Source organism: Cnephaeus nilssonii, assembly GCF_951640355.1.
Source record: "Cnephaeus nilssonii genome assembly, chromosome: 21".
Taxonomy (NCBI): Eukaryota; Metazoa; Chordata; class Mammalia; order Chiroptera; family Vespertilionidae; genus Cnephaeus; species Cnephaeus nilssonii.
The window spans coordinates 37,252,344-37,502,300 of NC_137092.1; the positions used below are offsets into that span (position 1 = coordinate 37,252,344).

A 249,957-nucleotide genomic window follows, 5' to 3' on the forward strand; every position below is an offset into this window, starting at 1 on the left:
AGGAGGGGGCCCTGTAACCCCTTCTGCTTTCCAGCCTGGCAAAGGGAAGAGTGAGGGGGGAAGGGAGCTCAGGGGACTATGGTTGCTGTGCAGGGGGAGGCACAAAGCACTCGGGGCCAGGAATGGAAGAACCAGGTTCTAGTCCCAGTCCGCCATGGCGTTTGAATCCCATGAGCCTGTGGATAGCAGTAACCTGCCTTTAAAACAAAGGTGTCGGCTGCCCTAGCTGGTGTGGCTCAGTGGATAGAGCGTCAGCCTGTGGACTGAAGGGTCCCGGGTTCGATTCCGGTCAAGGGCATGTACCTTGGTTGCGGGCACATCCCCAGTAGGGGGTGTGCAGGAGGCAGCTGATCGATGTTTCTCTCTCATCGATCTTTCTAACTCTCTACCCTTCTCCCTTCCTCTCTGTAAAAAATCAATAATATATATATATATAATAAAATATGGGGTCCATAAAGAGCCACCTGTCAGGACGGGTCATTTCAGGGAGGCAGAGGGGCCTGGCAGTATGGAACAGAAAGGACCTGGGTTTGGACTTTGTCTCTGCCCACAAGGAGCTGTGTGACCTTGGGCAAAGCCCTCCTCCCCTCTGGACTTTAGTTTCCTCATCTAGAAGTTGATGTTAGGTGCCTCCCAGGATTCCTCTGGTAGTCCTTCAGCACGTCTCTGTATCCCTACCGTATCACTCTCTTAGTCCTAGGTCCATTGTGTTCTCCCCACATCCTGAGGTGGGGGAATAGAACATGAGCCAAGAACTGAGGTTGCAAGGAGTTTCGACCCAGTTTAGAGACAATACCAGGGAAGACAGTGTTTCATGCCATGGCTTTTCCCAGGAGCGTGGACCCCCAGATACAGGTTGAACTTGGGTTCCATTGGGACACTCAGCTCCTCCTCAGACCCATTGGGAGCAGGGGCAGAAGCACATCAGAGAGATCAGAAAGTGTCACTCAGTGAGTGCCCAACATGGGGGTCCATGAGGCTTTAGGGGGGGAGGTCTGGGACCTGTGTGTGACACCTTCCTCTGCCCCTCTGTACTCTGTGACCCCTTCTTTTTCCCGTCTTCATTTACCCACCAGACTGCGCTCTCAAGGCCCCATCAGAAGAGCCGTCAAGGCCTGGAACCCACTGTGCCCCCCCTACCCTAACCTGCAAGCCAACTTCCAACCTATTCAAATGATCCAAGCCATGCCTGGTGGTAGAACGAGGTCATTTTAATGTTTCTTTTTGTATGAAATCGGAAATGCAACAGGACATAGGACACAGACCCCTAGGGCCCACACTTGGGGGTACTAGGGAACAGTGAGGGATTGGGGGAAGGCTGAGAGAGAGAGAGGTGGGTGGGACAGGTGAGGTTGTCTGGGAATAAAGGGAGCTGAGGAAGGAACTGGGAGCCCTGGAGCTGGGAGAGGGGCACCATCCCAGAGGACCAGGGTGACAGACAGATGGATCTGAGGAGGGATACGGGGTGTCATGAGCAAAGGGGATCCCCACACACACCTGCAGTTGCAGAAGGAGCACGAAAGGGAAAGGAATAATCAGGGAAGAAGCAAGAGAGACCTGGCCAGGGCTTCCAGGAACCTCCTCACCCTACCCCAAAGTGCACAACTTGGCAATAAATAGTAATATTTATAAATAAATAAGTAAATAAATAGATGAATAAATAAATACATAAATAAATATCCTTGTAGAGCTAGCAGTTTGGTGCGAGGGAGGAGCATGCTGAGTGCAGTGAGCTCCTTTCTTTTGCACAGGTCCTAGGGCCCTTGTTCTGCTGCTGACCCCGGGCTCCGGTGAGCATGTGGGGCTCAGTTACATGGGGGTGGGGGCAGGGAGCTGGAGGTGGGGTGGGTGAGGGTCAATTTAAGGAAGGTAGTTTAAGGAAGGGGGGGATAATAAACAGGTCTTAGGACCAGGAGAGCTGAGCACTCCCAGAGGGCGATGAGGAGGCACCCTCTGCATCCAAGGGAGGAGCAGATGTGGGTCTGCACATTTTCGTGGTGGTCTGGGATGCAGGAAGCAGAGGTGAGATCTGGCCCACCCATTCCCTGGGGTGCGTTTGGGAACATCATCCCCTGCCCCAGGATCCAGGTTTGCCTTTCTCTAGCTCTGCACCCAGGGAGGGAGAAAACTGGGAAGGTAGGAGTGGGAGGGGCCAAGGAGGGGGAGCAAATAGCTCAGAGAGCGCAAGGCACTCTCTACCAAGGTCAAGGCCTGCATCCTCAGGAACAAGATAGAAAATAGGAAGACTTTCCCCCCAGTGTCAGCTACTGGGATCCCCCCCCCTCTCCCCGCCACGGAGATGACATCATCTTCGCAGGCCCCTCTGCCAAACTAGACTGAGATCTCGGAGGAGGAAGCCCACCTCACTCTAAGCCCAGCCTACCCCTTCCTGTTCCGACGTTCCCTCCCTACCACGGGCAGGAGAGGCTGCAACAGGGTGGAAAGAGGATGGGAGGGTGGGGTCTGGGTCTCTGAAAAGCTGTACCTGGGATAGAAGAGGGAGCAGCCCTTGAGAGAGCTAGGGGGACCCAATGTGTGGGGAGCTTAGTAAATCCAACAAGGACTGGACCCCGACCTCCCCGCAGACACTGCTAACAGCTGGGGCCCAAACACACACTGAGAAGGTGGCCTGGGATGCCTGGTTCGGTCATAGAAAGCCGCCTTCACGACCCGCGGGGACATCATCCCCTACCCCAGGCCTGGGGGGCTCCATGCCAGGGTACGGGGCTCAGGAGAAAGATGTCTGTTCTAGTCAGTGGGGAGGAGAAGGGAGCTGGGGAGGCCCGTGGAGGGGCGCACCCAGGCCGCCTTCAGACATCCAGCACGTGGTTCAGGTAGGAAATGTAGCAGATGGCCAGACGCAGGATCTCAATCTTGGAGAGCTTCTTGTCCGGGGGCAGCGTGGGCAGCAGCTTGCGCAGCTCAGCGAAGGCCAGGTTGAAGGCCTCCACGCGGATTCTCTCCCGCGTGGCGTGGGCTGTGCGGTACTTGGCTGTGGCCCTGCGCCTGCGCCGCCGTTCCTCCCGGCTCAAGTGCTGCAGGTCTTTCCTGCCAGGCTCCCCCGGCTCCAGGCCCCGGGCCTGGCCCCCTCCTGGCCCCCGGGGCCCAGCCCCGTCAGGGCCCGCCCCGCCGCCCCCGTAGTCACTGAAGCCTGACTCGGGCTCAGAGTGGGTGGGAGGCAGGTCCAGCTCCATGGTGTCTGAGTTGAGCATCATGATGGATGCCCCCAGCCCCCTGAGATCAGGATCCCCTCCCTCCCCACGCTCTGGGAGCCTGAAAGCTGGTTGTGGGAGAGGCAGGAAGGGCCTTGGGTGGTGGGGTCTGCCACTGAGCTAGAGGAGACAGAACCACTTCAGGATTCCATGGTCAGGGTTCCAGGTGGGCGCCTGTAAGAGAGAAGAGGACATTGGTGGGGAGGAAGGAGGGGCCGCTCAGAGATGAAGAGGGCATAAGGGAGGTGTGAGATGGACTGGGAGGGGGGGAAGGGCAGGAACAAAGGGGAGGTGTAGGGTAGGGGGACAGCAGGACAGATAGACAGGTGGGCGCGTTGTTAAAGGAGCAGGAGGAAAGATGGTAAGGAGGAAGAGAATCCAGAAAGTGAGCCATGGGGAAGGAGGAGAAGTGACGAGGAGGACACGGGGCAGGATAAACCTGAGAACGAGATTAAAGATCTCAACGTGAGACCTAAAACTACAAAGCTCCTAGAAGAAAGGGAAAATGTTTCCTGACATCGGACTTGGCAATGATTTCTTAGATATGACACCCCAAGCACAGGCAACAAAAGCAAAAATAGACAAATAGGACTTAAGATTAAAAACTTTTGTGCATCAGAGGACACAGTCAACAGAGTGAAAAGGCAGCCCACAGAACGGGAGACCATTTTTGAAAATCATCTATTTGATAAGGGCTCAAAATCCAGAATATTATAAAGAACTGCCCCTCTAACAACAAAAGACCAAATAACTTGATGAATACAGAGGCAAAGGACTTGAATAAACATTTCTTCGAAGATGATATACAAATGACCAACAAATATATGCAACGAAGTTCAACATGATTAGTCATTAGGGACCTGCAAATCAAAACCACAATGAGATATCACCTCACCCCCATTAGGAGGGATGCTCTCAGAAACACAGAAAAGAACAAGTGTGAGGATGTGGAGAAATTGGGACCCTTGCACCTTGTTAGTGGGACTGTACGATGATGCAACCGCTGTTGAAGACAGTATAGAGATGTGTATCCAAATGAATTGAAATCAGAAAAAAATAACTGAAACCAGGATCGTGAAGAGGTAAGTATCTGCCCTCCAATGTTCCTTGCAGCATTATTCACAGCTGCCAAGATATGGGAGCAACCCAAACATCCATCTACAGACGAATAAGAAAGAGAGGCATACACACACAATGAGAGAGCATTCAGCCTTAAAAAGGAAGAAAATCCTGTCACATGCTACCACCTAGATGAATCTTGAGGACATCATGCTGAGTGAAATAAGCCAGTCACAAAAAGACATATTGTAGCCCGGCCAGAGTGGCTCGGTTGGTTGAAAGTTGTCAACCAGTGCACAGAAAGGTTGCCGGTTCAATTCCCGGTCAGGGCACATACCTGGGTTGCGGGTTTGATCCCCAGCCCCAGTTGGGGTGCATGTGGGGAAACAACAGATTGATGTTTCCCTCTCTCTCTCCCCACCCCACCCCCAGCTCCATTTCCCTTTCCCTCTCTCTCTCTAAGCATGTCTTTGGGTGTGAGGATTAAAAAAGGAAGACACTGTATGATTCCACTTAAATAAGGTATCTAAGTAGTCATTTTCACAAAAACATAAAGTACAATGGTGGTTACCGGGGGCTGGGGGGAGGCAGAAAGGGGAGGTGCTGTTCCATGGGCATATAGCTTCCGATTTGCAAGATGAAAATTTCTGGAGCTCTGTTTCACAGCAATGTGAATATACTTTACACTACTGAACTGCACACTTAACATGGCAAATTGCATGGCGTGTTTTTTACCACAACACTTTTTAAAAATAATAATAAGGAAAAAGAAAAAAAAACACACTGAGCAACACTGAAGCTCTAGGTCCATAGAGCTGTGACTCTAAACTTTTACCAGCGAGGGAAGAACTGCGAGCCTTGGCCCTGCGATCCCCTCCCTCCCCGGGGCCCCTCTCTCCATCCGTGTGTGTGTGTGTGTGTGTGTGTGTGTGTGTGTGTGTGGTGGGGGCGGAGAGGAGGCTGGAATAAACACGCAGATTGCCCATTGTAGAGTGGACTGGGACATATGGAGCTCGGCACAGCTGCCCCAGCTCAGTGGCTCCCAGCCCACACCCCACTCCCAAACACAGCCACCGCGGACAGCAGGTCCTACCCCCCGTCCACTAGAATCAGGGGAAGGCACCTCCTCTGGCCATGCTCCCCCGGCTCAGGACCAGCTCTTTCCTCTAGCTCTGGCCTCAACAGCCTCAGACCTGCCTCTGTAAGGAAGACTGGAGAAAGGGGACATACAGTAATCGGCTCCCGCAGCCCAGGGTCAGTTCAGACATGGCCTGCAGAAGAGGATGTGGACAGCTTCGTGGGGCCACCATGATGAAGCCTGGCTAAGGCTTGCTTGTCCCTGGGGCCAGAGGCGGGCAGGGGGGCAGGAATACGGCCTGGGAAGGCTGGGGAAAGGGCTCTGCTTTAGGGGGTGTTAAGCGGGCACAGTGAACCACTCCCTGTGAGCTCAGCTCCCTCAGGGTCACCATCATCCTTCCTCATCAGCCTCGGTTCTCCTGCCTGACAGGCAGTCTCACAGGGGTTTGCCCACCCCACTGCACAGAAGACAGGCTCAATTGTAGTTGACAAATAGTTACTAAGCTGGGGGGGGGTGCAGGGTCATCATTTGACTGGCACATACACACACAGCAATAACACAAAACAGAAGGTGGTTAGTCCTGAAATGTAGAACACACTCCATGTTCTGGGGTCCAATAGTGTGGGAGGCCCCACAATCACCATCTTCCGGCACATGTTCAGTTGCCCAACTCCCCACCCCCAGGCTTCAGGGGTCCAGCTGTGGGATCTAGGCACATCTATCACAGCCCCATCCTCCCTCTGTCCCCAGGTTCCTGCCCCCTGACCGCCTTGCCATGCCCTCCCTCCCCCTCTGTCTGCTCCCAGCCTGCCCCCTGCCCCATCTCCACCCAGCCCACTGTCCTTCCCAGCTCCAGTCCTGGCAGCAGCTTCTATTTACCCATCAAGTCCTCACCCCCAAATCCACTCTGGTCTCAAATTTCCAGGCTCCGAGGATCAAGGACAGCAGCGTTTCCAAGCATCCAGGACAAGACTTCCTGCCCCGCTTCGGCCATCCCCAACCCGACTGAGAACAGGTGGGCACAGAATCAGAGGGGAGCAGTGGGAAGAGGGAGGTGCAGGGTGGGAAGACACAACACACTAGAGAGAGAACTAGAGGGAGGCTCTGGGAGGGGACTGGAGCCAGAGTGGGAGGGAGGGACACGCCCACCCCTCCCCAGCCCACGGTCCCCCCTTTACCTAGGAGGACCCTGTGAGGGGATCCAAGCTGGCCGGACAGCCCCAGTCTCCTCTGGCTGCTCAGAGCTCATCCGTCTGCAAAGTTAGTGACCAGCTTTCTAGAGCTCTCGGGGGCAGCGTGGCGTGGCTGCACAGGCTCCAGGGCAGATGAGAGGGGTACACATAGTGGGGATACAGGACCAGGCGGAGGGGGTGGGCTCGACCAGGTACTGGGGCCACCGGTACTCACACACACGCGCACACACTCACAGACACATACACACCTGAGCTGGCCCAGCCCTATGTGTGTGTATATATGGAGATACACACACACACCCCCAGCTCTCCATTGGCTGGCCCGGGCTCCCCCCTCATCAATATTAAACAGGCAGGCCAGGCAGCCATTGGCAGAAGGACCTGGGAACCCCCCTAACCCTGGGAGCTGGGGATTGGGGGCTGGCCCTGGGGGGGGGGGGAGGCAGTAGGGGAGCAGGGACATCTGTTCTCCATGCATATTTCATAAGCAAGAAATGGAGAGCTGGGGAAGGGGTGGGGCTGGGGCGAGAGCCAGGGCAGGATCCCAGAGAGCCCCTCAGCCTCTCAGAAGAGGCAGCAGGGACAGAGTCCCTCAGCAAGCGCAATGTGAGTGCCACGGTCCCCGTCTAAGTCCCAGCACGACTTGGACAGCTCCTTCCCTGTGTCTCCTTTGCCCTGGGAAGACGGCTCTCCTGGCACCAGCAGGGAAGTCTGGGAAAGCACAAGTGGACAGCGCTAAGAGGCAGAAGAGAGCCCGAGGGTCCTTGCCCTCACCACGCTCTCAGCCTCCAAAGCCGGTACCACGGCCCCCTTGCCACGCTGCCTGTGGCCACTTCCCAGGTCCTGCCCTCATCCCCGTGGAACTCAATCACCCCACCTTCTTATCCCAGCCCCCATTCTCCCACCTGCCCCATCACCTGGGGCCGCAGGATCAGATTCCTGACACGGATCCCCTTAGGAGTTTTTCTAGGCTGCCCACCCCAGCCTGACCCACTGGGAATAAGGTGATCTTAGAGGAAAGTCAGGGCTACCCAGAGCAACGTGGAGGAGAGAGGAAAACCCAGCGTGTGAAGGGCTCTGGGGTAGGAGGGCGGGGCAGCCCGGGCAGACTCCACGTTTGCTGGGGTATCTAATGAGCAGTGAGAAAACTAGATACAAAATTATATGCAAATGGGCACTGATTAAGTTCATATCAATAGCTGAGCTGCCTCCAGCCTGCGTGTGTGTGTGTGTGCATGTGTGTGTATGCGTGTGCATATGTGTGTGTGTGTGTGTGTGTGTGTGTGTGTGTGTGTGTGTGTGTGGTGGAGTGGCAGGAGCTGGGACCTAGGGAAGCACAGAGAGACAACGGGCTAGGTGTCAGTATCTGAAGTTCTCTGCCCACTCAGCTGCGGCATGTCTTCACTGAGCCTTTGCGAGTGCCCAGAAGGAACCATGGCTGGGGGCTCCGGAAACAGCGTGCCACAGAGAAGAGATCCCTGTCAGCGGTGTGGCTTCCGACAAGTACCATCAACTGTCCTTTCCTGTAAAATGGGGTTAATTCTAGCGGCTTCTTAGGTTGCCATGGAGATTAAGCAAGATAATGCAAGTGACAAGCCTGGACCTTAGTAGGGCCACACCCACAGTGAGGCTATCTGAGGCATTTGCCATTTCCCTCGCTGATCCGCCTTTCCCGGGCTTTCTCCGGGGTGGGCATTCCCTGCGGGAAGTCCTGCAATTCCTCCCCAGGCTCCCCCACCGCTTCCCAACCCCAGGTCTGGGAGGTGCCAACTCCCACCTGGGCAGGCCCAGACAGGTGCCCAGGCACCAGCAGATGGGCTGAGCTGGAGGGGAAAGGAGGCTTGAGGAGGGGGGTTGAGGGGGCAGGGGATCAGGTGGCATCTGAGTTCTTGCATCATCATTGCCATGGTGCTGATTAAAAACCAATCTCCACCTAATGAGCCCCCAGCAACAACAATTCTACCTCCCCCACCCTCCTGCCCTCTCGCCCATCCAAGAAACGGGGAGCCCGAGAGTCTCAGGCGAGTGTGCCATGAGGGAGAGGAGAGATACAGACAAATGGAAGATGAAAGGAAGGAAGCAGATGAAATGAGGGGGAGAGACATAAGAGACGGAGAGAGAGAGAGAGAGAGAGAGAGAGAGAGAGAGAGAGAGAGAGAGAGAGAGGAGAAGAGAGAGCAAATAGTCACTGGGTAGCAGACAAGAAGACTTGTCACGGGGAGATGGAGACATGGGGCAACGGGGATAAAAAGGAGAGGATGGGAGCACGGTTGCCAGGTTGCCAAGGCTTTCTGGGAGACTCAGATGTACAAGATATGAGTGGGGCAGGGCATGGCGAGATGCTGAAAAGAGGAGACCATTACGCAGACCCAGACCTGGGAGAAACACCGATGTTCAGGGATGGACAGATGCTGATCCTGGGAGAGAGGCCTGAGGAAGCCCCAAGACAGGGCAGAGACGTAAGGCATGGGAGAGGACCCCAGACCAGAGACGAAGTGGGGAGACACAACAAACAGAACTATAGAGATGAGGGGCTGTTACTGATCCCAAAGGGCAAGACATTGAGGGAGACAGAAGCAGAACCTAGAGAGCCTAGTAGCCGAAGGGAACTGTGGCAGGGAAGGGTGGTGTGGAGCAGGGAGGAGCCAGATCCCTGTACCCAGACTCCCTCCTTTCGGGCCCTTTAGCGCCAACACGTGCTCCCTTTAGCGCCCAAGCTTGGTTCCAGTGCAAGTGGAAGTTTGCTGGTAAAGAGGGGTCTGAGCATGCTCTGGAGCCACCCCTACTCCTCTGCGTCTGTCATCTCAGGATCCTGGACTCTGGGGCCCCCAATCAGTCCTCATCACTCAGGGATTCGGTGTTTGCTCCTCAGGGAGTAGCTAAAGAGCCTAAGTGTGTGATAAAGCATGGAGTGGTGGAAAGAACCACTAAGTGTACTAAACTCGGGGTCAGTAAACCTGGGTCGAAGTCCTGGTGACCTTGAGCAAGTCATTTAACCTTGACTGAGTCTACTTTTGTCATCTGTGAAGTGGGGACAATGTTGCTTTCCACATAGGGCTCTATTCAGACAACACGTGGGAAAGTTGTAATGCGCAAGACGTGCTCACCCAGCCTTCACAACTGTGCACAGTGATCTGAAGGTGGCAAGAAGTTGCCTACACATGTGTATGGGGCATGATTGCGGGAGGCTGGGAGGCTCTGGGGTCAGCTCAGGTTGCCGGCAGCCCTGGCTGAGCGGGAAGGAGAGCCCTGGCGTTGTGTGGGGGTCATTGCTGTAAGGAGGGCAGGAGCAGGGGCTGCAGATGGGGGGTGCTGATGGCTCTATGGTTATTGGTATTTTGCATTTTATAGGTGTTCTTTTTTAGCTTAGCACAACCTTTTGTTGTTATTGTTGTTAAAACTCACCCAAGGATATTTTTCCTGGATTTTTAGAGAGAGTGGAAGGGGCGGGGGGTGTGAGAGAGGGAGAGAAACATGGATGTGAGAGAGACCTATCGATTCGTTGCCTCCTGCATGCGCCCCAACTGGGGCTGGGGATAGAACATGCAATTCGGGTATGTGCCCTTGATGGGGAATTGAACCCGCGACCCTTTGGTGCACGGCTGATGCTCTAACCACTGGGCAGGACAGTGCAATCTCTTTTTATCTCCACACAGGCTTCAAGGTAGGCTGTTGGGAAGAAAGGTTGGTGTGTAGGGAAGACCCTGGGGCCCAGGCCTGGTCCTTGAGGGTGGGCGGGGGGCCCAAGGAGCTTGGAAGCAGTGGGTTTGGCAGGAGAGACAGTGACATATGTGGGGAGCCCTGGGGACCCAACCAGGCGAGCGCTGGCAAGGAGAGCAGACAGGGTTAACCCTTGCTGCGCCACACTGCCTGGCCCTCGGGGAGGGGCCCGTGGCTGGGTGCTGTGCTCTGGATCACGGGACAGGAGAGCAGGAAGCAGCACTGCGCTCCTGGGAGCGGCTGCAAGTCTTGGATCTTCTTGCGTCTTTGAGGGCCTCTCCTTGCCTGCTTCCACGCGGTCTCGTCTTTCTCTGCCTCCACCTCTCTGGGCCTCTGGAAGGTGACAGCGGGTCTCCGCTCTGGCTAACGGCACAATCTGTCAGTCTCTGCCGCCAGCCTGGCTGGAAGCCCCCCTCAGCCCCGAGCCCGAGCCTGAGCCCTCTCTCGCCCCGGCCCCTGGCCTTGAAGCCTTTGTCTCTTAAGGCAGCCTCCCCTTTCTTCTTTCCTCTCCACTCACCTCTCCTCAGCTCAGAGCCCATCTCCCATCTTATTATGACCTCCGACCACTGCCCCCCCCCCCCCCGCTCTTCCCTCCCCCATCCATCTGTCTTCCCTGAAGCTCTCTTCTTTGTGTCCACCCATCTGTCACCACCAGCTCAGGCCCACTCCCCTCCCAGCCACACCCACCTGGCCTCTCTCCCCTCGGGCTCGGTTCCCTCCAGCTCTCCCAGGCCCCTCTCCTCCTTCAGCCCTACTAGGTGTCCCCACCTCCTTTATCCCATTACTTCTTTGTCTCTCCCCCCACCCCCCTTGCCTCTGTTTTGCCTTCCTTTCCTCTAGTTTCTCTAATTTCCCTCAGTGGATGGGACAGCAGGGAGAGTGAGGACTCTAGGGTCCTAGCCCCCAGCCCCTGAGCAGCCAGCCAGCCTGGGCCGGAGGCTGGCAACACTTACTCACAGTTGCATCACCCCTCAGGCCTCCTGAGATGCCCCCTGCCCTCCTGCTCGTTTCCCTGCCTGGGAATGAGCTATGGCTTCTCTTCTCCACTCCACACAGGCCGCGGGAGCTCCCTCCAATCCGACCCGAGGCCCTTTCAGACCAGGACCTTACAAGGGAGGGTCTCCGCTTCCCAAGCTCAACTGTCAGCTACTCCGGCCAAGCTTCGTCTGCAGACGGGGTGCGAGTGACAGGCCTCTTTCCTATGGCACTGCGCCACAATTGCCCCCATTTCTACCGCGTCTGGGTTGGAGGACAGAAAGTGCCCCGCAGGCCTCCCTCTCTAGATTGACCCCAATACCTTAGAGAGTTCATGAATTATCAGCCTCTCAAATCAGCCCTGCCCTGAGGAGTTTAAGATGAAGGAAAGGGAGGCCACACAGAAGCCGACATCAGCGCCAGCAGAGGGACGGACCTCAGAGCTCGGACTCCCACCGCATAGATGGGCACGCTGGGGCCCGAAGCGGGGGAGGGCCCTTAACAAAGTCACAGGCATCAGGGCAGCTAGAAAATCTGCTCCCGGCCTCTTCACATTGTGGGAACCCCGCCCCTTCCCCCCCCCCCCGACTGGCCCCACCCAAAGCAAAGCCTCCATCCTCCCACTCCATAGACCTTTACAGCACTGGTTTCGCTCTGCAAGGAGCACGTGCGGCTGCCACTGGCCATTTCATTTTGTGTCGTGTCCCTTCCTGCCATCTAGACTTTGGGGCTCCGGTCTCTGAGGGAAGGCGGCCTCTCCCATACCCTCTTATGAGGCGGGGGCAGTGCCCCCCCCTACCCCCCCCCCGCCATGCTCTGTGAGTTTATCACTGCCACAGCTGCCAGAGCAGATGTAAGCCACATCATTCCTCTGGGCTACTGTCCCCCATCTGTCAAACAAGGTAGACCCTGCACATAACTTCTAAGGTCTTATTATACGGTCCCTGGAAGAAACCAAGTCCTACTGAATAAGGCAGCATCTCGGGGCAGAACACCGGACTCTGGATGAAAAATCTCCCCCAGGACGGGCCCTTGGGGGCAGTGGGCAAGGCGTGGGGAACAGAAGGAAAGCCTTCAGGGCTGAGGGACGAGGAGTCACAGAGGGAGAGGCTGGTCCGGGCTTTCAGCAGAGGGTGGGTGCAAGAGAAGGCGCAGTGTGAGCCACCCACGGGCAGGAGCAGGAAGGGAAGGAACCCCTGTGGGAAAGGGAGGAGCTGGGAAATAAATTTCAGAAGGCTCAGGGGTGAGCTAGGCCTAGAGCAAGCAGAGGAGGCTAAAGAGTTTCACTCCGTGGCCCCAAGATGCTGCCAGCCAGTCCCACGGGGTCTCCAGGACACAAGGTACCTGGTGAGGTGCCAGACCAGTCTCAGAAAGGCAGCCCCAGGGGGTCAGAGGGCCTGTGCCCCTTCCAAGGAGCTGGCCTCCCCAAGAGCCATAGAGCGACCAAGCCTTTGGTTGTATTTTTGGGGAGGGAAGGGTGGGGAGGTGGGGCAGGGTGGAAGGCAGAAGCCTTGTTGAGGACCCTTCCGGAGGCGGACTGAATACTGAAGGCCCTGCAGCTTGTGCCTTCGTTCCTGCCCACCGTCCCCTTGAATCTGCCGCCCTCTGCTCAGCCCTCACTGGTGCCGTCACCTCCCGGCTCCTGAAGCCGCCGCAGGGAGAGGCAGCGCGCTGCCCGCTGGGAACCTGTTGGCGGAGGGAGGTGCGGAGCCAGCCCAGAAGCAGGGCAGCTGCGCTCAGCTCGCTCAGCTCCTGCCAGCTCAGCCCGGCTTCTCCAGCTCAGCCTGGGAGGAGTGTGTGTGTGGGGGGGGGGGGGGGGGGCGTGGAGGCAGCGTGCATTTCCACTGCCCAGAACCCCACACACACCCCTGAGGGAACTTGGAGAAAAACCACCTCCTCCCAGCAGGATTCGAAAAGGTAAGCATCCCGATCGGGAAACTAAGAGGAGAGTTTGGGATTCTGAAAACGGCCAGCTCTTTTCCATCCCTGTGCCCTCCCCCCCCGCCTCCCCGCGCCCCCCCCCCCCCCCCCCCCCGCCTCCGTATGTGGGAGACAGCCTCTTGGCCTCGGTGAGGGGAGGAGGCTGGCTCTAGCCCCTCCTGCCAGCTCTTCCACTCAGCTGACTCAGCCCCTGCCCTCACTTAGCTGTGCTGCCACTACAGAATCCTGCCTCCACCAAGACCCAGGGAACTAGGGTGTCTCAAGAGTCCCAAACCACTCGTTTTGATCTACAAAATGCCCACCATCGACAGAAAGCTATGCTCCCTAGCAGGCCACCCAAGGGCCTTCTCTACCCGGCCCAGCCACTCCTGCTGACCCTCGGGGCTTGGGCACTGAGCAGCTCGCCGTTCCTGAATGTGACCGGTGTTTTCTCTTGGCGCTGCTTCCTCAGCGGCGAGTCTAAATCACACCAGTGCTCCTCCGCTGTGTGGCCTCCCTAAATGCCTCCCTGCCCCAAGCCCCACCGAGTGCCACCCCCCACTCTGGGTCACACCTCTTCGGGAGTGTCTCTCTCTCCCCTCACCCAGCTGGGAGCTACTCCAGGGCTGTATTCCCTTCATCTCTGGACCCTCCAGGATCCCAAAGTGAATAGAGAAATGGCTGTCAGCCCAACCAGTGTGGCTCAGCGGCTGAGCATCAACCTATGAACCAGGAGGTTATGGTTTGATTCCCGGTCAGGGCACATGCCCAGTTGCAGGCTTGATCCCCAGTAGGAAGCATGCAGGAGGCAGCTGATCAATGATTCTCATTGATGTGTCTCTCTCCCTCTTCCTTCCTCTCTGAAATCAATAAAAATGTCTTTAAAAAAGAAATGGTTGTCAAATACAAAGGTGGGGAGAAACTGCTAACGCTGTCTGTGAGACAGAACCGGGCTCCAGGACTCCAGCTGGTGGTGGCAGGGCCTCCTCCTCGAGCCCCAGACCCAGGGGAGAGACGTGGGCAACCACTTAGTGACTCCGAGTCCCATTCCCATTCCCAGAACAAGAGCCTGGGACACATAACAGGTCGGGTGGATAATCTATTTTAATGAAATCCATTATTTATATATTTACACACACACACACACACACACACACACACACACACACACACACATACACACACAGAGGAAAAGAAAACAAAAATAGACATTACAGCTTAAAAAAATGACAACTGAGCACTGTGGGCTGGAGGTGGGATGCCCACCCCGCAGCACACCCGCCCCACAGATCCCGTCCTCCTCAGGGCATCCTGGTATTGTTCCTGGCATTCAAACCCTTGCCATCCTTCCTGGCCAGGAAGGTGGAGAGGTACAGGTGGGGTGGGGAGCAGAGGGAGGTCCAGGGCAGGGTGGACAGAGGAGAGGAGGGCTGCTGAAGAAGGGTAAGTTAGGGTGGATGGCGAGGACTTAAACAGGAGCAAGAAGCTGCTGTCTGTCATCCCGCGGAATCTGGCGGGGAGAAAGAAGAAATGGGAAAGGGAAGACTGGAAGGGGAGCTGGGGGGTGGGGGCAGGGAGGACGTGTTTATCTCTCAGTCTCTTTCTCGAACTTCTTTATGTCCATCCCAGCCTGAGCCAGGCCCAGACAGGGTCCAGTGACACACTAGTGGTTTCTGTCCCAGCAGGACAACTGATCTAGGAGATGAACCACAGAGCTGGCAGGAGAAGCTGGGGTTCTCCTCAGAAAGACACAGACCCCGGCTCCCGGGGAGCAATGAAGAGGACATCAGCTTTGGCATTGATGCAGTAGGTGATGACGAGAGAGCAGACAAGGACGCCAAAGCCCACAGCCAGGGTGATGAGCTGCAGGGGAGACAGTGTGCTCAGATGATCTCAGTGCAGTTTGGGGTAATTGCTAGGGGCTGGGAGCCAGGACATCAGATTTCTGGAGCTGGCTCTAAGCACCAAGTACTGAGCAATCAGAGCAACAGCTCCGCAGGCTGGAGACTTGGTCTCCCCTTTTTAAAAGAGAAGTGAAGTACCTCTGTTCTTGCTTCTGTCTTGTACTACTTAGACTTGAAGCATCTGGAAGGCAGGACCCAGGACTTGGATTCTCTCGTGGCAATTACATGCCTGACTGACTTGTTTCAGGCCCTTGTTAATACTGACTGCCTCCCCCTGGGAAGGACTGCCTGGGGACACGGGGCTAGGAGTGTCCCCTGGGTCTCTCTGAGAGCACAGCTCCAGCAAGAACCCAGAGCACACTCTCAGTGAAGACAAGCTTCCTACGGGGACGTCCTAGCTGACAAGGGACAGATCTGTAGCAGGTTTTTGTGGCAAATCTGGGCAGACGGGAGATGAAGGGGTCAAACAGATCTCTGCCAGCACCTCCCCCCATCTCACCTCGAGCTCTTTGCTGGCTATGAGAAATATCCGGGCGCGGATGTCTTTCCAGCGGCTCTCGGTCCATGTAGAGTACTCAGTGGAGCCCCAGTGCCCGAGTTCGAAGGCAGGAGACAAGGCCCTGACCAGTCGGGCCGTGGACCGCACACAATGGGGGAGCCGCTCTGTCCCGTTGGAGCTCAGGGGGCCCTGAACCCACAGGTACTCATACAGCTGCAGGAAGATGGGCCAGAGCAGGGGCTGAGGCGACCCTTCTCACTCCCTCCCTTCACCCTTCCGATGGCCCTTTCCACTTAGGCTACTGCCTGTTCAACACCCGCGTTCAAAGGCTGCCTCCCGCCACCTCTCCATCCCAAGCCCGTGGGTCCAACTGGGCCTAGGAGAGCCTCCAATTTCCCCAGGGAAAGGGACCCTCGGGGCACCTCCGACACCCACCACCACTCACATCCTTGTTTTCACTGGGGACTTTACTTGGATCCTGGCACTGCTCTCGGGTAAGGTCGACGACCTTGCCAGTCAGATTTGCCAAGGCATACTGTACAACGTAAGTGGTGTTGGTGGGGCTGGAGACAGCGATGTAATGCTGCAGAGGCCCGTCACCTGGTTGGACGCCACAGGGAAGGGGGATTTGGTGGATAGAAGGTGCAGGGCAGATGGGCAGAGACAGGAAGAGCCCAAGATTGGCCGGAGCCAGAGAAGAGAAACAGAAAGAAAGGGAGACAAGAGGGGGGGACGGGAGGGAGTGAAGAGAGGAAAAAGAAAAAAAAAAGTCAAGATTAAAGCAAAATGATGACTTTTCTCTCTCCCTGTCCTTGGCTGGGTCCCATTCCCACACCAGGTGCTTACCCAAGTAGGACCGCAGGTCCTGCCTGAGGATAGACTGGAACCACGAGTTGTTGGCTTTAACCAGGAAGCCATAGAGCAGGCGGGTAACCTAGGAGGGGCAGTGAGAAGAGAGCTCTGTGACGTGGAGCCCAGGGACTGAGTGAGTAGTGGAGGTCAAGTCACGAGACAGGAACCAGGCTGGGCAGACAGACTCTGGGTTGGGGGGACAGTGGCTGGCTCATGAGGTCCAACTGAGAGCTCTTACAGGCACGGACAGGCCTGCTGAATTCCCAGGTGTGGGAGACCAGGCAAGGGACATAAAGGCTGGGGCGGCCTGCTGCATAAATGGACAGAAAGGAGCCAGGGCCCATTTGTCCTTACTGTGTGGGGATCGGCTTGAATAGTGTCCCTGAAGCTGGTTCCTCCTGCAAGCTGGTACAGTGCACGTGCCAGCACCGTGGCCACATCTGCAAGGGCCTGTGGGAGGTGAGGAGGGGGGCTGAATGGCCCACCTCTTCTAACCCCAAATAGTACCATTCTAACCACGCACTGTGTCCCTCTGCTCCCACCCAGCCCGGGCCAGTGCTACCTTGGCAGTGTCTGTCACAAAGTTCAGGTCCTCTTCAGGGCTCTGCTGTCCAGGGTAGCTCACATTAATGTTCTCAGCAGTGTCGTAAACGCTCTGGTAGTAGCTGCCGGGAAAGCCGACACGAGCCTTGGCTATACTCAGCCAGGGCCCTGCCCGTCCCTCCCTCAAATGCCCCTAATGCAGCAACGTGGTATTTCATTTTTCATCATCCAGGAAGGGTAGAGAGATTAGGGTCCCATACTGAAGAAGGTGTGGAGAAAGGGCAGGGAGGAGTGGGGGTGGCAGCGGTGTGTTAAATACAAAGCGTTTTCTGACAGACGAGGCAGGAAAAGTGAATGAAATCAGAATGCAGGAATCTCCTCGCCAAGAGACCTTTAAACGTAAGAGACGCTTCTGCGGCATTTGGTGGCGGTAGAGGAGGATGGCTAAAATGACTTCCGGTGAAGCCTGCCACGCATCATCAGAGCAACTGTGAGGTGGTGCCAGTGAACATTTACATCGAGGGTGGCTGAAGCAGGGGGAGCAGCACATGTTCACGGACATAAACACGGCGCTGGGTCAAACCACTCCGACGCTCCTTGGGGAGCCCCCAGGAGACGGACCTTAGAAGCAAGGCTAGGAGAAGAGAGCTCCCAGCCTTTCCCATCCCCAAATGCCTGTCCCACACAGAATCAAGGCAGCCACCTAAGTCCAAAATGTGTTCCAACAATGATCACCCCTCACCCCGAAGTGGTGGGGATGACAAACTGGGAGGAGAATTGACCTAATGCCCCAGAACTGTCGCTGCCCAAAATAAATGAGAAGCTGCTACTTGGCTGTGGTGGGAGAACCTGAGATCAAACATTTTCACTCAGAAACTCCTCTGACCTGTTGGAAAAGGAGGGAGGCTGGGGGCGTGGCAGTCCAGCCTAAGGAAGACGTTCTCCGCCTGCCCAGGACTCAAGTTAGAGGCAGTTTAGAGGTGTCTAGGCCCAGGAGAGAGGTGACTAACAGGCCTCGCCCCTTACTTCTGGAGCTCCCTCACCTGTAGGGGGATACTATACCCTCACACTGAACCACATGGCAAGAACATGCGGCATTTCAGAGTGTGGTCTGCGGCACCCCCGGGTGGGCCCCCGACAGGGACAGCCCTCCGTCCTACACCTCGAGAACCCCATCATCACACCAGCGCTCTTGCTTGAGATGATGCCTTCTGCCGGCAGCCCTGGGGGAATTTAGGCCCCTAGAGAGCTTGGGGGAAGTGGAATCACAAGCAAGGATGACTGTGCAGGAGAGGGCTAAGGGGAGAATTGTTTTCCAAGAGGCACATCAGTCAGATGAGGGGACCAGGTTACATATAAGTCGGCCACTGAACAAAGAACACAAAGGGTGGCTTTGGAGAGGCGGTGTGGGGAGAGCGGAGAGCAGTCATCTTTCTGGACACAGAAGACATCTCTCTCTATGGACCCGACTGCAGCACAGATGCCCTGAGAAGGAAGAGGACGCACACTCGGCCCCTCTTACCGGTTATGGAAGGCAGTAGCATGGTCAGCGAGAACAACACCAGAGATGTTTCGAGCTCGAAGAAATCGCTGCAGAGAAGACGGTGGGAGAGGCTGGGACTGGCTCAGCCTCCGGAGGACGACAGGGACGCCGGCACCACTCTCCTCCAGTGTGGTCAGGAGGTGCTCCACCTGGGGGGTGGGGGTGGGGGGTTAACTCAGGGGAGGCTGGAAAAGGCAAGCAGGAGGCCTTTTAGGCCTGAAATGCATCCTACTTCAAGTGGCCGGCTTGGGGAGTTGCCTTAAGCCCTCCTAGATCTAAACTCCTCAAGCATTTTGGGATCAAGGCCTCCTGACTCTCCTGCAACTCCTACCATCCCTTTTGAATGATGGCCTAATGAGGGAGAGGCCTGTGTTTTCATATTTACAGGTAAACCCCACTGTCTGGGGAACTCTGCCTTAGCCTCAGTAAAAGCTTCGCTTATTTGTTGTGCAGACTTGCAGGGACAAATAATAATACAAAACAGGCAATCCAGGTGGTAAGGGCTGTAGAAGCTCAGAGTAGGGATAATGCTAAAGCTGCAATGGCAGGAAGAGACCTCATGGGAAAAAGAGGACTACGTGGGCATTGAGAGGAAGTAGGAGCTTGAACGAGTAGTGAGGAAAGTGGAGGACATTTGGGGTTGGGAGTCTGACATGACAGGAATGGGGCCGCATGGCCTGGACAACTGGACCTGGCGGGCAGCAATGAGGGAAGGGAGCCAGTCACTACCCTGTCCTCAACCGGCAACAATAGCTGCGAGGCGCCAAATGATCAGAGAACTACCGTCCCATGGAACCAGTGACAGAAGCTGAGCTCATGGTTCTTGCTGGGAGCTATAGCAGCCATGGTGTTCACCCTTTAACCAACACCCAGCTTCAGGTCCTGTCTCTCAGGCCTGGGGGGCTGTTGGGGAGAGGGCCAGGGCAAGGAGGTGCCCATATTCTGAGCTGTGGAAAATAGAAGTGAGGGGAGAGATGCTCAGATTACCTGGTTCTGTACTGACTTATTTCTCTGAGACACGGGATCTGTGTGCATCCAAAGCTCTAGTGACTCTCTTAAGGCCACCTGGGGGAAGGATGAAGAAGCAACACTTATCATCGGTCTGCCGTTGTGGGAGAAAGGAGTGGGATCAAAAGAGAAGGCAAGAGAAGAGGAGGTGATACCTGCAGTGAGGACAACAGAACAAAAGAGGTGGGAACTTTAAGTAGAAAGGAAGGGGCGAGGACACATGCTGCACACCTGTCTCAGCTCCACGAACGAGTCGATGTTTTCTAACTGCACAGGGAACTTGCCCCTCTCCATATCATAGACCATTCTCGAGCTGCCAATGTAGTCAAACGTTTCCTGAGGGGTAGAGATGGGTGGGAAAGGGAACAGAGGGACTCAAAGGGTTAGGGCAGCCTTGGCTCCTTGAGGCTAGATCAGAGCTCTCAGCACAAACGCCACTGTCTCATGCTTCTCAGCTGCAGGCTAGCTTCGCAGTCATGTGGCTTTCCTCCTCCCTACCCCGCGTCCCAGCTCTGACTCTCCCCCACATGTATGCACCACATGACTTTCTGAGCCTCCAAAAGAGGAGAGCAGCCTCAGTAAGGCCTGAGGCAAACATCAGCTGCGATGTGCCGCTTCTTGCCCCTCCCATATCTCCACCAACTCAGCTGCAGCTGCTGTTCCTTAGTCCCGGGCCAGGCTGTGGGGAGTGAGTCAGGAGCCTCAGGGCTCCTGGGTGGAAGTGACAGTAAAGGGGCCCAGGGAATAAAAGCAGAAGAATGCCTCTAGTAGATGGAATCAGTGGGGGAGGGAGGAGGGGCAGTACACCACTTCCAGGTCAGGATGCAGAGCCCTCCTAAAACAGGGGTCTCTGAGGGGGAGATACTTGTAGGCACATCCAGAAGCTCTCTGCTGAATAACAACTTAAGTATGGAGATCTTCCCCAAATGGTGGCCACCCCCACCTTTCTCCCCGACCCCCATCCCCTGGCCATCCCACTCAGGCCAAAGCCCTTACCCCCTGGAAGAAGACGAACATGACGTTGCGGGGCAGGGTGGTCACGTCGGGCGCCTTGGACAAAGCTTCAGCTGCGGCCAGCTGGGTGACGAAGGAGGCGACAGCACTCTCAGCCCCTGGGGCCACATTCCAGAAAAAGGAACGACTGTCCAGCTGGGTCCAGGAGAGAAGGCAGGGAGGTACACTTTGAACATGGAAATGAGGACCAGGCCCGGCCCCCCTCCTGTTTCAGTCAAATGAACATTCATGTGCCGCAGCGAGTCCCACAGCTCAGGTCCCTCTCCATTGGAGGCTCCCACCGTAACAACTGACACGTGTAATGAAGGCCTGCGTGCCCTTCCCGTGCCAGCCCTGCCCACTTTGCTCAGGGGCCAGCGCTCACCTGGGTGGCAGCAACCACAACCTTGTCATCAGGCTCTAACGTCCCAGATGTGTTTATAGGCTTAAGCATGCTCCAGACGTTGTAGTCGGACAGGGGGTCACAAACGATTTCTGAGCAGGAACAAACAGTGAGACATCAGCTGGTGTCAGGGTCTTCCAGGGAAATAAAAGCAGGTATGAAGGCCCCTCAGAGGAGCGCCCCATGGCCTCTGTCAGTCACCTTCTCTATCTCCACTGCTCCACACTGGTTTCTCTGCCACTGTCCACTTTAGGGACAAGGTGTGATTGTGGAGAATGGTTTCCACTTCTCCCACCAGTGCTCCCTGCCTGTGCCCGCTCCTCCCCCACAGGCCTCCCCACATACTGGTCCCTTACCTCTACCCAGTACACCCAGCATGCCTCGGTCCTGGCCTACCTGGGTTGATGCTGAAGGTGCTCTGGATAGAGCTGCGCCGCATGCAGGTGACAGTGCTGATGACAGCGTGCATGTGTGAGAAGAGCTGCATGGCACAGAGCGGGAAGACTGGTGCGGAGCCGTTCTGGCTCAGGTTGTGATCTCGGTAGCACTAGAAGGGGAGATGGACCCCACTGAGGCAGCTAGCTGGGAGTCCCTCCCAAACTTCCCAGAAAGGGGAAGGCCCAGCTCTATCCTGAAGCCACTCCCACACCTGTCCCTGAGTTATAGTTGTCTGGTACAACCACAGGATCTATAAGGTCAAAGAAAAACTCACTGAGAGTTGTGAAGGGGCACAGACTCAATGGCTTAGTTGGGGGCAGATGAAATTGACCTGCATCAAATGACCTGCATCAGCCACTGTTTTAATGTGATTTGATGTAAAGAACACTGAACCGCAAATCAAACGTCAAATTCAAGACAGCTTGGACATCATCTGACCATGTAACTCTGGATGAATCTAACTGCTCTGTGTGTTAAAATGAAGAAGCTAGACTAGAATTAGAGAATATTAGAGCTGAAAAGAACTTCAGAAATTACTGAACTGAATCTCTCAATTCCTAGTCCAATGCTCTTTTGATCATACTAAGGGTTCTTAACCAGGGCTTTATACCTTGTTTCATATTAAATATACTTTACATTTTCTTCCAGTCTAAGCCCCTTAATGCAGTAAAGGCAGGAGAGAAATGGAAGAGGGGGATGTAAGAAAAATAAATGTCCTGGCTCTTCTTGAAGCAAATGTCTTTCAGAGGCTGCACTAGTAGAAGGAGAGTCCCTCCGAACAAGAGGAGAGCCTAAAAAAGCCTTCTTTCCAACTGGAATTGCTAGGAGCTGGCAGAGTCATTACCTGCTTGATGACATTGGTTTCATTTTCATCTTCAAGAAGAAAGATGGGGAAACTAAAGTCTTCATAAGCCAAGCCATCACCCAGGTAGTTCCACTGTATGTCCCTGCAGTGCGCAAACTCTGGCCCGTAGGAGTTGGAGTAAACGCCTGAAGAGGAGGGGGCACGGGATGTTGGGACACAAGCACTTACGGACCAGCTAAGGCGAAGATATTATAGGGTCGGGACTAAGAGTTCCAAAAGAGGGGAACCCAAAGAAGCAAGCATCAACCTGTCACCACCCACAATAAAATAGGCCCCGGTATCGGGGCGCCCTAGGCTGGCCAATTAGGGGTCTGAGCATGTGACAAGAAGCAAGAATGGAAGGTCAGTGGAAGAAGGGGAAGCAGGAGGGGGAAGGGATGAATGGCAATGACCAAGAAACACTATCTTCTGTTTGGATGTCAGTTGCTCACACTACACACAGATTTACACCCCCCCCCCCCAACACACACACACACACACACAAAGACACAAGACTGATGCAACAATAAGCTCTGGTGACAGCAGGCTCCGAAGATCCTTCAGGCTCTTACCAAACCCATCATTGGGACACTGCACACTAGGAGAAAAGCCCACAGCGGGACTGGGCTTGGCCAAGGACACTGCCAGACCAGCAATTCGACTGGTGCTCCCCTTCAGCTTCTCCATCACCTTCCTAGAACAGGAGGGAATGACACGACAGGAAGCTCATCAGGCAGCCTAATATCCTGCCCCCAAGGATGGAAACAAATGGGAATTAGGGGAATCAAACTGGTGATTCACTTCTTGTCTTTTCAGCCGCTAACTTCTGAGCGGACCAAGACCCAATCTGAGCTCAGGGCTTAATCTCATCTACCCTGTGTTTGTGTGACCCTGAGCACCCCTCCTGCCTCCCTGGGGTCCTTACTCACTAGAGTTCTACTTACAAGGTCACCGAGATAATTCCTGTTGACCGTGACCTTTCCTGGTGAGGAGCACCCCACCCCGTCCTGATCAGACCAGGGAAGCCAAGGAAGCTGTCATTCACAGTGTGAGCACTGCCCCTGAACCTCCCCCTCTGCATGCAGTCTCCAGCAGACACATGCCGTTTTTACCTGGTAAAGAGCGTGCCCTCCAGCAGAACCATGTAAGGGGGGTTGGGGCCATCGGTCAGCACCCACTGCAGGTCCTCTTCTTTCTCCACCACGTGGATAACCCCTGTGTCCCCACTAATGGAAGCTGCCAGGACAGAATGGCTCAAATGAAAGCTCCCACAGTTGACGATTCTGACTTTGCCTCACTGACTCTGCAGATCATCTATCCCCAAACATGTTCCATTTGGGTTAATACAACCACGTCTAGACTTGAACTAAAGAGCTGCAAGGCCCCCGTTCCACCTGAGGACTATCGGGAGGGAATGGAGAACAAAAGAGCCCAAGCAGTCTACTCGGGAGGCCTTGTTCATTAATATTCATGTTCTTGCTTTCTTCCCTCAAGCGCATTTAGCCAAATATACAAGATTCTAGAACAGAAGACATAAAGTGTTCAAACCTGCATTTCCTCCCAAAAATGGCAGGCTCTAATTCTCTAGCTCATTATTCTGCACCACATCTTCCTTTGTGAAAACATGTGCAGATTCCATTGGCCTCAGTAGCTTCCCTAGACCTTCATTCCTTTGCCCTGTTTGAGAGTAGCTTTACTTGCTTTTGGCCAATTTTAGGTCAAGTTCACCAAGAACTCTGAGGTCTCCAGAACAGTCTCCTCACTGCTGGGCCTTAAGTGGATTAGAGAGGTGCTGGTATGGATTCCCCTCATTTCTGGGGACCTAGGGTTTCCAAAGGCCCTAGGCTGGTCACCCTCGGCCAGGAGCAGACTCACCCAGTATAGGAAGAAGATAAGCTATGGCACTGAACTTCAAACCCCTGGATTCTAACCTGGGTTCCAATGAGTGACTATGTAGTCTTAAGTAACTTGCTTATTTTCTCTGGGCCTTCAGTGAGAAGTTTTTCTACTCCTATTTACCACATATTGTGGGGACACATGAAAAAGGGAAAGAAAAGAAGGAACTAAAAAAAAATCCTACATAAGCCCTTTGAAATGGTCCAACAGAAGCAGAGCATTATAATCAGAAATCAAATCTGGGTCTATTGCTCCTTAATTTCATCATGCTAGCAATCCTACTTAGAGATATACAGATATGAGGAAGGAAGGCTTATAAATGCGCAGGTTGAAAAGGAAACAAGATCTTAATGAGGAAGTGGCCAGAGTCCAGCTCCTCCCCGCTGGTTTCTCTGCACTGGCACTTGGCTACTGCTCGGCTTCCCACAGGGCTGCTCTAAGCATCTGCAGCAGAATGACTCATTCCCAAAGCTGATAACTTGGAAGCCAGCTCAGGATAGTCTGAGCTCAGCCCACAATGGAGCTGGCTGTCTTCTACCCACAGACCCAGTTTAAGAACTAAGTCCAACAACAACTTTATTTGGAACTGTTTGGAACCAGTTAACCTACTCCCAGCACCTCCTGCAGCCGAGACATGGGACAGTGAACATGGGGTATAGCTCAGGGAAGGATGGGTAGAAAAGCAGTAACTGCCGCCTTGAGCAAGTGTTCACTCATCTCCTACCAACCTGAAAGGTTTCAGGACACCACAGTACTGCTGAGAGCACACTACTTACTCAGCATCATCAATAAACATCTATCCGCTCTGTGCAGGAATATGCTAACTGTTTTTATGGACGTAAAGTGAAATTCAGAGGTGACCAATTTGATGACGAAGGAGCTAAGATCTGATTCTGTTTCCTGCTTACCTGAAAAACAATCTGACAGAGCTACATACTACCCTCAGAACAAAATCTGAAGATAGCAGGTTAAGCAGAAGGGGAACGGGGATTCAACCTGTATTTTTTTTTTATTATTTTTTAATTTCTTTATTGATTAAGGTGGGGATTCAACCTTTAGATCACAATTTTTCCCCCATGTTGTCACAGTACCCTGTTTTGGAACACATTTACAAAGCATGAAGACAAATTCAAATGCTTTACTAATTCGTCTTGCAATTATATGGCTTTCTTAATGCCTTCTCTTCAAATAGTTTATTGCCTGTAAAAGGCCATTTTGGTTCCAAAAAGATCAGAGGGCAGGTGATGACTGGGCTCCATAGAATATGAAATGTCTTTCTCCTTAGAAAACAGCACAGTTGTCTACTTAACCTACTGGGTGGTTAAGAGTCCTGGCTTAAAACCTGGACCACCAGGACTCAAATCCTGGCTTCATCACTTAATAGCAGGATGACCTTGGAAAAGTTATTCAACTTCTTTAAGTCTCAGTTTCATCACCAGTAAAATGAGATAATAATAGTAGCTACATCATGAAGATTAAATGAGATGCATGTTTAAGAAGTTTAGTATGCAGCACTTACTAAATGTTAGCTCTTCCTAATTATCTTGCCTGGTTTGCCTAATTATCTACCACCTCCCACCCACATAGCATAATTTGTATGCTGAGACTTCTAAGCAGGACTTAGATCTTTATATCTAGGCCACAGACTGAAATATCAACAGCCACAAACACAAATCCCAACCTCAACTCACAGTGGCAGCCAATCTGATGAGTGGCATTGAGCAGACGGACGCAGGGAGCTGTTTTATTTAAAGGGATGTAGATCTTCCTCTCCACGGAGTTTCCCCCACACAAACCTGATCAGAAGATAAAAGGTGTTAGGAAAAACTTGAGAGATGATAGCACTAGCCTCCATCTTGTCATTAGCTCACTGTATGGCTTGGCTATATCATACTTTCTGAAACAGGACTAATGCCTACTCTTCTCACTTCTTGGGCACATTATTGGGACACCCAGCTTATGTGCTTATTACACAGAGCAACTGACAGTGAAGCTAAAAGAGAGAAAACTTCATTTGTCAAAGGAAAGGCATTTAACCTCAGATGGACCAGCTTCTGGCTGCATGGGTGACCACACTTCTACTTATCACTTCTACTTTTCTGCTCATCTCCGGAGAAGCCTCCTCCTTGGATACGGATACGAAGAGCAGACATCGAGACTCAATCCCACGGGACACTCCCTACAACACGGTCATCAAAAAGCCCACAAGTTACAGGGCCTTGCCAGCTGAACCCAGTCCAGGGTGAGGAGGGAGAGGGAAAGAACAGGGAACTGGCCTGAGGGGCCTCCTGAGGTGAGACCTACTATAGATGTTATCAAACCCCAAGGACACGCACAAGAAGAACTGGGAGAAAACGGACGCCACACACCCGTCAGTTAATCTGGCACCAGTAGCTGATTTATGTGTGGGGCGGCTATAGTTTCTCCGTTGGGGGATCTTTGAAACCAATCTGGATTTGGGGGAAGGTGTGGTCAGGGTTATACACAGGCACGTTTGCATTTTTAAGGCTTGACAGACTAGAAAGCCAGATACCATTACAAATGCCTCAAGTTCCTTGAATCATTATTCCACGGTCTACAGTTAAGAGTACCCATATCCTACTTTTGTCTCACTTTACTGATGAGGCAAACGGAGGCAAAGCACAGGGACGCGGGTTTATGGCGGAAGCAACACAGAAACAAACGAGGAATCTACTTTCCTCCTAGCGCTGCCCTATCCCCCACAAAACACGGCTGCTTTCACCTTGAAATGTCTAAAGGCGTTAGGGAGGAAGCTAAACGGACACCTGTCCTTCTTGATTGTGGGTGGGGTGGCCGGAGACCTGGGGAAAAGGAGGCCTCCGGATAAAGGGAGAGCCCAGGCGGTGGCCTGCAGGAGGTAATGGGGCGACCCGACGAGGCACGGGGGCGACGAGACCTTCAGGTCTCGGGAAGGGGGAACTTCTGTCGCGGGAACGGAAGAGAAAGAGGATTTGCAGGGCGGGAGGACGGAGGGGCGCCGGGAACCAGGAGGCCGACGGCGGCGGTCGCGGCTGGGCCGACCGGAGGGTTCTCCTCGCAGAGCGGAGCTCACGGGTCGGGGAGGCCTCACCTGCCAGGAGGACGCAGGAAGACAGCAGGCGAAGAAGACCCCGACTTCCCAGGTCAGCCGCGGAGCCGCCCCCGGCCGTGGCCATCTTGCGCCTCGGCGGAGCGGAAGCCTCGGCTCCCTTCCGTCCGGCAGTGGCCTCTCTAGGCCACCCGGGCGCCGTCTCGGTGGCCAGGAGCGGCAGGGACCGGAAGTTCGTGTCCGCGGGAGCTTCCGGGAGCCGCGGCTGCGGGCGGCTGACGTGGAGGCTGCAGCGGGGCGGCGGGGAGTGGCGGGGCGCGCGGGTAGGAGGACCTGGGAGCTGCGGGCCTGAAGGATGCTAACCAAATTCGAGACCAAGAGCGCGCGGGTCAAAGGTAGTGGAGCCGGGGGGCTGGGTGGCGGGGGCGGCGCTGTCACGGGGGAGAGTGGGCCGACGTGTGGGCCGAACTGGCCCTGGTGCGGACCCAGAGGAAGGGAGGCGGGAGGGCGGTTGGACCGGCGGGCGGCCCTCCGGCCCGTTCTTCTCTTGCGTTGTCCTTGCGGTTTGATCACCTATAGTGGGTTCCGCACCTCAGGGGCCCCGGAGGCCCACTCCCTCTTCTTTCCCTCCCCCTCCTCACCCCGGGCTGTGTCCAGCTCCCAAGGCCCAGGAACCTGTCGGCTTTTCGAGGACCGTGTTGTAGGGAGTGTCCCGGGCGATCGAGGCTCGACCTCTGCTCTTCCGTATCCAAGTCTGTTCGCATCCAAGTCGGTAGCCTCCCCGGAGATGAGCAGTGGCTGCCTCCCTTAAGGAGGCCTTGGCCGCACCAGCTCAGCACCGAGGGCCTCCATCGGCTTTCATGTCTTACCTGGAAACAGGACATGCTAGTGTAGGCCTGTAACCCCTGCAAAGTCTGAGCTTGCTGAGGTTGCCAGATGAACAGTGGATACGTTTTTGGAATTGTTCGTGGTTTATCTGAAACGCAAGTTTAACTGGGCATCTTTATTTCCTAAATATGGCAGACCTAGAGTTTTGGAGTATCAGTGGATGGGGTGGAGGGCAGATGGCTGAAACTGTAGCAGTAGTCTCTCAGGATGTTAGGATGGGAAAGGCAGAGAAGTAAGGTCTTCTGGAATTTGGAAGAAATATGTATCTTGACTATTTAGTGAGATGCAACATGGCAAGGTGGTTAGGAACTTAGCCTTTGGAGTCAGAGAGGCTTGCTTTGGAATGCCGAAAGATCCAGTACATGGGGCGCCTTACTTAACATTTCTAAATCTCTCTTTCCTCATCTGTAAAGTGTGAATAATTAACATTCTCTTATAGACAGAATTAAAACGAGAAGGGATATGAAAAGTGCTATTAGAGTGCCTGGCATAGACTCGGGCTCAAAACCTAGGGTGCACTTTTGATGTGAGAATAGATGCTGAGCAGTTCTAAATCTTGTGAGATTGTTATGATGAGTACCATTAAAAATTCCTGGGTGGTTGAAATGGGTCTTTATAATCATTGTATTTTCTGTTCTGCTCCTAATTTTTTATTGGGCAGTAGAGAAGGAAAGTCGGGAAAGGAGGAAGGTGTCATAATATTTGAGAGTTAATATCCATTAATGAGTGTTTCTATGTATCATACAGGAAGAAATTGAACAAACTAATGAAAAAAAAAGTCAATTTAGAGAAGAAATGTTCAATAAATAAATGAAAATATACACCTCGCTGTACACCTAAAACTAATACAAAACAGTATTGAATGTAAACTAATTTTAAAAAGAGAGAAATTAAATTTTGATAAAAATTTCAAAAATATTATAAACCTCACTAGTAATGAAAGAAGTGTAAAAAAGAAAGCGAGAATACCTTTATTTTTTTAGTCTGAGATTAGTAAAATAAAACAAGTAATTGATAACATCCCACGTTGGTTATATGTGTGCAAAATGGGCACCTTTAGAAAATGACCGTATATTTATACAGTCTTTTTGTAGTTAAATAGTATCTACCAACCCCACTTCCCGGTCTTTAGCCTAAAGCAGTAATAATGCAAATAGGCTGTATTTGGACGTATCTCAATTTGGCTCTGTTTTCTGATAGACAAAAGTGAAGGGGAAAAGCTTTAATGCCCATCGTTAGAATCATGTTAAGATGGTGCGTTTGTACCTTGCAGTTGTTAAAAAGAATGAGGTTTTGTTTATATGTACTTAAATATAATGAGACCCATGATAAATAGTTAACAAATAAAAGAAGTTTTGCCCTAACCAGTTTGGCTCAGTGGATAGAGTGTTGACCAGCAGACGGAAGGGTCCCGGGTTCGATTCCGGTCAAGGGCATGTACCTTGGTTGCGGGCTCAATCCCCAGTAGGGGTTGTGCAGGAGGCAGCTGATCGATGTTTCTAACTCTCTATCTCTCTCCCTTCCTCTCTGTAAAAATCAATAAAATATATATATTTTTGAAAGAAGTTTGCAGGGAAACTTTGTTACCTTCATTTTCATTAAGTGATATGGTCTGCATTAAAAATTGGAAAGGATACACTCTAAACTGTTAGCAGTTGTTACTTCCTTAAACTTCCATTTCCAGTCATGATGGAGTAATAGGGACCAGGTTTAGCTTCCCACCTTAAACAACCGCACAACTGAACAAAATGTATAAAACAAAGGATTTCAGACATTGCATGACAGCCACTGCAGGAAAGTGATTCTTGATAGAAGGGAAATAAACAAGATGAGTCCTATGGTTGTTTTTAGCTTACTTCCCGGAGAGTTTCCAGGCTGCAGTGGAGGGAGGGGGAAGAGCCTTGTGGTCTCACTGAGGAGGACAGAGTTTAGAGTTCAGGGAAGTCAAGACAGCTAGAATGTGCTGGGCAAAATTCCAGAAAAGAGGGAGGTGCTCAGAGAACACCTGAGTTCTGCAGGGCATCCCGTTAGGCCTTTGAGTACTAATGAGGAAAGACCCAAGGCCTGGGAAAGAACCGCTGGAGAAAAGAAGGCAGAACTCCCTGGAGCTCACATAGGGCCGGGAATAGTTTGTGTTCCTACTAGCCAGGATGGAAAGACCTCCTAATACTACAAGGCATCACACAAAGACCTCAGAGGGCATTGCCTGAATAGTGGTGTCAAATTAGACCTACACTAAAGGCTACTGTGGACCCACGCTAATAAAACTTAGCCTGGTCGGCGTGGCTCAGTGGTTGAGTATCGACCTATGAACCAGGAGGTCAAGGTTCAATTCCTGGTCAGGGCACATGCCCAGGTTGTGGGTTCGATCCCCAGTGTAGGGTGTGCAGGAGGCAGCTAACAGTGATTCTCTCTCATTGATGTTTCTATCTCTCCCTCTCCCTTCCTCTCTGAAATCAATAAAAAAAATTAAATTTTTTTATAAAACTTAAAAGCAAGCCTCAAAAGGGTTAACTGATTCCAAGTAACTCAACTGCATCATAAAACAAACCCAACAATATTTAAAGGAATGTAACAAAAATCCAGGACCTTATAGCATAAATTCATAATGTCTAGCAGTGAATGAATAAATGAACCTAGAATTAGGTTCATTTATTCATAGCTGTTCCTTTTTCTATCAGAATTGACAGGAAGTGACATTTGGGGCTTAGCTCATTAGACCATTCTCTTTTTCCCCCCCAGGACTCAGTTTTCACCCCAAAAGACCCTGGATCCTGACCAGTTTACACAATGGGGTCATCCAGTTATGGGACTATCGGATGTGCACCCTCATTGACAAGTTTGACGAACATGATGGTAAGATCATTGTTTTTAGGAGGAAGTTAAAGATAGAAGTATTTATTGTCTTCTGGAGTAGTTTAAGCCTTGTTTGACATTAATTCCTTAGGATTAAATAATGTGGAGGGAATAGAACTGAAAAATCCTGAATAAGAACCACCTTGGAGATTAGGAAGCATAGCTCTCTTTAACATATATTGCCTGCCTTCTTCTCCAGGTCCAGTCCGAGGCATTGACTTCCATAAGCAGCAGCCACTGTTTGTCTCTGGAGGAGATGACTATAAAATTAAGGTACAGAGGGTCTGTCATTGCTGGAGTAAAGGACAGAGGATGTGAGGTTTGGGAATTGTGGAAGGGACTAAAAAGCAGTAGTACATCTTACTCATAGAGAGCTCATGATTTTGACTTTATTCAGCAACATTTATTGAATGCTTACTGTGTACCAGACCCTTGTTTTTGGGGAATTCAAAAATAAATAAGAAATGGTCTCTGGTCATAAGGAGATTTTATTCTATTAGAAGAGATAAATATATACCCAAATAATAGCTGTACAGGTTAGTGAGTAATACAATAGAGAGATAACCAAAGTGAAATAGGGGAGGGCAATTCGGTTACAAAGACATAAAGGCATGACATAGCTGGATACATTTGAGAAACTATAATTAGTTTTGTGTGGATAAAATCTGGAGAAAATGAGAGAAAGGAGTGATCTTAGCACTTTAATTGAAGTGATCATGGAGTTTACATGTTCAGGAGTTTGGTTGTCATACAGATAACAAGGAACCATAAAGGGGTTTGTATAGAGGAATGATATCAGATTAACACATTTTTTTAAAAAAAAGATTACTTGGGTGTCAATGTAAAGAAGAGATTGGATGAATTGGGCAAGACGGGAGGCAGAGATACCAGTTAGGAGACTATTGTGTAAGTCCATGTGAGAGATGAACAGAGTCTGAGCTTAGGCAGTAGCATTTGAAATGGAGAGAAAGATTGATGTGAAAGCTCAAGAAAGGTCTTTTGCATGGATGTTGGTAGGATAGTAAGGGAAAATAAATGAGATTATTTATATCAGGTTTCTAGTTTAGGTCACTGGGTAGAAGATGTACTATTAACCAGGAAAAGAAAAATAAGAGGTATACTTTTCTAAAGTGGAAAAGGGTGGTGTCGCAGTCTGTTTGAGTTACTGTCACAAAATACCTCAGACTAGGTGGCTTGTAGACAACAGAAATTTATTTCTCCAAGTTCTGGAGATTTGAGGTCCAAGGTCAGGGTGCCTGCATGGTTGAGATCTGGTGAAGGTCCTCTCCAGGAAGCAGACTGCTGACTTCTCATTGTGTACTCACAGGGATCTCTGTTGTCTCTCTTATAAGGACACTAATCCTATTCGTGAGGGCCCCACGCTTATAACCTAAGTACCTCTCAAAGACCTCACCTCTTTAATACCATTACCTTAGGCATTTGGATTTCAACCTATGAGTTTTGGGGAAGACACAGATGGGTAATGAATACTATCTTGGCTCTGATGTGTTTGAGGTACCTAAAGATATGTCTGCACTGGAGACATATTTGGGAGTTGTCATCATGAAGGAGGGGACCCAAACAGAAGTAGTTAGAACATATCACTCAGGAATCACTGAATGAGAAAACAAACTCATTTAAAAGATGGCGAAATTAGAGTTAGTACAGGAAAGAATGATTTGAGAGGTTAGAGATGAACCAAAAGCAAGAAGCAAAGCCTTCTTGGATACCAAGGAAGGATAGAATTTTGGGAAGGAGAAAGTGGTCAGAATAAGATAGACAAAGTAACCTTTGGAGTGCTTATTTAGCAGGGCATTAGTGATCTTAGCATTTTAATGTGAAGTGAGGAAGCAGAGACAGAATATAGGCAATTTGAAGAAGCTTGACTGTGATAAAGGCAAAAGCTGCAGCCAGAGACTTTGGACCTCTATAAAAAAAAAAAAAAAAAGCCAGGTGTGGCTCAGTGGTTGAGCATCAGCCCATGAACCAAGATGTCACTGGTTCAATTCCTGTCAGGGCACAAGCCTGGGTTTGATCCCAAGTAGGGGGCGTGCAGGAGGCAGCCAATCAATGATTCTCTCATCATTGATAATTCTCTCTTCCTCTTCCTTTCTCTCTGAAATCAATAAAAATATATTTTTTAAAAAAGTTTTCCCAAAACAATATTTTTTTAAATATATTTTTATTTATTTTAGAGAGGAAGGGAGAGAGATAGAAACAACAATGTTGAGAGAGAATCATTGATGCGCTGCCTCCTGCATGCCCCCTACTGGGGATCAAGCCCACAACCAGGGCATGTGCCCCTGACCAGAATCGAACCAGGGCCCTTCAGTCCGCAGGCTGACGCTCTATCCACTGAGCAAAACCGACTAAAACAATATTTTAAAAAAGGAGTTATTGTCCACTTATGTGAAATGTCCAGAACAGGCAAAATTATAAAGCAGAAAGTATATTAGTGGTAACTTGGTGGGGGCAGTAGTTGGGAAAAAATGAGGAGTGACTGCTAATGAGTATAGTTTCTTTTGGGAGTGATAATTTGTTCTAAAATTGATCGTGGTGATGGTTGCCTAACTATAAATGTACTAAAAACCATTGAATTCTATACCTTAAATGGATGGATTGTATGGGATTTGAATTATATCTCAAAGCTGTGACAAAATAAATTGTCTTAGCTAGCTGCATGCTGTGGTTTTAATTTATATTTCTCTGATGGAAGGGGGATTATCTAGAAGTCATGTTTATGGATCATTTTATTGTTTGCTGTATTCACATTTTCAAAGAGTAAGATAGGAAGCCCAGCAAATGATCAGAGTCTACAAATCCTATAGGTACTTAAGGATTCAGAGTTCTGGAGTTTGATAGAGGACTATCAAGGAGCCAAGACGGGCTGAAGCTAGATATATGAAAGTTTAAAACACTAAACTTCATAAGAGAAAAAAAGTCTAATTGCAGAGTAATATTTGTAGTATGACCTAATTTTTGTGTGAAACTCCAACTCTACTGTATACATGTATATTTATATATATTTGATTCAAATGAAGGTGAAGGTATTAGGATACTTTCACTTTTTGTGTTATTTACCTTTTCTCAATTCTGTACACACCTGTTGAGCATCTACTAAGTGCTAGTCACTATATTATGTGCTAGAGGTATAGTATTGAGCATAATGGACAAGGATTCTGCCTTTAGGAAATTTATATTCTTTTTTGTTTAATATGTTTTCATTTATTTTTAGAGAGAGATGAAGGGAGGGGGAGAGAGAGAGAAAAAGAGAAACATCAGTGAGAAAGAAACATTGATCAGTTGCTTCCTGTACATATCCTGACTGAGGACCAAACCTGCAACCTGGGCATGTACCCTGATGTGGAATCAAATCCATGACCTTTCACTGCGAGGGACAACTCTCAACCAATTGAGCCACACTGGCCAGGGCTAGAGCTTATATTCTTGTTTGAACAATCATGTTTTTGGGTTGTTTGAATTTTGTTATTTACCAAAAAAATTTTTTTTTAATTTTAAGTTGAAAGGAAGAATAGTAACAAGGTGGCCCAGAGAGACTATAAATAAGTATTACATCTTAAAAAAGAAAACAAAAAGCATCTGACCTCTCATTTTTGTACTTTTTTGGATGCAAGAATGAGCTGCCTTACATATATGGTCCTGATTTTAGTGTCTTCCTCAGTTGTACTCATTGGTGCCTGGTACTTCGGTAGTTAAATCAACTTTATATGTGAATCTGAGCAGTGTGGTATTTTCCATAGTAATGAGCTAAAGTCTTTTTGCCTGATAGATGAGTGTAGATCGTGAATGTATTGGCATCATTTGCCACCAAGTTAAGAGTAAAAGAAGATGATGCCATATGTTATATTATTGTTCCTTTGGACTCATGCTATTTGTTCTGCCATTTTTTAATTTTTTTACCCTGAGATAAGATAATCAAAGTACTAAGGTATCTGTATGTATAAAAGCTGAGAACAATTATGCAGTAGAAAGAAGAGCTTCCAGTTGAGCTTGGATAAGCATCTTGTCTCATGTTATTAAATAGAGATGGTTTCTCCCTCAAAAAAGGAAGAACCTTTTTCATAGTTTTAGCTTTAGGTTTTCCCTAGCCTTGCTTTTTTTCCTTCCTCACATGTTATTTGATCTTTTCCCTCCAACTTTAAACAAGACCTCCTATCAAGGTTCCCACCTATTTAGAAGTGCCCAAATATAAATCCAAACTGATTGAGAAACCCGAGCCTTTTAGGTACTCAAGAACCTCAGGTCTCATTCCTCTGCTGTATTTCTCTCTTTGCAGGTTTGGAATTACAAGCTTCGGCGCTGTCTCTTCACATTGCTGGGGCACTTAGACTACATACGTACCACATTTTTTCATCATGTAAGTATCCAGGTGCCTCTAGTTTTAGAGCATTCTTCAGTTTCCCTGTAGGAATCATTTTTTTCCCTCAAGAATACTAACATTGATACAACAATTATGTTATTGGAGTGACTCTTCTAGGATCTCTGTGGTGTTGACCTTCTTCCTTTGTTTCATTCTGTAAAAGAAAGCACTCAGGGTTATATTGAGTTAAATCAGAATCAGCACTCCCTTTGCTAAGATAGCTGAGAATTTAGACAATGGAATGTTCCCTCCAAAGAGAGAAGTGTTTACAGGAGCCTGAAAGTACATATTCGTTTAATGTTCAAACCCTTTATCTGGAATATCTTTCAGGAATATCCTTGGATACTGAGTGCCTCAGATGATCAGACCATCCGAGTGTGGAACTGGCAGTCTAGAACCTGTGTCTGGTAAAGCAGGGAACAGAGGGCTCAAAAAGTGTCTTCATTCTTCCTAGTGTTTTATAATCACCTTCTCTTCAGAATAATCATCTCCCTCCACTAATGCACAGTGTCTGCTGATTAATTACTGATTGCATTTGTAAGGTGTTTTTATGTACAAAATGATAAATATAGAGGCAATCTTGTAAGTAATATAGGAATCTGGATTTTCTGATCATTTCTTACCAGAGAAAGGAGGTCCTATAACTAGGTTTTTAGAATAAAACTTTTAGCTGGTTTTCATTTCTGTTCTTGTGAAACCTGAGCCAAAGTCTAGACATCTGTCTTGCTTTGTTTTGCCTTGAGCTTTCCAGGATATAAGGAATATGTAAGGACCATTTTAAATGATGCCTCGTAAGAGGGATATTCCACTAAAATTAACAGATGGTTTCCACTATGAATTACTAAGATTTCATTTATTTTGATATTTTAATACGGCTTTTAGAGGAGAGCTGTGCCATCTCAGTTCTCCTGGAATCATTAATATTAAATGCTAATGCATTAGAGGTAAGAAGAGAGCTATTGTTAAAACAGCTGGCCTTCTTATTGTTATTAGTTTAGAATTGTTATCTTTGCCTCAAAAAAAGTATAATTGGATTTGTATCCGTTGAATTTGGAGAATGGTATTTAGCATGTAGGAGTCTGGTGATTCCTGCTTCTAATTTGGCATTGTCTTTTTTTCTTCTTCTTACAGTGTTTTAACGGGGCACAACCATTATGTAATGTGTGCTCAGTTTCACCCCTCAGAAGACCTGGTTGTATCAGCCAGCCTCGACCAGACTGTGCGTGTTTGGGATATTTCTGGTGAGCCGCTCAAGTTCAGAGGAAAACCTAATCATGTCCTGTGCAAAACTGCAATTTCTTAAAATAGTGAGGGTAGTTGGCTTAGAACAGGAAAATTTAGAATATTCTCTTCTCAAATAATAGCATCTTCGTTTCTGAGTATATTGAATCTGTTTTCATGGCTCTTCATGTTAGAGGTATTTCCTAAGGAAAGTGGTTGCTCTAGAAAATTTATTTAATTTGAAGAAAGTTGCACTTTTTTGTTAGATCAGTTTTAGTTAAAATCTATATATCATTGGCAATATCTGATTAAGAATCAAGCTTTACACAAATAAAAAAATCTTTGGCAAAAACAAAGTTGGGGAATAAATTATTACAGGGAAACAGAACACTCGAATCCTATGGCCTCATTTAGAAATAGGAAAATCTTTTATATTTCTTCTAGTGTAAGGATCATGGGGAAGTGGGGCAGGAGGTGGTACATCCAGAATACCTTTTAATGTTAGAACTGACATCTAAGACCAGAAATTAATTTATAGATTTGGGGTAATTGGGATAGTCTCTCCTTTCACAGTTTATATATCTTAATTTTGTATAGTATTTAAATGTTTAGTACTTTATGGAGGGGATCCAGTAATTTGCTAACCAGAAAATGTTTCTCCCATTTTGATACAACATTTATTATCCTTTTACAACATGTCATTTTTGGTTTAGAAACTGCTTGTGATTATTTTTCCAACATTAACTCAAAAGCATGTAAAGTAAAATCAACCTGCTCTCTATATAAACACCCAGCAACTGGGCCCTTCATCCTCCTGCCCAGGCTGGGTGGGGGAAGAAGGAGGGGCTCCGGAAGCACCGAGTGGAGTGCAGTTGCTTTACTGTGCGGAGTGGCGGTAGTGCCGTGGCTAACCAGAAACTATAAATGCAGAGAAAAGACTAGCTATGAGATCGACATGCTGGGTAAATGAAAGGGCTTTGCTGAGAACACGGGAAGAGGAATTAGCTCTCAGGTCTGTTATGGACTGTAGCTAATATTTCCAGGAGAGGAAACATTAGTTCTGAGTCAGAAAATGAATACCCTCACATCTAGAGAACTGTTCAAAATTCTAATTTTTCTGAGTGTCTGAAAGGGGATACTCTGAGCCAGGTAAGCAATAAGTAAACAGATCTTTAAAGGAAAACCTGTCTTCTTGATACCTCTCCCATGAGAATTGTGCCCCATGGTGCTTAGCTTAACCTGACTGAGTCTTTAGTGTTAGCCTGGCAAAATAAATATTTACAATATAGGGATAGATTTAGAAGAGAGATTGCTTTTTACCTTCAGCGTCCTAGTAAATTTAAATTATCTTAGTTTGCTTACAACTTTGCATGTCAAGCCCTTGCAAATGCAGGCGTAACCTTTGCAATGACTACTAACGTGTTAATTTGCTGCCAGCTTCTGTCCTCATCCGACTCTCTCTTCTTACTACTTCCTCTGGTCCCCACTGGGAGGTATGCATCAAACTGGTCCATTCTGAGAGTATCCTCTCCTCCCTCTGAATTTGAGTAGCTGCTGTAGAAATTTTCCATCTGTCCAGTCCCCGTGCCTTGTCGAAGGCTCAAATATTTCCTTTCTAAGCATCTTTTCACTGCCCATAAATATTCATCTGTCTGTATATACCCTTCCCTTTTCCTGAACCATCACAAGCAAGTGCAACAAAGACTTCCATTCTGTAATACAGCCTTTCCTTTTCATGTGTTTGTTGAAACTTATTGGAGATGAAGATCTTCACAGCTATCTGTTTTTATATTTTTCTTTGAATCTGTTTCATACTCCAGACTCAGAAAAAGTTGACAGATCCCATTAAAGGGACAAGTGAAATAAGTGAAAGGAGGCACCTCTGTGATGAGGTATTTATGAAGCTTTGGGAGAGTGCTTCTTTTTTTTCTTTTTAAGCATTGGCTTTCTTTCTCCTTTCCTATTGGTTGAATGCTCATCTTGGACAGGAGACAAGATAATTAAAACTGCCTTGTCCTTTTAAGCACTTGCTTCTCCAATGCTGATGTTTACATGCCACTATAATAGAAGAGAGATTATGATTCTGATACAATGAAGATACGTATTATCATTGGACTTAAATGTTTATATTTTCCTACAGGTGTCAAAAGTTAGGCTTAAAACTATTTAGATTTTATTTTCAGTGATAGCTTTTATTTTCCCCTCTATGTTAGAGATTTGGTTTTTATTCTACAAATGCCATGTAGTTACATTTTCCTCTTTGCCTCCCAAAATACTTTAAAAGATATGATTTGAGTTCCAATTCTATTATTTTATTTATAAACTGAGTATTAATCACATAACATATGTTAGAGTGCTTTGAAAACCACAAAGTTCTTTTCAACTGTAAGATGGTAATATTGTTATAATTTTTATTTTGACTATAATGCAAATAGTTAGCTTTTAAAGATAAGTGTAGTTTTGCCATAAATGTGGATCTTATACAAATATGACTTTCTTTTTAATACTTTATTTTTCAATTATAGTGATGTACAATATTATATTTGTTTCAGTCATTAGACATTTATAAAGCTAAGTGATTACCCCAAATAAATCTAGTACCCATCTGACACCATACATAGTTATTACAATATTATTAACTATATTCCCTGTGCTGTGCTTTATATACCCATGACTATTCTGTAGCTACCAATTTGTACTTCTTAATCCCTTTACTTTTTTCACGCATCCCCACAACCTCCCTCCCATGTGGCAACCCTGAAAATGTTCTCTGTATCTATGATTATGTTTCTGTTCTGATTATTAGTTTGTCTTTTAGAGTTCACATTTAAGTGAAATCACATGGCACTTCCTCTTTTTCTCTCTGACTTATTTCATTTAGCACAATACCCTCTAGGTCCATCATGTTGCAGATGGCATAATTTCATTCTTTTTTATGGCTGCAAATAAGATTCTTTTTATCCTGGTGTCTTTTTTCCATTGTTTTCAAATTATGGGCTAATTCCTCCCAATGAAACTAGCCTCCAAATGTTTTAATGGCAAAGTACATGTATTCAGATCTATCACCAGTCTTTTAAGCAAGAGCTTAATGGGACATGACAGTTTGAATTATTTTGTCCCTTGCCCAAGAGGCAAGTAGAAGACATGAGTACACTTTTTGCATAGTTTATAGTTTTATAGTCTCTTCTACCAAATAGCTGTTTTATATTTAATGGGTATAGTTTCCTAAACTCCTTTGGAATTTCCTATAAGTTTCCTAAAAGCTCCCAGTTTGGGAAACACTGATCTGTAGCCATCCCAAGTGGCTTTTCTTTGAAAACTCTTTGAGATGATAGAAGAAAAGTTGCTATAGTTTTCATAAAATGGAAAAGCAGAAATTGAATGTTTACCTCTTGAGGTCACATTTCAAATAGACAGTTCTTTTTTAAAAAAATATATTTTTATAATTTTTTCTTTTTTTATTGTTTAAAATATTACAAATAGTAGTACATATGTCTCCTTTTTTTCCCCATTGACCTTCCCCCGGCCTCCCCTACCCGCCGGCACATGCCCTCACCCCACCCCACCAGTGTCTTGCATCCATTGGTTATGCTTATATGCATGCATACAAGTCCTTCGGTTGATCTCTTACCTCCTCCCCTCCCCCAGCCTTCCCGCTGTAATTTGACAATCTGTTCGATGCTTCTCTGCCTCTGTATCTATCTTTTTGTTCATCAGGGTATAATGTTCTTTATTATCCATAATCAAGTAGACAATTCTTGAGGTGAGGTTTGTTGAAGAAGTTAGTTGTGGTAGAAGTTTGGATTGTCCTCTGAGAAGAAATCCCAGTAGTGTGTCTGTTCAGTGTTAAAGGAGCAAAAGAGAAGACAATGAATGTACTTCAACATTTTGAACATTTTTAGAAAGAGATAGGAGCTCTTGAGTATCTCTTCTTCAGTCTCTCTAAATTTCTTCCTCCCTTCCTTTTTGTTAATGTTAGTCTATCACTGCCTTTCTGTGCTTCTGTTACTGTGCTCTTTTTGGTAACATTATAGTATTTACATCTGTCATCCCACTCCTTATCCCTTCATAGGTCTAAGGAAAAAAAACTTGTCCCCTGGCGCAGTGGAGTCGGATGTGAGAGGAATTACTGGCGTTGATCTGTTTGGAACTACGGATGCAGTGGTGAAGCATGTACTGGAGGTATTTCTCTTTACAGCCATCGCTGGGTATGGGCTCTTTTCCACGGAAACTGTGACAGTGTGTCATTCATGTGTTCATTCCTTCAACAAAGGTTTATGCAGTGCTTATTAAGTATTGAGCACTGTTTCGAGGCACTGGAAATAGAATAGTAGGTGAGCCATCAGAAATGAAGCTTACATGCCACGTAAGGGAGAATTATGTTAACAGCGTGAAGAGGGAGAGAGCTGTCTTAGGCTCCTTCATCATCCCAAAGCAGAGCCCATTCTCTTGTAAGGGAGGACAGAGTGGTGGTGGTGTGGTGGTAGATTTAATTAGAGTTATTGAGAGCCAAGAATTTTGCCGAAATAAGATTTAAAAATGGAAATGTAGAAAAACCAAGCAGTTTTCCAAAGTCCATGTGTATTTAGTAAATAGATTTGAACTTGGATCTGTCTGATTCCAAAACACACGAATTTTTCACCACACTGTATCTCTCAAAAATGCTGCTATTTTGAAACTGCCTTATTTACAATTTTGTCACAATTCAGAGTACAACTATATATATATAGGAAATAATATATCTTAAAATCAGCAGCACTTGCCCGGCCAGCGTGGCTCAGTGGTTGAGCATCAGCCTATGAAACAGGAGGTCACGGTTTGATTCCCCGTCAGGACATATGCCGGGGTTGTGAGCTCAATCCCCAGTAGGGGGCATGCAGGAGGTAAGTCACGGTTTGATTCCCCATCAGGGCATATGCCAGGGTTGTGAGCTCAATCCCCAATAGGGGGCATGCAGGAGGTAGCCAATCAATGATTATCTCTCATCATTCATGTTTCTATCTCTCTCTCCCTCTCCCTTCCTCACTGAAATCAATAAAATATATATTTTTTAAAATAAGTAGCACTTAAACTTAGTGATCTGAAGATATTTTTTAAATATGTTTTTATTGATTTTTTTAGAGAGAGAGGAGGGTGAGGGATAGAGAGATAGAAACATCATCAATTGGCTGCCTCCTGCAAGCCGCCTACTGGGGATCAACCCCGTAACCCAGGCATGTACCCTGATCAGGAATCAAACCAGTGACCTCTTGGTTCATGGGTTGACGCTCAACCATGAGCCACACCAGCTGGGCTGAAAACTTTCTTATACTCTGAAAACTTATTGACCCCAAATCGTCTGTTAATGTAAGTTATAGATGTCAATTTTTACCATATTTGAAATTAAAACCAAGAACTTATAAAATATGTAAGTACACATTCCATTAGCCATCAAAGCAATGGCCTCATATGCATGTAGCTCTGGAAAATTACACTTAAGATAGAATAGAAATGAAAAGGCAAATAATATCTTAGTTTTATTATGAAAATAGTTTTGATCTTGCAGATTTCCTAAAAGAATCTTGATTATTATCCAATTTTCCAACTATACTTTGAGAATTTTTTCATCTACATACATATAAAAGCCTAAGTGACTGGCCAACCGGCCAGTAACTATGACGCACACTGACCACCAAGGGGCAGACGCTAAACGCAGGAGCTGCCAATCTGCAGTCACTTGGCAGCTGCGGTTCTTGGGTGACGCACCCGGAACAAGAGAGGAGGGAGCCTGATTCCAAACTGCATCACCCGAGAACCGCCCTCTCACAATCCAGGACCCCTCAGGGGATGTCGGAGAACCGGTTTCAGCCCGATCCCTGCAGGTCAGGCCGAGAGACCCCATCGGTGCATGAATCCATGCACCAGGCCTATAGCTAAGTTATAAAATTGGTCTTTATTCTTGAGATGCTATAGTTAGTTGAAATTTATAAATAGGTAATAAAACAAGGCAGTATATCACAAATGCAAATGAAGCTGAATATGGGAATAGAAGAACTCCCATTAGAATTTGGGGACAATATTGGATAGATTGACATAGTAATAGTCCCTTTAGTCTTTTCATATGAAGAATAAAAATCAGAGAAACTAATCAACATGGTTCATTAGTTTGCTTTGAGTAACGGACATAAAGCTGTTTTAGAAGAACCACTCTTTCCTCATTTTTTCCACAGGGTCATGATCGTGGAGTAAACTGGGCCGCCTTCCACCCCACTATGCCCCTTATTGTATCTGGGGCAGATGACCGTCAGGTGAAGATCTGGCGCATGAATGGTTAGTGAACAGTGATGGTATTACCATGATTAAAAAATTGATTGCTGGCCAGGCCGGTGTGGCTCAGAGTTTGAGTTCAACGCATGAACCGGAAGGTCATGGTTCAATTCCCAGTCAGGGCACATGCCCAGGTTGTGGACTTGATCCCCATTTAGGGGGCGTGCAGGAGGCAGCTGATTGATGTTTCTCTCTCATCGATGTTTCTATCTCTCAATCCCTTTACCTTCCTCTCTCTGAAATCAATAAAAATATATTTTTTAAATTGATTGCTGGCCAGCAAGGTGATGTAGCCAGGTCTTCTGGACTTAGAGACCCATTTTCTTACCTTAAATGGTTATGAAAATCCCAGGAGCATAAAAATTTCCTCATTCCCTGTTTTCTTGTGATGGCATCCTGATTTTGAGGTGTATGAACACAGTGAAGAGTAGGAATTCATTCATTCAACAAATGTTTATTTTTAAATTAAATTTATTGGTCTGACATTGGTTAATAAGATTATATAGGTTTTAAGTGTAGATTTCTGTGATAAATGATTTGTATATTGCATTGTGTGCCTACCACCCAAAGTCACATCATCTTCCATCACCTTATATTTGGCTCCCTTTACCCTTTACCACCCCACACCCCTTTCATCTGGTAACACCATACTGTTGCCTGTGTCTGTGTGTTCCAGTTTTATATCCCACATTTTTCAAGGCTCTGGAGATACAATGGTGACTAAAGCAGATAAAACTCCTGCCATACGGAGCTTATATTTATTTTCTAATGACAGCTAGTGACAAGTAAAACAGGGTAAGGGAATAAATAATAATGGAGAAGATGTGCTATAACTGATAGGAGGGTCAAAATATAAGAACAAATAAATATGTAAAGATTCAGCCCAGCCAGTGTGCTCAGTGGTTGAGCATCAGTCTATGAACCAAGAGGTCATGGGTTCGATTCCCAGTAGGGCACATGCCCAGGTTGCAGGCTTGATCCCCAGTAGGGGGTGTGCAGGAGGCAGCCAATCAGTGACTCATCATTGATGTTTCTATCACTCTCTTCCTCTCACTTCCTCTCTAAAATCAATAAAAATATATTTTAAAAAAAAGATTCAGAGGCTTAAACGAAGAAAATTGCCCTATTAAAAAGAAGTTTCGAATTTTACACTTTGTGGTACCAGTATACCTTAAGCATTTTATTAGAGGATCTCATAATTCCAAATCCCAAATGACCTCTTTATTTTTTTTTTGGTCCTTCAGAATCAAAGGCATGGGAGGTTGATACCTGCCGGGGCCATTACAACAATGTGTCTTGTGCTGTCTTCCATCCTCGCCAAGAACTGATCCTTAGTAATTCTGAGGACAAGAGTATCCGGGTCTGGGACATGTCTAAACGGTAAGGGGATTATGATGTAGTGGTACCTAACCCAGGGGGAGCCCCTTTCTCTTACCCTCTCTCTTTTTAAAAATTAAATTAGAATACTTATGTTTGTTTCTCATTGTCTTCAGCATATAGCACATAAAGAGGTCAGATCATACACAGTCATACCTTGGAGATGTGGGTTCAGTTCCAGACTGCTGCAGTCAAGTAAATATGGCAATACAACAAGAAACACAAATTTTTTTTGATTTCCCAGTGCATATAAAAGTTATATTAACCATTAACTGAGCCTGTTGGTAAAATGGCATCAATAGACTTGCTGGATGCTGGGTTGCTACAAACCTTCAGTTTGTTAAAAACAGTATTTGCAAAGCACAATACAGTGAAGCTTGATAAAACTAGGTATTCCTGTATTATGAAAATTTGAAGGGACCTAAAGATCAACCAACATTTAAAAATTTTCTATCAAATAGAAATCTCCATGTGTATTTTTCTCTTAAATTTAAGCATGTTCTTCTGTAGCTAGAAAAATAAGAAATATGAAGTGAAAGCAGTATAGTAGGAAATTGTGACAAATAGAGAGAAATTGAAATATCAAAATAATAGAGTCAGTTTGAATTTTCCTTCTTTTTTTTTTTTTTTTTTGGTAGAATTTATCATGACTACCTTTATTTAGGATATTTAGTATACTGTTACTGATTTAAATTAGCATTTTGGCTTACCACTCAATACTCTGATATATGACTAGAGGCCCAATGAACAAAATTCGTGCAAGGGGCTCGGCCCTCACAGCAGCCTTGGCTGCCTCGCGGCCCCACCCCCCTGCCCACTGGTCGTTCTGGAAGGTCATTCTGCCCTCCAGTCTAATTAGCATACTAGCTCTTTATTATGTAGGACTAGAGGCCCATTGCACAAAGATTCGTGCAAGAATAGGCCTTCCTTGCCCTAACTGGTTTGGCTCAGTGGATAGAGCGTCGGCCTGCAGACTCAAGGGTCCCGGGTTTGATTCCGGTCAAGGGCATGTGCCTTGGTTGCGGGCACACCCCCAGTAGAGGGTATGCAGGGGGCAGCTGATCGATGTTTCTCTCTCATCGATGTTTCTAACTTTCTATCTCTCTCCCTTCCTCTCTGTGAAAAATCAATAAAATATATTTTAAAAAAGAAAAAAAAGAATAGGACTTCCTTCCCCTGGCTTCGCTCCCGGCCGCCCAGGAGCCTGCAAGTCCTCGCTCCCTGTGGAGCGCCCTCCGCCCCCACCCTCCCCCTCATAGCAGTCGTCCTGCCCCACCGCTCTGTGCCTGCGTATGCAAATTAACACACCATCTTTGTTGGGTTAATTTGCATACTCCTGATTGGCTGATGGGTGTCGCGGAGATATGGGAAATTTGCATATTTCTCTTTTATTAGTGTAGATGGGCTGAAGATTCCTCAGAAATTAATATTTTTCTTTGTGCATCTTTTATTTTCCTAGAACTGGGGTTCAGACCTTCCGTAGGGACCACGATCGTTTCTGGGTCCTAGCTGCCCACCCCAACCTTAACCTCTTTGCAGCAGGTAAGGGCCGCATCTTTTCTTTTATTTCCTTGTTTTAGTTCCAAGTTTATAAGACTTGAGAGTGATTCTCCATTAGCTTTGTCTCCAGTAAACGCATAGTAGGGTGACAAGGAGAAATAGAATTCTCAGAGCCATGATGTTGAGGCTTTCTTCCTTTTTTCCTCCATACCTTATTGGAGTAGTGTTCTTGCAGTGTTCTTTCTTTACCGAGAGCCATTTAACAGTAAAGCCCATTAGTTCCAGGAGGCTTCGGAGTGTAATACTGGACACATGGATTTCTTAGACTGAGGACCTAGAAGCTGAGTTTTATTCATTTATCAAAAATATACTCGTGTCAGGCCCTAGTGTGGGTGCTGGTAGTATAGCATAAACCAATGTCCCTTACTTGACGGAACTTTTATTTGCAGTGAATAGAGATAGACCATAGCAATATATAGTGAAAAAAGCTTTGAGGAAAGTTAAGCAAAAGTAAGGGAGAAAGAGAGGAATGAGTGTGGGGATTACCAAAGACCATGATGTGAGGGATGCTGAGCATATTTGAAGAACATGCCAATAGGGGCACAGTGAGTAAGGGGCTAAGTATAGGAGGTAAGACCAGCCCAGACTGTGCATGTTACTCTGAAGGGAAAGCCATTGGAAGTGACACAATCTGGCTTATTCGTGGAGAGTAGACTGTAGGGCAAAAGTTGAAGGTTTCTCTAAGAGACGGATGATGCCAGTAGGGAAAAAGCAAAACATTTGTCTAGAACAAAACCACAAAGGCTTTCAAAACTAGCATCTGTTTGTTCAGCAAATATGTTTATGTTCTTACTTTAGGCCCAGTGCACGAAATTCATGCATGGGTAGGGTCCCTAGGCCTGGCCAGAGATCAAGGCCAGTCTGTGGGGCAACCAACAGGGTGATGGGGGGTCGGGGGGGCCACTGGCACCCGCCTTGGCTGGCCTGGGACCTGCGAGCTGGGGGCAGCTCCTGCGTTGAGCATCTGCCCCCTGGTAGTCAGTGCGCATCATAACGACCGGTCGGTCCCCCATTCAGTCGATTTGCATATTAGGCTTTAATATATAGGGTAGGATTATAAGCTAAGACTGGGGAGGATGGAAGTTATTGTAATTCCTCCCTTCAGGCAGCTCTATGCATCATGGGGGTGGTAGACATACTCAATTACAGTGTCGGGTGAGTGCTATATGGAGGTTTGCACAGAGTGTTAAGAGAACACAAGAAGGCATGTCTAAATGTAGCAGTGTGAGAAAGTACTGCAGGTCCTCAAATAAAAATAATATCATTTTGTTCAGCATTTTGTTATAATGTTAAGATGCCGTAGGAACTTAACTTTTGTTTGTAGCAATTACCTTATGATAAAGTTGGTTTCATTATACACTGTTTTGCTTGAAGTTGCAAAACCTATCAACCATGTTAGGTAAAGATTTATATATCAGGAAAGGATTCACAGAAATTTGTTTGAATAAAAAGTCCAAGAATCATGATAATTTAGGCAAATAAATGATGCATTTAGATGTCTTAACTATGTTTTTAGCATACATATATAATCCTTATCCTCGTGTTTCTCCTGTTTCCAGCTTTCTTTCTTGCCTTCAGCTAATTATTTCCTCTCTTCTCTCTGTGCCCCAGGTCATGATGGTGGCATGATTGTGTTTAAACTAGAACGGGAAAGGCCAGCCTACGCTGTTCACGGCAATATGCTGCATTATGTCAAGGACCGGTTCTTACGTCAGTTGGATTTCAACAGCTCTAAAGATGTAGCTGTGATGCAGTTGCGGAGGTAAATCAGACTTGTTTCTTCACTTCAAACTGAACTTAGTCCTTGTAACAACATTTTGGATCTCCTCTCCTGTCACACATTGAACCCCCATTGGCTGAGACTGTTCAGTTTAAACCCCAAGACATGGTGGACAAGGAGATAGCCATTTGGGGAATGGGAGTTCCCCTGTTGAGAATGCACGAAATCATACTGCCACACTTTGCCAGCTCTCTTGCATACCAGAGAAAGCTTTCTGGTAGAGAGTAGCCCAATTTGGTGACAGACCTTGTTGCCTTTATTTGGCATATCTATAACTCTTCTTTGCTTTCTAGCAAAATACGTGGAACTCTAAACCAGATATATGTCTCTGGAAACTCTTTAACTCTGAAGATATAACTTCTGGGATGCCTGGCAAAAGGAACAGTCCTCTTTGAAAGCCAGCTGCATCATCACGCTGAAACATTCATGGTGGCAAACTTTGGCATGAGGGCTTGATAACAACCCTCTAGCATGACTACAATAAAAAGATGGGTTTATATGAACAGGAGAAATTAACCAGAGACAAATCGCATGTTACTCTGTGGTGTCCACTGCAATTATGTGTTGGAATTTGTATCCAAGGCAAACCAATCCTATTTATTACAGTAGTGCTAACCCTGCCTTCTGTTGAATAATTTGACTGGTAGTAGGGTTTGCTTTTTAAAAATACTGTTTGCTCAAAGCTGTGATAGGGAAGTCCCCAAACCTTAAGGGACAGAAGAGAATAGATGCACTATTTATTTACTTTTATTCCTGATTATAAAAGTGACAAGTATATGTGTAAAGATTAGATAAGTAAGAGGTGTAGGAATAATTCTTTCTTCCTTCTACTCTTATGCCTCTTTCCTATTTTCTCTATATATTTCTAGTGGTTCCAAGTTTCCAGTGTTCAATATGTCATACAATCCAGCAGAAAATGCCGTCCTACTGTGTACAGTAAGTAACCATCAAGTGCTCCTAGGGCCTCCCCATTTCCCATAGGTCTCTTTCTTGTGCCATAGGAATCTCTAATGTATTCTTAGAAGTTATTTAATGGTCATTTTGAGAGAACTAACACAAAACAGAGGCTCAAACCAAGTAGGCTTCAGTTGTCATAAACGTGATAAAGGTTTGTGAACTTACATCTTTCATAAGGCTAACTAATGCCTTCTAAACTTTATGGAGCATCAAAATGAATGACCCAAACCATTAAAAGTAATTTGAGAGAATGTTTAAGGTTATACCTTAGCAAAGAGAGATGCTTATTTTGATCCCTCCATTTGCGTGAAAATAATAGAGCTGACTTTGAGAGGAGTTCTTCTCAAGGCAGTTGCCTTCAGGGTCATCAAGTAGAATCATCCTCATTTCTTGCCATACAATTCAAAAAAGAAATGACATTCTAATTTTAGAGCCCTGGTTGCCAAGTTAAAAAAAATGAGACCTGTCTTTCCCAATATGACTTCTAGTGTCTAATCCAGTCCTTTTTCTTCTTTTTTAAAAAAATATATTTTTATTGATTCAGAGAGGAAGGAAGAGGGAGAGAGAGATAGAAACATCAATGATGAGAGAGAATCATTGCTTGGTTGCCTCCTGCATGTCCCACACTGGGGATCAAGCCCAATCCCGTAACCCAGGCATGTGCCCTAACCGGGAATCAAACAGTGACCTCTTGGTTCATAGGTCGACACTCCACCACCTGAGCCATGCCTGCCAGGCTCCAGTTCTTTTTCAATATCTAACAGTCCCATATTTTCCTCCTGGCAATTTTCTTCAATGTCTTTTTTCCCCCTTCAAACACACTTTTAAGTTGATGGGTATACTTAGTTGGGGCACTGGAATATTGGGGTCTTAATCTGTTAATTTGTGGAATAGAGAGCAGTCCTTGTTTTCATTAAAGTAATATCTGCATCTTTGGAGGATAAAAGAAAAATGAAGTGCCAGGAATGCTGAGTTATTTGGCAACAAGCCCTGTAAGTTTTAGCTATGGAGACATTCAAATGCCATCGGGGTGAAGGGTGAGAAAAGTATAGTTTCATGTTGTCTGTGTAGTCATACTGTTTTCTCTATCAGAATAAACTAATGTCTTGGGTGCCTCTTACTAATAGTTTAATTTTCCCCTTCTACAGAGAGCCAGCAATTTAGAGAATAGTACCTATGACCTATACACCATCCCCAAGGATGCTGACTCTCAGAACCCTGATGGTATGTGTTCTCTTTATTCCCCAACTCTACTTCCAGCTCTCCCCTCCCACATCATCCCTCCTCTTTGAATTTTTCACATTCCATCCTCGGGCTGTGGCCACATCATTCACGGCTGTGGCAGGTGGCACTGACAATTGCATCACAGGCGACTATGGTGTGAAATATTCATGTTCCGCTTCCATTTTATTACTCCAGCTAGATATATATATTTTATAATTTGGTTATTAGAAACTCTCCATATTCTCTTTCAGCACAGCGTGTTATCCTAGTTTATTGTCAGCTGATATGACTTTCACCCTGGTAATTTCATTTATTTAAAATGTGGTTCCAATCTTGCAATGTCTCATCCTGGGACTGGGGATTTATGCTCCCCATCCACATCCAGATCCGCTTTGCTTCCTTTTGCTTGTCAAAAAGATGAGCCTGCTAACAGCCCCACATTCCACCAGGGATCCCAGGATCCAGCTGAGACCCCTGCCTACCTCTTCCATCACCACCATATCTTGTTGGTGTCCTTACTATTAGAACTTGCTGACAAAACATTGTCAGAATAGGTTTGAGTTTTTCTAATGCTCCTGTCAGTGTACTTCCTCCAGTTGTTTTATAGGTCAGGTTTATTCCTCAGGTCCCCACTCTTACTAGCATACTTTCATGATAGTTTAGTCCCCATCAACAAATTCTGAGAAATATTTTTCGAGCTCTGTTCTTATTGTGGGTGCCACTGTGTCATTATCTCTTAAGTGTGGTTATGGCAAGAAAAGAGAAAGCCTATATGTCTTGGGTATTCATAAAGCAAAGTCTCTTCTATAAATTAATCAGTTAAGCCATTTTTGACAGAATTTTGTGATTTGGTCCCTCTCTACTCACCCCTAGCTTCCCCTCCAGCCCCCCCCCCCAACTGTTTACAATGAATTGAGTTTAAGATACCTTAGTTTTGTCTTCCCACTTTTATTTTCTCTTCTCCATCTTTCGAGGGAGATGATAATTAGTAAAGAAGTAAAGGTGCATTCCAGTGGTAGGCAGCAGAGAGGAAGAAGAGCAAAAGCCTGGATAGTGAGGTTCCCCGGCTCCTGGAAAGTGAGAGCGTTGGCTGTCCTAAGAATTAATTTTGTAAAGAGCCTGTCCCCCCGCCCCCTACCCCCCGACCCAACCCCCAGGTGCCAGAGATGTACAAAGCAAGGCTGGCTAGCTCATTCTGTCCAGTTTTCTGCTGATACTAACAGATCCAAGAATATTGCTGCACACTCTTTGGTGTATCTTTCTTGAAGTTTTCCAGAGAGTGGAGTGCCCTGCAGAATTCTAATCAGCCAGTGAAATGTTTGGGAACTGAGGAACATTTTGTAACTTTCTTCAGAGTAATGAGAATGGTTGATTGACGTCTTTGGAGCAACAACTTGGTGCTAAATACTGCCCAGCATCGATTTTGTTGGAGTGCTCTGCCCCACCCTGCTCTATTAGGAGGTCTACATTTGCATGTTAAAAGCAGCAGAGCAGCTGCATCCTGGGGAGGAGGCTCTGTCTCTCCTGCAGCTTGTTGAGATAGGAGAGCCTATGACACTGGCAGGCTGCTTGCAGTGTGCCAACAGCTTGGCCAGCGAGGCCCTGCTCATTAGCTTGATGGAGTGTGCTGTCTCCCAAGATGGGCAGTCCTTCTGCCAGTACATGGTGTTGGCTGAAATGCAGTCACTTGGCCTGGAGAAAAGAGGCTTGGCAGGGGTAGAGGTTGGAGTTTGGAGGGGACTGGTGGGAGAAAGTCACTGACAACAGCCCCCGGTTATGGCTGAATTAGTTATGAAGCAGCTGAACTGGCAAAGCCAACATGGCAGCCAGACTGGCAGCTCCATGGCACCTGACTCTGTCACCTGCCAGTGGCTCACCACATGCTCCCGCCCTTTGGTTTTGTTTTTCTCAGCTCCTGAAGGGAAACGATCCTCGGGCCTGACAGCTGTTTGGGTTGCTCGAAATCGGTTTGCTGTCCTAGATCGGATGCACTCAGTGAGTCAAGACTAAAAGGGGAACCTAATTTGGGGAGTAGGATAGCAGTGGCTTTTGTATTGCAGAATAAAGAGCATTCCCCCCCCCACCCCTTATTCTCCCCTGAGCAGCTGTAATCCTTGTGTATCAGCTCTACCTCTATCCTTAGCCCTATCCCAATCCCCCTGTGGAAAAATGGCCTTAAAATTTATTTGATTGGGTTACTGTGGCCCTGGGCTTAAGAACCAAGCTAAAGTCACTCTTGACGACATCAAATTTGAAAAAGGTGGTCTGGATGAGGAGTTGACCTTATCCTCCTACCTCCATTGGTACTTAAAATGTAATAGGCCCTAAACAAAATAAACAACGCTCTCTCAAGAAAATATTTAACAAATTTAAGCCCAGAAGTACTGTTCTCTTTCTTCGGTTGATTGAGGAATTAAGACTTTATTGGGGAGCTCCAGTGGCGCAATCGGTTAGCGCACGGTACTTATATAAGACTTTATTGGACTTCTCAGAATATTTCAGTTGAAAAGAAAAACACAAAATAAAAAAAGCTATCAGGGCCCTTGGAGGGAATCTTGGTTGGAAAGTCTACCAAGACTGCTGATTGACCTGGACAGGAAAAAAGCACATAAAGCCTCGTTTATTGAAGCTAAGAAACAATGGCTTAGGGACATGGTCAGCTGTTGTCATTTTATATACACACTCTTCTCTTAACCCCCCTCTAACTGTCATTTCAGCTTCTGATCAAGAATCTAAAGAATGAAATCACCAAAAAGGTTCAGGTGCCCAACTGTGATGAGATCTTTTACGCTGGCACAGGCAACCTCCTGCTTCGAGACGCAGAGTCCATCACACTCTTTGACGTGCAGCAGAAGCGGTAACGTGTCAGGTGCCCTAAGCAGACAGGCGTGTAGTGGGGGAGAGTAGACATTCTTAGTGGGAGCTTTTTTCCCCCAAGTGAGTTTGCCCCTTGGCTTGATCACTTCTTGTGCTATGATTCCAAACTGTGTTTCTACTCTGTGACTCTCCATCCTGTACATATGCATAACCTTGTAACTAGGAGCTTATTTATTTTTAGAACACCAACCTGAACAAAGAATGCTCTTGGGATTTAGAATGCTAGGGACTCAGGGATGAAAAATGCAGTTTCTGTACTTGAAGGAGCTTATAGTCAAGTGGTAAAAACAGACATACACAAATCCCTAATAATGGAAATAAGGCCATGTATTATTACATTAATGAGGGAGTTGAAGAAGGAGGAAGTGTACAAGGTGAGCTAAAATGTTTAAGTCACTAAGCTACAATACAGAGAATGTCTCTTTGGTACTCTTTAAGAAATTGAAGTTTACATTAATTTGGAGATGGAAGAAGGTAGGTCTTAACCTGGGACAAAGGAATCAGGTGTACTCATGTTTGCCCTTCTCTTTCGGTCCCAGAACTCTGGCATCTGTGAAGATTTCCAAGGTGAAATATGTTATCTGGTCAGCAGACATGTCCCATGTAGCTCTACTGGCCAAACATGGTAAGTCTTCTTTATATCCACCCTGATGTGGAAACCAGTCCTTCCCTCCCTATCCCTGCAAGTCCACTCACCCTATCTAGCAGAGCACTCATCCCCTTTGCCTCTTACAGCCATTGTGATCTGTAACCGCAAACTGGAGGCTCTGTGTAACATTCATGAGAACATTCGTGTCAAGAGTGGGGCCTGGGATGAGAGTGGGGTATTTATCTATACCACAAGCAACCACATCAAATATGCTGTCACCACTGGGTAAGTCACTTATCTAAGATACAGATTGGGAGAAGGTGGCTTCTTGAAATCACTGTCCTGTCTCAAGAGATGTAACTGAACTCCTCCCTGAATTTTCTTCCTGGAAAAGCTCTGTCTAAACATATTAGACATACATGTGCTAGGGGCATCTGAACATTCTTTGTTCAGCTCTTTTAGAATTGTGAAATACGACACAAATATAGAAAATGATACAGATGTTATAGAGAGAGCATAGCAAATAGTTAGGTAAACATCTGTACAACTGCTGCCCAAGTCAAGAAATGGAACAGTTCTGACACCCCAGAAGCCCTTTGCCACATGGTCATTATTGATGACAACCCCCTTCATTCTCCACCCAAAGATAACATTATTCTGACTTTTATGTTAATATCTTCTTTTCTTTTCTTTGTGATTTTACCACTCAGTTTGTGTCTTAAAATAATATGACTTATATTTTTCCTGGTTTTGAACATCATGTAAATAAAATCATACTGAATATATTATTTCATATTTTGCTTTGTTCAATATTTTAAGATTCATTCATCCATGATGTAGCTCTAATGTTATTTATTTTCGTTGTTGTATAATATTCTATTATATAAATATACCACATTTTATCAGTTCTACTCTAGAGGAATATTTGAGTGATTTCTAGTTTTGGGCTATTATGGGACAATGTTCTTTTAAATATTCTTTTACATGTTTCTGGTGCATATGCACATATATTTCTCTTAGGTATCTACCCAGAGCAAACACTGCTGGGTCATAGAGTATGCATATCTTTACATTTACTAGGTAATGTGAAATTGCTTTCCAAAGTGGTTGTACTATAAAAGTTTCCTTGCTTGTCATCTTGGCCAGCACCTTCCTTTGTCAGACTTATTTTTGTTTATCTGGTGGGTGTATAACAATATCTCATTGTAATTTTACTTGGCTATTCTCTGATTCCTAATAAGATTAGGCAACTTTTCATTTGGCCATCCATCAGGATTTCCTCTTCTTTGAATTCCATTCACATCCTTTCTTCTTCTTTTTAATGAGTTATCCTTGATCATTTGTAGGCGTTCTTTATATACACTTGACTTTTGAAAGCTGTGGCTAGGGGCACCACTCCCCACGAAGTTGAAATTCCTTGCTTGACTTTCCAAAAACTTAACTACTACCAGTAATAGCCTACTGTTGACAAGAAGCCTTACTGATAATGTAAATAAGTTGATTAACACATATTTTGTATGTTATATGTATTAAATACTATAGCCTTTAATAAAGTAAATTAGAGAAAAAATTTTATTTAAAAAAATCAAGGGGAGAAAATACATTTACAGTATTTATTGAAAATATCTTTGTAACTAGACCTGCATAATTCAAACCCGTGTTGTTCAAAGGTCAACTGTATTTGAGTATCAGTCTTTTGTCAGGGCTCTGTATTACAGATATTAGTATCTCCTCCCATTTTGTGGCATGTCTTTTGACTCTCATTATGATACCTTTTAATGAGCATAAGTTCCTAATGTAGTTGAATCTGCGAGTCTTATCCTTTATGGGTATTGAATTTTTTGTCCTATTTAAAAACTCTTTATTGACTCCAAGATCATAAAGGTATTCTTTATATTCTCTTGTAGAATTTTTATAGTTTTGCCTTTCATAGCTAGGTCCATCTACCTGAAGTTGATTTTTGTGTATGGTTTGAGGTAGAGGGGATTCAGTATATGCATTTAACACTATAAGTTATCCATCAAATATTATGTTATACCTGTAAGTTTTAATTTTGTAAACTTTTTCTTTTCATTCAGTTTAAAATATTTTATGCTTTTTATCATTTCTGTGTGTGTCAGAACTCTTCACATCAATCTCTCTTCTACTTTCTCATATACCTTATAAGGAAGGAATTAATTATCCATAGTGGCCTAGTGATTATATATCAGAACTTCAGTTAGGTCGGATTCCTATTGCCATGTCTGTTAACTCCTAAATTAATAGTTTATGAAGAAAGATCACACTATTTGCTCTATCTTTCCCACTTCATAATAAAGAATAAAATAAATAAGCATGGCATTTAATTCTATTCTATTTGAATCACTTCCCATCTATACCATTGTGCAAATGGCACCGGACAAAAGGATAATGAGAAGATAAAAGGCTGTGTCTAGGCTTGTTCCATTTCTTTATAGGCTGGATTTTTCCCCTCACTCACTGAAAGTTGTGCTCTCTAACTCCTCTTAGGGACTATGGGATCATTCGAACTCTGGATTTACCCATCTATGTCACAAGGGTGAAGGGCAACAACGTATATTGCCTAGATAGGGAGTGTCGTCCTCGTGTGCTCACCATTGATCCTACTGAGTTCAAGTTCAAGCTGGCCCTGATCAACAGAAAATATGATGAGGTATGAAAGAAGAAAACATGCTAGGAGTATTGAGATGGGAAGCATTCCATTTTTCCTATAAGTAATCTCTATTTCCTGCCCTACCCCACCCCAAATGTCTAGGTACTGCACATGGTAAGAAATGCCAAACTAGTAGGCCAGTCTATTATTGCTTATCTCCAGAAGAAGGGCTATCCTGAAGTGGCACTGCATTTTGTCAAGGACGAGAAAACTCGCTTTAGTCTGGCACTGGAGTGTGGAAACATTGAGGTGAGAACAATCCTCCTATCTAATAAATCAGTAATATGCAAATTGACCATCACTCCAAGACACAAGATGGCCGCCCCCAGTGGTCACAGATGGCTGCCCCCATGTGGACACAAAATGGCCGCCACAATATGGCCTGCAGGGGAGGGCAGTTGTGGGCAGTTAGGGGTGACCAGGCCAGGAGAGGAGGGCAGTTGGGGGGATACCAGGCCAGCAAGGGAAGGCAGTTGGGGGGGGACCCAGGCCTGCAGGGGAGAGCAGTTGGGGGGGACCAAGCCTGCAGGGGAGGGCAGTTGGGGGACCAGTACTGCAGGGGAGAGCAGTTGGGGGGACCAGGACTGCAGGGGAGAGCAGTTGGGGGGACCAGGCCTGCAGTGGAGGACAGTTGGGGTGGGACCAGGCCTGCAGTGGAGGACAGTTGGGGTGGGACCAGGCCTGCAGTGGAGGACAGTTGCGGGGGACCCAGGCCTGCAGAGGAAGGCAGTTGGGGGAGACCAGGCCTGCAGGGGAGGGCAGTTGTGGGCGATCAGGCCAGCAGGGAGGGCAGTTGGGGGATACCAGGCCAGCAAGGGAAGGCAGTTGGGGGGGACCCAGGCCTGCAGGGGAGGGCATTTGGGCGGGGGGGGACCAGGCCTGCAGGGGAGGGCAGTTGGGGGACCAGTACTGCAGGGGAGAGCAGTTGGGGGGACCAGGACTGCAGGGGAGAGCAGTTGGGGGGACCAGGCCTGCAGTGGAGGACAGTTGGGGTGGGACCAGGCCTGCAGTGGAGGACAGTTGGGGTGGGACCAGGCCTGCAGTGGAGAACAGTTGCGGGGGACCCAGGCCTGCAGAGGAAGGCAGTTGGGGGAGACCAGGCCTGCAGGGGAGGGCAGTTGTGGGCAATCAGGCCAGCAGGGAGGGCAGTTGGGGGATACCAGGCCAGCAAGGGAAGGCAGTTGGGGGGGACCCAGGCCTGCAGGGGAGGGCATTTGGGGGGGGGGACCAGGCCTGCAGGGGAGGGCAGTTGGGGGGACCAGGACTGCAGGGGAGAGCAGTTGGGGGGACCAGGCCTGCAGTGGAGGACAGTTGGGGTGGGACCAGGCCTGCAGTGGAGGACAGTTGCGGGGGACCCACACCTGCAGAGGAAGGCAGTTGGGGGAGACCAGGCCTGCAGGGGAGGGCAGTTGTGGGCAATCAGGCCAGCAGGGAGGGCAGTTAGGGGTGACCTGGCCAGCAGAGGAGGGCAGTTACAGAAGATCAGGTCTGCAGGGGAGGGCAGTTGTGGGCGATCAGGCCAGCAGGGAGGGAAGTTAGGGGTGACTGGGCCAGCAGAGGAGGGCAGTTAGGGGTGACCAGGCTGGCAGGGGAGGGCAGTTAGGGGCAATCGGGCCAGCTAGGGAGCAGTTAGGTATCGATCAGGCTGGCAGGGGAGTGGTTAGGGGGTGATCAAGCTGGCAAGCAGAAGCAGTTAGGGGCAATCAGGCAGAGGCAGGCGAGCAGTTGGGAGCCAGCAGTCCTGGATTGTGAGAGGGATGTCCGCCCAGCCATTTAGGCCCGATACCACTAGGATCGGGCCTAAACAGGCAATCAGACATCCCTCAAGGGATCCCAGATTGGAGAGGGTGTAGGCTGGGCTGAGGGACACTCCCCCGCCCCACCCCCCCCATCCCAGTGCACGAATTTCGTGCACCGGGCCTCTAGTGTGGTTATAAGCTCCGTATCAATGTGGAGAAGGTAAGGGTTAGGGTGGCATTGGGAAGGCATTATTCTGGGCTTGCTTCTTTAGCAAGTATAATAGAATTTGGGGGTTTTTTTTAGTTGTTAGATATAACCATCTTTCTGTTGCTATTTGCCCATCTCTACTTTTTCCTATCTGCTTCTGCCACAGCACTTCTATTGATTTCATGCTCAGTCTGAATTCAGTAAATTTAGAATAGGGGCAAGATAGCATGGGATTAGAAAAATCTACTTTCTTGACATTTGACTTGCTGATTGGCTGCTTAGATGAAAGAGTACTTATTAAATATTGGGCCCTAGAGTCTGTAGGCATTATTTTTTTAAATATATTTTATTGGTTTTTACAGAGAGGAAGGGAGAGGGATAGAGAGTTAGAAACATCAGTGAGAGAGAAACATTGATCAGCTGCCTCCTGCACACCCCCTACTGGGAATGTGCCCGCAACCAAGGTACATGCCCTTGTCTGGAATCGAACCTGGGACCTTTCAGCCCACAGGCCGACGCTCTAGCCACTGAGCCAAACCAGTTTTGGCATGTAGGCATTATTTTTAAATGAGGAGAGGGCTTAGGAACGTAGACTTTTCAGTTTAGAACTTCCTTATTTTATTATTTCTTCTGTCTTTCCTAAAGCCCCTGTGGATCTTGAGACTTGGCAAGTAGGAAATAACATAGCTAAGAAAGATTTGGCTCTATGGAATCAACAACTGCTAAGAAGTAATTTTGTAAAAACTAAATTTCTGATGACAATGTGACGTAATTCTTCTATCCATGGCTCCATATGGGGTTATATTTGTTGATAGGATTTCCAGTATAATTAGACTGCAAGTTAGGCGTGATTGAAAGTTCCTTGGGAGATTTATTTAGAGGCAAACACTGACTGTAGTCCCTGGCTTGGAGCCACAGTGCCCATCCTGTTAACTCTAACCCTGAGGATTCTTTAGATTGCTCTGGAAGCAGCCAAAGCACTGGATGACAAGAACTGCTGGGAAAAGCTGGGAGAAGTGGCCTTGCTACAGGGGAACCACCAGATTGTGGAAATGTGTTATCAGCGCACCAAGAACTTTGACAAACTTTCCTTCCTATATCTTATCACTGGCAACTTAGAGAAACTTCGCAAGATGATGAAGATTGGTAAGGCCCCAGAAACTAAGGATGGGAAGAGGGGTTCTTGGGGGAAGGAGGAAGCTAGAGAGGAGAGAGAGAATTTAAGAGAGAAGACCTAACATGGTGTCTCTTACTGACTTGGTACAGCTGAGATCCGAAAGGACATGAGTGGCCATTATCAGAATGCCCTGTACCTGGGTGATGTGTCAGAACGGGTGCGGATCCTAAAGAACTGTGGGCAGAGTAAGTATCTATCCAGACTCACCTGTTCCTTTGGGGCCTTAGGAAGTATTTTCTCTTCATGGTGATTATTCAGGTGTAGTAGAGAGGGATTTGCCTTCATTGTACAGTTTTTCAGAAGAGACAATATGCTCCTACCACGCTCAGATTTTCTTCAAAGCCAAATGGAGGCACAGCCAGAATATTCAGTCTGTCCAAGCACTCTTAGGAAAATATTTAATAGTCATGGAGGCGTTAGAATTTGTAAAAGGTCCTGGAGCAGGCACCCTAGTTAATGCAGTTGGTTAGATGCCATTGGAATTTTATTCTTTTAATTCAGTTCCGGAGGTTTTGCTCATTTATTTATTTTTTGTTTATATATTCAAAGGATATTTTTTTAAATGTCACTATATACCAAGTATTATACTAGCATGTGAGATACATCAGGGAACAAGAAATGTACAAGATGTGGTTTGGACCAAGGTGCTAGCAGTGAAGGGGTGAGCAATGGTCAGATTTAGTGTATAAAGGTAGAATCAACATGGTTTATTGAAGGACTGGATGTGGGATGTTTAACAGAGGAGTCAGCAGTGATTCCCAGGTTCTCATCAACAATGATAGATCTTAAAGATAAGCAACTGTATTAGTTATCTGTTGCTATGTAACAAATTGCACCCAAACTTAGTAGTTTAGAACGACGAACATTGACTGTTTTCATATGCAACATGGCTTAGCTGGGTGCCTTTCTCAGAGTCTCATGAGGCTGCAATCAAGGTGTTGGCCAAGCTGCAGACATCTCAAGGCTCACGTGGGGGAGGATCCGCTCCCGCACTCACTACATGGCTGTGGGCAGTCCTCAGGTCCCCACTGGCTGTTGGTTGGGAGATGGCATTTTTCTGCTTCTCCATAGTGCAACTCACTCCCTCAGAGCAAGTGAACAAGAGAGGGCACCCGACATGGAAGTTACAGTATTTGTATCCTACTCTCAGGACTGGTGTCTCATTACTTCTGCCATGATGTTCTAGTCATTAGAAGCAAGTCAATAAGTCCAGCCCACACTTAAGGGGATGGGATTATGCAAGGACTTGAATACCTGGAGGCAGGGATCACTGGGGAGGCACCTTTGAGTCTGCCTACCCACAGCAGCATTCACTTGGAAATGTACCTGAACCACAAAGTCTGATTTCTCTGCAGAGTCACTGGCTTATCTCACAGCGGCTACCCATGGCTTAGATGAAGAAGCTGAGAACCTGAAGGAGACATTTGACCCAGAGAAGGAGACAGTGAGTCTTTACATGAGTGTCTCTGATTAACTCTGAAATCTTGGGACGTTTGTGTTCTTTTTAATCCTCATCCAAGGAATGAGGCTATTTTTCCCATTGATTTTTAGAGAGTAGAAGGGAGGGGAAAGAAAGAGAGAAACATCGATGTGAGAGACACATTGATTAGTTGCCTCCCACATGCACCCCAACCAGGGGCTAGGGTCAAATCTGAAACCCAGATACGTGTTCTTGACCGGAAATCAAATCTGCGACTCTCCAGTGCGTAGGCCAACACTCTAACCACTGAGAAACACAGGCAGGGTTTGGGACATTTAAAATATGTTTTTATTTATTTATTTTGTTTTATTTTGTTTTTTGAGAGAGAGAGAGAGGAAGGGAGAGGGATAAAGAAATAGAAACATTGCCCTGACTGGTTTGGCTCAGTAGATAGAGCGTCGGCCTGCAGACTGGAGGGTCCCAGGTTCTATTCCAGTCAAGGGCATGTACCTTGGTTGCGGGCACATCCCCGGTAAGGGGTGTGCAGGAGGCAGCTGATCAATGTTTCTCTCTCATTGATGTTTCTAACTCTCTATCCCTCTCCCTTCCTCTCTGTAAAAAATCAATTAAATATATTTTTTTTAAAAAAAGAAATAGAAACATTGATTGGCTGCCTCCTGCTCCCCCCTACTAGGGATTGAGCCCATAAACTGGGCATGTGCCCTGACCAAGAATTGAACCCGTGATCTCTGTTCATGGGTCAACTTAGAGCCACACCAGCCAGTCAGTCTTGGGGCATTTTAAACCTACAGATGTCACCGTCCTACCTGAGGGCCTATAACCATCCCCTACATGATTCCTGAGAGTTGTTTGCTTTTAACCTTCTTCTACCTTTCAGATTCCAGATATTGACCCTAATGCCAAGTTGCTCCAGCCTCCTGCACCTATCATGCCATTGGATACCAATTGGCCCTTATTGACAGTGTCCAAAGGGTTCTTTGAAGGCTCCATTGCCAGCAAGGGTAAGTGCTCACTGCTCCCATATCGTTTTTGTGGTTTGTTTTGTGGGGAACTGTCCTGGAGAGTTCCATCAGCTCTCCTCTCCTTTTCATCTGTCCTTTTTTTCTGTATGAAGCCTCATGGAGCACTGAGATGCCAGAGTTATAGTACACTGTTTTAAAATCTAAAAAACATTATGAGATCCTTAACATCTGGAAAATAGGTGGGGAAAAAGAGAGATGTCTTAGTCCATGCTTCTAACAACCACTATTAGCATTTGGTGTATTTCCTTAGGTTTTACCATATATATAGTATTCTCTCCATTCAGTATTTTATCACTCATGACGTACAATGTTAAAAGTACAAATTCAGCTACCTCAAATTCTGTCATGTGGGTATATGCAGATGTGTGCCACCATACCCACCCTTAACTCTCCTCCTGTCTTCTTGGATATGTCTACTAAGTCATTTCTCCTGACTTACAGCTTAAATGGATCTTTAGGCATTTTGCTCCCAGCTCTGCTCTTTGCTCCATCTTCTCTAACCAACCCTATGTCCTCGATTAAGAGGCAGTTTTTGGTAGCTGGAAGGCCAGTTGTTTCCCTCTCTTCTGTTCCCTCTCTCTGTGAAACCTACTACTGAAAGCATAATTTATATATTATAAATAATGAACAAAAACAATAAGGAGACAGAACCTTATCACCTGCTTTTGTAAGGATTCAGCTTGTCTGCACAGGAGGCCACATCTCACACTTGCCTGACTATAACCAGCTTCTTTTTGTCCTTTGCCTTTGCAGGGAAGGGAGGAGCACTGGCTGCTGACATAGACATTGACACTGTTGGTACTGAGGGCTGGGGAGAGGATGCAGAGCTGCAGCTGGATGAAGGTAAGAATATTATTCTAGGACTGGTCTGAGCAGATGCGCCCCCTGGAGTAGGCTGTGGGCAGTTCTGCAGGGTTCCAAACCATGGGACTAATAAGGATCTCAACATTTTGCTTTCCTTTGGCTAAGATTTTGTCACTACAAGGATCTATTCTGAGCTTGGACTTTCCTTACAGATGGGTTTGTGGAGGCTACAGACAGTTTGGGAGATGACGCTCTTGGGAAGGGACAGGAAGAAGGAGGTGGCTGGGAGGTAGAAGAAGATCTGGAGCTCCCTCCTGAGCTGGTATGTGGAATTCTTACCCTTGTAAAGTTCTCCCTCTTGTCCCTGTGAAAGCCAGTGGCCTTATTGCCCTCTCCACCATCACCACCCCTGTCCTGAGGTCCCCAAAAGGAAGGGGGTCTACACCCTCCTAATATGATGCTTTATCTCCCATTCTACATAATAAAGAGCTAATATGTAAATTGACCGTCATGCCCAAGATGGCCGCCCCCATGTGGTCACAAGATGGCCGCCACAAGATGGCCGGCAGGGGAGGGCAGTTGTAGGCAATCAGGCCAGCAGGGGAGGGCAGTTGGGGGTGACCAGGCCTGCAGGGGAGGGCAGTTGGGGGTGACCAGGCCTGCAGGGGAGGGCAGTTGGGGGCGATCGGGCTGGCAGGGGAGGGCAGTTGGGGGTGATCGAGCCGGCAGGGGAGCAGTTAGGCGTTGATCAGACTGGCAGGGTAGTGGTTAGGGGGTAATCAGGCTGGCAGGCAGAAATGGTTAGGGGCAATCAGGTAGGCAGGCAGGCAGGCGAGCTGTTGGGAGCCAGCAGTCCTGGATTGTGAGAGGGATGTCCCAGATTGGAGAGGGTGCAGGCTGGGCTGAGGGACACCCTCCCACCCCGTGCATGAATTTCATGCACCGGGCCTCTAGTTTGAAAGAAAGAAGAAGGAGATAATCAGGGTTATGCCAGTAGCAGCTTATGAAAAGGCAACAGGCTTTTTGTCAGCAAGCTTTTGGTATATAATTTTGTTACTTGTGAAGCTGCTCCTATTTTGAGTGTTTTTTCCCACAACCACAACCCCTCTTCTCCAATAGAGACTGGGAACGAGGTACCAAGCTCTGTTAAGATTTATCAGGACAGAATGCTTGAATGGCTTAAAAAGTGGCTCACTTACTGTTTTTCCCCTAGGATATACCCCCTGCAGCTGGTGGGGCTGAGGATGGGTTCTTTGTGCCCCCCACCAAGGGAACCAGCCCAACTCAGGTAAGCAGGGAAACAGCCTGTGGGGATGAGTGTTTCTAAGCTGGCTACCACTGATTGATGTGTAAGGAGTGTTGATGCAGAGTAGGATAGTTTGGGAAGAGTAAGAACAAGATTTCACTTGGCTTGGGTTTTCTGTTTTTTTGTTAGATCTGGTGCAATAACTCTCAGCTTCCAGTTGATCACATCCTGGCAGGATCTTTTGAAACCGCCATGAGGGTAAGTCTTAAAGTAACTTTGGCTTTTGTTCAGTGTGTCTCAACTAGAGTCCCAGGGAGATGGTTGACTCACCTTAACCAAATGGAAATTATCCCACCCACAAGGGCAGAGGCATGTACTTACCATGGAAACCTTTGGTCTTGACTGAAGAAACTTGTCTCATAAGGCCTTCCTCTTACCTGCTTTCCATTTGGCTTAGTCATCTCCTAGGTCTGTGGTCGGCAAACTGCGGCTCGCGAGCCACATGCGGCTCTTTGGCCCCTTGAGTGTGGCTCTTCCACAAAATACCACGGCCCAGGCTAGTCTATTTTGAAGTGGCATTAGAAGAAGTTTAAGTTTAAAAAACTTGGCTCTCAAAAGAAATTTCAATTGTTGTACTGTTGATATTTGGCTCTGTTGACTAATGAGTTTGCCGCCCACTGGCCTAGGTGAATCCTTCCAGCCATCTTCCACTCATTTATAGCCCGCTTTCTGGCTCACAGCAGTGAAGTAAGCATCCCTTCATGAACAGGTGTATGTTTTGAACACTAAACGTGTGTTCAGTAGCCATGATAACAGCCACCACAACTGCAACAACTAACGTTTATTCACTGTGTGCCAGGCACTATCCTAAATGCTTTAATAGGTATTATTAAATGAGGTAGGTCATTTAATAGGTGTAATTTACTGATGAGGAAACGAGTAGAGAAGTTAAATACCTTGCCCGAGGCACTTGGTTTTTAAGTGGTAGGTAGGACAAAAATCCTTATGTTTCTTGCTTCCTGTATTTCAGCTCCTTCATGACCAGGTAGGGGTAACCCAGTTTGGCCCCTACAAGCAACTGTTCCTGCAGACCTACGCCCGAGGCCGTACCACCTATCAGGCTCTGCCCTGCCTGCCCTCCATGTATGGCTACCCTAATCGCAATTGGTAAGGCCCCTTGTTCCTGACTTTTATCTGTTCCAACATGGTTTAGATATTTCAGGTGGTAGCCTCAGGGACAGTCACAATTTTCCAAAGCTGGGGTTTCCTGATAGGAAAAGATTTGTGGCTTGGCACTCTACGCGGTTTGCTTACTGCTTTCACAGTGATTATGTTGCCAGAAAAAGTAGTTGAGTCCCAGTGGGCTCCTAATTATTGTCTGTCTTCTTCCTACTTTTCCACGTGTAGGAAGGATGCAGGGCTGAAGAATGGTGTACCAGCTGTGGGCCTGAAACTTAATGACCTCATCCAGCGGTTGCAACTGTGCTACCAGCTCACCACAGTTGGCAAGTTTGAGGAGGCTGTGGAAAAATTCCGATCCATTTTACTCAGTGTGCCACTCCTTGTTGTGGACAATAAACAGGAGATTGCAGAGGTTAGGAGGGGTCTACTACTTGTCCTAGTCATGGGCACCCCCACATTCTTGCCTTTGTACCATGATCTTCCTTTGCCCCTTCCTTCAGGCCCAACAGCTCATCACCATTTGCCGTGAGTACATTGTGGGTTTGTCCATGGAGATAGAAAGGAAGAAGCTGCCTAAAGAGAGTCTGGAACAGCAGAAACGCACCTGTGAGGTAAGATCTGTGGCCTTCTGAGCAGTAAAGCAGTTTCCTTCCCTTCTTCCTCCATTACGTCTCAATTTTTAAATTCCAAACCCAGATCTCAATCTGGGGAGTAAGAGAAATTTGGCCCCATTTCTGTGAGAAGAGAATGTATTTCTGCACTCTTCTTCCTCATCTCATCTGTCTTCCATACCTAGGAATCAGAAGACTTCCCTGCTTTATAACCAGTCCTGTTTTTATTTGTGTGGTTTTTTTAAATGCATGTGTACCAGCTATGCATGACCTATCTCAACAGTAGCATCAGCCTCTCATGTGTTCCTCTTTCTGTCCACCAGATGGCAGCCTATTTCACCCACTCAAACCTGCAGCCTGTGCACATGATCCTGGTGCTGCGGACAGCCCTCAACCTCTTCTTCAAGCTCAAGAACTTTAAAACAGCTGCCACCTTTGCTCGGCGCCTGTTGGAACTTGGGCCCAAGCCAGAGGTGGCTCAACAGGTAGATAGGAACTCCGTCAGTGAGCATAAAAGAACCAGGTCTGCTCTTACATGGAGGGAGTAGTAGACCAAGGCAAGGGCTGCTGAAATGAAGCACAGAATGACATTCAACAAAAAGAGCCACAAAATTTGACTCTTTTTACTTACTGGCATGGGTACCTCCTGTTGTCCCTGAAACTGAACTAATAACTTACTCAGACATGGCGCCAGTGTGAGAGTGACTGGCAACCTAGAATAGCTCCACTGCACCTGAAAATAACCCTGTGCCTGACCTTGAGCTCCAGATCTCCCAGTACCACCACCACGAACCTCCACATATATGTCCCATTGTGTTCTTCAAGGCATTCTCGGGCAATGGGAGCCAGTTCTAACACAGGCTTGACCCTGATAGTTCTCAGACTTGGTAGAGGAATATGGGTCTAGATCCAGGGAACTTCTTTGGTGTTGAGAAGGGAAAAGCCTGATACCACAGGAATGGTAATTGTTACCCCTTCATGTATGTCCTGCACAGAGGGTGTATTCCGAATTCAGTGCAATTTCATCCTGCACCAAAGAAACTACTAAACCATAACGATGAAATAACTTGAGTTGTGTGAAGCTTTTCGTACTCTTAAATAAAATATTCCTTCCCTCTCTTAGACCCGGAAAATCCTAGCAGCCTGCGAGAAGAACCCCACAGATGCCTACCAACTTAATTATGACATGCACAACCCTTTCGACATCTGTGCTGCATCTTATCGGCCCATCTACCGTGGGAAACCAGTGGAAAAATGTCCACTCAGTGGGGCCTGCTATTCCCCTGAATTCAAGGGTCAGATCTGCAGGGTCACTACAGTAAGTACTGTCCTCGAGAAATGCATCTAGGATATTGAGGGAAGGGGGGGGAGAAGAAGCACAGTGGTCCTTTTTCTCCTGTATTTGCCCCTACCTCCTTGAGGCAGTGTACTGGGTAAAGCTAGAACTTCTCCCACTGCTCTCTGTCAATCACTAACAAACAATAACGAAGCACTTTACTGTGCTTATGGAGGAGTGGAACAAGTAAGCTTTCTAGGCGTCTCAACCTCTCAAACTCCTAACTTTTTCCTGTTTCCTCTTCCACAGGTGACAGAGATTGGCAAAGATGTGATTGGTTTAAGGATCAGTCCTCTGCAGTTTCGCTAAAGCCCCCTTTGTGTGTATAGGGTCAGTCAACATATTCCCCTCAGCCTCCACCCCAACCCCAAGAATTAGTCTGTATGTCCTAGCCTGTTCCTTAACTACCTTTCAAATTGACATTTACCTTTCCCTGCCCTAAGATCAAGTGTTCTTTTCTCTTGTTCTATGGCTAATAAATGTCTAAGCTTGACTTCTTTTATTTTTTGTCTCTGGGGACCTTTCATTCTCTCAGTCTTACAGTTGTGGTCACAGTTGGACTTGCCTGCCCAGCTTAGCTCTTTCAAGAAACAAATGAAAATGCAGTGGTGAACATTTGTTTAGTAAATTCCTTCAATGTTAATCCTTTTCTTCCCTACTACCTTTATATCCTTTTTGTTAGAAAGGAGTGGGATGTAATAAATAAGATAGCATCTTTTACTCCATCACAGCAAACTAAGCCATCCTGCATTTTAAACTTCCAGACAGGTACCCTCTCTGTGCCCAGAAATTTAAAGTCTGAAAAGAAACTGTCTGGTTTTCCAAAAATGTACGTCACTTTATTGTTTTTTTTATAATCATTGTTCTTATTTGTTGTTTCTCACACTAAATAAAGTAAATTACTGCGAGAGTTTTGTGGCTTATTCCATGTTCCTACTTACTCCATGCAGCTGCCCACCAAAGCATATATTTTCTTATATAACTACTTTATATAAGGAAAGAGAACTAAGGGAGAAATAGGTTAATTACAAAAGTAGTAAATACCCATTATTTAAAACAAAGCACACATTTTTCATAGGATATATTAAACTGCTGTGAGAATGGTGGAAAGCAAATAGCTCCCCTGTTCCATTATTGACTGCAACGTTTTGCCTGTTATTAATTTCAGCCAGTATTTATTGAGCACCTATCATGTCGGTCACTGTTCTAGATGTTTTATATGTAATATACATATGTAAGATTAATTAGAGGTAAATACATTAAATTAGGATGATTACAGTACTGATAAAGTATTTTGCTTGCTATGTGCTAAGACTGAGTAGAATAACATGCTGTGTCTTTGATTAAAATATGTATATTTTTGCCCAGCCGGTGTGGCTCAGTGGATTGAGTGTCATCCCGTGCACCAGGAGGTCACTGGTTCGATTCCTGATCAGGGCACATGCCCAGGTTGGGGGCTCGATCCCCACTGGGAGGCATGCAAGAGGCAACTGATCAATGTTTCTCTCTCATCAATGATTCTATCTCTCCCTCTCCCTACCTCTCTCTCTAAAATCAATAAAAACATATCTTTTAAAATTTTGTCTTTTAAAAAAGAGCATAGTCCTTTATATTTTTTTAGCTTTTAAGAGTTGCTTTCTTTAACAAAGTATCCCCAAACTAAGCCTGCCTTATTTTGGTAACACTTTCTCAAGTTATAAACATGCTTTCTGTAAATATATGCAAGTTGGTAATAAATTTTGGCCAAAAAAACTTCTGTAACTTTAAAAATTAAACTATAAAATTAACTTTGCATATAAACAAACATTATTCTGAACTCAGGGATATGAAAAAAGTGAGTTATCCACATTTCTTAAAGCTTATGGAACTGAGGAAACAAAATGGATATATGTGAAATTATTGTGAATATCAGGCAAGAACTTGAAATTGCTCAGTAAACAGTGGAGAGCCATTATGTCCTTAATCTAGAGTGCTATAAAAAATGCTGTGAATTACTGTTTCACAACATTACTCACTATACATTAGAAAGGCAAGAGATGAGTAAATACTGAGATGAGGTGTTAGGAGTATCAGTAGTAAAACAGAAAAGCAGAAGCAAGTTTAAGAACTAATGCAAAAGAAGATCCATGCTTGTTTTCAACTCCATCATAATTTTCTCATTACCATCTAGTATTTTCCTTATTAACATGCTTATTTACCACATTAATGAAAAGCCAATAGAAATGCCTATTATTTTTTAATCATGTGCTTGATATAACTATAGTCATTAGAGATACACATGTAAGCAGTTTGGAATTGAATGAGAAAGTCTGTAATTGTTTCAGGTGTTGGGGAGAACTAGGTTAATCAGAGGACTCAAATTATAGAAGCTTATAATTGAAAAGGAACCTAACGCCCCAACTTTATTGTTACATATTTGTAATCAGGTCTAGAGTGGCAAGGGTTTAAAACCAAGTAATTTAGTGAGAGCACTAGAATTTAGTTCAGAATGGCTTCCACTTGTGCTCGGGAGTATACAGTAAGTTTTGCACAGGTGTGATTTTATAAGTCTGTGCCCTGTTTGTAAAGGAAAAAGGATGTACCAAACCTGGTGCTTTGAAACAGTATTCAGGTGCGTTTGGGAAGCTATGGATGAAAACCATGAAATGACTTCATTTTAATGTGATTTTTCCTTTTTTAAACTTTATAGCACTTTATCCTGACCTCTTTTAAAGACATTTTTAAGATCTTGTGCCATTCTCTTTTTTTTCTTTCTTAACACGTTAAGCGCCAAACCTGTTTTGTCTTCCTTTCCGTTTAGCCCGCGATATCTGATTTCACCGAGATGCTGGCGGCACCAGTGACTGACGAGGTCCGGACGGAAAGTATAGTGTCAGTCACCGGTGACGTGTTAAATATATTTTTATTGATTTTAGAGAGAAAGGGAGAAGGAGAGAAGATAGAAACATCAATGATGAGAGGGAATCATGGATCTGCTGCCTCCTGCACATCCCCTAACCTGCCCTTGACTGGAATTGAACCTGGGACCCTTCAGTCTGCAGGCCTACCCTCTATCCACTGAGCCAAACCAGCTAGAGCTCTTGTGCCATTCTTACTGTGTGTGTATGTCTGGTATTACCTCCAGCCTAATCCCCAGTCAGCTACTTTACAGCTGGTCCTGATTTATCTATCTTCCACTGTTCGGGGTCTTAAACAGTAGATACCGTCTAAGTACAAAATAGATTTGTATCTCGGGCAGTTTATGTATTCTGATAGATCTGAATAGAACCATCCGGAGGAGGAAGGGTTGTCTAGAGTTGTCTCTATGTGAGCCTCCCTAAATTCACTCCATTGGACGTTGGGTTCTTTACAAAGAAAAGGAGATGGATCAGGGAAGGCAGGTCTTACTACCACATTCAAACTGCTCTCTTGCTCAGTTCAAGGCCCCAGAGTAATGTTTTTCCTGCCTGAATTGATTCAACCAACATTGAGTTCTAAGTCCCAGGCCTTAGTGTAACAGTTCTAATGGAGACTAGGAAAAAAGAGATGCCCATTTGATTCCGCATAAAAATGTTCTTTATTTAAGGGTCGGGGAGAGCCAAGCCAACTAAGTGTTACGCCCTCACCTAGGAGTGAGAATACAGCAGTGAAGACAGGAGTAAAATCCTTGCCAGTCATGGCGCTGAAATGCCAGAGGGAGAGGCACAGGCGAAAGGGAAGGGAGGGCAATATAAATAGGTAGAATATATAGTATGTCCGAAAGTGTGCAGGCCAGTAAAACACCTAGCAAAAGATCCCAGTAAGTCCCCCTCCGTTAGCTAAATGGTTCTGACAAAAAGAAAAACAAACCCCACGCCTTCCTGTCCCTTTAAAAATGACTCTGCCCTGGCCCGCCTTACCATTGGTTGCAGAGGCGGAAGGGGTGGGGCGCGAGGTCCGGGAGCCCGCCCCCTACGGTGCAGCGGAGGCAGCAAGATGGCCGCCGCGGAGGGGGACTGTGGGGTTGGGGCCGACGCGGACCGGGAATTGGAAGAGCTTCTGGAAAGTAAGCCCGTCACGGAAAGCCCCGAGGCGGGCGGGTGTGAGGACCCGTCCAGGGCGTGAAGTGGACCTGAGATGCTTGGGGCGGAGCGGGGGAGGCCGTCCCGAGGTTGGACGGGGGCGGAGGGTCTGACGGCGACTCTGAAGAGCATCTCCCGGTCCCCGTCCCCGGCGGCGGGAGCTGGGGAGCCCACTGAGGGCCCAGGCCGTTGATCTCCCTGCCGGAGCGGAAACGGTAACCCAGCGGACGGCGTTTCTGGGTCCCCCCCAGCCCCCCGTACTTGGCTTTAGGAAGTTCTCCGGGTCCTCGGCGGGCTGCGGGCAGCGCTCCCGGCTGGCTTCGCTCCTCACCACCCCTGGCGCCTTCCGGGCGGTGTCTCCCCTCCTCCCGGTCCTTCCACCTTTCTCCCACCAGGCCCCGTCCAGGTCTTCCCTCCTGTCTGAGCTGGAGCCGACTCCTTTCCTGTTATTTTGAAAAACTGAGGCTGAGGAGGTCTCAGGGAAAGACAGCTCACCCTCCTGAGCGAGGGGGATGTCCTCTTCCTTAGCCATGTCCTCCATTCTCTTGGTGTCTTGCCCGGTGCCCTCCCCCTAGGCCTGGCAAGCGGCCTGGTAGCGAGGACACGGGCTTTTCAGGGCAGAGGTGAATATTTTTGTCTTGCCCAGTCACAGAGATGTGGGCAGGCGGGAGGATGAACAGGAGCGGCGGACAGTGCCAGTGACTCTGTGTGACTTGGCGCACAGCCACCCGCGGAGACGGGGCCAGAGGGAGTGTAGGAGCTTGGCCCAGGGAGGGCCAAATTGGAGGATAAGAGAGTTGCATGCCCTTCCTTGGAGTTCAGTCTGTACTAGTACCAGGACCCATGGGAAGGTGGGTGGGGCCGTGTGGCTGCTGCTTTCTTGCCAAAGATTATTTCCTTTAGGGCTCCAGAGTGAGGGCATGGGGGACTGAGGATATTGTGCTCTCTGCTCCTGTTGGATATACAGGATGTGTAGGGTTTGTAGGGAATCATAGAGGGTGGCAGGGAAGGCACTGTAGGTAGAGGTGTTTCTGCAGAATTTGTTTTTAACACTCCTCCCGGTTCTGAGAGAGTTGCCTGTTCTGCTTTAAGCTGTTTTCCCCTCTTTGATTGCAATAAATTAGGTAATGGGGAGGGAATTGGGAGGCTTGCTTAGGAGTGGGCCAGAATAAGGAGACTGAAAAGAAAGAAAAATTTTAGGGAAGTTGGCAGTTGGAAAGATTGTTCTCTCCGTGCTTTGCCCAGAAACACCCTGGCCTTCTATTCTCATCCATCCCCAACACACTTACCATGTCTCTTGTCTCTGAAGGTGCTCTTGATGATTTCGATAAGGCCAGACCCTCCCCAGCACCCCCTCCTGCCACCACGGCCCCTGATGCTTCAGGGCCCCAGAAGAGATCGCCAGGAGACACTGCCAAAGTATAAATTCCACCTGCTTGGGGGGGTGGGGGGGGTGGGGGGGATAGTATGCAGCTCTGAGCCGCGGTGGGGCTGGTCCCTATGGGCCAGAGGGGAGTGGGAGGAGGGTGCCTTGACCTCACATTGTTGAGTGCCCTTGCAGGCCTCAGTCCTTGTGAAACAGGGACTTGAGGTGGAGTGGATCTCAAGGAAATTCTCTGAGAAAAGAGGACATTTAAATGATTGATTTGGGAATGCCACTCCATACCTTTCCCTCTGAGGCCAGTTATCTTTCTTGCTGCCCTTAAGAGAGGTAGTTAGAATGTCCAATAGAGATGGGTAGGAGGGAGGCACTGTGTTTCCCAGAGCCTCTGCCTGTGACGTGTCAGAGGTCAGGTGCAGTGTCGTGCCTAGAGATTCATTTTGGCCACTCTTCCCATGCAGGATGCCCTCTTCGCCTCCCAAGAGAAGTTTTTCCAGGAACTGTTCGACAGCGAGCTGGCTTCCCAAGCCACTGCAGAGTTCGAGAAGGCAATGAAGGAGTTGGCTGAGGAAGAGCCCCACCTGGTGGAGCAGTTCCAAAAGCTCTCAGAGGCTGCGGGAAGAGTGGGTGAGGCGGGGCCCAGACCACTGGGAATGTCTGAACAAACCTCTTACGTCATCCTTGCTGGAGACCACCAAAATTCTTAATAAAAGTTGGTAGCAATCATGATACCACTGCCATGGGGTGGAGAAGGAGATGGGAGGAGGGATGGGAATCCTGCGGATGAAAGGGGTAAGGTAGGTGGAACATAATAGGAAGTTTTATTGGAAGCTGATCGATTCAAAGCGGTAGTGTTATCCTGAGTGTCATCGTGGAGCACAAACTAACGCACAGTCCATGTAGATTTGTGAAAACGACTATGAAGGTAACCATAGAGCATTCTAACATTTGGAGTGCTAGTGACTCACTACTAACTGCTCCATATCCAAGCTGGTAACCAGGTCAGTCTAGGTAAGCAAACAGTTAAAATCGTAAATGACCTTGGCTCTTTTGATCTCTCCTAGGTAGTGATGTAACTTCCCAACAAGAATTCACTTCTTGCCTAAAGGAGACACTAAGTGGACTGGCCAAAAATGCCACTGATCTGCAGGTGAGGGGGGGGAGGTAGGGAACCACAAGGGGCCCATTTTCAGACACTTCACCAGCAGAGTCTCAAAGACAGACTCTTGAGTATCATCTCACTTCTGTCCCTGCTCACTGTTTTGCTACAGGCAAGTTTAAATAGTTCTTTCCCACCCGAAAGGGTAGTAAGCATCCCAAGAAGGCAGTGTACTTGCTCACCTCTCTCCTGTCCTTTCTAGAACTCGGGCATGTCAGAAGAGGAGCTGACCAAGGCCATGGAAGGACTGGGCATGGATGAAGGGGATGGTGAAGGAAACATCCTCCCCATCATGCAGAGCATCATGCAGAACCTACTGTCCAAGGATGTGCTGTACCCATCACTGAAGGAGATCACAGAAAAGGTTTGTGAACTCTTTCTGTCTGTCGTCCTTGTTCTCCATTGTATCAACTCCTGTGGCTACTTTGTCTGCTTAGAGCCTGCAAAGATAGAGAAACTCTGGTATATAACTCCCATCTGTTTTTTTCTCCTATGTTCATTTATTTGGATTGGGGAGAGCTGGAGAGGAGTTGTGTCTCTAAGAGAATAAAGCTTTACCACACTGAGGATATTTAAGGGAGAAGGGGAAATCCTTCAGCTCTAGTTTGCTATAAAATGGTTTGATATTCTTTAATTGTCTGATCAACCCCTTGTTTCATATCTATGTTCAGTTCTCTACCAGGGTTTCACTGAGGACTTACTGGCTTTTTGCTATGAACAACTTAAGAGCAATGTAAATGGTGGTCCCTGCCATGAAAGAGTTTATAGTTTTATTAAAGAAATAAAATACAGGAATAGAAGCTTTTCAGTTACATAGAGGAGCATATGATCAAGTGTGAAATGAATAGTGCAAACTAAGGTCTGGGTGGACCACATCCAACTCTTACTTTTTTTTTTTAATGTTAACAGCCCTCAAAGGGCCGCCTTCGTCGTCGTCGTCGTCGTCGTCGTCGTCATCATGGTGTTGTTGTTGTTGTTGTTGTTGTTCTCCTCCTCCTCCTCTCTCCCCCCCCCCCCCCAACCCAGGCAAGTGTCCTTGACCGGAATCGAACCGGGGACCCTTCAGTCCCCAGGCCAACGCTCTATCCACTGAGCCAAACAAGCTAGGGCAAGCTTTCTTCTTTTTGTTTTGTCTTTTTTTATTTTGTGTGTGTGTGTGTTAATCCTCACTCAAGAATATTTTTCCATTGATATTTTGATTTTTAGAGAGAGTGGAAGGGAGAGACAGAGAGAAGCATCAGTGTGAGAGAGATACATTGATTGGTTGCCTCCCACACACACCCCAACCAGCACTGGGGATCGAGTCTACAACCGAGGTACGTGCCCTTGACCGGAATTGAACCCGGAACTCTTTAGTCTGAGCCAAACAGGCTAGGGACCAACTCTCACATTTTTAAAGGTTGTAAAATCAAAACAAACAAAAAAAGAAAATATGTGACAGAGACCCTATGTGGCCCTTAAAGCCTAAAATATTTACTGTCTGTCCCTTCTTGGAAAAAGTTTAGCATCCTCCAGTGACAAATGCTAGCATAGCCAGGTGATTGGTTGGAGTCATTGCTACTTCTCATGCTGAACTAGCTTGTTTAACTTTTCCTTCTCTTGTCTTCCCCTCTCCTTGGTACTTTATTGTTCTTCATATTCTATTGCCCTTCCTTATCCATTGTTCACCTAATTCTTCCCCACCCATTTTCTCTTTTCTTAGTATCCAGAATGGTTGCAGAGTCACCGGGAATCTCTACCTCCAGAACAGTTTGGAAAATATCAGGAACAGCACAGTGTCATGGGCAAGATATGTGAGCAGTTTGAAGCAGAGACCCCCACAGACAGTGAGGCCACTCAGAAGGCTCGTTTTGAGACAGTGCTGGACCTTATGCAGCAGGTGAGGCCTCCTCCTGCTGTCTGCCCAATGGGGCTGTCAGGTGGGGTGTTTGGTGGAGGACGTATCTGGGAAGGAGCCCAGGCCACAGTGCCAAACCCAGGTGGAAGAGGGAGCACAAGAGAGGCCATACAGCACGGTCCTCAGGAGAAAGCAGAGACCACAGCTCAGATTCTTGCTTTTAGCTGCTTTTGGGGTTTTCTCTGTCTGATGTTCCTCTTTCCTTATTTTCCAGCTACAGGATTTGGGCCATCCTCCAAAAGAGCTGGCTGGGGAGATGGTGAGTATATCTTCTAGATTTTAATCTGAGACCAGGTTTCCAGAATCCTTTAGCCTTTAGTGATTCCACCTCAGGTGATAATTGTGGCTCCTGGGGATGGGCCTTTAGATGCTCTGACCTGAAATAGGAGCAGTTATCTGAGTCCCTTCATCTCTCTCCAGCCTCCTGGCCTCAACTTTGACGTGGATGCCCTCAATCTATCAGGCCCACCAGGTGCCAATGGCGAACAGTGTCTGATCATGTGAAACACCACATGTTTCCTCCCTGATTGCCAGCCATGGGGAACGTCTGGAGAACCACTGGGAGCTGAGGCAGGAGTGTTGTCGCGGGAGTGGTCTGCCCGCTGCCCTCTGTCATCCCATCCAAGATGGTGCCATACCAACTGAGGCTTCTCCCCTGACTTTCTAGGAATAAGGCCTGTTCTGCAGGCCATTTCTGTGAGCCCTTTTGTGGCTTCTGCTGCTAGCAAAGGCCCAGCTACCTACTGGTGAAGGAAGGCATCCCTTGTTATATTTGGCCACGTTGATGTTCACCTTTGTACCCAGGGTCTTTGTGCCTTGTCTCCACTCCCCTTTCTTGGACCTGGGGAGCAGGGACAGAATCTTGGTACTCTATTTCAGTAGTTCTCTTGGGCAGGGCCTTTGGAAATGAATGGGGAGAAACTTAGCCTGGGCTGGAGCTATAGGTCTGTCACCATGCCCTCTTGCCTTCAGGCAGACCTTTCTGAATTCTCTAAAGGGAAAGGAAGTGGAGGCTTTTGCCTCTATTCACAGTAGGGTTGGAAAAGAAGCCTTGGGATTCTCCTCTCTCCAGGTGCTGAGTCCTCAACTCTCTGTTCCGGCAACTCAAGTGGCTACCCTGTTTCTTTCTATAATTCTATGTGGTCAGGGTGAACCAGCCGTGACCCTCCTTTGCCTCTCCTTTTATCTCCCCTCTTTCAAAAGTACCTGTTTATTTCAACCCTTCTCCGAGCCCAAACTGTGACAAGGAAGGGCCCATCCTGTTTCCCCTCATCTAGACCATCTGCCATTCTCACTGGTCCCCTTCTCTCCCTGGCAAACACATGTAATTGTAATGTCAGGTCTAGGGAGTGAATGACTGTTCTTCCCCAGATACATTTTGGCTTATTTGAAACAACTCCTTTGAGTCCTGTGGCTTGATTCGGGAAGTGGTTCGGGAAAGGGTGGGATGCAGCCTGGGTCCTTTTTCCAGACTAATAAATATTTTAAGTGAGGAGTGTTTTTCATCCAGGTCTTTTTCTGGTCTTCCTCAGCTTCTGCACAGAGTGTGAGTAATATTAGCAGAGGAGTTCCACAGAACATTGAGGGCTGGGTTCTGCCCGCCCTCCCCGCTTCCCCGCTCAATCTGTACCTCATTTGGCAAAGGAGACAAAATGACCTTTCCTCACTTCCTCCGAGTATTTCAATCAGAAGCCCTCTCATTTGTATTGATTTTAACGTTTCACTTTACTTTTGTTAATGTGTCTTCTAAATTATTTTTCTTTGAGCTGACCTTCCCCTCCTATGGGAGCTAGGGATCTATGGACCTTGGCTGCTGTATATTGATGGATAATCTGGTCAGACCAGCTGGCTGTCCTGGTTCAGCACTCAGAAAATAACTACCAAAGCAGATTCATATTCACCATCTGAGTCACTTTGAGCTCCCAACATGTCACTTCCCATGGGGTAAGCCTTTTAGCCCATAAGATCTCACATGTTCTGTGGTATTGCCAAGGAAGGAAATGTTCTTGAGGGCACAGGCTTTTGGGGAAAGTCTAACTACTGTTCCTCATCAGTGTGTGGAAGAGCCCAGGTCTGAATCTGAGACTCCTGTGCTCTGCAAGAGAAGGGAAAAGTGTAGATAGACTTGTGATGATGGACCTAAATGACCAAAATTCTCTTCTCATAGCTCCAGCCAAAAACTGGGTGAGGATAGAAAGGAGAGAGGGAAGACCAAAGAGTCCGGCCCTTGACTCTACTGCCAATTTTCTTTTATAAATTCTCGCTGTTTGCTGGGTCAGCCAGGGCTTAACTCCAGGAATCTAAGCATACGCCCTCATCTGCTTCAGTGTGTTTTCAAGCCGTGTATTTTCATTTTGATTTTGATTGATCATGAACAGATTGACTCTCTGTTCTAGAAACACTGCTTGAGTTATTGTAAGACTTTTGAAAGGATGGAGCAGTCCTCTCAAACTGGTCAAGGACCAGGTTTTTTGTTTTATAAATAGCCAGTTCTTCACACCACCAGTATGTGTTCCTGTTGCCATGACAAGTGTGCAATTCACACTCATTGCTCCCCACCACAAAAATTAGACAACACTCAAAACTGATCAGACCCCATTTGTTAGGATAAGTCCACTGATCATGCACTTGAATATCACAACAATGTCAAAATGCTAAAAGTTTCTAAACACCCAAAATCTAACTCATCCTGTCACAGAATGGTATAAAAAAAGAAAAGAAAAGTTCGCAGACCAGTGTGTCTTCGAACCACCTTTGAGTAGCATTGCTCTGGGCCCGCCCCGTCTCTTAGTAGCTCTAGAGGTCTCTCCTAGGTGAAAGTGTCCCCAGTAAACTTTTTTCTTCAGCGAGAATGTGTCACTGTAAGGACATCTCTAGTATTTTTCTAGCCTGCCTTTTCTGTTACTTAAAAATAGCCATGCCTAGCCGTCGTGGCTCAGTGGTTGACCTCTGAGCCAGGAGGTCACGGTTCAATTCTTGAGCTTGGGTTTAAGCTATATGCTAAGTGTTTATGCTGCTCTCCAACTTTAAAGGAGATGCCCCTTTGTATGCCCCTTTCTGTATGTTAGAAATTGGTGGTGGTTTGGATCGTTTCAGAATTAAGAATCAAATTCTTATAGAATTTGTGATAATAGGGACACTTTCCTGTGACTCTGGAACATCCTGGCAAGTTCCCCATGAGGTACTTATAATACGCTGCTGAGATGGCTTTGGGGAGCTTGGGAGAAACAATGGCCCACAGTAAAGGAAGTCAAGATGACAGACCATATGAGAAATTATCAACAGGCTTAGAGGAAGTGGGCATATAGGAATGAATGTCTATTACACTGGAAAACCTACCAGCTGACTGTAATTTTTATAAAGGAAAGGCACTAACCTAGTGGTAACCAACATCTTTGAGAAGTTTAGAAGTGGTTGTCTCTGCTGGTAGAAGCTGATGGGAAGGGGATGATATTTAAGATTTGGTTTCCCTCGAAGCAGTGGGGATGACTGGACTCTGGCATAGCAGAGGCCAAATGGCAACATTTAATTTTCAGAGGCAGGGTGGGTGAAGTTCCATTGGGCAGCACGGTCCAAGCGGAGTTGGGTAATGGAACATGGGTGGTCCTACAGACCAGATAGATGGGCAGCCAAGAAGGATATTGATTTTTATATAACTAAGACCAAAAGTCGATGAACAGAATGCAGAGGTCAGTAACTTCAATGAAATGTCACAATACCTGGCCTAGGTTCTAGGCTGCATTTAACAATGTTGATCCATATAATGAAACAAATTTTACCATAGGCTAATTAATACAAACATGAGTTAAGTTGCTGCAGCATCTCGTCATAGGAATTCCTTGGTGAGATACTCTACTGGGTGGGAGATAAACCTTACAAAAAATTTAGGGCCCTGCCATATTTGGTTTTTGAATCCAGCATTCTGAAACATCTCCAAAGTAAAAGATAAGTTACTGCATCATGTGTCTTTTTAAAAAAATACGTTTTTATTGATTTCAGAGGGGAAGGGAGAGAGAGAAACATCAATGATGAAAGAGAACCATTGATCAGGTGCCTCCTGCATGCCCCCCACTGGGGATCAAGCCTGCAACCCAGGCATATGCCCTGATCAGGAATCAGACCATGACCTCCTGGTTTATAGGTCAACAGCCATGCCAGCTGGGCTGTGTCTGGTGTCTTTTACCCAAAAAAAGAAGCACAGTGTCTCAGTAGACCTCTTTGAGTTCTGGAGGCAGCATATCCGTACATGGGAATGCAAGAGGCCAGGCTATGATAGCAGGGCCATATGACCTGGAAAATTCCACAGTACTAGAGGTATCTGGAATGAAAAGATGTGTGGATTCTCTGGCAATCCACAATAGGAGAGCCGCAGTACAGACCTCTAGGGTTTGGAGTAAGGGGTGTCATCTGTAGTAAAGTTTCACCATTTAAAAAGTGTCTACGGCCCGGCTGCTATGGCTTGGTGGTTGAGCATCTACCTATGAACCAGGAGGTCACAATTCCCAGTCAGGGCACATGCCCAGGTTGTGGGCTCTGTCCACAGTGTGGGGCATGCAGGAGGCAGCTGATCGATGATTCTCTCTCATCATTGATGTTTCTATCTCTCCCTCTCCCTCTCTGAAATCAATAATATATATATATATATATATATATATATATATATATATATATACACACACACACACACATACTAGGGACCCAGTGCACGAATTCGTGCACCTTGAGGAGAACTGGGCCATAAGGCTGCAGTAGGCCCATGCTCCGTGCCCCCCTGTCTGCCAGCAGCCCCACTCCTGCCGGTGCGCAGAGCCATTGGGGCTGGTGCCAGCAGCGGATGCGAGCAGCGGCTGCTTCTCCAATCACCCCTCAGGAGCAGGGGGAGGTAGATAAGCCCTCAGGGGCAATCGGGGCTGGCAGCCGCTGCTTACACCCCTTGATGGCGCTGAGTGATGGGGACCGGCAGCGGGTTCAAGCGGTGGTGCTGGCTACAGGTGTGAGCAGGGCCGGCACCGGCTATGGGTGCGAGCGGTGGCTCTGGCACTGGCAGCAGGTGTGAGCGGTGGGACCGGCGCTGGTAGTGGGTGCGAATGGTGGCTCCGGCACTGGCAGCGGTTGCAAGCTACGGCTCCGGCACCGGCAGCAGGTGCGAGTGCCAGGTGGGATCATGGCACGGGGGAGCAGAGAATTTTCAGTAACCACCAGAGACTTGCCCCGATGACAGAAACTGGCACTCTGCCTTGGTCTGGCGCCCCCCGCTCCACCATCCCACAGTAGCCAACGCCCACCATGTTCCACACACGCCCCCTGGTGTTCAGCATACCTCATAGTGATTGGTTGTTCTGCCATTAGGTCTATTTGCATATTAGCCTTCAATTAAATAGGATTTTAAAGTATTTCCTGGCACATTTTTAGGTTCTGATAGAGACTCAGTGCCTGACCACAAAATATCAATTGGCTGTGACCAGTTACCCATATAACCAACCAGGTGGTTCTTGCCAGTTCTGCCAAGCCATAAGATTGGGTGGATACAATAGCAATCCATCTTACGATGGAAATTACAGTTGGGAAAGAAGCCCAAGCAAACTTAGTGGGCACAAGTAAGTTAAATTGAACAAGAGTTCCCAGATCTCCATATTACCTACATTTATTGCACTGATACCTTTCTCTTAGTTCCTACTTAGGGCAGAATAAGAATTCTTCAACCATTTGACTGAGGAGGAAACACATCCAGGTCTGGTTCATGCATGGGTTGGCTTGATATATTAGGGCAAACCAAATGTGGTAACTTCTCAGCAGCCCCATCCAGTGTAATCCTGGAAGACAGTGGTGAGGACAAGTTTTTTCAATGAGTAGGGCTTTAGGCAATGTACCTGATCGTCCACATTGTCAGGAGAGAGAAGTGGCCTGAGGCAAGGATATACAGGAATGCATTGTCAGTGAGCTAGTTGATCAGGGACCCAGATGCAACAAGATAGGGAAATGGAAAACAAGATTTGGTGTGGAGCATTTGGAGTGATCTCTGAGAGTAGGACCTGTTAAAGTACTCACCAGAAAAGGCCTGAATAACCAAATGGGTAGTATAATTTCAGGACCACTCCACCTATCCCAGTCCTTAAAAGTGTTCTCAGGAATAGAATAATCACAGTGGCAAAGATGAGGCTATACATTGGCCTATTAGCATGGACTCCTCTCTCATCTAAGGTTCACCTAACTAGTGCTATTTCTAAAAGTCCAACCTGTCAGCAACAAAGAGAAATGCTAGTCCATCCAGGTTGGCTTGAGTGTTGACCTATGAACCAGAAGGTCATGGTTTGATTCCCGGTCAGGGTACATGCCCGAGTTAGGGCTCGATCCCCAGTGTGGGGTGTGCAAGAGGCAACCCATCAATGGTTCTCTCTCATCATTGATGTTTCTATCTCTCTCTCCCTCTCTCTCTCCCTTACTCTCTGAAAAAGAAAATTATATTTACAGATGGCATGATCTTGTCTATAAAAAATCCTAAGGAATCCCCTAAAAAACTAAGAATTAATGAGCTCAGCCCTGGCCAATTTTGCTCAGTGGTTAGAGGGTCAGCTGACATACCGAAGGGTCGTGGGTTTGATTCCCAGTCAAGGGCATGTACCTTGGTTGGAGGTTCTCTAGCCCCAGTAGGAGTGGGTGTAGGAGGCAACCAATGCATGTGTCTCTCACATCGATGTTTCTCTCTCTCCCCCTCCTTCCTCCCTTCCACTCTCGAAAAATCATTGGAAAAAAAATCCTCGGATGAGGATTTAAAAAAGGCACAAAAAACAATGAGCTTAGCTGAGTTGCAGGACATAAGATCAATATACAAAAATCAATCATATTTCTATACATTTGTAGTGAATAATCCAAACATGAAATTAAGAAAACAATTCTAGGCACAATAGCATCAAAAAGAAAACAAGGAAAGAAAGAATACTTAGAAATAAATTTAACAAAAGATGTGCAGATGATAATGTGAAAACTACAAAACTTTGTTGAAAGAGGGAAAAATCTAAAATGGAAAAAATCTCATGTTTATGGAGAAGACAACATTGTTAAAATGGCAGTATTCCCTAAACAATCTCCGGATTTGATGCAATCCCTATCAGAATCCCAGCTGACTTCTTTGTGGAAATTGAGTAGCTAATTCTAAAATTCATATGGAATCACAATAAGAAAACAATCCTGAAAAAGAAGAATAAAGAAGGAAGACTCACACTTTCCAATTTCAAACCTCACTCCCTAGGAGGCTTGGGGGCTGGGTGGAGGGGGCAAAGGGGAGGAAATGAGGGACATCTGTAATAGAATCAACAATAAAATAAAAAACGTTACTACACAGCAATGAAATGAGCTGGTGTTGCTGGTAATCAAAACAGTGTAGTGCTGGCATAAGAATAGACATAGATACCAATGGAATAGAATTAAGAGCCCTATACATCTATGATGAAGTAATTTTTGACAAGGGTGTCAAAACCAATGGGCAAAGAATGTCTTTTCAACAAATAGTTCTGGGACAACTGGATATAGCCACATGCAAAGGAATGAGTTCAGTCCTTCCCTTGCACCATACACAAAAATTAACTCAAAATAGATCAAAGACCTAAAAGTAATAAAACTCTTAGAAGAAAACAGGTAAAACCTTCATAATTTTGGATTTTACTAAGGGTTCTTAAAAATTACACCAAAAACGTGAGCAACAAAAAAAAATTGGACCTCATCAAAATTAAAAAGTTTTGTCCTTCAAAGGACACCATAAAAAAAGTGAAAGGACAACCCACAGAATGGGAGAAAACATTTGCAAATCATATCTGAAAAGGGACTTGTATCCAGAATATATAAAAACTTACAATGCAATAATTAAAAGAGAAGGCAGGGGAGGGTGGGTGGGTGGGAGGCCTGTATGCAACCAAAGACATTGTATGCAAAAAAAAAGACAAATAACCTGACAAAAAAGGCAAAGGATCTGGTAGGCATTTCTCCAAAGAAGATAGAAATGTTCAATAAACACATGAAGAGAAGCTTGACATTGCTAGTCATCAGGGTATTGCAAATCAAAACCACATGACATAACCACTTCAGACCCACTAGGCTGTCTAGAACTATAAAGTCATATCGAGTATTAACAAGGATGGGGAGAACTGGAGCCCTCATACATTGCTGGTGTGAAATATAAGATGATATGACAGCTTTGAAAAACAGAATTTCAATTCCTCAAATGACTAAAAACAGTTAATCATAACCCAGCAATTCCATTCCTGGGTATATACCGAAGAGAAATGAAATGAAACATGTCCACACAGAAACCTGCACATGCATGTTTATACCAGCATTCATAAGAGCCAAAAGGTAAAAACAACCCAAATGTTTATCAACAGACAAATGGACAAACAAATATGGTATATCCATTCAATGGAATATCCTATATAATAAAAGCTTAATATGCAAATCAACCAAACGGCAGAATGACCAGTCACTATGATGCACACTGGCCACCAGGGGGCAGATGCTCAACACAGAAGCTGCCCACATCCTGTAGGCCCCAGGCCAGCCAAGGTGGGTGACAGCATGGGCTCCACCGGTCACCCCACAGAGGGAGGTGACCGGCAGGGGGTGAGGCTGGTGAGCAGGCAGTGTCAGGCCAGCCAAGGTGGGTGCCAGTGGGTCCCCCGATCGCCCTGCAAGTTGCCCCACAGATGGGCCCTGATTGCCGGCTAGGCCTAGGGACCCTACCCATGCACAAATTTTGTGCACCAAGCCTCTAGTTTGGTTATAAAAAGTAATGAGCCCTAGCTGGTTTGACTCAGTGGATAGAGTGTCGGCCTGTGGACTGAAGGGTCCCAGGTTCAATTCCGGTCAAGGGCACATGCCCGGGTTATGTGCTTGAGGCAGCTGATCAATGATTCTCATCACTGATGTTTCTATCTCTCTCCCTCTCCCTCTCTGAAATCAATAAAAATATATTTTAAAAGAAATTAGCTCTGGTCAGTGTGCTCAGGGGTTAGAGCATTGGCCCACACACCAAAGGGTTGCCAGTTCTAGGTTGCAGGTTCTATCTCTGGCCCCGGGTCCAGGCGCAAGTGGGAGGCAACAAATGGATGTCTCTCACATGGATGCGCTCTCTCTCTCTCTCTCTCTCTCTCTCTCTCTCTCTCTCTCTCTTCCTTCCCTCCCTCTCTTCCACTCTCTAAAAAATCAATGAAAAAATATCCTCTGGTGAGAATTAATAAAAAAAAAAAAAAGGAGTGAAGTACTGATACATACTACAACATGAATGAATCTTGAAAACTATGCTAAGCCTGCTGGTGCCATTTTTGGGCTCAGCCTATCTGGTTTCCAGATGTTCTAGTAAATTTATAATTCTTCACAACTTTCAGCTTTGTGCGTACCTCCATTGGTGACCCTAACATTTGGTGCCAAAACCCAGGAAGTTTCCAAGGGGAAGGGGAGCCATTGCTCCAGCTTCAGTCACCCAGAGTCTGTTACTTGGAGAGCGGTAGACAGGGGCAGCTCTACCTGGGCTTACCTCCGAATCCTACTACTCTGGTGACAAGGTTGACCTCAATTAGGCCTCTCTCCCTTACGGGCCCTCACAAACCAGCCGAGGAGGACGCCCAGATCGATTGCTCGATCGGGAACCTCTCCTTCCCGTTGCTGACCCTGCACTGAACACCAGCTCATTTCATCTTCTGCAAGTAACAATTAGATCACCCTTCAGGATTTCTGATTTGCTGTTTTCCGTCTCAAACAAAGGTCAGAAATTCTCCCTAGTCCGGCCTCAGTGCCAGGACCAGGTCCCACAGTCTTCCTTGTCGGGACGCCTGCCACACAGATCCAGCTGTCTTCCTCTTACCTCCTCTTCCTAATTTACACCATGGATAATTCTTTTTCCATCCCCTTCCCTCCCCCACCCCCCAAACACTCCTCTGGGATCTTAACACTCGGCCTTTCCACGGAGGTCCAGCCAAAGCGCCTTCTCTTCTATTGTGATACTGCCTGGCCGCAGTATAAATTAGACAATGATTCACACTGGTCTGAGAATGGAACATTCGATTGTTCGATTTTAATATTCTTCAGGACTTAGACAGTTCCTTTCACCACAATGGGAAATGGTCAGAGATCCCCTACATCCAGGTCTTTTTTATATTCCATAATCGTCCTCTGTGTCACACCTGCTCTACTTATCAAATCCTACTTCTCCACTCAAAGCCCCCTCCTGCCAACCCCGGACCTTTACCCCCTGAGATTCCTGATCCATCAGGTCCCTCAGAGCCTCCCTTTGAGCCTTCCAACCTCTTGATTCTCCGTTCCCCTCCAGGTCCCCGAACCCATCTCCTTATGTCCCTCCTCTGACTGTCCCTCTGTCTTCGGACTCCACCTCTTCACCCACCCCCTCAATCTCCTTACCGAGCCCCCTCTTGTTCCAGAACAGCCCAGCCTCCAGCCCCCGTCCTTTCCCGTACGAGAGGTAGCCAGGGCCAAGATTGTCCGTACACATCCCATTTTCCATGTCCGACTTCACACAGATTGAGAGGCGTCTTGGGTCTTTTCCCACCAACCTGATGACCTTTACTAAGGAATTTGAGTACCTGACCCAGTCCTATGACTGACCTGGCACGACATCTATGTCCTCCTGTCCTCCTCTCTCACCCCAGAGGAGAAGGAGCACGTTTGGCTAGTAGCTCAGGACCATGCCGATGCCCTCCATAGACAGGACGCAGAGGCCAACCCGGTTGTCGCTGATGTAGTCTCCAGAACTGACCCAAGATGGGACTCAGGTTAATTCTCCAGGGCGCCAGCTCCGTAGATCACCTGTCTCATTGCCGGACTCAAAAAGGCTGCCCATAAGGCGGTCAATTGTGACAAACTTAATGAACTCACTCAGGGCACTTGACGAAAACCCAGCTCTCCTCTCCCACCTTACAGAAATTTACCACCTTAGACCCCACCTCCCCAGAGAAAAGCCTTCTAAACACCCATTTTATATCCCAAGCAGCCCCCAACATAGGCCGCAAATTCGAAAAATAGACACAGGTCCACAAACCCCTCATTAACCTGGCCTTTAAGGTCGTTAATAATAGATATGAGGAGACCCAATCCAAAACCAAAAGCGAGACCAGGCCAAGGCTGAGGTCCAGAAGGAGGCCTATCCGCTCCTAGCCACCGCTCTCATGAACCCCAAATGAAGTGCCAGTTCTCTAACCAAGGGTAAGCCTCCTCCGGGCCCATGCTTCAAATGCAACAAGGAAGGACACTGGGCCAAGTCCTGCCCAAATCTGAGACCCCCGCCTGGGCCCTGCCCAAGGTGCGGAAGGGAAGGCCACTGGAAATCAGGCTGCAGTCTGGCCCCTCCGGGTCGGATCTCAGCAAGGCTGCCCTCTGGATCCGGTTTGTTGCTTCCAGACCTCCTGGGACTGGTCACCGAAGACTGAAGCTGCCCAGGCCCTGACAAGGCCCCACAGGCTTACATCACCAGGACAGAGCTTTGGGGAATTATTGTGGTGGCAGGTAAGTTGATCTCCTTTATAATTGACATTGGGGACACTTATTCCTCCCTCCCCGAATTCACTGGGTCCCTTGTCCCCTCCTCAATCTCTATTATGGGAGTTGACGGATTTGTCTCACAGCCATTAGCCACCTCACCTCTACACTGCATCTTACTAGGTACCCCCTTTATCCACTCTTCTCATTCTACCTCAGTGCCTGACCCCCATCCTAGGGAGGGATATTCTCTCTAAAGTTTGCACCTCTATCACCCTAAGTTCCCTTGACCATTCCTTTCAACCTTGGCCTTCCTCCTCCTGACACCCATCCCCAGCTCCAAAGCCTCCCTCTTCCTTTCCACCTCCAGGCCCCTAAAACCACAAGAAACCCCTGATTTTGTCTTCTCTCCCCTACCCTCTTCCCAAAGAACAACTTTCTTTTTTTTTAAATACATTTTTTATTGATTTTTTACAGAGAGGAAGGGAGAGGGATAGAGAGTTGGAAACATCGATGAGAGAGAAACATCGATCAGCTGCCTCCTGCACACTCCCTACTGGGGATGTGCCCGCAACCAAGGTACATGCCCTTGACCGGAATCGAACCTGGGACCTTTCAGTCCGCAGGCTGACGCTCTATCCACTGAGCCAAACTGGTCAGGGCAGAACAACTTTCTTTACAGCAAAACTGCAAATGCTGCCCTAGCCAGTTTGGCTCAGTGGATAAAGCTTAGGCTGCAGACCAAAGAGTCCCGGGTTCAATTCCAGTCCAGGGCACGTACCTCAATTGCAGGCTCCTCCCTGGCCTGGACCTTGGTCAGGGCTTGTGCAGGAGGCAACCAATCGATGTCTTTCTCTCACATTGATGTTTCTCTCTATCTTTTCCTTACTCTTCCACTCTCCCTAAAAACCAATGGAAATATATCCTCAGGTGAGAATTAAAAAAAACAAAACAAAAACAAAACAACTGCAAATGCTTACTTAATAGTCCTGTTACTATCAGAAGCAGAACTCATTATAACCCCTTAGCATGTTATCTCTAAGGGAAAATGTTGCAGTTTTAAATCCAGGCGGCTGGAGGCCTGGAAACTGTAGCCCTAGAACAGGCTGTTCCCCGCCTCTCTTCCACCGTTTTCTCCAACCTCATATGCCTGTACATGATTTCCAGTCTTTGGCAACTTAAAAACTTTGGACCCTTGCGGGGTTAAATGATAAACATATAAATATTTCAAAAAAAATTCTAAGTTCACCTGATTTTAGCTTTTGTCACAGAAAACCTATAAAGTAGATTTGGAATTGTTAATGTAATGTCTTGTGCTTTGTTGAAGGTGTGTTCTTTGAAATTGAGAGTTTTCGTAAATGTCAATCTAAGAAATGCTGATTGTTTACTTTTTCGTTATCATTGGAAAATTAAGGTTTCTAAGAGTTAAGAATTCTAATTAAATTGGAAAAATTGTATGGTTTTAGTAATAGAAGGCATCAGGCATGGAGATGCATTTTGAAGAAAAGCGTGGCTCAGTGGTTGAGTGTCGACCTGTGAACCAGGAGGTCACAGTTCAATTCCAGGTCAGGGCATATACCCGGGTTGTGGGCTTGACCCCCAGTGTGGGGTGTATAAGAGGCAACGGATCAATGATTCTATCTCATCATTTATGTTTTGTTTTTTTTAATATTTTTTAAAATATATTTTATTGATTTTTTACAGAGAGGAAGGGAGAGGGATAGAGAGTTAGAAATATCCATGAGAGAGAAACATGGATCAGCTGCCTCCTGCACACCCCCTACAGGGGATGTGCCCACAACCAAGGTACTTGCCTTTGACCGGAATCGAACCTGGGACCTTTCAGTCCGCAGGCCGACGCTCTATCCACTGAGCCAAAACGGTTTTGGCTCATTTATGTTTTTATCTCTCTCTCCCTCTCTCTTCCTCTCTGAAATCAATAAAAATATATTTTTTAAAAATAAAGAAAAAGGTTTGTGAAAGTTGTAAGCCAGGACAAGCAAAACAGTGAGTTAAACAGCATTTTGCAACTAGAAAATCTAGTTGCTGAGTAGTCTGAAGCCATCTAGTAAATCCTATTTTCCCTAAATCAAGGACACTTAAAAGTAAATGATTTGCACTATTCCTCCCCAGCCAGAGGGTAAATAGCTTAAACCAATTTATTCAGTAAGACAGATAGCAGAAATCCAATTATCCCATTTGCCGACCACATCCAAGGACAAATGAAGTTAAGAGAATTAACCTCATTTTGAAACAATTTGGTAAATTATACCTTCATAAGCAACGTGGAAGCTTTTATATCTTTCTCCCTACCTGATCCCTCCAGAATTTGGCAATTCTTACTGAGTATGTCAGATCTGAAAAAGATGTGCCTGGACTCTGGGTGCCATCAATAGCATTTTCAAATGCAGTTGTGGATGTTAAACTCTAGTTCAGTTCATTATCTTCAAAGTTTTCTTTTTCACCCATGAACAAAACTAAATCCTAAATTTTATTGTTGTTGTTAATCCTCACCCAAAGATATTTTTTCATTGATTTTTAGAGAGTGGGAGAAAGACATCGATGTGAGAGACACACATTGATTGGTTGCCTCCCACACATGTCCTGACCTGGGGCCAGGAATTGAGACTCCAACCCAGGTGAGGAACATGCCCTAGACTGGAATTGAACCTGGGACCCTTCAGTCCATGGGCTGACTAGGACCTGAATTTTTTCCTAGTTTTCTTATGTATTTGGCTACAACCCTCCAAACTGATGTCTCTTTCCTTCCACCAGACCATTTGTCATAATTCTCGTTGTTCTAGCTTTTGCCCCAATAATACTAAAATTTATAAAGTTTCTTTTTTCCTACCAGGTTACAAGCCCTACTTGTATTCAGGAAATACCATCCCTAGACACTATCACAGCCTCCTTTAGTGCTCAGGCCTCATCGACCCTCTGACAGAGAGCAAGGATTTTTGGCTTACAGCAGCAAGCAGCTATAGAAGGGACCTGATGCCCCTTTTTCTCTGAAGGAATTCAGTGCCAAAAATCCTTGAGATGGAAAATGTTAAACATACCCTCAGCTTACAGGAAAATAAAAAAAGAGGCTGGAATGTTAGGCACATTCTCTACCTCTCGGCTGCACTTGCCTGAGGCTCTTGCCCTCCCTGCGGGTGTTCCTATTCTTCTCATTATCTGTTTCACAAGAAGTGATTACCGGCTTTCAGTCTCCAGTAAACTGCCTCACCCACTTTTCAGTGGACTGCCTACACCAGGCCTCCTGCCCACTGGTCATTCTGGCCTGCTGGTGCCATTTTGGTGCTCAGCCCATCTGAATTCTAGATGATCCAATGCATTTATAATTCTTTACCAAAAAGAAAGAAAACTATGCTAAGTGAAAGAAGCCAGCCACAAAAGACTATATCCTATAGGATTCCATTCACAGAAAAGTCTAGAATAGGGAAATCTATAGAGACAAAATAGATTAATGGTTTCTTAGGACTAGAGAGGGTGGGAAGATTAGGGGGTGATAGCTAATGTGTACTGAGTATCTTTTCAAGGAGATAAAAATGGTTGAAAATTAACTGATGGTGGTGGTTGCACATATCTGTGAATGTACTAAAAGCCCTTCGGTTGTACACTTTCAATGAGTGAATTGTATGGTATGTGAATTTCATCTCAATAAAGCTATTTTTTTAAAAAGTGCCATTGGTTATAAAGTATGTGAGTCTATACCTTGAAGGAGAAGCCTGTGTTGGAAATAAATACTTATGTGGGTAGTAGTTTATACTGTGGGAATGGATAAGATCAGTTTAGAAGAGCATGTACAATGAAGCTCATTAAATAAATGGAGAGAAAAATGTTATAGAACTATGGAACACCGTGTCACAGAAATCAGGGGGTTAAGTATTTAGAAGGGTCATCACAACCTCAAATGCAATTGGAAAGCCCAAAATAAGAAAGAGAAGATCCGGTGGTAGTAGCAATTAATTTGGTGGTGGTAGCAATGGTGTCCACCAAAACAGTGAGCACAGAAACCAGATCACAGAAGGGGAGGTGTTTATCTCCATAGCTCCACTAAAACCACTCTTGTCAAGGTCTGAACCTCCATGTTTCCAAATCCAGTGGTCAATTTTCAGTCATTTTCTTAAAAAAAAAAAGGTATATATATATATATATATATATATATATATATATATATATATATATATATACACCTGTGTGTGTGTGTGTATGTGTAATTGATTTCAGAGAGAGAAAGGGAGAGGGGCAAGAGAGATAGAAACATGAATGATGAGAATCATTGATTGGCCACCTCCTGCATGCCCCCACACAGGATCGACTGCAACCTGGGCATGTGCCCTAACCGGGAAGCGAGCCGTGACTTTCTGGGTTATAGGTTGATGCTCAACCACTGAGCTACACTGGCTGGGCAATTTTCAGTCATTTTCAACCTTAAACTCATTAAAACATTTTTTAAAGTTTATTTCATAAGACCTCTTGCTCTCTTCCTATTTCCTGTTGCTCCTTTTAAATACATTTTGATGGATTTCCTTTTTCTCTGACCGCTACTAGTTGGAGTGCCTCAGGATTAGAGAGCTCAATTTATAATTGTTTCTCTTTTTTTCCACACTAACTAACCGAGCACTTCCCATCCCATGGTTATCTATACCGTTTATACCTTAATGACTCCCCAGATAATACCACCAATTGTTCCTTCTCCTGGTAGCTTCAGATTTGTATTTCAATTGTTTACTCAGTAGTTTCATTTGTAATCTAATAGGCATCTCCAGCTTAATAGATCTAAACTAGAACTGGGTATTTCCTCAAAAAACCTGCTCCTGTCCCCTCACCCCTAGGAGTTCTATCTCAGAAAATGGCATTGCTATTTATCCTGTTGCTCTGCTCTGATATATTTTTTTATCTTGCACCCCAAATTCAATCTATTAGCAAATCACCTCTGCCACCTTCAAAGTATATCCAGAATCCAACCACGTCCTACTATTTCAACTGCAACACCAGCCTTGAAGGCCTGCAATATCTTCCTAACTAGTCTTTCAGCTTCTATTTTGCCTTCCAGCAGGCAGTTCTTAAAGAATCAACCAAAGTAAATTTCTTCATTGATAAATCAGATCATGTCACTCTTTTATGCAAAACCCTCCATGATTTCCTAGCACTCTTTTTTTTTTAAATATTTTTTTATTGATTTCAGAGAGGAAGGGAGAGGGAGAGAGAGTTAGAAACATCAATGATGAGAGAGAATCATTGGGGACCGAGCCCGCAACCCAGGCATGTGCCCTTGACCGGAATCGAACCTGGGACCCTTCAGTCTGCAGGCTGATGCTCTATCCAGAGCCAAACCCACTAGGGCTTTCCTAGCACTCTTAGGGTAAAATCCAAAGTCCTCTCCTTAGTTCTATAAGTCCATAATTCATCTGACCTCCATCTTGTTTCTCTAAACTAATTTCCTACATGCTCTTCTGCTTTCCTTACTGTTCTTTGAATACAGAGTACAGTCAGGTTTCAAGGTTTTTTAACCTTGCTGTTCCCTCTGCCTGGCTCTCCCCTCTGATCTCTATTCAAATGCCATCTCAGCAGAGAGGCCTTCCCTGGACCCCCTAATGCAAAAGAGCACACCATTTCCTTTCCTTGACAGTACTCTCCATAACTTAATACCGTCTGCGTGTCCCTTTCCTCTCTATACACTCCCAACTCCTGCACTAATAATAAGTTCTATGAATGCAGACATCTGGGTTTGTTTTTTTCACTGCAGCAGCTGCAGCACCTAGAACAGGACCTTACATGTAGTAGGAATTCAATAGTTGTTGGATAGAATAAATGAATGGAATGGTAGGGCATTTGATAGTTACTTTGTGTTCTAGCACTCTTCTAGGTTGTTTGGGTTACAAAGATGACAAAGACCCTGCCTTCACAGAGTTTTATTCTAATACTAGAAGCCCGGTGCACGAAATTCGTGCACGGCGGGGGGTTGTCCCTCAGCCCAGCCTGTACCCTCTCCAATCTGGGACTCCTGGAGGGATGTCCGACTGCCCGTTTAGGCCTGATCCTGGTGGGATCGGGCCTAAATGGGCAGTCGGACATCCCTCTCACAATCCAGGACTGCTGGCTCCCAACTGCTTGCCTGCCTGCCTTCCTGATTGCCCCTAACCGCTTCTGCCTGCCAACGTGATCACCCAGCTATATTGTGTGTTGCAGTGATGATCAATCTGTATATTACTCTTTTATTAGATAGGATAGAGGCCTGGTGCACGGGTGGGGGCCAGCTGGTTTGCCCTGAAGGGTGTCACAGATAAGGGTGGGGGTTCCCTTGGGGTGTGGGGTGGCCTGAGCGAGGGGCCTGTGGTGGTTTGCAGGCCGGCCACGCCTCCTGGCAACCCAAGGGGAGGCCCTGGTATCTGGAATTTATTTTCCTTCTACAATTGAAACTTTGTAGCCTGGGGCGGCAGCCATTTCTGAGGCGGCAGCCATTTCTGTGGCAGTTAATTCACCTTCTACAATTGAAACTTTGTAGCCTTAAGCGGGTGAGCCCAGCCAGGGTGTGCGGAAAGCTTTGCTTCCCCTGTTGCTGCCGGCAACCCTGGCCTGCTCTCTCAAGCTCCATTCTGCCGCCATTTGTTTGAATTTGTTTACCTTCTATAATTGAAACTTTGTAGCTTAAGTGGAGGCTTAGGCCTGCAACGGCTATTGGAAAGCTTGGCTTGCTCTGTTACCTGGGAAACCTTGCTGTCCGTGGCTGTAGCCATCTTGGATTGGGGTTAATTTGCATACTCGCCCTGATTGGCTGGTGGGCGTGGCTTGGCTGGTGGGCGTGGCTTATGTAGCGGAGTGATGGTTAATTTGCATATTACCATTTTATTAGAGAGGATATATTTAGATTAAAACTATGTAATTATAGGTTACATGTTACAGGTATAAAAAATGTTATAAAAGCCCTGGCCGGTGTGACTCAGTTGGTTGGACATCACCCCATGCATGGAAAGGTTGCCAGTTCGATTCTTGGTCAGGGCGCATGCCTGGGTTGCGGGCTCAATCCCTGGTGGCAGTTGTGCAGGATATTTCTCTTTCCCATTGATGTTTCTCTCTCCCTAAAAATCAGTAAGTAGCCGACACCGGTTTGGCTCAGTGGATAGAGCGTCGGTCTGCGGACTGGAAGGTCCCAGGTTCGATTCCGGTCTAGGGCATGTACATTGGTTGCGGGCACATCCCCTGGTGGGGGGTGTGCAGGAGGCAGCTGGTCGATGTCTCTCTCTCATTGATGTTTCTAGCTCTCTATCCCTCTCCCTTCCTCTCTGTGAAAAATCAATAAAATATATTTAAAAAAAAATCAGTAAGTATATATTTGTAAACATTATGAATAAAAAAATGCAGATTAAGAGGATACAGGAGGGTGATGGTGTAGGGTACCATTTTCTTTGTGTGTGTGTGTAAAAGGTATCATTTTAGTTGGAATGGTCAAGAGCTGCCTCAGGAAGTATTTGAGTAGAGATCTGTGGAGATTAAGTGGAGAACTCAAGTCTAGTAAAGATCTGTTGTAGGATTGTAAATTGGTGTAGTCACTATGGAGAACAGTATGGAGATTCCTCAAAAAATTAAAAATAGAACCACCATATGACCCAGCAATTCCATTTCTGGGTAATTTATCCAACGAAAACAAAAAGACCAATTTGAAAAGATATATGCACCCCTGTGTTCACTGGAGCATTACTCATAATATGGAGGTAACCTAGGTGTTCATCAATAGATGAACGGATGAAGAAGATGTGGTATACAAACAATGGAATATTACTCAGCAATGAAAAAGAATGAAATTTTGCCATTTGCTACAATATGAATGGACCTAAAGGGTATTATGCTAAGTGAAGTAAGTCAGAGAAAGACAAATACCATATTATTTCACTTATATGTGGAACCTAAAAAACAGCAACAAAGAAACACCACAAAACAGAAAAAGACTTATAGAATACAAGTTGATGATTGCCAAAGGGGTGGGAGGTGGGGGTGATGGAGGAAAAGCTTGGTTTTGGCCCCAAAATAAAATAAATGAAGTGAAACCAGTGTTCTTAACTAGTATACTGTAATTGTATATGTGGAAACCCAAAGGAATCTACAAATAAACTATTGGAATTAGAAAGTTTAGCAAGGTTGCTGGATACAAGAACAACATACCAAAGTCATTTGCATTTCTAATATCTGAAAGGGGAAAAAAAATCTTAGATAAACATTAAAAAAAAAAAAGAAGAAGAAAACAAGTGCAAAAGCCCTGGGCTGGAACATGCTTCCGGCTAGAGTAGAGCTAGGCAGTGTGGGAGAAGTCAGGGAAACAGGCACCAGATCTTGTAAGCCTGTGTTGAAGACTACTGTGATCATTTTGATTTTTACTGTGGCATGAGAAGCTTGGAAGTTTTGACCTGACTTACAGCTTCGAAGGACACGCCGGCTGCCTTAATGTTTAACTAGGACAAGAATGGAAGTAGACAAACCTGCTAGGTGTCTATTGCCACAGTCTAAGTGATGACTTATCGTGCAGGGTAGCGGTACAGGAGGTGAGGTCAGGTTCTTGCACCCTGGCCTTTTGATGGAAAATTCCTCCATCCGGGCAGGCGGGAGTAACCCTGTTAGGGATCTTCTACACGCTTTCTTTTAGGAAGCGGAGTGTACATCCCTGGGCCCATTCTTGGGAACCCTCACTATCCCACCCCACTTCAGAGAAATAGCTACCAGTCAAGGCTCTGAATCCCTTCTTTAAAAGTGGATGAATGGAGGCTCTCGGGGTGGAGTGGGCCTCGAAGATACAGAAACCACTTATGGAAATGGTCCTCAAAGGAAATAGGGCTTTTGGAAAAAAATCTGGCGAGAGAACTGCTTGTTCCCAGTATGTCAGAAACAGGGCAGACATGGAGGTCGCCCGGAAGGTTGCCTGCCAGCCCGTTAGAAATAAATTTTATTTCCACCACAAGCCCATTAGAAATAAATTTTACTTCCACCACAACTCAGGAACGCCGCTAACTCAGATGTGCCCTGCGTATCCCAAGGTGCGTGTGACCCTCCACGCACTAGGAAAAAAAAATAAAAAATCAACTTTGCCTTCTGGGCAATGCGCACGCGCCCCCGTCGTGTTTTCCGTTGGCCTTAAGCCCCGCCCCTCACGCGTCCTTCGAGGAGGTTGGGAAGCCGAGAGCTCGCGCGACCACTCTTCCCTCCGGCTTCTCCACGGCAGATCGTCGCAAACGGGGCCGGAAAGCGTGGCGGCGCAGGCGCAGGCGCAGAGAGCGGAGGCGGCGGTGGCGGCGGCCGCTGGCCAGTGTAAGATGGCGGCGGCGTTGGTGGCGGCAGTGGACGGGACGGCCGGGCCTGGGACAGTTGGAGCAGCTGCTAGCAGGATGACCCGAGGCGGGGAGCGGGCTGCTGAGCCCCGCCGGCTCCCGTGCTTGTAACTGCCCCAGCCGGACACCCCCCCCACCCCCGACCTACCCGGTCCGTGCCTCGTTCCGGCTTGGCCTGCCACTCTTCCCCTGTCTGTTTCCCCTCGGGATAGTGGGGCTCGTTTCCAAGCCCAGGGCTCAGGGCTTCTCCCTCCCCCGAGCCAAGTCTCCGCTGGAGGGACTGGCTGCCCTTTCCTCCCGGCAGCCCCGGAATTGCCCTCAAGGGCCTGACCCACAACCCTTCAGGGACGTCTTGCCTCGTTGGGTGACGACCCGTGTGTGGGCTCCCCCTCCCCCAAGAGGTTGGGGGACGCGGCTCGCCCTGGTCTCCCAGTCCCTTCAAGGGCCCCGCGCGATACCCCCCTTAACCTCCCCCCTCCCCCCGCATCCCGAGTTCTCGGGCCCAGCACCTCACACGGGAGGCCGAGGTCCGAGAACCCGAGAGGCAGTTGTTGCCGGCTGGTCCCGTCCCCTTTGTAACAGAATTCTCTTAGTTTGCCTCCCCTCACCCCCAGATCTCCAGGACACCATAGAACGGTCCCCTTTGGTCCCTGTTAGCTGGAAAGCGCCCGGTGGCTTGAATTTCTGACTCATGGTTGTTGCTGGAGTCTGTAAACAAACCGGCGCTGGAGCTATCACATTCTCCCCGGGACCCACCCCTCCCCCTGCGCGGTGGTTTCTCCTCGGGAGGCTGGGGGGGCGGGGGGGGGGTTAGTTAGGGTTGAAAAGATTCAGGTTTTCCTGTTAAGGAGGATGCTTGCCTGGTTCATTTTATTTCTGTAACTATGTTTGTAGGTTATTGACTGAGTAGTCGGAATTAGATCAATGACTCTGGTCTTTAAATAGTTGTGAAGAGATCTAAAACATGTTAACATGTACTTATAAATACTTTTTACTATGTTTAGTAGCAGAGACACCTCTGCCACTTAAACTTTAAATGTTTCTCAGTCCTTCAGTGAAACTCCGAGACCCGTTTTCTCAGGAGCCCAGCCTGACGCTTCCTGCCGCGGGAGAGGAGGAAAGGTGAGTCGGAGTTGAGCGTTTGGATTTCTGCCCTGACGGTCAAGTGCTGACCACTCAAGCCGTAAAATTCCTACCACCGTTTTCCAGAGTTGGGGTATTGTTTTTTTAACTGTGTTCCAGCTCTGGTTAAATTACTTTTATGAGTTGAATGGGCTGTGGGACATCTTGATTATCTGTCATAAACTCTTCCTGTGTATCTTCAAAACTCCGGTAAGCCTAGAAGTGAATGTGTCCACCTCATTTGCATTGTGTTTTGCCTTTGTGTGGATCGTGTTGCTTACATTGTTAAGAGCTGCGAATTAGTTTGGGCCGTCATTTCTTGCTCTTTAGAGGAGAATATTTAGCTGCTTTGTCACGAAACTGAAGGCTGTCTGCAGTTGGTGTCTGGGTTCAGTTCACCTCAGAATTCCAGCTCTTCGGGAGGCAGTAAACTTTGGGTTAAAAAACATAGCGGCTGCTTTTTTATAGCTGTTCAGCAGACAGTCATCCTGTGCAGGCAGCAGCATGAGCCAGTGTGGCAGAGGGGAGACAGAACATACTTGTCAACGTAATTTTTGTAAGATTCTTGGGTTTCTAGAAGCAGAGAATAGTGTTGTGGTTGGAGTTTATGGGATGTGACTGGAGAGGAGTGTCTTTGGGAGGGAGGTCTGGCTGACTCTTAATCTCTCTGATTTGCAGTAGGAAAGGTCGAATGTGACACTGGTGAGAACTTTATTTCACATTGTGTTCTAATTAGAAAATGCTCCTTATGAACTGGAATAAGTTTATTATTGGTGGTACATAGGTGTATCAGTAAGATAGAAAGGGGAAAGTACAGCTTTAGAGCTGGACAGACGTGTGTTTAAATACTGTGCTAAGATTTAGACCTTGGGCACGTGATTTAAGCTTCTCCCTTCGTTTTCACATCTCTAAAAATGGGATAAATACCACTTCCTACTGTTCGTATGGCTAGCACATGATAGACACTTTTCCCCCCTATTTTCTGTACACATCATTGATATGGCTTAGAATAAGTTATACATTAGTTTACATCTCTTTGCATTTTGCTTTTGAACATCGTTTCCTGGTTATTTTTTCAATTCATTCTTAATTGGTCAGCTTAAATGTTACTTTGTATGTGCCCACCAAGGGTTGTCTATTGAACATGATTCAAGTTAGTTCAAGACCAGAGGACAGGGGAGTATTAGATGTAGGTATATGTATATCTCTAAATGCATTCTTAAACTAAATATCTATAAGTTTTCTTTGTTCATTGCTTCCTTCCTCTTGGTGTCTGTATTAGTATACCTGACCAGAGTTGACACAAGTATTGTACAGGCATACCTCAAGATATTGGTGGTTCAGTTCCAGACCACTGCAACAAAGCTGTATTGCAGTAAAGTGAATTGTACTCTTTTGCCAGTGAAGGGTCTTGCATTCAATTTGTAAAAAACACAGCATCTGTGAAGCACCATAAAGGGAAGCACAGTAAAAGGAGGTAGGCCTGTAATTCCTTCCTTTCCTGCCTCAGTGTTGTTCACCACCTCTGCTCTAGCTCCCTCTTAGGTCTTTTCCTTTTGCCATGGAGGGAATATGTTGTTGTTTTTCCTAGTTGTTGGGCTCTGCAGTGATCCTCATCAATACGTTATCAAAGAACTAGACCATGAAAAGGTCTCCTTTCTTTCTGAAGTGAATCTGGACTAGGGAGTTGGGAATACAGAGTTTTTTATTTCACCTCCCCAGTTGGACCATCTTAATAATATGTGATAGCACAGATGATAAGTTTTTAACCTTCTCTTGTTGGCTTTTCTTCCATGCCTTTTTGGAGTAGATAATGCCACATGAAAATTAAGAAAGTGTTGGTTAGCCCTATCTGGTTTGGCTCAGTTGATAGAGCATCAGTCTGTGGACTGAAGGGTCCCTGGTTCCCCTGGTTGTGGGCTCGATCCCCAGTAGGGGACATGCAGGAAGCAGCCGATCAATGATTCTCTCTCATCATTGATGTTTCTATCTCTCTCCCTTTTCCTTTCTGAAGTCAATAAAAATGCATATTTAAAAAGTGTTGATTACATTGTAATGAAAGCAATTATATTCAAGCCAGTGATCAGCTTAGAGTTGATCAACTTGCATTAACATCAAGCAAGATCTAAATTCTCTCCATTGAAAGATAAAAACTTGGGATGGAGAGTGGTGAGATTGCATTTTTATTATTTGTATTTTTAGAAGATTTTTAGATCTATGTTGGGAAAGAGTGGAAAAAGGAAATATGTTTGAAGAGGCATAATTTTGACTATTCCTTATTATTCTATGTGCTAGATAAGAATTCTCCATCCCTGCTCCATCCCCTCCAAGAATTTCACATATTCTGAAGATATTTTATATTTCATGGTGTTGCATAAGAAGTGTCCCATTTTATTAGGAAGAATTTCCTAGCATGGCTGAAGTGAGAGGCTAGGTATGCTTGTGACCTTAGTTCCCAACCCAACAGGGCATTTAATACAGCACTCTATTAAATGTGTAAAATTCTGTCCCAGTGCTGTGATCCTTGGTGTTGACTAGGATCAACCTAGGACAGGAGCCTGTCTTCAGAGAGAGCTGAAAAAAAGCAGCCTTTTTGTTGCCAGTTTAAAACAGTACTGGCATTTCAGAAGCAAATGGGACACCGCTAGTGGGAGACGTTCCATAGAAGTGTGCCCTGTTTCGGGAGCCTGAGATGATCAGTTTCACACTCTCTGGTCCTGTATTCCATCAGTGAGTTACAGGCTTTTAAAATCATGAAGTGACTAGTTAAACTTTGTTTTTAGTAAATATTATTTATTTCTGGATATTATCTACTGTAAGAAAGTTTAAACATGTCTAGGAAATGTCCAGTTAAAGTCAGAGTTAGCCAAACAGAGCTTTTTATTGCATAACATTAGTGTTAAGAGTTAGTTTTTAAGATTGAATTAGCTTTATTTTTAAGCAGATTATCAGTGAGGCAAGATAATCTGTTATTTACTCTTACCCATTTGGAACCCAGGCAATTGAAACCACTGAATCAGCAATAGGCATGGAGGTAGTGACTATGCATATCTTAATTTCTGAGACAGATGTCAATGCTTTTAGATTTAACAGTCATATTGAAAACTTTATCTTTGGTTTTTGTGAATATGCACAAGAATCTTCACCCTGGCCCTACCTTCACCCTGGTGTGCTCAGTGGTTAGAGCATCGATCTGCCCACTGAAGGTTTGTGGGTTCAATTCCAGGTCAAGGGCATGTACTGAGTTGCGGATTGGATCCCAACCCCAGTCAGGGCTTGTGTGGGAGGCAACCAATCCATGTATCTCTACATCAAAAAAAAAAAGTGTTGATTACATCTTTCCCTCCCTCCCTTCTTTACCTTCCTATATTCCCCTCCTTCTCCCTCCTCTCTTCCACTCTCTAAAAATCAATGGGGGAAAATATATCCTCGGGTAAGGATTAACAACAACAAAAAAGAATCTTCATTACTGTTAAAATTGGTCAGAAAAAGGGACTACCTGTTCTTATTTACTTATTCAGCTATTCTCTTGGAGTGAGAAGAAAGTCCTTGAGCAGTTTTTGAAAATTAGTGTGTGATTAATTTTATGAATTGGTCACTTACTTATAGCATTTTTTTATATCTCTACCCCTACAGAACATAGTTTCTGAGCCAGAAACCCAATTTATCGAGTACTACCTTAACCCCAGGAATGTGTTTGCTAGAGATAAATTAGTGAATTTAGTCTGTCTCGAGTTTGCATGTAGGGTGTGGGCCATGATTAATATGGCAGAGATGGCATCTTTTTTTAAAATTTAATATATTTTATTGATTTTTTACAGAGAGGAAGGGAGAGGGATAGAGAGTTATAAACATCGATGAGAGAGAAACATTGATCAGCTGCCTCCTGCACACCTCCCACTGGGGATGTGCCTGCAACCCAGGTACATGCCCTTGACCAGAATCGAACCTGGGACCTTTCAGTCCACAGGCCGATGCTCTAGCCTCTGAGTCAAACCGGTTAGGGCATGGCATCTTTTAATGAAATGTGGTATGTCTAATGGATTGGGTTATTGCAAAAATTTTCATCATTATATTTGAGAGGTTAGGTATTTGCTCTTATCCTGTGAGGATACTGTTTAAGGAAGTCTGGCCAAATTCTAATGTGAAGTTATCTCACAAGTCATTTTTTTGTTCTTGGTTTTCCTTAGCCATCTGGAAAGCTACTATGATTTATCTCTAGTGGTAGCCAAGAGGATATATTTCTCTAGTGTACTTGAAGCAGTGCCACATTATCAAGTATATTTTAACCTTATTTAACTCTGCCCTCTAACTGAGTGCAGGTAGGAGGGCACTTCTTGATGTTTTTAGGCTTTCTTTATTGTTTCATTATAAATTGTTCCTTTGGAGTATCACCACTCTTTTATCTCTCTAATGTCCTTTCCAGCGATTTAAGGGGGAAAAAATTTATTTTTTTGTTTCTCATCACCAGAGGATATTTTTCCATTGATATTTTAGAGAGAGTGGAAGGGAGTTGGAGAGACAGAGAGCAAGAAACAGAGAGACACATCGATTGATTGTTTCTCACACATGCCCGACCAGGGCTGGGAATTGAATTGAGCCTGCAACCTGAGGTATGTGCCCTTGAATAAAACCCGGGACCCTTCCGTCCACAGCTGATACTCTATCCACAGAGCAAAACCGGCTAGGGCTCAAGGAAGATGTGAAATGTGAATGGCAAAAACTGGTAATACTGGATTTTGATGTGAAAGTAAATCATTTTATAGTGGAAACACAATGGAATTTCCTTAGTTAATGGATTTTCCTTAGAATCATTTAAATTGAGATAAATGGGTTTAACCATTATAAAAAGTTCCTTAGCTCTACAGCTGGAGATAGCACTGATGGGTTAGAATGAATTCTTAACATACTGAAATACCGTTATTGGTTTTTTTCAAACATTTTTTATTGATTTCAGAGAGGAAGGGAGAGGGAGAGAGAGATAGAAGCTAGAAGCATCAGTGATGAGAGAGGATCATTGATTGGCTGCCTCCTGCATGTCCCCTACTGGGAATGGAGCCCGCAACCTGGGCACGTGCACCCGACCAGAATTGAACCTGGGACCCTTGGGTCCGCAGGCCAGTGCTCTATCCACTGAGCCAAACCGGCCAGGGCTGAAATATTGTTATTGGAACCAAAGCCAATAAACTAAACATGAGACATTTGGTATTACCAACAGGAAGAGAAGGCATCCATCCGAAGAGGGAACAAATTTCCTGTTCATAGGATAGTTGATGCAGGACTTCCTTATCTTCCTCATCATCTGTGGTGGTTGCTTTGAAGTTCTCATCTTGGCTATCCTCTCAACTTTCAAGAAAAGGAGGCTTATATTGTTGGGTTCTTGAGTATATTGCTTTACCCTAGTTCAGTGGTCGGCAAACTCATTAGTCAACAGAGCCAAATATCAACAGTACAACGATTGAAATTTCTTTTGAGAGCCAAATTTCTTAAACTTAAACTTCTAACTCCACTTCTTCAAAATAGACTTGCCCAGACCGTGGTATTTTGTGGAAGAGCCACATTCAAGGGGCCAATGAGACGCATGTGGCTCGCGAGCCGCAGTTTGCCGACCACGGCCCTAGTTCATAGGACATGAATATACTCAAAAGAAGATGTTAACAGAGGTCTCTGAATTCTTTAAAAGGCCAGTGAGAGCAGTTAAGCAGATATGGACTTGGGACTATATCCAAAGTTCCATACGGTGTTTGTAGGATCATTGCTGAGTGGCAGGCAATCCCAGGTTTCTCTAGGAAATGCAATCTGGAACCAGAATTGAGAGGTTAGGAATAAATAGCATAAATGCTACAAAGTATAGGCTGGAAACATTTGTTTTTAATCCTCTAAACTAACTTCTGCAGGGTAATGACATAGCTTTTTACAAAAAAGAAATAAACTATAATAAAAACATATTAAGGCCCTAGCTGGTTTGGCTCAGTGGATAGAGCATTGGCTTGCAGACCAAAGGGTCCCAGGTTCGATTCCCATTAAGGGCACGTGCCCGGATTGTGGGATCAATCCCCAGTGGGGGCGTGTAGGAGGCAGCCGATCAGTGATTCTTTCTCATCATTGATTTTACTATCTCTCCTTCTCCTCTCTGAAATAAATAAAAATATATTTAAAATACACACACACACACATATACACATATATATATTTTAAACCTCTGAAGTAGATGGTAGAAGTAGAATTCAAAACCAGGTCTGATACTGAAGCCCTTTTATACCATATGCTGTCCTTTCTTTTTCTTTCTTTTTTTTTAATATATATATTTTATTGATTTTTTTACAGAGAGGAAGGGAGAGGGATAGAGAGTTAGAAATATCGATGAGAGAGAAACATCGATCAGCTGCCTCCTGCACACACCCCACTGGGGATGTGCCCACAACCAAGGTACATGCCCTTGACCAGAATCGAACCCGGGACCCTTCAGTCCGCAGGCCAATGCTCTATCCACTGAGCCAAACCGGTTTTGGCTGTCCTTTCTTTTATACCATATGCTGACTATTTAACTTATTTATTTATTTATTCATTCATTTATTTATTTATTTTATTTTATTTTATTTATTTTTTACAGAGAGGAAGGGAGAGGGACAGAGAGCTAGAAACATCGATGAGAGAGAAACATCAATCAGTTGCCTTCTGCACACCCCCAGTGGGGATGTGCCCGCAACCAAGGTACATGCCCTTGACTGGAATCGAACCCGGGACCATTCAGTCCGCAGGCTGACGCTCTATCCACTGAGCCAAACCGGTCAGGGCTAACTTATTTATTTTTTATCATATGCTATCTTTTAAAAATAGGCTCTTCAATGAACTGAAAAATAGAATTTGGTGTTTTTTATAAAAGTATATAAATTATAAAATTATAAAAGTATATAAAAATGTCTATCCAAATGACAATCTGAATAAAAACATTTTAATTATTTAAACACTAGAGGCCCGGTGCATGGATTTGTGCACCAGTGGCGTCCCTCGGCATGGCCTGTGGGGATCGGGCTGAAACCGGGAGTCCAACATCTCACGAGGGATGTAGTAGTGTGCAAGGCGGCAGGGGAGGAGCAGAGCCTGGGCCAGGCACCGCACAGCTCCCGCTCATCCCCCACTTGGTAGGCTCACTGCCACTCCGCTGTGGTCTCTGTGTGCCCATGACCAAGAAGCGGCTGTGGGCTTGCGCCCAGTCAGTCCCAATGCAGGTCCTGATCCCAGTCCAGATGGGGGTGGGGTGCGCAGGGGGATTGTCCGCGGGAGAGGCTCTCGCCCCCACAGCTGCACTCTTCATGCTCACAGCTGGCATCTGGGGCCTGTCGGTCAGCTGAGCGGTGCTCCCACTGTGGGAGCACACTGACCACAGGGGCAGCTCCTGTGTTGAGTGTCTGCCCCCTGGTGGTCAGTGTGCATCATAGTGACTGTTTGAACGGTGGTCGCTTAGGCTTTTATATATATAGATAGATGGGTCTCAGGTTATGATTAATTAGTAGGCCAGTAAGTTTTTTAAGGAAATATTTTCTTTTAAATCTTTATTGTTGAGAGTACTACAGATGTCCCTCTTTTTTCCCACCATAATCCCCATCCACTCAGTTCCTGCCCCGACCCAGGCCTTCACCACCCTATTGCCTGTGTCTATAGGTAATGCATGTATGCATATAAGATCTTCGGTTAATCTCTTCCTACCTCTTCTCACCCCCCTTCCCTCTGAGATTCGTCAGTCTCATGTTTCCATGCCTCTGATTCCTTTTTACTCATCTCTTTATTTTGTTCATTAGATTTCTTGTTCGTTTATTTTGATGTTTATATTCAATTGTTGATAGATATGTATTTGTTGCCTTTTTATTGTTCATATTTCATTGATTATTGGTTTGGTGGTGATGAACTCCTTTAGCTTTTTCATATCTGTGAAGCTCTTTATCTGACCTTCAATTCTAAATGATAGCTTTGCTAGGTAGAGTAATCTTGTTTGTAGGTATTTACTATCCATCACTTTGAAGATTTCTTGCCATTCCCTTCTAGCCTGTAACGTTTCTGTTGAGAAATCAGCTGGCAGGTCTGTGGGTGCTTCCTTGTAGGAAACTGCTTTTCTCTTGCTGCTTTTAAGATCCTCTCTTTGTTTTTAACCCTTGACATTTTAATTATGATGTGTCTTGGTGTGGGCCTCTTTGGGTTCCTCTTGTTTGGGACTCTCTGTGCTTCCTGGACTTGTAAAAGTCTTTTTCTTTCACCGGGTAGGGTGAAGTTTTCTGTCATTATTTCTTCAAATAGGTTTTCAATATCTTGCTTGCTCTCTTCATCTGGCACCTCCAAATGCAAATGTTCATATGCTTGAAGTTGTCCCAGAGGCTCCTTACACTATCTTCAAATTTTTGGATTCTTCTTTTTCTTTGCTCTTCTTCTTTTTTTAAAATTACAATGAGAGAGAATCATTGATTTGCTGCTTCCTGCACACCTCACACTGGGAATCAAGCCTGCAACCTGGACATGTGTCCTGACCAGGAATCCAACCACAACCTCCTGGTTCATAGGTCAATGCTCAACCAGTGAACCACACCAGCTGGGCTCTCTGCTCTTCTGATTGGGTGTTTTTTGATTCCTCATATTCCAAATCATTGATTTGATTTTCAGAATCCTGTACTCTATGTTGAATCCCTGTAAATTATTCCTTATTTCAGTTAGTTTATGCTTAATTTCTGACTGGTCCTTTTTCATGTCTTTGGCATTCTCACTAAGATTCTTGAAAGTTTCACTAAATCCCTTGAAGCTCTCATTAAGATCCTTGAGTAACCTTATAACCATTGTTTTGAACTCTGTATCCAGTAGCTTGCTTGCTTCCATTTCTTTCATTTGTAATATGTTTCTTTGTGTCCTCATTTTGGCTGCTTCCATGTGTTTGTTTCTATGTATTAAGTAGAGATGTTATGTTTCCTGGATTGGTAGAGTGACCTTGTCTAATAGGTGTCCTATAGGGCCCAGTGGCTCAGCCTCCCCAGTCACCTGAGCTGGGAACTCTAGGTGTGCCCCTGTGTGGGCTGTGTGCACAGTCTTGTTGTAGTCGAGCCTTGATTGGCATCACTGGGAGAATTGGCTTCACTGTGAGGAATTGGCCTCCAGGCCAATTGGCTATGAGGACCAGCTGTGTCTACAATGGAAGAGCTGCTGTGCAGGAGACCTATGGAGCAGGATTTGCTTCAGTGGAGCTTTGGTGCTTACTGAGTCTGCCCCTTGAGTGTGTGTCTTGTGGATGTGTAGAGTTGTAATCTGGTATGGTCTGAAGCTGTCCACTGGGTACACTAACTCTGGGGCCTCCGAGGAGTGCAAAGTCAGTCACTGTCTGGGGCCATCTGGCAGGAGCTACAGAGTGGTCTGCAGATGGCTGCTATTTGTATTGGGGTAGGAAGTGCCCAGGTGAGGCCTAGCTGTGAGACAAGGCATGCTGGTGCTAGGTCTTGCCTTTTATTGACTCCAGCTGCTGCTTATTTAAGAGATTTTAGCAAAGTCTAAAGCCTGAGCCAGGACAGGCCATTGATATGGAAAAGCAGCTGCAAACAGCTTGGGTGGGCCTGCAGATTGGATGGGGCAGGGTCTCAGGGAATCACTAGGGCAGAGCCAACAGTGTGAGCCATGCTAATGGAAACTCAGATATGGCTCCCAATCAGCTCTGCAGTGGAGGAGGTCCCAGCACAGGAACAATGACCCCTTAGAGCCGTGGTCGGCAAACTGCGGCTCGCGAGCCACATGTGGCTCTTTGGCCCCTTGAGTGTGGCTCTTCCACAAAATACCACTGCCTGGGCGAGTCTATTTTGAAGAAGTGGCGTTAGAAGAAGTTTAACTTTAAAAAATTTGGCTCTCAAAAGAAATTTCAATCGTTGTACTGTTGATATTTGGCTCTGTTGACTAATGAGTTTGCCGACCACTGCCTTAGAGCATCCCTGTCTGGGAGAAAGCCGCCTCTGAGTTCCTGCCCCAATGCCAGACAGTCCAGTTCCTCCCCACATGTCCCTGGATTCTCCTAAAGCTGCCTCCCGTGCTGAAGCTTAGAGGAATTGAGACCATGTAAGTTTGTGTGTGGGCCCTTTGAGGAACACCTGGGACTCCAGCAGCCTCCGTGTCACTCAGCCATAATCCCCACTGATTTTTACAGCCCGAAGTTATGGGGACTTCTCTTCCCAGCTCTGGAAGCCTGGGCTGGGGGTCTGGTGTGGGGCTGGGCCCCCTTGCATCTCATGGGAGAACTTGGAGATATACCTCCCGACTAAAGAAATGCCATATGTGGGTGTTGGATCAGCCTGTTCCAACCAGTCTCAATGTGCTTTCTTCTTTACTTCTCTAGCTGTAGGACTTCCATTTAGCTAGATTTCAGGTGGTTCTGATTGATGGTTGTCCTATAATTTTGATGTGGTTTGTGGGAGGTGATGAGTACCAGTGTTTAACTATGCTGCCATCTTGGTTCTCTGGCTAAGGAAATCTTAAAAAAAAAAAAATTATATATATATATATATATATATATATATATATATATATATATATATATATAAATAAATATAGATATATATATAGATATATATACACATACACACATATTGGCCCCCACACAATCTATATATATTTATAGATTTCAGAGAGGAAGGGAGAGAGAGACAGAAACATTAATGATGAGAGAGAATCATGGATCGGCTGTGTCCTGCACGCCCCCTACTAGTGATTGAGCCTAAAAACCTGGGCATGTGCCCTTGACCGGAATTGAACCCGGGACCCTTCAGTCCCCAGGCTGATACTCTATCCACTGAGCCAAACCAGCTAGGGCTAAGGAAATAATCTTAATGGACTTAACTGAAGAGATAGATAAATCCTTTTATGACTCAAATAAGGGAAAACCAGGATTCTTACTCAGTAACTGAGGTAATTCCATAGAAAAGTTGTTTGACTCTTAAAGCCTTTTCTCAGTATATATGTTTCTGTACTTCTCTGTAGCATTTGAAACATGGACCATCCCCATCTTCTTGAAACATTTTTATCTCTTGACAGCCACAGCATTTAACACTCTAGTCATTCTTTCTACTTCCCTACGCCTTTCGGTCTCCCTTTCCTTTCTTTCCTAGAGGTAGGTATTCCCCGAGGTTCTTTCTTTGGACTTTATTCTCAGAGCTTTCTTGGGTACTTAATTTGTTATTTTTACTTCCCTTATTTTTTATGTTTGTTAATCCTCACCCGTTTTTTCCGTTGATTTTTAGAGAGTAGAAAGGAAGGAGCGAGTGAGCGAGAGAGGGAGACACACACACACACACACACACACACACACACACACACAGAGATGTGAGGGATGTAAGGGAGGCACATCGATTGTTTGTCTCCTGCAGGTGCCCTGACCAAACAAACGGGCCGGGTATCCAACCTGCAACCCAGGTACTTGCCCTTGACCTGGAATTGAACCCAAGACTCTTCCATGTGTGGGCAGATGTTCTAATCACTGAGCAACACAGGCCAGGGCTATTTGCTTATTTATTTTTTTGTTTATTGATTAAGGTATTACATATGTGTCCTTATCCCCCCATTGTCCCCCTACTCCCCCACTCATGCCCTCACCCCCCCTAGTGTCTGTGTCCATTGGTTAGGCTTATATGCATGCATATAAGTCCTTTGGTTGATCACTCTCCCTTACCCCCACCCTCCCCTACCTTCCTTCTGAGGTTTGACGGTCTGATGGATGCTTCTCTGTCTCTGTATCTGTTTTTGTTCATCAGTTTATGTTGTTCATTATATTCCACAAGTGAGTGAGATCATGTGGTATTTATCTTTCTCTGACTAGCTTATTTCACTTAGCATAATGCTCTCCAGTTCATCCATGCTGTTGCAAATGGTAAGAATTCCTTCTTTTTTTTACCACAGCGTAGTATTCCATTGTGTAGATGTACCACAGTTTTTTAATCCACTCTTTTGCTGATGGGCACTTAGGCTATTTCCAAATCTTAGCTATGGTAAATTGTGCTTATTTTTAAAGTGAGGTGTAATTTACAAGGTATTTGATTTTGAAGCTTCTCTAAACAAATAATTTCCAAATTTGTATCTCTGGCCCCAATTTATTTATCAATGTTCAGACCTATATTGGTTCTCCTCTACATTGCTGACATGTCAGCTTAGATTTTAAATATAATTAAAATTTATATCTTCCCCCACATGCAATCTTCTCATTTATGGCACTTGATTTCCTCTAGGAACCTAGGCTCAAACTTGTCTTTTTGATTTTTTGAGCTTTATAACAGCATATTGAGTCAAATACTATTAATTCTATCTCTATAATGTTTTTCACATTGATCTCCTTTTAATTTCCTCTGCCATCAACATAAGACAGGTTCTCATTGTTTCTTACTTTGGCAACTATAATACTAGCTTTCAAACTTGTTTCTCCTTCCTTTTCTGTCCACTTCAGTCCATCTTACTATCATTGACAAAATAATCTTCCTGATGCCTAATACACATACACCTTCCATACTTTAAAAAATAATTAAGCCCTAACTGGTTTGGCTCAGTGGATAGAGCGTCGGCCTGTGGACTGAAGGGTCCCAGGTTCCATTCCTGTCAAGAGCATGTACCTTGGTTGTGGGCACATCCCCAGTAGGGGGTGTGCAGGAGACAGCTGATTGATGTTTCTCTCTCATCGATGTTTCTGACTATCCCTCTCCCTTCCTCTCTGTAAACAATAAAATATATTTAAAAAGAATAATTTATTTTTTTTATCTTAGAGGGAGGGAAAGAGGGAGAGAGAGAAGCATCATGTGAGAGAGAAATCTTGATTGGTTGACTCCCACATGCATCCGGACCTGGGGTCAAACCTGCAACCTGGGTGGGTATGTGCCCTGACCGGGAATCAAACCCACCACTCCTTGATGTATTGGACGACACTCCAACCAACTGAGCCACTTCGGCTAGAGCACCTTCTATACTTATCAACTCTACCCCACTATCTAGCCAAACCAGACTATACATGTATTTTTTTGAATATACCAGGTTTCTTCATTTTCCATGTCTTATTCTAATGCTGGTGGAATGTATTTCTCAACTCTACCCATTAAAATCTTACCCTTCCTGCCCTGGTTGGGTGTCCACCTGTGCACTGAAAGGTTGTCCATTCTATTCCTGGTAAGGCACATGCCCGGCTGTGGGCCAATCCCTGGTGGGGGAGGAGGGCTGTGAAGGAGGTGACTGATTGATTTCTCTCTCTCTCTCTCCCCCCCACCCCTTCTTTCTCTGAAAATCAATTAAAAAATCTTAGAAAATAAAATAAAATCCTATCCTTCCTTCAAAGCCCAGCTTAAATTTAATTTCTCTATGGAAGCTTTTCCTTTCTTCCAGAAATTAGATATAATCCTTTCCTCTGATCAACTGCAACTGCATTATATGTACAGGATGTCCCCAAAAAATGTATAAGCACTTTAACAGCTGATAGCTCAGTTTTGAAAATGAAATATATTTTAATAAACACTGCCTTTATAATTATTCAAAGTGTGTATATACATTTTTTTGGAACTATATTTTAAATTTATTTTTAATGATACATGTATCTCTAATAGTTGGTTGTATGCTCATTTTTCTAATTGACTATTGGCTACAAAAGGGTGGTGACTGCCTTGTTCATATTTGTAGCTCCTATATTGCCTTGTACATTGTTGTATTACAAGCATGTCTGTGTACGGATGGGCCACTGGGTGGTGCCAGATGCCTATAATTTGGATAAACAAGGGAGGCTGGATGTACAGTTGGGTTGCCGTGTTGTCAAATCTTTTGCACGCTAGAAATAGAGATTTATTTCCCTGATCCAGAAACCTTCATAGTTTCATTCTGCTCCTCTCTCCAGTTTACCAGAGGAGGCAGTGTAGTATATTCAATTCCTCCAAAGACTAAATAGAAAGTGGCCCAGAAATAAAGGCCTGCCTTCCCATAAACATGTATATTGTATGAGTTTCATCTTCTGGGAGTGATCCCTTTGAATTTCAATGCCTGATGTTCTCTGTCTGATTAATAAACACTATATTATTTGAGTGACTGGGTGCCCAGGGTAAATCACGTTCCATAAATGAAAAGCAAGCAAATGGCTGGTGGGAGGAGTCAGGAAAGTTGGCTTGTATAATTGTCTATTGTTAAGTAGAAAAATAGTAAGGTAAGGAGGATGAATTAAAAATGAGCCATTTTACACCCTAGCCGGTTTGGCTCAGTGGATAGAGAGTCGGCCTGTGAACTGAAAGGTCCCAGGTTCGATTCCAGTCAAGGGCACATGCCTGGGTTGTGGGGGAACTTGCAGGAGGCAGCTGATCAATGATTTTCTCTCATGGCTGTTTCTATCTCTCTCTCCCTCTTCCTTCCTCTCTGAAATCAGTTAAAATATATTTAAAAAAATGAGCCATTTCAGCTTGAAAACAAAAATTTGGGATGGGGAAAGTAGGACTGGTTGATTCCAGATGGACTGTGTGACTTAGGACTGAAAAGCAGATTTGTACTTTGGATGGAGATCAGCCCTGAACAGCTGTTCAGTTATGAGTGGTATGGGACATCTGTCCTCTCAAGAGGAACCAAAGACTGTGTGGCTCTCAGATATCTGTTTTTCTAATAATTGAAGCATTTTTGAAGATTACCTTTTAGTTTCAGAGGAAATTCTAAAACTTTGTCTCATGTAAATATGGGTGTCTGTATTGGAGAGTTGGGCCACCTGAGTTGCAAAATGAAGGCATGCACAGCAAGACTGCTTGCTGGACTGGCCTGAGAGAGTGCTGGGAATTATGTAACTCATGGGAACTCACTGAGCTTAGTGAAGAGATCAAGGACTAATATTTAGTTGGTGAAGTTTCCATTGGATATGAGGTAAGGTAGAGTTAATCATTTTTCAGAGATTCTAGACTCCAAAGCAGTTAAGATGAACTTGAGAGAAATTAAAAAAAAATAAAAATGAAAAACATAAATATACATATTAATAGTACAACCACTAGAATTACTTTGAAGTACTGTGATATTCTTAGCTGCCAACAACACAATAAATAGGGGTGGAGACTTTTTATGTGTTTAGGATTCATCTTGCCTCGGATGTGGTTGCAATTTCATTTTCAAACAAGAAGACCTGATGTTTTGCTCTCATTTACTGTAGCATATTGACCACTTGAGCTAACTTCTATTAATAATCACAGCCTTGCCCAGTTGGAGTGGCTCAGTTGGTTGAGCATTGTCCCGTGCACTGAAAGGTTGCCGGTTTGGTTCCTGGTCAAGACACATACTTGGGTTGTGGGTTTGATCCCCAGGGGAGCATATGGAAGGTAACTGATAAATGTTTTTCACATCGATGTTTCTCTTTCCTCCTCTCTCCCTTCCTCTCTCTAAGCATGTCCTCGGGTGAGGATTAAAAATAATAATAATCACAGCCTTGAAAATTTAGTCTTTTTTATTGTTGGGTTTAACACTTGGCATGATTTCTCTCTCTCCACTTCTCATTCTCTTTTTTCCAGTCAGATTTATTGAGGTATGATTTACATGGAGTTTACCCTTTTTTTCAGTGACCTAGTATGGATTCTGGCAAATGCATAGTCTCTCAATATCACCATGATTGAAGCACAGAACATTTTCATCATTCCAAAAAGTTTTCTCACTCCCGCTTGTCGTCATTCTCTTCCCTACCCCTGTCCCCAAACCTGACAACCACTGGTCTGCTTTCTGTCCCAGTAATTTATCTTCCAGATTGTGCTATAAATGGAGTCATATTAGGTAGCTGTTTGAATCTTGCTTTTTTTCACATAGCATAGCATATTTGAGATCCACCCGTGTTCTGTGTGTATCAGTAGTTCATTTCTTTTTATTGCTTAGTAGTATTCCATTGTGTGGATGGACCACAGTTTATTTATCCGTGACCTAGCTGAAGGACATTTGTTTCCAGTGTTTGATGACTCTGAATAAAGCCACCAGAACGTTCACCTACAGGCTTTTGGGTGGACATATATTTTCATTTCTCTTGAATACATACCTGAGTGTGGGATTCCTGGGTTGTGTGGTAAGTGCATGCTTAACTTTAGAAGAAACTGCCAAACTGTTTTCCAAAGTGACTACCATTTTACATCAGTGTATGAGTTCTAGTTGCTCTACTTGTTAGCATTTGATAAAGAAAGTTTGCATTATAATTATTTCTAAAATATTAAACATTCTAATAGGCACATAGAGGATTCTCATAGTGGTTTTAATTTGTATTTCTCTAATAGCTAATAATATTGAGGATATCTTCTAGTGATTCTTATTTAGTTGTGAGAGATTATAAATATATTCTGCTTGCTACCCTTAATATATATTTTGCAGATATTTTCTTTTAGTCTGTAGCTTGTCTTTTCATCTTCTTAACAGTGTCTCTTGAAGAGTAGATTTTTAATTTTGGTATATTCAGTTAATTTTTATTTTATTTTTTAAGAAAAGGAGGCAGCCTCAGTGGTTTTAAACAGGATATACTTGGTACCTCTTCCTCAAAATACTCTTACATACTGTATTAACTCTCACTCTTCCTAGTTTATACTTAATATTGTGTCATCTATTTGGTTAAAAATTTAAGACCTTTTTCTTATTAAGTCAAGAAAAATCTAGGTCACTGGAATTTTTTAGGTAGAAATTAAAATGATACCTGAGCCTGTTTTTCTCCATCCCCCAATAGTTTACTCTTTAACCTTCAGTTTGGCAGGAGTTATGGTTATTTTTGGTATACAGGCAGTAGAGCTAATCTAATTAAGCTTCCCCTAGCTACCTGGGGCAATGAGCTCATCAGCTCTTCCAAGTTCAGATTGGCTTGTTCTGGACTAGATTTTACATGGAAACCAATCAAGGTAAAACTGGATTAATTGGCAATATATAGTGCATTAAAGAATGAAGAAGGGCCCTGGCTGGTGTGGCTCAGTGTAGAGCGTTGGCCTACATACCAAAGAGTCTCAGGTTCAATTCCCAGCCCAGGTCAGGACATGTGTAGGAGGCAACCAGTCGATGTTTCTCTCCCTCTCCACTCTCCCCTCTTTCCTCCCCCGCTCCTTTGCTTCCTCCCTCCCTCCCCTTGCTAAATTCTGTGGCCCCTAAAATGTGATCTTTAGAAGCTATCTGCCTATATCAGTGGTCGGCAAACTCATTAGTCAACAGAGCCAAATATCAGCAGTACAACGATTGAAATTTCTTTTGAGAGCCAAATTTTTTAAACTTGGTAGGTACATTGTTATTAACTTAATTAGGGTACTCCTAAGCTGGCCTTTGCTAAAAACTCAAGGGGCCAAAGAGCCGCAGTTTGCTGACCACTGGCCTATATCAACTTAGTGATGAGAGTTAACATAAGCATTCATAGGGTTTTCTTTGTTTCTGAATTTAGCACTAAATTCTGTCAACTTTTTTCCTCAAAGAGTTTCTTCTTGTAAGAACCTCAAACCAATTTCCCCAAAAGATGAGGTCTGTAACCTCTGGGTATGGGTTGAACCTCAAGGCTCTCCTTTGCCCACTTCTCAGAGCTAGGTCGGCACTAGGCTTTGGTTCCTTCTGGTCATGGAGGCTGGGAAAGCCTCTAAAGCCATTATGAGCCTAAAGTTCAGGCAGGCTGGGCTTCTGTAGAAGTGGATGAGATTCAGTTTTGAGAAAGGTTCTCAGGAGCTGCTTTAGTCTTCTCTGGGAGTGAATAATACTGGGGTGAGAAGTATGGCACGGTTGACAGCTTTGATTCTAGAGGTGAGAAAATATCAGATCTGTTCTCAGTTGGCCATAAGGTATACTTAAGATCTTAGTGTTTTTTTTTTTAAATATATTTTATTGATTTCTTACAGAGAGGAAGGGAGAGGGATAGAGAGCTAGAAACATCGATGAGAGAGGAACATCGATCAGCTGCCTCCTGCACACTCCCCACTGGGGTTGTGCCCGCAACCAAGGTACATGCCCTTGGCCGGAATCGAACCTGGGACCCTTCAGTCCGCAGGCCGACGCTCTATCCACTGAGCCAAACCAGCTAGGGCAAGATCTTAGTTTTTAATCTTAACAGAGTAGTGCAATTATTTTCCTCACTTTGTAGGACTTTTACAATTAATGTAATTAATTAAAACCCTAGGTGGGGAAGAAGATATCGCTGAGATATTAAAGAATATAAACAGGGACTGCTATGAGGGGAAAACAAGTGTCGTGTGAAGAATGCTGTACAAAAATATATCATCGAAGTAGGAGGAGGAAAACAGCCTGCTCTGCAAACAGCCCTTCACTGTTTTTCCTTATGTGGCTTCACAAATCTGTTTTTTATTGGCTTTGTCTTTCATCCTCACTCTTCCAGGTGTTCTTCCCTCAAATTCAGCTTCAGTCCTGCTCTTGCGTTATTTTCACTCCCCCTCTCTGGACTACTATGAGCAAGCTTTGGGCAGCTGTCTCTTGGCAGAGGACACTTTTTGCCGTAACTTGGATTTCTGTAGAGGATAATAGGGGATAAGGTTAAGGATGGGGCTGCCTCTGGGATCATTGTTATGGGAATGAAAAGGCTGTTGAAAGGCCAGTGTGCTTGGGTACAGGACTGGAGTCATAATCATACTTTGTCTTTTACCAATGCCTTTTGTCCAAGGCACTGAAAGGGCTTAACAAAATTCTGGGCTGAATAATACTTTTCTTTGCTCTTTGGAATTTGCTCCAGGTGGGAGTGAGACCCTGAAAAAAAAACAATGTGTTACAGTGGTATAAAAGGAAAAAAGCTAGGCACCCTGATTCCTAGTTATAGTTTTGCTAAAAAGACAAATCTGTTGGAAGTTGGTGGGATTATGAAATTATGAAATGGACTGAGATGGTTTAATACAAGCATTGCCCTTTTCTTCCCCAGCTTTGTATTCGATGACTATCATTAGTTGTAAGAGGAAGAAAAACCCTTTTACGTTCTTTCTTAGAGGTGTGGGGCAGGGGGACTCCGAGTTCTAATTCATCTCTGCTTCTTATAGTTAATACTGTACCTGCACCTATAAGTGTGAAGATAGGCATCCGAGTGAACATAATGCCCAAGCTCTTACCCTACCTCATGAGCTTGATTTGTTTTATCTCTTTAAAAAAACACACACAAAAAAAACACACAAGGTTTTTATTGATTTTAGAGAGAGAGGAAGGGAGAGGGAGAGAGAGAAAGAAACATCATCAATCAGCTGCCTCCTGCTCCCTTTCTCCCCCTTGGGATTTGAGCCTGCAACCTGGGCATGTGCCCTGACTAGGAATCGAATCAGTGACCTCTTGGTATGGGTTGACACTCAACCATTGACCCACACCAGCCAGGTGCTTTTATCTCTTGGTTAGTGTCCAAAATTATATAAAGAGTCTGACCCACCTCTTCATGTTGTGAAGACAGTGTAGTATAGAGTTTGTAGATACATAAGTCTAACATTTATAGCAAGATTTTTGCATAGAGGGCAATGCTGAAGCTAGCTCTTTGTATTGAGTTAAGGTTCTCTGCTTATAATATACTAGAGACCTGATGCATGAAATTTGTGCAAGAGTAGGCCTTCCTTCTCATGGCTGCCGGCACTGGCTTCCCTCCAGGACCAGCTTCCTGCTGGAACTTGGCTTCCCTCGCACAGGGAGGCCCCGCCCACCCGCCACAGCCAGCCAGGCCGCTGGTGACTTGGGCCTCCCTCTGTGGGGTGATCATGTGGGAATGGCCAGCCCTGACCAATTGCATCGCACCCGCCTTGGCTGGCCTAGTGCCAGTGGGTGTCATAGCGTGGTCCCAGATGGTCGACCCGCTATTCGGCTGTTCAGTCAGCTGTTCAGTCGATTTGCATATTACACTTTTATTATATAGGACTAGTGGCCCGGTGCACACAATTCATGCACATTAAAAGGGGATTAATTAGAGAAAATATTTTAATATTGCTCTTTGCCCTTTCTCTATAACAGAAGTGTCAGAGATGAAAGAAAATTAGTAAAATGTATATGAAAATCTTCCTCCTGTCAGAGTCTGGGGAGCACCATGGGACCCAGAGTCAAGTCCCCATCCACCCATGTGCGCCTCAAAATCACGCCAGCCCCAGCCCCAGCCAGGTGCCCCACCCCCCATTGGGCTAGATCCAGATCCGGCCGGTCCCACCCTTGTCAAGCCCCGCCAGGCGGGGTGCACAGTCTCAGGTCCTCTGGCCTGGTGCTGAGGCAGGGAGCGTGGCCTGAGGTCCCCCATCAAGCCCTACTGGGTGGGAGATGCAGCCTGAGATTCCCTGTCAAGCCCTGCTGGGCGGGGGGCATGGCCTGAGGTCCCCTGTCAAGTCCCGCTGGGCGGGGTGTACAGCCTCAGGTACCCTGGGAGGGGGGTGCAGCCTCAGGTTCCCCGGCCTGGTGCCAGGGCAGGGGGCGCGGCCTGAGGTCCCCCGTCAAGCCCAGGGGGCGTGCGGCACAGTCTCAGGTCCCTGCTGATTGCTGGTTAAGGCTTGTTACGTGGGTGCAGTCATCTTATGTTACGGAAACCCCGTCTCCACTGTGGGCGCAGCCATCTTTGTGGCGGAGTGATGGTCTATTTGCATATTCCCTCTTCATTATATAGGATATCACTTTATATATGCCTACAGTTTAAAGTTTATTTCAGTTCCCTCTTTCCCATCTGAAAAAACACACTGCCAGTTACTAAGGTAAAGAGATTGCAGTTGACGTCCCAAAGACATGTCTCTCTAATGGAATTTAGGCATGGGGGGAAAATCTGGTGTGATTTCAGTAGCTGAGAAGCCCTATTGAGCACACACCAAAAATCATTTTTATAAAAATGACAAAGGTGTCCATTGTTAAGTCTCCTTGTTCCTTTTATCATCTTTACAAGATTGTTTTCTAATTGTTATTTTTTCCCCCTTCCAAATCCAGGCTGGCTACAATAAACAACAATCAAGATGTCCAGAAAAGGGAGCAGCACAGATGGCAAAACAGACTTAGCTAATGGTAAGGCGCCAAAATGAAGGTGAAGCTGTTTTTATTATATCACCGTAGGTTCCCCTCCCCCAAAGAGAGTGGACACATGGAGGGAAGGAAATCTTTCCTAAGAGTGAACCCTTCTTAAGTTGTTTTGGGTACTGGAAACTACAGGGTTGAAATGCCGTGGACTCTCTGACACTTTTGCTCCTTCAACTTTTATCTGATTGTTTTCAGAAGATCAATAATAGAGTTGTGCCTCTAAGAGGTCAGATGGTTTGGAATTCTGAAAGGTTGTAAAGGTGGATAAAACCTAGGAAATGCTCTTAATAAAGGAGAAAAAGAACATCTAGGTGGTGGTGGGAACGAGAGAGTTGGGAAGGTGAGGTTGTGCAGTCATAATGAAAAGTCTCTTTCCATGGTAGATCATAGTTTAATAGAGATATTAGATAAGAGATGAAGATATAACCTAAACCGACTGGAATTGGGGTTTTCTTCCTGCCTTCTTTCCATTCATCCATCCATGCTTCCTTTCTTTTGCCAGTGCCGCCAAGTGGCTCTAGTGCAGATTTGAAGGCAGGATGTGAAGATTCTGATAGAGTTAGCTACTACTTGGGTTATTCAATGCTTTAACCTTTGGCCGTCTTCTAAACTAGGGAAACGTCCATCAAATGGATATAGTAGTTGGGCACCACAGTGTCCAGCATTCCTCAGCACCTTGCAGGTCAGGATTATAGGCTAAAATCTATTTGATGTGATTGGCAGAGTAATGAAATCGATGAGGGGAAAGTGAGATTTTTTTCAACATGTTGTTTTTTTTAAAAATATATATTTTATTGATTTTTTAGAGAGAGGAAGGGAGAGGGATAGAGAGCCAGAAACATCAATGAGAGAGAAACATCCATCAGCTGCCTCTTGAACGCCTCCCACTGGGGATGTGCCGGCAACCAAGGCACATGCCCTTGACCGGAATCGAACCCGGGACCCCTCAGTCCGCAGGCTGACGCTCTATCCACTGAGCCAAACCAGTCAGGGCTCAACATGTTGTTTTATTGCCCCTTTTTTCTTTTCTTACTGCTGTGGTTCATATTTATTGGGCTTAGTTGCAAGACACAGCATTCTAGAAGGGTTTGAGGTATATAATTGATTTGGAGTTTTGCCATTAGCTAGATCAGGGATTGACAAACTACAGCCTGTAGTCCAAGTCTAGCCTGCCACTGTTTTTATAAAGTTTATTGGAACACAGCATGCCCCATCCATTTACATAGTATTTATGATTGCTTTTGTGCTACAGCAGTGGAGTAGTTGTGACAGAGATCCATATGGCCTATGAAGCCTCAAATTTTTACTATCTGGCCCTTGGCAGAAAAAAATTTGCTAGCCCATGACCTAGATCTTGGTCATTGACTGTTAGGGTCCTCTTTCTGAGCTTGTGGTATGCTCTGGTCTTTGTGTTAGTGTGATAGAATAGCCCCAAAATTGTCTTAATTTTTTAATAATGATTTTAACAATAAACGCTAGGGGTTTGGCCTTTTATTTTTCTTCTCCACAGAAGTGATAGGTGTGATATTTTATGCCAGAGGTTCTCAACCTTTTTAATGCCGCGACCCTTTAATACAGTTCCTCATGTTATGGTGACCCCCAACCATAAAACTGCTAGCAGCGTCGCCTAAGACCATCGGAAAACACAGATATTTACATTATGATTCATAACAGTAGCAAAATTACGGTTATAAAGTAGCAATGAAAATAATTTTATGGTTGGGGGTCACCACAACATGAGGAACTGTATTAAAGCATCGCGGCATTAAAAAGGTTGAGAACCACTGTTTTATGCCTTTTCACCACTCCAAATCTTAAACCAATTGCATTTGTATATAGCAGTTCTGGCCATTGTAGTTTGTAGGAGCAAATTGCTACACTATTCCCCTTTATCGGCAAGTTCCTAGTAGCTTAGTTGTTTTCACACTGTGTTCTTAGTTGAGGTGCTTTTTGAAAAGAGCTGTTTTTGTCTCCCAACTTTCGGTCACTACTTGAACCAGAGCACTTATATTATCAGTTTTCTGTATTGGGTTTTGTCTAAGAGTTCATTGGAAAGGGGGTTCCATTGCTACAAAGATTTTCAGAAATTACTGCTCTAATCTAGATGAATAAACAGTAAAGTGCTCCAATCCTTTGAATTTTTAAACATTAGAGTGGTATTAGAGTTGAAAAGCTCATACCTAAATCACCCATAGTTGGTCTCCCTTTCCTAACAGCCTTTACTTTTGGCAAGATAAAATTTCTATTTAAAAAAGAAGGCTGTTTTTCGATAGGATACAGTATCTTAATTGTAGGGGATTATATTATTCAATATGACACAGTTGTTTTATAACTACCAACAGGAAGGGTCTAGATTCTAGAAGATGGTGAACTTGCTTCTCAGGTATCAACTGTAGTACCTCCTCCTCTTATCATTTTTATGTATGCTTCCTGATAGAACTTTGTCTCAAACAGTTTATATAACCAAAAATAGTATTAAAATTATTAAATTAATGGCAGTAAGTCAGAATACATATATTAACAAAAAGTGAGCAAGAACTCATTCAAATGATCACAATTCCCACTTTTGTACTTCCTTCAGGATTCTTAGTAGACCTTTCAGTTTAGAATTTGGGAGTTGGGAAGTAGTGGGAAATAGTCCAATTCCTTACCTACTACATAGCGATTTTATTCAGTTATTTCTCCATCTTTTTCTGAGAGATAGCTATGCCAACTCTTGCAGGGACGGCTGTTCTTTTTCTTATATTTAGTTGAATTATTTACTGTAACTAATGGATGCCCATCCAGCAGAACTGAGCCTAAGGTATCAAGCATACTTTCCATACAGTTTGCCAATGCTTTGCCTCTTGAGAATTTATTATGCTCTTAGGTTCTCCATTTCTTCAGATCTGTTGAAATAAGTACTTTTATTTGTGTGTGGCTTTGATCTTAGTCTTTTCAACTTCTTATCCAAGATTCCCTCTCAGAAAAAACTTTGACCAAAGTTGGTTTCTGGGTCTTTTGATGTGACAATTTCTTAGACTAAGGCAGGAAAATGCTTCTAATCACTATCCTATTTTCTTCTTTGTCCCCCCACCCTCCCAACTACCCACTTTTCATTTACATGCAGGAAGCATGTCTAGCAGTCCAGAGGAGATGTCTGGAGCTGAAGAGGGGAGGGAGACGTCCTCAGGCATTGAAGTAGAGGCCTCAGACCTGAGCTTGAGCTTGACCGGGGATGATGGTGGCCCCAATCGCACCAGCACAGAAAGTCGAGACACAGATACAGAGAGCTCAGGTGAAGACAAGGACTCTGACAGCATGGAGGACACTGGCCATTACTCCATCAATGATGAAAACCAAGTCCATGATCGCTCAGAGGAAGAGGACGAGGAAGAAGAGGAGGAGGAAGAGCATCCTCGGCGTCGTGTACAGCGCAAGCGGGCCAACCGTGACCAGGACTCATCAGATGATGAGCGGGCCTTGGAGGACTGGGTGTCCTCGGAGACATCAGCCCTTCCCCGACCTCGCTGGCAAGCCCTTCCTGCCCTTCGGGAGCGGGAACTGGGTTCAAGTTCCCGCTTTGTATATGAGGCTTGTGGGGCAAGAGTCTTTGTGCAGCGTTTCCGCCTGCAGCATGGGCTTGAGGGCCATACTGGTTGTGTCAATACCCTGCACTTTAACCAGCGTGGAACTTGGCTGGCCAGTGGCAGTGATGACCTGAAAGTGGTGGTTTGGGACTGGGTGCGGCGGCAGCCGGTACTGGACTTTGAGAGTGGCCACAAAAGCAATGTCTTCCAGGTGAGGCAAGGGAGCAGAATAGCAATTGAGGAAATCTGGCATGAGTTAGACAAATCTGAGCTGTTCCCTATAGTGAGAGCTGGTAGAAAGTTGCAGGAATTAGACATCAAACTCGATCCTACCTTGGCTCTCATAATGCCTTAGAGGAGTTAAAGACCTATGGCGAGCTTTTCTTTCCTTGATCATAAAGACTGTTGGAAGTCTCATTATAGATCGAGTGCTTAGAAATGATCAGGAAGGAACCAGATGTGCCCTGGTAGGAGGCATACAGTGTAAGAGCAGAGACTATTGAGCCAGACTGCTTGGGTTCAAATCCTAGCCCTGTCCTTCACTAGCTGTGTGATTTTTGGCAAGTTACTTAACCTCTGTCTTAAGTTTATTTATCTATCATATAGGTCTAATAACATAGAGGATTATGAGGATTAAATAATAGAAGCTAAGCAGTTAGAACCGTGTCAGGTACTTAGTAAACGTTTGATGTTAGTTAATATTGTTATTCTCTGAATATTTTACTCATCAGCGAAATACATCATATTGGTACTGACCATTTATCCCTAAGCATGTTCTCTCCTTTCCCAACATCCCTTTAATTTACTTTGTAGCAAATTTTCCTTACTCTTCTCCCCTGGTAGGTAGACTCCTAGTTCACCTGAGTACTTACCCTGTACCAGTTCAACCTTCCAGAGTCAAATGAAATGCTCTTTTATATCAGAGAATTTTTCCCCTCTCTAACTCATGGAAGAAATAAGTCTTGAACCAATTTTGTTAAAGCTGGCAAGCTAAATTTTCATCTGTTGTAAAACAAAAGGGGGTGAGTTGGGGTTCTCATTTTTTTTTTCTTCTCAAATTTACCTCCTGAATTTCTTTTGTGTGTCCCTTTTTTCATTCTTAACACCCCAGGCAAAGTTCCTTCCTAACAGTGGTGATTCTACCCTGGCCATGTGTGCCCGTGATGGGCAGGTGCGGGTAGCAGAGTTGTCTGCCACACAGTGCTGCAAGAATACGAAGCGTGTGGCCCAGCATAAGGGAGCGTCCCACAAGGTGAGTAAATCTTTGCCCCGAAGGATGTGCAATTCAGCTCCTCTGTGGATCTCACCAAGGTCTTCTTGTATCTGTATTTAATGTAGTTACCTTCCTCCCTTCTTTTAGTCCTAAGATTTGTACATAAGAAGGGAGAGAAAGCAGCCACCATCCTAAACTTCTTGGAAGGCAAGTATTTGAGAGACCTGTAAATCTTGCGCCTGCAATATTAATTGATTATACTTAATCCCTAAGCTGAACAATAGTGAGTTGGAAATCCTTGAGGTCTCCTATGTCTTCCAAAACTTTAAACTCTACTCTGATCACTATTGCTGGGAGCTCTATTTAGACCTGGGAATATAGACCAAATAGTCATGGTGGCAGCCAGTGAGGAGCTGCCTAGTCTCAGAGTAGGTACCATGTTCTTCCATGTCATGAAAAGACGATGGTCTGCTCTTAAAAGCCTAAGCAAATATATAGGTGGATCTGGAGTATCCATTTCTAGATGGCTCAGGCAATGTGAAAATTATGTACTTCTTTGAATCTTAAGTGTACCTCCAACACACTAGGTAACTCATTTTTAGAACTAAAAATAGGGAAATGAAACTTGGGCACCCTTTCTCTCCCCACCTAAGGGTGGGAAATTGATTTTATTTGAGAATGAGCCCTAATCTCTGATGTTTGCCTTTGGTGTCACTGTCTGTTTAGATCCCTTGGGGACTTAGTTAAAATAGCAAATCACCTGTCCTTTTGACTTATATAGCATAAACAAGCTGTAAGTAATTTACACAGAACAAGAGAGGATGGGCTTATTAAATTATCTCCTTTCCTGCTGAGACATTTTAAATGCAGCTCTTCTAAAGATAAGGGATGAACTAAATAACCTCTAATTCTCATCTTTAGAAACCTCATCCTTTCCCTTTTTCTCCTACAGTTGGCCCTGGAACCAGACTCTCCTTGTACGTTTCTATCTGCAGGTGAAGATGCAGTTGTCTTCACCATTGACCTCAGACAAGACCGGCCAGCTTCGTAAGTATGCTAGTAGTACTGGCTCTCTTGGCCTTGAAAATATTCCATGTGGCGTAGGCAATGCTCATTTCTCTGGTCCATCAGAATGGTCCCTTTGTTCCTATGAGAAGCAGATTAGGGTTTAGGAATTCCTTACTTTGTTGCTATTTATCTGTTCCTCAGAAGTGAAGTGCCATTCAGTCTTTTTGTTTCTAAAGCAGAATTCAGTTATCTTATTATATGTGGGCTTTAATAACTGTCAATTCTCTTGTGTACCACTCAACTTACCCACAAGAAACGTATTACTCTACAAAGCAGCTTAGAGATATGGTCCTGTGTAGTTCCAATTCAGTTACGTATCAAAACATGTAAACAAATGATAAATTTTGAACAAAAATATTGGTATATATAGAACTCCATCATATCACAGCTCCTTTTTACATCAGTTTGAGACTCATGGGTAAATTATATCCTTTTTCAGCTGTATGATAGCATAGCATCTTGTTTGGATCCAGGTAGTCCGTGTGTGTGTGTGTGTGTGTGTGTGTGTGTGTGTGTGTATGTGTGTTTCTCTCACACGCACGCACACAGGAAATTCAAATAAAGAATATACAGACAAAATGCTCCCTCATGCACACCTCCCTGGCCCCCACTTTTCTGGCTGTTGGCAATCATTGTTAACAATTTTAAATATCTTTCCAATCCTTTTTGTTGTATACTTTTGTGTGTCTTAATATGTATACTTTTATGCAGTCCTTTTTGTATAAATAGGATAGTTAATATAGAAACATGTCTGCAGTTTGCTTTTTTCATAATATGCTGTATTTTGGAAATCTTTCTCTGTCAGACCATAAAGGTCTACCTCATATTTTAACCATGACATATACATTATAACATGGCATACCACAGTTCATTTAACCATGACCTTGTTGATGAGTTATCTAGGTTAGTTATTATCTTGTTAGTCTTAAAAATCATTATAACAGATCTTGAATGTCAATAGCAAAATTAAGGAATGTATGTCACTGATTTATGTAGTATACAAGTAAAATAGTATAAATTAATTTAGGGAATATACACTTAAGGCTGATTATTATTAGACATAAGTATAGAAAAAGTTGTCTAGATTGTGGAAGAGTCTCAAAAACTACTTAAATAATATAAACATTTTAGGCTTGCAGAAAAGATATATTGGTTATTTATATAAACCTTCAAGAGCATGAGGGTTGGGAACTCTTTGGCTTATACTGGAAAAGGAACAAGACTGGGTGACAAGGGATCTGCCTTCCAGTGCTTAGCCTGCAGTTATTCAGCGTTGAGAAAATAATTCAGTCTCTTGAACTGAATGATTTTTGTTATTTTCAGTTCGGAAGTTCTGTGGTTCTCTGATGATAATGGGACATTAGCAAGTTTTTAAGAGGGGAGGGGAAGGGCAAAGATGCAAAAAATAATATAAATTTGTTAGGTCTGCTCTGGTGAAGAGTTGTGAAACAGCATGAGATCTTATCCTGTGGCTCAAGGTCAGAGGAAAGGTATTGTTAGGCCACAGGGAATTGGGAATCTGGTTCTAGTAATGGCAGAGCACTCAGCTTTGGCAAGTCATTGAATTTGGAATGAATTGATAGCAGAAAATCTGGCTGAGAGATGACCAATGGATCTGGATGACAGATGGGATAGAAACTAAGAGGGGGAACATAAGAGAAACTTCACCTAGGAGGATGCCCAAATTCTGGATTTGGGGAATAAGATACAGTGAGCCTTCAAAAAGGTTTTGCTTTAGGGATTGAAGAAGTAGTAGAAGGCTGGAATGAGGTGGGGGGCTGAATGTGAAGGTCATGGCCAGGCATTGTTGTGTGAAGTTGGCATAGGGGAATTTTTCTTTTGTGTATATACAGGGTGGGGCAAAAGTAGATATATAGTTGTTTGTATTGAAAATAATACAGTAATCTATAATAATAAAAGCATAATATGCTAATTAGACCGGACAGCTGGATGACCTTCTGGACGAAGCTGGGGCTGCAAGGGCCAAGGCAAGCCGCTGCGGCTGCGAGGGCCGAGCCCCTTGCATGAATTTCATGCATCGGGCCTCTAGTTAATAAATAATAATACAAGAATATACTTTGTTTTGGGTACTCACAACTGTAAACCTACTTTTGCCCCATCCTATATGATAGTTGAGTCTCTGGAAGCTGGTGAGGTTAGCTAACATCTTAGTAAAAGAGTTGCATTTGGAGCTGTGGGTAAATATTCCTTTAGCCAGTGGAAGCCAGTTTGAGATAGTCCTCAAAGGAATTTTTTGGTCTGATCTGTAATTATTTTTCCATTTTTTGCTGGAACATGCCTGCTCTTTAAAAAGTTGCAAATTTTAAGACAAAACTTGGTGGATTTGTTTCATATGGTTTCTTTTGTATGCTGCTTCCCTCTGCCATAATTAATCTTTTTCCTCACCTGAGGATATATTTTTATTGATTTTTATAGAGGTGGGGGGGGGGAGAGAGAGAGAGAGACAGACAGACAGACAGACAGACATTGATCCATTGCTTCCCATATGTGTCCTGACTGGGAATGGAACCCACAACCTTTTGGTGTACCGGATGATGCTCCAGCCAACTGAGCCACCTGGCCAGGGCTGACTAATCATTTTAATAGCACCATTACATGTTCTCCAGAAAGCTCAAGGTACTCTGTGCATTTTTCCATTGGGAGAGAGAATGTTTAAGTAAATAAATTGCAAGATGGAAAGATTAAATTCTGTCAGGATTACATGACAGTAGAGCCAGTACTTCATAATTAATCCTCACAGTTTCTTCATTTTGCTTCCACATGGCAACCTTTCTATTTGTCTGACCCTTTTGAAAATCCAAATTGCTGAGGAAATAAGATAGTCCTGTGAAAAGGAGCAGCTACTTTTCCCTGTCAGAAATCCAATTAATACCATCTCTTCTCATTGCTAGTGTGTTCCTGAAACTCTTTCTTGATATGTTTTCTGCCTAGTGATTTTGAGGGGGGGTGTGTTTTCCCCAATGACATTCCTTTTTAATGACCTCTGTACACTATTCTTTTAATGGAAGGCTGCAGAGATTTTTCAGAGCAAGTAAAATCTCTCCACTTTGCCTAGAGCAGGTCTTGGCTGAGGGGATGCTAAAAATCATTTCTTTACAAAAAGCTTGTTGTCAGGATTATATTTCAGTTTCCATAGCAACAGAAATGAGCAAAAGCTTAGATTAAAAACAAAAGCTAAAGCCCAGTTCTTTCCTTTCATGTCTTTCCTTTTCTATAAATTTACTAATCTTTATGATGTCATATTTGACTGGTTGGGTACTGAGATCTGGGAAGAGGATTCATAGTGCTACCCTTAAGGTAGGACAGATTATGGCTATAAGGCAGAATCTTCTGGGTAAAACTGAAATTTCATAGCATTTCCTCAGAGCCCGAAGCCCTGGTAAGGTTCTCCTTTTTTGGTGGTACAACCAGACGAATAATTTAGATAATATTTTCCAGATTTAAAAACCGCTATCTTGCCCTAGTTGGTTTGGTTCAGTGGATAGAGCGTCGGCCTGCGGACTGAGGGGGTCCTGGGTTTGATTCTGGTCAAGGGCACATGCCCAGGTTGTGGGCTTGATTCCCAGTAAGGGGTGTGCAGGAGGCAGCTGATCAATGATTTTCTCTCATCATTGATGTTTCTGTCTCTCTCTCCCTCTCCCTTCCTTTCTGAAATCAATAAAAATATGTATTAAAAAAAAACAACACACCACTATCTTCAGCGTGATCATTTTGTAAGTTATATAAATGTCTAATCATGGGGTTGTACATCTGAAACTAACATAATATTGTATGCTAACTCTAAAGAAAAAAAAATATAACAGCTCTATCTTCATAAGAATCTCCTCTCCTAATTTATTTCAGATAAGGGAAGAAGAATGCTGTTTTCTTTTGGATTGCCCCTGTGCTAGAAAACTGTGGCTTGTCATTCTATGTGCATTTTATTTTTTTGGTTAATCCTCACAAGAGGATTTTTTCCTTTGAATTTTAGAGAGAGTGGAAGGGAGGGGGAGAGACAGAGAGAGAAACATTGACATGAGAGAGACATATCAATTGGTTGTCTGGGATCATGCCTGCAACTGAGGTACGTGCCCTTGACCAAATCAAACCCGGGGCCCTTCTGTCTGAGGGCCAGTGCTTGATCCACTGAGCCAAACTGGTCAGGGCTGCATTGTGCATTTTAAACACTGGATTTTAAGTGACACTTTCCTGGAATGTAGGAGATAGACTCTGATCTTAAGGTCTTTTCTGTCCACTGTTTTGTGATTCATCTTCCCCTCATTCCCTGCTCCCAGGTGATATGGAACATGTATTTATGAATGAAGGATGGGAAGATGTGGATAGTATTGTCTGTTTAATGTTAGGTTATCATGTTGGATTCCAGCTAACCTGAGAACTACCTGAGGAACAATACTTTCATATACCTTTAACTTATACTTCTTGAAGAACACCAGAAAAATGACTTCACTACATGTTTTTTTTCGTTGTTGTTGTTGTTGTTTTTACATCCCCAAAGTAGCATTTAGTAAATAAATGGGAAGGGGGTTTTCGCCTTATGTTCAAAACAAACATTACTCTCTCTGCTGTCACTTGCCATGACCATCTGTATCTTTGGGAGAATATAACTTTTATGCTTTTCTACTCTTAAAGGAAGCTGGTGGTGACAAAAGAGAAAGAGAAGAAAGTGGGGCTGTATACAATCTATGTAAATCCTGCCAATACTCACCAGTTTGCAGTGGGTGGACGAGATCAGTTTGTAAGGTGAGTCTGTGGCTTTTCTGTGTCTTTCAAAAGGGTTTGAGACTCATGCGTTTTGTACTGTCAGGTGTCCCTTTGGAAAGATTGAATTGCCTAGGAATCCATTAACCACCATCTTGAGTTTTATACTCTCTTCCAAAGGAGTTTAGCTCCTGGTGGGGTAGTCTCCCTAACGTAACAGTCTCTGAGGGATGGCTTAACATAGGAATAATCAAGTTTTAAAGAACTTTGATGAATTAACCAAGGTCCCCACATAGCAGTTAAGGTATAATCCCAAGTGTTGTATTAGTAAGTAACTCCCACCATTTTCATATATAAGTTAACATGCACTAGAAGTTTTGAATGCTGGCTTATGAAATGGAAATGATTTGACTTCGGAGTACTTGGTGTGAACTCAGCACTTTTGGCTCCCATTGTCTTGAACCACTTTTCTTTGTAGTGATATTTTTGTTACTGTGAATATCTGTTGTAACACTGGCTATTAAGGTATATATCCTAAGGAAAATGGACTGCATGGATTCAATTCCCAGGTACATCAATTAGTTTCCTTCTGGCCCTTAGCCATAAACTATATTCCATCCCTATCCATTTGGCTTATTTTAACTATGTATTTCTTTTGTTGCTGAGGGATTATCAGTTTGAAGAGGAGGAGGAGAGAGGATCACTAGAGAATTGAATGACTTTTTGTTTTCCTTTCCTGATGGTGGGTGAAAAGCATTATCTTCCTTTAAATGAGAGCACATTTTTATAACTGTATTCTGAAATTAATTTTATTTATAAGAAAGGGGAAGAAAGGTAATAAGGCTTTCCCCACAAAGAAGAAGGACAAAGAGTGTTTGATACTAAGGAACACAGAATAGTCCATACACCCAAATATTAAAATTTTTGGGGATGTGCTTGCAACCAAGGTACATGCCCTTGACCGGAATTGAACCTGGGACCCTTCAGTCTGCAGGCTGACGCTCTATCCACTGAGCCAAACCGGTTAGGGCCAAATATTAAATATTTTTTACTGGTGTACTGACTTGCTGAAGCTTATGGTGGCTTAGTGACATTTGAGAGCTGTGATTTAGACTTAATGTAGAAAGAAAACTATTTGATTAGCAGGTAGTATATATTTGCTGAAGAGTAGTAATTGGTAATACAACAGTCTCCTGTTCCTCTTTTTTATTTTTTATTTATTTATTTTTTGTTCCTCTTTTTTATTTTTATTTTTTAAAAATATATTTTTACTGACTTTTTACAGAGAGGAAGGGAAAGGGATAGAGAGTTAGAAACATCTATGAGAAACATCGATCAGCTGCCTCCTGCACGCCCCCTACTGGGGATTGAGCCTGCAACTAAGGTACATGCCCTCGACCAGAATCGAACCCAGGACCTTTCAGTCTACGGCCCGATGCTCTAGCTATCCACTGAGCCAAACCGGTCAGGGCTATTTTAATTTTTGTATTTATTGACTTGAAAGAGAGGAAGAGAGAGGGGGAGAGAGAGAGAAAGAGAAACATAGATTTGTTGTTCCACTTGTTTATGCATTCATTGGTTGAATCTTGTATGTACCCAACAAGGGATCAAACCTGCAACCTTGGCATATTGGGATGACGCCCTAACCAACTGAACTGCCCAACCAGGGCCCTATTCCTCCTTCTTTCTCTGGTTCATTTAGCAAACATTTCCTGGATATTCTCTTTATGCAGGATATTAAGCAAGGGATTGTCGAGAATATAAGCATATATTGATTCATTTATCTAGCATTTACTGAATATCTGCCATGTGCTAGATACATCCTTAGACAGTCTCTGCCTTCAAAGAGGATTCTGGAGAAACCTATGTGAGGATTACAAATACTAATAAACCCAGTATTACTCATCTAGTAAGTGGCAGAGTTAGTATTTGAACTCAGATCAGACTCCTTAAACATAGTAAAAACCATTCCACTGAGGAAGTATTAAAGACAAATGGGAAATTAGTATTTCAGGTAGAGGGGACAGTATGTTTAGAGATAACAAGATGTGACATGGTATGTTCAAGGAAGCATCGTTTTTACTTGTTTTGTATAATGTATGGGATCTTTGAGAAGTAGTAGGCAGCCATACTAAGGAGTTTAGACTTTTTTTTTAGTAGAAAGTACAAAACTACAAAGAGATTTAAGCAGGAAATTTATATAACATTTTGCATTTTAGACATAATTCTAAACTGGAGACAGTATAAGCAAGGAAATTGGTTTAGGAGGATACTACGTATCACATAGGCAAAATTTGATTAAGGGTGGAGAAAACAGATGTAGTCAAGAAATACACCCAGTGAATCTAATTGACAGGAAGGAAATTAGTTCTATAGGAGAGAAAGTACTTTACTTCTAGCTTGGTCACTTAAATTTAGGATAATGCCATTAACAGATTTAGGGGAAAGGGTAAGTTTAGAATGAGCTTAATTTTAGAAGAAGGAAAATGAGTTTATTTTTGGGCATCTCATTATAACTTCAGTTGGCACATAGATATAAATCTGGAGCTCAATAAGTTTGGGCTAGAGATTCAGGTTTATGAGACGTGTTCGTAGAAGGTAGTTAAAGCATTGATAATGAATTTGATCACTAATGGGAAGTATTGATCAGACTTCTCTCCCTCACCTCCCTTTGAATCTCTGGCCTCTGAGAATATACGGAGAACTATGATTCCTTCTCCCTGGAAAATACACATTAAGTACAGTTTCTGGACGTTCACATATTACTTAGATGCTAGGTTAAAATTGCCTTATATAGAGTCAGGAGAACTTAAGACTAAACCTCTGTGGAAGGTCAATATTTAAGGGATAGACAAAGAAAGGCCCATGAACAACATAGAGGAGTGGTTGGACATCAAGGAAAGAAAGTGTTTTAGGTGAAGGAGTAATGAACATGTTAGGACAAGAGAGAAAGGCTGAAAAGTATCTTGTTGGCATTGGCAATTTGGTTACTGATGACTTTAGCCGGAGAAGCTCAGTGGTGAGTTAAGGGCCAAAGCTAGGTGGTAATGGTTTGAGAAGTGAAAAGGAAGTGAGGAAGTGAAAATATTGAATGTAGATTGCTCTTTTCATAATTTGACTCCAAGGAAAGGACAGTCAGTAGAAGGAGAATTTTTAGAAAATGGACAGACAGTGATAAGGAAGAGGTTAAGAATGGACTAATCACCAAAGTTATTGGAGGAATGAGATTAAGAGCAGCTGTGGAGGCTCTGAGATTGAAGAATGATGGGTGAGGACAGATATTGGAGCTGTCTTGTTTTTTTTTGTGTGTGTGTGTTTTTAAAGTATATTTTTATTGATTTCAGAGAGGAAGGGACAGGGAGAGAGACAGAAACATCAGTGATGAGAGAGAATCATCACCCCCCAATGGGGACCAAGCCCTCAACCCAGGCATATGCCCCTGACCCGAATCAAACCTGGAACCTTCAGTCCACAGGCCAGCGCTCTATCCATGCAGCCAAACTGGCTAGGGCTGTCTTGTACTTCATTGTATTTTCAGCACCTAGCATAATACTTGGGACATGATATGTGTCATAAACATTTGAATGAATGATTAAAGTTTGGATTGGAGAGATTAGGGAAGGTGAAGATAGTTTGGTGCTTGATGGAAATGAAGGAAGGAGAGAGTAAGTTTTTGACATTTTATTTATTTATTTATTAAAATATTTTTTTATTTATTTCAGAGAGGAATGGAGAGGGAGAGAGAGATAGAAAAATCAATGATGAGAGAGAATCATTGATAGGCTGCCTCCTGCATGCCCCTTACTGGGGATTGAGCCCAAAACCCAGGCATGTGCCCTTGACCGGAAATCGAACCCGGGACCTTTCAGTCCCCAGGCCGACGCTCTATCCACTAAGCCAAACCAGCTAGGGCAGTTTTTGACATTTTAATTGCTTCTCCCACCACAGGATTTATGACCAGAGGAAAATTGATGAGAATGAAAACAATGGAGTACTCAAGAAATTTTGTCCTCATCACCTGGTAAGAGTCATGAAGGGCCAATGGCTCTAGGCTTCCCTGACTCGACCCCAAGGCTAATCCCAAACTTATGGTATAGTGGGAAGAGCTTGGACTTTTGAATCAGACACCTGGATTTGAGTCCTGGCTCACTACTTACCAGCTTGTGATCTTGGGCACTCACCTCACCTCTGTTGGTCAGTTTTCCTACTGACAACATAGAAGTAAATGCCTTGTGCCATGGTAGTAAGGCTTAGTGAGACAATGAATATATAAAGTGGCTAGCACACAGAAAAGATAGCCAACAGAAAGCCCTCTCCCCCAGAGATGGTTACGTCTCACTGGTTGTATTCCTCTCTGTCTCTTTCTCAATCGCTGGGAGAACATTAGGGGAGTTTGAAGGAAAACCTTTTTCCTGAAGATGGTATAACAAATGGGGGGTGGGGGTGGGGCATCAGTCAGTATCTGCTCCTTATTGCAGGTGAACAGTGAGTCCAAAGCAAACATCACCTGTCTTGTGTACAGCCACGACGGCACAGGTACGTGAGCAGGGCCCAGCTCCTAGGCTGGCATGCCCCCTCTGTCTAGGGAGCTGCTGAACAGCGAGGCATGTGCCCGGTAGTGCTCACCACTGTGCTAGAGCTCCAGGTGGAGAGGCTGGGGAGTGGTTGCTGATGGTGAGCACACAGGGGAGGATGCAGCAGAGGACCCTGGGAGATGCCAGGACCACTTGGGGAACGTTGCAGATGAGAGGTGACAGGCCTGTCCTTAAGTCCAGACCACATGCCTGAGCAGGTGCTTAAGCCTTGACTTGTTCCTAAGTTAATGGGTGTGATCTTGAGCATTCTGCTACCCCTTTGTGGCAGCGTGTTCCTAGTCTGCTTGAGACACCTGACTTGCCTGCTGTCAGCTGAGTAAGATGGGTGTTAATATACGTGGGTATTAGGAGGGGGCACTACTGGCAAGAAGCCCCACCCCTACCCCCAGCTCCCGATCCCAGCTTGTTTTTCAGCCTTCGCCTTCACTGCTGTGTGCTTGTTCTTGGCAGAGCTCCTGGCCAGTTACAACGATGAAGACATTTATCTCTTCAACTCCTCTCACAGTGATGGGGCCCAGTATGTTAAGAGATATAAGGGCCACAGAAATAACGCCACAGGTGAGGCTGTCTTTCTAGGTTTTTGTAGCCAAGTCTGCTGGCTTGGAGAAGCAGTGTCTCATTCGGGTCATGCAAATAGGAACTACCTAAAGGAGTAGACTGCCTGCACTGAGAGCTGTGGGAGGGGATCCCTGATGGGGCTGGAGTTGTCGTGGGCCTGCTTTGCTAGAGGAGAGAGGGTTTGGGAGCATCTCTCACCTCTGCAATTACTTGGTTTGAGCATGAGGAGACCGGACTATTTTTCTTATGGTTTCAGTTAACTTCAGGATTAAAAGGCTTGTTAAGGAAGTCCGGAAAAGCCCTCCTCAGTCAGTGGCACTGAATTGCCTAAAAGAGGATGACTCTGTACTTCTAGAGAGGAGGAGGAGGAAGTGATTCTTTTGAATGAGGCAGAGGAGGAGGAAGGGTGTAGTACCTCGCCCAAGTTTGCAGTGAAGTTTGTCCTTTTTTGTTCTGTCTTGTTCTTTGCTGCACAGTGGAGTCATGTGATATTCTTTTTAAAATACCGGTGCCTGGCTCCCATCCCCAGGCATTCTGATGCAATTGGTAAGGGATGTGACCTGATTGGGATGTTAAAAGCCCTGCACACGTGATTCTAATGTGCAGAAAAATTGGGGAATCGCTGCTCTTTGCTATTGTTACCATGCCGAACATATCTGTCATGGTTTTGATTTGGAGAGAGGAGTCAGTTTTCCTTTTTCTCTTGAGCTGGTGAGAAGAGAGGGGAAACCTATACTTGGATCAAAGAAGGAGTGCCAGTCCCATTGCTGGTAAAGACTGGCATCATAGTTGGGACCACTGGCTTCTTTCACTAACTTGAGAGAGTGGAGCCCCGTTGGCAGAGTCTTGGTGACAAGCACAGTTTAGATGCTGCTTTAGGCAATTGTGATGTGTACCTCCATCAGTCTCAGGTCGGCTAATGACGCAGGAAGCATTGACAAGATACCGTGAAGTACACATCCCAAGAATAATCCTAGGGCATAGGACAGAGCTGTCTAGGAGTAGGCAGAGCTGAGGTGATTCAGGTTGGGACAGTAAGGCATTAGTGAGTCCTGTGGTTGCTCCAAAGGGTGTGGAATGATGAGACTTAGGCTATTGCTAGGGACCGCCAACTCCTCAGCCTAGGGGTCTCTGGGAGAAATGGTCACAGGGACTGGTGTGATTCTTGTTAGGACTATTATACATACGTTTTCCCCTGATTGTTCTATGAAAAGGAAAGGCATTCTTTGACTCTTAGCTGTTTTAGAGTTTGTGACTAACTAAATTCCCTCTGAGGTAAATATGTATAGGCCTGATGCCAACCGTCATGTGGTTTATTCCCTCATTTATCATTTCAGTAAAAGGCGTCAATTTCTATGGCCCCAAGAGTGAGTTTGTGGTGAGCGGTAGTGACTGCGGGCATATCTTCCTCTGGGAGAAATCATCCTGCCAGATCATTCAGTTCATGGAGGGGGACAAGGGAGGCGTGGTGAGTATGGTGTGCTGGGTGGGCTGGCTCCCTACTCTCTCCAGTCATTAAGGTAGGTTTTGGCAGGACCTCTGAATTCTCACTGACAACATGATACCATGTTGTAGAGGGCTGTCCAGCTAAAAGGCAGCGTGGTCTGGGAGAGCTGAGATTTCGATAGGATATTTTCTTCCTTTTCCTATCTTTTGCCCCTCTAAGACATGGGTTATTGAAAAGAGAAATGGATCTTAGGGAAGAACCTCTGGCCTGAGTGAGGTATCTCTAGGCGTGGACCTTTTGCAAAAGGAAAGCATGAAAGTTGAGTGGATACCATCCTATATAATGCCAAAGATGTCTCCATGTCTCATCCCTTACCAGGAGCTAAGTAGTGATCTTAGCTAGATTCTGGATCAGTGGGTATAAGTTGGAAGGAGCATTTTTCAGATAATCGGGAAAATCAGAAAAAGGTCTGTATATTAGATAATGTGGCATTCAATGTTAAATTTATTAGATGTGGTGATCGCATTCTATTTATGTAGGAGAATATCCTTGTACTTAGTTAGGAGATACATTTTAAGTGTGAAGTGTCATGCTTATATTCAAATGGCTACAAACACACAATATATGTGAAAGAGCAAATATGGCCAAAATTTTTTTTAAAGAATGACTGGGCAGCCTGCTTTACAAACCATGATCACATCAGTCTGCTTGTCCTTTGAATTCTCCAGACAACCTCCATAGAGATAGGGCACAAAGGAAGCATGAGGATCCTGAATTGGGGAGTGAAGCGTGGTCAGCTCTTAAGATGTATCTGGCTAACCATATACACTGAGTGGCCAGATTATTGTGATCTCTGAATGCATAATAATCTGGCCACTCATTGTATTTGTATCTCAGATGAGTACCAAAAGTATTCTAGGCTTTTGCTGGAGATCAACCACCTATTTGCCCTGAGCTTTCTATCAGCCAGTGCAAAGGGGAAAGCTGATCAGGTGCATGATTTATAGTATCTTTGATATCAAATAAATGAGGTACTCAAGAGAAGTACACTGAGTGGCCAGATTATTATTATCTCTGAACGCATAATAATCTGGCCACTCAGTGTATATTTTTTTCTTTTTTAAGACCCAGAGTCACAAGGAAGTTGAATAGCTTTCTGTTGTAAGGTTTTTGGACTGCAGAAGATATGAGCGAGACTGTTTGGGAGACTACATTATACTGGTTACCCAAGATAGTCTGGTTTAGAGCCTCTAAGGAATGGCTGAGTCAGCTTAGTCTCTCTTCCTTTTCATCCTTCTGAGCTGTGGAGAGCTGCAAAGAGCCCAGCCATCCCTTGATGAGGTTTACCCAGAGAAGGGTGTTAGAATTTAGAACAGTTTCTTGCAATCGGGACCCCATTCCTTCTGTGTGTTTCTTGCCCTGGTGTGAGGCTATTTGAGATTTTCTTCTAGTTTCCTCTAAATTTTTTTGACCTGGAACCAGTAGATATTCAAGACTTCTATGGCCTGAATATAAGTGAAGAGGAATCTAAAACTTGAAGGTGTGTCTGTTGCCTGCTTCATTTTCTTTATTTTTTTTTAAAATATTTTTTTTTTATTGATTTCAGAGAGGAAGGGACAGGGAGAGAGATAGAAACATCAATGATGAGAGAACTGGGAATTGAGCTCGCAACCTGGGCATGTGCCCTTGATCGGAATCGAACCTGGGACCCTTCAGTCCACAGGTCGGCGGTCCATCCACTGAGCCAAACCTGTTAGGCCACCTGCTTCATTTTCTACTCTTAAGTCCTCATCTATCATCTGCAATGAACAAACCCAAAATAATGGAGTCTTAATGAGAATTCTATAACAGGCATATAGTCAGAAGGAAGTCACAAGGGGCCAGTGAATCCTTTCTTGATTATAAATTGTCTTGAATTCCATTCCAGAGATGCAGAACTGCGCTTGTCTGTCCTCCAAAATCACTTTCCAGAACAGTTTGCTTTCAGCTCAGCCACTATTAGGGTTTGATGATTTAGTGCCCCGATGGAGAGGGCGGTCATGTGAGTGAGGGACTAGACTAAGAGGTATAGAGACTGCACCTACAATGCATTTCCTGGCTTATTCTCACTTCTGTAAGCTGAATGGTTCATGTGGTCCTCACTTGGTTCCCTCTGTTTTTGTTTTTGTTTTTGTTTCTTAATCTCCCAGTAGTGGGGTCCCCAGGCACCAGCCTCAATGCAGACTGATAGCAGGTCTGTATCATCAAGTATTATATTAGAACCAGAAGGGATCTTAGAAATGATTGTCCACATTTGCCTAGGCCTCTTGACCCTGTTTTGCCTCAAACTGTAGTCTTTCCTTTGTTCCCATTCAGGGACAAGGGTTGGGGGTGATGTCAAAGGACAACTAAGGCCAGAACTCCTTTCTCTGCTCAGGATTATTAACCAGATAAGTCTTGGCATTCAGGCAAGGTCTGGTGAAGTGCTCAGGTATCCTGATCCAGAAACGATTGGCTCCTTCAGCAGGCTCCAGCTCAAGTACTGTAGTGTAATTTATTCTGTTGTGTCTTTTGCCATTGGCTTTGTCCTTAGTCTTAAGTTCCAAGGAATTTCTCCCCTGTGCTTTTTAAATTTACTGACTTGTTCAAGCAGAGCTAGGTCAGAGTAGAGGGACTTACAAGGTAAGATCAGTGAATTCAAGCTTTGTATATATAAGCAGTCATATAGCTTTTGGTAATGTTCCTGGGCATTGGAGTTTCTGTCTCGTGCCTCCTCATGTTCTAGATGCTGGAACCTCTTACACATTAGCTGAAGGAGACCAAATATAAAGTGCAGTGTGCTGATATACAGAGTGCAAAGAAGGGAAATGGGGTTTCTACTTTACTCTTAGGCTCTTTTCTGAGCATTTTGCTTATTTGTAAATGGAAAACAAAAGAAGATGAGGAGTCTGTAGATCAGTTTTCTTTTCCATGCTGGCCCCAGCTTACCCTCATCTGCTCTGCAAGGTCAGAAGAGGCAGAGGAGGTTGGTCCAGCGAGAACGGAGAGAGACTTTGCCAGGAATTGTCTTCTTGGACTGTAGGGTGGCTGCATGGCTGGGACCACACCTTCTTCATTCTTGGTGCCTTTCCTGTCTATTCTTCACCTGACTAAAAGGCTGAAATGTTTTAGCAGCTGTATCTGGACCAGCACTTCTAGTGGGCATGGGAGCGGCCCTGCCCGTTAGGAAGGCGGAAGTTTCCAAGTCAGACAGCAGGGGGCAGGGGGGTCTGGGACGGGAGGAAGCTGCCTAAGCCAGAGGCCTGTCTGCCTGCCCTCGTTTATTCCTCCTGCTCAGTGAGTACAGCTAGAGGGTGGTTGAGATTGAGGCTATGGCTGCCCTAAGAAGCTGCTCTGGTATACTCTGCCACCCGAGAGCTAGGCCTACTGTGTTTTTAGGGCAGGTATCAGGATGCTGTCCCCTGAAACGTGCAGGGTTCCCAAGCAGACATGAATGTACCTCCATTACCCCACCACTCCCCACCTCAGCCTCTTGTTAGCCTATGCCTTCCTCCAGTTCGAGTAAATGGTACCAAATGAAGGTAATTGTTCTTTGACTGTTCTCTGCTGCTTTTTTCATTTAAAAAATTTGTTTGCCACTTGGTGAAAGCCCCTGAGATGTTTTTTTTCCAGTCTTGGGTAAGTTGGAGCTGTGGACTCTGTAGTGAATGAGATTATCTGGACCTCATTGCCTTTTTTTGAAACCAGCATTAAGCTTGGCCAGTCACTTGCCCACCTCTAGGGCTATTTCTGGGGATGAGGCCACCCCTGCCTATACATAGGAAATGAGAAATGGGCCTGGTCTTTTACCCAGTCTGTGTTCAGAGTTTCTTCCACCTCCAGGACTCTGGCTTAGCCTCATAATGAGTGAGCCTGCCTTTCCAGTAGCTGCTCAACCCTGCTCAGGGAGAGTTATTTGGCTCAAGGTGAGTAGTGGTTTTTAAAACATATTCCCCCATACCCCTGAGCCTGAGCTTTCCTCTCCTCCTGACTAGGTGAACTGTCTTGAGCCCCACCCTCACTTGCCTGTGCTGGCAACCAGCGGCCTAGACCATGATGTCAAGATCTGGGCACCCACAGCTGAAGCTTCTACTGAGCTTATAGGGCTAAAGGAAGTAAGTAGCTGACTGCAAAAGTTCTACTTATCTACGCGGAGTTTTCGTTGTCATAGGAAGGAATAATTTGCTGCCCAGTTATTCAAAAGCACTGCTCTGATCCCTCTCCTCTGCATGCCTGTCCCTGCCGCTCTAGGAACAGTCCCAGTCTGGCGTGAAGGTTTGAAGTGCCTCTGGCTCGTGCCAGAGTGGGGGCAGGGGACATTTTTTAGGAAGAATCCTTCTATTTAAAGTCTCCGCCTTCTCAGTGGATGGACCTGGGCACCCTTTCGTAACCTAATCTAGCTCCACTTCAGCTTGACAGTCTAAGGGAAGTCTTTATTGGATAGAACACCAGTCTTTTCTGACCAGGTCCAGGGTCCCCATTCGTTACATATCCCCATGTCCCTAACCCTTTTTTTGCTCCAGGTGATTAAGAAGAACAAGCGGGAGCGGGATGAAGATAGCTTGCACCACACTGACCTGTTTGGTAGCCACATGCTCTGGTTCCTCATGCATCACCTGAGACAGAGACGCCATCACAGGGTAAGCTGGAGTGGGAAGAGAGCTCCCAGGTTCCAGTGCACACTTCCCTCACTGCTTTAAAGAGGAACCGGGTGGTCTTGGTTGGGCTTCCTATTCATTGTCCCGCATTCCCATCAGAGCCCTGAGGTAGCCTTGGAAGAGCCACTGGCAAAAATGAGTGGCATCTGCTTTTTCTCCATCGCCATTCATGCACAGTGATGTCTCCAAAAAGACAAGATCATGAGGGGGTGGGGAAGGATTTGAGAAGAAGGAATAAGTCTCATGGAGACCCTTCTGTTTTTCTTCTCATGCCAGAAGAGGCCTAGGGTAGGGTAAAATATGGCATTTGGCTTGTTGCCTGCTTTTGTAAATAAAGTTTTATTGGAACACAGCTATACCCATTCATTTATGTATTGTCTGTGGCTGCAACAGCAGAGTTGCATAGTTAAAACAGCTATATGGCCCAAGAGTCTAAAATATTTACTATCTGGCCCTTTAAGAAAAATTCTGCTGACCCCTGGCCTAGAGTATCTGAATTATATAGCTAAGATCTAACAGGTTTGTCGTTCAGGGAAGTTACTGACAAGCCTTTCCCATTCTGCAGCGCTGGCGAGATCCTGGGGTCGGGGCCACAGATGCAGACTCTGATGAGTCTCCCAGTTCCTCCGACACATCGGACGAGGAGGAGGGCCCTGACCGGGTGCAGTGCATGCCGTCCTGAGGCCTCGTACCCAGGAGGGGCGGGCTGGGGCTGCCAACCTGATCCTGCCTGGGAGCCCTTTCCTGTCCTTACATTCAGCCGAAACGCACTTTGGACTTTTTGCTTTAGATAAAAGGAAGAATCCCAGGAGGACAAACCAGAGAGGAGTGAACCTACAGAGTACCTGGGAGTGGGGTTGAGCCCTGGAAGGGGTTCCATGGAAAGATGCATAGGACTCAGTAGAAATGGCCTCTCCCCAAAGCCTTTTTGGGGGAGTAGGAAAGGGAGCCTATTTTGTTACCTGGTTTGGGATAAGGAGTGGGGTTTCCTTTTCTTTAATCTCCCTTGTTTCTTGGGTGGGGGTTTGGGGATATAACTGGCTGTTCAGTACCAAGGAGCCAGAGTGGGGGTGGTAGAAGTTCCACTCTCTCTTTGGTTTAGGTTTTTGACCTTTTTCCCCCTTTATTGTTAAAAATCTATGACAGTTATATTATCCCCCACACCTCCCTTCGCCCTCCCCACCCCAGGATCCTGTTTTTCTGGAAAGTCGTTAGAGCCCCTTACCATCCCACACTCTTCACTTTCCTTTCCACCCATTCATCCTCTGTACTTATCACAGTGTTTTGCACTTGATTATGTATCCTTTACTCTCTTCTCTTCATCCCATCACCCCCTAATATCTGGTGAGGGAGGTTGGTGGGAAGTGGGAAGAGGGGCAGAAGTGGAGGAAGAATAGGAAGGATGTTACCTCTTCTGTTACTTTAAAAAAAAGTTGTTTGGTGGCAGCAATCTCCCTGTCCCTATCACTGTTAGAAGCCTAATTTTATATCTATTATAAATATATTAAAAAGCAAGTCAAATCTGGATGTATCATGTTAAAATTATTGTTAAAGTTTAAATACCTACCTATTCTCTCTGATTGCAATAAAGGGGCTTACAGGAGAGTGATGGAGAGTAATGATGTGGAGGGGATAGCCTACTCTGTATGGCCATTAGAGAGTGGGGCTCACCCTTGGGTTGTGAGAGGCTCAAGAATGGAAGGGTTCTCATTCCCTGCTTTCATTGTTTCGGGGTTGGGGAAACAGGAAATTGCTTTCAGCTCTTTGCCTCAGATCTCCTACCTCTCTTGTCGGGGGTTCCCAGGATGGCTCTTCTAACCACAGACTGGCTCATCCTTAAACTTGACTGAACTTTCATTTCAGAAAAGGTCCTGCCACTGCAGACTGTCTCTCCTAGGACCGTGTGTGACAGAAGACACTCTTAGCTTTAGCTGCTGTTGCTTTTTTTTTTTTTTTTTTTTAAAGCTGCTTGATCCTTTATACCAGTGGTCGGCAAACTCATTAGTCAACAGAGCCAAGTATCAACAGTACAACGATTGAAATTTCTTTTGAGAGCCAAATTTTTTAAACTTAAACTTCTTCTAACGCCACTTCTTCAAAATAGACTCGCCCAGGCTGTGGTATTTTGTGGAAGAGCCACACTCAAGGGGCCATAGAGCTGCATGTGGCTCGCGAGCTGCAGTTTGCCGACCATGGCTTTATACCATCAATCCCAACAGCAGTCTTCCTAATAATGGAAGAATATATATAGGATGAGACTGCCTGAGTTTTACTTTATACCTTATCCACATCTTATCTTGGGAGTGAGAGGGCATTGATCTAAGGATTGATTAGGTGGCTGGGCCTAGGACACCTTGCTTCTCACTGGTCACTGAACATGAAAGTCCCAGTTGAATTCTTGCCCTTAAATGCTTTTGCTGCTATTTCTTTGCACCCTCAGCCAGGAATTCTGCATCCTGCGGCAGCCAAAGGGAAGAGGAAAAGGATGGAATTCCCAGGCACTCCTTCCTCCTGCCCCTTTCCTAGCAGCTCTTCTGCTGCACTTGTTTCGGAGGTAGGGAATCTGTGGTGACGGTGATCTGTGCTCCTGCTGCTCATGGGTTAGGTGATGGAGTGGGCACCAAACCATGTACTCGGAATTGGTTGAGTATTTTCTCTTAGTAAAGCCCCTGACTGCTGCTGTGTGGTAGTGGGCCATTCACTTGTGATGGGCTATTTTTGATCCTTCCAATATAGGTACCTGGCCCTGCCCTTACTACACTTTTAGGAAATCTAATCTGGGATGTCCACGTTTCCAGTGCTTGGGCTCCAACTGGAGACTTGTAAGTGGAATAGGCCCCATAGCTCAGTGATACCTAGGAGATGGGGGAGGGGAGAGGTACTGTGAGGGGTGTTTTCCTGGCCTCTGTCCCAGGCTGCAGTGAGGGATTTGGGGGTAAATACTACTTTCCCTCCCTTTCCAGCCATTCAGAGACTCCAAAATCCTGATCATTCATATGAATTCTAGAATCAGTCAGATACAGTTACAGTCAATCACCTTTATTCCAGGGTTAGAACAAGGCCGTGCACACTACACAGGAGCACAGGAATGAGCAGTCTCACAGCAATGGGGAGGGAGGAGGGGGAAGGGGGGCAGGTTAGTCTTCTTAGATTATTTTGCCTTAGAGAAATTACTAGACTGCTGAAAATGACCCTGTCTTTCTTCTCCCCTTCTCATCCTCTCCTCTCTTCAAAGGAAGGCTCCTACTCATTCTCATTCATCCTCATTCTCGGTCTCTTGCTCTCATATAACATACCCTTACTGGAAAGACAATTAACTCATGCTCATTTCCCTTTCCCAATTCTACAAGTCTTTCTCTCTCCTTCAGGAAGAAGCCAGACAGGGCTGGGGGAACTTGGGAAGGTCCTTTAAGGCAAAACTGGAGTACTCGAGGTGTATGTGTTAAGGCAGGTGTCCGCAGCAGTGGCCAGAGGGGACAGGCAGGCTGGGCTGGGCTGGGAGTGGAAGGTGCTCTCCAACCAGTCTGGTTTCTTCCCTCTTCCAGCAGCCACCCCTCCCATTCAAGTTTTGCTCCCACATCTTAAAAGCTCCTAACTTAAACTTTCTCTAAATAGTCTCTTGAGATTACATGTGAATTTAAAGTTAAAAAATAAGTTTTGTTCTGACTGTGCAGCAATTTGACTCTGCCATTCCCTTCATGTGGCATTCCCCTCCCACCCCCGCTCTGGCCTAGACAATAAGTTAATGCTAGACACCACAAGAAAGGGCAGACATGGCAGTGTGGGTTTAATATACATATATGTAGAATATATATGTACACACAGTTAGCACGGTCAGGGTGGGTAGGGGCATCTTGGGCAGGCAGGAGGCTGGGGTCACTGTACTTGTAGTGATTTAGATAGGAGGCGTTCACAAGCCCAAGGCGCCAGGATGAGGGCGAGGGGTTTCCAAGTCCCTTCCTGGGTTGAATTGGGGGTCAGTGCAAAGGAAAACACTGTAGTTAACTTCTTCCCTTATTTCGGGCTTGGGGTGTTCTAGGCCAGGGAAAGAGGGGAAGTTCCCTACATAACCACCTGGGACTCTGTAGGTGGGGGCAGAATTGGAGTTAAAACGTAAGGATCTCATTCCCCAACCTCCCGAGGCTTGGGGTCAGTATGTGCAACAGTCTGAGTGGGAATAAAGGAGGGGGAACGGAGCCCCGCAGCCCCATCTCAGGCTCAGTGGGGCATTCTCCCAGCACAGTCTCTCCAGAGCAGATGGGTGGGCGCGCCTAATGCTGGGTGCGTTGGGTTAGAGCTTTGGGGCTAGGAAAGGATCCATGGTCCTGTCATTAGATCCTGGCTCATACCCATCCAAGGGGAGCACAAAGGGACCTGCTGGTACCTAGGCCCTTCAACCTGAGGAACAGCTGGAAACTGGACTCCACAGCCAGTCCAGCGAGGGGTCACACACCAAACTCTGAGCTCTGGCTTCTCTCTGCCCTCCCAGGTGGGGTTGGGTAGCCTCTTCACCCTCCCTCCCACCGGCCTCTCCTGTGTCACTTCGGCTCCTCAATGTAGGAACATGCAGGTCCCTTTTGCTCTCACACTTGAGAGAGGTGGTGGGAAAGTGGAGAAAGGGAAATAGGAGGAATGTGCCCATTTCTGTACGCATAGTTTCCCTAGAGTGGGAAAACTCACCCCCACCCCAGCCTCTGACCCCCAGCCCCTCACAAGGAAGAGGAGCTAGATGAGCTAGACATGTAGACAGACAGCCAGAGCGTGTGCACACACACACACACACACGCACAGTAAGGGGGTTAGGACCAGGTTAGTAAGTGGGTAGGTTTGTGGGGGTGGGAGGTGCCTTTGCCCCCTCCCCTGGAGGCTGGGGGAAGGGAGTGGTCCTATGAAGGTCCAACCTTCCTCCTCTTCCTCCCCCTTGCTCAGGCTTTCTTCGGTGGAGGAGCCAATTTGATGATCTCTTCCTCAGAGGGCTGCCGGATAATGTCTGGGGGCAAAAAGGGACATGTCCAGGGATGGAATATGGGAGACACCAGGCAGGCCCACTGAACATCAGCCTTCGTGGTCCCAGAGCGCAAGCAACTCCAAGGTCACCCACGGGAGAGGGCAGGAGTGCACAGTAAAGGCATGGCCTCTTACCTTTGTACTTCTTGGCACTGGGGATACGGGTTAGCTTGGTGTCCAGCTCATCCTCCTCAGAGATCTTCAGAACACGGGTTCTATAGTCAACCACCATAGTGAGCAGGTCAGGACGGCGAGAGATCTCAAAGATGTGCTCAATGTAGGAGAGGTTGTCTGGAGCAAGGCAGGAAACGGAGGGTGTGTTAGAGCTAAGCTGTGTGTGTATGTGTGTGTGGGGGGGGTGTCAACCTCCCCCATTCTACCAGATCAGGCCTCTGGAACCAAGACTGAGTTGCTCACAGTGGGTATCAGAGGGGGCAACAGAAGAGGAGGAGCCATTAAGCCGAGAAAAGAAAGCTAAGGTGCCAAAGAGGAGTACAGATGACTGTTCCCAGGGAGAGCAGAGCATCGATCAGTGACGTTCTAGATTATGGATTTAGAATGAGGGATTTAGGTTAAATACATCTGATGTCGGGGGGGGGGGGTGTAGAAAAATTAACTGGCTTCCAAATACTCCTCACCCACCCTGAGCTGCTTCCACCTTTCCTCCAAGCAAGCTTCAGAAAACATTTCCTGATAGCACAGGTGGGACTGGAGGGTGGCATCTAGACATCCCAGGGCTACTTTGGGGCCCCGTGAAAAGTAGTTATCGATGAGAGACGGCACAGCCTGACCAGAGGAGGATTTCCCGGACCTGGCCAGTTGTAAGACCTTTTCCCTGGCTCCTCTGCTGACCACTGGGCGGTAACTGGAACCTCCTCAGCCTCCCTCCGCTACAGACTCAGGTCACTCACCTCACCTGTCAAACACCCTGTCACGCAAGGCCCTTCACAGCTCAGCCTTAACTTACCCTCCAGCCACTCTGCACATACTCGACGCCCCAGCAAGCAAAGCAGGGCTTCTTGCTTTTCCAGACACCAGGTACTCTCCCACCTCTAGCGCTGTGGTCCTGGCCTGGCATCCCTCCTCTGGATTCTGCCTTTGAAACCCCACTTGCCTTTCAGGGTTATTTTATACACACATTCCTCCCCAAACCCTCCACAGTTGTGATCTCTAAAGGTGAATAAAATCGCCCGAGCCAGTTTGGCTCAATGGATAGAGCATTGGTCTGTGGACTGAAGGGTCAAGGGCACATGCCTGGTAGGGGGAGTGCAGGAGGCAGCCCATCAATGATTCTCTCTCGTTAATGTTTCTCTCTCTCCCTCTCCCTTCCTCTCTGAAATCAATAAAAACATATTTTATCACTTTCAACTTGTGTTAATATTGTATTATATAGAATAGCACTCTGAATGTTTTTTACCGATGAGGACATACTGAACGTAAAGGCCACGGCCCCAGAGCCCCTCCACTCTTAGAGCATTTTAATTCTGTTCTGCCTTGCCAGAGGGGAGCACACGGTTGTGTATAGGAGCTCGGAGCTCATTTCTATTTGCTGAACGAACTGAGCCCCAGAAAAGCTGCTGGCAGGATGCCTGGGTCCCCTCCCCCACCTTTGTCCAGCTTGTTGTGGCTCTCCAGGAAGCTGAACCAGGCACTGCCCGAGGTGATCTCCTCACTCTTCTCACTGGGGATGTCCTCCTTGCAGGCCGACTTGAGCTGCTCCAGATCCTCCAGGGTGATGTTGTTGGTCAGGTCCTGCAGGAGGGTCCCGTACTCGGCCATGACTGGGGTTGGGAGGGACAAAGGGAGAGGAGGCTGAGCCTGAAGTGTGGAATCTGGTTTACTCACTGGCGCTTGCCACTCCCTCTCCCCCGCCCCCCCCCCCAGGCAAGTGCCTAGAACATGGAGGCTGGGGAGGGCCAGGGCTGGAAGGAGAAGAGAGGGAGGGGAGCAGACAGGAAGATATTTGGAAGCTAGGGACCAGGCTGGAGCCTGGAGAGAGAAGTTACACTGCCTCCCCCCCCCCCCCCCCCATCTTTTCTCTTCGTTTTACCCTTCTAACAGTAACCCTGGCAACAGCTCCCCAGACTGAGGAGGCGGTTACCATGGCAACCTGTTCTGGAGCTTCTTACCAGCTGCCTCCAAGTCCCCCCAGAATCACCTCACCCACCTGCAACCCATAAAAAAAACAAAACACAACAAAACGACTCCAAAACAAGGACCACAGGGATGGGCTTGCTGTGGCCGAGACAAGTGAGAAGGGGCTGGAGTTGGCTGGTCTCGTGTTCCAGCTTCCATTCTTCCCCAGAAGCAAAGGGGTCTCTCACTCAACTCCCACCACCCCACGGATGACTCATTTTGGAGGGATGCCTCGTTGCTTGTTCTAATGGTCCCCTGGCCCCTCTGCTCAGCCTTGTATTCAGTCATTAGGGTTCAAGGTGTGGGGGCGGGGAGGGGGCAGCCATGGGCCACCCCCACCTTTTGTGGAGCCGGCTTTCTCCCTTGATGGCTGCTGGTCCTCCATCTAGCCATCGCCTAGCTAGCCTTTGTGCGGTGCCTTCAGCCCCAGCGCCCAAGCATACCAAGCGCCTGGCTCTGGCCCCCTGCCAGTTCCCAGGCTGGCCGGGTGGCGGGGAAGGGGTTTGGATGCATCGCTGGGAGAGTGGCAGGAAGGGGGCTGCCACTCCTGTTTGCATCAACCTCCCACTGGCACTGCCTTCAGCAAGCACTCGCACACGGGGCTGGGCAAGGCGAGATCTCACCTAGGCCTTTCCCCAGCTCTCCCGGAGACCCCTGGGTGGGAGGCAGACAACAGTCAGGGCCCTCCTTCCACTCACTAAGACGGGAGCTGTGGCTGAGAAAGGAAGATGGTCAGACAGTAGCATGAACTTTCTGGATTTGATAAAATACGGATCTCTAGTGAGTTTTAAAAGCGCCCCCCCCCCCCCCCCACACACACACACATGAGTATATATTTTATCAGGAAAAGCAAAGCATTTTAAAATTATGTCAAACACTGCGGCTAGATCAGAGTGGGACAAGGAGTGAACTGACCTTGTACTTGACAGACTACCCACAAATCACACCAACAATGGGCTGGGACTATGGCAGATAAAAGGGGGCTGGTTGGCACCCCCTATTTTCCTTAGTTCTGGCCTATATGCAGGGAAACTGAGGCAGAGAGGCATGGCATAGTAAGAGGCATGGAACCAGAAGTCCCCACTCCCAGCCCCCTACTTGCGCCAGAACAAGCCTCCCTTGGTGGCAGGCAGCGTGACACAAATACACAATGAGCCAGGCAGCAGGGCCAGCACAACCCCCACAAGAAACAGGCACTTGCAGGCACACTCACTCACACACCCAGGTCCAACCAGACAGAAGGACCCAGCAGTGGCCCTGCCAGGCTGGGCCAGGAACAATGCTCTCTGACTGTCAGCACCAGGAACCGTCTCTGCCTTGAAATCTAGGTCACAGCAGCAGACCGGAGCCCAGCTGCCCCCTCCACTGATAATCCGAGGGCAGAAAAGGGGGGGGGGGGCGGTTAGGGCAAAAGGGAGGGTGGGGAGGGAGTCCAGGGATGAGAACAATGATGGAGGCAGGGGTGTGAGGACTAAAACGGAACGGGCCTGGGAAGGAGGCAGGATGCCCCAAGAAGACCCTGACCCAGCGGCAAAGTGGGACAGGATTTAGGGTCACCTGTCTTGCTTTCACGTGGAAGAAGAGTTTGTAAATAGAGCTGGTGGGAAAGTGTGAGTGTGTGTGTGTGTGTGTGTGTGTGTGAGTGTGTGTGTGTGTGTGTGTGTGTGTGTGTGTGTGTCTCCTGGGAGGAGGTAAGATTTGGGGCTTTGAATCTAAAACAGATTTATAGGGAGGTGGGAGGGAAGGGATTAATGTGTGTGAGATACTCACCCACACTGGTGGGTAGGAGCTTTCTAAGAGTGAAACAGATACAGAGAGAAGTGGGGTGGGCATGTTGAGTGGAGGGGGAAGTGTGTGTGCCAGGTTCCACTGTGGATGCCCACCCCTGGGTATGGGCAGGGGTTTGGGAGCAGGTAGTGGGTGTGTGGATGTGCGTGTGGTCTGTGTTTGTATGTGTCTGAAGCAGCTGAGAGCATATGTAAGAAGGAAGAGCACCACAGTCACATCCAGAGAAAAGAGGAAGGGGTGAGGGGCCCTGCGAATGGAGGAAGAGCTGGGGCTGGGAGAAAGAACCGGCTGCAAGGGAGGAATCCTGGGGGAGGGGGACAGGGAGCACAGTCCAGGAGAAGGTTGCCGCCTTAGCTCAGCAGTTACCATGGCAACCTCTGTTCTGGGTGCCCCCCGCCCCCAGTTGTCAGGACAATGACACCACTGGATGGGAGGGTGTGTGGGGAGCTGTAAGAACAGACTGACAAAGCAGGAGTAAAGCTCCTTGAGGGGCAGGGAGAGGCAGCGGAGTGGCCTCCCTCCCTGGAGAGATCCCAGTTGAGGCAACAGCAGGATGGTTTGGGGGTGCAAGGTGGAGTCCCCTTACATGGCTCTCAAGTCTCGCTGGAAATTGTCCCTGGGGTGGTCTGGCCATGCTGGGGCTTTGCAGAAGTTTGGCTCCTTCACTCTCCATGTCACTTTCCTCCCCAAGTCCCAGAATCCCTGAGGGCTCTGTGGGCCCTAAGGGGCCTCCTGCCCTCCCAGCTCCGAGGAGCCTCCAGGTCTGGAGCAGTGCAGAGGCTGCCCAGGGAACACCAGGCCGCCGGGGCGAGGCCATTCTTGGGACAGGATACCAGGGCAGGAACCGGGAACCGCGGCCAGGCTGCCAGGAAGTCAGCCCCTCCCCTCCCCGATCATTCTGTGCGCTGCTCACACCTTCCTTCCTTCCTTCCTTCCTCCCTCTCCTTCCAAGCTGGCCCCAGGTGGAGCCCTGTCAAACGTCCGTCCAACTTAGAACACTGGAGCAGAGGGGAAGGGGCAAGAACAGTATAAACTGACCTTTTAGGGGCCAAGCTGGAAGCATGACAGGTAGGTGCTCATGGGCAGTGGGAGGAAGGAGCAGGCCTGGGGGCACCTTGAGAAGCCCAGCAAAATGGGATCATGGAGTAACCACCTGTGGAGGTGGCGGCAGCACCAGAATTGCCGTGCATTCTGCCGTTAATTCACGATTCTCCCCTCTCCTGAGCATTTGCTTCCAAATCCTCAATAAATGGAAGAATGGGGGATCGGGAGTGGGAGCTGCCGCCCCTCTCCCTCCCATCTGGGGCAGCTAAGGCTGAGGGGAGGGGCTGTCCCACAGGGCTGCCAGGGCCCGGAGGTCCTGCAGTGGGCAGAAGGGGCGGGGGGGGGGGGCGGTTTGTACCGTCTGTCAGTCTTGGGGTGGGTGGGGGGAGAGGAAGGTCGGTCATCCAGGAGAAGGGGAGAGATGGAGAGAGTGTGGGGTTCCTATTTTAAATTTTATCTGGCCCCAAATTCCAGCAGTTCTGTAGTTCATCCCTAATTATTCCATTACTATCATACTCTTACTCAACTGACTTCTTACCTTAGCTTCTATTCAGCGTGTGTGTGTGAGTGTGTGTGTGTGTGTGTGTGAGTGTGAGTGTGTGTGTGTGTGTGTGTGTGTGTGTGTGTGAGTGTGTGTGTGTGTGTGTGTCTTTATTCCTGTAATGGGAAATAGGGCGCGAAGACTCCAGAGCCAGCCTGGGGGTGACAGGGGCAGGACACCTGGTCGCTCGGTGTCCAGTTCAAACGGCAAAATGGGTCGCCCCTGGGCACGGGGGCCGTGTCAAGCCCTGGGCCCTGAGTCTACGAGGAGAAAGACCAGATGGAGAGGAGGAGCGACTGGGCATTGGACCAGGCAGGGCAGAGTGGGGCCACCTGACAGCGAGGAGGGGTGAGGCCACACTCCCCTCATCTGGCTGTCCCTGCCCTCTCCCTCATCTGTCATCCTATCCCCCTGGGTGGTGGCCATGCAGGGTAGGACTCCCGGGTTCTGTGGCTCAGCGTCCCCATCTGCATACTCAGCTACTCCTCGGTCAGGAAGGAGTAGCTTCCCTGCTGTGGAGACCGAGTCGGGCTGGTGGGGAGGAGCCGGGGTCGGAGGGCTGCATACACATTGGTGATGTCCCCCATGGCGCTGCGTGGCAGAGAGAGAGGATGGCAGGGCAGGCAGGGCTGTGGCTCTCTCTTCTCCAGGCCTGACCTGACGATACACGCACACGTGATGGGCACAGGTGTCAGGGAGTGAGGAAGCAGGCAACCGGGGCTGTCAGCAGCCTCGGGCATATCTGGCAATTTCCCCAACACAATGTTTAACCACAAAGGGAAGAGCAATTAAAGCTAATTGCCCTGACAGCCTGGGGGCCAGGCAGCTCCTGGGGCGACAGAACACAGATTCAGCGTGTTTCCCCAACTCCCTGTGGGCTCACTGCTCCCCCATCGCCCCGCCATCCTGCTTTCCTCCTCCCCCTTCCAGAGCCCCTCTCACTGCCACCCCAGCACCCTTCCCTCGATGAGGACCAGCCCTGTGGCTCGCTGCCGCCCTCCCAGTTCCCGGCTGTATCTCTGTCCCTCTCACACACATTCCCTTCATTCTCTCTGTCTGACTTGGGCTCCATCCTTGGCTGACTCACTCATTCTTTCATTTTCTCCCTCTCCCTTGCTTCCACCCCTCCTCCATCCCTTGGCCATTCTGGTGCCCCCAAACCAGCCATTCCCAGAACCCTAGGTTCTAAGGATAGCCAGCAGAAGGATAACCAACTCCCTAGAACTTAGAACCCTAGGTTCTAAGGATAACCAGTTCTAAGGATAACCAACTCCCCTAATCACCAGCTTCGGAGCACCAGGCTCGCTCCCCCTCAGCTCCTGCCTCCCTGTCCTGGAGTCCCCATGTCCCCATCTTTTCCCCGTTTTACAGAGGGGCGATCTGAAGCCCAGGGAGAAGACGCCCAGAAAATGAGGGTGGACTTGGGGACAGGCCCCCCACTGGGCTGTGGTGCTCCTCCAGGAGCCGTGAGAGGGGGTGGGGTGGGGGTGGGTGTGTAGTGCAGGGACGTGTGTGATCCGCGCGCGGGGTGTGTAGGAGTCACATGGGTGTGTGTCACCGTGTGTGCTGGCGGGTCTCCGGTAGGTGTGTGGGTCCCTGTCAGTTTGACACGGATTATATGAAATTAATTAGGGGTTTACGTTAGCTACTTCACTCCTCCACACCCCCCGATCCTTCCCTCCCTCCGGCCAAGCTGTCGCCGGCCCCACCTCCTCCCCAGGTGCAGAGGGCGGTGGGGCGCGCGGCTGGGGCGCACGGCGCCTCCGGGAGGCAGCGGGCCGGGCCGGGCCGGCCGGGCCGGGAGTGGCCGCCCCCGGGGCCAGCCTGCAGCCGAGGAGGGAGGGGACGCCGCGCCGCGGGGCGGGAAGCAGGCCCGTCGCACTCCCGGCCACGGGCCAGGGCGCCGGGCGGAGCCGCCGCCTCGGGCACATGCTCGCGGCGCCCCGCCGGGACGGAGCCGGGGGGCCTGACCCGCGGACCCGGGCCCCCGCTCCCGCCGGCCGGGCCTCGGACCCACGTCCCTCCCAGCCCAGACCCCCCCCCGGCCCCTCCCGCCACCCTCCCCGGAGCCTCTCACCGCCTGGGGCTGAGCGCGCGGGGCGCGGGGCGCGGGCACTCCCTCCGGCGTCCGCTTCCCGAGCCGCGTCCGGAGCCTCCGCCTCGGCTCCCGCCGCGCCGCTTCCGCCCGCGGAGCCCGAGCCGAGCCCAGCCGCCGCGCCCCACCCGGCTGACCGTGACGTCAGAGCCGGGGAGGAGCGGGACGAGGGGCTGGGGATCTGGAGACTCCTGGGAGGGGGAGCTGCCTCCTCCCCACACCTCAGAACCCAAATCTCAGGCTCAGTCCTTTCCCTGGGGGACACCCTTCGCCCCCGATGGCCCGGGACCCTGGGGCGCAGGGTGCGTTAGTGGAGGGGTTCGGAGGCCTTTGCCCTCGGGTCCTCTTGGCGGCCCGACTTGGTATTTGGGAAAACCTCCCCCCCCCCCCCACCTATGGGTCCTGGGTAATGGCCGCTCCAGGAGGCTGAGGGTGGAGGGGGGTGTGGGGACCAGAAGCAATACCGGGGCCTCCTTCACTGGCCCTGGGGCCATAGAGCTCCCTCTAAGGTGAAGCCAGCCAGCCCCCCTGTGTGTGTTTTTGTTGTTGTTTCACCTTTCCCAAATATACCACCCCGCGGCCTCCCCCCACCATGATGTCATTTTGTTTTCTAAGGAGAAAAAGAGCAGCACTGAGCTCAGCACGCAAATATAGACAACTTGCAAAGCCACGCGCCGCTCCAGCTCCAGCGCTGCCCGCTGCCCAGGCCCCGCGAGGCGGCTCTCACTTCCCTTCCACCCCGGGACTTTCCTCCCACGGAGTCTCAGCCAGACTGAGAGGAGGAAGGAAGAAGCGGGGAAGCATCTGTGTTCACCCCCATCTCCAGCCTGAAGCACTGGGCTCAGCTCCGGCGGGGCCTGGCCCTGGGGAGAGGTCTGGCCCCTTAGCGTGTGGACGGCCTCTGGGAGGGCCCTGGCCTCCCCTCAGTTTCCACCTGGCAGAGACCCCTCCGGAAGCCACAGGGAGACCTTTCTAGAGTCCATACTCCCCCTGGACGAGGCTCAGGCTCCTGCGGCAGGGAGCGGGGGGCGGGGGCTCCCAGCCCTTCTCTTGGCTCTGCGCCCTGTCCCCCAGTGTGCCCTGAGCTGCCCCTTTGATGGTAACACCCTCTTCATTTGCCTTTGTATCTCATTTGTTCTGGGTAGCAGGGCCAAAACGATTTCGTTGACGCATGTTTGAGACTCAAAGAAGCGAAATGGTTTATCTGCATTGGTGGAGGTTCCAGGTCTTCCAGACACAAGCGGTACAGAGACCAGGGCTTCACGCGGCCTCTCCTCCTTCCTCAGGCAGCTTATGCCTCTGAGCCTCACTGCATCCCTGCTGGGAGGATGGGGACACTGCGCCCATCTCACAGGGTTCTCCTGAGATTTAGAAATTGTCTGTCTCTAGGGACAGGCACAGATGGGGGTTTAAAATGGGAGCTACTGTTAGTCCAGGCCTCCACGGACCTACGCTAGGCAGTAAGCTCCACGATATTAATGTATTAAAGTTATTAAATGGGCACAAGCTGGATGAATGCGTGGCTGTTACTCTCTACTTCTGCCGCTTTCCCCAGGAACACTTTCTGGATTAGTCTGTGGAGGGGAAAACTTCTAACTTCAGGGCTCCTTCGTCCATACTCAGAAATTCTGTCTCCCAGCAACACTCTTATACCTGATCCAGGAAAACTGTCTGTTAGTTATGGGCTTGTTCAGTTGCTTGGTCTCCCCCGCCCCCCGCCCCACAACCCTGACTCTTTCACAACAGGCGCCCCAGCCTGGGCTGTGCTGGAGAGAATGTGAATCCTTCCTGCCGGGAACCCTAGCAGGCCCAGGTCTGGGGGATCCTCCGTGTACAAAACTCAACGTCTCCTCTCCATTCTCATGACCACCACTCGGGTCCATGTTCTCCCACCGTCACCCCAGGTATGACAACAGTCTCTGATCCTAAGAGTTGGGCTCCCAGCCTCTGGTAGGTCCCTCATCTCCCCTCCCTAGATCCACATGAAACGTGGCCCTTCCTCCCCAGCTCACAGGATTAAATCCAAACCCCTCTGCAGTCTGGATCCGTCATGCCCACTCCAGGTCACCGCCACCGCTTACCCTTCTCTTTCTGTCTGTGTGGTCTCCTCTGTGTCTCCCAAAGGACACACACATTCTTCTGGTGCTTCTGATGTTTCCACGGGCTGAAATGTCCCCTCCCCAACTCCCTTGCCCCTAATCAAATCCCATTCTTTAAGGCCTAGAAAACGATTCCCTTCCTGTAGGAAGCCATCGAAGCCCACTCTGATCTCTCTCTTCTGAGCCCATCCTATTCGTTGGCTCCTTCTTTTAACCAACATTTATTAGGGACGACTTTCTGTGTGCCAGGCCCTGTGGACACAGAAAAGGCCTGGGTTCCTGCCTTCCAGGGGCACCCAGTCCAGTGGGGGCAGACAGACATGTAAATGAAGAGCTGGGCCGGCGTGTGTGCTGAGTGCTAGAATAGAGGTGCCCACAAGGTGCAGTGAGCCCGGAGGAGGGCCTGCGGAAGGCCTCACCAGGGAAGGGTCATGTGCACTCAGTCTTGACCTTCAAAGGAGAGCTGCAGGGAGGGTGCCATGGAGTCAGACAGAACCACGGAATGACATGATGCTGTGTGCTTTCCTTCCACTGTTGTGCGCGTGCCTGTCTTGACTTCCCAGTGAGGTTAACCAGCTTGAGCGTGGGGACAGGCTGGCACTCTCTGATCCCCCAGCGCCCAGCAGCGGTGCCGGACACACACCGTGTGCTCAGAAAAGGCTTGTTAACTTGCAGCAGGTAAACAATCCAGGCTCCTCTGGGATAACTGCCTGGAGGGAGGCCCCCCCGCCCCCCCACTCCACATCACCACCTCTAAAAAGGCACTCACACCTAAGGCACCCCGTCTGGCTGGCTCCCTCCTGCCATAGGGGTGAGACCTCACCGGCAGACACTTGTTCAGCTGCCCCAGATCCTTTATTGAGGCCTCTTGTTTGACCCAAATACATTAACAAAAGATTGCTGCGATCCAGCCCCAGTCACAGTGCCTTCCCTTCCTCTTGGCCAAGGATATGGGATTTGAGAAAGTGGGGGAAGAGGGTGCACAGGTGGGGGGAACAGAGGAGAGATGGGGGCCCAGAGATATGACAAGAGGAAACCACAAGAAAGAGTGTAGGGAGTAATGGAAGGAATAAATAGATATAGGACATCGTGGGACAGGACACAGAAGTCAGAGGAGATAGCTGGGCTGTTGTGTAGGGAAAAGTAGTTCCTTTTCTCATCAAGTGAGGGGTCCAGGGTCTCAGCACACAGCATACAGGCCCCGGGGGCCCTATGGCAGAAAATGACCGAGTGTCCCTGGAGGACTTCAGGGAAGGCACGAGGGAGCCTGAGGAGAGCAGGTGGGGCACGGAGATGGTTGCCATAGCAACTAGTCATCATCATCATCGTCATCATCATCATCGTCGTCGTCGTCGTCATCCTCTGTGTTGATCTCACCCTCCAGCACATCCTCCAGCCAGTCCTCCAGCTCCTCCGCGGACGGCAGGTCCTCCTCATCGTCCATCTCCATCCATATGCTGTCAGCCTAGGACACAGCACAGACGAGGACTGAGCTAAGCCCGACTGGGTTCTCCGGACCCGTCCTCCCACTCGGTGGGCTCTGCACATCCTTCCCTGTTCCTCTGTCCCCTCCCTTCATCTGTCAGTGGCCAGGGGAGAAGGTCTAGGTTAGAACAGTGACCGTAGGAGTAGAAAGAACGGCTGGACGGGCAAATAGGTCTTCTCCCTTCAGGCTTTCTGCCATGCTATTGTCGTGCTGAGCTCCTAAAACAGACCTCTTATCATGCCCTTGATGCAGGACCACTGGTGGCTCTCTATGGCCTAAAGAGTCAAGTCAGAAACTTCAGCATTCAAGGCTTTTTACAAACTGCCTTTCCAGCACCAGCCTCAGCGATCTCTAGGCTCTCAAGCCACAAAAAACGACTTGCCTTTTCCTGACCCTAATATTCATTTTCCTACTTTTGACCTTTTATACTAACTTTTCCATAAGTTTGGAAGTGATTTCTCATAATTTTCACTTGTAGAACTCCTCTACATTGCGCAACCTCCACTTTGAATGCCACACTCCTTTTAAACCCTTCTCTGCCTGACCAGTGTGGCTCAGCGGTTGAGCATCGACCTATGAACCAGAAAGTCACAAGTTCAATTCCTGGTCAGGGCACATGCCCTGACTGTGGACTCGGTCCTGAGTGTGGGGCGTGCAGGAGGCAGCCGATCAATGATTCTCTGTCATCATTGATGTTTCTATTTCCCTCTCCTTTCCTTTCTGAAATTAATCCTATATAATAAAGAGGGAATATGCAAATTGATGTCACTCCGCCACAAAGATGGCAGGGGAGGGGGGTTTCCATAGCACAAGATGGCTGTGAAGGCTGAGTTCCTGTAACGAGCCTTAACGAGCAATCAGCAGGGACCTGAGGCTGTGCCCTGCCCCCTGCCCCAGTGGGGCTTGACGAGACCTCAGGCCGCGACCCCCACCCAGCAGGTCTTGATGGGGGACCTGAGGCTGCACCCCCCACCCGGAGGGGCTTGACAGGGACCTCAAGGTGTACACCCTGCCCCAGTGCTGGGCCGGGGGACCTCAGGCTGCTCCCCTCGCCCTGGGCTGGGGGACCTTAGGCTGCACCCTCCACCCAGCGGGGCTTGACGGGAGACCTGAGGCTGCACCCACTTCCCGGTGGGGCTTGACGGGGGACCTGAAGCTGCGCCCCCCCTCCCAGCGCCAGGCCGGGAGACCTGAGGCTGCGCCCCTCGTCCGGTGGGGCTTGACGGGGGACCTCAAGGTGTGCCCCCAGCAGTGCTGGGCCGGGGGACCTCAGGCTGCTCCCCTCGCCCCAGTGCCAGGCCGGGGGACCTCAGGCCGTGCCCCCTGCCCGGCAGGGCTTGACAGAGGACCTCAAGGTGCGCCCCCCAACCTCCCAGTGCTGGGCTGGGACCTCAGGCTGCACCCCCCCACCCAGCGGGGCTTGACGGGGGACCTCAAGGTGCGCCCCCTGCCCAGGTGCCAGGCTGGGGAACCTCAGGCTGCACCCCCTACCCAGCGGGGCTTGACGGAGGACCTCAGGCCATGCCCCCCCACCCGGCGGGGCTTGACAGGGGATCTCAGGCTGTGTCCCCCACCCAGCGGGGATTGATGGGGGACCTCAAGGCACGCCCCTGCCCTGGCCTGGGCTGGGGGACCTCAGGCCGTGCCCCCTGCCCCGGCGCCAGGCCAGGGGACCTGAGGCTGCGCCCCCATCTGGTGGGGCTTGACAAGGGTGGGACTGGCTGGGTCTGGATCTAGCCCAATGGGGGAGGGCCGGCTGGGTCTGGGTCTCATGCAGTTTTGAGGCGCACGTGGGTGGGCGGGGACTTGACTCTGGGTCCCGCGGTGCGTACCAGACTCTGACAGGAGGAAGATTTTCATATACATTTTACTAATTTTCTTTCATCTCTGATACTTCTATTATAGAGAAAGGGAAAATAGCAATATTAAAATATGTCCTCTAATTAATCCCCTTTTAATGTGCATGAATTTTGTGTACCGGGCCACTAGTAAAAATATAAAAAATAAACGCTTCTTTGATTTTCTCAAGCAGAAATCACTTTGATTTTTGTGCCTTCCTAGCTTTTTCATTGTGTCTTTATTGTAGAGCTTATCAGATCTGTCCTGGTAGTGAATGGAATACCTGCCTCCCTAGTTAGACTGAGAATTATATGAAAGCAAAGACTGGCTTATTAAGTTCAACTCAACAAACATTATCAAAGCACCTGTCATATGCGAATGAGATTTCTGCCCTCAAAAAGCTCAAAGTCTCCTGGAAGGGACACGTATGGCACATACATAGCCACATGGAAGTCATGATTTCAGTGCCAATGGGCTCTGAGAGTGCTAAGGAAGAAATGATTCCAAGTGAGAGATCTGGAAAGACTTCATGGCGAAGAGGATGTTTGAACGAGGCCTTACAGGGTGAGCAGCCGGTTCTAACAGGTGGGGACGGCCGTGGTCAGGGTTAGGGTTAGGCTGGGCATGTCTGCTTCTTCTGGGAAGACTCGGCTCCTCCTTAGCAGAGCAGAGGGGAGTCAGCTATTCTGGGAAGCAGAGTTGAGGGTCAACCAGGGATGAATGAAGGAAACTTACATCAGTAACATTGACGACTCCTATTTGTGGGGCTGACAGGTCGATATCAAACGTCTTCTCCCAGTACGGAACCAGCTGTGGAGAGACCACATGGGGCAACTTAATGGGGTCGAGGAGCACCTGAGTCCAGGAGGGTGTGAGGGTCAGCACAGGGATAAAGAACACTGTGAGCCCAGGGCAGAGCAGGAGGGGCCCAGCTGCAGGGCCTGAGGGAATCGGTAGAGCTAAGCAGTTAAAGGGTAGAAATCCGAAGGGAAAGTATGAGGAGGACCAGCCAGGGATCTGGACTCCGCCCTCTTTTGATCCTGGATCTGCTACTGAGTGACCCTGTGATTCTGGGCTAGTCCCTTCTTCCCCGCCCTCAGTTTCCACATCTCTAAACTGAGGCAGTTATGCCCGGTAACTGCCCATTTCCTCGCATTTCTGTTCGTTCATTCAGTTAGTTTTCAACAATGAATGCTGGGTGTTGGGGATCGAGCTGGGAACAAAGCTGTCCCCGGAAACAGGGAACCTCTGTGCTTTGATTCTATGATTGTGTACATCCACGTGCAGGGGTCACGTGTCCATCTGCTCCCCCAAATCCTGGTTTTCTCTAGAAGGAGTCAGCCTCTGCCCAGCGTCTGCTCCGGGAGTCATGTGGGTGATGTCCCATGTGGTTCCTTCCGATCCCGCTCCCCTTCTCAGGCTCTCTCCATGCCCACAGTGCCCTTGAGCATGCAGCAGGCACCATCTCCCAGGGCCTCCCGCGAGGAGATGGGATAGGAACTCGGAAACAAGCTCCCTTCAGAACGTGCCACAGTCTGGGCCCTACCTTAGGGCAGCCGGGCCTGAGCAGTGCCTCTTACCAGGGGAAAGTCGTCAGGGTCAATCCAGATGATGCTAAGATCGGGGTTTTCAGTGTTATCTTGGGCCACAGCCTTGAGAGTCTCTAAGAACTCATAGCCATCTTGGAGGGAACACAAGCGAGAAGTATGGGGTGGGTGGAGAGAAGAGGGACAAACAGAAGACAGAATCCAGATCTCTTTCCTCACCTCCCACATCTCCACACGTCTAGCCCAGCCACTTGCACTCTCCCAGGAATGCCTCCCCAAACACCCCTGTCTCCCCCTTTCACCAACCCCCCCAGTTCATCCAGTCTTCCTCCCTCACCGGGATCAGCTTCCTCTGCAAAGGCCACAATGTGGATTCCATCCATGTCGTCCTCCTGCAGTGGGGGAAGGAGGAGGGCCTTAGCTGTACTCCCCGAAGTCAGAGACCCCAGAACAGACCCTATATTTTCCTTGAACCTGAATTTTATGGAAACTCAGCTTCTGGATTAGGTGACTTCTTATGGTGGTCATCCTTTCCCCAGTGACACCTCCGTTCAGCTCTAGGCCCCATACCTCCTCTGGAAAACCCTTCAGCCCCAGAACTGTGGCTCTACCTTGTCATCTTTTTTTCCCCCTTAATATATTTTTATTGATTTCAGAGAGAAAGGGAGAAGGGAGAGAGAGAGATAGAAACATCAATGAGAGAGAATCATTGACTGTCTGCCTCCTGCATGCCCCCTACTGGGGAACAAGCCCACATCCCTGGCATGTGCCCTTGACCGGAATTGAATCCGGGACCCTTCAGTCCGCAGGCTGACGCTCTATCCACTGAGCCAAACCGGCTAGGGCTACCTTGTCATCTTCATCAACTTACATGTGACACATTCTTCAGAACAAAACCCCCCAACCTTTGCTGGCGCCATTGTCTTTCCTACAAGCGAGGCACGAGAAGCAGTAGGGCGGGAAGTTTCTAGGACTTGACTCTGCACCCACCTATGTTCCCCCAGGGCCTGGCCCTGTCTAGGGGTACTCACCCAGGTCTCATACATACTCTCAGGCTTCAGTTTCCTCAGGGTCGATCTAGAACAGACAGAGGACACCCCCCAGAGTCTCCATAGCAGAGGCTGCCTGTGGGCCTTGCCTAGGGCACGGGCAGCTTGTAGCCCAGAACAAAGACATCTGGCAAAGTCTAAGGTCTGGGCACCAGGCTCAGATCACTGCATGGTTTAAGCAGGTGGGAGAATGGAGGGTGGACAAGGGGACTGCAAGAGAGCCTTTTGGTAAGAAGGTAAGAACTGAGCATCTGAATATTCATTTTTTCATTCATTCATTCATTCATTCACTCATTCACTCAATAAAATTGGGTGTCTGAGATGTTCTGAGCCCTGTGCTAGGTGCTGTGTAGATAGAGTTAAACAAAGCAAACACACTCCTGCCCTGCTAAAGGGGACCATAATCTAGAGGGAGAGAGGGAGTGTGCTTAACACCGATGAAAGGCTATTTCCAGCTGTGAAGTTCTAAGAAAGAAGAGAGCTATGTGTGAGTTTAGGGCAGGGTTTCTACTATTGACTTTTGGGGCCAGGTAACTCTTTGTTGTGGGGGCTGTTCTGTTAGCAACATCCCTGGCCTCTACCCACTAAATACCAGCAGCCTTGCCCCCAACCAAAAACTCTCTCCAGACATTGCCAAATATCCCCTGGAGAGCAAAATCCTCCCTCTGCCTTGCCAGTCCCTCCAGCCTGTTGAGTACCACTGGTGTAGGGTAATGCATGAGAAAGATCACCGGCCAGATCTGGATTGGAATTCAGTTCTGACACTTGTTGCCTGTGGAACCTCTTTACTTGAGGTTGTTAAAAGGACTAAATAGAAGAATACAGATAGAAAGCACCTCTCAGTTCCTGGAAAACCACAGGCACTCAACACTCGTCACAACCCACAGTACACATTTATGGAGAACCTTCTACATGTAAGGGCTCAGGGCTGGTTAGGGTACAAAATATTGTGGAAAAGAGCGTATCTTAAGCACTGGCATCCAGAAGAGGATTGCCTCAAGGCGAGAGAAGCCCCCTGGTTAGCGGAGACTCCCCCAGCCCATGTCACAGACAGGTGCTCTGGCCCGCTCAGAGGTCTGCCCCGGCCCTACCTCCTATGCTCCTCCACGAAGCTGACAATCTCCTCTTTGCTGTTGGGCTTGTCCGGGATGGTCACAGGCTCGTCCATGAAGGCTTCATAGAAGTCAACCTCGTTCAGCTTCAGGGTCAGCTTCTTTGCCACCTTTGGGGGTGGGGGTGGAGCAGGGGGTGCAGGGTCATGGTGAGAAGCAGTATGACGGGGGAGCAGGGAAGAGGAAGGGAGTCAGACTGCCATTGTGACATTGGACAAGTGTCTCCACTTTTCTGGGCTTTGATTGGACATGAGAGGACTGGGTTAGAGAATCTAAGATCTTTGGTGTGGGGGAGGCCTGAGGTAGAGGTGGGAGTGTGGTGTGCAGGGGGGGAATAGGTCCCCAAAGATTCTGGGAGAGGGATTAGAGGGCTGCTGAGGTGGGTGAGGGAGCCCCAATATGTTCTGGGGTGGAATACCTTGCTGTCGAAGGTGGCGAAGAAGGGGATGTACGGATGAAACTCCTCTGCGGCGTCCTCAAAAGCCTTGTAATCTGAAGGGGGATGCAGAGTCAGTCTCTGGGAGAGCAGGCTGCGCCAAGGAGCCCTCTCGCGTCTGTCTCCCCTCGTTCTGAGACCCACCCGCTCTAACCCTCTGAGAGTGAGTAAAACATGTGATGGAGGAGGTGGGAACCACCGGAGTGCAGGAGATCAGGGCAGGCGATGGAGCCGACTGTGGCGAGGAGTTAGGAGATAGAGGGGCCGTGAAGTGGGTTAAGTGTGGGGGAGGGGGAAGTCCAGGGAGGAGAACTGTGGAGTCTGAGGGTTACCCACGCTCTGAGTCTTTGCTCTTGAAGTAGCCGATGAGTTTGTTGTCATCCTCGATGTTCTCAAATGCCTGCAGCTCTCGTTCACCCTCAATCAATTCCACAGGGTCCTCTAGGACCTGGAAGAGCAGGGACGTTGAAGGAAGAGAGTGAGTTTCTATCCTCACTGGTAGGAGAGGAATGAGGATGAGGAGAAGAGGGCTGGGAACAGGGAAAGGTGCTCACTGGTGTGTGTGTGTGTGTGCGCGCGCGCGCGCGCGCGCGCGCGCACGTATAAGGTTGGGTTTGGTTAAGGATAGGCATAAAGTCTTAAAGCAAGGACATTAGGCCCAGGGTAATGAATCCTCACATCAAGCAGAAACTCCACCAGGGTGTCAGCAGAGAGTTCGCCGTCATACTCAATGACTTCATCTCCCTTGAACACATAGATACTGTCCTCTTCAGTTAGTCCTAGGGAGTGGGCCAGAGATGAGCGTGACCTCAACCTTCCCACAGACCCCAGAGTCCAAATTCAGGGCCAGAGCCCATTCTATAACCTCACTGGACCCCACCACCTCCCCTCCCCTTCCCCACCTCTCTGCCCCTTAGCCCTACACCCCTGGGGTGTATGCCCTGGTTCAAGAGGCTCTCCAGGGAGAAACTGAGATCAGGTGGGGGTGTTAGGGGAGGGTGTACAAAGATTTCTCCTCTCTCTGTTTGTCGCACTGAAGAGAGATTTCATGTTACCTCCCCCGAGGACTCCAGTGGCCAGTGGCCAGTTCAGCCCTTTAACCTCTGCTGTTACTGACTCCAAGACTTAACCACGGACTACCCCACCCCCATCCATGTCTGATGGCCAGTCTCAGGCCTGTGTCGCCCCCTGGTGGCCGGTGTTGTAACACCTAGCCAGGGCTCTGGAGGGGGAGGGGTGGGGAGAGGTGTTCACTGAGGCCTCTCAGCCCCACTTGAGTTCGCTAAGTCCCCTTTTCTCCAGCACCTAGTCCTGTGTTTCAGTTATCTGAAAAGCATATGAAGAAGGCCATGACCAGCTCTTTCTGGGACTTGAGCAGGGGTGTCTATAAGGAATAAGAGAGGCCGGGACCCTTAGCCATAACCCTTCTCATGTCCGTATGTTCTCCCCTTCAGAACAGCAGGGTGGAGTTCCTAGCCCATCTCCAGGCCACCGGCCCCTCCTTGCGCTCCCACCCCGCCCTTACCTAGTTTCTTGGCTACAGCTGTGTCCTTCTCAGAGTCCACCATCCCGAAGCCAACACCCTTGTCTTCTAGGACTTGGGCTGCTAACTGCAGGGAGGGTTAGGTTAAAGTCAGCCCCTGGGATTCATAGTAACCCCTCTTCCCCATCGCATGCTTCCCAGGGGGCCATCTGGGATGCAGGCAGTTGGAGAGTTGACCTTGACGCTGTGTAAGGATCCACATACCTCCACCTTTCCTACAACCCCACCCTGATGCTCCTTAGCTCAGGAAATGCCTGAGCATCTACTGCTCGCTTGCAGCGTGCTTATTACGCTGAACTTCGAGGCACTCAGTGCGATACGCCTGCTTCCTCGGGAATGCTGAGGAATCTGGCTTTAGAGAGACGGAGGCCCTTTCCTCGCTCAGGGCTGAGCTCATGCATCTATCCTCATCGGAGGCCGTGCCCAATATGGGGTGACATCCCTGGGATTCTCCCAAGTGACCCACAAGGGGAAGGATTTGGAGAGCAGGGGCGTAGTGGGGGTGGGGTGGGCTGGTCACGCTGCTGATGAGTGGGCAATGCCTGAAAGCAGAGGTCACTGTGACCAGCACTTGTTCTCTCTCAGAGGGAGAGAGCCAGAGCCAGAGCAGACGCGGCTGGGCCCCCCTTGTCCCGGTGACCGTCCCCCTTCACTCTCACTCCCCAGGTCGCCGCCCCTCAGCCTGCCGGCCGCCCTCTCAGCCTGGTGTGCTCTGCCTCGGGTGTGGCTTTGGGCTCAGCCCCACCTCACACAGCCTCGGTCCCAGGAGGACAGGAAGGAGGCAGCTGGCAGGTGGATGGCCGCGGATGCTGAGCCCTCAGGATAAAAATACTCCGCTCATTAATCAGATGGCCGGTTCCAGCCTGGCAGGGGCACACAGGAATGAGAGCCCGCGGTCCTGGTCTCTTGCCCTGAAATACTCCAAGCCCTGGGTGAGCTGGGGCCTTCCTGTACCGCCAGGCTAGACAAGGGGCTGCTGACGCCGGGCCGGGGAGCGCCAGCACACCCCGGCTCCCGAGGCATGGGCGGCTGCATCGCCCCATCATCTCCGGACACAGGTGTTTGCTTGCAGAAGAGCCCCCCTCCCCGCTGAGCCCGAGGTCAGCTTGGGGTGAGGAGAATCTTCCCAGAGAGAGAAGCTGGGGAAGGCGCTCTGCAGCCTCTTCCGGCCACAAGAATGTTCCAGCCAGAATAGCCTGCTTGACCCAATAGGGGCAGGTGGGGAGCAAGGGAGCAGAGGAAGAGCGAGGTTGAGGTCGGAGGTACGTGGAGGTGTGCTGGGCTTTAGCCTTGACATAAATGACTTGCGAGATGTTAGTAACACACTTATACTCAGTTTAGATCCCTTTGGGGTGCCGCTCCTAAAGTGTCCAGAGAGGGGCATGTTCCCCCTTCCGCTGAAGAACCTCCCTTTTCCTTCTTTGTCCCCCTTCTGAGGACACCCCAGTCCTAGCCGAACCTGGTACTACCAGCTCCTAGAGTGTGGAGGAGACATTCCTCGCAGTCTCCCTCCCCACCCCCACCCCCACCCCCACATGGCCTGACTCCAGTGGTACTTTTGGGTCCCCGAGTCTCTCTTTCTCATGCGGCTGAGGCCACATGCCACTTGGGTCCTATTGGTCAAGACAGGGGTCCTGCCACACTGTCCCCGGCCCCAGCCCCCACCCTCAAAGGCCTGCATGGGGTGGTAGGATGGCGGGGGGGGGGGGCCTGCAGACAGGGGCTGGGCGTGCTCCGCAGGCCTGCAGCCCCCGGCACTCACCTCCAGGATCAGCTCCTCCATCTCAAATTGTCTCTGTGAGGCCTTGTCGTCCTCGGGGGGCTCGTGGTAGAGCAGCGCGAGCACCTCGTACTTCTTGAACACGTTCTTGTAGTTCTTTGCGTTGACATTGACCACACGGTCCACGCCATCGTACTCGGGGAAGTCCAGCCCGTCCTGCCCCCGCACCCCGGACTCGGGTGTCCCGAGCACCAGCAGTAACAGCAGCGCCAGCCGCAGGCCCGGCACCGCCCTGGCCCCCATCCTGACTGCAGCGCGCATGGAGGTAGTGGGATCTCGGGTGGACGCTCCTGGTCCAGAAGAGGTTCGCTGGGGAGGGGGGCGCCCTGGGTCCTGAGGCCTGAGCTAGGGGCGCACCGTGAGGGTGGGGTGGGGAAGGGCCTCGGGCAGTGGACAGAGGACACTGCTGAGTCCTGGAGTCACTGTCAACAGAGCCAAGAGAAAAAGGGTCAGGAGGAGGACTAGGAGCAGGGGGCGGGGAGGGAACCCGAGCCGCCCTCAGATTGGCACCCCGCAGCCCCACCTGGTCCTGTCTAAATATGTTTCCAGAATTGGCAGGGGCGACGGGTAACCTTCTGAGGCCAGGACAGCTCCATGGGAGTGGCATCTCCCACCTCCTGCCCCTCTCCCCCCGGCTCCCAGAGCCTCCCCCCGCTCCCCTCCCCACAATGTCCAGGGCTCCTCAGCCCCCGTCCCCCCACACCAGCCTAGCTCATCACCATATTAAGAAAGGAAAGAGCTGGAGCTAAAAATAAGAGCAGATGAGTCGAGAGGTAAATGAAACTGGGGCTGGTGAAGGCGGAGTTGGGGTAAGTAGGGGAAGTGAGGGCCAGGGGACGCAGAGAGGAGGAAGTGGGGGTAGAGAGGGAGACATTCTGCCCCAGAGGTTAAATCCACGAAGCAGGAGAGAAGGGACAGGCGCAGTAGCAACTCTAAGTCCTGGAACCTGGAATCCCTTCCAGGTGAAGTCTGTCGCGAAGAGGGGCAACACAAACGCGGTCCAGGCTGCAGCAGGGAGACCCCTGCGCTTCCCTTTAAAGAACCAGGACCAAGGATGAGGTCATTCCCTGAATAAAAGATGGAGCCTCGTCCAGGACTGGAGACCTGGCTCAGTTCCAGGAGTTTCCTTTGCTCCCCTCAGCACTCCTAACTTGGGAAGGACGGGCGTGGTGGGGCAGTGCTGTGGTGGGCCTTGGGCGCCTCTGCCCCGGGGAGTGGAGAAAGCCCTGGCTGCCGCCTGCTCCTGCTCCTGCTCCTGCTCCTGCTCCTGCTCCTGCTCCTGCTCCGGACTCTGATCCTGTGGGACTCGGTTTTCTGCGCACAGTGGGGAGGGAGGGTCCCCGGGCCGCTGATGCCAAGGAAGCAGGGAATAGTCATTCATTCATTCCTATGGGTCACGTATAAACACTGGTGGGGGGCGGGGGGGGGGTGATTAACACTGGGAAATCCCGAGCCAAGGATGTAGGTGAATTCTGTGCGCCCGAGAGCCAACCCGAGTTGGGAAAGGCTCTGACTCCCTGGAGCCCATGTTGGGGGCGAGGCCAAGTGGATGAGTTCAGCTCCGCGGACCTAGGAAGGAAGGACCGTCTCCAGGGCGCTCACCGTTCGCTGGTACACGGAGGCCCCCCCATGGCGGGGCTGGGTCAGCGTCAGAAACCCCCATGCCCACCCCGAGGTAGCCCTGATTTTGGAGCGACAGTGTTTATTTTGCACCCAGGCGGTGGCATGGAATTCGGTTGGAGGAGTGAACTCTCCCACGCTCCCGTGGGGCAGGCCCTGCAGGGCGGGGGCAGGCCGGCCGCAGAGAGTCCCAGGATCGTGGCAGAGTGTGTCCAGGAGGGACAGCGGTCCCTGGCGCAGGAGAGGCCAGAGGCAGCCTCGGCGGGGCACGCCGGACCGGAGAGCCCTCCGAACCCACCTCCTGCCTCACAGGAGTGCGACTCACGTGCGCCCAGCCCCGCAGCCGCCGGAGCGACCGGGGACGGATGGGCAGCCCCGCAGCAGGTGATCCAGGTGGCGACCCGCCCCGTTTCTCACGTCTGCTGCACACGGGGGGAGGGGAGCATGCGGACAGAGACCCTGGGACATCAGACTTGTCCATGATGACTCTGACCTGCCGGGTACCCGCGAGGGTGTGCAATGGGACTACATGGTGGCCCAGGCTCGCTCCGTCGCCTCAGCTTCTCCTGCAGCTGCCAGACTGCTCACCCCTGCCCGCTCCCTCTCCTTGCCCTGGGCTCTGCAGTTCCACCCTGTGCTTTCCAGTCGCTGCACCCTCCTCCCTCCCCCCCCCCCCCCCCCCCCCGCCCCCATCCTTTGCGCTCCGATGCTTTGCTGTCTGCTTTCTGCTCAGCGCCTTCCCTCCGAGCCCCTGCTTTCAGGCCCTCGGGCTCAGCAGGCTCAGCCACTGGTGTCAAATGACCCTGAGTTGGGGCCTCTGTATTTTTAACCCACCAGACACCCGAGGCTCTCGCTCCTGAAACCCGAGGAGCTGGCCCCTCCGTACCTCGTTCACACACCCCCTGGCCCCTCCATCTCCCAGGGTCTGGTTCAGCCGTGTCAGCAGCTGGGGGTGGGGGTGGGGATGGGCGGGGGGGAGGGAAGGACCCCAGACTGATATAGCTCTGTCCCCAGGAGACCTTGCATTGGAAGAGGGAGGGGAGCATGGGTGGGGAGACCTCCGAGGCGGGTGTAGGGGAACAGTGGCTGACTGTACCTTCCAATGCCCTTCTCTTCGGCCTCCCACCCAGACTTGCCCATGACCCGCTCCCATCACGATCCTATTCTCTTGCTGGTTGATGGTTGTGTCTATTTCTGTCCCCGCCCTCATTGTGAGACTAGTCTGAAACGTGAAGGGCACAAGTTCTGGAACCAGAACGACCGTGGTTTCCTCGTCTATGACATGGGGCGGGGCGGGAAGAATATACTCGTTGTGTGAGTTAATGGGTGGTTGAAGGCCCTTGTCCCACTGCAGGCATAGCATGCAGCCACCAAACACGTCTACTTTGTTTTTGGTGACAGTCTATGGTTCCCCCAGCTCCCCTTAGCCTTTCTCTCTGGCTCTGTACGCTTTGGGGCACAGCCAATCCTCTCCTCTAAAAGAAGCCTGAAAACGGACCCACAGGCCAAAGTAGACCAGCTCACCAAGCAAAGCTGTGAATGGGTGGAGAGGAAGAGCCAGCAGGAGGGACTCCTCAGTCACCAGACCCTCCGCAGCGTGTGTGGGCCCAGGCTCAGCGACCAGGGTTCGGGGAATGGCCATCACCCCTGTGGAGTCTGGGGCATGAGATGGGGGGGGGGGGGGGGGGAGGCTTTGCCTAATGTAAAGGCTACGGGGATGCAGAAAGCGTTGTTTCAGCCTCTATTTCAAGGCAACAGCAGAGAGAAAGGGCTGAGGGTGGGAGGGGGAGGAGATGACCTGACCAGCACGGGGTGGGGGGCAGGGATCACCAGTGCCTTCCCCGACCCCACACCCACCACTCACCATACGGCCCTTCCCAAGTCATTTAACCCCTCTGACCTCAGGTGCTCCACGGAGGAAGCAAGCTCTCTTCTAGCACGAAAACTCTGGTTCCTTTAGCTGCTCCGAGGGACTAAAGCGGGGCTGGCTGAGCCCACCGAACGGACTGCCTGTGGTGCTGTGGCCCCCTGTCGTGTGTGGTCTGCTGCTCTTCCCCCCGCCCCCGCCTCCCATTTCTCTGATTCCAGCTGGACTTGTCCTGTCCTTGCTCCATCGGGTGGGAGAGTGACTTTAAGACTGGGATAGCCCTCAAAGGGCAATGGTGCTTGACTCTGATCCCCTCCCAGGCTCAGCTGTGGTCCGGGACTGTCCCGCCTGCCTGGCTGCCACGGAGATCTAGAATGAGAGCGTCGCAGTCACCTCCACTCTCCCCAAACCGGATGTGACACGTCCAGCCACGTGAGAGATGTTGTAAAGGTTTACTGTCTAGACTGGCTACTTGATTCAGCAGGACAAGGTCCCTCTCCGCTGGGTCCAGTCAGACGCAGACTGGGCGCCACCCACTCCCTCTCCTCCCCGCGGTGTGATCGGCCCAGCCCCAGGGTCATCCCTCTCTCTCATCCCAGGTGATTCACCCCAGCTTTTCTCTGTCCCAACTCAGATGTCGTGCCAAACGCAAACTCCCTAACCCCCCACCCGCCCATGTCACGTGACGCTCTTCCTCTTCTGAGTTTAGTAGTAGGTCTCCCTTTCCACCCAGCCTGCGGGAGAGAAGAGACCAGATTGACCCAGGAAAGGCAATGGGAGGCACAGGAGAGGTGAGCAGAAGGGTAAGCGAGGACCGGGTGGGAGGCCCGAGGGTGGACCGCAGGGCACCGAGGATGGAGCAGGATGGTGGAACCAAGGACTGAAGGACCGGGGTCCATGCACAGCCCAGGCAGTGAGGAGGGAAGAAGGGCAACGGGTCTGACGGAACCAGGTGGGATGGGCGAGCTAGTTAGGAGGCTGGTGACCCCTCAGTCAGAGTGGGGGGCGGCGGGGGGCCTCACCTCCAGGATGAGTACGAATGGTGAGCTTCCTTATTTCGTCATAGACGAAGATCAGAAGGCTGTAGGGAGTGGCACAGAACCACCAGAGGATCCTGTAGAGACAAGAGTTGGTCAGTGTGGCTGGAGACGGAGGGGCCAGAGAAGGGCAGACGCAGAGAACAGCGCACAGGCATTGGGTGCAGGGCTGGTCCCCACCTCTGCGGAGATCAGCGTCTGGGGGTGAGAGGAGAGAGATAAACGCCACCTCAGGGGTCTAGGCAGTGCGTGGGGGGTTATTTACCAACGTTGTGGCATTGCTGAGGCCCCCTGCGCTTTCTGAGTCCTCTAGGCCAGTGGTCGGCAAACTCATTAGTCAACAGAGCCAAATATCAACAGCACAACGATTGACATTTCTTTTGAGAGCCAAATTTTTAAGCTTAACCTATATAGGTAGGTACATTGTTATTAACTTAATTAGGGTCCTCCCAAGCTGGCCTTTGCTAAAGACTCAAGGGGCCAAAGAGCCGCGTGTGGCTCACGAACCGCAGTTTGCCGACCACTAGTCTAGGCCTTCTACCCAGCAAGGGGAGGTTGTCCCAGCAGGAGAGGTCTGTCTGAGACTAGACGTGTGGGAACGTTCTCCCGGGAACATGCACACTCCTCCGTGTTGAGTGATGGGGAGCCTTTTCTTCCTGAACCTCTTTTGTGATTAGAGCCCAGGGAGATGGACTCTGGGCAGGGCCTGAAGCGGATCCACATGTGTCCCCCCGGCTGACAGAGAGAGGGCCTAGGCCAGGGCTGTCAGATGGAATGTGTTAAGAGCCACATGTGAAATGTGGTATTTGCTAGTGGCCACGTTAAAATATGAGAAACAACTAATTTTAATAATATGTGTTACTTAACCCAACATATTATCATTTCAAAATATCATTGATATCATTGATATTAATGAGAGTCTTCTTTTAATACTAAATCTTTGAAATTCAGTGAGTATTTTACACTCACAGCACATTGCAAATCAGACACTAAATTTTCAGTGGTTAAATGAAAATGTTTGTAGTCCACCCCAAACAGTAAAGGTTTGTTTACTAGAAAAGTATTTGACACTGCTTTAGTTTTTAACTTTAAGTTTACTGAAACTAGCCCAGCCACTGTGGCTCAGTGGTTGAGTGTCGACCCATGAACCACAGAGGTCACAATTCGATGCCTGGTCAGGGCACATGCCTGGGTTGTGGGCTTCATCACCGGTGGGGGGCATGCAGGAGGCAGCCGATCAATGATTCTCTCTCATCCATGATGTTTCTCTCTCTCTCTCCCTCTCCCTGAAATCAATGAAAACATATTTTAAAAAATTTACTAAAGCTAAATAAAACTACAAATTCAGTTTTTCCATCTCATTAGCCATGTTTCAAGAACTCAGGTGACTACCATAGTGGACAGCACAGGCCTAGGCCAAGGTTATTTACACTCACTCACACACTCACTCACACACACACAAATATATATAAACAGTTATGGTCATACTGCCACCCATTCATTCATTCAACAACCATTGTCATATGTCTACTTTGTGTTTGTGTTAGGTTCAGGGGAAATAACAATGATGACATATGGTCTTTGATCTCAAGGAGCTCAGGCAATCAAGGAAAAAAAGGATAAAGAAATACACAAAATAAATAATCTCAATATGAGTGATGAGTCTTATGGTCCAGGTACATACAGAGTGTTTGGGAGAACAGGTAATGTTCAGCTGCACTTACTATTACTTACACTGAGTGGCCAGATTATTAGGATCTCTGAACGCATAATAATCTGGCCACTCAGTGTGTGTGTGTGTGTGTGTGTGTGTATATATATATATATATAATTTGTGCATGGGTGGGTTCCGGCCAGCCTGGCCAGGGGGAGGGTACATGGGCGGTTGGCTGGCCTGCCTGCTGTTCGAACTCCTGGTCGAGGGGACAATTTGCATATTAGCCTTTTATTATATAGGATATACACTGAGTGGCCAGATTACTATGCATTCAGAGATCATTATAATCTGGCCACTCAGAGTGTACACTTTGGCATTAATAGCAACAGTAACAGAGTTACTTTTAACGAAGCACTGACTCTGACCCAAGCCCTGGGCTCAGTGCATTATATGCATTTCTGCTTTTAATTCTCACAACAGTCTGCCTGGTTTGTATTATTGAGACTTTGCAGATGAAGCTGGGGTTTACAATGGCTAAGAAGTTGTCCAAGGTCCCAGGATAATACACTGTAGAGTTGAAATTCAAACCTGGGTAACTATGTACAGTGACAGATGGTTACTAGACTTACTCTGGTGACTACTTTTGTAAGGTATATAAATGCTGAATCACGAAGTTGTGCACCTGAAACCAATATATAATATTGTATGCCAACTATAATTATAAAATTAAAAAAAGAAAGAAATTTGGACCTGGGATTGTCAGTATCTAAGAGTCATGACAATCTTTGTTATTGAACATTAATTGAGCACCTACAGTATACAAAGCATTGTGTAAAACACTGCAAGGGACAGAAAGGTGAGCAAAGAATGTAAGTGCAGAGAAAATGAGTTGGAAGAATACACACCAAATCATTAACAGAGTTACTTCTATGCAGGTGGGGAGGTGAGTGGGGGTGGAGTGGAATGGGAGTTTTGCTTTTTTTCTCTGTAAAATTTTTAAACAGAATTTTTTTCACAAGCATATGCTAATGTGAAAAACAAAAACACAGGAATGAACAAACAAGGAACCAAACTATAAGACTTCCAGTATGCCAGTTCACATAGAGGCACATTAAAACATACTTGCATACATATGACAGAATTAGCCGTGCATATTGGGTTAATTTTATGATTACTTCAGCCCTGAGCATAGGTATCCTTGGACAACTAACCACACATCATCATCAAAAAAAGTTGTCACGCTGCCAATTTGCATGTCTGGGAGTTGCTATCACTTGTCACAGTTCCTAATCTCTCTCTAAATAAGAAGCGTTTGTCAGAGCGCAGACAATTCTTTTTACAACATTGAGTGTACCCCGTTTTCCCAGGCGGCCCCAGCTGGGCCTTCCCTGCTCAGGCACATAGTCCCCGGGCACTGAGATCCCCCCACTTGTGTCCCTCCCTTACTCACTTGAGTGGGTACATTCGCAGGGCCACGTCCATGCCTGGAGTATAGGACAGAAAAGCAGCCAGCAACGTCTCCTCCAGGATGCCAAATATTAGGACCTTGTTTCTGGGGGAAAAATGCTTCATTGTATGTTGGAGTCAGGGAGGGAGGGAGGGGAGGGGACACCGGTTCGGCACTGTGTGCGGGTTTGGGGGCGCACTGGGTCCCTCGGGAGCGCTCACTTCATGCCCTGCTGGAAGACCGAGAGGCGGCGGGTCTTGCAGATGATGAGGTCGGCCCACTGCACGATCACAATGCTGACGAAGAAGGCCGTCTGGCAGGTGAACTCCACCACCTTCCGCTGCTCGTAGGTCTGCGGGGAGGGCGGGCAGCGCCAGAAGGGACTCAGACAACCTCAAAGGCTTCTGCCCTCTGCCGCCTTCCCAGACCCCAAGGCTGAGTCAGGTCCTTAGATTCCCAGCAGCACTTCGCTCCCCTCTCTCTCAGCACTTCTCATGCCCCAGGACGAGTTGTTTTCCTTGCCTGACGGAAAGAGTCCTAAGTCATGTCTTATCTGTCTTCGTGTCCCTCTCCCATGCTTAGTTCAGCGACTGGCACATAGTTTGGCTCAGGACTAAGTTAATCAGGAGGGTGTTGTCGGAGAAGAAGGTGGACTTCAAGAGAACAGCAGAGTCAGAGAAAAGAGGCCGGTAAGGAAAGCTGGGCCAGAGGGCAATCTGAGTGCGGACGGGAGAGGATGTCTGAGGGTGGTACAGCATTCTTCCATCCCTTCATTCACACTTTCCATGTAAGGAGCTTACAGTCTAGTGGGGAAGAGAGATGTGTTATGTGAGTACAACAGGTAAGCTGTCAGAGCGATCACACAGGACTGTGGGAACACGGAAGAGGTGCATCTGAATGAGACTGGAAACATCCCATCTAATAATAGACAAATATGCAAATTGACCATACTTCCAACACCCCCACAAGCCACGTCCACAAGCCACGCCCACCATCCAATCAGAGTGAGTATGCAAATTAACCCAAACCAAGATGGCTACAGCCACAGAGAGCAAGGTTTCCTAGGTAACAGAGGAAGCCAAGCTTTCTGCCTGCCCTTGCCAGGCCTAAGCCTCCACTCAAGCTACAAAGTTTCAATTATAGAAGGTAAACAAATTCAAACAAATGGCGGCAGAATGGAGCTTGAGAGAGCAGGCCAGGGTTGCCGCCGGCAACAGGGGAAGCAAAGCTGTCCACACACCCTGGCCGGGCCCACCCGCTTAAGGCAACAAAGTTTCAATTATAACCCCAACACAAATGGCTGCGGGCCTCGGAGGGAGCCCCAGGCTTGGCTCTGCTCCAGGCTACAAAGTTTCAATTGTAGAAGGAAAATAAATTCCAGATAACAGGGCCTCCACTTGGGTCGCCAGGGGGCATGGCCGGCCTGTAAACCACCACAGGCCCCTCGCTCAGGCTGCCCCACGCCCCAAGGGAACCCCACCCTGATCAGGGACAACCTTCAGGGCAAACCAGCTGGCCCCCACCCCTGTACCAGGCCTCTATCCTATCTAATAAAAGAGTACTATGCAGATTAATCATCACTGCAACACACAATATAGCTGCCCCCATGTGGTCAAAGATCCTGCCCCCATGTGGACACAAGATGGCCACCACAAGATGGCCAGCAGGAGAGGGCAGTTGGGAGGCACCCGGCCTGCAAGGGAGGGCAGTTGAGAAGGACCAGGCCTCCAAGGGAGGGCAGTTGGAGGTGATCAATCCTGCAGAAGAGGGCAGTTAGGGGTAACCAGGCCGGCAGAGGAGGGAAGTTGGGGGCAAACAGGCTGGCAGCAGAGTGGTTAGGGGGTGATCAGGCTGGCAGGCAGAAGTGGTTAGGGGCAATCAGGAAGGCAGGCAGGCAAGCAGTTGGGAGCCAGCAGTCCTGGATTGTGAGAGGGATGTCCGACTGCCCAGGGATCGGGCCTAAACGGGCAGTTGGACATCCCTTGAGGGGTCCCAGATTGGAGAGGGTACAGGCTGGGCTGAGGGACAACCCCCCTCTGTGCACGAATTTCGTGCACCGGGCCTTTAGTCATGTTTATAAAGGACTTGTAGATGGAATAAAGACTTTGAAGCTACATAGGACTGAACAATACTGAGATACTAGAGATGGTGGAATGTGGTCAAAGTTGTACTTGGAGGGAGAGAAAGAGCCTTAATTGATTAAGGTATTACATGTGTCCTTGTCAACAACAACAACAACAACAAAAGAGCCTTAAATGATGAGAAAACAAAGGCTGAAAATTAGAGCCAAGTATCGAACTTGGGAAGATCAATCGGCTCCTTGTGTGCATCAGATCTCACCACCGCCCTCCTTCACTGCACAGGTTGAGAACCGCTAGCAGGGTCGCCTAAGGCCATTGGAAAACACAGATATTTACATTACGATTCATAACAGTAGCAAAATTACAGTTATGAAGTAGCAACGAAAATAATTTTATGGTTGGGGGTCACCACAACATGAGGAACTGTATTAAAGGGTCACGGCATTAGAAAGGTTGAGAACCACTGCTCTAGTATCTCAATTCCAACCCCACCTGACCCACTATGTTCTAAATTTGCGTATTATCTTTTTCCTCCTCTGCCCCTAACTAGACTATATGCTCCACAAGACCAGTAACTTGGTCATTTTTGTTCACTACCATATCTCCAGGGCCAAAACAGTAACTGGTACATAGAAAATGCTCAAGAAATAGTTGCTAAATGAGTGAGTGGTTATCAGTGGAATGACTGGGGAGAGATACTTAGAAGCTAAGGAGCTATCCTTGCTTCTAGCAATATGTGGAGTACTTCCAGGGTGCACAGCTCTGTACTCGATTATCTGAAAGTCACAGCTGTGGAAGAGACATAGACCCTGCCTTTATGGAGCTTATGCCTCAGGACAATTATTCTCAACCCATTTTGCATTTTCTCAGGATATCTTTGATGTGATTTCAAATTAATTTTATTTACCTTTAATTTATTGTAAATGAATACATGTCAAACTGCAGCTTGGCAGCAGGGAGATGGTATCAAGATATAAAACTTGCCCAGATGGTGTGGCTCAGTGGTTGAGTATCAACCAATGAACCAGGAGATCATAGTTCCATTCCTGGTCAGGGCACATGCTCTGATTGTGGGCTCGATCCCCAGTGTGGTATGTGTGAGAGGCAGCTGATCAATGATTCTTTCTCACCATTGATGTTTCTATCTCTCTCTTCCTTTCCTTTTCTCTCTGAAATCAATAAAAATATATTTTAAAAAAGATATAAAACTAAGAAGGGCTTGAGCTGAGGACTGAGGTGATATGGACAATGGGGACTCAGGGCATCATTGGACTCTGGAGCAGTGTTGGCAGCTGGAAACACAGATATCTGATGACCTCATGAGGCTCAGTGTGTGTGAGGGGAATCTTTTCAACACCCCAGATTTTTAAAAATATATATTTTTATTGATTTCAGAGAGATAGGGAGAGGGAGAGAGAGATAGGAACATCAATGATGAGAATCATTGATTGGCTGCCTCCTGCATGCCCCACAGTGGGATCAAGCCCACAACTCGGGCATGTGCCCTTGACCAGAATTGAACCTGGGACCCTTCAGTCCTCAGGCTGATACTCTAGCCACTGAGCCAAACCGGCTAGGGCAACACCCCAGATTTTAACATACTTTTGAGAAACTTGAAATTCACTTGGTTGGAGGTACTATGGTGAAGTAGAAAAGTATCAGGCAGGAATCAATCCGGAATTCTAGTCCAACTCTTCTATGATTCATAGTAGGACTTTGAGAAAGTCACTAAGTCTTTCCAAACTCAGTGTCCTCATTTATAGTATGATGATAGTAGCCTGTGTTCTCTATGGTACTAAGGTTCTAGCAATAACTGGTGTCACATCTCCCACTGTCTTAGAACTTTGGGACAGAAGTATTCACAGATAAAAAAAAATCATGCTTATTAAAATTCTTAAACATGTAGTGTTGGTTCAGAGGGCTTCAGTTTGGGTCTCATTCATCTTGAGTGTTAGGAAAGACTACTACAGAGAGGAATCCTCTAAGTTTAAAAAGTTTAGAATGAGTCCTGGCCAGAGAGCTCAATTGCTTAGAGTGTCATACTGATCTGCCAAGGTGCGGGTTCGACTCCTAGTCAGGGTACATGCAAGAATCAACCAATGAATGCATAAATAAGTGGAACAACAAATTGACGTCTCTCTCTCTCTCTTTCCTTTCCTCTCTCTAAAATTAAAAAAGTTTAGAATGACAAAGAAGGGATATACAAAGAAAATAGGTTTTTGGATTTGAAATTATATTATTTGAGCTCCCATCGAGGGAGAGAGTGTAACAGGCGACAGAGGACCCAGCACTCATTTCTGGGTAATGATGGTTAGAAGATAGAAATCAGACCTCAAAAGTTGACAAGAAGACTTCCAGGAAGCCAAAAGATAGAGGAAGATAAGGACAGACAACAGACAGTAGGAATAAACACAAATGAAGTCATGTAAACCAAGAGAAGAATATTTGCTGACATAATTAGAGAATGAGGTTGAAAGTTACAATACTCTTATAGGACTAGAGATAAGGCATCAACTCTCTCTGCTTCCTCCATTTTCCCACTCTTCAAAAATTTGATAAACCCACTCTTCCCTGTCGCTTCTCTTTTAAAAAAAAGAGTTTTATTGATTTTTAGAGAGAGAGGAAGGGAGATGGAGAGAAAGAGAGACATTGATGTGAGAGTGGAACATCAAAACTTCAATCAGCTGCCTCCTGTATGCATGGGCATGTGCCCTGACTGGGAATTGAACTGGCAATCTTTTGGTGCATGGGAGAATGCTCAACCAACTGAGCCACACCAGCCAGAAGGGCCGGTCACTTCTTCACTCTTACTCGTCCCTATCTACCACCCTACCCCTCCTACTCACCCACTGCTGTCCATAGCTGTCCTCCAGATCATTGACGTATCGATTTTCCCAGCTGATGCGGATGCCCAGCAGATCAATAGGCTTAAAACCATTTTCGGCCAGAATCACAAAGTACGTAAAGAATCCAGCCAGAGCCTGAATCATCCCTGTGAGTGGTAGAATCACAGGACAGGGGAACCTGGCTCAGAGATAAACTTCAAAAGGCAGACCTTGGAAGGGGTGGTGGCTGGGACTTGCTTCTAGCTGAGTTGGTGTGTGTTGAGCTGTAATGCTGAAGATGCTTCCAGCAATGATCTGATCCCATCATTTCTGCTGGACTGGCCTCCAGGCCTGATGTGTATTTCTAAGCTCTAACCCAGCGTCATCTTTCAATCATGTAATCTTAAAATCTGAAAGGACCTTCGAGGAAATTTCCTCCCTCTCCCCAATGAGTAAGTGCTGGAGTCCTCCCTCTCCATTTCCTCTGACATTAGAACACTCGCAAAGTCCTCTCATCTCCTCTCCTCTCTCCCATCAGGCCCTTGCCTCTCCCTTACTCACAACCTCTATTCCCCATGCCTGGACCACAGCAATAGCCTACTAACTACAGAGCTGTGCACTGTGCAAATGCCTGTGGACATTGGTCTTCACAAGTCTGAACTATTATTTACGTCTCTTAAGTGGAAAACAAAAGCACAAAAACGATTCAGTCATTGTCCAGGGTCATGCAGGAAGTGGTAAAATGGGGATTCAAACATAGGTCTGGCTCCTCCATCTCTACTTTTTCTACGTGTTTCCTCCTTTAGATGTTGGGATGGACCCCTTCCAAGATCTGCCTTTTGAAGTCTTTCTCAGAGCCAGGTTCCCCTGTCCTCAATCTCTTCCCTGTCCACCCCTCATTCTACTCCTGAAACACCCTACTGCACCTGGCAACTCAAGAACAAAGACATCTAATGGTTTTCAAATGTACTTCAAACCTGGACCAATGGCCTATAGCCTTGTTTTCCACTACTCCTTTATCAGGAATAAACTGGTTTATTCACCCTTCAACAACCAGACCATGTGAATTTCTCCTCTCTTCTCCTCCCGACCCCACACTTAACCACACTTAATCTAAGCCCTATCTTTCAGTGTCAAGTTTAAGTCCTGTTTCCTTCATAAAACGTTCTGACAATCCTCACGACTGGTGAGCCTGCTTGTTTTTGTACTCCTGTCTATACTCACTTTTTTGGCATTTGGAAAGATGCTATCATCTTATATATATTTGTTCCTTCCTGACTGGGCTTTAAGTCAAGGGCAGACCACAGATCAATGGTCCCTTGCATTCCCAGGGCCTAACACAGTTTGTTGTTAAGAACAAACTGACTTCCCAACTGAGATGGCTCCAATGACTAGACAGGTGCAACCATTCCCCACTCCCTTCCCCCTCGTTCTGGCCGCACCAATTTGTCCATAGGCCATGCTGATGAGACGGTTGTTCACCAGTTTGTCAGTCTTTGGATTCCGTGGAACCCTCTTCATGATGTCACTTTCAGCTGTCTCATAAGCCAAAGAGATAGCAGGGACCTGGAGAATGGAGGGTGGGAATAACAGGGGGACACAAAATTCAGAAGGAAACACAGAAGTAATTCCAGCTCGGTCCCTGTCCCTGGACACAGATTCCTCCTACTACTCAGTCCATCTCACAGGAATTCTGCAGCCGGGTCCCGGTTTGGTCCTTACCATGTCAGTGCCCAGGTCGATGCAGAGGATGGTTATGGTGCCTAGAGGCAGGGGGATGCTGAGGATGATGAAGAACAGGAAGGGGGAGATCTCAGGGATGTTACTGGTCAGGGTGTATGCGATGGATTTCTTCAGGTTGTCAAAGATCAGGCGGCCTGGGGAGAATGGTCAACCTTCTATGAGAAGAATAGAGAAGACACACCTCCCACAGACCAGCTCATGGACAGAGAGACCACCATAAAGCAGTGTCATGATCCATGAAAGTGTCTGGAGGTCCTAGGCCTCGGTGGTCCGAATTTTGTTTCTAAATTGTGTGTCTATGAATTAGAGCCAGGGTTTATTAACATGCCATATCTATGCACTCTTGGTTCTTGGATTCAACATGGCTTATTAAGCAGGGTTGGGCCTGGTTAATAGAGGCGCTTGTGAACCCCAATATAAAAGTGGTTAGAAGATTAAGGCTGAAGTTGAAAGAGCCTGGGCTTGGGTTCTGATCTCACTTTCTGCCATAACTGGCTTGTGACTTTGGTTACCCCTCACCTTCTGCCTTGTAAGATGGCTTGATTTCTTCCCTCATGACCCTTTCAAAAACTGTAATCTCTCCCTGGACTCCTGCTTAATTTTTTTTCATTGCACTTAGCGTCCTTTACTATACTATACAATTTATTGTCTGTCTTGTTCCGCTAGAAATGAAATGACCTGAGAACAGGAATGTGTGTCTTTTTATTCCTCACTGTTGCATCCCCAGCATCTAGAATAGTACCTGGTACAACTATGGTTGGTGCTCAGAAAAATGTATTGAACTGAATATAAAATACTGAACAACGTCCGGATCATCTGAGGTCTCAATAAAATGACAGCTATCCCTATTCTGTGGATTGTCCTATTATGTAAGTTTTAGTAAGATAGCTCCCAGCAGAAAGCAGGAAGCCTGGGAGGCAGAGTTCTGGAGTTCTCGTTTACCAATGGGTATTGTCTTCAGAATTCTCTGGGAAAGAGGTAATAATTTTGGCTCATGCAATCAATTTATAGATCAGGCTCCAACTGATCTTAATATGTCAACATCATTCATGGAATAGGTCCCTACGGGGCCCTCCTGACATTATGGAGCATGAAGTAGTCCAGGGAGATGGCTGTCTTGGAATTTATTGTGAACCTGCTTGAATCTCCATGAGAGAAGAAAGAAGATACTATAGCCCAGCTGGCGTGGCTCAGTGGTTGAGTGTCAACCTATGAACCAGGAGATCATGGTTCACTTCCTGGTCAGGGCACATGCCTGGGTTTTGGGCTCGATCCCCAGTGTAGGGTGTGCAGGAGGCAGCCAATCAATGATTCTCTCTCATCATTGATATGTCTCACTCTCTCTCCCTTTCCTTTCCTCTCTGAAATCAATTTTATAACTGGTTTGGCTCAGTGGATAGAGCGTCAGCCTGCAGACTGAAAGGTCCCAGGTTTGATTCCAGTCAAGGGCATGTATCTTGGTTGCGGGCACATCCCCAGTAGGAGGTGTGCAGGAGACAGCTGATCTATGTTTCTCTCTCATCGATATTTCTAACTCTCTATCCCTCTCCCTTCCTCTCTGTAAAAACTCAATAAAATACATTTTAAAAAATAAAAATTATATATATATATATATATATATATATATATATATATATATATATGAAGGAAAGAAGATACTATAGTATAGTCCTAGTCTTCCTAAATAATCTGGCCTTTCCTCCAATCTAATAAAAAAGGGCTACTGCCGAAACCGGTTTGGATCAGTGGATAGAGCGTCGGCCTGCGGACTCAAGGGTCCCAGATTCGATTCCGGTCAAGGGCATGTGCCTTGGTTGCGGGCACATCCCCGGTGGGGGGTGTGCAAGAGGCAGCTGATCAATGTTTCTCTCTCATTGATGTTTCTAACTCTCTATCCCTCTCTCTTCCTCTCTGTAAAAAATCAATAAAATATATTTTTAAAAATAAAATAAAAAAATAAAGTCTACCAGGAAATTATCTGATTAAAAAAAAATAAAAATAAATAAAAAAATAAAATAAAAAAGGGCTCCTGATTGTAATGGTCTAAGTACCAACTGAATCTAGTTTGCAAAATTTTGTCTTATAGTGATTTTCCCCAGTCTTTTTTTTTTTTTACAATATACAAATGAAATCGACTACCAGATTGTAGATACAAAATAATTATCCATTTACATGCCATAAGCATTACTATTTCAAGGAAAATGATTTCAAATATAATAGATTTCCCCCAGTCTTTACAGATGCTCATTCCCATCGCCCATCATTCCCCAAGTTGGATGATGGGCGATGGGAATGAGCACTTGCACACCAACTCCCACAAGAGGCTGAGGGTCAAGCCCCTCTGAGGTCAAGTCCCAACTCCGCTTCCTCACCCTCCTCCACGCCCGTGACGATGGAGGCAAAGTTGTCATCCAGCAGGATCATGTCGGCCGCCTGCTTGGAGACGTCGGAGCCCGCGATGCCCATGGCTATGCCGATGTCCGCCTTCTTCAGCGCCGGGGAGTCGTTCACCCCGTCGCCCGTCACCGCCACGATGGCTCCCTGGGAGAAGCACAGAGGGAGCGAAACAATTACTGTCAGATTCAAGGCCAGTTCCCCAAATCAGATTGATTTCATCGTCCCTCGTTTCTTGATTATTATCATGCTTGATGTAGGCCTCTTAGCCCTTCCTTCTGCTGGTCCTCCTAATATATTAAAACTCTCGGGGGGGGGGGGGGAAATAAAACCTCTCAGGGTGCCCACAAACTGCTGCCCATCTCTGAGGTTCAAGATGGGATACTCTGGAGTCTCCTCGGGCCCAGCACGCATTCCTCTGCTGGGTGGAGGCCTGGCTATGCCACGTGATTTCTGCAGATTCCCCGGCTCCGCTGCCTCCTTACCAGCCTCTGACATCCCTCTACAATGATGAGCTTCTGCTGAGGGGAGGTCCGAGCAAACACAATCTCCGAGTGGTTTTGGAGGATGTTGTCAAGCTGTTCTGAGTTCAGATCCTTTAGTTTTGAGCCATGCACCACAATGGCTTTGGCATCCCTGAGCAAAAAGAATTTTATTATTTTGTTTTTAAATTATGTTCTGTTTTTAATCCTCACTGGAGGATATGGGTTTGATTGTGTGATTATTTGTTTATTTATTACTGATTTTAGAGAGAGGGGAAGGAAGAGAGAGAGAGAGAGAGAGAGAGAGAGAGAGAGAGAGACAGACACATCTATGTATGAGAGAAACATGGATTGGTTCCCGTACTTGCCCCCACTGGGAATCGAACCCACAACCGTTCAGTGCTTGGGACGACGCTCCAACCAACTGAGGCACACCGGCCAGGGTGCAAAAAGAATTTTCAAAGGTCAGTTCAGAGTGTTGAGAATTCATCAGTTGCCCCTTAACCAACTTTTACTATAACCTCCTTGTTTTTCCTTTCAGCCCAGTCTCCTCACTTGTCCCCAGCCATTCACTGTTCCCAGACGGACACGTGCCATCCCCTCCCCCATTTCCCAACCATTCTCCCCTTTCTCTGTCTCCATCTTTGTTCCACGTCTTCTGCAACCCACGTGGTCATTTTCCTGTTACATTTTACTTTGCACTATGTAAACCCTGCACATCCGACCTGCTGCGGGATTCTTCAGGAACTTCAGTAAGTGGGATGGGGGGCGGGGGGAGGGCAGGCTGATGATAGAGGAAAACATGGCAGATCTGAGTTCTTGAGGGATCTCACCTGCTATTGACCTGGGAGACAGGGATCTTGAGCCGGGCAGCAATGTCCTCTTCTGTCTCGTTACCTTCTGAGATGATGCCCACACCCTTGGCAATGGCCTTGGCTGTGATGGGATGATCCCCTGTCACCATAATCACCTGTGTTGGGAAGGGAGCGCAGAGGAGGAGAATCATCTTCCGGGAGGTCCTGGGTCCCTCCCCTTTCTCTCTGAGAGCTCACAGACCACTGCTTTCAGGAGCTCATTCCCAAGAACTCTTGCTTCAGCCCTTGTGGGTGGGCCAGGATCATCAGGTCACAAAATGTAAGACAATTTGGGTACTAGGTTTTCCAGGAATAAGTCAGAGATTTGGGTATATTGCTATATTCAGAATTTCACTTAATTGCTTCAGAAGCTATGCTGCTTCTTTAAGCTCAAAGACAGAAACGCCTACACATAGATCAAACGGTAATAAAGGAACCTCTGGAATAATCCATCTGCCGAGCGAAATTCCATCAAGGCCCAGGTGCACTCTGAGCCTCACTCCTTCCTTTCTTTTCCCCACTGCCTCCCTGGGCCCCCAAATTTCAGCCCTTTTTGCATAGCTGTTACCAGCCCGAGCCCCATTCCTTCCCAAAGGTCAGGTGTCCGTGCTCCATGCTTTGCTAGCATTCTCTGCTTACCGCGGGACCATTGCTTATAGCCTCCCCCCCCCCGCCCCCCCCGCGTCCCCCACGCTGGTGAGAGCTCTGTGAGGTGGGGGAGGGGGGCATAGCTATGCCTCCTTGTGAATTTCCTGCCTTAGCACACTGCCTAACACATAGTAACCCAGCAACAAACAATGACCAAATCAAGGGATGAAGGAAGCGCTGCTTCCTGGCATCAATGCCCATAGTTCCCAAGGACCCGGTTTTTCAGGCTCCGAGGGAGGAAGAGGGACACACTCTGACTGTGACTGAACTATCCAACTGATTCCCAAACCGAGGTCCTGGAAAAGCCCATCTGTCTACTTCCAGAGCACGGAGAGAAGCCTTCCAGGTTTCCTCTGAGCCCTCATCGTCCCACACTGGCACCCCGGGCTGGCTGAAGAAGGGAGTGTGGCTAAGCTGGGGTGCCGGAGCCGGAGGAAGGTCACGCTATGAGCTGTTACCCACACCGCTGGTTTCAGCACGCCGGCTCGGCTCCGTTGTGGGGACTGGGTCCTCACCAGGCTTGGCCGGTGGGGGTGGGATAAGGTGAGGGTCTTGGGAGGGAACTGCACAGAAGATTAGAAGATTCCAGATGTGGTTCAGACTGAGCCCTTAGTGATGCCTTTTGGCCTCACTGTGCCCTGCGCTTCCCAGTGGCTCATCAACAGTGACCTGAGACCTGTAGGCCAGGCGTGGTATCGTCCGGGTACGTCCCTCGCCCCTAGCCCAGATTGACCATTCAAATGGACGGCTCTGTGGCAGCTCCTGGCAGTACCACCTCCCTGCCAGGCACCCTCAGAGCGAGTTCCTGGGGACGCAGTTTCACAGCGAGTGGAGATGCACGCAGACAATGGAAGCGCAGTTCTGCAGAGAATGGCTCCCTGTGAGGTAAAGGGCATCTGGCAGTCTCTGGAATTTGTCAAGTATTAAAAGAATTTCATGTCTAACTTCTTCCGGCTGACTGTACCTCTGATGTCCCCACGCAGCCCTGCAAGCTGCCCTCTTGTTCCTTTGTACCCTCCCCCACCCCCCCACATGCATCTGAGAGGCACGCTCCAGGGTTGGTAGCATTGCTGCGGGCTCTACTGCAGTTCGTAGAGGAGGCCAGGCTCACCATATGGGTAGAGTCGCTCCATGCTCCTGAGAGCCTCAGGTAGTGACAAATAGATTATATACATATTAATAAAAGAGAAACATGCAAATTACCGTCACTCTGCTATGCTACCAGCCAATCAGAGTGAGTATGCAAATTAACCTGAAACCATGGCGGTAGCCCCGCCCCCTGCTGCTCCGGGCCTGTGGGGGTCGGAGAAGTCAGGCGCCAGCGCCTGAGGCTGGCTGCAGCCTAGGAGATGAAGAAGCCGCCTGCCCCCTGATCCCAGGCCGCAGACAGCAGCAGAAGCCTCACGTCCGCCTGCCCCATGTCCTGGGGGAGACAGAGAAACCGGGCCCCAGCGCCTGAGGCTGGTTGCAGACCGGGAGATGAAGAAGCCGCCTGTCCCGTGATCCCAGGCCGCAGCCAGCCAGAGAAGTTGCCCACACTGCATCCCAGGGAAGACAGAGAAGCTGCCCACCCCGCAGTCCTGGGTGCCAGCATTGTGGCTGCAGCCCAGGTGAAGCCACCTGCCCACCATCCCCTGGGGCTGCAGCCAGCCTGGGCACCTATAGCTGACCAGAGGGAGGGAAGCCCGGATCCCGGGTGCCTGTGGTCAGCTGGAGGAGGGAATCCTGGGTCCTGGATGTGGGGCTGAGGCAGAGGTGGTTAGGGGCAATCAAGCCAGCAGGGGAGCAGTTAGGGACAATCAGGCTGGCAGGCAGAAGAAGTTAGGGGCAATCAGGCAGGCAGGTGAGGAGTTAGGAGCCAGCAGTTCTGGATTGTGAGAGGGATGTCCGACTGTCGGTTATCCCGAGGGGTCCCAGACTGGAGAGGGTGCAGGCCGGGCTGAGGGACACTCCCCCCCCCCCGCCGTGCACGAATTTCGTGCACTGAGCCACTAGTATATATATGTATATATGTGTATGTGTGTGTGTATATATATATATATATATATATATATATATATATATATATATATGTGTGTGTGTGTGTGTGTGTGTGTGTGTGTGTGTATATTATAAATCACAGTTATTCCAAAGACCCGGGCACATGGCTCTACCTGGGAAATACCAGTTCCACAGTCACTTCCTGTAAAAACGTTGCTGCCCTGCAGATGTTACCCGACCTCTCCCAGCAGCCCAGTGCTGTCCATCAGTTCTGCATTGACCCCATTACAGAGTGGACCCTGAAAGGCTCTTCCCTGTGAGACAACCCCCCATGTTCCCACTACGTGCGGTCATGGCAAGCCTTTCCCTTCCCTGTAAGGAAAGGGAGGATTCAAAGTTCCCCACCAAGGCTGCCAAATTCCTGTCGGCGACGGGTCCAGAAGAAGAAATGACAACAAGACCTGTGAGCCCGTGTGCAGAGCGAGCCGCAGCCCAGAAAGCACAGGCCTCTGCCCGCTCTAGGCCAGCCTGGGACGTCTCCTCAGCCTTTCCCGGCTCATTCTGCCTCGGGCTGTGAGGCCATCCTGGCTAAAATCACCCCTTTGTCTCCTGTTTGGGCCGCCCCACCCGTGGGCACAAGGGTTACTTCTTGCTGCGGAGATCCACGCATTCCCCGATGAGATCACTTTTAGGCACATCCAGAGTGTTATTCCTCGCCTAGCAGCCCATGTCAACGCTCCGAAATGCAGATGAGGCCCTTCTCCACGTGGCTCCCACAATACGCTACGGCAGCGTACAGAACCATTGGGGAATATCAGGACAACCTGGTTAGCCTGTGTAGATGTGCTATAATGATGCTGTCTCTGCAAAGAACTCGATCACCCCCAAACATCTGGTAGTAATTAGGGAATTCACTCAACATGATTTTCTTCATCCACTCCTTGGCTCTCACCCCTCTATGGCCAATCATTGAACTTAGCATGGCCCAGGCTGCCTCCAAACTGGCAACAGTCAAAGGTCTAAGATAAGCCAGCTCTAACAGATAGCAGCTAGCTCTCCTTAAATACCTTTATTGTGCCCCCGCCCCCCCCCCCCACTGTAACCTGCCCTCTTCCAAGTCTGGGATCCACATATCGGGTAGGAACAGAGAAGGTGTCAATGTCACGTGCACATGAGTTGGAGAAGCACTGATTCAGGACACTGGTTCTCAAACTTCTTGGCACATTGGACTCTCTGGGCAAGTTTATAAAAATGCAGATGCCTGGGTCTCACCCTGAGAGTTTCTAACATAATGGGTCTGGGATGTGACCTGGGCATCAGATTTTTAAAGTTCTCTTGATGATTCTAATGTTCCATGAAAGACAGGAGTCTAATAATAGAGGACATTTAGTTCAGCCACTGTGGAGAACAGTATGGAGTGTCCTCAAAAAACTAAAAATGGAACTCCCATTTGACCCAGTAATCCCACTTCTAGGAATATATCCCAAGAAGCTAGAAACACCAATCAGAAAGGATATATGAACCCCCATGTTCATAGTGGCACAATTCACCATAGCTAAGATTTGGAAACAGCCGTAAGTGCCCATCAGCAGATGAGTGGATTAGAAAACTGTGGTACATCTACACAATGGAATACTACACTGCTGTAAAAAAGAAGGAATTCTTACCATTTGCAACAGCATGGATGGACCTAGAGAGCATTATGCTAAGTGAAATAAGCCAGTCAGAGAAAGATAAATATCACATGATCTCACTCATTTGTGGAATATAATGAACAACATAAACTGATGAACAAAAACAGATCCAGAGATAGAGAAGCATCCATCAGACCGTCAAACCTCAGAGGGAAGGTAGGGGAGGGAGGGGGTAAGGGGGAGAGATCAACCAAAGGACTTGTATGCATGTATATAAGCTTAACCAATGGACACAGACAACAGGGGGGTGAGGGCATGAGTGGGGGGGATGGGGGATCATGGGGGGATGAGAACACATATGTAATACCTTAATCAATAAAGAAATAAAAAAAATAGAGGACATTTTCTCTTAGTCTCTTAAGACGAAAAAATTCTAAGTGGAAGGAGACAGAAGTCAATTAAAGCAGTGTTATTAAGAACCAGCTCTATGCAGGGCTTTCTCCGGCTGCCCCGTTCTGGGACAGGTGCGGCTTCCGGGGTGCTCAAGCTTTACCTTAATCCCTGCGCTGCGACACTTGCTCACTGCGTCGGGCACGGCCGCGCGGGGAGGGTCGATCATGGCGATGAGCCCCACGAAGCAGAGGTTAGCCATGGGGAAGTTGATTTCATCCGTATTGAACTTGAATCCCTTGGAGAAAGTGTTAGGCAGGTTCAGGTAGCAGAACCCTGGAGAGAGACGGAAGGCACCAATAGTCCTTAGCGGTGTATGTCCCCATCCCGCCCACCCCACCATCCTCGATTTTTTTCACCCCGCGAATCAGAATCACTTCGATGCCATTCTTGCAAGGGCTTTCTCCCACAGCCCCCTCACCTAGCACACGCTCCCCCAGACCTCCCAGTTCCATGTAGGCACTTTGGAAGGCTTCCTTCATGTCACTGTCCAGGGGGTGCTCCTGCCCGTACAGAAGGTAACTAGAGCAAAACTCCAAGATCCTCTCAGGCGCCCCCTTCATCAGCAGCACGTGGGCCTGAGAACTGTCCTCCCGAAGGTGGATGGACATCTAGGGAGAGGAGAGGAAGCTCGGGTGGAACAGGAGAGCAGGGGTGGGGCAAGGGAAAGGTTTTTGAGGGTAAGACAGGCAACCAATTTTATACCCTCCATTTCCTTTGTGCCAGAACAACGCAGCGCTTTTTCCTCCACACAGGGCCGGGCCACCCGCCCCCTGTCCGGGAACCTCCAGCTGGTATTGTTTGCACACGAATCTCTGTCTTCTCAGCCCCACGGGAGGCTGAGGGCAGAAGCTGGTGCCTCACTTTCCCTGCTTCCGCTCTGCCTGGAGGGCTGCAGAGAAGTGGTGGGCTGGCAAGCACCAGAGAGCAGGCGGCAGAGAAAGCTCAGAGCCCAGCGACCTGTGTCCTGAGCCGGCTGGGATGCCTCCTGGCCGCAGGTCAACCCATTTGACTTCTCAAAACCTTAGTGTTTTCTGATGAAATGCAAAGGGACTGGCAGTGCCTACTTCATTGAGTTTGTATGATAGTTCATATTTGCAACAACAACAAAACAAAACCCTTTAAAAACTGTGAAACACAATTCAAAAATAGGTCACTCATGCTAGTCCCCTCTCCAACCCCTCCTAAAATCATGCGAAAGTCCCCTGAGAGGGGCTGGATGGTGTGGGTGGGCCGTGGGGGTGTCGAATGTGAGGGTCAGGGTTAGGGTGGCTAGTGCGGGGGAGAGAAGGGCATATCCATGAAGGAAACCTGAGGAACACACAGGAGGAGAGAGAAATTAGGTCAGCTTTGGTTTTGCGTTTTCCCTCCATCTCTGACCTGTGAAAAGGAACTCTCTGTGGAGAACTCTCTGTGGCTCCTCTTAGGATCCACAGGAAATTCCTGCTGCACAGCCTGTTGGTAGGGGAATTAGCACGTGGACAGGACATGAGCTGGTGCAGAGGCCAGACGCACTGCCCAAGGGGTAAGCAAGGGGGAAGCCTGTGTGTGCAACCTGCTCAAAGTCGGTCCGTTGCAACTTTCAAAAAAACCGGTTCGGTGATACTGAGAAGACGCTTGAGCGGTTGAGAGGAAACACCTTGACTTATTTAAGCAGAAGCGGCGAAGGTTTAAAAAGCTTAACTTTCCGAGTGCTGAATACATCTGTGTAGACTATTTATTGGAGATTATTGGGGATGACAGCAAGGCCTACGTTAGTTAGCGGTGAACTTGGTCACAGAAAAATCACATCTTGATAGAAATTGCAGAGGAAAATATGGGGGAAATAATCTGGAAATATGAGAACAGAGAACCTGTTTTTCTTTCATTTCCATCTCAGGGAGGGAAAGGGACCGTAGGCTAAGAAGTACCTTGCAAACGGGAGCCTCTAACCACCCTAAAAGCAAGCTAGTGGAGGCAGTGGTCTGCAGGGAGTGAACGTAGCCAGAGGGCTTTCCGGGGCCTCCGGCGAGCAGGCCCCTGCAGAGCCGGCCAGAGCGGGGTGCTGGCGGCCGGCTGAGCACACGGCCCACCACAGAGGAGGATCTTGCTGTTTGATATTCAGTAGCTCAGAGACAGCATTTTGGGAAGCGCTGCTATTTTGTTGGACATTCCAACCAATGTGGCTGTGTTTTGCTTTTATTCTGAATCATATAGAGGGAGAGGCACCTAATTCTTTCCGGTCAAAGGCTTTAATCAGGCCTGTCTAGCACAAAATTCCTGTCTGGTTAGTGAGGCCACTAAATGTCAGGAAAAAAAGTGGGAATAAGTTTGCAGTTGGAGCCTAAAAGACCTATCTTATTACACCGACGAAAAGCCAGTTGAGACCAAAAAACGATGGATCTAGTTCTTTAACTCTTTCTTGTTCAGTGTTCAATGTGAAAATAATTGGGCTTTTAGAAATCTATCTAGCTTTCGTTATTTTATTATTTTCGGTTATGAACATTTTTATGACTATTTTTTGTGATGAAAACCTTTAGGATCTACCCTCTTAAGCAACTTTCAAATATAAAAATATGGAACGATGAGGTAATCTGCATGTTATGGGGGGGGCACGCTAATCTTCTCTGTATTGTTCCAATTTTAGTTTATGTTCTGTGGGCGCCAGCACTATTCCATGTGTTTTGTGGGCTTTTTTTAGAAAATATTTTCTTATGATTTAAAAATGTTTATACATGAATTTCTGCTCTTAGTTTTATCATTTAAAAAATATGATTTGGTATTAGTTTCAAGTATACAGCATAGTGGTTAGACAATCCTATACTCGTTTTAAAAAAATATGTTTTTATTGATTTCAGAGAGGAGGGGAGAGGGAGAGAGAGGTAGAAACATCAATGATGAGAGAGAATCACTGGCTGCCTCCTGCACGCCTCACACTGGGGATCGAGCCCACAACCTGGGCATGTGCCCTGACTGGGAATCGAACTTTGATCGCCTGGTTCATAGGTTGATGCTCAGCCACTGAACCACGCCGGCCAGGCAATCCTATACTTAACACAGTGTTCTCCCCAATAAGTCTAGTACCTATCTGGCACCATCCACAGTTATTAAAATATTATTGATTATATTCCCTATGCTTTGAGTATTTTGTAACTATCAATGTACTTCTTAACCCTTCACGTTTTTCACTCAGCCCCCTAAAGCCTCTCCCCTCTGGTAACCATCAGTCTGTTTCAATTTTGTTTATTTTATTCGTTAGATTCCAAATATAAGTGAAATCATATGATATTTGTTTTTCTCTGACTGACTTATTTCACTTAGCATAATACCCTCTAGGTCCATCCATGCTGTCACAAGTGGTTAGACTTCAATATATATATATATGTACCACCACATTTTTTTAAACCCCAATGTTTTTATCCAGTCGTCCATTAATGGGCACTTGGGTTGCTTTCACATCTTGGCTATTGATGATTACGTGCATTTTAAGACACAAACACAGCACTGACTTTTGGGAGTCTCCTTTCTGCTCTGTTACCGCACCTCAATGTCTGACCTTTACAGTCGTGCATGAACTTAGAGAGCCCCACTCTCCTGAGCAAATCACAACTGTCCCATAGAACTCAAACCTTAGCTGGTAGAGTTCCCGTCGTGGCAAAGCCACCGCTCCCAACCTCCCACACTTCAAAGTGTGCCAGGATTCCAACGTGGGGAAGAAATACTGGGTTTCCCTTTCCTCCCATGGAGTTTGTTGTTAATGCCACCAGTGTCCCCCACTGGCACTTCTCCTCCCTTGCCACTCCTCCCTGGATGGCGGACAAAATGCTCCTGGGAAATGAAACTCACAAACACGCTGGAGACCCCTGATCGCTTACCCGCTTACCTGATGGCAGCCGCTAGAACTGCAGGCACGGAATGAAAAAAAAGATGACTAATGAAATCCAGCGCCTCTAGGGAGCGTCTGGTAAACCCAGCCTATTCTGCTGGCTAGCCCGGTGGCAGTCACAGAGATGCCTCCCGACAGCTGCAGGGACTGGCACGTGACTCCCACTGCCCAGCCTTAAGAGAGCCTTTGATGACTCGCTCTTTCCGCAGGTAGTGGGGTCTCCAACTCTGCTTAGGACTCAGCCCCTCTCCCTTTTATCACCCCCTGCTCCCTTCACCTGCTTGTTACTTTGCCTTGAGGTGAGCCTTCTTCCTAGCTGGGATGCTGGGTGTCCGCCCTCTCTATCCCACTGCTCAGAGGTGAGGCGGGAGACAAAACTCCTGCTCTCCCAAAAGATCCCCCCCCTCCCCCTCCGAGCCAATCATTCTCCTACCTTCATCAGCTCCGTACCTGGTACTTGTTGGTCGAATTAAAGGGGATCTCTGCCACCTTGGGGCTTTTCTCTCTCATCTCCTTCACGGGGCTGTAGGACTGCTCGATGAACTTGAGGAGGGCCGACTCAGAAGCGTCCCCTGCTGTTGTCCGCTGCCAGAAGGGAGTTTCGTATATAAGCCCTGGGACAAGGAGAGGGGCCGAGTGGGGAGGGGGGTGCCCAGGGAAATCCCTGAGAGCCAGGAAAGAGATTGTTTGGTGGGGAGAGGGTGGGTTATACCCTGGACACTAAGGTACCCTCCACCCCCTTGGGCCTGACACCTTAGCTATCGGTATGTTCTCCTGATTAGCATTAAAGTCAGCCCGGTTGCAGAGGCCAGCGATTCGGGCCAGGGTAGGCCAGGTATCAGAGCTCTTGTCAAATGTATGCGCTGGGGAGAAAGAACAGACTGTGAGCAAGGGAGCGGGGGTTTAACGCAGGGCGTTATTTCCATCCTGTCCGTACCCCACAACTTCACAGAGACACTTTGCTCCACTCCTTCCTTCTCTCACTCGCCTTCCAGCTGTCTTTTCTTTGTCTGAACTCACCATTCCCTCTCCGCTCACTCATCACATTCCCCCAAATCCTTTCACTCTTGGCCCACCGATGCCACTAGTCACCAAGCCGTTCTTCACTCGTGTCGGCCTCATAGGTGGTCTTATCGAACCATAAGTGGGCGACGGTCATACGGTTCTGGGTGAGGGTGCCCGTCTTGTCAGAGCAGATGGTGGAGGTGGAGCCCAGCGTCTCCACCGCCTCCAGGTTCTTCACCAGGCAGTTCTTCTTCGCCATGCGCTGGGCTGTCAGCGTCAGGCACACCTAAGGCCGTGAAAAGTCAAGAGAACAAGTGGAGAGAAGATATTGGCTACTCACACCACATCGCTTTGGAAATCTGATTTGTTTTTTTGCTATTTTAATTTTTTGTACTAATTTCCCTTACGTTCCTATCTAGTTAAAAAAAAAACACCAAAAACACCTTCCATCTATGGCTACAGGGAAGGAAATTAGGAAAGTGATTTTGGTTTGTGCTTGAAGGCAGAGTTTTAAAACCAGAGTGTATTCCTTTACCAGGCATTATAGAGGATGATGATCTGATATTCCTTGATATATTCCGCTCCCCTATGATCCTTTCATCTTTTCTATCCAGCAGCCTCTTTTTCATTCAAGTTCAGACCACATATCTTTCTCAAGTTCAATCTTTCCAAGGCCTGCATTAGCTAATCTTTTATTGTGGAATAAGATGCTATGTATGGAGTGTTTGTGTGTGTGGGGGTGTACCAATTTATTTTAAAAAACAATGGAAAGAATGATGAATGTGAGAAGAAATACTGCAGCACTAAAAAAAAAAAAAACTTTTTTGTTAATCTTCACCTGATGGTATTTTTTCCATTGATTTTTAGAGCGAGTGGAAAGGAGGGTAGGAGGCGGAGAGAGAGAACCAGAAAGAAAGAGAGAAAGAAACATTGATTGGTTGACTCCCACATGTGCCCCAACACAGGGTGGGGATTGACCCTGCAACCAGGTATGTGCCTTTGATCGGGAATGGAACCCGAGACCCTTTGGGGCATGGGCTGACACTGAGCAACATGGCCAGGGCCAAATAAGGAGATTTTTGTTGACCTTAAATTATGTTGATCATATATCTTCCTATCTAATAAAAGAGTAATATGCAAATTGACCATCACCCTAACACACAAGATGGATGCTCCCATGTGGACACAAGATGGCCGCACAAGATGGCCAGCAGCGGAGGGCAGTTGGGAGGGACCAGGCCTGCAAGGGAGGGCAGTTGGGGGCGATCAAGCTTGCAGGGGAGGGCAGTTAGGGGTGACCAGGCTGGCAGAGGAGGGAAGTTGGGGGTGACCAGGCCTGCAGGGAAGGTCAGTTGCGAGGGACCAGGCCTGCAGGGGAGGGCAGTTAGGGGTGACCAGGCCTGTTGGGGAGGGCAGTTAGGGGTGACCAGGCCTGCAGGGGAGGGCAGTTAGGGGTGACCAGGCCTGCAGGGGAGGGCAGTTAGGGGCAAACAGGCTGGCAGGGGAGTGGCTAGGGGGTGATCAGGCTGGCAGGCAGAAATGGTTAGGGGCAACCAGGAAGGCAGGCAGGTGAGCAGTTGGGAGCCAGCAGTCCTGGATTGTGAGAGGGATGTCCGACTGCCCGTTTAGGCCCGATCCTACTGGGATCGGGCCTAAACGGGCAGTCGGACATCCCTCAAGGGGTCCCATATTGGAGAGGGTGCAGGCTGGGCTGAGGGACCCCCCCCCCCCCCGTGCACAAATTTCATGCACCAGGCCTCTAATATATTCAATAAAAGCCAGGTGCATGACAAGGTTGTTTTAAAAGCTAATGAATTCTTAGGATGTGATTATGTAAGTGCAGAATTCTAATTATGGGATTATGTTTTATTTACATAATATCACTATTTACCACACCCCGAGTAGTGTACTCGTTTTTATTTTAGTTAAGCTAAAGCATACCCTAAACAAATGATCAGCAAGACAAGGGGCCCAAAGACCATGTCATATGGCTAAGGGAAACAGGATTATTATTTCACTTCCTACCTGGAGAGTTTGAGGAAACATAATGGTTACTGTCAAAAATCTAAAGGGTGGTTTGTAGGAGAGAGAGAATTGACCTATTTTGTATTCCTTCAGCTGGGAAAACAGACCAAACACAGAATTATATTTCTGTTCAACACAATGCAATCAAACTAGAGCAGCCCAGCAATGAGATGAACAGAGACTAAAGAGGGGTGGGCTTCCCAGGACTAGAAACGCTCATCATCTCCCATGGACTTTGTGCAAGACAGTCAGCCTTGACCGGAAAGTTGAATTTATATGGGCTTTGGAATCCTTTCCAATAAGATTCCATGATTCTAAATTAATCTCCCTTTATAAACTGAGGAATAAATTGAGGCCTGGAAGTGAGTGATTCGGATGAGTTCACCGGCCAGGACTGGAATTCACTCCCCGAGATGTATAATCCAATGTTTTCTGCAATGCAACTCACTTCCTTTCTCCTTGAGAAGAAAAGAAGGCACCAGAAAACGTGGCTGGGGAAAATAAAAGTAATTTGGAAGCTAAATGATTGGACATCTGTATATACATCAGGGGTGCGCTGTACTTGAAAGATTGGACAGTGAAAGAGATACTAGTGGTTTGTCTGCCCTGAGGCCACTCTCTACCCTGGCTACTCACAGTGACAGTGGCCAGCAGCCCCTCAGGGACATTGGCCACAATGATGCCAATGAGGAAAATGACAGCCTCCAGCCAGCCGTAGCCCAAGATAATGGAGAGCGCGAAGAAAATGACACCCAGGAAGACGGCCAGGGAGGTGATCATATGAATGAAGTGTTCAATCTCTATAGCAATGGGAGTCTTGCCAACTCCCAGGCTTGAGGTCAGGGTGGCGATGCGGCCCATCATTGTGGAGTCTCCTGTAGAAACCACGATGCCCCGGGCTGTTCCTGTGGATAAACGGGGGAGTCTCAATTGGGAAGGATATTGGATTTGGTAAATACAAAATCTGTCAGTGGTCAAACACAAGGTGGAAACTCAAGGACCTCTGAGAGGTCATCATGTTCTATTCTCCTCATATTTAGCTTCTACAAGTAAGGGTCTCCTAATCTAAAAAAAAAAAAATCTCTGAAGAGATTTCACAGTTCTCCAGAGATACCCAACTTTATTGCCGCCTAATGGTCTTCACTGTCAAGAAGGTCTACATTACACTTAATTTAAATGTCTTCTATTGTCTATATGTTTCTTATTGTGCCCTCAGTAACTGAAAGTTTCCAGATCCCCAGAAATAGAGGTTACTTATCTGCTAGAGTCCTATCTTTTTAAAAAAATATATTTTATTGATTTTTTACAGAGAGGAAGGGAGAAGGAGAGAGAATTAGAAACATCGATGAGAGAGAATCATAAATCAGCTGCCTCTTGCACACGCCCTACTGGGGATGTGCCCACAATCAAGGTACATGCCCTTGACCGGAATCGAACCTGGGACCCTTGAGTCCACAGGCCGATGCTCTATCTACTGAGCCAAACTGGTTAGGGCTAGAGTCCTATCTTTGTTTCAGTATTTTCTTATCCTCCATTGGTTCTCAATTGGGGGCCATTTGTCCCTTAGAAGACATTCGACAAGGTCTAGAGACAATGTCACAACTGGGTGGGAGGGTGTTGCGACGCTGTTAACTATCCTTCTATCCCAGGACAGGTCTCTTCTCCCCATACAGTGAATTATTCTGCCCAAATGTCAATAGTGTTGAGGTGAGGAACCCTGCTCTGACCTGAGACCCCTCCCTGCTTTGCTGGCTGGAGCCAGTCTGACCCCTGCTGGTTAGGATAGGCCATCACAGCTAGGCTTCTGTGCTCTTCCCTCCGCCAGCACTGCCGGAATCAGAAGGGGAGCTGGGATGTCATGTTGGGCTTCGCACACACCTGCTGCAGACCACTCGCCTGCATGGCTTCAAGTGAGGGGCCTGGCAAGAGTCTTTACTCAAAACAATTCTTCCTGCTTTACCACAATGGCTGAAATTCCTACCGTTAAAGTCACAGCCAGAACTGCCCAGAAAAGCAACATATTATAGAAATAGTACTTGTTTTAGAATCAGAAAGACGCAGGGCTGAAAGTTCGACTTTCTAATGTTCCAGCTGTGTGCCCTGGGGCAAGTTACTTCCATGCTGTGAGATGCAGTTTTCCTCGTCTTTAAAATGGGATGGAAGCACCTACAAAGCTGTGAGGTGTTTTTAAAGGAGCCTAGAAGAGGGTTGAGTACATAGTAGGCACTCAAATATCAGTTTAATTCTTTTCTTCCTTTAGATGAATTCGGGGTCTCCAGCAGGGCAGACATAAAGTCACACCTGTAATTAGTAGGGGCAGCTCCCACAACATCTAACATGCATTTCCAAAGTCCCCATCAGCTGGATGCGTCTCAGAACAGGGTCCTGTTCAGACAGCAGACGGGTCAGGTCAGTGTTAGGTGGAGGTTCTGGAAAGGTCCCAGTCTGAGTTACTCTCCACATGAGTTTCAGACTGGTTGAGCTTTGTGAAAGGAGAACACTAAAATAATTGAGAGGTGCTCAAAGGGTTTATATTGTTGGGGGGAATAGAGTATGGTGTCACCTATATCTATTTCACCTATATCTATAGGCTAGTTCAGAGTTTAGTCTGGTTCTTCATTTTCGTTCCTTGTGCTATGGTTTCCCCATGCTTGGTGAGAAGGGGTTTCATAACTAATCTCAATGTGTCTAGAGACAGGGTGGGTTGAAGGCAACCATGGGGAAGGTAAACAAGGCCAAGCCTCCTATATCCCATTATAGCCTTTATATAATGCCAGAGATAGAGCTTGGGGCCCCCACGAAGATGCGTGAGAACCCAAAGAGAGATGTCTGTATAGGCAGCCCTGTCAGAGTCCACAGAGATGAAAGCAGAGAGGCAAAGTTCTGGGGTCAAGGTTAAGGTTATGCTACTAGTGAGCAGACTGCACAGAAACCCCTCAATTGAACGGTCAAGAGCTCCTTCAGCCTAGCTCCACCCTCTTGGCCACCTCTGGGATCCCTCTGGTCTCCTCCTAAAGCTCCTCCATTCTAGTCAGATTCTTGTTTCTCAGGTGGAATGCCACCACCCACTTTCCCTCTTATCTGATGGCATATACTTTTCTGATGGAAAATTTACTTTGGAAGGAGAAATTTGACGAAATTTCTTCCTAAAATTTGTGGGGAAAGCTTGCTAACTTGCATCTTTGTGTTCAATCAAATTTTTTAAAAATTTATTTTGATCTATATTTTACTTTCCAGCTGGATTTTTTTGTCTTAATGTTACTTTATCTTATGAGGTAATTCCGAATAAACTAATTTTATTACCAGATAGGTCATTAGCAAGCTTTATTCCCCAGGAGGGTCTGTGGAAAGAGCATGGGCTTTGGAGACAAACTTGCTTTAGAATCCTTGACCCTCTCTTTTCTGTTGAGTTGTGCTCTTGGGCACTGCATTTACTTTCTTTAAACCTTAGTCTTTCATGTGTAAAATAGGGATAATGTCTATTATATAGTGTTCTGAGAATCAGAGTTATCTGTAGCACTTGACACATACTAAGCATTCAATTTATAAAACAGCTATTTCTTAGATACCCAAACATTGATTCTTAAGTATGAATAATGACTTTAAAGTATGTCCAGAGAGTCATGCAGACTTCCTTAAGGGGAAAAGATGAAGTTGACATCATGGTATTGAGTCCATTGTTACCACTTTGGCCAGAGATACTAGGAGCTGAAGTGTGAATGGCACCTCTGGGAACTCAAATTTCCAATGCCCATATCCTCTTTCGGAATAGTAAGGAGATAGGGTTTACCTCAGGAGAAGAATGACTTAGCAAGGCTAAATTATTTTCCTCCCTTCTGTGCTATTTCCAGTTCATAGAGCATAGTCCATTCACTATCCAGAATAATAATAGGCCACTTACAATGTGTTAGGCTTTGTACTAAGCATTTTATGTATTATTCCTTTAATCCACATAAACATCTACAGGGTAGTGACTTTTAGTATCATCATTGTACAAATGTGAATGGGATGAGGTCAAAGCCATGAATAATGGAGAGCCTAGATTACTTGCCAGCTGTTACCTACCCTGCTACCTTTAGAAGATAGAAACTTCCTGAATTCTTTCAATCTCTGCTTTTGAATGTAGGGTATTTATCATGCAATATTCACCTTCCACACAGTTGGTGGAGAAGAAGCACATGTTTCTGGTCTCCAGAGGGTTCTCATGGGTGAAATCAGGGGAGCGGGTTTGGGGATTTGACTCTCCTGTCAAGGATGAGTTGTCCACCTGAGATGGGAAGGAGTCATAAGGTGAGCATGAGGAAAAAAAAAATTATTTATAAAGATGACACAGCTATATCTGCCACCAACTCATCATTATTGATGTGCAGAGAGAAACAGATTTACACATCAGCACCTTCTTGTCTCTGACCTCAAGTCTGCACTTTGTAACTTCTCAAGGTTCTGAATAATAAGACTGTACTTTCTCTCACTGATCCCAGGTCACCGCAGTGCCTCAAGGCCATGCTTGGCTCTCCCTCCCCCAGTTTACCACATCCCCTCACCTTACAACCATGTGCAGAGATGAGCCGGATGTCAGCGGGGATTCGGTCTCCACCCTTCACTTCTACCAGGTCTCCCACCACCACATTTTCTACATTGATCTGCATCTTCTCTCCATCTCGAATGACTAGAGCTTGCTGTGGGAAGATAGTACAGGGTAGGAAAGCTTTCTGCTCCCGCAATCCTGCTCCTGGCCTACAACCTTCTGCTCCTGGTCTCCTTCCTTCTGGCTCCCCTTTCTCATACTGTCACTCATCACATCACTTTTACATTTCTATTACTAAATGTATTGGTGTAACATTGGGCCCTGACCAGGTAGCTCAGTTGGTTAGAGTGTTGTCCCAATGTGCCAGGGTTGTGACCCATACAAGAACCAACCAATGAACAAATAAACAATGGGAGCAAAAAATTGATGTCTGTCTCCTCTCTCTTTCTCTCTCTGTCTCTTTCTCAAATTAATCAATAAAATTTTTTTTACAGCCCTGACCGGTTTGGCTCAGTGGACAGAGCATCAGCCTGCGGACTCAGGGGTCCCAGGTTTGATTCCAGTCAAGGGCATGTACCTTGGTTGCTGGCACATACCCAGTGGGGAGTGTGCAGGAGGCAGCTCATCGATGTTTCTCTCTCATCGATGTTTCTGACTCTCTATCCCTCTCCCTTCCTCTCTGTAAAAAATCAATAAAATATATATTTTTTTAATTTTTTTACAAAGAAAAAATAACTGTATTGGGGTAACATTGATTAATAGTATCATATAATTTTCAGGTGTACAAGAATATAATTCTTGAAGGGATCTTGGTAGATTGCAAATCCTTACCATTGCTGTTTGCAGGGCTCCTTGCAATGTGACTTTGATGCTTCTCCCACTAAGAGATGGGGTCTATCTCTACCTACACTTGGGCTTGGCTATAGTTTGCTTTGGCCCATTGGACATTGGCAATTGTAATGCCAGGGTAGGCTTAAAAGTGCTTGCACACTGGGGCTTGCCCTGATGTCCCTGGGAATCACTCTGCCGCCATACGGAGCAAGCCCAAGCTAGCCTCCTGGAGGAAGAGAGATCATAAGGCGAACGGCCCTAACTGGCCCGGGTAATCGCAGCTGAGAGCTCAGACATGTGAATAAGGTCATCTTATACCATCCAGCATCAGCTAAATTCAACTCCGATCAGAACAGCCACGCCACAGAACTGTGAGAAATAATATGTTTGTTGTTTTGAGCCACTGAGTCTTGGAGTGGTTTGTTAGGTAGCAAAAGCTAACTGATAGTTTCCCAACTCCTAGCTCATTCTACTGAAACATTTCCCCAGAATTCTCACGTTGTGCTCACACCAAAGAGAGAGAATGACCCTGGGCTATAGTGCTAGAACACTATCATGCTGTTGGAAATCTGGGAGCCTGTTCCTTTCCAACTTCCCAGTCCTATGCCTAGGAACCTCTTTCTACTGTCAGATATTTCCAAGTACTTAAAAAAACACGTTTTATCTGAAAATAATCTAAGCCTTTAGAAAAGTTGCAAGAATAAAAATTATACTAAAGATGCCAGTATAACCTTTACCCAGATTCACCTATTAACATCTTATTCCATTTGCTTTGTCGTTTGTTCTTAGTTCTACATATGGGTGGGTGTATGTGAATCCTTTTCCCCCTGAACTATTTGAGGGTAAGTTACACACATCATCATCTTTTATTCTACATTGTTCAGTGTTCATTTCCCAAGTATTAGGATATCACATAACCATGATACAGTTATCAATTTCAGTGGATTTCACGCTGGCACAATATTTTAATCTGTTTGCGTTCCAGTTTTGCCCATGGACCCAATTTATCTTTTACAGCATCCTTTCTCCTCAGCACAGGGTTAGTCTAGGGCCAGGCAGCCCATTTAGTTATCATGTCTCTTTACCCTCCTTTAACCTGGACCATTTCCACAGTTGTACTTTGTCTTTAAGGTCATTGACATTTGAAGAATCTAGCCTCCCCAACTTCCTTTGCACCCCCCTTTTTTTGAAAAAAATAGAATTTTCTTATTTGGGGCTTCATATTATGCTCATTAGAGTCAAATTATGCATCTAGAACAGACCACTTCATAGGTGATGCTGTGCCTTTCTCAGGCTACTTTGTAGGCCAGATAGAGGGAAATCGAAGTAAGCGTCTCTCTCATCACTAGCCTCACTCATTGTAGGACATAATCCTCCCGGGACTTAATAACTGTGCATTTGGCCACATTCTATACCTCCTTTCACCCGATCCTCTCACACCAGTCCTACCTGAGGCACCAAGTTCTTAAAAGACTCCATGATCCTGGAACTCTTGGCCTCCTGGAGGTAGGAGAAGCAGCCAGTGACGATGACCACAACGGCTAACACAATGCCCAGGTACAGCTGGGGGTGGGAAGGAAAGAGCTTATTAGTAGATCCTTTTTTTAAAAAAATATATTTTTATTGATTTGAGAGGAAGGAAGATGGAGAGAGAGACAGAAACATCAATGATGGGAGAGAATCGTTGATTGGCTGCCTCCTGCATGCCCCCCACTGGGGATCGAGCCCGCAACCCAGGCATGTGCCCTTGACCGGAATCGAACCTGGGACCCTTCAGTCCGAAGGCCGACGCTCTATCCACCCAGCCAAACCAGCCAGGGCATTAGTAGATCCCTTTCGTCCCCTTCACCCTCAGAAAATTGCAAGGAGAAGAGTCATTTCTCCAAGTGCAAGAACCCATAGGACTCAGTTGGAGAGTACAGGAGCTGAGAAGAGTCTGAGACAGGGCTGGCTTCCTTGGCTTCCTGGTGGAGGAACCCTGGTAAGGGGCCAGCAAAATCCCAGGTCCATGAAGGCCTACATTCTCCTCTCAAAGAAGGCTATTTATGGGGTGGGAGACAGAGAGTGAGGGAGATGGGGAGGAAAGAGATGAAGAGATTTAAGTTCTGGGAAAGAGAAAGGGACCGCAAAGGGCTATGATGATCAGTTGGGAAGATCAAGAGAGAGCAAGTTTCTAGAGGGGACCATGTAGCTCAGTGAGCTGAAGCAGTAGCTTTCCAGAGAAAAGACCAGGGGAGCCAGGAGGCATGGAGGGCTCCTTTAGAAAGTCCTGGGAGCACCAGGGATTTGGGCCAGAGGGCTTCAGGAGTGCTGGGCTGCTGAGCAGAAGTGTGTCGGAGATCAGCAGAGACGGGGCTGGGCAACAGTCGTTGAACAGACTCACGTTATCTTTGGTAGCATGCTCACGAGAATATATCTGGATGCCATAGGCCAGGAAGCAGAGAATGGCACCAATCCACAGGAGGATGGAGAAGCCACCAAACAGTTGTTTACAGAATTTGACCCATTCTGGAGTGGTGGGGGGTGGGGTAAGTGTATTGGGTCCATTCCGAATCAGGATTTGCTGTGCCTCTTTGGAGCTAAGGCCCTATGTGAAGAATAAATAAGAATGGGTAGAAAATCATGAAGAAAAAAAAAAAAAGAAAGAAAGAAAAACAGCTATAGCAAAGGGGAGTCTTGCTTCATAACTCCGATCTGCCATTATAGCCCCAGGATGGGTCTAGAGGCCAACAAGTTTCTCTGAAGGTCAGACTGTAAGTTCTTCCTAGATAAGTGGGATTTTAAAACTTATGCTATAGGAGAGATATGGATTGATTCACAAACTTTTTTTCTTTATTAAGGTATTGCATATGTGTCCTTATCCCCCCATCCCCCCCACCACCACTAATGCCCTCACCCCCTGGTGTCTGTGTTCATTGGTTAGGCTTATATGCATGCATACAAGTCCTTTGGTTGATCTCTCCCCCTTACCCTCACCCTCCTCTACCTTCCCTCTGAGGTTTGACGGTCTGATCAATGCTTCTCTGTCTCTGGATCTGTTTTTGTTCATCAGTTTATGTTGTTCATTATATTCCACAAATGAGTGAGATCATGTGATATTTATCTTTCTCTGACTGGCTTATTTCGCTTAGCATAATGCTCTCCAGTTCCATCCATGCTGTTGCAAATGGTAAGAATTCCTTCTTTTTTTTACTGCAGCGTAGTATTCCATTGTGTAGGTGTACCACAGTTTTCTAATCCACTCATCTGCTGATGGGCACTTAGGCTATTTCCAAATCTTAGCTATGGTAAATTGTGCTGCTATGAACATAGGGGTGCACATATCCTTTCTGATTGGTGTTTCTACCTTCTTGGGGTATATTCCTAGAAGTGGGATCACTGGGTCAAATGGGAGTTCCATTTTTAGTTTTTTGAGGACATTCCATACTGTTCTCCACAGTGGCTGCATCAGTCTGCATTCCCACCAGTAGTGTGAAAGGGTTCCTTTTTCTCCGCATCCTCGCCAGCACTTGTCATTGGTTGATGATAGGCATTCTGACAGGTGTGAGATGGTACCTCATTGTTGTTTTGATTTGCATCTCCCAGATGATTAGTGACTTTGAGCAGGTTTTCATATGTCTCTTGGCCTTATGTCCTCTTTTGAAAAGTATCTATTTAGGCCCGTTGCCCATTTTTTAATTGGATTGTTTATCTTCCTTTTGTTAAGTTGTATAAGTGATTCACAAACTTTTTGAATACCCATCTTGAGCCTAGTACTCTGGTAAGATACCAACGTGAGTACAAATGGTCCCTATGCATATGGAGCTCTAACTTCAGTGGGGATACTTTATGATATAGCAATAATGCACAAGGCTCATGTAATAATGGGATACAATATGGAGTGTTGATAACATATGGACTGTTCCCACTTTGCCTCTCTGGCTAAGAAGTAGGGGAAAAACAAAACAAAACAGTGACATACTTGAATGCATAGATTCTCACGTTAGCCTTTTGTAAGCTTGCATACTTTTTCCTCGGGAAGGAAATAATAGTGGAACCTACCAGAGGATTGTAAAACAAACTCTCATCCCCATCAGCTGCTCCCCAACCTCCCACTGAAAAATAGACAATTTTCAAGACAAATATACAAGACAAGCCACCTATGCTCCTCCTTGGTTCCCAGATGAAGTCTCTCCCTGAAGAAAAGAAGTTCTAGACCTAAGAGGAGCTTACATTGTGAGGGCTTGTATTCCAGGTTTCTACCTGTGGTGGTCGTAATCGTGGCGATCGGAGCAGCAGCGGTAGCAATAATAACAGTAGTAATACATGATTTTACTGTCAAACCAGTGGTTCTCAGTGTGGTCTGGGGACCCACGGGGTGCCAAGACTCTTTCATGGGGGTCCACATGTACATACACTTTTCATAATAATCCCAAATTCTTGGTTGTCTTTTTCAGTCTCATTCTCTTGAGTGTACAGTGGAATTTCCCAAAGGCTCTATGATATTACGACAGATTGAATACTGAAAATATAAGAGAACCTAGCTGTCTTCTATTAAAAAGCTAGACATCAAAGGGGCTGGCAAAAACGTAAAAATGCCACTAAATTTTAATTTAGAAAGTCAGTTATTTGTCATAAAATTATTATTTATTCTCATACACATACGATGGGCCTACTCTCATTTAAAAATGAATCAGAAAATAGTTTTAAATTTCTCCACTTTAATTTCTAATATGGTAGTTATAGATGATGTGACCCGCAGAAGCAAAGCTCTCTGGGTTCTTTGATAATCGAGTGTACAAGGGTCCTAGGGACAAAGGTGTGCGAAGTGCTGCTCTAAACCATGCTTTCACCCCCTTATGGGATGCTGAGCTCTTCGGGGGGGGATATTACCATTATCATCCTTTGCCAAGGGTGTGGCCTGTGAAACCTGTCTGCGTGGAGGTTAAGGGTAAGACCGTTGGTGATGGGTTTTGTCCTGGTCGCCTCCCCAGGGGGGTGCCTTCACCCACCTTTGTCAGGTCCACGGAATACTTGGCGCTCAGCTGTTCCAAGGTTAATTTGTGATCGTTCTGAGAAGACAGCAGAGTTATTGAGGGAGAGGTGGTGACACCTGGGCATTTCCAGGGGAGGGGGAGAAACCCTTGGGGGGAAGAGGGCTGGCTGGGGCCTGTGGGTAAGATGTTAAACGGCTGAGGGCTGAGAAAATTTTCAGAAGCCATTTGGTCAGCACCCATTCTGGGTCTTCTCACCATGACCAGTTCCTTCTTCAGTTCCTCTAGATCGATCTTCTTTTGCTTCTTCTTCGACATCTTCCTTTCGCCCTTGCTTGGCTCCATCTTAGGTGTTGGGCTGGGATTCTGCTCCTGAGGAGCCACTGGTCCCTTTCCCCCCTCAAGGGCCATCGTCGTCCCTGGATTCAGCTGACCCAGTTCACCTGGTGGGAGGGAAGCAGAGCCAGGCAGTAGGGGAGCAGAGAGGGAGGAGGGGGTGAGGGGCGAGGGCGACAGGAATGATGGTGTGAGGGAGTGGAGAAGGGAGGAGACAGCAGTGAGAAGAACAAACCGGTGGGGAGAAAAGGAGGGAGCAAAGAGAAAGCAGAATGGAGAAGGTGGGCAGTGCAGATGTGAAGGGAAAGGGGAGTGAGGAGAGGACTAAAGAGAAGACTAAGAGAGGAAGGCCAAGGCCAGAGGGGGAGACTAGAGAAAGAGGGTGAGGGGAGTGGAGGCTGAAGCAGGCGGAGACGGGAGGAGGAAGTGTAGGAACAGGGAGGGAGGGGTGAGAAGAGCCTGGGGCCCAGGAGAGTTACCTAGAGGCAAAAGGGTGAGGAGATGGAGGTGAGGAAATGAAGGTAAGGGCCTGGGAGAAGAATAGGTGGATGGCAGCTAGTGCCTAAGTGATGAAGATGCCACAGGGACCTGAGCAGGTGGGAAATGCAGTGGGAGTGAGGGGCCAGCTGGGCTTCAGGGCATGCTGGGAGCCCCTAGTCCAGGCCCTGTGGTTGCTGTGGCAACAGCCCAGGTTTGCCATCACAAAGGCTTCATGAAAGTTCTAACCGAGAACCGTTAAGTCCCAGCCTCTGTGTGAGCACACCGTTACTGAGGCACAGTCTCCAGCAGCATTATCTCAGCTCTAAGAGATCAGATAGCAGAATAGGTCAGATTTTGCTTGGGCTTTTGTTGTTAATTCTCACCCAAGGATATTTTTCCATTGATTTTTAGGAAGAGCAGGAGGGGGAGAGACAGAGTGGGAGGGGGAGAGACAGAGCAAAAGAGAAACAACAATGTGAGAGAGACACATTGCTTGGTTGCCTCCCACACGTGCCCCGACCAGGGGCCAAGGATGGAGCCTGCAACTGAAGTATGTGCCCTTGACCGGAATTGAACCCAGGACCTTTCAGTTCATGGGCCAATGCTCTATCCACTGAACCAAAATGGCTAGGGACTTGCTTGGGCTTTTAAATCAGTTCTGAGCCTGAATCCTGGCTTATCTGCTTGCTGGTTGTGTGGCTTTGAAAATCATCATTTGGGTCTGCTATGTTTTAAGATCTATTAGGGTAAAGATGCTAGCATCACTGTTATCTACCCATTTGCTTCATAATTACTTTTAAAAACTCTGGTATTCTTGCCCAATCATTCTTGCAGCTGAATGTCACAACCAGCATGTCATGTTTTATAAAAATACAGTGAGAATTTTGATATTGGATTGATTCTTAAAAAATTTTTAAATTTTTTCAATTAGTTGACATTCAATATTATATTAGTTTCAGGTGTACAGCACAGTGGGTAGATATTTATATAATTTACAAAGTGACCCCCTCATAAGTCTTACACCCACCTGACACCATACCTAGTTATTATAATACTAGACGCCCGGTGCACAAATTCGTGCACCAGTGGGGGCCCCTCAGCCTGGCCAGCAATTGAGGCTTATCGGGGGGCCAGCCAGAGGAAGGGACCCCAGGAGGTTGGCCAGCTGGTTGGGGGGCTGGTCGGCCAGGGGGAGGGGCTGCGGGAAGTTGGCTGTGGGAGTGCACTGACTACCAGGGGGCAGCTCCTGCATTGAGCAACTGCCCCCTGGTGGTCAGTGCGTGTCATAGTGACTGGTCAACTGGTTGGTCCGTCTTAATGGTCGCTTAGGCTTTTATATATATAGATTATTGACTATATTCCTGAGCTGCACTTTACATCCCATGACTATTTTGTAACTGCCAATTTGTACTTCTTAATCCCTCCACCTTTTCATCCAGCTCCTCAACCCCACTCCCTCTGGCAACCATCAGTTTGTTCTCTGTATTGATCTATGAGTTTGTTTCTGTTTTGCTTGTTCATTTATTTTGTTTTTAGATTCCACATATAAGTGAAATCATCCGGCATTTGTCTTTTTCTGTTTGATTTATTTCACCGACCATAATACCCTCCTGGTCCATCTATGTTGTCGCAAATAGTAAGGTTTTACTCTGTTTCATGGTTGAGACTACAATGTTCCATTGTGTATATATAACCACCTCTTCTTTATCCATTTGTCTTGTGATTGGGACATTTAATCAATTTACATTTACATTAATTATTAATAGGTATGCAGTTATTTTAGTCTCTGCTGGCTTGTGTGTTGATGACTTTCTGTAGTGTTATGTTTGGAGTCCTTTCCCTAGACCTTCTGTATATCGCTTGTAGATTTTTGGTTTGTGGTTACCAGGTGCTTCATATATGCCAAGTAGGTTTATAGCAGTCTATTTTATCTTTTTTGGCAGTCTATTTTAAGTTGATGGTTGCGTAAGTTCTAACACATTCTAAAATCGCTACCATTTTTACCCCCCCCCCCCATGTTGATGCTTTTGCCATTAACTTTTACTTTGTGTGTGTGTGTGTGTGTGTGTTGGTATGCATCCCTGAATTTACTGTTGCAGTTAAACATAATCTTCCTACTTTTGCCTTTTAAATTTTGTACTAGCTTTAGAGGCGGTTGGTCCAGTGCTTTATGATGTGTTTTCCTTTGTCAGTGAGTATTTTTTTCTTTGTGATATTTATTAATTTTTTAGAGAGAGAGGGAAGGAGAGAGGGAGGGAGGGAGGGAGGGAAGGAGGGGGGAGAGAGAGAGAGAGAGAGAGAGAGAGAGAGAGAGAGAGAGAGATTGGTTGGCTCTCATATGCTCCCCAACCACCTGCAAGTGGTTATGCTGTGAACTAGGCCGGCTGCCTCTGGTGCCTGGCTTTCCACGACTTAGTGAGACATACAGGGCACGCTGAGCCAGCCCTGCTTTTTTGGGGTGTGTGGACCTTTTAGAGATTTTAGGAAAGTCTGCAGCAGGGGTCCAGGCTGGCAGCTTGAGCAGATTAGCCTCTGAAAGAGGCTGGGGCCTGAGCCTGAACTGGGTGGGGCAGGCCTGAGGGCTAGCTGAGTTAGCTGTGTTAGTGGAAACTCAGATTTGACACTCACCTGTGCCTGCGAGGGGAGGGCTCAACAAAGGAACAACGGTGCCTGCTGGCACTTTAGTCCCGGAGAGAGGGAGAGGGAGCGGTCCTTCACCCTTCACTCTGAAGCCACAATTCAGTTCCTCCCCAGATATTCATGGCACTTTCAAAGCGCTGGACTCTAGAGCAAGTGTTTGTGAGGGAGTGAGTCTAAGACATATGACATCTGGGTCTACAGCAGCCCTGTGTCTCCCCCACAGATTCGATCGACTCTTTATAGTAACTTATTTTTATCTTGACTACACTCCGTATTCCCAAACAGCAGTTGAATTTAGCTCAGATAACAACGTATTCGTGTTTTTATTACTCTGACTGCGCTTTTCTTTAAAAAGTAAAACCTCCATATCCAAGTCACCATTGAAAGCAGGATTCTTATTCATTAACTGTGTGTCGTGCCCACTTTCTCCAACAAACCTGGTGTCCTATAATGAGGCTCCTTTCACACCAACTTTGACTGGTTGCCAAGGAGACTCCACGGCCACTCTGGATAAGCTCATGTTTTCCCTCTCCCTTTCTGCTAAAAAGAGGGTAACTCCTGGGTCACAGGCAATATGTTAGGGAAATAGAAGCTATAGATCCAGCCTAATAATAGAGAACTGAAGGGAACAATATGTTCCCTCTCTATTCCATCTATCAGCAGGAAACGTACTTGAGTTCAAAGGATAAAACGTGAAGTTTTACACATGAAGGTAATACCAGCATCCAAAACAGTCAGAATATCCTTCCTTGCAAAAACCCAAGGGGAATTGGCATCTATCTGCCAGGCCCAAATGTTTTCTATCCCTGGCTTTGCTGGAGTCAGAGTTCCCTAATAAGAGAAACTCTGCTATTCTGGGGGAAAAAATTGTTCTTTATAGTCAACCCAGTCAGACATAAGGATAGTTCCTTCATGGAGTTCCAAATGTTGGGACTTCTGGAGACGATTTATTGTTCCTCTCCCAGGACTGGGCCGTTGATTCTTGCATAAAACTCCAATGCTGGCTCTTCTTGGCTTTCCTCTGTAACTCTGTGGTCCATACCATCAGGGTCACTGTCTGCTCCCTCAACCTCTTCACCTGAGGTTCTCTGAGTCAGGATCGAGTCAGAGGGTCCCGCACAGGCAAAAAGCAGTCCGTAGCAGTTCCTGTGTCCCAGGCCACAGAGCCCACGTCTTTCTGAAGGTGGTCCCACTGTTCTTCCTGCTGCTGGCTCTGTGCACTGGCCAGCGGTTCCCTCAGACGTTTGTATTCAGGATGATTCTCCCTTTCCTATTCCTCTGCAGCACTGGTGACTTGCACAGAGAGCTCACCTAAGCCTGACCCAAGAACAGCAGGCACACCTACCATCCTGAGTGAGCTGTCCAACGCATCCAACACCAAGCTCATTGGATGAATCAGGTTACTGACGTCTGTAGCATCTTGGAAAGCTTCAAAATCTTGCATCCATCCCACTGCACAGCTGTGACCAATGATGTCAGTTTTATTCATGATCACCATGGAAGGCAGCGTGGTTTGGTCCAAGATGCTGCAGGCATAGAGCATGTTGGACGTGAAGGTCACCGGGTTGGTACTTCTTGAGATGTCCGTTACATAAATGGCACTCGTTGGAAATGAGGGTGTCAGGGCCTCAGTGATGACTGTCCCAGGGGCTGACCAGGTGAATGCTTCAATCTGCCCATGTGTGACAATTAAGACATATTTAGACATGGGCTGGGCCTTCTCAAATTTTATCGCCTGATCAAGTCTGGTAGCAAAGAGATTGGGTGAGCTCACTGTGCCACAGTTGGGCCCAAGTCCATATTGTTTCATGACTTCTTTAGACTCCACAGTGCCACGGATATCAATATTGGCAGGAAAGGGAACTTTGTGCACAGTGGGGTCCAGATGGAGAGCCTTGGCTACGCAGGTGTCCTGTGCGCCTCTGGACAAAGATCCCGCCATTCCCAACACCAACAGCCCGGGAAGCCTGGCGCTCAGCTGCAGCTGTGGGCGCTGCCATCTTCCTCTTTTTAAAAAATATATATTTTATTGATTTTTTACAGAGAGGAAGGGAGAGGGAGAGAGTTAGAAACATCGATGAGAGAGAAACATTGACCAGCTGCCTCCTGCACACCCCCTACTGGGGATGTGCCCGCAACCAAGGTACATGCCCTTGACCGGAATCGAACCTGGGACCCTTGAGTCTGCAGGCTGACGCTCTATCCACTGAGCCAAACTGGTTAGGGCAGTGGTCAGCAAACTCATTAGTCAACACAGTCAAATATCAACAGTACAATGATTGAAATTTCTTTTGAGAGCTGAAAACCGACTTCTGCGCATGGGTCATGAAGTTTCAATCGCACTGTATGTGTGCGCCCGCACGTGGTATTTTGTGGAAGAGCCACACTCAAGGGGCCAAAGAGCTGCATGTGGCTTGCAAGCTGCAGTTTGCCGACCACTGTGTTAGGGCCATCTTCCTCCTTTTTGATTGCACTTTTAAATTTTCTTTAATTGCCTGGCTGGTGTGACTCAGTGGTTGAGCATCGACCTATGAACCAGGAGGTCACCGTTTGATTCCTGGTCAGGGTACATGCCCGGGTTGCAGGCTTGATCCCCAGTGGGGGGCATGCAGGAGGCAGCTGATTGATGTCTCACTGTCATTGATATTTCTCTCTCTCTATTCCTCTCCCTTCCCATCTCTGCAATCAATAAAAATATATTTAAAATGTTTGTTTTCTTGAATAAATACTATGTGTCACACATGCTAAATCTGGAATGTAATTTGCCTTGGTACTGCTGTAAATAGAAGCTCTTTGTACTGTATTTTCCATCTCACTAATATTTAGGGATACATTTGATTTTTTTAAAATTGATAAAACGTGAAGTTTTACACATGAAGTTTTACACCTTGTATCCTGTAACTTTGAACTCATTGTTTCTAGGATTTTTTTTGTTGTTGTCATTATTGCTTTGCTTTGATTGACTTCCTTAGATTTTTTATGTATTTAATCATGTTGTTTAGCCTCCAAAATATGTTTTTATTTTTCCTAGTTTATTTCTTTATTTAGACTATTTAAATATAAACTCCTTATCCAGGATTTCAAAGGTGGTTGTTATGCTTTTGTTGTACTGGGACAGGTCAGTAAGCGAGGACAAGTGGAACAGGGAAACTGAGGCCGGTTGCTGAACAAACCGACAGAGCAATTTACAGCAGATGCAGAAGGTCACCTCCCTAGAGAGACATCAAAGCCTCAGTTGTACTTCAGCTCCAGGCCCAGAAAAGCAGCAAAACTAGGTGGGCGATGCCAGGACCAGCTGCAATGACTAAGGACCCCCTGCCCCGGCACCGACCAATCAGTGGAGACCAGGACTCTGAAAGAGCACAGCCGGGAAAGCTGATGGATATTCTGCTGAGACCTCCCCTAACATCCCTGCCTGCCAGAGAGAAAACCTTAAGACAAAGGCCCTGGCTTGCGCTTTCCCTCTGGGGAGCACACCCTGGACATCCCCTTTTCCTTCCTCCACTGCTCCCCCCACTGCATCTCCTAAACTCTAAGGAATTCCAGGAGCCTTGCAACCAGGCAGCAATGGGCTTCGGCCGCAAATCCCATGAGCCGGTCTCCAAGGCCCTCTTTTCTGTGATTCCTAGTGAGCTAAAGCAGCCCCACCCCGCCTTCCTCTACCCTAAGCCGTGCCGTTTGTCGCTATCCGCGGCTTTAATAAATGCACCCTCGTAGTCACCTGGACCCGAGCTGTGAAATGTTTCCTGCACGAAGTCAAGAACCCACTCACTGCCGGCTGGCCCGAGGCAGACCTGCTTAGGGCCAGGTCCCCTGTCCGGTCACAGTACCTGCTACTGTTATTAGTGCTCTAGACTTAGCACATCCCTTCCTGTCTTCTCTGAACAGGATTACATTTTCCTACATGCTCCTTCCTCTAACATTGAAATCAGGAATAGATGTTGAATTTTACTGATAACCTCTTCATCATTTTTTGAAATAATTATTTAATCATTTTTCTAGTGAAGGTTAGTTGTCAGTTTTCTGTATAATGCACTATTCTTTTTTTTTTTTAATAATGCACTATTCTTGCATTCCACTATCTAGTGGTAGTAAAGTTATACATATTTTATTATTTATTTTCTTACTTATTAAAATTTATCTTTATTGATGAAAGTATTACAGATATTCCCCTCCCCCCATTGACCCTCTCCTCCCTGCTCCCACCCCCTCCCCAGATATACCCCAAACTATTGTTGTCCATCAGCTATGCATATATGCATGTAAGTTCTTTGGTTAATCTCTTCTCTCTAAAATACGTCAGTCTGTTCCATGCTTCAAAGTCTCTGGATCTATTTTGTTCACCAGTTTATTTTGTTCATTAGATTCCACATATGAGTGAGATCACATGATACTTGTCTTTCTCTGCTTGGCTTCTTTCACTTAGCATAATACTCTCCAGGTCCCTCTATGCTGTCTCAAAGGGTAAGAGATCCTTCTTTTCTTACAGCTACACAATACTCCATTGTGTACATGTACCAGTTTTTTAATCCAGGCCTTCACCACCCTATTGTCTGTGTTCATAGGTAAGATCTTTGGTTAATCTCTTCTCGCCCCACTTCCCCCTTTCCCTCTGAGATTTTTCAGTCTGTTCCATGCTTTCATGCCTCTAATTTCATTGTATTCCCGTTTATTTTGTTCATTAGATTTCTTATTCGTTTATTTGATTTTTAGATTCAATTGTTGATAGATATGTATTTGTTGCTATTTTATTCACATTTTTTATTTCTTCTTCTTCTTCTTCTTCTTCTTCTTCTTCTTCTTCTTCTTCTTCTTCTTCATCATCATCATCTTCTCTTTCTCTTCCTCCTCTTCCTTCTCCTCCTCCTCCTCCTTCTCCTTCTTCTTCTTCTTCAAGAAACCCTTCAACATTTCATTTAATACTGGTTTGGAGGTGGTGAACTCCTTTAGCTGTTTCTTGTTTGTGAAGCTCTTTACCTGACCTTCGATTCTAAATGAGAATTTTGCTGGGTAGAGTAATCTTGGTTGTAGGTCATTGCTATTCATCACTTTGAATATTCCTTGCTACTCCTTTATGGCCTGCAAAGTTTCTGTTGAGAAATCAGCTGATAGTGGTATGGGTACTCCCTTATAGGTAACGAACTGCTTTTCTTTTGCTGCTCTTAAGATTCTCTCTTTGTCTTTAACCCTTGGCATTTTAATTATAATGTATTTTGGTGTGGACCTCTTTGGATTCCTCTTGTTTGGGATTCTCTGTGTTTCCTGATTTGTAAGTCTATTTCTTTCACCAGGTTAGGAAAGTTTTCTGTCATTATTTCTTCAAATAGATTTTCAATATCTTGCTCTCTCTCTTCTTCCAGCACCCCCATAATGTGAATGTTGGTATGCTTTAACCTTTTGCACTCGGATGTCGAGTGTGACTCGACACGGTTAGCATTAGAATAAAGGAATTGAGAAAAAAGCAAGCGAGTGCAAACGGTTAAGTTGTTCCAGAGGCTCCCTACACTATCTTCATATCTTTTTTTTTTCTCTCTTCTGATTGGGTGTTTTTTGCTTCCTCATATTCCAAATCATTGATTTGATTCTCCGAGTCCTCTACTTCATAATTGAATCCCTGTAAGTTATTCTTTATTTCAGTTCGTGTATGCTTAACTTCTGATTGGTCCTTTTTTCATGTCTTTGGCATTCTCACTAAGATCCTTGAAAGTCTCATGAAGATCCTTGAGTAACCTTTTAACCATGGTTTTAAATTCTGTATCCAGTAGTTTGCTTGCTTCCGTTTCTTTCATTTGTAACATGTTTATTTGTCTCCATGTTTTGGCTGCTTCCCTGTATTTGTTTCTATGTATTAGGTAGAGCTGCTATGTCTCCTGGAATTGGTAGAGTGGCCTTGTGTAGTAGGTGTCCTGTAGGGTCTCAGCCTCCCAGTCACCTGAGTTGGACACACTAATTGCACCCCTGTGTGGGCTGTGTGCACAGTTTTGTAGTTGAGATTTGATTGCTATTGGCATCACTGTGAGGAATTGGCCTCCAGGCCAATTAGCTGTGAGGACCAGCTGTGACTACAATGGGAGAGCTGCTGTGCAGAAGACACCCCTATGGAGCAGGACTTGCTTCAGTGGGGCTTTGGTGCTCACTGAGTCTGCCCCTTGAGTGTGTCACTTATGGATGTGTAGAACTGTAATCTGGTATGGTCTGAAATTCCACTGGGTGCCCTGGCTCTAGGGCCACCCAGCAGGAGCTAGAGAGAAATATGCAGATGGCTGCTATTTACTATTTGTATTGGGATTGGAGGTGCCCAGGTGAGGCCCAGCTGGGAAGGCAGGCTGGTGCTAGTGCTGGGTCTTGGCCTTTTATTGGTAGGTTTGGGGCATGCTGACACCAGCTGCAGCTTGTTTGAGAGATTTTAGCAAAGTCTGAAGCCTGAGCCAGGACAGGCCATTCATATGGAAAAGCTGCTGTGAACAGCTTGGGTGGGGCTGCAAATTGGATGGGGCAGGGTCTCATGGAATCCCCAGGGTGGAGCAAACAGTGTGATCCAGGCTGATGGAGACTCAGATATGTCTGCCAGTCTCTCCTGTGACAGGGGAGGTCCCAGCACAGGAACAATGATCCCTCCAAGTACCCCCATCTAGGAGGAAGCCGTCCCCAAGTTCCTGCCTGGATGCCAGACGATCTAGTTCCTCCCTGTATGTGTCTGGGTCCCCCAAAGCCACCCAGTGCGGGGAGTCTGAGTAAGTTCATGTGCTGGCCCTTTAAATGGAACACCTGGGTCTCCAGCAGCCTCCTCGTCACTCAGCCACAATCCCCACTGTTTTTTACAGCCTGTAGTTCCAGGGACTTCTCTGCCCAGCTCTGGAACCCTGGTCTGGGGGTTTGTTGTGGGGCTGGGACCCCTTGCTCCTCATGGACAGCCTCCACAGAGATGATCTCCCTCCTGATTAAAAAAACGGCACACATGGGTATCAGACCAGCCCGTTCTGCACCTCCACCCCTCCTACCAGTCGCAGTGTGTTTTCTTCTTTACTTCTCTAGTTATAGGGCTTCCATGCAGCCAGCTTTCAGGCCGTTCAGAATGATGGTGGTCTGTGTTGGAAGCTGCCCGTTGCCTTCACTAGCAGAAAGAGGTGGACCAGGAGTCCGGAAGGCTGGTCAACCTTGAGGCTCTGGCAAGGGTCAGAGCCACACACCCACTGTCTGGTGGAGACAAAGGGAGCGGAAGCAACTTCTACCTTTTAGTCTCATGTAAATCCTTGCTGATGGGCTATCCTGGAGCTGGTACTGGAAATTGCCTGCCTAAGGCTGTGGGTGGATCCCAAACCTGAATAAAAGGGATAGCAAGGCCAGAGCAGAGCGGAGTCCTTCCTTGGGCTTCCGTCTGGCCCCCAATTCCCAAATTAGTATTTCTTGTCTCTTTCATTTGCGCTTGGCCTCCTCCAGAGCCCGAACCCTGAACCATGTGGGATGTGGGGGGACACTTCAGTTCTGTATTTTAGTTGTAATTTTGATGTGGTTGTGGGAGATGGCGAGTACAGGCATTTACCTACACCACCTTCTTGGTTTGTTCCTCTATCTCTATATCTACCTAAATTTGAGGTAATAAGTATTTGTGAATAAAAATAAAGAGAATGGGGAAAGAAATGCCAGAGTGTTATTTTATTTGGGGTGGTCTGTGAGGGCCTTTCTAAAGAGGCATGTTTAAGGAGCAGCCCACATGAAGTGAAGAAGGCAGGCCCGTGAATAAGTCGGGAAATATGTTCCTGGCAGAGGGACCATCAAGAGAGAAGGCCCTGAGCCCTGGCTGGTGTGGCTCAGTTGGTTGAGCATCATCCCATGCACTGAAGGGTCCATGGTTTGATTCCCGGTCAGGGTACATACCTAAGTTGTGGGCTCGATTCCCAGTGGGGAGTGTGCAGAAGGCAGCTGAAAAATTTCTCTCACATCAATGTTTCTCTCCCTCTCTCTCAAATCAATAAAGACATTTTTTTTTTTTTAAAAAAAGAGAAGACCCTGAGCTGGGATTAAATGAGATATATAAATAAAGGCTTGGTATAGTTATGTCACAAAGTGAGCTGCCATTACTGCTACCACAACTATTGCTACAATAACCATCACTACAGCTGTTGTAGTAAAGGACCAATAACTGACTTCTGACGGCTAGTCCAAGATCCTGGCATAGGGCTGTAAGTGTGGGTGCCTTCCTCTCTCCCATCCCCGTGGGACCCCAGAGGAATGCACACCACCCATCCACCCCTTCTTCTCCGCACACAAGTATCTCCCTCCTGCCCATCACACCCTATTCATGAAGGTTTCTTTAAAAACAAACAAACAAACAAACACGTTCTTGGCAGTGCCCTCGGCGGTCCCGGCTCTGCCTCCTGCTTCAACAGTGTTTGGACGGAACAGGTCCAGGGACGCCCCTTCTTCCAGCCTCCGGCCACTCCCCTGCGTCATATCCAGTCACCACCTTCAGAACCACCTCCGAGAGCAGCCAGCACACCTGCTTTATTTCTGCCTTAATCCTTATTGCCGAACCACCACCAGCTCCCAAATCCGTCAGCATTATTCCACCAGGGTGGAGGCTGTGGTCAGCCGCCTGGCCCCCCTACCTCTGCGGGCCCCCCACACCTACCTCTCTCTGGGCGTCTATTTCGACCTGGACGATGTGGCTCTGGAGGGTTTGGGCCGCTTCTTCCTCGAGTTGACGGAGAAGAAGCGCGAGGGCGCTGAGCGGCTCTTAAAGATGCAAACCCAGGGCGGTGGGCACACTCTCCCCCAGGACGCGCTGAGGACCCCAAGATTAGTGGGCAGAACTCAGGGCGCCAGGGAAGCCGCCCCGGCCTTGGAGAGGAGCCTGACCCAGGCCCTGTGGACCTGCATGCCCGGGTTCTGCCCACGCAGACCCTCAGCTCTGACTTCCTGCAGAACCACTTCCGGGTGAGGAGGTGAAACTCATCAAGAAGATGGGCCACACCAGGCTCCCCTCCACAGGCTGACGGCCCCAGGCTGGGCTGGGCGAGTATCTCTTCCAAAGGCTCACCCTCCAACACAACTAGGAGCCTTTGGAGCCCAGAGGACTTTGAGGGGCTCCTCTGCATCCCCTGGTGTCTGGCTTTTACCTGAGCCTCTCCCTGAAACTACTAGCCATGCTTTTAACCACCTGAAGCCCTCTCCCAGGCATTGGACCAAATGGAAACAATAAAGCTTTTTGCAGAAAAAAAAAAAATTCTTACAGATTTCAAAGAGAGAAACATTGATGGGATCAGCTGCCTCCTGCATGCCCCCTACTGGGGGATCAGGCTGCAACCTGGGCATGTGCCCTGATCCTGAATAGAACCAGTGACCTCTTGGTGCCTGGGATGACACTCAACCAACTGAGCCACACTGGCCAGGGCCATGAAGGTTTCTGAAGTCTGCTGCATGGTGAGCCTCAAGGATTGCATCCACTTTTCCCTCCATCCCCCAAAGACAGCACCCAGAACAGGGCCCTGCACACAGTATACTATAGCCAGTATACGATAGACTGTCAATTGGTGCTGACACTCAGGACCCCTCAGCCCACCATCTCCTTCCCCCACCTCCTCAGATTGAGAGCGGCCTGATTTTGAGCCGAAACAAAAAGCAGAGTGGCTCCAAGCATTTGGGCCCCAATAGACTCCTAGGCCCTATCCTGTTCTGGACAACCCTTTGTGACTCTCAGGGTGGGTTCAGCAATGAGGAAGGAGGCTCTACTCTATTTTCTTCTATATCATTTTGCAACATAACTTCTTCCCCTCTAGCTTTCTCCACTGATATTTGCTCCCAGATTATTTCCCTCCCATCCCTGTCTCCTGCCCTCTCTTTCTTTCTTTCTCTATAAGCCAAGTCCTGCTTCAGCACACTTTTCAATACCACATTTTGGGAGAGAGGAAAGTATTAAGTATTATAGAATTATCAAAGGGATTTCTTTTTTCATAAAGAAATGCATCTTTATTATTTTCAAGTACATATGTAGTGCCTCAAACTAATGTCTTATAAAAGGTCACCAAGTAAAGGTCTTGCAGATGTTTCTTTAACAAATATATAAGAATTAATGATAATTAGCCCATGCACTCACAACTTCTAAATGGCGATTCCTAAAGTGCTTGAAAAGGATTGTTTTAGGTAGTCTAAATATGCCACCCTTAGCAATATTGTTTTATGCTCTTAATTTACTAAACAATTGCTTTTTGTGTATTAATTGTACAAAGAGAAACTTTTGTCCACAGTCAATAAATCTCAAATTAATCAGGCCCAAATTTATGTGGTTTCCCACTTAGTTTTCCAAGCCCAAGGCAATGACACTTATTTCAAGGCACTTCCGATAAAGGAGAACTCCACTGAAATGAAGGAACAGACCTTGGGAGGTGGCTTATGGGCTTGGCCTAGAGTTTGCTTTTTTATGCTTCCCTCCTTTCTGCCTTAGGCCTTCCGTTTTCCTCAGGTGACTGTCACTTGCTTTGTTCATGTAGGTGTCTCTGCAGGACATGCCCAGTGCCTTCAAGAATGGGCAGAGCTGCCCGCAGAGCAGAAACGCTAGGAGGAGAGGGGGGAAGGGAAGGAACAGTATCTCCCCTAGGAACGGGAAACCAACTGTGGGCACAAGGGGAACGTGGCACAAGGACCATCAGATGAAGGGCATTTGCCTGGGAGGAACAGCCCCGCTGACTGCGAGGCCAAAGGCAGGTCCCTCGTGCGTTCCCTCTGGCCCAGAGGGCTGACCGTGTTCGTGACCTAAGCTGATTCTGCATGTCCCTTGAAGACGGGAAGGCTCTGGGAACCCCTCCCCCCAATTCCAGCTGTTGGCCGGGAGCACCTGGCTTGGCGGTGCCTAGGAATAAGGCAGGTTCATCAGCGTGGGCGTGAGGGGAGAGGGGCGGGAGGGGCAGGGAATGAACGGGCGGCCAACCCTCTCAGAACAGCGTGGAACTTCCGAGTTCTTAGCATCCAAAGGGCAGGTGTCACCAGGTGCGTGTGATTGAGAGAGCTGGAGCATCGGCGATGTGATGCCTGGGCCTCATGGACCAAACAGACCGCCAAGCAAGGTCAGTGGGACGCTGGGTGTGGGATCTCAGAGAAACTCCCCATTGCCTTCCGGTCCTGCCTCTGCTGCTACTCTGATGACACTGAACTTGGTCTGCTGGCAGGGCTCTAAACGGTTGGGACACAGAGCTGGAGCCCAGGCGCCTACCTGGAGATGCCAGATGTCAAATGCACTGATCTCTTTCCTTTCCCCTTGCTGTTTGCCTCCGCCCCCAAACCCTGACCTCTCACTGTCTGCGTCTGCCCAGTCTCCGCCAGAGGTTCCTAACTAGCCGGGACTGGGAGCCAGGCCGGCTTCCCAACCAGCTTCCCTTTCTGGCCTCGACAGGAGGAACCATTTGTGATTTCTGGGTCAGGCGGGGAAGCGGGGGACAGAGTTGGGCAGGAAGCAAAAGAGGGGTGAAGGGGGGACGTGGGATGCGGCTGGTGACCTGAGACCGTTGCCTTCCTCCTGGTTAGACATGTTCCTGCCTTTGGAAGTTGGTCTGTTCTAGTGAGAGGTGGGGGCAGAGGGATAGGGAATGGGGAGGCTGGAGTAACCTTCAGTTTCTCATCAAAGCAGACAACACGGTGGAGTGGGATGGGCCAGGGTCGGGGGAAAGTGTCTAATCTGACTGTTCAGAGTTAGGTCTCTGGGGCAATCACCCCAAGCTTATTTACCCCCCCACCCCCATTCAGCCTACTAAATTGCCTCATTCTTTCTCCCCAAATCTTCCCCTAAGACCACCCCTCCCCATCACCATCCCTGCAACTCCTCCAGGGCACCCCATCTTTCCCGTCCTGGTTCTTCTTTCCAGTGTGCTCAGTAGTACGTCTCCTTTTCCACCCAGCCTGTTGGAGAGATTTGGGGGTGGGGGTTGCAAGGTGAGCATACAAAGAGGAGAGGGGCTGGGGTGGTTGAGGCCAGGTGGCTAGGAGCCTGGGGCAGGGGCTGAGGTAAGTGACTGGGGACAGGTGAAAAGGGAGGGGAGAGAACCCAGTGAGCTGGGGCCTTAGATGCTTGGACTTCGCCGAGTAGAGGGAGGGCATAGAGTAGTTGGGGGTAAAAACGCAAATTCCTGCAGTGGCTCTTCAGGTAACAAATGAGTTTCTAGAGGGGCAGCCACCTAGTGTTGCTGAGCAGAGATGTGGGCAACTCTTGTAATTTTTTCAGAAGTCAGAAATTTCGATTTTATGTGAGAGCTCCCAAGTTTTAAATATTGGGCAATTAAAAAAGCACACACCTGCGCAAGATTGGCAGGCCAGACCCAACATTATCCACGGACTGTATGTGGCTTATAGGCCATCCGTTTCACCCTCCAGTAAGGGATCAAAATGCTTGTTGGGGAAAAACACACGTGGCTGAAGCCTGGGAGTCAGGAGGCCTTGGTTCTAGTGTCAGCTGTGCTTCATGACCCTGAACAAATAAGTCATCTCCCTGTATCTGTGAAATGTGGAGGTGGGACAGATGGCCCCAGGGCCTCTCTAATTCTGACGTTCTGTGACTCCAGGTGGAAGGTTCGAGGCCTCGGAGACCAACTGTATGTTGGGGGGGGGGGGGGGGCAGAATCTGAGAGAAAGAGGGTGCGGAGAACAGAGTCAACAGTCAGGGCTCCGGGACCTGGGACCCCAGCATCTGCAGGCTCGGAGGAAAGGACGGGGCTCTGTGGTTGGAATGGAGTTTGGGTGGGAATGCCTGGAGGGGTCAGCGGGGGTTGCATCTCCTGGGGGTTGGGTGAGGTGCGGAGGTGCTTACCACCGGGGTATCGCCTCAGGATGAGCTTCCGGACCTCATCGTAGATGAAGATGAGGAGGCTGTAGGGGACGGCACAGAACCACCAGGTGACCCTGGAAGCAGCAGAGGACAGTGTTAGGAGCCTCAGAGGCTGGTACAGCAAGGAGGACGGGAATGGACCGGAACGTGGATCCTAGAAGGTACCCTTTTAACTTTTACTTGTTTGTTTGTGAGAGAGGAAGGGGGAGAGGGAGAGGGAGATTTGTGGTTCCACTTATTTATGCATTCATTGGTTGACTCTTGTATGCGTCCTGACCTGGGATCGAACCTGCAACCTTGGCGTATAGGGCCAGCTGAGCACCCAGCCAGGCTAGAAGCTGCCTTTTTGAAGAAATACTCACTTGAGCGGGTACATACGGAGGGCCACACCCATGCCTGGGCAGTAGGATAGAAAGGCAGCCAGCGCTGTCTCTTCCAGGAGCCCAAAAATCAAAATCTTGTTCCTGGAAAGGCAAAGAAAGGGGGGTTAGGTAGCATCTGAAGGGAGGGCAAGGAGGGAGAGATCAGGGAGCCCTGGTGGTGTGGGGGAGAGAGGCAAGAGGAAATGTGGGGGAAAGGTCATCAGTGCATCTTCCTGTGCCCTCTGCGGGCACCCCAGGCGGTGTGTAACCCGAGGAGTTTCTTTCATTGTTATGCTTAGTGATGTCACCCCTTCTTGTTGTCTCTAGCGCATATATTCATTCATTAGATAAATCATTTTTACGTGTTGGGTGATGTGCTCTGTCCTGGAGACACCACGTGCAACATGAGCTTCTTCCTGGAGACTTGGGGCCTGCCCTCAGGCAGCTTACAATCTTGTTCTTGCCCCAGGGAAGCGGTCTGTGAACGTGCCATCTCCCCAGCAAGATGCCAGGCAAGCTGCTTCAGTTCAGGGTCTCCCCCCCCTCCTATGTCTTCTGCACCCTCAGGGTCTCCTGCAGCCCCTGGGAGTTGTGGGTTGTAGAGATTCAACAAAGAAGGGAACATTCTCAGAGGGAAGGCTCGTTGGAGAGACGGTGCTTAAGGTAGGTTTACTATGTCCGAGCTGAAAAGCAACGTGGGAAGAAACTCTGAGGACCGTTTCTGGAGCCAGTCAGGTGGCATCCAGTCCCGAGCGGCCACTCTCTGGCTCTTGGTGGTAAGTGACGCTTTTTGACCTCTCTGAGCCTCGTGCTCCTTCTGTGTAGGATGGAGATGCTACCTTTTATCATAGGGCTGCTGGGAAAGCCATGGAAAGCTCTCGAACACGGAAGGTGCTCAGTCCTATTGTCGCCCCGCCTTCCCTCATCGTGTGCACGTCCTCTCTTTATGGCTTAAGCCAGTGGTTCCCTCATTAAGGACCCCTTATTTTTCTTCTAGAAAGGCCACATTTTTAAAATTGATTTTTGTCTCGCAAGCTGCACTTGTTAATAATTAGTGACTGTATTTCCCCGTTTAAAATTCATTAGACATCCCAGCTTCCAAACAGAACCACGCTAATGCGACCACTATGTTCATGCCTAGGCCTCTGCCCAGCATGGGCCTTCTCACAGGAAGTGCTGGATTTCCATGGAGCTTTGGAACAATGGAAATCGGACCTCTGAGGGCCCGGGGGCCGGGGGCCCCGAGGGCTAAGGCTGCCTGTGCCAGGGGGCCTGTCGGTATAGCACACCCCGGCACCCAGCCTGGCTTTTGTCTCATTTCCATTTGCCCCTCGGTTGGGCTGGGGTTAGCCGGTGGCCTTCACCTTCCCGCGTCCCCCACGCACTCGCTGCTCGGTCAGTCCCAGCCCAGAGCTGCGGGTTGTGGACTCCCTGCTCCGTCCTCGTCTCACCGCACGTTCCCCTTCGTGTTTCGGCGCCTGGGATCGCCTCCCTTCACGGCACCTTTATTCATCACAGACGGCTCACGCTTCTCTCCCCAGGATCAGAAATGCTACTGGCTTCGCCAGGGTTCCGGCGTCCTTATTACTTCCCTCTCACTGAGACGCTGTGACAAAGCTCACTTGGGGAACCGCGCTCATCTTTTCCAGTCAAAGAAAATAGAACAGGAGCGAAGCCTTCAGCACTTACCACCCTCCGTGCTGCGGTCAGAGTCGTGACTGGTTCCTCACGGGAGCCAGGCTGGGCAGGTGAGCCGCCGGGTAGCGGACAAGAGCCTGCGTTCAAAGCTGACCGGCACTGACCCTCACAGCGGGGTGGCCCAGGCCCGTCACGTCATGTACATCGTGGGAGGTCTCGCCCACCAATTGAAAACAACACTTCCCTCATAGAGCCATTGTGAGGTTAGACAATGGCTTTGAACCACTTACCTCAGTGACTGGCACATGGGAACTCACACCATATGAAGACATTGAGCCTGACCCTGAGCAGCTCAGAAACCCCACAAGGACAACACCATTACCAACAGGACAAGCGCTATGAACTAGAGCTACTGTGAGTGTAGGGGGCACGGGAGACCCTGTATTTAAAGCTGTGCAAAGGATGGTGTGGGTGTCACTAGTATAGCGTGGAGGAAGGAAGGAAGGAAAGATGGTAGCAAGGGAGAAAGGAAAGATGAGAAAAGATGAAAATAAAAAAGGTGGAAGGAGCCCTTAGCAAAGTCCATTTTAGGAACAAAATAAAACTCATCAGAAATAGTCCTGTCACTCCTGCTCGTCTCCTCGGTTTAAAACGTGACTGTGGCTATGCAGCTGGGTGACTAAAGCCTTTGTCCCCAAGCGGAGAGGGACATCATGGAGGTCGTGTGCACGGGCGGGGGGGGGGGGGGGGGGGCGGGGGCGCCCCCGGGCGGCGCTGGGCGGCGCTCACTTCATGCCCTGCTGGAAGACCGAGTTGCGGCGGGTCTTGCAGATGATGAGGTCAGCCCACTGCACGACCACGATGCTGGCGAAGAAGGCCGTGTGGCAGGTGAACTCCACCACCTTCCGCTGCTCGTAGGTCTGCGGGGAGGGCGGGCGGAGAGGCCGCAGCGTGAGAAGAACCAGCGGGACCGGATGCAGCGCCGTTCGGGGGCCACTGTTAGACCCTGGGCCCCCAGTCCCCACCGAGCCCCCCGCCCCAGCTGGCCACACTGGCCGCCTCTGCCAGGCGTCTAGACCCTCCTCTCGTACACACGTGTCCGCACACACACAGCCCCGCTCACCCACTCCTGCCCGTAGCTGTCCTCCAGGTCATTCGTGGACCGGTCATCCCAGTCGAGGCGGATCCCCAGCAGCCGTGTCGGCAGGAAGCCGTTCTCAGCCAGGATCACGAAGTAGGTGAAGAAGCCGCCCAGGGCCTGGATCATCCCTGTGGGTCGTGGGCAAAACGCAGGGCCAGGGTCAGAGCAGGAAGCCGGAGGGGGCCGGCACCGACAGGCCAGGGATGTCTGTCCCTGACCCTGGGGGGAGCGGCCCCCGTCCTGGACCCCCAAAGCCGGGGCACGAATTCTCCTGGTTCCCTCCTGCGCCCAGGGCCCCTTCGCACCGATCTGTCCGTAGGCCATGCTGATGAGCCGCTCGTTCACCAGCTTGTCGGTCTGCGGGTTCCGCGGCTGCCGCTTCATGATGTCACTCTCCGCGGCCTCGTAGGCCAAGGAGATGGCGGGGACCTGTGTGGGGTGGAGAGTGGGGGGGACAGAGGGCGTCGGCGGGAGCCTGGGGCTTGCCTTCTCTTCAGCCAGCACGGCCTGGTCAGCTGCCCTGGGTCCCTCTCGTTCCACCTGCTGCCCCCGGTGCCCACGTGGTCGCCTGGCCCGTCCCCGCCTCCAGCCCTCGGCCTCACCATGTCAGTGCCCAGGTCGATGCAGAGGATGGTGACGGTGCCCAGCGGCAGGGGGATGTTGACAATGATGAAGAACAGGAAGGGCGTGATCTCAGGGATGTTGCTGGTCAGGGTGTAGGCGATGGATTTCTTCAGGTTGTCAAAGATGAGGCGGCCTGGGGAGATGGCGAGAGCACCGGGCAGCTCAGAGGGACCCTCCCCACCCCTCGCCCTGGAGCGTGGCTGCCCGACTTTCTGGGAGAGGAAGGCTGTGTGTGCGGGAGGCGAACGGCGCGGCCGATGCCTGGGAGCCGGAGCTGGCCCCGTGGTTGCGTGAAAGGCCCGGGAAGTAGGCGCGCAGGCGGCCGTGGTCCTCACCCTCCTCCACGCCCGTGACGATGGAGGCGAAGTTGTCGTCCAGCAGGATCATGTCGGCCGCCTGCTTTGAGACGTCGGAGCCCGAGATGCCCATGGCTATGCCGATGTCCGCCTTCTTCAGCGCCGGGGAGTCGTTCACCCCGTCGCCCGTCACCGCCACGATGGCTCCCTGGGAGGGGGGACAGCCACGCTGGAGGGGGCCGCTCCTGCGCCGGCCGCCCTGCCCGGGGCGCCCCGCTCACCTGCCGCTGGCAGCCCTCCACGATGATGAGCTTCTGCTGCGGAGACGTGCGCGCGAAGACGATCTCCGTGTGGTTCCTGAGGATCTCGTCCAGCTGCTCCGACGTCATGTCCTTCAGGTCAGAGCCGTGCACCACACACGCCTTGGCCTCTCTGGAGGGCAGGACAGAGGTGCTGTCCCCGCCTCACCCGGACGCCTCTCCCGGGGCCTCCGCTCTCTCCCAGCCCTCCCTCCCCCCAGCTCAGGGAGCTGTTTTCCTCTCTCTCTCTCTCTCTCTCTCTCTCTTTCTCTCTCTCTCAGAGGAAGTGATGCTAGATCCTCGCCATGCGCGTAATCATAGTCCAGTTTCCTGGGCTTGCGCTCATTCCCGCACACGTATTTCATTGCTATAGCCACCCTGCGGTGTAGACAGCTTCTTAATTTTGTAGTCGAGAAAATGGAGGCTCAGGAAGGGACATGTCCAAGGTCACACAGATAAACAGTGACACAGCTCGGACACACTCAGGACTGAGGAGCCAGAGCAAAGGCCGGCAAAGGTCCCTGAGGTGCTATCCCGAGTCCCTAGTGCGACTCCGGCACCTGTGGGAGGAATGGGGTGACCAAGGGCAGGGCGTCCTGCAAAGGCCTCACCTGGGGTTGACTTGACTGACAGGGATGTTGAGCCGGGCTGCAATGTCCTCCACAGTTTCATTGCCCTCCGATATGATGCCCACGCCTTTGGCAATGGCCTTGGCTGTGATTGGGTGGTCCCCGGTCACCATGATCACCTGGCCGGGAGGAGAAAGGAGAAAAGAGAAAGAAGAACGGGACAGCAGCATTAAGCCTGGGCCCTCCACCTTGCCAGCTTATTCCTTTCCCAAAGTCAGGAAAAGGCAGATGGTGGGCTCACAGATCCCAGCTAAAACAATGGGAGTGGAAGGGTGTGTGAGTGTGAGTGTGAGTGTGTGTGTGTGTGTGTGTGTGTGTGTGTGTGTGTAGATGGTATGTCGGGGGAGAGACAATGACAAGTTGTGTTCTGGGGATTAGAGATCATTTGCTTAAATGGAGGAAAGTTGCCATGACAGAATGACATGTTAATGAGGGTCCCTTGGAAGAGAAACCTCCAAGGTTGTTCAGGAGTTTGGAATTCATGGGCTCTGAGACTGTCGGAGCTAGCAGGACCCTTCACAGCTTCCTCCCGTTACCTGTGAGGGAGCAAAGGCTTAGAAAGGGCCAGGATTTGCTCAAGGTCTCAGGGAGCCAGAACTAGGATGTGGCTTTCTTAGGGCCCAGTATGATCGCTGCAGGGCATCTAACTGGTCAGATCAGAGTAAGGAGGACAGGGAGCAGCCCTCCCTCCCCGCTCCCCCTGACACTCCTCCATGATGTGGGGAGAAGGTGAGTCCTGCCCTGACGGTGGTGGTCATTGTGTCAGAATGGATGGAGCTGGGTGGGGAGGGTCGGCATCTGAGAGGCTATTACCTTTCTAAGCATAAGGTAATCAGCTGGACTAGGATATAGCATTTGCATGTGTGGGTTTATGGGGCAAATCACACAGATACTAAGAAGGAGGCCTCTCCAGGCCTCACTGCCTTCTCTTCCACCCCTAACACCCCACCGAAATTGCCCCCCAAGACTACATGTGCCTCCCAATTGAAAACCAATAGCAGATCGTCAAACCTCAGAGGGAAGGCAGGAGAGGATGGGAGGGAGGAGGGTAAGAGGTCAACCAAAGATCTTGTGTGCATGCATGTAAGCATGACCAATGGACACAGACAGTTCGGGGGGCGAGGGCATGTGCTGGGCAGCAGGAGTGGCCAGGGAGAGGTCAATGGGGGGGAAAAAGGAGACATATGCAATACTTTCAACAATAAAGAATTTAAAAGAAAAGAGAGAAAGCCCTAACTGGTTTGGCTCCGTGGATAGAGCATCAGCCTGCAGACTAAAGGGTCCCAGGTTCGATTCCAGTCAAGGGCACATGCTCAGGTTGCAGGCTCAGTCCCTAGTAGGGGTGTGCAGATGGCAGCCGATCAATGATTCTCCCACCCCACTGCTAGCCACCTCACCCTCCTCCACGCCCGCCCATGATGTTGGAGGCAAAGTTTGGTTTGGCTCAATGGATAGAGTGTCGGCCTGCGGACTGAAAGGTCCAGGGTTTGATTCCGGTCAAGTCCTCATCCTCCTTGACTCCTCTCAGGCATTTGGCATTGCTCACCACCCTCCTTAAAAATGAATCCTCCCATGGCTTCCATGGACCCTTTGTTCCTGGTTCCTCTCCACCCTCTTCATGCACTTTCCCAGACTCCCCATGGAGGCAGCCAAGGTGAGTAGAAGTGGCTTAGGAGTCAGAAGGCTACCTGAGTGCAAGTGCTGGCTTGCCGAGCTCTGGGACCTTAGACAAGTGCCTTCACTGAGTCTCAGCACATGGAGAAGATGAGTTCTACCTTTCACGTGGGTCATGAAGAGTATGTGACATTGGTGAACGCCCAACAAATGTTAGCTGTGTCTTAGCGCCCTCTCCCCTCGGCCACTGGTTCCTATTCCTGTACGTGCCCCTAAATGTTGGTGTGGTCCAGGGCTTCATTCTCCTCCTCTCTCTTGACCTGTGCTCTTTTCCTGGGCAATGTTAAGCAGTCCAATTTGTAATTACCCAGAGTTTAACTGGATCAACTCTCCAGTCCTGGCCCTCCTTCTTGAGCTCTAAACCACATTCCAACTTTCTCCGGAACATCTCTCCCTGGGTGTCCTATAGATTCGTTGAATGTAAGGTCAAATTGAGCTCACTATCTCTACTTCCACCACCACCACGCCTGCTGCTCTACTCCCACCCTTAGAAACTATCCCTCTTTCATGCAGGCCCTTTGTCTCCTGTATCTTCCTCTCCTCCCATATCCAGTTTAGTCACCAAGTTCTCACAAGGTTCCTTGAATGTAACGATTCCCTTTGGTCTCTGCCCTTGTTCGGGTCACTGTCCCTTGCCTGAACTATTGCAGTCTCTCCTTGCCTGTCTCCCTGACTTCAGTTCTTCTCCAAATCGAGGCCCTCCTCCATCTAGAAGCTAGAAGTGTCCTGTGACACCTGTAGCTCGCTGTGGACCCCAGGAGAAAGCCCAAGTCTGGCATTTAAGCAAAGTCCTTCCAACTGGCCCTGGCCCGTCTCAGTCTCAATCCCCAGTGCTCCCCTGCCACCTCTCCCTGCCACCCACGCAAATGCCCGGTACAGTCTAACCTCAGAGTACACACTGTTCCCTGCTCTTGACCTGCCTTCCTCTCCCTCGCGGCCTTACAAAACACTTGTCAACCTTCAAGGCCCAGATCAAATATCATGCCCTCTATAAAACATTGTCCAATTCCCTGAGGCAGAATGAACTGCTCCCTGCTGTGGCTGCCCATGGAGGGACTTCCCCAGGCCTCTGTGATGGTTCTGATCATGGCAAGAGGCAGACTAAGGAGCAGGGCGACGGAGAAGCAGGCCATGCTTGATATAGCCAACCCACTTCTTACTAGCAGATTTATTTGGGGAAAGCTACGTACCCACTCTAAGCCTCACCTTGTTTTATTTTGAAATGGGGAAAGTGAAGCCTACCTCAGAGACAGAGTGGCAGGGGGCTCAGAAGCCATGCATAGACACATATATACAGACAAGTCCTCTGGTGTGATGGTTGAGAAATAGCAGACTGCCTCGGTTCAAATCCTGGCCCTACCACTTGTGAAATGGTGTGTTCTTGGGCATGCTACTTGTGCCACACGGTCCCTCTGTGTGAAAAAAGGGAAAATATTAGGGTCTGCTTATAGGGTTTTATGAAGATTAAATGAGATGTTACAGGTTTAGAGCCTGATTCATATAAAGTCTTACAAAACAATTGGCTGCTTTTGTTATGAGAGTATCTGACCTATAGTCAGTGCTCAACTACCCTAACTATTGTGATTGTTCTGTGATGAATCAATTGTAAAGGCATTCGTTTCCCCTGCGAGACCATGAACTCTGGCGGTCAGGCTGTATCTTATTCATCTTTGAATCTCCAGGGCCTAGCGCAGCACCTGACCCTCAGGAGACAGGTCGAGTTGAACTTACGTGGTAATAGGGGAGATGTTGAGAAAAAGAGGAGGAAGCTATGGCACCTTACCTGGCGAGTCACTAGGTTAAGGGGGGCGTTAAAGTGCTGTATCTATCTTTCTGTGTGTTTGTTTGTTTGTTGTTAATCCTCACCAGAGGATATTTTCTCCATTGCTTTTCAGAGAGTGGAAAGGAGGGAGGAAGGTAAGCAGGGCAGGGCGGGGGGGGGGGGGGGGGGGGGGAGGTGGGAACATTGATATGGGAGAGATACATTGACTGGTTGCCTCCCACATGCGCCCTGACTGGGGGCAGGGAGCGAACCTGCAGGCCAGTTACGTGCCCTTGACCGGGAATCAAACTTGTAGACCCTTCGTTGCACGGGCCGACACGCCAACCACTGAACCACACCAGTCGGGGCTAAATGCTGTATCTGTGTGTGTGTGTGTGTGTGTGTGTGTGTGTTTAAAGTGAGATATCTTTGAAACAGGAAAGTAAGCTCCAAGATGGAAGGGATTTATGTTGGTTTGTTTGTTGATCTCCAGCACCTTGAACAGTGCCTGGTACATAGTTGGTAAATGGCAAATATTTGTTAAATGCAGCACCAAGGAGGGAGTGGCCCTTGAGAAGCCATTACAGCTGGACCAGGAAACATGGGAGAGGGTGCTAAGGGGAATGAGTGCTGGAGCCAGTCTGCAGGGTTCTGGGGGGTCAGTGAGTGGATGCAGACTGGAGCCTGCTCACCCCATCCCAAATGGCTAGGAACAGTGGGCAGTAGTTGGGAGGGGCAGGACACCACATCCCCAAGATAGGGGTGCCCTATCAGCTTGCCATCAGAACAGAATGAGCCATGCTGTTCTGATGGCAAGAGGGAGGGGGAGGTTCGATGCGGGAGACTGGGCACTCGAAGCACAAGGGACAAGGGTGAGCTCTCCGAGGCAGGGGCCACATTTCCTTGCCGATGACAGCCGCTCCTCTCAGTCAGCGAGGAAAAGCTCGCCAGGGGCTTGGGTGTCCCCAGGCCAATAGCCCCTGCCGTCTCTTGACCTTCAGAGGGTGGAAGGGGAGGGGGGAGGGGAAGAAGCGAGGCCAGTACCTTGATGCCTGCACTCCGACACTTGCCCACAGCGTCAGGCACAGCAGCCCGGGGAGGGTCGATCATGGACATGAGCCCCACGAAGCAGAGCTTCTCCGTGGGGAAGTTCAGTTCCTCTGTGTCGAATTTGAAGCCACGAGGAAACTTTCCGGAGGGCAGATTCAGTTGACAGAACCCTGAAGGGGGAAGCAGGGGGCAGAAGGGAGGATTGAGAGCAGCAAGGTGGCTGCCTGAACACCCCTAAAGCTCCTCATCCTAGGGAAGCCACTGAAGCGTGGGAATCCCTCTCAGCCCTGCTCCCTGCTTCTGGACCCTCACCCAGCACTCGCTCGCCAAGTCCTCCCAGCTCCATGTAGGCGTTCTGAAAGGCATCTTGCATCTCCTTGTCCAGCGGGATCTCCTTGCCCTGCACCAGGATGGAGGAGCACCGATCCAGGATGCGCTCCGGGGCCCCCTTCATCACCAGCACGTGGCTCTGGGGGCTGTCCTCTCGCTCGTGGATGGACAGCTGGAGAGAGGATGGGCAGTGACAGAGGGGGCCATAATTGTCTTATTAGCCCCAATGCCCAGCACGGGGCCTGGCATAGGGCAGAGGCTGGTAAGAAACCCTCCCTTAACAAAACTACCTCTGACTCATCAACCCTTGTCGGCATAGGGACAGTTTTTGTGTGTGGAGAGATGTTTGAAACAAAAGTCCCAACCCTGTAACCTGAGAGTCACCTTCCGAGGACATGCATTGACTCAGCAAATGTTTATTAAGATCGCTTAAGACAGGCCTTGTGCCTGGGCTAGATGGCTGTGTTGTCAGAATTCCCCACCACTAAACTGGCCTCGGTGGGGCTTTACCCACAGGGGACGCAGCTGAGACTGTGTCACCGGCATTTCCCAGGTGCCTGCAGGTGGAGGGGTACGCTAAGGGAACTTCAGAAGTATGTTTCCACTGAGCGTGACGGAAGGGTTGAGAGACTGAGGCCAGAGGATGGGGAGCTCTTGGGAGAAGAGTCAAGAGGGTGGGAGGAATGAAGGAACGGAGGTTGGGAGCTAAGGGGTGATGGCGACCAGACATGAGGTCACCCGAGTCGCCCTGGGGAATCAGGCAGGGGTGAGAGGACACAACTCCCAGATGCCTCCACTTCTCATGGTGATGACTCCTCCTTGGCTTTGTGCACCCCCTCACTTCTGTCCCTCCCATCCCCCCCGTCCCAGTTCCCTGACCAGACCTGGTACTTGTTGGTGGAGTTGAAAGGAATCTCCGCCACCTTGGGGTTCCTGTCCCTCATCTTCCTCACAGAGCCGCAGGACAGCTCAATGCACTTGAGCAGAGCTGACTCAGAGGCGTCACCAGCTGTGTCGCGCTGCCAGGAGAGAAGCCGGTGTTACAGGGGGGCCGGAGAGGGATGGAGGACCAAGAGGAGAGGCCACGAAACCTTGGAGGCCACCACAGGGCATGAGGGGGAAGCTGGGCATCAGCAAAGGGCACAGGCCGTGGAGACGGCCCCGACCCCCTACCTTAGACACAGAGATGTTCTCCTGCCCGCCCTTGAAGACGGCACGGTTGCAGAGGCCAGCAATCCGAGACAGGGCCGTCCACGTCGCGGATCGCTTGTCAAATGTGGCCCCTGGGAGAACATGAGGGAGAACCAGGAGCTTGGTTCCCCTTGAGAGCTCTTATCTCTCTCCACCCACTCCCCCACCCAGTGTCCTGGACATCGGCCAGACCCCTTCACCCCTCTGGGCTGCCCAATCACCAGACTGGTCTTCGGTGGTGTCAGCCTCATGAATCTGGTTGTCAAACCACATGTGGGCGACGGTCATACGGTTCTGGGTGAGGGTGCCCGTCTTGTCAGAGCAGATGGTGGAGGTGGAGCCCAGCGTCTCCACCGCCTCCAGGTTCTTCACCAGGCAGTTCTTCCTCGCCATGCGCTTGGCTGTCAGCGTCAGGCACACCTGGTAGAAGGAGAGGAGGATACACAAAGGGCCAAGCCTGAGCCGGCGATGTCTATGACCTCCCCCAGAGCATGGGCTCTATCCCTCATCCCTTGATCCTACTCCACAAACAGGAGGGGGACCTAGATGTGAGCAGTTGAACCGAGATCATGGGTGTATATTTAGGTGAAATGTCCTGTACGGAGTTGAAGGCATTTGTCTAGAGCTCCAGAGCGGGCCAGAGCAGAGCTGGGCGAGGGGGTGTGAGAGTCACCCCCACAGAATGGGCAGTGGACACTGGGCTCACTGAAGCGTGTAAGGAGAAGAGCAGAGAGCTGAGGCCTGAGACTCAGTTTGGGGAGAAGGAGAGGACCCTGCCGGGGACCGAGGAGAGGAGAACCAGGGTAGTGACATGTCACAGTCCTCAGTGAAGGAGAGGATCCCGGCAGGTGGACAGAAGGGTTCCTTTCAGCAGCAGAGCTGAGCATAGGAGCTGAGGAAAGGCGTCTGGGTTCGCCAGGTGGCCGCTGGTGACCTTTGAGAGAGCGTTTACAGAGGAGTGTTGGCCAGGACAAGGTCTGGACGACAGGGGCAGATGAGCAGCACATGGGTGGTGAGAAGAGGTGACGGTGACAAGCTGTGGGAGAGAGACTGCCTGCCAAAGTATAGCCCACCCGGAGACTTTTCAGACTCAACCTCTGAGCCGTGTAGTCAATGACCTTTTTCAGACTCACCCTCTAAGCCAGGTATTAAATGAGAATCTGATATGTGATTTTAAGGGCTGGCAGTGAAAAAAATTGCTGAGGAGCCACAAGCCTCTATCACTGTTGAGGAAAAGGGCAACAAGACCCACCCCTGGCAGCACCTCCCCCGGCCACTCACAGTGACGGTGGCCAGCAGCCCCTCAGGCACGTTGGCCACGATGATGCCGATGAGAAAGATGACTGCCTCCAGCCAGCTGTAGCCCAGGATGAGGGACAGCACAAAGAAGGAGATGCCCAGAAACACAGCCACCCCTGTGATCAGCTGGATGAAGTGCTCAATCTCCATGGCAATAGGGGTCCGCCCAACCTCCAGGCCTGAGGCCAGGGTGGCTATGCGGCCCATCACCGTCCGGTCACCGGTGGCAATCACGATGCCTCTGGCAGTGCCTGCAACACAGGAAGAGACACCAGGCTGGGTGCCCTGGGTCCCAGGATCTGTGTCCTGTCCTACTTCCTGAGGAAGGAAATCCATCCCAGGGTAAGTGGACCCAAGACTCTGCTCCCGGAGTTCCAGTAGATTGTACCTCCCTGGGCTCTCTTTTCTTGCCCACATCGCCAACCCCCAGCTCAGTGCAACAGCAAATTATTTTCTCTTACACTTGGGCCTGTGGAAAAGGCTTGCAAATAAACTCAAAGTTCAAACTGAGGAGATTCAATAAGTGAAACAAAAATACTGCCTGCAGTACTTCAGTAAAATCAATCTCCTACATATTACTCACAAGTATATGATGAACACAAAGTACGGCACTTATTATGGATTTCCCATGCAGTCTTAAGATTTTTCTTTCTCAGCATTAGGCACGAATCCCATAAAAGAAGCTAGGCCATTCCTGACCCTCAAGTAGACATTAAAGGGGCCTATAGGGGAGGAGGGATGGGGCAGTGGGAAGAGCATGCATGTTGGAGTCAGCCAAACCTGAGCTTGAATCCTTGTTTGAGTTCCTACCGAGGGATTGTTTTAACAAGTAAATCAGATTGTGCTGTAATACCTAGACCAGTGCCCAGCACAGAGTAGGCACTCATCAAATGTTAGTTCCATTCATTTCCTATACTTTCTTCAGGGCCAATTTTAGAGCAAGCAATGGAAATATTTTACTAAGCATGTTTAACGTGTGAAAAATGTAGAGCAGACTTCAGAATCTCGGCACATTAAAAAGTTAGGAAACTTCATGTGTGGTGATTTTCATTATAATTCCAACTTGCTGAAAGAGGGGAGAAGCCCAGAAAAATGCATCCACTGAAGAGAAATGACCGATATAAAGAGAGAGGCTCATGTTCTGAGACCCACGGCATAGTCGGGCCTCTCTCTCCCACCAGCTCTTGCCCGCTCCGCCCTCTCCGAGTCAGCCCTGACTCGTTGGCCTTTGGTCATCTCTAGAACCCAGAACAGGGATGGGGCAACCTGGGCAGCCTGGGCATGACAATTTCTCTTGGTGAAGCACAGTCCTAGCTACAGCCTGAGGGAGAGCCCAAGTATCCACCTGGCTTGGAAGCTTTCCTGCCCCTCCCCCAGCCTGGGGCTCTGGTCAAAGCAAGGGCCAGAGATGGAGGCAGCAAGTCCCAAACCCCGGAGAAACAGAAGCCTTCAGCCAAGCCAAAGACACTCAAGAGTCAAGGCTGGCTTGGGATGTGTGTGCATGTGAGTGTGTGATGTGTGTGCATGTGTGTATGATGTGTGAGTGTCAGAGTATGTAAAGGTGAGCGTGTGTGGTAGGGGTGGGGGAACTTGGCCAAGAGCTAAAGGCTTTGGAATCCACTCAGGGTTACGGTGGACAGAGCAGAGATCTTTCTGTGGGGAGATAACTTTTCCATGGAGTTGTGCCATCCCAGCCAATACCCTGCTCTCTGGGGGGGTGGGGGGGAGTTATTTCTGTAATCTTCAGGGATCCCCATCCCCAAGTCCTCAGGTCCCTCCTCTATAGCAGGGTTTTTGATGAGTAAGTACAGCCACAGCCCCCAATCCTGCTGGGGGTTCAGGATTCAGACTCCTCCCTCCGTGGGTGCTGGGATGAGGGGCCCCACCAGGCTGTCCTCTCACCTTCCACACAGTTGGTAGAGAAGAAACAGATATTGCGGGTCTCCAGGGGGTTCTCATGGGTAAACTCAGGGGAGCGGGTCTGGGGCTCTGACTCCCCAGTTAGGGATGAGTTGTCCACCTGCGGAGGAAGCAGGGAGGGTGTAGTCATCAGCCTGGCAGACGCACTTGTGCACACACAGCTGTCTCCCGACTTCAACTGCACTCCATCTCCATGACACGAGGGACAAAACTACACTTGTCCTCATCACATATTTATAGCGTTGCTCAGCTATTGTCCCTGCGCTGGTTTGGAATCCTAGCTCCTGCGAAATTCGAATGTGACCTTGGGCTTAAGTAACCGTCCACTGATCTGTAAAATGGGGGATGTAATCAGAATCTATGCCTTGCACAACTACAGGGGGTGCCATCAGCACGTAGTCTGTGAAAATGGCACTGCCTAGTGTGGCCACATGCAATAGCCCTGCATGATTAGACCATTCTCACAGAGCTGAATTCCATGGCATATGTGAATGTATGTAAAACATCTGACAATAACGGGGACTCAATACAAGGTGGCTGTAAAGTCGATATCAAAGACATACCTAGGGCACAGAGCGGTCATCACACACAGATACAAGGAGACAACGCCTAAGCACTATCAGGTGCGGCTGGGAGGTATGGGGTAGGTGCTGGCATTTGGATCTGGCTCTTCCAGTCTTCAAACCTCTCCCTGGGCCCCTCTCAGCTCTATACAGCCTTCTTCTTAGACCAGCCAGTTGCCCTGGCACGGCCTGCTCACCTTACAGCCATGAGAAGAGATGATCCGGAGGTCAGCAGGTACACGGTCTCCACCCTTCACCTCCACCAGGTCGCCCACCACCACCTCCTCCGCGTTGATCTGCATCTTCTCACCCTCCCGCACTACGAGGGCTTGCTGTGGGAGGGCCATGGGCATCTCATGAAGTCTCTACCCCTACTTTTCCTCCTGCTGCTTTCCCCCCTCTCCTTCAACCCCACTGAGGAGGGGGAGAAGCCCTTAGCAGCAAAACTAGGTCCTGGGGTAGAGACCTAGAGGGACTTTTTGTCCAAGCCTACCATCTCAGAACACAGAGTTGAGAAGGGATGAGCTGGACCCGCCCAGAAACCTTAGGTCCCAGCCCAGAGCCCAGCCTGGCCGTCTACCTGCGGAACCATGTTCTTGAAGGAATCCATGATCTTGGAGCTCTTGGCCTCTTGGTAGTAGGAGAAGCAGCCAGTGACGATGACCACAGCTGCCAGCACCACGCCCAGATATAGCTGGCAAGGAGACAGGGTTTGAGAGACCTGCCCGCCTCTCAACCCCAAAGCGGCAACTGCCACGTGGGACAAGCTACCTTTGTCTGTGACTGGAAGTGAAAATGGTCGAGGAAAGCCCTTCTCTCTTACTTCCCCCCTCAGTCTTCCAGTCCCCAGCCTCCTAAGGCTGGAAGGCGTGGTGAGAGCCTTAGGGAGTTCCCAGGACTGGGTCTTCCCTAGGGTGTGAAGACTGAGGGGTGGCAGACAAGCCCCCTTAAGTGTAAAGGAACAGAGAGGGGCTTCCTCCTTCTTGAGTGATTGTGTGTCTGTGTGTGTTGGGGTGCGTAGAGATATGTATAGCAGCCTCACCCATTTTCAGCCTAAAGAGCCCTGTGACGTGAGGGTCTTGTTCCCTGCCCCCCCCAGCTAGACTGGAGATTCGGGGTTGGAGGACAGAGTCATGGGCTGGCCCAGGGGTCAGGCATTGCGGCTCACATTGTCGTTGGATGGTTCATCTTCCATGGCAGCCTGGATGCCATAGGCCAGGAAGCAGAGGATGGCCCCGATCCACAGGAGGATGGAGAAGCCCCCGAAGAGCTGGCGACAGAACTTGACCCACTCCGGGGTTGTTGGGGGCGGGGTGAGGGCGTTGGGCCCATCCCGGGCCAGAATGTCCTGGGCCCGCTGGTTGGTGAGGCCCTGAGGGGGCAAGGAGAAGGGCGGGAATTTGCCTCCAGAACCCATCTGGCCCCTCCCCACTTCCCACCAGCTCGTTGGCAGGGAGTGACGCCCAGGTGGAGAGGAAAGCCCACCTGGTTGGAAGGGCTGAGGGGCCAGAGGAGAGGCCACGTGAAGGAGGTGGGGTTTGCAATGGGTGTTACAGGCCCTGAGGGCGAGGAGGATTTTAATGTGGCTCCTTCTCTGGTCCTCATCGGATCCAGACACATTCGGGGCCACAATCATCTCCTCGGGAGGCAGCCTGGCTGAGGCTCACTGGAAAGTCTTCTCAATTGGTTCCTCCCCGCCCCACCCCCCTCTCTCTTCCTCCAGATTCCCCACATCACCAAGGAATATTTTTGTTTACTACACCAAGGATTTAAGAGGAGTCCCACATCATTGACGATCAGCGTCGCTCAGCTTCAGCAATCGCCCATCGATTTCCCCAGAGAGCCCTGCCTGGCCCTGCTCCCCCGGCCCAGGCTGCCTCAGACGCCCCTCTCTGCATCCATTACATCCTAGGCATGATTCCAGCGCTGGGCCGCCACGTGGAAATCCAGGCATTCCTCTCGGCTACCAGACTTTGAGATCCTTGAAGGCAGAGGGCACTTTTTACTTATCTTCCTATCTGTCCACTCTGTTATTTAATAAACGTGTCCGAATGCCAGGCTCTATTATCAGCTCTGTCCAGCGATGGACAAGACCCACAGAGTCCTTGCTTTGCGGAGCTTATGATCTAGGGAGGTGACACACAATCGATGTCACTGCCCGAGAGTGGCAGTGTGACTAAGGGAAATGAGGCAAAGCAATGGGGGCATGGAATTGTCAAAAGGGCAATCATGGAGGGCCTGCAGGAGGAGGCCACACTACCATATTTTTCATTAATGATGTTTTCCTTTTTCGAAGTGATGGGCTTGGAAATCTGACCGCGCGGCTTGCTATGGATGTGACCTTGGGAAGCTGCGCTGCTCCTCCGAGTCTCCTTGCTCTAAGAAAGAGGTCCTCAGCACCTATCTCTCAAGGTCGCAAGGATTAGAAACATGTATGTAAAACGTACATACATAGCAGGGCCCCAACATGCCACTGTCAGAATAGCAATAGGTCACTCCACAATTTCATGTACGTCAGTACCACGAGAGACCGTGCCTCACTGAAGCTGCTTGAGGGAGAGAGCCCTGCCTGGGGGCCCTCGGGGCCTGGGGCCCCAGGATCCTGGCTTTAAAGGGTGGGTACACAGGAAAAGGGCTCAAGACTAGGAAGCAGGGCATCTGGGTTCTTGTTCTGATTCTGCCACCAGTTAGTCACCGGGCCTCGGTTTCCCCATCTGTAAAATGGGTTGGATGACAGGTGGACGGTCCCTGGCACCTGCTGCTGCTGCGTGGTTCTCTCACCTCTTTGGTGTCCGCCCAGCCCCTCCCCTCACCTTGGACAGGTCCACTTGGTACTTGCGGCCCAGCTCATCCAAGGACAGCTTGTGGTCATCCTGGGGATGGAAACGGGATTGCTGTGAGGAGGGAGGCTGAGTGTGCGTGTTCGGAATGTATGTGGGGTCAAGGAGAGGCCCAGAGGTGAGGCAAGGAGCATGGGGTGGGGGTGGGGAGGAGGGAGGATGGGGGGCAGAGGGAAGATGGGGGGGGAGGAAGATGGGGGCATGAGCTTCTCTGAGTGCGGCAGGCTGCAGGGCAGCTCTCCTAACATGGGTCCCCAAGCCGGGCTGTGGGCCTCACCATGGCCACCTCCTTTTTCAGCTCGTCCAGCTCCCTCTCCTTCTGCTTCTTCTTGCCGCCTCCATTCTCTGCAGTGGTGGCTGCAGGCGAGGACTCGCGTCCGGCCTGCGGGAGGGAGGGAGGGAGAGCCCAGAGCGTCAGGAGGACAGGCTGAGCCTCTATTCCCCCCTGACAGCAGGGAGCCCAGGCCTGGGGAGTGGGGGCGGTGGGTTCAAAGCAGTGATGCTCCAGTGGCGGAAACGGGGGTGGGGGTGAAGGGAACCCCAGGCCCTTCGTTTGCACACTATTGACAGAGACCCGGGGCTCTGTGTTTGGATTTCAGGGACGACCGAGGGGCTCAGGACTCAGGAGCGCACTCTTCGCTGATGGTAGCTGGGCTTCGGAGGAAAAGTCTAAAACTGAACTTCACGTGGCTCTTAGGCCCAGGCATTCTTGGGTTCTCGTGTGAAGTCGGAGACACATTTTACAGGCGCCTCATGAGGCCGCCACGTTCCCTTTCCTCTCCAGCACCTGCGGCCTCCACCAGGCGGCAGGGCTCGCGGGGATCCCGGGGGAGAGGGTAGGAACCCCCCCTCTCCCGGGGAGCCGTGGTGGCTCCCTGCCTCTGTGCGAGGCGTCCGTGAAGCGCTTTTCTGTGCTGTGGTGTGGTTTGTTCTTTTCCTTGGAAGCGGTGCCTGGGTGGGATTTATGGCTAAGGTGTTTGCCTTTTTAGGAAGTCCGGTGCATTTTTAAAGTCACCTTTCCTTTTAGAGAAGTTTTACGTTCACAGCAAAAGTGAGCAGAAAGTACAGAGCGTTTCCCATAGATCCCTGTCCCCACAGTGTGGTCTCCCCCCCACCCACGTCCCCGCCAGAGTGGCTCCCTTGTTTCAGTCTGTGAGTCTCCCTGAGGGCTCACGCTCGCTGGTGCACATTCTAGAAATGTGTAATGGTCTGGACAAATGAGCAGTGACCTGTGTCCACCTCACGGCACCATACAGGGTGGTTTCGCGGCCTCAGAAACCTTTGGTGGCCGGGAGAGAGCCGTGTGTCCCTCAGTCAGGACTATACCAGGAATGCGCAGTTGCCCTGATCGTAGACTGGGGATCCAGGCCCTGGAGGGAGGCGTCTGACCAGGGCCATCAGGGTGAGAGGAGGTGGGCAGCGAGAGTGGAGAGTGCACAGCCTGGTCCCATAGACACTAAAGTTTGCATTGTCTCCAAGCGAAATGTCAATGAGACTGAAGCAGCCCTGGGGGGGGGGGGGGGCGGGGGAGGGCGCGGGGCGGGCTGGGAGGGCTGCCTCCCTTCCCCAGGGGACTTAGGAGAGTCCATTGGATGAAATGAAATGCTTTGGATCCACAAACTCTGTCCTTGGTGGGAAGGGCTGAGAAGTGGATGAAAGGGAATGGCTGGCCAGGCAGGTCTCCCCGTGGCCCCGGGAGCTTAGTGAGGCCCCTGGAGCTCCAGGGGCAGGAAGGGGGGGGCGGGGGCGCACAGAGCAGGGTGCCCCTGGGGCTGAGGAGCAGGGCCTGAGGGTTTCTGCACATTCAGATGTAAAATAAAGTCCAAGAAGCTCTGAATCCAATGAATGGTCTTTAAATAATTGCCAACCCACGGGCAGGCGTTGGGCACGTCGGGTGGTGGCTGGGCGCGGGCCCACGCAGCACCCCTTCCCTCAGCTCTCCCCCTGTCCTCCTGGCTCAGAGCTTGGGACACCGGCCCTTCCCCCTCCCCCTGCCCTGGCAAGGATCTCAGCCTCTGTTGCCAGGAGCCTGTGGAGATTTGGGGCCAGCGGGCTGCCTAGGCAAGAAAGAGAGAGAGGAAGCAAGGACCCCCCCCTCCACCTCTCCAGCCTGTTCTTCCCTCCCCCACCCACAAGTCCCCGTCTGGGGCTTGAATGCTCACAGAGAACAGAGAGTTCTTTCTGAGAAAGCCAGAGGCCGGGACGGAGGGGGAAGCTGGAAGTCGGCCACTGCTCCCCCCACCCCAGCCTCTCGTGGCAGCTGGAGTGGTGGGTTCCCTCCCACCACGCTGTCCCTTCCTCCAGCTCCCACGTTGCCCTTCACAGCCGTGGGTGATGGGTGACAGGCCTTGCTCTGGAGGGAAGGTGCAGGGCAGAGGGACAGAGACGAGGTGGACCCCAGGGCGAGGATGTGGGCAGGGGGTGCTTTTTGTCCTCAGGAGTCTCCTGGCGGCTGAACTCCTAGCTCCAGCCCCAAGTCCCCCCCGCTTCACCCATCCTCAGTCCAAGCAGAACTGGATCAGCTCCCCGACTTGCCACTCAGGGTAGCAGGGGAGGGAACATCCATGCTGGGGAGTGGGGGGGGGGGGGGGGGAGGGCACAGTCCCCAAGCAGCTAGGGTCCCTGAAAAAGTCAAGGTCAAATGGCTTGGCAAGCAGGACCTCTTGTGCTGGGGCCACCCTGTTTTAAGGCAGCCTATCTCCCCCCGGGTGAAACCTCGTCCTCCATGGAGCCCCCCTGCGGAGACAGCTCCTCACAGACCCCCCAACCCCCCCCCCCCCGCCCCGCACACACACACAGGGCCACCGATGCCCACACAGGCTTGGAGGTCTGTACGCTCTCAGATTTGCCGCTGAGATGCAAACACAGGTGCTCATCCATGAATGTGTCTCAACTCCAGCCCATGGAGAGCAGGCACGTGTGCGCATGTGCGCGCAAACACACACAACACACACACACACACACACACACACACACGCACACACACACGTTCTATTTATGGTTCCCACCCGAGCTCAGGAACCCTGGTGTCCAAGCTTAGAGTTTTTCCAGCTGCTAAGCGCAGTGCAATAACAAGTCCTTGCCTGACCCCTCCGGGGCCCCAGGAACTGCCCCAGTCCCACAGGCACCCCCACGGCTCCCTGTGCCCTTTCCCTCTGTGCCCGGCATTGCACAAAAGGGAAGCCGGCGCCGTGCGAGGAGATTTCATTTCCAAGTAGCCAAGGCCCGGTGCCTGCCCCCCCCACCCCCCAGTCATGGCTGTTAACCTTCCCCTTGGCGTGCCCAGGGCTGCAGTGTATCCCTGGCAGGGCGGACGGGGCAGGAGACCGGGCAGGCAGCTCTCACCAGCCTCTGGGAAAGTCCCCCAAGCCCAAGGCCCAGGCAATGCTGCCAGGAGACGCAGAGGGGTGCTGGCCTGGGGCCTGGGGCCATCACCTCCCTCCCCACACCCTCCCCAGCTGTCCGGGAGCTCAGGCGCCTGCCGTGGTGTCCGGAGCTGCCTGGTGACTCAGGAGCAGTTGCCCCTCTTCAACCTCAAATCGGACCTCCATCCTCTCAGGCCGGGGCTCCCAGGGAAATGAAGATTTGCAGGAGCAGGAGCCGGGGAGGCGGGAGGACCGACGGACAGTGCCAGATACCCCTTGGCCGGGAGGCCCGGTGAGGGGCGGGGGAGCCGTGCCAGAAATGGACAGAGATGCGATGCAGACGCGCTGGAGGGAGAGCTGGAGGGCTGGGGCTAGTCACGGGCGGGGTGCCGGAGAGGCGCGCTCCTGGGCATGCGAGCAGTGGTCTGTGCGTGTGAGCGGTGGGTCTGTGCGTGCCTTTGCCGCCAGGGCACTGGGAATCCCAAGTTCAAGCCACCCAGCCGGCCAGCTTCTCTCCGCCCCTCCCTCCACGTCCCATCCCGCCTCACTTTCCCTCTAGTCTCAGCCTCCAGAGAGCCCGTCTCTCTCCCACGGAGCCACCCCTGCTCTCTGGGAGTACTCACCCCACGGCCCATCTTGGGGCAGAGTGGCTGAGGGGTGTAGACTGGAGAGGTTAGCAGGAGACTTCACAGGCCACTCCGCAGTCTGGGGACGGCCAGAGACCCAGCAGCCAGACAGATGACCAGCACCAGGGTAGCTTTAAATAGGTCCCTCTCCCCCTCGCCCCCGCCCTCCCCTCCTCTGGAAAGAGACGTTTGTTGAAACAGGATCCCTGAGGACTCCTCCCCTCCCGCCCCTAAAGCAACTGGCAGTGGCTGTCAGTAGGTCCTACTGCGTGCCCCCCTCCGCCCCTCCCGTCGCCCCGGGAGGCAGTGCCGAGGAGCCGGGGGGGGGGGGGGGGGGGGGGGAATGCACCCCTGGGGCCTGGCAGAGGGGAGCAGTCCCCTCAGCATCCCAGGAAGCCCGAGGGCACAGGGTGCAACTTCCTTGTGATAAGGAAACTCAGGCACAAGGAGATTAAACACTATAAACGGATAGAACCAGAAGCCAGGTCCCCTGAGCCTCCCTCCAACCCCCCAGAGAAACAGGCTGTTCCCTACTGTGGAATCCCAGGGACTCTGCAGTCAGAGGAAGTAAATAGCGTCGAACCCAAGCCGGGCCCTGCCCTTGTAAGCGAAGCGCCTGGGAAGGACCCCGTGAGAGCCAAAGGGGGCTCCAGGTAGCGGGGAGGGGTGTCGCCCCGGCTGGAAGGGGTGGGAAGGGATGTCTGTAACCTTATGCCAGCTAGCACGGGCATGGAGGAGGTGACCCAGGGTGGGACCAGCTGATCGCAAGGTCTTGTCGCTGCTCATTTGGTCAGAGACAAAGAATGAGGGGCAAAGGGAGGAAGGGAGAACAGAAGGGCGGAGAGGGAAGAACCCACCCCTGCCTCCTCCGGAAGTCGTCAGAGGAAGGATTGTTCCGAGGGCCCCGATTTCTATGGCCACACAGAGGGGGTGAAGGGAGGCCAGAGGATTGGGGGCAAGTCTGAGCATCCTGAGCCCCAAGAAGGCTGGGAGGGCAGGAGGGCAGGATGGGGCCTCTGGTCTGGAGGCCTCAGGTGCCACTGGCTGGGCTGGTGCGTCCCTGGCCCCGAGGAAGCTCCATGCGGGGGGATTCCCGACCTGTCCTCCCACAGATCCATCTGAGGGCACAGGGCTCAAGGCTGAATTCCCCCCAGAATGGGCCCCTCCCACTAAGGGATCAGAAGGTCACACCCGCTTTCACCTCCCTCATTCACCTCCTGGCTGACAAGTGGGAGGTGGGTGCGAGGGGGCAGCCACCTTCGCTCTATGGGCCCCTCAGCTGACCTTGAAGGTGGGCCTGGGAGGGAACAGGCGGAAACAGGACCCCGGCCCAGTGCAGGCCCCTGTGTGCGGGAGGGAGTGGATGGAGCTGAAGGTGCAGCAAGGAGCTCGTGGTTAGACCTCGGAGAGGCTGCCTCCACGTCCCTGGGGGTCACTGGCCGCAGCGGCGAGGTCGCTCAGCCCGGGGCAGCTGGAGGGCAGCCTTGTCCCGGCTCAGGGTGGACAGAGGATGACTCGGGAGCTAGGAAGCGCCTGCTCCTTAGCTCCTGGGCTGGGGCTCTGGGCTGCCTTCTGCCCGGCCCTCTGCAAGCACCAGGGGCGAGAGGTGAGAAATCGGCCCCAGAGCCTGAAGGTGTGTAGGCCTCAGCGCTGGGCGCTCCTGATCTCTGCTTCCCTCCCTCAGCCTGCCGGTTCCCCAGAGCTGCCAGCCCTTCCAGGCCCTGGCTCCGGGCCCCGTGGTCAGGCCCATCACCGGAAAGGACTGTGCCCTTCCTGTGCCCATACAGCCTGGCAGGCTCCCTGCCCGTCTGCTCTGGGGCCAGCGCACAGCCCCAAGGGCACTGCTGCTCCGCACGGGGGCTAGACGACAGATGACGGGACACCGGGGCCTCTTCCTCCCCCACGGGCCCCTGAGCACCCTCCCTGCCCAGGTAAGGGTGGAGGCCCCGGGGGGACCTCCTGGGCCTTGACCGTGGACCAGGCTCCAGGACATAAATGGGTGCAGATGCCTGGTCCTCTGATCTGGGGAGCCTGGGTTGGGCTCCTGCTCCCTTTGAACACAGTCAGTGGTGACAGTGTGGATCGGGGCCCTTGGAGTGAGGAATACAGACTGGAAAGTGGGAGGTGGGGGAGTGAGGAGACTGGTCTGGGGCGTGGGTTTGAAAGGCATAGGGCAGAGAGGGGATCGACAAAGGGCGGGATGGGGGTCCTGAACCCAATGGGCGGTTGGCACGGGGAAATCTGGGAGGTAGGAGTGTGTGTGTGTGTGTGTGAGAGAGAGAGAGAGAGAGAGAGAGAGGATGGGGGTGAGAGAGAGACAGAATAGTATATGGCACACGTCTGTACGTGCACCCAGGTGTGTGCTAGCTAATGACCGAGGGGCATCACTGTATGGGATGTGTGAGGGGAAGAGAGTTGTGAATGCACCAAATGGTAATTCCACTGAGCCTTTTTTTTTTTTTTTTTTTTTAATCCTCATCCGAGGATATTTTTCCATTGCTTTTTAGAGAGAGGGAAAGACAGGGAGAAACATCCATGCGAGAGAAACACATCAATTGGTTGCCTCCTGCACGAGCCCAGACCAGTGTGGCCAGAGCGGAGACTGCAACCGAGGGACATGCCCTTGACCGGAATCAAACCCGGGACCCTTCGGTCGGCAGGCCGGTGCTCTATCCACTGAGCCACACCAGCTAGGGCGCAAAATGGCAATTCCGGAGGAGAAGCTCCTCGGACAGGCGAGGCCACACTCCTGGGATGTGTGTCAGTCTGGCGGACACCAGTTCTGTGTGCAGCCGTGTGCGTGCCCGCGGCCAGCCAGCGGCGGGTGGAGGCGGGACGGAGCCCCTGTGCGTGTACGTGAGAGTCCATGGGAGAATGTGCCTGAGACGAGGGAGGGGGCGCGGCTCAGCTGCAGATGGGCTCTCAAGGTCTCCAAGAAACGGCCTTGTTTCCTAAGTGATGGCCTCCTGGGGCCTCCAGCCCAGACTTGAAGGTTGTTTCAAGATCATAAAAGAGAGGGAGGGAGGGAGAGAGGGAGGGCAGGAGCACTGGGAGCCTCTATCACCCCCACTGTCCCTCCTCCCGCCCCTCACCCCACTTCTTTGCTTCCGTCCTGATTTGGGCCAAGCTCCCCAGCCCTGCTCGCTCCCTTCCTCCTCCCTGCAGCCAGCCCTCCCGGGCAGCCTCTCCTCCCCTCCCCTCCCATCTCTCCACCTCCCCTTTCTCTGCTTCTTCAGGGCCCCTGGCCTTGTCACGGTGGCCAGGCTCCTGGGGCCTCCTGGGGGTGTGGCGGACATTTTTTCTTCCAGGGGGAGGCTGTCTTGGGGTGACAGACTGGACAAGGGCAGGCCTGGGGTGGCCATGACAAGTGTCCAACAAAGGTGCCTCTGACACCCCTTGCTCTCCGGCCCTCTCTCCGCCCACATCGGAAGACTGCAGTGGCCTTGTGGTGGGAAGGCTGGGCTCAGGGCCGCAGGGTGGCTGTTCAGGTCCCACGGCTTCCTCAGTTTCCCCACTGGACCCCAGGGACGGCGGGGGGTTCTCCCCCTTGACTCGGCTCCTCTGCTTTCTTTCTGGCCTTCCTTTTCAATCTACTCAAAATGGATTCTAGAACCCTCTGCCTCTGCCTCTTACTGCTTCCGTCTGCTTCACTCTTTCCCCCAGATTGTCCTTATAATTTCTTACTGTTCATGTCACTTGAGAAAGGATTAGAAAACGGGGAAGAGAAAAGAGAAGAATTCCCCTCAGCCTCTCTGCCTCTGCTCCAATCCTACTTCTTATTTAAAACATTTTTTAAAGGTGAATTATTATTATTTTTTTTGCCCCGCCCCGCCCCACTGCCCACCCCCTAAAGGTGAATTTTTTAAATTGATCTAAGAGTGAGAGAGAGAGAGAGAGAGAGAGAGAGAGAGAGAGAGAGAGAGAGAAACATTGATGTGAGAGAGATCAGTTGCCTCCTGCACACACCCTGACTAGGGATCAAACCCGCAACCTGGGTATGTGCCCAGACAGGGAATCAAACAGCCACCTTCTGGTGTATGGGACGGGATGATGCTCCAAGCAACTGAGCCCCACTGATCAGGGCTTTTTTAATTTTTATGTATTGATTTTGAGAGAGAGAGAGAGAGAGAGAGAGAGAGAGAGAGAGAGAGAGATTATTCTACTTACGTATGCATTCATTGGTTGGTTCTTGTATGTGGTCTGACAGGGATTGAACCCACAACCTTGGTGTATCAGGATGACACTCCAACCAACTGAGCCACTCTGCCAGGCCCAATCCTACTTCTTTTGCCCCCCTATGGCTCTCCGGGCGGGTTAGCTCCATGTTCGTGTCCCACCTGGACATGCGGGTGGAAGTCTAAGGGAGAAGAAAAAGATGTTCAGGGGCCCGTGTCAACCCTCCTCCCTGACGTGATGGTCCAGGGCTGTTCTGGGCCTCTGCCTTCCCACCTGCACCCCCTGCGACCCCCACCACGCCCTAACGTGAAGGGCACATGCCTGCACATTGGCCCTGGTGGGCCATTAACCGGCTGTGCGACTTTGGAGGCAGCCTCACCCTGGCCTTCGGTCTCTCTATGAATAATGAGAGCAGCGTTAGAAACTCTCGGAGGTCCCTTTGTAGCTCTGATGATCCCCAAATCCCAGCTACGTCCTCCCCAGAGCATGTCTCAGCCAGGGCCACAGGAGCTTTCCTGCAGTCGCATTTATTCAAGAACCGCCTGTTGGAGACCTGGGTTCAGAGGCGACCCAAGCGGGCGGGTACTCCTATTTTATTTATTGGTGTAACCCACAGAAATGAGTCCGACCCCTTTACCTCTTGGCACAGAAGCCAGGAGGGGCTCAGATCCGGGCAGAGACCACCTGCGTTCTCACAGAAGCCCTGTGATGAAGACGGGGCTGGGAGGGGGCTGAGGAACCTGACATTTTGTGGCTGCGTTTGATCAGCAAATACCAGATGGGTCAGCTGCCAGAGAGTCTTTGGGCTGGAAAAGTATGTCGGGGTGGTGGGGGGGCTGGGTTAGTGGGCCCTGCTGAGTGGGGGGCAGGGGTCAGAGCTGGGCCCTCCAGGGTTCCAATTTGCCTTTGATTCCATCTGGGCCGGGAGGAAGCGCTGCAGCCCCCAGAGGCAGGTTTGCTTTGGCCGGAGATCTGACCCAGCCCCTGGCCCACAGCACCCCGCCTCCCCGCTCCCCCGTCAAGAGGCGGCCTGGCTTGGCCCCCCCCCCCCCCACCACCCCCGCCTCCTCCTTCCTACTCCTTTTTTCCCTTACCAGGCCCCCTCCACTTGACCCAGCACATAGCTCTGCTTGCCTGCCTGTTCCCTGTGGTGTTCCAGGTGCCCGGCTGGGACAGGGTGCCCTGCGAACACCGGGGCCACCGGCCGCAGCCTGGCTCCCACACGCCCAGCTCTCTCTGGGGCTCCAGAGAGCTCAGTCCCCTCTGTGCCTCGGTTTCTCTGCAAGCCCAGGATCTCTTCCCTCTCGTGCTCCTGTTGGGGTGCTCTCAGCACTGCCCCTTGGAAACGCGCGGGCACTGGCAGGCTCAGTGAGCAGCGCACGCTCACTGCCAGGCCGCTGCAGCATTCAGGCCTCCTCCCAGCTTTTGTTGAGCACCTACTGTGTGCCAGTGCGAGGTCCTGGAGAGACTTACAGTCAAGGCAGGCAAGTTTCTTCTGTCAGAATCTCATGCCGTTTGGTATCCAATCCCTCTACCCCACCTGCTGACCTGGTCTCCCCCAAGGCTTCTCCCAGCCCTCAGGGACTCTTTCTCTTTCCTCAATCATCCCCCACTTCTTTTTAAAAATAGGTTTTTAAAAAGAAGAGTTTATTGATTTTTGGAGAGAGAGGAAGGGAGAGGGGAGAGAGAAAGAGAGCAACATTGATGTGAGAGCATAACCTCCGTCGGCTGCCTCCTGCACGCCCCCAGCTGGGATCCGGCCTGCAATCCGGGCCTATGCCGCTGACCAGGAATCAAACCAGCAACCTGTTGGTGCACAGGAAGACGCCCAACCAACTGAGCCACCCTGGGCAGGGCTCCCCCACTTCTTTATTCCCATTCCTGCTGAGTGACGCCGGGTGGCCTGGCTCTGCCTCCCATCTGGGCGATTCTCCCACCCGAAAGATGAGGGAGCAAAGGCCGGGCCATGAAGTACTGGAAATAGCCGTGGGCTGGACTGCAGAGGGAGGAAGCTTGCCATATAGGACCTGCTCTAGCATTAACTAGCCGAGTGAGCGTGAATAGGTCACTTACCTCTCATCAGTGAAGTGAAGGAATTGACTGGGTAGGGTTCTCACTGCCAGCTTTATATTAATGCTCCTGCCTGATGTCACCCCCAGGGATCATGTTTTAACTGGTCTGAGGTGGGATCTAGACATCAGTATCTTTTCAAAGCTCCCTGGAGCCCGGATGGTGTGGCTCAGTGGTTGAACATCAACCTTTGAACCAAGCGGTCATGGTTTGAATCCCGGTCAGGGCACATGCCTGGTTTGGGGCTCGATCCCCAGTAGGGAGTATGCAGGAGGCAGCCGATTAATGATTCTCTTTCATCATCGATGTTTCTCTCTCTCTCTCTCTCTCTCTCTCTCTCTCCCCCCCCCCCTTCCTCTCTGAAATCAATAAAATAAATAAATAAAAATAAAAGCTCCTCTGATAATTCGACGTGGAGGCAAAGTTGAGAACCCTGTGTGGATTGTCTCACCGATCTCTAGCCCCTCAAGAGCTCCCAGGTGCTGGGGGCGCCATGCTAAGGACGTTAGCTCTTCCCACGCGTTACCTAGTTTGGTCCTCATAACAGGTCTATTTCATAGACGGGGAAACGGAGACACAAAGAT

The 249,957-nt window shown here is 48.4% G+C and overlaps 9 protein-coding genes and 1 pseudogene across 14 annotated transcripts; 3 read left to right on the forward strand and 7 right to left on the reverse strand.

Annotated features, from left to right (window-relative positions):
• Positions 1-2,810: 2,810 nt before the first annotated feature.
• On the reverse strand, positions 2,811-3,215 carry NHLH1 (nescient helix-loop-helix 1; the record flags this gene model as incomplete). The annotated part of the gene is made up of 1 exon (XM_079761865.1): positions 2,811-3,215. One exon carries the CDS (start codon positions 3,213-3,215, stop codon positions 2,811-2,813), a length of 405 nt encoding a protein of 134 aa, XP_079617991.1.
• An 11,028-nt stretch (positions 3,216-14,243) lies between these two features.
• NCSTN (nicastrin) lies at positions 14,244-27,299 on the reverse strand. Its single transcript, XM_079761282.1, has 17 exons — positions 27,172-27,299; positions 25,772-25,876; positions 23,297-23,420; positions 22,757-22,878; positions 22,185-22,330; positions 21,299-21,449; positions 20,885-20,994; positions 20,503-20,655; positions 19,738-19,842; positions 19,486-19,563; positions 18,478-18,647; positions 16,975-17,077; positions 16,767-16,862; positions 16,407-16,494; positions 16,006-16,160; positions 15,561-15,773; positions 14,244-15,020 (listed from the first exon to the last, which is right to left on the reverse strand). The coding sequence occupies exons 1-17, from the start codon at positions 27,254-27,256 to the stop codon at positions 14,898-14,900; spliced, it is 2,127 nt and encodes a 708-aa protein (XP_079617408.1). The 5' UTR covers positions 27,257-27,299; the 3' UTR covers positions 14,244-14,897.
• Positions 27,300-27,387: 88 nt separating this feature from the next.
• Positions 27,388-67,492, forward strand: COPA (COPI coat complex subunit alpha). Its single transcript, XM_079761816.1, has 33 exons — positions 27,388-27,524; positions 30,760-30,873; positions 31,073-31,146; positions 35,171-35,251; positions 35,585-35,661; positions 36,386-36,495; positions 40,548-40,657; positions 42,685-42,784; positions 44,026-44,161; positions 45,618-45,700; positions 47,330-47,480; positions 48,368-48,434; positions 49,604-49,679; positions 51,592-51,674; positions 52,397-52,536; positions 53,096-53,181; positions 53,292-53,430; positions 55,654-55,816; positions 55,919-56,065; positions 58,720-58,909; positions 59,030-59,125; positions 60,296-60,384; positions 61,259-61,382; positions 62,157-62,246; positions 62,420-62,529; positions 63,421-63,495; positions 63,643-63,711; positions 64,484-64,620; positions 64,861-65,047; positions 65,136-65,246; positions 65,570-65,731; positions 66,370-66,564; positions 66,832-67,492. Exons 1-33 carry the CDS (start codon positions 27,485-27,487, stop codon positions 66,889-66,891), a joined length of 3,672 nt encoding a protein of 1,223 aa, XP_079617942.1. The 5' UTR covers positions 27,388-27,484; the 3' UTR covers positions 66,892-67,492.
• A 2,996-nt stretch (positions 67,493-70,488) lies between these two features.
• On the forward strand, positions 70,489-76,552 carry PEX19 (peroxisomal biogenesis factor 19). The gene is made up of 8 exons (XM_079762203.1): positions 70,489-70,606; positions 71,932-72,041; positions 72,465-72,630; positions 73,068-73,153; positions 73,365-73,526; positions 74,865-75,041; positions 75,274-75,318; positions 75,480-76,552. Exons 1-8 carry the CDS (start codon positions 70,537-70,539, stop codon positions 75,561-75,563), a joined length of 900 nt encoding a protein of 299 aa, XP_079618329.1. The 5' UTR covers positions 70,489-70,536; the 3' UTR covers positions 75,564-76,552.
• Positions 76,553-95,715: 19,163 nt separating this feature from the next.
• On the forward strand, positions 95,716-140,977 carry DCAF8 (DDB1 and CUL4 associated factor 8). 4 transcript variants are annotated; one of them, XM_079762205.1, is made up of 14 exons: positions 95,716-95,846; positions 96,914-96,988; positions 117,869-117,943; positions 121,065-121,735; positions 122,636-122,776; positions 123,690-123,784; positions 128,456-128,566; positions 132,473-132,545; positions 133,003-133,060; positions 133,570-133,677; positions 135,015-135,145; positions 139,138-139,257; positions 139,666-139,782; positions 140,366-140,977. In XM_079762205.1, the coding sequence occupies exons 3-14, from the start codon at positions 117,895-117,897 to the stop codon at positions 140,480-140,482; spliced, it is 1,791 nt and encodes a 596-aa protein (XP_079618331.1). In that variant the 5' UTR covers positions 95,716-95,846; positions 96,914-96,988; positions 117,869-117,894; the 3' UTR covers positions 140,483-140,977. The 4 variants fall into 4 exon arrangements, with proteins under 4 accessions (XP_079618331.1, XP_079618330.1, XP_079618333.1 ...); XM_079762204.1 differs by lacking the exon at positions 95,716-95,846 and adding an exon at positions 95,853-96,017; XM_079762207.1 differs by lacking the exon at positions 95,716-95,846 and having other exon boundaries at positions 95,853-96,988; positions 121,069-121,735.
• Positions 140,978-142,823: 1,846 nt separating this feature from the next.
• On the reverse strand, positions 142,824-152,529 carry PEA15 (proliferation and apoptosis adaptor protein 15). 2 transcript variants are annotated; one of them, XM_079762209.1, is made up of 5 exons: positions 152,394-152,522; positions 147,567-147,658; positions 146,415-146,588; positions 144,943-145,098; positions 142,824-144,790 (listed from the first exon to the last, which is right to left on the reverse strand). In XM_079762209.1, the coding sequence occupies exons 3-5, from the start codon at positions 146,584-146,586 to the stop codon at positions 144,726-144,728; spliced, it is 393 nt and encodes a 130-aa protein (XP_079618335.1). In that variant the 5' UTR covers positions 146,587-146,588; positions 147,567-147,658; positions 152,394-152,522; the 3' UTR covers positions 142,824-144,725. The 2 variants fall into 2 exon arrangements, with proteins under 2 accessions (XP_079618335.1, XP_079618334.1); XM_079762208.1 differs by lacking the exon at positions 147,567-147,658 and having other exon boundaries at positions 152,394-152,529.
• Positions 152,530-155,819: 3,290 nt separating this feature from the next.
• On the reverse strand, positions 155,820-165,572 carry CASQ1 (calsequestrin 1; the record flags this gene model as incomplete). The annotated part of the gene is made up of 11 exons (XM_079761679.1): positions 165,285-165,572; positions 163,505-163,589; positions 162,658-162,758; positions 162,316-162,427; positions 161,962-162,035; positions 161,523-161,653; positions 160,414-160,459; positions 159,720-159,774; positions 159,416-159,516; positions 158,571-158,645; positions 155,820-155,975 (listed from the first exon to the last, which is right to left on the reverse strand). The coding sequence occupies exons 1-11, from the start codon at positions 165,561-165,563 to the stop codon at positions 155,820-155,822; spliced, it is 1,215 nt and encodes a 404-aa protein (XP_079617805.1). The 5' UTR covers positions 165,564-165,572.
• A 3,922-nt stretch (positions 165,573-169,494) lies between these two features.
• Positions 169,495-205,659, reverse strand: ATP1A4 (ATPase Na+/K+ transporting subunit alpha 4; the record flags this gene model as incomplete). The annotated part of the gene is made up of 22 exons (XM_079762077.1): positions 169,495-169,523; positions 169,812-169,903; positions 172,934-173,035; positions 173,152-173,282; positions 177,858-178,003; positions 179,279-179,402; positions 179,559-179,713; positions 181,952-182,120; positions 182,459-182,609; positions 183,289-183,425; positions 188,125-188,297; positions 188,443-188,632; positions 192,337-192,471; positions 192,640-192,749; positions 192,979-193,177; positions 195,553-195,821; positions 199,066-199,183; positions 199,461-199,595; positions 201,725-201,838; positions 202,659-202,862; positions 205,267-205,326; positions 205,507-205,659. 22 exons carry the CDS (start codon positions 205,657-205,659, stop codon positions 169,495-169,497), a joined length of 3,096 nt encoding a protein of 1,031 aa, XP_079618203.1.
• Positions 205,660-209,614: 3,955 nt separating this feature from the next.
• On the reverse strand, positions 209,615-210,704 carry LOC307093799 (GPN-loop GTPase 1-like; annotated as a pseudogene). The gene has a single exon. The product of its transcript is annotated as a GPN-loop GTPase 1-like (transcript).
• Positions 210,705-218,704: 8,000 nt separating this feature from the next.
• On the reverse strand, positions 218,705-243,241 carry LOC307093241 (sodium/potassium-transporting ATPase subunit alpha-2). Its single transcript, XM_079761169.1, has 23 exons — positions 243,125-243,241; positions 239,414-239,518; positions 239,110-239,169; positions 237,465-237,668; positions 236,877-236,990; positions 236,494-236,628; positions 235,716-235,833; positions 233,796-234,064; positions 232,736-232,934; positions 232,497-232,606; positions 232,208-232,342; positions 231,306-231,495; positions 230,988-231,163; positions 226,490-226,626; positions 225,861-226,011; positions 225,619-225,787; positions 225,262-225,416; positions 224,965-225,088; positions 224,642-224,787; positions 224,308-224,438; positions 221,881-221,982; positions 221,501-221,592; positions 218,705-220,596 (listed from the first exon to the last, which is right to left on the reverse strand). Exons 1-23 carry the CDS (start codon positions 243,134-243,136, stop codon positions 220,568-220,570), a joined length of 3,063 nt encoding a protein of 1,020 aa, XP_079617295.1. The 5' UTR covers positions 243,137-243,241; the 3' UTR covers positions 218,705-220,567.
• Between the last annotated feature and the right edge of the window lie 6,716 nt (positions 243,242-249,957).

Bases quoted from the DNA above. Each gene is read 5' to 3' on its own strand.
- COPA (XM_079761816.1), top strand. From the start codon at position 27,485: ATGCTAACCAAATTCGAGACCAAGAGCGCGCGGGTCAAAG. The intron at 30,874-31,072 runs GTAAGATCATTG...CTTCTTCTCCAG, and splicing joins CAAGTTTGACGAACATGATG to GTCCAGTCCGAGGCATTGAC. The intron at 55,817-55,918 runs GTATGAAAGAAG...CCAAATGTCTAG, and splicing joins TCAACAGAAAATATGATGAG to GTACTGCACATGGTAAGAAA.
- PEA15 (XM_079762208.1), bottom strand. From the start codon at position 146,586: ATGGCCGAGTACGGGACCCTCCTGCAGGACCTGACCAACAACATCACC. The intron at 145,099-146,414 runs GTGGGGGAGGGG...GCCTTGCTCCAG, and splicing joins CCACAACAAGCTGGACAAAG to ACAACCTCTCCTACATTGAG. The intron at 144,791-144,942 runs GTAAGAGGCCAT...TTTTGCCCCCAG, and splicing joins CAGTGCCAAGAAGTACAAAG to ACATTATCCGGCAGCCCTCT.
- DCAF8 (XM_079762205.1), top strand. From the start codon at position 117,895: ATGTCCAGAAAAGGGAGCAGCACAGATGGCAAAACAGACTTAGCTAAT. The intron at 122,777-123,689 runs GTGAGTAAATCT...TTTCTCCTACAG, and splicing joins ATAAGGGAGCGTCCCACAAG to TTGGCCCTGGAACCAGACTC. The intron at 135,146-139,137 runs GTGAGTATGGTG...CCTCCTGACTAG, and splicing joins AGGGGGACAAGGGAGGCGTG to GTGAACTGTCTTGAGCCCCA.
- NCSTN (XM_079761282.1), bottom strand. From the start codon at position 27,256: ATGGCCACGGCCGGGGGCGGCTCCGCGGCTGACCTGGGAAGTCGGGGT. The intron at 16,495-16,766 runs GTAAGGACAAAT...TGCCCCTCCTAG, and splicing joins TTCAAGCCGATCCCCACACA to GTTACCCGCCTGCTCTATGG. The intron at 15,774-16,005 runs GTGAGTGGTGGT...ATCTTCCTGCAG, and splicing joins TCCCCAGTGAAAACAAGGAT to CTGTATGAGTACCTGTGGGT.
- PEX19 (XM_079762203.1), top strand. From the start codon at position 70,537: ATGGCCGCCGCGGAGGGGGACTGTGGGGTTGGGGCCGACGCGGACCGG. The intron at 72,042-72,464 runs GTATAAATTCCA...CTTCCCATGCAG, and splicing joins CGCCAGGAGACACTGCCAAA to GATGCCCTCTTCGCCTCCCA. The intron at 75,042-75,273 runs GTGAGGCCTCCT...CTTATTTTCCAG, and splicing joins TGCTGGACCTTATGCAGCAG to CTACAGGATTTGGGCCATCC.
- LOC307093241 (XM_079761169.1), bottom strand. The intron at 232,343-232,496 runs GTAGGGGGTCGG...CTCTCCTGGCAG, and splicing joins AGAACATCTCTGTGTCTAAG to CGCGACACAGCTGGTGACGC. The intron at 226,012-226,489 runs GTGAGGCCTTTG...CCTGCCCTCCAG, and splicing joins GTCAGTCAAGTCAACCCCAG to AGAGGCCAAGGCGTGTGTGG.